The sequence below is a fragment of the Mobula birostris genome, chromosome 3, assembly GCF_030028105.1.
Source record: "Mobula birostris isolate sMobBir1 chromosome 3, sMobBir1.hap1, whole genome shotgun sequence".
Classification (NCBI taxonomy): Eukaryota; Metazoa; Chordata; class Chondrichthyes; order Myliobatiformes; family Myliobatidae; genus Mobula; species Mobula birostris.
This window is the reverse complement of record NC_092372.1, coordinates 1,733,725-1,994,940: the sequence shown is the minus strand read 5'-3', so window position 1 is coordinate 1,994,940 and position 261,216 is coordinate 1,733,725. Positions and strand designations below refer to the sequence as shown.

The 261,216-nt window shown below is 45.4% G+C and overlaps 3 protein-coding genes and 2 long non-coding RNA genes across 5 annotated transcripts; 3 read left to right on the top strand and 2 right to left on the bottom strand.

Moving 5' to 3' along the window:
* The first annotated feature begins 19,763 nt into the window (after positions 1-19,763).
* Positions 19,764-32,282, top strand: LOC140194852 (uncharacterized). The gene is made up of 2 exons (XM_072252132.1): positions 19,764-21,869; positions 28,344-32,282. Exon 2 carries the CDS (start codon positions 28,747-28,749, stop codon positions 30,187-30,189), a length of 1,443 nt encoding a protein of 480 aa, XP_072108233.1. The 5' UTR covers positions 19,764-21,869; positions 28,344-28,746; the 3' UTR covers positions 30,190-32,282.
* Positions 32,283-52,211: 19,929 nt separating this feature from the next.
* On the top strand, positions 52,212-70,929 carry LOC140194858 (uncharacterized). The gene is made up of 3 exons (XR_011885305.1): positions 52,212-52,263; positions 64,969-65,039; positions 70,476-70,929. It is a non-coding gene; the product is annotated as an uncharacterized lncRNA (long non-coding RNA).
* Positions 67,532-84,764, bottom strand: LOC140194855 (uncharacterized). The gene is made up of 3 exons (XM_072252137.1): positions 84,746-84,764; positions 80,762-80,826; positions 67,532-77,084 (listed from the first exon to the last, which is right to left on the bottom strand). The coding sequence occupies exon 3, from the start codon at positions 76,675-76,677 to the stop codon at positions 75,931-75,933; it is 747 nt and encodes a 248-aa protein (XP_072108238.1). The 5' UTR covers positions 76,678-77,084; positions 80,762-80,826; positions 84,746-84,764; the 3' UTR covers positions 67,532-75,930.
* Positions 84,765-94,176: 9,412 nt separating this feature from the next.
* LOC140194856 (uncharacterized) lies at positions 94,177-109,524 on the bottom strand. Its single transcript, XR_011885304.1, has 4 exons — positions 109,390-109,524; positions 105,090-105,384; positions 96,331-96,412; positions 94,177-94,753 (listed from the first exon to the last, which is right to left on the bottom strand). It is a non-coding gene; the product is annotated as an uncharacterized lncRNA (long non-coding RNA).
* A 6,096-nt stretch (positions 109,525-115,620) lies between these two features.
* LOC140194834 (uncharacterized) lies at positions 115,621-168,404 on the top strand. The gene is given in 11 exon segments (XM_072252109.1): positions 115,621-115,719; positions 118,027-118,156; positions 125,985-127,746; positions 148,344-148,525; positions 148,919-149,102; positions 149,431-149,523; positions 150,327-150,463; positions 150,765-151,880; positions 152,271-152,387; positions 155,502-155,593; positions 165,531-168,404. Coding segments are annotated over 9 exon segments (5,100 nt in total). The 5' UTR covers positions 115,621-115,719; positions 118,027-118,156; positions 125,985-126,320; the 3' UTR covers positions 167,284-168,404.
* Positions 168,405-261,216: the final 92,812 nt, after the last annotated feature.

The following is a 261,216-nucleotide window of genomic DNA, read 5'->3' as shown; positions in this document are numbered from 1 at the left end:
CTTGCTAGTTGCAGGGCCCCGGTCAGGATCTGGGTCAACACGCACCTGTTGTCCCAGAGGTTGAAGGTGGCTCCGATGGAGAACTTTGACAGGCCCGTTCCCATCCTCTGTATTCTTCCGGAAAACTGGTACGTTTGGCATCTGACCCTCCACTACATAGGTCATAGCAGACCACCTGTCTGCCAACTGTGTAACGAACGCAATCTGTCTTTGAAGCCCCGGCCCCTGCTACGCGAAACACGGCTCCCGATTCGGCATGCTCGCCCACACTCCCCTCCTTCCATTAAGTATGGGCAGCTGACGGCATTACATCTCACCCCCGCTCTCCTGGGGCCCCACCTGTACCAGGCAGTTCCACTGCCTCTAGTCTGAACTAAAATAAAGTCTTTAGCCTGCCAATTTGTCAAACCTCCGCTCCATGATTGTAACTGCTCCTGCTGCTTTAACGATATTTAAAGTTCGAATTAACAATTCGTCGGAGAAACGATGTCTGTCCAACTCAATAGACATGCATTCGTCACCGGTAACCGCGTGGATTCGCACCATTGCTCAGCCTCTGCAGTATTAACAACCGCGTATCATAATCAATATACAGTATCGGACAATAGCTTAACAGAGGCTTAAACACACAACGCACTGGATACATGTTCGGGGCAATCTCAAATCATCGATCTGAATCGATCCGGACCCCCACAATGAAACCCCGTTGTTTCCTTAGCTGCATAAGTGTAGGGAAGATACTGTCCCGTCCCGTCCAGCCAAAGTCATGGGCTTGAGACGGCCCTCCCAACCCAAATCCCGATTCGAGCAGATGCTGTTAAATTTGCTACATTGTTACAAATTAGTGCCACGAAATAACAAACCATACACTGCATACGATTAAAAGAATTATATTTATTAATCTTAATTTAAGGATTAGTAAAGAAAAAGCAAAAAAAAGAAAAGGGCCCATTTTAATAAAACAGTTAAATGTGCACAAGTTGACGCTCATCTTGAATTTCTCTGTCACTCAGGCGCTGGGCCCTTGGTCGGAGTTAAAGCCCACACCACCTTCCGAACGATGCTCGCAGTCCAGGTCTCCCACCGGGTAGTATTCTACCATCGGTTCTCCCCAGCTTCTTCTCTCTTCATCGCTCGCCGAACAAAAGCCCCAAGAGCGGCCTCAGTGTCCCTCACCAAAAAAATTTCGGTCCCCATCCCCAGTTCTATAATCCTCATTTATCATCATCCCTTATGTTCAACTATAACTTAAACAAGCTGAAAGCAGAGCAGACTGCTCTTACAGAACTGCTAAATGAAATACATACCGCATAAAAGAAAAGATATGAACCATCCGCCTCCAAACAGAGATACTCATGGAATTCGCTTTATTGACAAACAGACAGAAAATGCTGGAAGAACTCAGCATCTGTGGAAAAGTGTATAGTCGACGATTCGGGCCGAGGCCTTTCATCAGGACTGGAGACAAACGAGGAGGAGTTTGGGGGAAGGGGAGGAAGAGCCACACGGAGACAGGTGAAACCGCGATGGAGGCAGGGGTGAAGTAAAGAGCTAGGAAGTTGATGGGTGAAAGTAATAAAGGGTGGAGAAGGGGAATCTAATAGGAGAGGACAGAGGGCCATAGAAGAAAGAAAAGGGGGATGAAGACCGGAGGGAGGTGATGATCAGGTGTGGAGATAAGGTTAGAAAGGGAAAGGATGAAATGAGGGACGATTACCGGATATCCCAGAAATCGATGTTCCTGCCATCAGGTTGAAGTGACCCAGGCGGAATAAAAAGTGTTGTCCCATAAAAATGGCCGTGGCCTCTTCCCGAGAGTAGAGGAGCAATGGACAGACATGTCGGATTGGGAAGTGAAATTTAAAAGGGGGGGCTACTGGGAAGTCCCGCTTTTCCTGGAGGACGGGGCGTAGATGCTCCGTGACGCAGTCTTCCAATCAACTTCGGTTCTTACCGATATACTTGGTAATACTTGATATACTTGTGATATATTTGGATTTTCAGAAGGCTTTTGACAAGGTCCCACACAGGAGATTAGTGTGCAAACTTAAAGCACACGGTATTGGGGGTAAGGTATTGGTGTGGGTGGAGAGTTGGTTAGCAGACAGGAAGCAAAGAGTGGGAATAAACGGGACCTTTTCAGAATGGCAGGCGGTGACTAGTGGGGTACCGCAAGGCTCAGTGCTGGGACCCCAGTTGTTTACAATATATATTAATGACTTGGATGAGGGAATTAAATGCAGCATCTCCAAGTTTGCGGATGATACGAAGCTGGGTGGCAGTGTTAGCTGTGAGGAGGATGCTAAGAGGATGCAGGATGACTTGGATAGGTTGGGTGAGTGGGCAAATTCATGGCAGGTGCAATTTAATGTGGATAAATGTGAAGTTATCCACTTTGGTGGCAAAAATAGGAAAACAGATTATTATCTGAATGGTGGCCGATTAGGAAAAGGGGAGGTGCAACGAGACCTGGGTGTCATTATACACCAGTCATTGAAAGTGGGCATGCAGGTACAGCAGGCGGTGAAAAAGGTGAATGGTATGCTGGCATTTATAGCGAGAGGATTTGAGTACAGGAGCAGGGAGGTACTACTGCAGTTGTACAAGGCCTTGGTGAGACCACACCTGGAGTATTGTGTGCAGTTTTGGTCCCCTAATCTGAGGAAAGACATCCTTGCCATAGAGGGAGTACAGAGAAGGTTCACCAGATTGATTCCTGGGATGGCAGGACTTTCATATGAAGAAAGACTGGATGAACTGGGCTTGTACTCGTTGGAATTTAGAAGATTGAGGGGGGATCTGATTGAAACGTATAAGATCCTAAAGTGATTGGACAGGCTGGATGCAGGAAGATTGTTCCCGATGTTGGGGAAGTCCAGAACGAGGGGTCACAGTTTGAGGATAGAGGGGAAGCCTTTTAGGATCGAGATTAGGAAAAACTTCTTCACACAGGGAGTGGTGAATCTGTGGAATTCTCTGCCACAGGAAACAGTTGAGGCCAGTTCATTGGCTATATTTAAGAGTGAGTTAGATATGGCCCTTGTGGCTACGGGGGTCAGGGGGTATGGAGGGAAGGCTGGGGCGGGGTTCTGAGTTGGATGATCAGCCATGATCATAATAAATGGCGGTGCAGGCTCGATGGGCCGAATGGCCTACTCCTGCACCTATTTTTCTATGTTTCTATGTTTCTACTGGAGTACACACCTGGAGCAGCAGATATACAATAGATGACACAAACGTATCCACTGTTGAAGTGTCGCCTCACCTGGAGGAATAGTTTGAGGAGCTGAATGGTAGTGAGCAAGGATGTGTAGGGTACGGTGCGGCACTTGTTCAGCTTCCAAGGATAAGTGCAAGGAGGGAGATCAGTGGCGAGGTAAGAACGGACAAGGGAGTCGCGTAGGGAGCGATCCCTGTGGAAAGCAGAAATTGGGGGGAGGGGGACAGGAAGGTGCGCTTGGTGGTTAGTATTTAGGGAGAACTATGTGCTGGACGCGGAGGCGGGTAGGAATGCAGCTGAGGACAAAAGGTCCTTGTCCTAAGTGGGGTGGAGGGAGGGTGGCTTGAGTGCAGACCTGCGCGAAACGGAGAAGTTGCGATTGAGGACAGCGATGATGATGGAGGAGGGGAAACCCCTTTCTCTGAAGAAGAAAGACATCTTCTTCATCCAGATATGAAAAGTTTCATCCTGAGAGCATAGGTGGGGGAGATGTCAGGAACTGAGAGAAGGGGGTGGATTTGTTGCAAATAACAGGATGGGATGCGAAATTCGATGGCTTTATAATAGGCAACATTCTGGCCCTGGAGGTAAAGGTGGAGAGATCGAGGAGGGTGGTGTCGGAAATGGACCAGGTAAATTTGAGGATAGGGTGGAATTCGGAGGTAGTTGATGAAGGCGGCGAGCTCCGCATGCGTACAGGAAGCAGAACCAATGCGGTCGGCGAGGTAGCGTAGGAAGAGTTGGGGAGTGTAGGCTTGGAACGTAGACTGTTCCACGTTGCTGACAAACGGCTGGTATACTTTGGACCTGTGCGAGTAACCATGGTTACAAGGGTCTTCCAAGGGGCTGCGGGGATGGGGGCTCTGATTATATATGTGTGTGTGTGTATATATACACACACACACACACACACACACACACACACACACACACACACACGTCACTCTGCCCCCTCCCCCAGCTGCCTATCACCTCCCTGCTTCCCCTCCCCCACGCCTTTATCTTTCCCCTTACTGGTTTTTCACCTGGAACCTACCAGCCTTCTCCTTCCCACCCTCCCCCCACCTTCTTTATAGGGCCTCTGCCCCTTCCCCCTATAGTCCCGACGAAGGGTTCCGGCCCGAAACGTCGACAGATCGTTTCCACGGATGCTACCCGACCTGCTGAGTTCCTCCAGCGTGTTGTGAGTAGAACTGAGTAACTACCTCCTCAAAGTCAATACTGGGTGGAACATTTTCTACCGTCGCCCCCGCGTCTCGTGTGCTGAAATGACTAAATCCGGACGCTGAAATCGGGGTTCTTCCATTAGACAATCATCAACTTCATGGCTGTGCCTGTCAGCTACAGAACAACCAAAGGACGGAACAACAACAGGAAATGCTGGAATCACTCATCCCCCATATAGCACCTCACCAACTTTACAACAGATCATTGACTGATCCCAACAGATACATACATCGCAGTCTGACACAACCTGACAGATAGACATAAAAACTCCCACAGAGTCCGTCACAGGGAAACCGGGGAGAGGAATTCTACGTCCAGCTTGGTACCGTAGTCCTATGTTTGTAACATTGTCAGATGTTGACAAAAACGAATACATTTCACAGTACCCATAACTATGAAACAACACGTAGGTGGCGTCAATTGCTCAACAACGACCACTGTGTTGTCCATCAGCTGTTTCACATTAGGTCATATCGCACAGATTTATTAAAAATCCGTGAGGTCCATGCTGCAACGTGGAACTCTTCACATTTGCTAAAGTGTCACGACCAGTAGATGGTTTAGTTGTTACACCTACCTCAGACAACTGCTCACATACAAATGCAGACAATCAATTGTTATAATGTCTGCGGGAGAATATTTGCAAATGCATGCAAGAGCAAAAGCACAGAGACCCGATCATCACATTATTAAACACAAACAACTGGAAGAGCTCTACCTGACCGTTTCAATTCCATGAGTTTTGGCGGAATCGGAACATTTCCGCAGCGGCCTTTAGATCCATATCCCAGAATCCACAATCCCTGTGTTGACATTCCATTCCTGAAAACTGGAATATTAGGACTGCCATATGACAGTGGGAACCAGCGACAGAAACAATCACCATTTTGGAATTAAGCTTCATTTCCCACCAATGGCAGCGGACACTTCGGCTTACCGGGAATTCCAAAGGCTGAAATAGAAGGATAGTAGACATCCTCTATCCGTCAGATGACCGGATACACCATTTCACTGAGAATGTCTGACTGCTGTTGCTCCTGAATTCACATCTCCAGCTGACACTCTGGGCTGATGAATGTCAAACGCTCCTGATTTATACATAGAATCGGTCTCCAGAGATACTATTAAACCCCTGACTAACTTCCTTAGTTACAGTTCCTGAAACAAACACTTTATTTCTGTTGTGACTTATCTGGTAGAAAAATGCCGGACCTCTGATGCCAGAGGCTGAGTATTGTCACGGAGCAGTTACATTCACAGATTTCACGTTTTTGAGGCCTGATTGTTCATCTGCAAGGAGTTCACCGATACCGTCCGTTCCCTAACTTCTGTCCTTGTGGTTTCCCATTTTGAAGTCTCCTTCAGTGCATCAACACCTTCCTGCCACACACTCTCTCCCTCTCTCTCTCACACACACACAAACACAGATACTAACGGATCTACAATAGGTAGAACAAGGTCGGGATGGTGACGGTCAGATGACCGGGTTACTGACGTACAATCATGAGAAATTCCGCAGATGCTGGAATCCAGGACAGCACACAGACACAACGCTGCAAACACTCTGTTAAGTTTCTCTTTGCACAAGACTCTTGACTCTTACCTCTCCCTCATTAGCCCAGTTCCCTTCTCCTACCCACAGGGAAATACATCACTCACCTCCGAATTCCCTCTGTCGAGGCACAAGATCCAGAACAGCCGACCCCTCTCACTCGCAAGGTGTGTTAGAGAACAGAGAGACACTAACAGTCATGGGTTTCACGTTCTCAGACAACAGAGATACTTAGGCCCACACTGAGCCCAAGAACGAGGTACACATTTCCAATACAGCTGTGTTACATTGAAACACAGGTAGTCAATATTTCCATTCTGTTCCGTACCAGTGACCTACAGGTAGAGACACAGACTCAGACCCCATTTACCCACGCAGGGCTTTGAGAGGACAGTAAAAAGAGCGTTGGCAGAGTCAGTGTGGTCCAGGAAAGGACAATCAGATGGAAAATTGGGAAACGATTAATTAGTTGTTGGTGGTATTTAGGAAAGATACTGGGTTCTGGGTAAGTACTTGCGTGGACTGACAATCAGCAGCAACCCAAAGGCAGAAAGCGAGAATAAAATGGCCACTTTCCATTTGGGAAGCTGTGGCTGTGGCCAGTGGGGAAACGGATGGGTGGGTCTAGGACCCCAACTGTTCACTGTCGACATTCGTGATTTAGATGTGGGACCAAGTGTATTTTTCCGTGTCTGCTGCGGTTCCAGAGCCTGGTGGCAGGATCAGTAGTGCGGCAGGTGCAGAGACGGTCTATGGATGCAGATAGAAGAGACTGAGTGAGCATCTGTAGTTGGACAGAATGGGGCGAAAGGGGATTCCGTCCACTCCGAGACTAGAAAAGTAAATTTTACATTGGAACAGAGATAACGAAGCAGAGGGACCTGGGGGTTCTCGTAAACAAATCCTTGAGAGTTAACATTCAGGTACAGAGAATAATTAGGGAGACAGGCAGTATTTTATCCAATAATGCCAGAGAATTCGAGGACAGAGATATAGATGTCTTACTGGAAGGTGTCTTATAGGGGTCCGGTGAGAATGCATTTGAATATTATTTCCAGGTCTCGTCACACTTCCTCAGGAATGTTAACCCTGCGAAAGAGATACTGCAGGGAGTGTTCCCCACACTGACTGGGCTGTTTCCAGGAATGACAGGCAGGCTCTGTGAGGGGAGGGTGAGTGAGCTGGGCCTGTATTCTCTGACATTGAGAGAAGAAGTGACGGCTAAATCATTCAGACCAATTGCAGGGATGTTTCCACAGAATGCGCATTCGATTACCAAGGAACACAGTTCCTTAATGCAGGAACGGATATTCAGGACGGTGTGGAAAATAAATTTCCTTACTCGGTGATGCTTTCACTAGTTCAGGACATAAACAGAGCAGGACAGGAGGGGGCCATTTGGTCTGCGATGCTGGGCTGACACTATTACGCCAGTGGTGTCTAATGAATCGAATCCATCTTCCTGCCTGCTGCCCGTGTTCCCTGTATTCTCTGTGCATTTATTTGCCTGTCAGAGCCTCATAAATGCCATTGTTTTTCCGTCCTCCAACACCACACCAGAAATGCATTTTAGATAACCACAACTTCATGTTGTGTTTCTTTTAAACATTTCCCGGCACATCTCCTTTGAAATATTTTCCCAGACCCCTTATCTGCATGCCCTTTGGTACTCGGTACTCCGATGCTGTGAGAGAAAAAGTAGCATCTGCCTACTCCAATTATGACAATAATAATCCTCTCAGTTCTCCTCTTGTCTTCCGCTAGTCCGGGAATAGCAATCCAACTTTGTACAACCCCTCCTTCTAGATCTCCTCTTTATCACCTCTTCTGTATCCTTTCCGAATCCTCGACATCCTTCCTATAATGGAACGAGCAAAACGAAATGCAAATTCCAGATGCAAACTAACCAGGGTTCTGTAGAAACCCGGAGTTCTCTGGTCAAGGAGGAACCGACGGGAGTGGTATGGTTCTGCGATATCCCGACAAGTGGTCGGCAGGAGAGCTGCTGGAGGGGGATCCGCTGTTTGCACAGCGTCGGCCAGGTGGACAGTTATCAGCCCGAGTAAACTGCAATATAACGTACTCCCTCAAGCCCAGGGAGCTGTACTCACGCCGGGCAGTGATAGGTCCGCTCCCTAATTAATGCACAGAACCAAACGCAAGACGGTCATCCACCCTGTCCGTGACCATGAGGACATCTGTGGGACGACCTTCGTGATTCCCTCACTCTCCCCAGACAAGGAAATATGGCAACCCACACTCTTGCAGCACGTCCACCTTGACCTTGACGGAAAGCGTCCTGACCCGATACAGCATGGCTTGATACACCGAAATGCTCCTCCTGTGACTGTGAGAAACTGCGGAGGGTTATGGACACAGCTCAACACGTCACGCAAACCAGCCTTCCCTCCGTGGACTCTGACTTCACTTCCCACGCACTTTGGTAAAGCAGCCGGCATAATCAAGCGGCCCGCACATCTGGGACATCCTCTCATCTCTCCCCTCTAATATAAAAACCTGCTTACGTACCCCGTAGCGGGTTAAAAAGGACCAGCAGAAGTGGACACACCTGGGATCTGAGTCTTCCGTTATGAACATTATTTTATTAGTAACGACGTGATAAAGTAATATTAACAAGATAAGGCAATCAGGTTAGTACAGTAAAGGTAAAGGCATCCGTTAGTCTTGCGAGACCATGGATCTTCACTCTCCAGGACGGCAGGCCTGGGCAAGATTGCATGGAAGACCAGCAGTTGCCCATTCTGCAAGTCTCCCCTCTCCACGATACCAATGTTGTCCAAGGGAAGGGCACTAGGACCCATACAGCTTGTCACGAGTGTCGTCGCAGAGCAATGTGTGATTAAGTGCCTTGCTCAAGGACACAACACGTTCCCTCGGCTGGGGCTCAAACTCATGACTTTCAGGTCGCTAGTCCAATGCCTTAACCACTTGGCCACGTGCCCACGGTTAGCACAGTATATCCATATATAAGTGAGTAAATAAACTTCCCAAACTTCTCGCAGCTCAGATGATAAAGGATACAGACTTACGATGGTGTAGGTGTGAAGTCAGTTCAGTTCTGGATATAGAATTGAGTAGATTGGAGAAAAAGATGTTTTGTCTTCCAAGTGCCGATGCCGTCGAATCTTCCACGTCGTCCTCCTGCTCCCGAAACTTATTAAAGTCACCGAATCTGATACACAAAGGAGAATGCCGTTTTCACGTGGTAAAGCTATCAACCCAGGCGAGGGTTAAACACACCGATAGCTTTCCACCGGTCACCTCTTTGTCCACACCATGAGCAGAAATCCCACCTTTGTCGTGGGCACACGAAGCTCAACCAGTGTCATTGTCTTCCGTGTCTCCGGTGTTGCCGATGACAAAGCCAGTTGACCTTGTATATATTCCACAGCTGCTGAACACCAGCCGTCCATCATAGAGCTCCGCCTTGCCGTTTCCAAGGCAACTCACAGGCTTTTTTGTTGCTCTCTCTCACACACACGCTCTCCGCTCTCTCTCCCCTTTTAAAGGAATTTAATAATCCTTCAGATCTCGCCACACTTCCCTCCTTTTAGGAAAAAAAATTTGATCAAGGAGCAAAGTTTTTGTCTTAACTATCGATTATACAGCTTAATGCAATACACGTGTAAATATCAGGTAACATAGCAAAGCTTCTACAAACTTGAACTTAACATCTAGACAAACAGTCCGCTCCCTGGCCTTTAGCATTATCATGGAAAAGGACAGAATCAGAGAGGACAGAAAAATTTTTAATTGGGGAAGGGCAAATTATGAGGCTATAAGGCGAGAACTTGCGGTTGTGAATTGGGATGATGTTTTTGCAGGGAAATGTACTATGGACATGTGGTGATGTTTAGAGATCTCTTGCAGGATGTTAACGATAAATTTGTCCCGGTGAGGAATTTTGAGTTACAAAATACACGTGGACTAAGATGTTAACTGTCCTGTGCTATCACCAGTGGGATCATCAGTTGATCTGCCACCTGTCTTCAGGAGTTTCGGCCCGCTTATGTTCAAGACTCCCTCGAGGTGGTGGGCCAGCACTGCTAAAGCACCAACTCCCACTGGTGAGCTTAAAAACTTGGCATCTGCCTCTATAAGTCACTTCCATCCAACAGATAGTCTACTCTTCAGGTGTCTATGCAACTACTGAAGGGTTTGCAAGATATGTATACACTGTCTGACTACCTGCCCCTCTGGACATACTTGGTTCACACCCATGCTGATCCTTTCTCTGCTGCCTCAGCTACAGCCCTGCTGGTTGACTTGATCTCCCTTCTAGTGAAGACAAGGTCACGCAGCCACTTCTGGAGAGTGAACGCAATAAACCCACGGCAGCCTACATCGAATGGATAGCATGAGACCTTCCACCCTCTGTCTCTGCACTCTGATCTTAACTCTGCATATTTGGTTAACTTGCGCTCATGGGCTTCATCGATGTTGTCTTCCCAGGGGACTGTGAGTTCAACAATAACCGCTTCTCTACTGCTGTCAGACCATACGATTATATCTGGACGCAATGTTGTGAAAACTATTTGCTCCGAGAGACTGCCTTTCCCGTCCAGGTCAGCCTTGACACACCAATCATTGGCTGAAGAAAGTATGCTTGATCGTGAGCCTATGCTGTACACCCTTGACTTGGAGCCTTCATTCATAAATGATATGCGATGTTCTGTGCAGCATGGGGCATGAGATAAGTTGTGCTGCAGTACTCTCAGCTCAACCGCTTCTGTTACAACTTTGAGAACGTTGTTATGTCTCCAAGTTTACATGCCGCTGGAAAGATTGACTCTGCATGCACTCAAGATATGTTGAAGTGTTCCCTTCTCGCCACAAGCAGCACATCTGTCTGTCTTATCTTCATACCAGGTGCTGAGGTTGGCAGGTGTTGGGAGCAGATCGTATGCTGATAAAGAATGGTAGGGTGAAGGAACCATGGGTGACAAGTGAGGTGGAAAATCTAGTCAGGTGGAAGAAGGCAGCATACATGAGGTTTAGGAAGCAAGGATCAGATGAGTCGATTGAGGAATATAGGCAAGCAAGAAAGGAGCTTAAGAAGGGGCTGAGAAGAGCAAGAAGGGGGCATGAGAAGGCCTTGGCGAGTAGGGTAAAGGAAAACCCCAAGACATTCTTCAATTATGTGAAGAACAATAGGATGACAGGAGTGAAGAAAGGACTGATTAGAGATAAAGGTGGGAAGCTGTGCCTGGAGGCTGTGGAAGTTAGCGAGGTCCTCAATGAATACTTCTCTTCGGTATTCACCAATGAGAGGGAACTTGATGATGGTGAGGACAATATGAGTGAGGTTGATGTTCTGGAGCATGTTGATATTAAGGGAGAGGAGGTGCTGCAGTTGTTAAAATACATTAGGACAGATAAGTCCCCGGGGCCTGACGGAATATTCCCCAGGCTGCTCCATGAGGTGAGGGAAGAGATTGCTGAGCTTCTGGCTAGGATCTTTATGTCCTTGTTGTCCACGGGAATGGTACCGGAGAATTGGAGGGGAGGTGAATGTTGTCCCCTTGTTCAAAAAAGGTAGTAGGGATAGTCCTGATAATTATAGACCAGTGAGACTTACATCTGTGGTGGGAAAGCTGTTGGAAAAGATTCTTAGAGATAGGATCTATGGGCATTTAGAGAATCATTGTCTGATCATGGACAGTCAGCATGGCTTTGTGAAGGGCAGATCGTATCTAACCAGCTTGATAGAGTTCTTTGAGGAGGTGACCAGGCATATAGATGAGGGTAGTGCAGTGGATGTGATCTACATGGATTTTAGTAAGGCATTTGACAAAGTTCCACACGGTAGGCTTATTCAGAAAGTCAGACGGCATGGGATCCAGGGAAGTTTGGCCAGGTGGATTCAGAATTGGCTTGCCTGCAGAAGGCAGAGGGTGGTGGTGGAGGGAGTACATTCAGATTGGAAGGTTGTGACTAGTGGTGTCCCACAAGGATCTGTTGTAGTACCTCTACTTTTCGTGATTTTTATTAACGACCTGGATGTGGGGTTAGAAGGGTGGGTTGGCAAGTTTGCAGATGACACAAAGGTTGGTGGTGTTGTCAGTGTTTAAGAGTTGCGATGAAATGATGCAGCTCTGTAAAACTCTGGTTAGGCCACACTTGGAGTACTGTGTCCAGTTCTGGTCGCCCCACTATAGGAAGGATGTGGAAGCATTGGAATTGTACAGAGGAGGTTTACCAGGATGCTGCCTGGTTTAGAGAGTATGGATTATGATCAGAGATTAAGGGAGCTAGGGCTTTATTCTTTGGAGAGAAGGAGGATCAGAGGAGATACGATAGAGGTGTACAAGATAAAAAGAGCAATAGATAGAGTGGATAGCCAGCGCCTCTTCCCCAGGGCACCACTGCTCAATACAAAGAGGACATGGCTTTAAGGAAAGGGGTGGGAAGTTCAAGGGGGATATTAGAGGAAGGTTTTTTACTCAGAGAGTTGTTGGTGCGTGAAATGCACTGCCTGAGTCAGTGGTGGAGGCAGATACACTCGTGAAGTTTAAGAGACTACTAGACAGGTATATGGAGGATTTTAAGGTGGGTGGTTATATGCGAGGCAGGGTTTGAGGGTCGGCACAACATTGTGGGCCGATGGGCCTGTAATGTGCTGTACTGTTGTATGTTCTATGTTCTATCTGTTCTATAATCCTGTCAGGAGCTTTCACGTGTTTTCTTTCTATGTCATAGTCTTGCAAGATCAGGCAAGATCAGGCAAGTAAGGAACCTTCTATTCTTATAACCATATAAACATATAACAATTACAGCATGGAAACAGGCCATCTCAGCCCTTTTAGTCCATGCCGAACTCTTACTCTCACCTAGTCCCAGCGACCTGCACTCGGCCCATAACCCTCCATTCCTTTCCTGTCCATATAGCTATCCAATTTAACTTTAAACGACAACATTGAACCTGCCTCAACCACTTCTGCTGGAAGCTCGTTCCACACAGCTACCACTTTCTGAGTAAAGAAGTTCCCCCTCATGTTACCCTAAACTTTTGCCCTTTAACTCTCAACTCATGTCCTCTTGTTTGACTCTCCCCCACTCTCAATGGAAAAAGCCTATCCACGTCAACTCTATCTATCCCCCTCATAATTTTAAATACCTCCCTCAAGTCCCCCCTCAACCTTCTACGCTCCAAAGAATAAAGACCCAACTTGTTCAACCTTTCTCTGTAACTTAGGAGATGAAACCCAGGCAACATTCCAGTAAATCTCCTCTGTACTCTCTCAATTTTATTGACATCTTTCCTTATCCCTCATTTTCCTCAGAAACACTGATAGATTATGGTCCGTGTAAACCACAAGTGGTTTCTGTGAGGACATATGTAGTAGGCCAGATATCAAAGTGTTGCAATGCTAAGATGAGTGACAGCAACTCTTTTTCAACAGTAGAGTCATTTTTCTGAGGTACATTAAATTTCTTTGAGAAATAAGCTACTGCATTTTCATCATCATCCTTTTGCAACAATACTGCCCCGGCAGCTTCATCACTAGTGTCTTCTGCGATTGAAAATGGTTTATTAAAATCAGGTGCTTTGAGCACAGGATGATTTTCAGGCGCTCAAATGCCTCCTGGCAAAGGTGACTCCATACAAATTTTTCACTCTTGCCTTGGAGTTTCGTTAGAGGGAGAGCGTTGTCTGCAAAGTTCTTAAAAACTTACGGTAATACCCAACCATACCTAAAAACCTTCTTAACACTTTATTGCCCGTCAGAATTGGAACCTTAGCAATAGCCTGAACCTTGGCCTGCACAGGAGCCAGCTGGCCCTGGCCTACTACATAGCCAAGATACGTGACAGTGGCGTGGCCAAATTCACAGTAAGATTCGCCTTGGACAGCCTTTCAAACAGTTTCTCTACTGCTCAGGTATGCTCTTCCCATGTGTCATTCCATCCAACCAAATCATCAATATAAGCCCCTGTATTTTCTAAACCTCGAATCACTAAATTCATCATCCTTTGGGATGAAAAATGCTCCAGGGACATTCCATTGTACTCACACAGTCCAGATGGTGTCACAAGTGCAGATAATTCTTTAGCCCTCTCTTTTAAAGAAACACACCAGTATCCTTTTAACAGGTCAATCTTTGTAAGGTATTTAGCCTTCCCCACTCTATCAATACAGTCATCCACTCTTGGGATAGGATAAGCATCTGTCTTGGTTATTGCATCAACTTTCCTGTAGTAAGTACAGAATCTCATGCGTCAGATTTGCGCATGATAACACCGGGCAAAGCCCAGTCTGGGGTAGAGTGCCTCCTGATACTATTTTTAGCATGCATTCAATTTGTTGTTTTACCATTTTATGTTTGTCTTGGTTCATTCTGTAAGGGTGCTGCTTAATTGGATCAACTTTATCTACAATCACGTCATGCACTGCTGCTGTGCACTGTCTTGGAATGTCAGGGAATAAATCTTCATACTTGTTACTTAACCCTTTCAAGTGTTTTATTGCTCCGGCTCTAAATAATGGATTTTACGGTCAAGGTTTTCCAAAACAACAGTATTTTCGAGCCTTGTGGAGACTACATTGAGTTCGGTAAAATTATCTGGCATCTCGATACCAGTCTCCACAGCTTCACTTGTTTTCATAACAGTACTCACAGGTGATGTCTCCGTGTCATGATAAGGCTTGAGCATGTTTACATGCACGAGTTGAGTAGCCTTCCTTCGGTCATGAGTTCTAATAACATAATTCGAAGAATCAATTTTCTTAATTGTCTGGCATGGTCCACTAAATCTCACTTGAAGGGGGTTGGTAAGGAGGGGGAAACAGCACCAGGACCTTATCTCCAACACGATATCTCTGTTCTCTATCCTTCCAGTCATACCACAGCTTCATCTTTATCTGAGAGTGCTGTAAATTCTGCTTTGCAAGGTCACAAGCCTTGTTAAGTCTGTCTCTGAATTACAAACATAATTAAGCACGCGCACACACACTTTCTGATCACACCACTGCTCTCTGAGTAGGGTCAAAGGTCCTCTAGCTTTGTGACCAAAAACAAGTTCAATCGGACTGAACCCCAATGATTCTTAAATAGAATCCCTAACAGCAAATAAGAGTAGGGGAACCCCCTCATCGCAGATTTTTTCCCATTTTCCACACAATATGTTTTAATCATGGTCTTAAGAGTGGAGTGGAACCGTTCGAAGGCTCCCTCGGACTCTGGGTGATATGCAGATGATGCAAAGTGCTTAGCTCCCAGTTCTCTCACTATCCCCTGGAATGTTCTCGAAGTAAAGTTGCTACCATGGTCAGATTGAATTTCTTTGGGCAGACCTACCAGTGTGAAAAACTTGATGAGTGCTTTTACCACAGTCTTGGCCTGGATGTTTCTGAGAGGCACGGCTGCAGGGAACTTAGACGCAGCACACATAATTGTTAACAAGCACTGATGACCAGCTGCAGTCATTGGCAATGGGCCAACACAATCCGCTATGACCTTTGAAATGGGTTCACCAAAAGCAGGTATTAGTTTAAATGGTGCTACTTGAATTAACCTGATTAGGTTTCCCCACAACCTGGCAGGTATGGCAGGTCCTGCAAAAATTCATAACATCCTTCCTTAAATTGGGCCAGTAGAATTCCTTCATAATCCTGTTCACTGTCTTTCTCACTCCAAAACCTCCACCTAAAGGCATACCATGAGCCACATTTAAAATCTCAGCCCTGTAAATTTTCAGGACCACATTTCCTAAAAGCTGCAGTGATGTGGACTACAAATTACAAAAGGAAATAGAAAAAGGCTTGTCAGAAGGCCAGTGTTATGATAATTGTGGGGACTTTAACATGGGAGTGGATTGGGAAAATCAGGTCGGCACTGGATTTCAAGAGAGAGAGAATTTGTAGAATGTCTGCGAGATGGTTTTCAGAACTGCTTGTTGTTGAGCCCATTAGGGGATCGGCTGTACTGGATTGGGTACTGTGTCATGAACCACAGGTGCTTAAAGAGATTGAGGTGAAGGAACCCTTAGGAGACAGTGATCACAACATGATTGAGTTCATTGTGAAATTTGAAAAAGAGAAGCCGAAATCTGATTTGTCAGTATTTCAGTGGAGTAAAGGAAATTACAGTGGCATGAGAGAGGAGCTGGCCAAAGTGGACTAGAAAGTGACTCTAGCGGGAAGGACGGCAGAGCAGCAGTGGCTGGAGTTTATGCGAGAAGTGAGGAAGGTGCAAGACAGATATATTTCAAAAAAGAAGAAATTTTCGAATGGAAAAAGGATGCAACCGTGGTTGACAAGAGAAGTGAAAGCCAAAGTTAAAGCAAAGGAGAGGGCATACAAGGAAGCAAAAATTAGTGGAAAGACAGAGGATTGGGAATTTTTTAAAACCTTACAAAAGGAAACTAAGAAGGTTGATAGGAGGGAAAAGATGAACTATGAAAGGAAGCTAGCAAATAATATCAGAGGATACCAAAAGCTTTTTCAAGTATATAAAGAGTAAAAAAACAGATGAGGGTAGATATAGGACCGATAGAAAAGGATGCTGGAGAAATTGGAATGGGAGATAAGGAGATGACGGAGGAACTGAAGGAGTATTTTGCATCAGTATTCACTGAGGAAGACATCAGCAGTATACCGGACACTCAAGGGTGTCAGGGAAGAGAAGTGTGCTCAGTCACAATTATGACAGAGAAAGTACTCAGGAAGCTGAATAGTCTAAAGGTAGATAAATCTCCTGGACCAGATGGAATGCACCTTCGTGTTCTGAAGGAAGTAGCTGTGGAGATTGTGGAGGCATTAGTGTTGATCTTTCAAAAGTCGATAGATTCTGGCAAGGCTCCGGAGGACTGGAAGATTGCAAATGTCACTCCGCTATTTAAGAAGGGGGCAAGGAAGCAAAAAGGAAATTATAGACCTGTTAGCTTGACATTGGTGGTTGGGAGTTGTTGGAGTCGATTGTCAAGGATGAGGTTACGGAGTACCTGGAGGCATATGACAAGACAGGCAGAACTCAGCATGGTTTCTCTAAAGGAAAATCCTGCCTGAGAAAATCTATTGCAATTTTTTGAGGAAATTACCAGTAGGCTAGACAAGGGAGATGCAATGGATGTTGTATATTTGGATTTTCAGAAGGTCTTTGACAAGGTGCCACACATGAGGCTACTTAACGAGATACGAGCCCATGGAATTACGGGAAAGTTACATAGGTGGATAGAGCATTGGCTGATCGGCAGGAAACAGAGAGTGGGAATAAAAGGATCCTATTCTGGTTGGCTGCCGGTTACCAGTGGTGTTCCACAGGGACCCGTGTTGGGGCCACTTCTTTTTAGGCTGTACATCAACGATTTGGATTATGGAATAGATGGCTTTGTGGCTAAGTTTGCTGATGATACGAAGATAGGTGGAGGGGCCGGTAGTGCTGAGAAAATGGAGAGTCTGCAGAGAGACTTGGATAGATTGGAAGAATGGGCAAAGAAGTGGCAAATGAAATACAATGTTGGAAAGTCTATGGTTATGCAGTTTGGTAGAAGAAATAAACGGGCAGACTATTATTTAAATGGGGAGAGAATTCAAAGGTCTGAGATGCAATGGGACTTGGAAGTCCTCATGCAGGATACCCTTAAGGTTAACCTCCAGGTTGAGTCGGTGGTGAAGAAGGCGAATGCAATGTTGGCATTCATTCCTAGAGGAATAGAGTATGGGAGCAGGGATGTGATGTTGAGGCTCTATAAGGCGCTGGTTCGACCTCACTTGAAGTACTGTGGGCAGTCTTGGGCTCCTTATTTAAGAAAGGATGTGCTGACGTTGGAGAGGGTACAGAGAAGATTCACTAGAATGATTCCAGGAATCAGAGGGTTAACATATGAGGAACGTTTGTCTGCTCTTGGACTGTATTCCTTGGAGTTTCGAAGAATGAGGGGTTGGGGATGTGGCAAAGTTGTTTCCCATGATGGGGGAATCTAGTACGAGAGGGCATGACTTAAGGATTGAAGGGCGCCCATTCAGAACAGAAATGTGAAGAAATTTTTTTTAGTCAGATGGTGGTGAATCTATGGAATTTGTTGCCACGGGCAGCAGTGGAGGCCAAGTCTTTGGGTGTATTTAAGGCAGAGATTGATAGGTATCTGAGTAGCCAGGGCATCAAAGGTTATGGTGGGAAGGCGGGGGAGTGGGACCAAATGGGAGAATGGATCAGCTCATGATAAGATGGCGGAGCAGACTCGATGGGCCGAATGGCCGACTTCTGCTCCTTTGTCTTATGGTCTTAACATTATAAGAAGCCCTATTCATTATATATCACACTCAATTTGTGCTCCTGCTCATTACATAAGTGGGGCAAGGAAGTTGCTCAGTACACGAAAAGAGCAGGTACACAAATTGGGTGTGACACACGAGGGGTGATTGGTAAGTTCGTGGCCTAAAGTGGAAGGAGTCAATTTTACAAAACCTAGCAATTTTCAATTAACTGAAACAGAAATATCACAAGAGTTATTAACTTCAAACTTTCTGCATAATCACTCAAAGAATTGAACTGCAGGTGCATGTATGGAGAGCTATATAACTGTAGGCCTTCTACCTTAGGCCACGAACTTATCAATCATCCCTCGTACAGCTCCGGCACCAAAAAAGTTGGCACCGCACCCCTGCTCCAGCCGTCCGGCAGAGCTCAAGCTCGGGTCCGGCCCTTTCCCGGAGGTCCATGCAGTGCCACCAGTGGACAACGGAGAGGTAAATCAGAAACGCGACAAAGTTTCTGATCCAAAGCAACACAAACAAAATGCTGGCGGAACTCAGCAGGCCGGGCAGCATCCATCGAAAAGAGTCAACAGTCGACGCTTCCAGTTGAACCCTCCTTCAGGACTGAGATGCAATGGGGGAAATATCTGAATAAAATATGGGCGGGCGAGGAAATGGTTAGCTGGAAGGTGATAGGTGAAGCCAAGTAGGTGGGAAAGCTCAAGAGCAAAAGAAAATAGAATCTAATAGGAGAGGAGAGTGGAGAATAGGTGAAAGGGGTGGAGCAGCGGACCCAGAGAAAAGTGATAAGCTGGTGAGAAGACATGAAACGTCAGAAAGAGAGGGAGGGGTGAGAGGGAAATTTCTTCACCGAAAGGAGAAATCGATATTCATACCATCAAGTTGGACGGTACCCAGACGGAATATAAAGTGCTGATCCTTGACCCTGAGGGTGGCCTCATCTTCGCACAAGAGGAGATGGTGGGTTGACACGTCGGAACGGAAATGGAATCGGGATGAAAATGTTTGGAAACCGGGAAGTCCCGCTCGGAGCGGATAGTTCAAAGAATAATTTATTGGCAAATCAGGTATCCACATACAACTGTGATGTTTCTTTTCTTCTCCAGAGAGCCACGAAACAACGAAAGCACATCAAACAGAGGCGAACCCACTGGGATCTGCACTCACGTGCGCCATGTCTTACGTCACCCATGTGTTGATGAGCTGCAGCTGAGCTACTGATCACGTGACCATCCTCTCCCCCACCGCTGTCAACAGAGGATTCAGGGAGCTGCGCTATTCCCATTGGTGCGAAGCGATGTCAATCACTGGTTACAACCAGTCGCAGAGGCGGACACCTGCTGACTCCATCGCCCGCCTCAAACTCCCTGTCAAAGTGGAGCAAACCTCAAAGTAAGGGCAAACAACAGGAATTCTGCAGATGCTGGAAATTCAAGCAACACACATCAAAGTTGCAGGTGAACGCAGCAGGCCAGGCAACATCTCTAGGAAGAGGTACAGTCGACGTTTCGGGCCGAGACCCTTCGTCAGGACCCGCTTTTTGATTTATTTCTATTTCCCTCCGAGGGAATTCGGGGGCGTTTGTGAAGCATTTCCTGCGGCCGGACTCTGATGTTTCGTTGAGAGGTAGGAGGGAAGGGCTCGGCCGCTTCCCGGGGAGGAGGGGGGTTTTATTGAAAGGATGAAGATGGAGGCCAAGTACTGACAGTCCAAATATTTTAAAATCTGAAGTTCGTAATGCAGTAAATAAGATGAAGTAAGAAAAGGCAGCAGGTCCTGATGAATTAGTAATGGGACAAATTATCACCTTTGAAGATCATGGAATTGAAAAAATTACCCATACAAACTTCTCTTCAATGCTGCAATTGACCCTGCATCCACATTTGTATCACCTTCTCAGTGAAGTAAAAATCACAACCAACAGGGTTGTCTGAACAGATCAGTTCAGAATACTCCTGCGTACCGACTTCCAGAGAGAATACGCTCACTCTACCACCACCCCCTGCCTTCTGTGGTCAGGACATTTCGGTGTCCACAAAGCCAAGTTTCCCTGGATCTATGCTTATTGCCATTCTGACCTGGCCTAATTTGGGGAACGTTATCAAAATTCTTACTCAAACCCAGTTGGCGCTTCTGCATGAATTTCAATAAATACTCCTGAATACTTCCGTTAATGCCCCTCCTCCCCTTCTTACCTCATCCCTTATTTATTTATTATTTTTTATTTTTCCCCTTTCTTTCTCTCTCAGAATAACTCCTTGCCTGTTCTCCATCTTCCTCTGGTGCTCCCTGCCCCTTTCTTTCTTCCAAGGCCTTCACTCCCATGATATTCCCCCTTCTCCAGCCTTGTATCCCTTTTGCCAATCAACTTCCCAGCTCTTAGCTCCATCCCTCCCCCTCCTGTCTTCTCCTATCATTTCGGATCCACCCCTTCTCCTCCCACTTTCAAATCTCTTACTATCTCTTTTTTCAGTTAGTCCTGACGAAGGGTCTGGGCCCCAAACGTCGACTGTACCTCTTCCTAGAGATGCCTGACCTGCTGCGTTCACCAGCATTTTGTGTGTGTTGCTTGAATTTCCAGCATCTGGAGATTTCCTCGTGTTTACGTAAACCATGCCCCGTTGTGTTAGCCATTTCAGCCCTGGGAAAAAGCCTGTGGTTATCCACACCACCAATGCCTCTCATCATCTTAGACACCTCTATCAGGTTACCTCTCATCCTCTCATTTCCTGCATGATTTTCTCCAGACTGAATAAGACGATGAGCTCACTGTGGTCTTGACGTTTTCAGGGCTCTGGACGAAGTTGGTTAAACTTCTGCTTTCCTGCTCTTCTCAACGTTTTGGGTCATTTTCACTAATTTCAAAGGACTGTGCCTCGGACAGCTGGGTTGTTGCAATGTGTCTCTAAAGTCTGACAGCAGACTCGAGAGTGAATCCTCGATGGAGCAGAGTCAGAAACCAGAGTTGCCAGCATGAATCAGGGCTTTGGGGCTCCAGAAAGAAATGGGGTCTGGAGTTTATGAGGAGGAGGAGGATTCAGACCAGCAGGATGTGGCTACAAATGAAAGATCAGAAACATTTGGAAACTGGTTGATCGAAAAAAACGGTGGTTAATTTCTGCAAAATATTGGTGGAAATGAACAGATCAGGCAGCAAATGTGAGAGGAATAAATGGACAATATTTAGGCCAAGCCCCTTCAGCATGCCTAGACTGTGTACTCCTCTGCTTAGTTGCTGCCTGAACTGCAGAGTTCCTCCAGCATTTTGTATGTATGTGTCTACGTTTCCAGCTCAGCAGAATCTCTTGTTTTATATCTGCATTTGAAAGAAGGTTCTAATTTGGCATCAAACATACGAAATGTTTGCTGATCTTAAGTGTATTGATTATGGGAGCTGCTTTTTGAGGTAACAGAGCTGCTGAGTTTTCTGCACACACAAAAAAAAAGAAATATGGACAAGCGGTGCTTGCAGAAACTTTTAATAGCACCGTGATTACGCAGAAAGTTCTGCGTTACAATTTTCGCTGTCGCCGAAGCACCAATCAAATGCGCTGGCGTCAGGGTTACGGAAGTTCCCGAATATCGCGCATGCGCGCCGTACTGAAAAGGCCTCGGAATGATCGGCACGGGTAAGAGTTTATCTCCGGGTAGAAATTTCAAAACCGACTAAGGGGCAATTACTGTGAACTCCGAACACCGTTTACCGCAATCCCGGGACAGTCCTGTTCTCTTCCCTCTCTCTCAGCACCACGATCCGTACACGGGCCCCGGGGAGATTCCGGCTGATGAGGGAATGGGAACCGATGGATCTCTCAGACAGAGCTGAGCCCCAGCTGTCTAAATGCAAGGATTAGGAACTCGGAGAAAGGGAACAAAGTCTTTTACATCGCCAGTTGAGAAAATCACCTTTGTTCTACCTCTAATCACAAACAAGAGAAAATCTGCAGGTGTTGGAAATCCAAGCAACACCATAGAAACATATAACAATTACAGCACGGAAACAGGCCATCTCGGCCCTTCGAGTTCGTGCCGAACTCCTACTCTCACCTAGTCCCACCGACCTGCATTCGGTCCATAACCCTCCATTCCTTTCCTGTCCATATATCTATCCAATTTAACTTTAAACGACAACATTGAACCTGCCTCAGCCACTTCTGCTGGAAGCTCGTTCCACACAGCTACCACTCACTGAGTAAAGAAGTTTCCCCTCATGTTACCTCTAAACTTTTGTCCTTTAACTCTCAACTCATGTCCTCTTGTTTGAATCTCCCCCATTCTCAATGAAAAAAGCCTATCCACGTCAACTGTATCTATCCCCATCATAATTTTAAACACCTCTATCAAGTCCCCCCTCAACCTTCTATGCTCCAAAGAATAAAGACCTAACTTGTTCAACCTTTCTCTGTAACTCAGGAGATGAAACCCAGACAACATTTTAGTAAACCTCCTCTGTACTCTCTCAATTTTATTGACATCTTTCCTATAATTCGGTGACCAGAACTGTACACAATACTTTAAATTTGGCCTTACCAATGCCTTATATAATTTCAACAATACATCCCAACTCCTATACTCAATGCTCTGATTTATAAAGGCCAGCATACCAAATCTTTCTTCACCACCCTATCCACATGAGATTCCACCTTCAGGGAACTATGCACCATTATTCCTAGATCCCTCTGTTCTACTGCATTCTTCAATGCCCTACCATTTACCATGTATGTCCTATTTTGATTATTCCTACCAAAATGTAGCATCTCACATTTTTCAGCATTAAACTCCATCTGCCATCTTTCAGCCCACTCTTCTAACTGGCCTAAATCTCTCTGCAATCTTTGAAAACCTACTTCATTATCCACAACACCACCTATCTTACATAGAAACATAGAAACATAGAAAATAGGTGCAGGAGTAGGCCATTCGGCCCTTCGAGCCTGCACCGCCATTTATTATGATCATGGCTGATCATCCAACTCAGAACCCCGCCCCAGCCTTCCCTCCATACCCCCTGATCCCCATAGCCACAAGGGCCATATCTAACTCCCTCTTAAATATAGCCAATGAACTGGCCTCAACTGTTTCCTGTGGCAGAGAATTCCACAGATTCACCACTCTCTGTGTGAAGAAGTTTTTCCTAATCTCGGTCCTAAAAGGCTTCCCCTTCATCCTCAAACTGTGACCCCTTGTTCTGGACTTCCCCAATATCGGGAACAATCTTCCTGCATCTGGCCTGTCCAATCCCTTTAGGATTTTATACGTTTCAATCAGATCCCCCCTCAATCTTCTAAATTCCAATGAGTACAAGCCCAGTTCATCCAGTCTTTCATCATATGAAAGTCCTGCCATCCCAGGAATCAATCTGGTGAACCTTCTTTGTACTCCCTCTATGGAAAGGATGTCTTTCCTCAGATTAGGGGACCAAAACTGCACACAATACTCCAGGTGTGGTCTCACGAAGGCCTTGTACAACTGCAGTAGTACCTCCCTGCTCCTGTGCTCAAATCCTCTCACTATAAATGCCAGCATACCATTCACCTTTTTCACCGCCTGCTGAACCTGCATGCCCACTTTCAATGACTGGTGTATAATGACACCGAGATCTCGTTGCACCTCCCCTTTTCCTAATCGGCCACCATTCAGATAATAATCTGTTTTCCTATTTTTGCTACCAAAGTGGATAACTTCACATTTATCCACATTAAATTGCATCTGCCATGAATTTGCCCACTCACCCAACCTATCCAAGTCACTCTGCATCCTCTTAGCATCCTCCTCACAGCTAACACTGCCACCCAGCTTCGTGTCATCCGCAAACTTGGAGATGCTGCATTTAATTCCCTCATCCAAGTCATTAATATATATTGTAAACAACTGGGGTCCCAGCACTGAGCCTTGCGGTACCCCACTAGTCACCGCCTGCCATTCTGAAAAGATCCCGTTTATTCCCACTCTTTGCTTCCTGTCTGCTAACCAATTCTCCATCCACATCAATACCTTACCCCCAATACCATGTGCTTTAAGTTTGCACACTAATCTCCTGTGTGGGACCTTGTCAAAAGCCTTTTGAAAATCCAAATATACCACATCCACTGGTTCTCCCCTATCCACTCTACTAGTTACATCCTCAAAAAATTCAATGAGATTCGTCAGACATGATTTTCCCTTCACAAATCCATGCTGATTTTGTCCGATGATTTCACCGCTTTCCAAATGTGCTGTTATCACATCTTTGATAACTGACTCCAGCAGTTTCCCCACCACCGACGTTAGGCTAACCAGTCTATAATTCCCCGGTTTCTCTCTCCCTCCTTTTTTAAAAAGTGGGGTTACATTAGCCACCCTCCAATTCTCAGGAACTAGTCCAGAAACTAACGAGTTTTGAAAAATTATCACTAATGCATCCACTATTTCTTGGGCTACTTCCTTAAGCACTCTAGGATGCAGACCATCTGGCCCTGGGGATTTATCTGCCTTCAATCCCTTCAATTTACCTAACACCACTTCCCTACTAACAAGTATTTCGCTCAGTTCCTCCATCTCACTGGACCCTCTGTCCCCTACTATTTCTGGAAGATTATTTATGTCCTCCTTAGTGAAGACAGAACCAAAGTAATTATTCAATTCTGCATACTTACTAATCCAACTTACACCCCATCATCCAGATCATTAATATATATGACAAACAACATTGGAACACACACAAATTGCTGGAGGAACTCAGCATTAGTACTCTTTTCCATAGATGCTGCCTGGCCTGCTGAGTTCCTCCAGCATTTTGTGTTTGTTGCTTGTTCTATCTCTCTTGTTCTGGACTTTTCCAGTCGGGAGAACATGTTTTGACCCATTCAGTCTGGGAAGATAATGATATCAAACACCTTTGTCCCAGGCAACAAGTAGTTTTCACATCACAAATGTGTGAGACTCCAATGAGACAGACTACTGCCCTTCCTTTCATATTCATTGGCATTGCCATCACTGACTTCACCCACTGTCAGTCACCTGGGGGAGGGTTCAGAGGAAATATTTTATGTACAATACAGAGACTGGTGTCACCTTTGTGTGTTGTGGTGATGCAAAAGTTGCTGGAGAATTTACAAGTGGGAAGAAGTGGAGTGATATTTGGAAATTTGACTTTTTAAAGCGTCATTTAGCAAGCAAATCACAAATGCTCTGGTGAGAAAATCCTTCATTATCCGCTACAGGTCTGCTACGTAGGTTGTGTGAGAGTGCAGATGAATTCGATCAAACACAGAGGAGATAAAAGTTCTTATTGACAGTGATTTGCTAGCTGTTAAAATGAATACCTCTCTATATAAAATTCACTGTGTACATGTTGCTGTCACTGGATCAAAATTGCACAGCACAAGAGTTTTGCGCACACTAGTCATTGCAAATTAGAGGGGACATTGGTGGGAAGGCGGGGAGTACTCCACTGTCCCTGATGCACTCACATGCAAGACGTGCATCCAGCTGCAGCTTGTAACCCTGCACTTTAAGGAGTTGGAGCTGGAACTGGATGAATTCTAGATCATCCAGGAGTTGGAGGGGGTGATAGATATGACATGAAGAGAGGTGAGTTACACCCAAGGTGCAGGACACAGGAAACTGGATGAGAGTCAGGAAGGGAAATGAGGGGAAACAGCCATCACAGAGTACTCTTGGTGCCATCGCCCACAACAATAGGTGGACCATCTTAGAAAGTGTTGGAGGGAATTAGCTAGCAGTGGAATGTCAAAGGGGTGATACAGGATTTGTTTGTTAGGAAAACAGAACTAGAAGGGGACTAATATCCTAGGGGTAAGGCTTGCTAGTGCTAGTGGGGGTGGTGGTGGTGGTGAAGGTTAAACTAAAGTTTCAGGGGGTATAGGAGCCAGAATGCCAGAACAGATAATGGAGATGGTGAATTGAATTGACTTTATTACTTATATCCTTCATATACATGAGGTGTAAAAATCTTTATGTTATGTCTCAATCTAAATGTGCAATTTACAGTAATTTATAATAAATTGTATGTACAACAGGACAGTCAATATAACATAAAAATAAAATTGTTTCAGCATTGAATTAATCAGTCTGATGGACTGGTGGAAGAAGCTATCCCAGAGAGGTTGTTTTATTGACACCAGACAGATGTTGTTCAGACCTCAGACAAAGTCAGCAATCAAAAGGTTGAGCATGGTGTGACGACTGTCCTGAGCTGTGTATATCACAATGCAAGAAGCATCATAGGAAAGCTAGATGAGCTCAGGACAGGGAATTATGATATTGTAGCCATTACTAGGACTTGGTTGCACCCAACAGTCTGAGGGACTGAGAGGAACAATTTTGTAAAGAGATGGCGGACTATGCCAAGAAACAAAGGTTGATACAGTAAGTGATTTCAACTTTCCACATATTGACTGGGACTCCCATACTGTAAGAGGACTAGATAGGGTAGAGTTTGTCAAATTGCCCTTAATCAGTACGTAGAATTCCAGACATAGAAGTGTGCAATAAGCTATTGGGAAATGATCCAGGGCTAGTGACAGAAATTAGTGTTTGAGAACACTTTGTATCTAGTGATCATAATGCCATGAGGTTCCAAGTAAATATGGAAAAAGAGAGGTCAGGAACATGGGTTGAGATTCTAAGTTGGAGGAAGATCAATTTTGATGGTATCAGAAAGGATCTGACAGGTGTAGTTTGGGACAGGCTGTTTTCTGGCAAAGGAGTACTTGGTAAGTGGCAGTTGTTCAGGTGAACTTTTGAGAGTGTAGAGTTTGTATATGCTTGTCAAAATAAAAGTTAAAATATAACTGGTGCAGGGAACCTTGGTTTTTAAGAGATATTGAGGCCCCGGATGTTTTGTTCCTCTAATTGCCTCAGGCTGTTGGGTGCTACCAAGACTCATTAACGACTACAATATCATAATTTCATGCCCTGAGCGCATCTGACTTTTTTTATTAGTCGTCTCCTGTTGGTTTCGAAAAGCTTCCCAAAAGTTTTTGCTCTTTTGTTTGCCCTCTAGTTGGCTTTGGCTTCTCATTTGAGCCACGGTTGTGGCCTCCTGCCTTTCCAATGTTTCCACTTCTTTGGGATGTGGCGATCACTCAGCTCCCAAATTGCTCCCAGAAACTCCAGCCATTGCTGCTCTGTTGTCACTCCTACCTTTTCCCTTCCAAACAAATTTGTCCAGCTTTTCTGTCATAGAAACATGAAGAAGTTCAGTATGGAAACAGGCTATTTGGCCCATCTAGTCAATGCCTTAAAAAATTTTAAGCTGTCTAATGCAACTACCTGCACCAGGACCATCGCCCTCCATACCCCTAACATCCAGGTTCCCATCCAAACTTCTTTTAAATGGTGAAATTGAGCTCATATTCACCACTTGTGCTGGCATCTCATTCCACACTCTCATGACCTTTTCCACGTGTTCCCGTTAAATTTTCACCTTCCCCACTTACCCATGACCTCTGGTTGTCATCCCACCCAACCTCGGTGGAAAAGCTGCTTGCATTTACCGGATCTATACCCTCATAATTTTGTAGACTTCTAACAAATATCCAAAGCAATGTGTAATTTCCTTGTTTATGTTTAGAGCCTTTTTTAGATGTATAAGATGATTAGGGGCATTGATCATGTGGATAGCCTGAGTTTTATTCCCAGGGCTGAAATGGCTAACACGAGGGGGCAGAGTTTTAAGGTGCTTGGAAATAGATACCGAGGGGATGTCAGGGGTAAGGGTTTTTACACAGAGAGTGGTGGGTGCGTGGAATGCACTGCCGGCTATTTGTGTGAAAGTGTTTCAGTTACTGTAGGGCCAGGAACCCATGCAGCTCAGTGGGAATGGGGAATAATACCAATGGAGAGAGTCACACTGAGCTAGGTCACAGATTGGAGATAGCAGAAATGCCCCATTCCTATAGAGACAGGAAGAGCATCAGAGAATTTGATGGTCATTCCAGATACCAGCACTGTGCCCAGTTAGAAGATGATTTCTCTCTCCAACTTGGGTTGAACTTCACTGTAACAGTGTGATGCCAGATCACACCTTGACAACTCAAGTGATCTCATCTGAAATATTGTCCTACACCCATTGATGGATATTGTAAATCTTTTTACAGGTTAAAAATGACAAGGTATTTGTCTACGGGAATCTCGATCACAACACACCAGTTTTGCTGTCTCTGCCCAGATATTTAAGAAGTGGAGCAAGGGATTCACTCGATCATCCTTCCTGGTCAGACTATGGGGAGGAATTTACTCGATCATCTGACCGACTGGCGTTCCCGTCATTTTACACAGGGGGGAACCCATTCATCTGCTCAGACAGTGGAAATGGATTCAGTCGGTCATCTCAACTGAAGGTACGTCAGCAAGTTCACACTGGGACAATTCACCTGTTCTGTGTATGAGAAGGGATTCAGTCAGTCTTCCCACCTGTGGACACACCAGTCTGTTCACACTGGACAGAGGCTGGTCATCTGTTGAATTTGTGGGGAAGGATTCACTCGGTCATCTGACCGAATGGCTCACCAGCGAGTTCACACTGGGGAATGGCTGTTGCCCTGCTCGGACTGTGGGAAGGGATTCACTTGTTCATCTAAGCTGAAGGTACATCAGCGAGTTCACACTGGAGAGAGGCCATTCACCTGCTTAGACTGTGGGAAGGGATTCATTCGGTCATCTAAACTGAAGGTACATCAGAGAGTTCACACTGGAGAGAGGCCATTTACCTGCTCCGACTGTGGGAAGGGATTCACTGAATCATCTCAACTGAAGGTACACCAGCGAGTTCACACTGGAGAGAGGCCATTCATCTGCTCAGACTGTGGGAAGGGATTCACTTGCTCATCTAAACTGAAGGTACACCAGCGAGTTCACACTGGAGAGAGGCCGTTCACCTGCTCAGACTGCGGGAAGGGATTCACTTGCTCATCCCAACTGAAGGTACATCAACGAGTTCACACTGGAGAGAGGCCATTCACCTGCTCAGACTGTGGGAAGGGATTCACTTGCTCATCTAAACTAAAGGTACATCAACGAGTTCACACCGGAGAGAGGCCATTCACCTGCTCAGACTGTGGGAAGGCATTCACTTGCTCATCTAAACTGAAGGTACATGAGCGAGTTCACACTGGAGAGAGGCCATTCACCTGCTCAGACTGTGGGAAGGGATTCACTTGTTCATCCCAACTGAAGGTACATCAGAGAGTTCACACCGGGGAGCGGCCGTTCACCTGCTTGGACTGTGGCAAGGGATTCACTTTGTCATCTGAGCTACTGAGACACCAGTCAGTTCACACCGGGGAGAGGCCGTTCACCTGCTCAGACTGTGGGAAAGGATTCACTCGGTTATCCGACCTACTCGTACACCAGCGAGTTCACATTGGGGAGCAGCCATTCACCTGCTCGGACTGTGGGAAGGGATTCACTTGCTCATTTAAACTGAAGGTACACCAGCGAGTTCACACTGGAGAGAGGCCATTCACCTGCTCAGACTGTGGGAAGGGATTCACTTGCTCATCCCAACTGAAGGTACATCAGAGAGTTCACACTGGGGAGAGACCATTCACCTGCTTGGACTGTGGGAAGGGATTCACTTTGTCATCTCAGCTGTTGAGACACCAGTCAGTTCACACTGGGGAGAGGCCGTTCACCTGCTCAGAATGTGGGAAGAGATTCACTCAGTCATATACCCTGAAGGCACACCAGTCAGTTCACACCGGGGAGCGGCCGTTCCCTTGCTCGGACTGTGGGAAGGGATTCACTTGCTCATCTAAACTGAAGTTACATCAGCGAGTTCACACTGGAGAGAGGCCATTCACCTGCTCAGAATGTGGGAAGGGATTCACTTGCTCATCTAAACTGAAGGTACATGAGCGAGTTCACACTGGGGAGAGGCCGATCACCTACTCAGACTTTGGGAAGAGATTCTCTCAGTCAAATCAACCAAACATGCATCATTGAGTTCACACTGGGGAGAGGCCGTTTACCTGCTGTGAATGTGGGAAGCGATTCACTCAGTCATCTAACCTCATGTAACTCTCGCTTCGGCTAGCAGCTTAATATAGGGGGTGATAGCCCCCAGCTCGGCCAAACTTATCTGAAATCTCATTTGGGTGGATGCTGCGTGATGAGTCACCTGTTACAAATCAGTACCCCGAAATAACAAACGGTACACAATATGTGATTAAATGATTGAGCTTTATAATTCTTACTTTGACTCTACGATTAATGAAGCAAACAAAAAAAAGGAAAAGGGCCCACTCTCACCATTCGCGTTTTCTCATCTCTCCCCAGCAAAAGACCACGAAAATCTCTCTTCCAGACTCACAAGAAAGAACATTTCTCTCATTGGATAGCCCCACATTCCAAAACCCTTTTATCTCAAGTCATAACCTGTTTAGCTCAGCAGTGAAACATTACAGAGAGGCCATTACATTAGCAGTGAAACCTTACAGCATGTTACACTTGTGACACACTACCAGATTCACACTGGGGAGGAAGTTTCAATAAGCTGCATACTAGATATTTGTCCATCACCATTGCTGAATGCAATTTTGAGAGTGACTGTCGGTGTTGAACTCTGCAATTAATGCTGCTGCTCACCACACCCAGTTCTGCACCCTGGTCACTGGGCATTGGAGGAGTTTCTTCTGCTGCATATTTACCTTTAATAGGACCTTTAATATTTTGGATCTGAGACAAATAAATCACTTCTATTTTAAGCTCTGTCTCCAGTACGTGGTGAATTTATAACACACCTAGTGTGCAGTAGAGAGCCAACTCAGGCCAGCTGGACCCTGCCAGTGATTCAGTTCCACGACAGTCCTTTTAAATCCTCCCCTATTCCCCTCTCGCTCTCCCTGTGGGGATGGGTTCCAAACAGTCACCACTCTGTGGGTGAAGAGGTTTCCCTTGAATTTTCTGCAGACTGAAGAAGTCGAGCTGACTGCAGTTCAGTCTGAGATGTTCTTCGCCCCTCTAATCTCTGGGCTGAGGAAGAATAGCATTGGTAGTTAACCTCCTTATTCAGGGCTCATTTCCACATTATGGGTCATTTTCCCTGCTTCTAAAGGGTTGTTGAAAACACCACTGTCCTCTAAAGACTGAAAGCAGTAGTCCTCCAAAGACTGAAGCAGGGTCAGAAACCAGAGGCGGGACTGCACAGGGCAGAGTTTGGGGCTCTGGACGATGGTTGGGGTAAGAACGTACGATGAGAAGAAGGGAATCAGCAGCGGGGCGTGGCAACGAATGACAGAGTAACAACATTTGGAAGCTGATTGACAGAGAAAATCTTCCGGTTCTCTGACTGATGACACAAACAATACCTGTGGTGAGGTGCTCCACTGGTCGAGGAACATTTGTGTTGGGAATGGTTTTTTTCTATTGAGGGAGTTGTTCCTGTTTATTTATCCTGTAATATTATATCAGGATGGTTATTATGGACTGTCCTATCTGCAATAATGTATTCATTATCATATAATTTGTAAGATTTTGACTCTAAAACTAGATCAGGCTTGAATTTATGATGCCTTATGAAGTGATGGAGGGCATTCATGAGTTTGTATTTTAAAGCAAGATTTTATTGAATGATATTTGCCACTTGATTGTACCTGCACAAGTGATCAGATGGAGTTCACCTGCTGCAGTATCCTGGAATGTGTTGGATTGTGTCTGGTTTCTCTTGGCATTTTCTGTACTTACTGCCTTGTTTGTTTGTATTTCATGTATTTTCAATTTTTTTTTCCTTTTGTTAACCACCTTGTCCTGTATTTCTGCAAGGAACCCCTCTGTTTCTGGGAAGAGGTCTCCAACTCTCAGTCAGGTGCTCGATGCTTTTCTGTTACCATCTCGTCTGCTCAGATTGTTGGGATGTCTCCCGTGGAGGGTTATACCCATTCCACTGGTTAATGTTTTCTTCCATAGTGATGATTTCATTTTTCTGAATTGGCCCCTCATTTAAGTTTTCTGGTCTGTATTTCTTGTCACGATTGCATATACACACATGGAGTGCTGAATACTGTTAATTTTTGATGAAAATATATACCTAGAAGTTTTATCTGACTGTTGTCTGATTTTTTTTTCATGCGTGTTATTTCTCTTCCTCCTTCTGTCCAAGGTAGTGTTAATCTAAGCGGGTTTGAGTGTAAATAGTCTTTTCTAAAGTTTTCTAAAGTTCTTATTTGTCTTTGTAAATTCTGCTGATTGAAATGGGGCCAAGATATTTTTAGTTTTAAAAAGTCTATGTCGGTATTGATGAAAGTGTTTATTGCCTTTGTTGTATTTGTTAACTATTGAGCTCTGTTTGGCAGGTTTTGTTAAGCCTTGAACCAAATTTTGTGAAAGGTTTTCCCTTTTTCGCACTACTTTCTATTTTCTTTGCTTCTTGATATTCCAGATATGTGAGTATCAAGACTCCCAATGAAGGGTCTTGGCCCCAAATGTTGATTACTATCCATAGATGCTGCCTGACATGCTGAGCACCTCCAGTACTTTGTGTGTAGTTCTCTAGATTTCTAGCATCTGCAGGTCCTCTTGTTTCCAAGATACTTATATGTTTCTTGAAAGAACAAGCCAAGAACAAGCTGGTTGTGGGGTTGTGTGGCTCTGTTGTTAAAATATTAAATAAAATTTTTAGAAAGGGGTGACATAGGGTTGGAAGGTGTAGAATCTGTGGGTAGAGTTAAGGAACAGCAAGTGTAAAGAAAAATCCGTGATGGGAATTGTATAGAGACCTCCAAACAGTGGTAAGTTTGTGGTCCACAAATTACAATGGGAGATAGAAAATGCGTGCCTAAAGGGCAATGTTACAATCGTCATGGGGGATTGTCATGCAGGTGATTAGGAAAATTAGGGTGGTTTTGGACTCGAGGAGGAATTCCTAGAATGCCTACAAGATGCTTTTTTGTAGCAGCTCGTGGCTGAGCCCACTTGGGGATTAGCTATTCTGGATCGGGTGTTGTAATGAACCGGAATTAATTAGGTTACTTAAGTTAAAGGAACCCTTAGGGGTTAATATGATCAAATTCACCCTGACATTAGAGAAGGAGAAGCTAAAGTCAGAAGTGGAATAAAGAGAATTAGAGAGGCATGAGAGAAAAATTGGTGAAAATTGATTTGAAAAGAACACGGGCAGGGATGATAACAGAGCAGGAATTTCTGGAAGCAATTCGGAAGGCACAAGATATACACATCACAAAGAGGAAGTAGTATTCTAAAGGTAAGGTGACAAAACCGTGGCTGACAAGAGAAACCAAAGATAACATAAAAACCAAAGAGAGGGCATGGAGCAAAAATGACTAGGAAGTTAGAGGATTGGGAAGCTTTTAAAAACCAACAGAATGCAACTAAAGTAATTAAGAAGGAAAAGATGGAATACTTAGGTGAGCTAGCCAGTAATATTAAAGAGGGTATAGTGTAAAAGAGAGGTGTAAGTGAATATTGGACCACTGAAAAATGATGCTGGAGAGGTGGTAATGGGGTGGGGATGCAAGGTGATGGTAGATGAACTGAATAATTATTGTACATCACTTTGATCTGTCGGAAGACACTGGCAGGAATATGGAAGTCCCAGATGTCAGTGGTCAGAATGTGTAAAGTTATGTTACTCAGGAGAGGGTTCTTGGGAAACAGAAAGGTCTGAAGGTAAATAGGTCACTTGGACCAGATGGTGGAGACCCCAGAGATCTGAAAGAGGTGGCTGAAGAGATGTGGAGGCATTAGCAGTGATCTTTTGAGAATCGTGAAGGAAATTATATCCTAAGAAGTTTTTTCCTTCACTACTCTCCCTCTCTCCCAGTTTCACCTATCACCTACCACTTCTTCCACCCCTCCAACCCCCACTCCTCTTCCTCTGATGTCTCATCTGTTTTTCCCAGTCCTGATGAAGGGTCTTGGCCCGAGACGTCAACAGTTCACTATTTCCTATATGTGCTGCCTGGCCTCCAAGTTTCCTCAGCATTTTGTGTATGTGCTGCTTGGATTTCTAGCATCCACAGATTTTCTCCTGTTTTTGATAAAAACAAAAGCTGGGTCATATAATATAACAAGAAAATAGTGGGGAGTTAGAGGATTTGAAAGCTTTTATATAACCAGCAGGAGACAACTAGAATAAAACACACACAGGAGAGACAAGATGAAAAAGTAAGGCAAGTGAGCCAATAATATCAAGTATTAAAAGTTGTTCCGATATATAAGGAGTAAAAGAGAAGCAAGCGTTGATATTGTACTGCTGGAAGATGATGCTGGCGACTTAGTAAAAGAGCAAAGAAATAGCGGCCAATGTAATAAGTATTTTGTGTCAATCTTCACTATGTAAGACACCAGCAGTATAAGACCATAAGACATAGAAGCAGAATTAGGCCATTCAGCCCATCAAGTCTGTTCCGCTGTTCTAGATAGATAGATATACTTTATTGATCCCGAGGGAAATTGGGTTTCGTTACAGCCGTACCAACCAAGAATAGAGTGTAAATGTAGCAATACAAAAACCACAAACAAACAACAAAATGCAAACTATAATGGCTGATTCCAGTTCTCACTCAACCCCATGCACCTGCGTCCTCGGCATATCCTGTAATGCCCTGACTGATCAGGCAACTATTAGCTTCTGCCTTAAATGTACCCACAGACTTGGCCCCCACTGCCGTCTGTGTCAGAGAATTCCACAGATTCACCGCTCTCTGACTAAATAAAATCCTCCTTAACTACTCTAAAAGGTCGCTCCTCAGTTTTGAGGCTGTGCCCTCTGTTATGGCTACCCCCACCATACGAGAAGTCCTCTCCTCATCCACCCAACACACGGACAACAGGAACAGGAGCAGGCCACTCGGCCCCTCTAGCACGTCCTGTCATTCAATAAGACCCCGGGCCCCCAACACCCCCGCTATCCCCACTTTGCCCGGACCATTGGCCTCGCTTGCAGGGCAACAGTCTGCCGGTGTTTGGCCCCCAATGTGGTGAATCCCTCTGCTCGCCACCACCGTGGGCTCAGACATTTCCACAGATGAGCCCCTCCTGTCCCCACGGGGACAAACATCCTGTCCGGCCCCTCTCTCACCGTCTTCATCCTTTCAGTAAAATCCCCTCTCCCAACCTGGGGAGCCGGCATCAAACCGACGGGCCGAGCGGTCTCCTCCTACCTCTCAGCGATACATCAGACTCCGGCCACAGGAGACGCTTCACAAACGCCCCAACTTCCCTCGGAGGGAAATGGAAATCGGGGCATTTACTTTGGGGGAGTTCAGTGAAGCAGCGGGAGATGTCAGCGGGGTAACGCCCTTTCGGCTACTCCGCCTCCGCTATTGGCCGTAAACAGTGATTGACATTGCCTCTGGTCAATGACCACAGCGCAGCGGAGGTGGGGGTTGGAGGGGTCTCGTGGTCGGTACCTCAGCCGTTAAACTGTTTATGCGCGAGCATAGCAGCGCGTGTGTGACGTCACTTACGCGCGAGGGGAAAACATGTGTGACGTCAGGCGCGTGGGTGCGCGCTTGTATTTAAAAACACCTGAATGGACGTTTCTTATGATTTCAGTGGGACAACAACATTAATGACGGGTTTCATCACTGAATCCAGTGTTGTGAGATGTCAAGTCCCCTGTTATGTGTCCGGCTGTGCCGTGTTGTTGGTGGAGTGGACAGCGGGGTGTTTGTCTCGACTTGGGTCACAACAGCAGAATTGCCAGTGGGGTCCACACACAGTTTATTAGTCAACAGAAAACATCTCGTCCCTGCAGTCTTTGTCTCCTGGTAAACTCAACACCCTGACAATGTGAACCACAGGTAGGGTTAGTTAGCAATCTTGTCGTGCGAGACCCCTTGGGTAAGAGTGACCATACTATGGTGGAATTCTTCATTAAGATGGAGAATGACATAGTTAATTCAGAAACAAAGGTTCTGAAATTAAAGGGTAACTTTGAAGGTATGAGACGTGAATTAGCTAAGATAGGCTGGCAAATGATATTTAAAGGGTTGACGGTGGATATGCAATGGCAAGCATTTAAAGGTCGCATGGATGAACTACGACAATTGTTCATCCCAGTTTGGCAAAAGAATAAATCAAGGAAGGTAGTGCACCCGTGTCTGACAAGGGAAATGAGGGATAGTATCAATTCCAAAGAAGAAACATACAAATTAGCCAGAAAAAGCGGCACACCTGAGGACTGGGAGAAATTCAGAGTTCAGCAGAGGAGGACAAAGGGCTTAATTAGGAAAGGGAAAAGACATTGAGAGAAAACTCGCAGAGAACATAAAAACTGACTGTAAAAGCTTTTATAGATATGTAAAAAGAAAAAGATTGGTTAAGACAAATGTAAGTCCCCTACAGACAGAAACAGGTGAATTGATTATAGGGAGCAAGGACATGGCAGTCCAATTGAATAACTACTTTGGTTCTGTCTTCACTAAGGAGGACATAGATAATCTTCCGGAAATAGTAGGGGACAGAGGGTCCAGTGAGATGGAGGAACTGAGGGAAATACATGCTAGTAGGGAAGTGGTGTTACGTAAATTGAAGGGATTAAAGGCAGATAAATCCCCAGGGCCAGATGGTCTGCATCCCAGAGTGCTTAAGGAAGTGGCCCAAGAAATAGTGGATGCATTAGTGATAATTTTTCAAAACTCTTTAGATTTTGGATTAGTTCCTGAGGATTGGAGGGTGGCTAATGTAACCCCACTTTTTAAAAAAGGAGGGAGAGAGAAACCGGGGAATTATAGATCAGTTAGCCTGACATCGGTGGTGGGGAAAATGCTAGAGTCAGTTATCAAAGATATGATAACAGCACATTTGGAAAGTGGTGAAATCATCGGACAAAGTCAGCATGGATTTGTGAAAGGAAAATCATGTCTGACGAATCTCATAGAATTTTTTGAGGATGTAACTAGTAGTGTGGATAGGGAAGAACCAGTGGATGTGGTATATTCGGCTTTTCAAAAGGCTTTTGACAAGGTCCCACACAGGAGATTAGTGTGCAAACTTAAAGCACACGGTATTGGGGGTAAGGTATTGATGTGGATAGAGAATTGGTTAGCAGACAGGAAGCAAAGAGTGGGAATAAACGGGACCTTTTCAGAATGGCAGGCAGTGATTAGTGGGGTACCGCAAGGCTCAGTGCTGGGACCCCAGTTGTTTACAATATATATTAATGACTTGGATGAGGGAATTAAATGCAGTATCTCCAAGTTTGCGGATGACACAAAGCTAAGTGGCAGTGTTAGCTGTGAGGAGGATGCTAAGAGGATGCAGGGTGACTTGGATAGGTTAGGTGAGTGGGCAAATTCATGGCAGATGCAATTTAATGTGGATAAATGTGAGGTTATCCACTTTGGTGGCAAGAACAGGAAAACAGATTATTATCTGAATGGTGGCCGATTAGGAAAAGGGGAGGTGCAATGAGACCTGGGTGTCATTGTACACCAGTCATTGAAAGTGGGCATGTAGGTACAGCAGGCGGTGAAAAAGGCGAAGGGTATGCTGGCATTCATAGCAAGAGGATTCGAGTACAGGAGCAGGGAGGTACTACTTCAGTTGTACAAGGCCTTCGTGAGACCACACCTGGAGTATTGTGTGCAGTTTTGGTCCCCGAATCTGAGGAAAGACATTCTTGCCATAGAGGGAGTACAAAGAAGGTTCACCAGATTGATTCCTGGGTTGGCAGGACTTTCATATGATGAAAGGCTGGATCGACTAGGCTTATACTTGTTGGAATTTAGACGATTGAGGGGGGATCTTATTGAAACGCATAAAATCCTAAAGGGATTGGACAGGCTAGTTGCAGGAAGATTGTTCCCGATGTTGGGGAAGTCCAGAATGAGGGGCCACAGTTTGAGGATTATGGGGAAGCCTTTCAGGACCAAGATTAGGAAAAACTTCTTCACACAGAGAGTGGTGAATCTATGGATTCTCTGCCACAGGAAACAGTTGAGGCCAGTTCATTGGCTATATTTAAGAGGGAGTTAGATATGGCACTTGTGGCTAACGGGATCAGGGGGTATGGAGGGAAGGCAGGTACAGGGTTCTGAGTTGGATGATCAGCCATGATCATACTGAATGGCGGTGCAGGCTCAAAGGGCCAAATGGCCTACTCCTGCACCTATTTTCTATGTTTCCATGTTTTTACCTCTTCCACTCAAAATCAGGGAATCATTCAGACAGCTGATCGCTGAGAGGAATTATATTTATCTACCTATATACTACTAAAACTCTCATGCTCTGTCTGTTTGTGACCTTCAATTAGCGCAAATGGTGCATTGCAGTGGCACTCTTTTGGCTAAATCGAATTAACATGCACTAACTTACAGAATGCAGGCAAAGTTCAGGGTTATATATGGATATAAAATTGGTCATTCGCCAAAATCAACAGGCTGGCTTTCACCCGAGACCCGATCGGATGGAAATCGGGACGCCACAGCCCGACACATGCGCATGGCTAGCTTCAGCAGCGACACCGACTGGAGCAAAAGGGCAGGGCTATCACGTCCATTTAGGAGAGCACCAACCACATCATCAAGAAACAACAGCATCTTGGAGGCTTTGGTGTTACTACTTCCTATCTTCTATCAAACATTAGGGTAAAAATATATGGATGGCCTAATTGTGTCGCGTGGAAAGACAAGGGGGACCTTATGGTCAAGAGATGACGCCAAACGTCATCAGGAAGCAGCAAGGAGAGGGAGAGAACAACAATCAGATGAGGCTAGGGCCGCACGACTCCAGGATAAAAGAGTCAGTACCAAAAAAACAATGAGAGAAGGCGAGACAGAGGAGGACAGGCAGGCACGTCTCCAAATTGACAACAATCGGCACAGACGGAGGAGAGAACAAGAATCCCATCAGGCCAGGGCCCCAGGACTCCAAGATCAGAGCGAAAGAATGAGTGGTAGAAGAGATGAAGGATGAAAGGGCTGCACGTCTCCAGAATGATAAGAACAGGCAGAGAAGGAGGAGAGAGGAAGAGACAGAGGTGCCTGGTGGTAAGACAACACATTCACGATTCAAAATACCCCTCAAAGTCAATGAGAATGCCCTTTGGAACATCGATAAAAACACCAATACTACAAATTTACTCCAAAATGCAAAGCTTATTGTCTGGGATGAGTGCCCCATGATTAGGAGGGAGAGCTTTGAAGCCATGGACCGCACTCTTCATGATGTATGCGGCAAGAATGAGGCTTTCAGGGGTATTTCCATCAGCTTCCAGCAGTTGTGAAAAACGGAAATGATGCTGACGTGGAGAATTCATTCATTTTTTTTAGGATTGGGACTACAGAGCGATGTGGGAGCTGAATTCTGAAGGAAGGCAGTTTTTTTTAAAAACTTCTTCAAGTGCAAGGAGGACGAGACTGCGCAGGGGCATGATGTCAACAGGACAGCGTGGAGAGTTTAAAAAGGAGACCACCCTATACAGCGGGCAGCGGAGTGAGCGGTAGCAGAGTGTAGGGCTTTGGCTTCAACAGGCTTCGGCGGTAAATAGGAAGAGGCGAGAGCGAGGCACCAACTCTTTTGTTCTCCCCCCGCCTTTCGCGAATCGGCCCGGACAGACAGGAACAACACGGCTCTCACAGTTAACGGTACGAGCTAACAGTTTAAAAAGTATGTCTGTTTGGCGAGGTAAGTGGGTGAGTAGACTTACTTCTCCTGTTTCATTCCTGTAGAATTAGATAGTATGCCTGCAGGGTTAGTGCTTTGTTCAGGGTGTTAGATGTGGGAATCCTGGGAGACCCCCAGCCTCCCTGATGGCCACATCTGTGCCAGGTGCACCGAGATGCAGCTCCTCAGAGACCGTGTTAGGGATCTGGAGCTGCAGCTTGATGACCTATTGCTTATCAGGGAAAGTGAAGAGGTGATAGACAGGAGCTACAGGGAGGTAGTCATCCCTAGGCTACAGGGGTCAGAAAACTGGGTCACTGTCAAGAGAGGGAAGGGAAATGCCCGGATAGTGGAGAGCACACCTGTGGCTGTCCTCCTCAGCAACAAATATCTTGTTCTGGATGCTGTTGAGGGGGATGACCTGACAGGGGACGCCCATGGTGACCGGGTCTCTGGCACTGAGCCTGGCGCTGTTGTGCAGGAGAGAAGGAGGGAGAAGAGAAATGCGGTAGTCGTGGGGGATTCCATAGTCAGAGGAACAGACAGGAGATTCTGTGAGCCTGATAGAGATACCCGCATGATGTGTTGCCTCCCAGGTGCCAGGGTACGGGATGTCTCGGATCGGGTCCTGAATATTCTGAAGGAGGAGTGTAAGCAGCCAGTTGTCTTGGTACATATTGGTACCAATGACATAGATAGGACAAAGGAGGAGGTCCTGAAGAGAGATTTCCGGGAGTTAGAAAGGAAGCTGAGAAGCAGGACCTCCAGGGTACTAATCTCGGGATTGCTACCTGTGCCACGTGCTAGCGAGGGCAAGACTAGTCGGATCAGGCAGATGAATGCGTGGCTGAGAGACTGGTGCAGGGGGCAGGGCTTCAGATTCTTGGATAATTGGGATCTCTTCTGGGGGAAGTATGACATGTTCAAAAAGGACAGGTTACACCTGAACCCGAAGGGGACAAATATCCTGGCGGGAAAGTTTAATAGAGCTGTTAGGGAGGGTTTAAACTAATTTGGCAGGGGAATGGGAACCGGAATGACAGAGCGGAGGAAGGAGAAAACAGAAATAAATCTAAGATAGTGAGCAGTAAAGATGTCAGGAAAGACAGGCAGGTGATGGGGCAAATTTGTAGCCATTGGGATGAGTTGCAGTGCAATAAAGTTGCAGTGAAATCAAAGCGAAAAGTACCAAGTACTGGTCTTAAGGTGTTATACTTAAATGCATGTAGCATAAGGAATAAGGTGGATGATCTTGTACAGCTACAGATTGGCAGGTATGATATTGTGGCCATCACTGAGACCTGGCTAAAGGATGCATGTCTCTGGGAGCTGAACATCCAAGATTACACGGTGTATCGGAAGGATAGGAAGGTAGGCAGAGGGGGAGGCATGGCTTTATTGGTAAGAAATGATATTAATTCATTAGAAAGAGGTGACATAGGATCGGACGGTGCAGAATCTTTGTGGTTTGAGCTAGAAATCGCAGGGGTAAAAGGACCCTGATGGCAGTTATATACAGGCCTCCGAACAGCTGCAGGGATGTGGACTACAAATTACAACAGGAAATAGAAAAGGCTTGTCAGAAGGGCAGTGTTATGATAATTGTGGGGAATTTTAACATGCGAGTGGATTGGGAAAATCAGGTCGGCACTGGATCTCAAAAGAGAGAATTTGTAGAATGTCTGCGAGATGTCTTTTTAGAACAGCTTGTTGTTGAGCCCATTAGGGGATCGGCTGTACTGGATTGGGTATTGTGTAATGAACCAGAGGTGATTAGAGAGACTGAGGTGAAGGAACCCTTAGGAGGCAGTGATCATAACATGATTGAGTTCACTGTGAAATTTGAAAAAGAGAAGCCGAAATCTGATGTCGGTGTTTCAGTGGAGTAAAGGAAATTACAGTGGCATGAGAGAGGAACTGGCCAAAGTTGACTGGAAAGGGACACTGGCGGGAAAGACGGCAGAGCAGCAGTGGCTGGAGTTTATGCGAGAAGTGAGGAAGGTGCAAGACAGGTATATCCCAAAAAAGAAGAAATTTTCGAGTGGAAAAAGGATGCAACCGTGGTTGACAAGAGAAGTCAAAGCCAAAGTTAAAGCAAAGGAGAGGGCATACAAGGAAGCAAAAATTATTGGGAAGACAGAGGATTGGGAAGTTTTTAAAAGCTTACAAAAGGAAACTAAGAAGGTCAGTAAGAGGGAAAAGATGAACTATGAAAGGAAGCTAGCAAATAATATCAAAGAGGATACTGAAAGCTTTTTCAAGTATATAAAGAGTAAAAGACAGGTGAGAGTAGATATAGGAGCGATAGAAAATGATGCTGGAGAAATTGTAATGGGAGATAAGGAGATAGCGGATGAACTGAATGAGTATTTTGCATCAGTCTTCACTGAAGAAGACATCAGCAGTATAATGGACACTCAAGGGTGGCAGGGAAGAGAAGTGTGCGCAGTCACAATTACGACAGAGAAAGTACTCTGGAAGCTGAATAGTCTAAAGGTAGATAAATCTCCCGGACCAGATGGAATGCACCCTCGTGTTCTGAAGGAAGTAGCTGTGGAGATTGCGGAGGGATTAGCGATGATCTTTCAAAAGTCGATAGATTCTGGCATGCTTCCGGAGGACTGGAAGATTGTAAATGTCACTCTGCTATTTAAGAAGGGGGCAAGGAAGCAAAAAGGAAATTATAGACCAGTTAGCTCGACATCCATGGTTGGGAAGTTGTTGGAGTCGATTGTCAAGGATGAGGTTACAGAGTACCTGGAGGCATATGACAAGATGCAGAACTCAGCATGGATTCCTTAAAGGAAAATCCTGCCTGACAAACCTATTACAATTTTTTGAGGAAATTACCAGTAGGCTAGACGAGGGAGATGCAGTGGATGTTGTATATTTGGATTTTCAGAAGGCCTTTGACAAGGTGCCACACATGAGGCTACTTAACAAGATAAGATCCCATGGAATTACGGGAAAGTTACATACATGGATAGAGCATTGGCTGATTGGCAGGTAACGCAGAGTGGGAATAAAGGGATCCTATTCTGGTTGGCTGCTGGTTACCAGTGGTGTTCCACAGGGGTCCGTGTTGGGGCCACTTCTTTTTACATTGTACATCAACGATTTGGATTATGGAATAGATGGCTTTGTGGCTAAGTTTGCAGATGATACTAAAATAGGTGGAGGGGCCGGTAGTGCTGAGGAAACGGAGAGTCTGCAGGGAGACTTGGATAGATTCGAAGAATGGGCAAAGAAGTGGCAAATGAAATACAATGTTGGAAAGTGTATGGTTATGCACTTTGGCAGAAGAAATAAATGGGCAGACTATTATTTAAATGGGGAAAGAATTCAAAGTTATGAGATGCAATGGGATTTGGGAGTCCTCATACAGGATACCCTTAAAATTAACCTCCGGGTTGAGTCAGTGGTGAAGAAGGTGAATGCAATGTTGGCATTCATTTCTAGGGAATAGAGTACAGGAGCAGGGATGTGATGTTGAGGCTCTATGAGGCGCTGGTGAGACCTCACTTGGAATTCTGTGGGCAGTTTTGGTCTCTTTATTTAAGAAAGGATGTGCTGACGTTGGAGAGGGTACAGAGAAGATTCACTAGAATGATTCCGGGAATGAGAGGGTTAACATACGAGGAAAGTTTGTCCGCTCTTGGACTGTATTCCTTGGAGTTTAGAAGAATGAGGGGAGACCTCATAGAAACATTTTGAATGTTGAAAGGCATGGACAGAGTGGATGTGGCAAAGTTGTTTCCCATGATGGGGGAGTCTAGTACGAGAGGGTATGACTTAAGGATTGAAGGGCGCCCATTCAGAACAGAAATGCGAAGAAATTTTTTTAGCCAGAGGGTGGTGAATCTATGGAATTTGTTGCCACAGGCAGCAGTGGAGGCCAAGTCATTGGGTGTATTTAAGGCAGAGATTGATAGGTATCTCAGTAGCCAGGGCATGAAAGGTTATGGTGAGAAGGCGGGGGAGTGGGACTAAATGGGAGAATGGATCAGCTCATGATAAAATGGCGGAACAGACTCGATGGGCCGAATGGCCGACTTCTGCTCCTTTGTCTTATAGTCCTATAAAAAAATCCTACTTATGGAGATGCTTCATCAAGTTTCAATTGAAGAGAAACATGCGATTGAGTTAGGGAGAAGGACGATATTCTCACTTATTTGATGTTGGAGAAGACAAGATTGAGAAAAATGAAAACAATGAAATCAAATTACCTGAAGATATGATTCTGCCAGCAACAACTATGGAAGAATACAATGATTTCATCTACCCGACATTCGACAATCCTGCAGAACTCTTCTCGAGCAAATCTATTTTGGTTCCTCTTAATGAAATGATGCAAAAAATAAACTTCACGTGCATTAGACACTTCCCTGGAATCATGAAAGAATACTGCTCCTCCAATGCCGTAAGTGAAGGAGCGAACGCCACTCATTCTCCTACAGAATCTCCTGATTACGTCGAACTCTCTGGATTGCCACCACATAAAGTGGAATTGAAGAGGGGATCTGCCATCATTTCAATGATGACCTTGGATCCACCAAGGCTTTGCAATGGAACACGAATGATGGTGGAAGAACTGCACTACAATCTCATTGTAACAAAAATAAACATTGGTGCATTCAAAAATGACATTGTCATGATCGCAAGAATTACTCTCAATTTATCAGAAGCGGAAGATGTCCCTCTTCAGCGGAGCCAGTTCCCGATACAGTCATGCTTTGCTGTGACTATACATAAGGAGCAAGACCAAACCATGGAGAATATATTGATTTATCTGGAGAAACCGGTATTCCCGCATGGTCAGCTGTATGTGGCTTTCAGCCGTGGAATAAGAAATAAAAACGTTAGAATATTCCTGAAGGGTGGCAGATCAACCAGAAATGTGGTCTAAAAGGTGTGCTTCGTTAAACGAGAAGGAGCAATATTTGTCTTGCTACGCGTCTTTTACACTAAGTTCTTCTTCTTCAATTTCGAAAGCACATCACATCACACTGCACTACCTCACTCTCAAAAGGTGCCCCAACGGGTCACCCCGTTGTCCAGTATATACTACTAAAACTCTCATGCTCTGTCTGTCTGTGACCTCCATTTAGCGCAAATGGTGCATTACAGCGGCACTTTTTTTTTGGCTAAATCGAATTAAAATGCGCTAACTTACAGAATGCAGGGTTATATATTCGTATAACATTGCTCATTCGCCAAAAATCAACAGGCTCCCTTTTAACCCGAGAGCCGCTCCGCCATCATGGAAATCGGGACGCGGTAGCCCGACGCATGTGCACGGCCAGCCTCAGCAGCGACACCTACCGAAGCAAAAGGGAAAGGCAGGGCAGCTCAATTTCAAGGGTCACATTCTGCTAATCATGTGCAGGATTGGGACAAATCTAACTGCCACCCATCAATAAGAAATAATTAAATCTTATTGTAATGACGAACTCCGAGACACCCATAAAACCCTTTGCTGCAGTCAAAGGACAGTGGTGACTATATCACGCCCATTTTTGAGAGCGCCAACCACATCATCAAGAATAATTAGTATCTTTTGGTGTTACTGCTTCGTATTTTCTATCCAACATTGGGGTAAAAAAAAAATGGTCAGCCTAATTATGCCGCGTGGAAAGGGAAAGGGGACATTATGGTCAAGAGATGACGCCAAACGTTGTCGGGAAGCGGCAAGGAGAGGGAGAGAACAAGAATTGGATGAGGCCAGGGCCGCACGACTCCAGGATCGAAGAGTCGGGACAAAAAAAGATGAGAGAAGAAGAGACAGAGGAGGAGAAGCATGCACGTCTCCAGGATCAGAGACAAACAACAAACAGCAGAAGAGATGAAGAGACAGGGAATGAAAGGACTGCACGACTCCAGAATGACAATGAGAGGCACAAGGGTGGCAGATAAACCAGAAATGATGCCATCAAAACTGTCCTTCATTAAACGAGGAAGAGCTATATTTGTTTTGCCATGCGTCCTTCTTTAATAAACTGAGTTTTTCTACTTCAGCTTCCAAAGCAAAACAATACCAATAGCATTCAGGAAAATTTAATGTTCATTCTGGTCACATCAGACTGCACTACCCTTCTCTCAAAGGGTGCCACAACGGGTCACCCTGTTGTCTAGTTTGTCATTAAAGTTCAGCCAGATGCGTTTGGACGGATTTGATGTGTAGTTCGGGAGTCCGGATGGCCGAACTCTCTCCATTGTCCAAGCAGTCTTCCAGGTGAGGCAACACTTCACCTGTGAATCTTCCGGGGTCGCCCATTGTGTCCGTTGCTTCCGATGCGGCCGCGGCCGCCTCTACACCAGTGACACCAGCTCCGCCGCAGTTGTGTGGGGTAGGGTTGTTTTCTTGGGGGGGGGCGGTCGATGTTATTGTTCCCTTTTGTGTGGGAGGGGTGGGTTTTGGGGGTTGATGATCGGGATGCCATTCTTTTTTATGCAGGGGGTGGGGTGGGAGTTTGATTTTTTCTCTCTGAACGCCCTTTGTGTTCTTTCTTTGTTTCGTGCCTCTCTGGAGAAGAAAAAAAACTCAGAGTTGTTTATGGATCCCCATTCCATCTCAGTCCTGAAGGACTGTTGACTCTTTTCGATAGATGCTGCCCGGACTGCTGAGTTCCACCAGTATTTCGTGTGTGTTGCTTTGGAATTCCAGCATCTGCAGACTTTGTCGTGTTTGTTATTTTTTTTTAAGAATTTTATTTTTATTGAAGGAATGACACAATACAGAATATATAATGGATTACATTTTCCTCCATTTTGCTTTAGTATCGTACCCCCAAAACAAACCTCCCCCACCCGCCCTCCCCAAACATATCATGGCAGCTAATATATTTACAACACAACAATTCACAATTACAGGTAGGGACATTTCACAACCACACCCCCACACTACTTCAAGACGATGGCTCACACACATCTGCAGCATGTCAAATGATCCAAGATACACTCATATTTACAATTCATCAACCACCCTGTGAGGTAAATTATAAGCATGTTAAATGGGAGGCAACTTCCCAAGTACAATCAAATGCCCTCAACTAGTAGATAATTCCTTAAGACTCCCAAAATATGATAAGAAAGGTCCTCATTTCGAATAGAACTTTTTCACAGACCCCCTCAAAGTGAATTTAATCTTTTCTAATTCAGAAAAAACATTACATCTTCTAACCAAGCAGCAGCAGTTGGGGGAGTGGCAGATTTCCAAACCAGCAAAATTCTTCTACGAGCCAATAGCAATGTAAATGCAATGATATCCGACTGGCTTGCATTTAAACCCAAGTCATCATCTGCCACACCAAATACAGCTATAAGTGGGCAAGGTCTCAGGGTCACCCCCAAAACCTCACTGATAATTTTAAAAACCAGTGCCCAATAGTCATCAAGCTGAGGGCAAGACCAAAATGCATGTACTAAACCAGCCGGAGAGAAGGAACACCTGTCTCAGCCAGCGTCTGTCCCAGGGTATATGTCTGCAAGTCTGGCTTTACTTAAATGTACCCTGTGTAAAACTTTAAATTGTATGAGCCCCAGTCTAGCACATGATGATGAGAAATGAACCCTATTCAATACTTTTGCCCAATATTCCTCCACCAGATCCATACCGAGGTCATCTTCCCACCTACTCTTAGTTTTGTTTAGATCTTGAACTCCCAAAGACATCAGCAGAGTATAGTACAGAGATCAGCCCTTTATTGTTAAAGCTAAGAGTGAGTTTTTCCCATAACATAGCAGGTGGTAGATCAGGAAAAGAGGGAAATTTTTCCTTGACAAAGTGGCCAATCTGCAGGTATTTAAAAAAATGATTGGGCCATACTTACCGCGCAGGTTATCAAAACTATCAAATATGTTATCAGTATACAAATCCTTAATGCGCGTAAGACCGTTCAAACCCCATTGTCTGAAAGCTGAATCGAATGTGGAGGGAGGAAATAAATGGTTTTTATGAATGGGGCCCAAAACTGAAGCTGATATGAACTTATAGTGGCTGCGAAATTGATTAAATTTGATTGAAATGATTGAGGGTGGAGAGCACGACCGGGTTAGATGTGAATTGAGAGGATTTCAATGGTAAGGAAGGATACACCAAAGCTGGGAGAGACGGGGAGTGGCAAGACCGTGACTCAAGCAGGCACCAGATTATATCTGGCCGGTGGAGCCAAAATAATACGTTTTGAATGTTCGATGCCCAGTAATAATGAATAAAGCTGGGAAGACCCATTCCACCTACGTCACGACCTCTTTGGAGAGTGTGCTTATTAACCCTTGGGACCTTATTTTCCCAAATAAAGGAGGTTATAGCTTGGTCGACTGATTTAAAAAATAACTTAGATAAGAAAACTGGCAAACACTGAAACAAATAAAGAAATCTAGGAAGTATAGTTATTTTCACTGACTGAATTCTCCCAGCTATAGTACGGGGTAAACTGCGCTATCTCTCAAAATCAGCCTTCATTTGACTAACCTGAGGCCTGTAGTTAGCTTCAAACAGAGATGTAAAAGAGCGAGTAATATGTATTCCTAGGTATATAAAACCATCTTGAGATAAAGGAAAAGGCAAAGATTCCTGTCGAATCTGTAGGGCCAAGTTATTAATGGGAAAGCATTTTCTTTTTTGCAAGTTCAGTTTATAGCCAGAGAAGGCTCCAAGTTGACCTAATAATGACACAATAGCAGGACTACTACCTACAGGGTCACTAACATAAAGTGAGAGGTCATCAGCATATAGGGATACACGGTGTTCCATGTCTCCTTTTCTAACACCTTGAAATAATGTAGTTGACTTAAATGCAATAGAAAGAGGCTCAACTGCAATTGCAAAAAGAAGAGGGGACAATGGGCAGCCTTGGCGAGTGCCACGTGTTAATGGGAAATAGTCAGATCGAAAATAGTTTGGTTGTATGCATGCTAAAGGCGAGTGGTATAATAGCTTAACCCAAGCTATAAATATTCTGCCAAATCCAAATTTCTCCAAAACACTAAACAAGTATACCCACTCCACTCTATCAAACACCTTCTCCGCGTCCAAGGAGATAACAACCTCCAGACTTGGAGAATCACTGGGTGAATAAACCACATCAGCCAGTCGACGGATATTAAAAAAAGAATAGCGGTTTTTAATAAAACCTGTTTGATCATCTGGAATTATCTTGGGAAGGGGATGTTCTAAACGATATGCAAGCACTTTAGCCAAAATTTTCACATCTACATTCAAAAGTGAGATGGGGCGATATGATCCACATTGAGTTGGGTCCTTGTCCTTTTTAAGAAGTAGTGAAATAGCTGCCTGTGAAAGAGAAGGGGGTAAGAAGCCGTTCTCCAAAGATTCCTGAAACACTTCTAGAAGGACCGGTATGAGCTTATCCTTAAATTTCTAATAAAATTCTATTGGATAACCATCAGGACCTGGGGACTTACCACTCTGCATAGCCATAATGGCATTATTAATCTCTTCCTGCCCAAGAGCCCGATCTAGGTTCTCCACCTCCGCTGGTTCAAGAGATGGTATTTCCAAATTATCTAAAAAACTTTCCATATTTGTTTTATCTGAGGGGAACTCTGAGGCATACAGAGAGGAATAAAAAGTTGCAAAGATGTAATTAATCTCTTTTGGATTGCTTGTCAAGTTCTGGTGCGTGTCTTTTATCTGGGGAATAAATCGTGATGCAGCTTGACGTTTCAACTGATGAGCCATAAGCCAGCTCACTTTGTCACCATATTCGTAATAGAGGCCACGTGTCTTAATAATTAATTGTTCTGATAGGTTTGTAGATAGAAGATTAAACTTCGCTTGCAAATCAATCTGGCTTTTATATAATTTCGCAGTGGGTGCCTCAGAGTATTTTCTATCCAGGTCTAAAATAGATTGCAATAACACTTGCATTTCCTTCCTACGCTCTTTATTGGCATGTGAAGTACAAGATATTATTTGACCCCTCAAGTAAGCTTTTAAAGATTCCCAAAGTAAAGAGTACGATACCGACTCAGTTTTGTTAGTCTCGAAGAATGTATAACTATAGCAGTGTATTCAATTTGTCTAATCATTGGTATCAAGGAGTTATCTATAAAGAAATAGTCTAGCCTGGAATAGGTGTGGTAAACATAAGAAAAGAAAGAGAATTGCCTAACTGATGGATTCAAAAATCTCCAAGGATCCATATAACCATTTTGTTGCATAAACATCGAGAAGGCCTTTGCCATACCAGAAAATGTTCTCCTAGGGCGAGACCTATCAAGCAGTGGGTCAATAGCACAGTTCAAATCTCCAGAAAAGATTAGCTTATGTGTATTCAGGTTAGGTATTAATGACAAAACCTTATTTGCAAATTGGATATCGTCCCAATTAGGAGCATAAACATTTACCAAAATAACAGGCATCTGAAAGACAGAGCCAGAGACTATAATAAAGCGACCATTAGGGTCACTGATTACATCAAATGGTGTGAACTGCATTCTTTTGGTGATTAATATTGCCACCCCCCTGGACCTACTATTAAATCTGGAATGAAAAACCTGACTAATCCATGCTTTATGAAGTCTATTATGGTCTTCCACTCTTATATATGTCTCTTGTAGAAATAGTAAAAATATCTGCTTTTAATTGTTTCAGATGAGAGAAAACTTTAGCACTTTTAACCAGACCACTGAGCCCCCTTACATTCCAAGAAATAAACCTCACAGGGTGGCTTCCATCAGCAGCACTCACATTAACCATATCAAAAGACACACAGGGCCTACAATCCAAAACAGTGCGAGGGCGTAAGTTGCACACAACAACGCACAATGAAAAGAAAGTCTGATCAATCCATAACACACAAAAGAATAAACTGCCATGGTGATCCCCCAAAACATTCCCCCACCCCTTTACACAAACACCAAAAAAACCCAATTAACCCCTGAAACCTAGATATTCCTCCCCAATTGAGGATGATCGCAGGCAGTACCCAACAAAAAACTTCCAAGGCGTTCCCCATACAACCCAACTTTCAATCTAATCTAGGGTGGCTCCCCTCCTTAACATTTATCCTATCACTTATACTCCCTTTAATATAACATATAGGCTAAAGATGACACAGGTCAAGCTAAGCATTAAAAACAAAAAAAAACTCTGGGCAACTTAAACGCCCGAGATACAAATCCCAAATATTTATATTTTGCTGGTTGAAAGTTTTTGTTAATCAGTTTCGGCAGCATAGCAGTTCGACCCGATCGCGTTCCACAAATTAAACTGGAAAAAATGAACAAAGAAGTGGATTGTGAAAAGTAACAGTTTGCCTCGGCATGAGGCCCATTCCATGCTGCATGAGTAACCTGAAAAAAAGTCATTGATCTTCTCGTTCTTCTTCTCCCCAGCGCGAATGGTAGAACTCTTTGGCCGCCTCTGGTGTAGCGAAATAATGCTTTTTACCTTCATGCATGACCTGGAGCTGGGCAGGATACAAGAGGCCAAACCTGACCCCTTTCCCGTAAAGCAGGGATTTCACCTCCTTGAAAGCTGCTCGTTTTCTTCCCAGCTCCGCACTAAAATCCTCATAAAAAAACACGCGGTGTCCGCGGAAATACAGCTCCTGCTTCCGTCCGTTGATGATGCGTTGCTTATCTTGAAAGGAGTGAAAGCTAACCAGGAACGTTCTTGGTCTCGTTTGCTTGGCTCCAGAGACACCGGATGGGTTACGTCCGACTCGGTGAGCACGCGAAAGCACGAGAGGACTTGGGGAAAAAAATAGTCCCCAGCCCTTCGTCAAAAAACTCGGTCATAAATTTAACAGGGTCCGAACCTTCCAAATTTTCAGGAATGCCGACCACTCTCAAATTGGATCTCCGTGACCGATTTTCGAGGTCATCAAGCTTTCCCTTCAGAACTGCGTTTTCGCTCTGCAACGCTGCAGTGGTGGCTTCGGCGCTCACCAGTCAGTCACTGTAATCATTCAGGCCGTCTTCAACCCCACGAATGCGTTCGTCGTGTGACTCGTAAGAAGACATAATTTGTTCCATGGTAGCATTCACTGGTGATAAAGCATCTTCAAGTTCTCTTTTTAGGGCAGAATGCACCGCTTGCGTCATGTCAGTAAGAAGTACTAAACGAAGCCTCTCCAAGTCATCGGGCAGCGCAGGTCCGGGACCAGGTCCAGCACCACGCAACGGCGCCATTATTGTAACATCAGCCTTCCTGCTCGAGGCTTCGCTATCTTTTTCCCCAGGTCGTGTTTGTCATTTACCACCTCCGGTGCTGGTGGCGCTGCAGGGACCTCCGGCCGCCGGTGGCGCTGCAGGGACCTCCGGCCGCCGGTGGCGCTGCAGGGACCTCCGGCCACCGATGGCGCTGCAGGGACCTCCGGCCACCGGTGGCGATGCGGAGAACCTCCTGCTAAACGCAGGCGCGCGATGCGGAGAACCTCCTGCTAAACGCAGGCGCGGTGCCGACGGCAGCTGCCGGCACCGGTAAGTAGTAAATAATGCCGGGTCGTTTAAATCGGGGGCAGTTACATTGGGAAAGGGCCGGGGTTGAGCCAAAAGGCTAGAGCAGGGGTAAAGTGTCATTTTTTTAGGTGCCGCAGCTGTATGAGGGGTGATTGATAAGTTCGTGGCCTAAGTTACTACTACTACTACTACTACTACTACTACTACTACTACTACGACTACTACTACGTCGACTCAGGCCTAGGGGGCCGGCGTCGGGCACGATGACAGACTCTCCACTCCCTCATCAGTGTGTTCAGTTCATCTATATTAGCCGCGCCGCTGTCTTCTAGGAGCGTGTTGACCATAGTCACGGGAGGGCGCCCAGGGTTCATCCTCCCGTGCTTGGGCTCCCATATGATGACCAGACTGGCAGGTAGCTCGGGGTGGCGTAGACAGTGCCCCGCTAGTTGCAGTCTTCTCACCTCGATTTTAGTGGTGAGCATCGGTAGGTCGTTATAGAGCTCGACGTTCGTCATGTGCTGTTGCCAACTCACGTCAAGAGCCATCCGGAGCATTTGTGTATAGCAACCATCTAGAGTCTTTCGCATAGTCTTGGTAAGTGTCCATGCCTCGCATTCGTACGTGAGAATGGTCTCTATGACTGCTATGAAAATCCTCTTTTTAAGCCCTCTGGTCAGGGTTGACTTTCAGATTTCCTTCATGTCATTCATAGCCCTCCACGCCAGTGACTTCTGTATCTTTATGTTCTTCTCCGAATTCATCATTCTTGACCCGAGGTACTTGTAGTCAAAGACTTTTTTAATGGTATCATTCTTTACGGTATTGAGAGTACCATCGTCGCAGTTAAACGCCATGTACTCTGTCTTTTTAGCGTTTAGGTGAAGTCCAACTTTATTGCACTCAATTTGCACTTTTGTCAGTAGCTGCTGAGCTTCCTCCATCTGGTCAGAGAGCAGGACTATGTCATCTGCAAAATCGAGATCTGTGAGCGTAACTGGTCTGACCCTTTTCGTTCACCCTGGTTTTATGGTAAAACCAAGCTTGTCATGATCTTTGGTAGCTTGACGCAGAGCGTAATCAAGGACGATTATAAAGATGTAGGGTGCCAGAGTGTCTCCTTGCAGCACACCAGCTAGGAGCTCGAACACTGCTGTTTCTCTGTCTGGTAATACAACTTTCGCCATGGTTTTGGTATAGCTGGACTCTGTTGCTCCCAGTAGATGGTCTGGCACTCCGTAAGCTTTCAGGATCTTCAGCATTTTACCTCGGTGAATGGAGTCAAAAGCTTTGCAAAAATCGATGTAAGGAAGCACGGCTGGTAGGTTGTTCTTCTTGACTTCCTCGATGATCCTACGGAGAGCAGGTATTTGCCTTACTGTTGTACGCTTCTGCCAAAAAGCATTCTAATTGAATCTTAGCTTAGGGTCAATGGCAGTGCGAATCCTGTTCAAGATCATCCGATTGTATAACTTTGCTAAGATGCAGGTCAAGCTGATACCACGGTAGTTATCTGTCTTCCTGCGGGATCCAGACTAGGGGACTGGGATAATGTTTGAGAGTGACCATTGTCGCCTTTCATCAGTGCCGTATTACATATGTCCAGCAAGATGTCGTCCAGGTCGCAGCTCTTCAGGACATCTAGTGGTTTCCCATCTGGTCCGGCGCTCCTGCCCTGTTTCAGTAAGGCCAGTGATGTTGTGGGGATGGAACTGGACTCTCTGACGGTGGTGTCTGAAAAGAGGATGCTGTCAAAGTTGCATGCCATCTTGGACAATGTCTTCCATCCACTACATAATGTACTGGGTGGGCACAGGAGTACATTCAACCAGAGACTCATTCCACTGAGATGCAACACAGAGAGTCATAGGAAGTCATTCCTGCCTGTGGCCATCAAACTTTACCATTCCTCCCTTGGAGGGTCAGACACCCTGAGCCAATAGGCTGGTCCTGGACTTATTTCCTGGCATAATTTACATATTACTATTTAATTATTTATGGTTTTATTACTATTTAATTATTTATGGCGCAACTGTAACAAAAACCAATTTCCCTCAGGATCAATAAAGTATGACTATGACTATGACTATTTGGCCTTCTTCAGTTCCTCAATGGCCGTCATCGATGTTGACTTGCATAAGTATCGTGGGTATGTCCTCTTCGTCTTCTGTGATCGTTGGAGGGCTTCCCAGCAGGTTCTTAAAGTGGAGAAACCATGTCTGGACACGGTCCTGTGCTGTGTTATCACTTATTTGACCTGATGGGGACTTCTTCCATCCACTGATCTCATTGACTAGGCGCCATGCTTCTCCATGCTGCTTGCCTTCATTAGCAGCCTCTATCTCTGTAATCCTAAATTAGAAGACCACGAACTTATCAATTACCCCTCGTATGTCACACCCAACTTGTGTACCTGCTCATTTCATGTATGTGTGTATACATATGTATGTTACATATGTAATATATATGTGTGTGTGTGTGTGTGTGCGTATGTATATGAATAGGGCTTCTTATAATGTCAAGCACTAAACCAAGATGAAATAAATATATGAATTCCAGAGCTCCACATAAGTATAGTGATAGTTAAGACATGAACAAGATTATAGCCTATCACTACATATCAGTGTATAACTGGTACAATAAAACATAATACTTAATGTAATAATATGACAAAGTATTGCACGGTTGCACTCGCTAATTATCATAAAATATAATTAGCAAGCAAGTAAAGTAATTTTGTTTGCTTGGAAGCCATAGGGTTCTTAGTGAGAAAATTTTACTTTTGTATTAGCGAGTTCTATGTCAATGCATTGGACGACCGTTTTGATGGCCCTGTGGACAAATTTACGCATGAAGTTGAATATTGAAAGGACTGGATAGAGAGGTCGTGGAGGGCTATAGTATCTGGTTATCACAATGCCACATATACAACTTAAATATACAAACGATAGGCTTGCTCCCTGGCTTGAGATTCTAAATTGGAGAATGGCGCTTTATTCACAAAATCCTCATAACCCACAGTGAATGTACACTGATCCCAGCAATGGAACCCGCCACTTCAGCCCCACAGTGCACTATGTACTGATTGCAAAGCTACGAAGTAGCATGTGAATAGCCTCCCCTCCCCCAACTCCACTCTTTCTGCGTCACCAGCAGACTGGGCCATCTCACATCTCGCTGCCTCCGCCAGGCCATTAAACTGTGAACAGCTGTGGTCAGGGACTGATCTCTGGGGTACTCCAAATGTTACCTCCTTCCAGTCTGAAAACAACCCACTCATCCAGCCACACACTACCGGCAGTTTATCGATCTCCAAAGAAAAAGCCTGATGACCTACTCCTGAGGTTCAATACCATTGCTGACTCTGAGTTTACCACCGTCAGATGCCAGGAGGGACATAATGATCAGAAGGTCTCTAGTCGCAGCCGTGTAAATAAACTGTGCTCTTTGTAGGTGTGTGGCGCATGGTCAGAATGCGAAGGAGACAGACAAACTGAGCCAAGTCACAGACTGATGAAGGGGAGGAATAATCCATTTTGATACAGAGAGGGAAGCAGAGAGTTTAATATTGTGCCTGATGCCAGAACTGTAGCCAGTTAGAAGATGAAGCCTTGTTCCTCTAAATTGTTTTGAGCTGTGACAGGGTTTTTATCAGCGGTCACCATGGAGACTAAAATTATGTCAGCTGAAATGTCCTTCACCTACTGATGTGCTTTGTAAACTTTTAGCAGTGTAGAAAGGTCAAAGGATTTGTGTATGGGAATCTGAAACACAACAGCACGCTAGTTCCGCTGTATCTGTCAGTTCAGCACTTGAATGCCACCGATCCCTGAATGTGGAAACGGAGATGCTGGAGAAGACAGCACCCCACTTGCTACAAGGAGACCCTGAACATGTGTCCATGTCTGTGATCTGATTGGATACATTGCCATAGCGTTGATAATAGTGAGATGTCATTCACTGGCTCTCACTTTGGAAGCGATTCAGTCGGCCACCGCAGATACACCAGCAGCTTCGCGCTGGGAAGCGGCCGTTCACCTGCTCCGTGTTTGCGAAGAGACTCATTCAGTTAACCCACCTTGTGACGCTCCGGTGAGTTTACAATAAGTAGAGGCCACATTTCTGTCCGGAGTGAGCAAAGAGTCTTGCTCAATCATCCCAGCTGCTGCAACACCAGCAACTTCACATCAGGGAGGAAGTTCAAATCAGCTCTGTGTTAAATGTTTAACCAGCATGGTGGCTGAAGGCAGCTGCAGGTTCATGAGGGACTGTTACTGTCAGATTCTGCAGTTCTTGTGGCTGCTCATCGCACCCAGGACTGAACCCTGGTCACTGGGCATTGGAGGAGTCTGTTGTACTGATGTTAGCCTGAAACTAGACTGATGTTTAATATTGTGGATCTGTGAAAGATAAATCAGTTCTGTATCAAATCCCGTGTCTCAGGTACTTTCTGTCTCTATCACACGCAGTATACACTAGAGAGACCACTCCATGTACCTACCTAAGAGTCTGTTAAAAGACCCTATTGTATCCACCTCTACCACCGTCGCTGGCAGTGCTTTCCACGTACCCACCACGCTTTGTTTAAAAAACTTAGCTTTGACATCTCCTCTGTACCTACTTCCAAGCAGCTTAAACCTATGTCCTCTGGTGTTAACCGTTTCAGCCCTGGGAAAAAGCCTCTGGCTATCCACACGACCAATGCCTTTCATAATCCTATACACCTGCATAAATTTCCTGCATGATTTTCTCCAGGCTGAATAAGATGATGAGCTCACTGGTTAAACTCCTTCTTCCCTGCTCTTTTCAACGTTTTGTGTCATTTTCACTCATTTCAAAGGACTGTGCCTCAGACAGCTGGGTTATTGCAATGCACCTCTGAAGTCTGACAGTAGACCAGTGAGTGAAATCTTCGATGGGGCAGGTTCAGAAACCAAAGAGCTGCCAGCCTGCGTCAGGGCTTTGGGGCTACAGAAAGAGATGGGGCCTAGAGTTTACAAGGAGGAGGAGGAAGAAGAATCTTCTTCAGCAGGATGTGGCTACAAATGAAAGATCAGAAACATTCTGTGTGTATGTGTCTACATTTCCAGCAGAATCTCTAGTGTTTTATACCTGCATTTGTAGGAGGTTTCACTTCGGCATTAGACACGCGGAAAGTTTGCTGATATTAAGTTCATTGTTTATGCGAGCTGCTTTCTGCGTTAAAAGAGCTGCTGAGTGTTCTACACAAAAAAAACAGGAATGGTGCTTGCAGAAATATTTAATGGTACCGTGATTACCGAGAAAGCTCTGCGAAACAATTTCCGCCAGCGCTGAAGCACTGATCGAATGCACAGGCGTCAGGGTAGCGGACGTTCCGGAATATCGCGCATGCGCGCAGTTACAAAAGACCTCCAGTGGATCGGGTAGGTAAGAGGAAAATTTGCGGGCAGGAGTTTTCTTTCTTTCTTTTTCAATCTTTTTATTAGTTTCATAAAATATAAACATAACATAGCAATAATTCAAGGAGTTTTCAAAACCGACTGAGGGACAATTTAAACGCAAACAACAGGAATTCTGCAGATGCTGAAAATTCAAGCAACACACATCAAAGTTGCCTGCTGCGTTCACCAGCAACTTTGATGTGTGTTGGTTGAGGGACAATTGCTGTGAGATCCAGACACCATGACCCGCAGTCCTGCTCTCTTCCCTCTCTCTCAGCCCCACGATCCGTACACAGGCCCGGGAGATTCCGGCTGATGAGGGAATGGGAACCGATGCATCTCTCAGACAGAGCTGAGCTCCAGCTGTCTAAATGCAAGGATTAAGAACTCGGAGAAAGGGAACAAAATCTTTTATATCACAAGTTGAGAAAATCACCTTTGTTCTACCTCCAATCACAAACAAGAGAAAATCTGCAGCTGCTGGAAATCCAAGCAACACACAAAATGCCGGAGGAACTCAGCACAGCACAAGATTTTTGCACACACTGGTCATTACAACTTAGAGACGACATTGGTGGGAAGGCGGGGAGACCTCCAGTGTCTCTGATACCCTCACATACCTGACTCCCTGTAACCCTGCACGTTAGGGAGTTGGAGCTGGAAATGGATGAATTCCGAATCATTTTGGAGTCAGAGGGGATGATAGATATGACATGAAGAGAGGCGAATTACACCCAAGGTGCAGGACACAGGAAACTGGGTGAGAGGAAGGGGAATGAGGTTAAACAGCCATTGCAGAGTACTCTTGTGGCCATCCCACACAACAACAGGTGGACCACGTTAGAAAGTGTTGGCAGGGAATTAGCTGACACAGGAACGTCAAAGTGGTGATAGGGTATTTGTTAGTTAGGGGAACCGAACTAGAAGGGGACTAATATCCTTGTGGTAATGCTTGCTAGTGCTAGTGGATGTTAAACTAAAGTTGCAGGGCGGATGGGAGCCAGAATGCCAGAACAGGTAGTGGAGTCATTGAGCTGAATTGACTTTATTATTTACATCCTTCATATACGTCTGGAGTAGAAATCTTTACGTTCCGTCTCCATCTAAATGTGTAATTTATAATAAATTGTATGTACAACAGGACAGTCAATATAATATAGAAATACAATTGTATCAGCATGAGTAAAGCAGTCTGATGACCTGGTGGAGGGAGCTGTCCCAGACCCTGTTGGTTCTGACTGCCATGCTGTGGTACCGTTTCCCAGATGGTAGCAGCTGCAACAGTTTGTGGTTGGGGGTGACTCCGGTCTCCCACACTGTAAAAGGCCGAGATGAGGTAGAGTTTGTCAAATGTGCCCCCAATCAGAAATGCTGACGTAGCTGTGCACAATAAGCCCTGAGCTCATCTGACTTTTTTTTTTAGTCGTCTTCTGTTAGTTTCTAAAAGCTTCCCAATAGTTTTTAGGCTATGATTTGCCCTCTCTTTGGCTTTTATGTTAGCTATGGTTTCTCGTTTCAGCCACGGTTGTGCCCTCCTGCCTTTTCAGTGCTTCCACCCACCTCCCAAGTTGCTCCCAGAAACTCCTGCCACTGCTGCTCGAGTTTTCCCTTCCAATCAAGTTTGGCCAGCTTTTCTATAATAGAAACAGGGAGAAGTTCAGTACAGAAACATGCCATTTGGCCCATCTAGTCAATGCTGAAAAAACATTTAAGCTGTCTAATGCAATGACCTACACCGGGACCACAGCCCTCCACACCCCTACCATCCAGGCTCCCATCCAAACTTCTTTAAAATGGTGAATGCAGCTGGCATGACCACTTGTGCTGGCATCTCATTCCACACTCTCACAACCATCTCAGTGAAGAGGTTTTCCACATGTTCCCGTTAAATTTTCGTTAAATGGGGAAGCCACTTACCCATGACCTCTGGTTGTCGCCCTGCCCAACATCAGTAGAAAAAGCTTGCTTACATTTACCCTACCTATACCCTCATAATTCTGTATACTTCCAACAAATACACAAAGCACTGTAGGTGTATAAGATGATGAGGGGCATTGATCATGTGAATAGCCAGAGGCCTTTCCCAGGGCTGAAATGGCTAACACGAGGGGGCATAGTTTTAAGGTGCTTGGAAATAGATACCGAGGGGATATCAGGGGTATGTTTTTCACACAGAGAGCGGTGGGTGTGTGGAATGCACTGCCAGCAGCGGTGGTGGAAGTGGATACAATAGGGTCTTTTAAGAGCCTCTTAGACAGCTTCCTGGAGCTTGGGAAATAGAGGGCTGTGTGCTAGGGAAATTCTAGGCATTTTCTCGACGAGGTGTCATGAAGGGCCTGTAGTGTTCTATGTTAAACAGCGGAACAAAATTAGCTGTTCTCCAATCCTCTAGTACCTCCCCCGTCACGAAGGATGATTTAATTATCTCTGCTAGGACCCCGACAACTTCTGCACTTGCCTCCCGTTGGGTCCGAGGGAGCACCTTCTCATGCCCTGGAGATTTATCCACCCTAATCTGCCTCAGGATAGCAAACCTCTCTTCTTCTTTAATCTGTACAGGGTTCACAATGTTAATACCGCTTTCCCACACTTCCATAGACTCTGTGACCGTCTCCAGAGTAAATAGAGATGAAAAAAATTATTTAAGATCTCCCCCATCTGCCTTGTTTCCACACGAATTGCTGTGCTTCCCTTTGCACTTACTAAACTGAATAAACAAATGATAAATCCAATAATTAAACATACAATACGAATATGGTTTCAATGTTGTAAAATTTTTTGGATTGAATAAATTTATCCTGTCAAGTTCTATTATATCTAATTTTTTCTTTCAACCATTCAGAATTGATCAAGCTTTTCTTCTATGGAAAACAAAGGGAATAACATGTTTTTGTGATTTATTAATGGATGCCTGTTTGATGCCTTTTGAACAGTTGTCTAGTAAATATAGTTTGCCTAGATCATGCTTTTTCAGATATTTACAGATTAGAAACTTCCTGAACGTCACTTTACCTACCTTTCTGATATCCGATCATATTGAAGTTACAGAAAATTTTTTAGGTTTAAACCCCTATCAGAAGAGTTTAATAGCAATTATTTATGATATGATTATGAAAATACATCTAGCTGCATCTGATAAAATTAAGAATGAGTGGGAAACAGAACTTCAAATACCTTTATCTACAGAGAAATGGGAGAAAATTCTTCAACTAGTTAATACTTCAATGTGTACCAGACATGCCCTGATACAATTTAAGATGGTTCACAGGGCTCATATGTCCAAGGATAAGTTAGCTCGTTTTTACTGCCATATAAATCCTGTTTGTGATAGATGTAATTCTGAAGTAGCTTCCTTGACACACATGTTCTGGTCTTGTCCTCTTCTAGGAAAATATTGGAAAGATATTTTTGATATTATCTCAGTAGTTCTGTGTGTTGATTTACAACATCATCCTATTACTGCAATTTTTGGACCACTAGTGATAGACACCAGTCATTTATCCCCATCAGCTTGTTGTCTAATCGCATTTGTTACATTAATAGTCAGAAGATCCATTCTATTTAAATGGAAAGATTCCAATCCCCCAACCACATTTCAATGGTTTTCCCAAAGAACAGCATGTTTAAACTTGGAAAAAATTAGGAGCGGTACTATGGACCCTTCGGTTAAACTTGAAGAAACTTGGAGTACATTTATTCAATATTTTCATATGATGTAAGCTGACCATTTCTGAATCCTTTTTTTAAATAATTTTTTTATCCATGTAAGGAGGAGCGGAGTTAACGACAAATTATAATTTTAACAGAGGGAATATGGCAACCCGGTCTTTTTTTTTGGTTTAGCTTTTGTTTTAGTTTAGGGGTTTTTCTTATTTCTCTCTCTATAAAATATCTTTCTCATGGTTAGTTACTAAGAGATTGGGAGGCTAAACTACATGTGTTACTTGGATTCTGTGGTTGTACATGTTAACCGTTTTTAATGTCATCCCGGTCTCTATGTATCATTATTACTATTGCTATGTTTATTCGTTTGAAACTTAACAAAAAGATTGAAAAAGAAAGAATTGCCATTCCGGTCTTCCAGAGGACCAACTTTCTCCCTTGCAATCCTTTTGCTCTTAATCTATCTGTTAGAAGTATCCTTAATCTTTTCTGCAAGGGCAACCTCATGCCTTCTTTTAGCCATCCTGATTTATTTCTTATGTGTTCTCTTGCATTTCTTATACTCCACAAGAACTTACCTGCCTATCCCTGTTATGCAACTCCATTTTGTGCTTCACCAGGGTCTCAATATCTCTTGAAAAACAAGGTTCCCTACAGTTTCTGTCTTTACCTTTTATTCTGACAAGCACATACCCACTTTGTACCTTAAAAATTTTGGTTTGAAGGCCTCTCATTTACCAAGCACACCTTTGCCATAAAGCAGCCTGTCCCAGTCCACAGTTGCCAGATCCTAGTGTCATAATTCCAGGTGTTGATCCATGCCCTGCGCACGTCCACCTTTCCTACGCTACTCCTTGTATTGAAATATACAGGGCTCAGCATATTCACTGCACCATGCTCAACTTTTTCATTCCTGACTTTGTCTGAGGACTGAATAACATCTGTCTCCACAATCCCTCCACTATCTGTTCTGTTATTTAGGCTCCCATTACCCCTGCAACTTTAGTTTAAACACCCACCTACCCCCACCTCCCACCATGCAGCTCTATCATACCTTTGACTTTCATCTCCAGATTAATAAAAAGGAGGTGCATACCAGGTACAGGCAGATAGGAACAAATGGGGTGCTTATGAAATACAGGAAATTCAAGTGAACACTTATGAAAGAAATGAAAGAAGGCATGAGGTTGCCCCAGCAGACAAGGTGAAGGAGAATCCTCAGGGATTCTGCAGATATGTTAAGAGCAAAAAGATTGGAAGGGAAAAAATTAATCCTCTGGAAGATCAGAATGGTAATCCATATGAGGAGACAAAATAGATGGGGGAGTTCTTTTTTTGCATCCATATTTACACAGGAGATGGACACAGAGTCTATAGAAGTGAGGCAAAGCAGCATCAACTTCATGGACCCTGGACAGATTACAGAGGTGGAGGTGTTTGCTGTCTTAAGGCAAGTTAGCGTGGATAAATCCCCAGGGCCTGACAAGTTGTTGCCTAGGATCCTGTGGAAGACAAGTGCAGAAATTGTCGGGGCCCAAGCACAGATATTTAAATCACCCTTAGTGACAGGTGAGGTACTGGAGGATTGGAGGCTAGACAATGTTGTTCCACTGTTTAAGAAAGGCTCTAAAATAAAGTAGGAAATCGTATGTTGGTGAGCTTGACATCAGTAGTGGGAAAGTTATTGGAATGTATGTGCAGGAACCGAATATATAAGTATTTGGATAGATGTGGACTGATTAAGGATAGGCAGCATGGCTGTGTGCATGGTAGGTCATGTCTAGCCAATCTTATAGAGTTTCTCGAGGAAGTTATCGGGGAAGTGGATGAAGGCAAGGCAGTGGATGTTGTCTACATGGACTTTAGCAAAGCACTTGACAAAGTCTCATCTGGGAGGTTGGTCAAGAAGGTTCAGTCACTCAGTATTCAAGATGAGATAGTAAATTGGATGAGTCACCGGCTTTGGGAGAAGTCAGAGTGTGGTAGTAGAGGGTTGCCTCTCTGACTGGAGGCCCGTGGCTAGTGGTGTGCCACAGGAATCAATGCTGGATCTGTTGTTGTTTGTCATGTATATCTGTAATCTGAATCTTGACATGGTTAGCCGGATCAGCAAATTTGAGGATGACACCAAGACTGGGGGTGTAGTGAACAGCAAGGAAGACTATCATGGCTTGCAGCGCAATCTGGATCAGCTGGAAAAATGGGTTAAGAAATGCAAAATGGAATTTAATACGGACAATTGCGAGATGTTGCACGTTGGTAGGACCTAGGTCTCACACGGTGACTGGTCGGGCACGGAGGAGTGCTGTAGAAGAAAGGGATCTGGGGATACAGGTCCATAATTCACTGAAAGAGGACATGGATTTAAGGGGTGGGAAGTTCAAGGGGGATATTGAGAGGAAGGTTTTTTACTCAGAGAGTGGTTGGTGCGTGGAATGCACTGCCTGAGTCAGTGGTGGAGGCAGATACACTAGTGACGTTTAAGAGACTACTAGACAGGTATATGGAGGAATTTAAGGTGGGGGCTTATATGGGAGGCAGGGTTTGAGGGTTGGCACAACATTGTGGGCCGAAGGGCTTGTACTGTGCTGTACTATTCTATGTTCTATGTTCCATGAAAGTGGTGCCACAGATAGACAGGGACAGAAAGAAAGATTTTGGCACATTGGCCTTCATAAACCAAAGTACTGAGTGCAAAAGATGGATGTTATGCTGAAGTTGTATAAGACATTGGTGAGGCCTAATTTGGAGTATTGTGTACAGTTTTGGTCACCTACCTACAGGTTGAAAGAGTTCAGAGAAAATCCACAAGGATGTTGCCAGGTCTGGAGGACTTGGGTTATAAGGAGAGATTGAACAGGTCAGTACTTTATTCCTTGGAATGTAGAAGATTGAGGGGAAATTTGATGGAGGTGTACCACAATTATGAGGGTTATAGATAGGGTAAATGCAAGCTGGCTTTTTCCACTGAGATTCGGTGGGACTACAACCAAAGGCCATGGATTAAGGGTGAAAGGTAAAATTTTAACCACCTTGTCCTATATTTCTGCAAGGAACCCCTCTGTTTCTGGGAAGCGGTCTCCAACTCTGAGTCAGGTGCTCAATGCTTCCCTGTCACCATCTCGTTTGCTCTGATCATTGGGATGTCTCCCATGGAGGGTCATACTCATTCCACTGGTTAATGTTTTCTTCCAAGATTTGGCCTCTCATTTAAGTTTTCTGGTCTGAATTTCTTGTCACAATTGCATATACACACATGGAGTGCTGAATCCTGTTCATTTTTGATGAAAATATATACTTAGAAGTTTTATCTGACTGTTGTGTGATTTTTTTTAAATGTTCTTCTTCCTCCTTCTAACCAAGGTCATGTTAATCTAAGTGAGTTTGAGTGTAGTCTTTTCGAACATAGTCATTTTAGTTCTTACTTGTCTTTGTAAATTTTACTGATTGAAATGGGGCCAAGATATTTTCATTAAAAAATGTCAATGTTGGTATTGATGAAAGTGTTTATTGCCTTTGTTGTATTTGTTAACTATTGAGCTCTGTTTGACAGGGTTTTTTTAAGCCTGGAACTAAATTTTGTGAAATGTTTTCCCTATCTCGCACTACTTTCTATTTTTTTTGCTTGTTGATATTCCAGTTGCGTGGGTATCCCAAGGAATGGACTTCGCCCGAAATGTTGATTCCCATCCATAGATGCTGCCTGACATTGTGAGCTCCTCCAGCACTTTGTGTGTAGTTCTCTAGATTTCTAGCATCTGCAGTCCTCTTGTTTCCCAGATACTTACATGTTTCTTGAAAGAACAAGCCAAGAACAAGCTGGTAGTGGCGTTCTGTGGCTCTGTTGGTAAAATATTAAATAAAATCATTAGAAAGAGGTGGTATAGGGTTGGAAGGTGTAGCATCTGTGGTAGAATTAAGGAACAGCAAATGTCAAAAAAATATAAAATCCTTGATGGGAATTGTATAGAGATCTCCAAACAGTGGTAAGTTTGTGGTCCACGAATTACAATGGGAGATGGAAAATGCGTGCCTAAAGGCCAATGTTACAATAGTCATGGGGGATTGTCATGCAGGTGATTAGGAAAATTAGGGTGGTTTTGGACTTGAGGAGGAATTCCTAGAATGCCTACAAGATGCTTTTTTAGAGCAGCTCGTGGCTGAGCCCACTTGGGGATTAGCTATTCTGGATTGGGTGTTGTAATGAACCGGAATTAATTAGGTCACTTAAATTCAAAGAACCCTTAGGGGCAAGTGATCGTAATATGATCAAATTCACCCTGACATTAGAGAAGGAGAAGCTAAAGTCAGATGTGGAATAAAGAGAATTAGAGAGGTATGAGAGAAAAATTGGTCAAAATTGATTTTGAAAAGAACATGGGCAGGGATGATAACAGAGCAGCAATGGCAGGAATTTCTGGAAGCAATTCGGAAGGCACAGGATATACACATCACAAAGAGGAAGAAGTATTCTAAAGGTAAGGTGACGAAACTGTGGCTGACAAGAGAAACCAAAGACAACATAAAAACGAAAGAGAGGGCATGGAGCAAAAATTACTAGGAGGGAGTGTGGGAGTGTGGAACAAGCTAACATCTGACATGGTAAATGCGGGATCACTCTTAAGTTTTAAGAATAAATTAGATATGTACGTGGATGGGACAGGTCTGGAGGGTTATGGACTGGATGCAGGTCACTGAAACTAGCAGAATAATGTTTCAGCACAGACTAGAAGGGCTAGATGGCCTGTTTTCCCTCGGGATCAATGAAGTATATCTATCTATCTATCTTTTCTGTGCTGTAGTGTTCTATGGTTCTATGTGGAGGCATTAGCAATGATCTTTCAAGAATCGTGAAGAAAATTATATCCTAAGAAGTTTTTTTCCTTCACTACTCCCCCTCTCCCAGTTTCACCTGTCACCTACCACTTCTTCCACCCCTTTCACCCCCTTCACCCCCACACCTCTTCCTCTGATGTCTCATCTGTTTTTCCCCAGTGCTGATGAAGGGCCTTGGCCCGAAACGTCGACTGTTTACCGTTTCCCATATATGCTGCCTGGCCTCCTAGGTTCCTCCAGCATTTTGTGTATGTGTTGCTTGGATTTCCAGCATCCACAGATTTTCTCCTGTTTTTGATAAAAGCAAAAGCAGGGTCATATAATATAGCAAGAAAATAGTGGGAAGTTAGAGGATTGGAAAGCTTTTATATAACCAACAGGAGACAACTAAAAAAACACAGGAGAGACAAGATGAAAGATTAAGGTAAGTGTGCCAATAATATCAAGTATCAAAAGTTTTTCAGATATATAAAGAGTAAAAGAGAGGCAAGAGTTGATATTGTACTGCTGGAAGATGATGCTGGCGAGTTAGTAATAGAGCAAAGAAATAGCGGCGGAATTGTGGTAAGTATTTTGTGTCAATCTTCACTGTGTAAGACACCAGCAGTATAAGACCATGAGACATAGGAGCAGAATTAGGCCATTCAACCCATCAAGTCTGCTCTGCCGTTTTATCGTGGCTGATCCCGATTCTCACTCAACCCCATGCACCTGCCTCCTCGGCACATCCTGTAATGCCCTGACTGATCAGCAAACTATTGCCTTCTGCCTTAAATATACCCACAGACTTGGCCCCCACCCCCATCTGTGTCACAGAATTCCACAGATTCACTGCTCTCTGACTAAATAAAATCCTCCTTAACTACTCTAAAAGGTCGTTCCTCAGTTTTGAGGCTGTGCCTTCTGTTATGGCTACCCCCACCATACGAAAAGTCCTCTCCTCATCCACCCTATATAGACGTTTCCACATTCGGTGGGTTTCAGTGAGATTTACCCCCCGCAGCCGCATTTATTAAACATAGGTCAGTGCAGGAGTACAGACCCAAGGCTGGCAAACGCTCATGTCTTAACCCCTTCATTCCCAGAATCATCTTCTTGAATATCCTCTGGACTCTCTTCAATGACAACACACATCTTCTGAGATATGGGTCCCCAATAGCCTAAGTGCGGCCTAAGTAGTGTCTTATAAAGTACCAGTATTATCTCCTTGGTTATATATTCCACTTCACTTTAAATAAATGCCAGCATTGCACTTGCCTTCTTTACCACAGACTCAACCTGTAAATTAACCTTCTGGAAGTCTTGTCCAAGGACTCATATTTCCTTAGTTACAACTTTGTAAAGTACCAGCAGCAAGAGATGACAAATTGAGTTGTGTTTTAATAATAAAACCACGATATTTATTTACATCTACTCAAAAATATAGAAAATTAAATAAACTACTTTCTTACACAGAAGTTAACAGTGTTATGCGCCTATAGGTCCCTTACAGTCAAACTTACCACCCGTTCTTAACAAACCTTACTCAAGCACAGTCGTAAAGTGGCAGATCAGAGAGTCCCAGTAATTCATGAAATAGGTGAGAGGAGAGACTTGTGGATTCACAGTGCAGCGATGAGGCGATCACGACGAATTCCAAGGATTCCACAGCTAGCAAATGAAAAAACGGGTACCGAAGATCCCAGCCGAGGAATACTGTTCTGAAGTCCACGAAGAGCGACTGCCCACAAAGTGACTGTCATGAGATCAACACACATGGATCATACGAGGGGCAGACACGTCTCCACAATGCACAATGTGCCCCTGATTAACCCATTCATTTGGGTTTGGGTAAGCATTAGACTTTACCCTTCTCGATTGTGAGCTGTTCCCGGATAGCTCGAAGTCTGCAATCTTCACTCTCTCTCTCTTTCCTTTGACTCCCTCTCTCAGCACTGTGCCCACATTTCTTTTATACCATCGGCATATGTCATAAGGTAACGCTCACAGAAACAAAACTGTGGACTCCCAGGAAAATGAAACTGTGGACACATAATATCTCCCCCCAAGAAGAGAAAATTTTGATCTGTAAGAGTAAAATTTTAACTACAATCTACAATATGTGGAACAATACATATACGGTTATCATACAGCACACTACAAACTAATACAATATATTACCGGAGCATATACAAATATTAAATTCCACTCCATTATTAAAATTACATTGCAAGTTTAACATCTGGAAAGACAATCGGCAAATACATTATCTTTGCCTTTAATGTGAGTTATCATGAAATCATACTCTTGCAAAAACAAACTTCAATTCAGCAACCTTCTATTTTTGTTTTTCAAGAACACCAAAGGATTATGATCTGTATAAACCACAAGTGGTTTCTGAGCTGGTCAAACATACACATCAAGATGCTGCAAAGCCAAAATAAGTGATAATAATTCCTTCTCTATGGTGGAATAATTTATTTGATGCTCATTGAATTTCTTTGAGAAGTAAGCCACAGGATGGTCAGCATCTTCATAATCATCCCTTTGTAGTAACACTGCTCCTGCAGCTTCATCACTGGCATCCACAGGTATGGAGAACGGCTTTGCAAAGTCAGGTGACTTAAGCACAGATTGGTGACATAAGATAGCTTTCAATTTATCAAATGCCTCCTGACAAGGTTCTGTCCAAACAAACTTTTCACCCTTCTTCCGGAGGTTAGTCAATGGGAGAACAATATCTGCAAAGTTCTTACAGAACTTGCGATAATATCCGGCCATTCCCAGAAATCTTCTAAGAGCCCTTTTCCCGGTTGGAATGGGAACCTTAGAAATTACCTGAACAGGAGCCAACCTGCCTTGACCTACAACATAACCAAGACAGGTCACAGTGACATGGCCAAATTCACTCTTAGCTAGGTTAATTGTAAGGTTGGCTTTTGAGAGCCTGTCAAACAGCTTTTCCACTGCAGTGATATGGGCTTCCCAGGTGTCATTCCCCGTGACTAGATCATCAGTATAAGCTTCTGTGTGTTCTAACCCTTGAATTACAGAATTGATCATTCTCTGAAATGTTCCTGGAGTATTTTTCATTCCAAATGGCAGAACATTGTATTCATACAACCTAGAAGGCATCACAAAGTCAGAAATTTGTCTACCTCTATCTGTTAATGGAACACACCAATATCGTTTTAGCAGATCAATCTTTGCAAGAAATTTAGCTTTTCCAACTTTGTCTCATCCACTCTAGGGATTGGATAAGCATCTGTTTTTGTTACAACATTGATTTTTTGGTAATCAGTGCAGAACCTGACACTACCATCTGGTTTAGGTACCATGACACAAGCTGAACTCCAATCTGAAGTAGAAGGTCTAATAATATCATTTTCTAACATATACTCAATTACTTGTTCAGCAAGTTTACATTTTTCAATATTCATATGATATGGATGTTGTTTTATATGTTTGTTATTACCCACATCTACATCATGTAAGCCACTGTGGTTCTTTTTGGGATATCAGGAAATAAATCCTTAAATTTCATAATTAACTGCTTCTTCTGCTGCTGCTGTGGCTGTAGTTTCTCATCAATATTTTCCAAAATAGTTGAATTTGTCAATCTGGCTGAAATGATGTTCGGTTTAAAATAGGCCTCAGATAGATCAGCTAATAAATTTCCAGAGAGCTCACACCCACCTTTGTTTACAGCAACCGCCAGAGCTGCAGTTTGTTTTTCATGACACAGCTTAAGCATATTTACGTGACAAAGCTGTGTTGGCCTTCATCAATCTGGCATTTTGATTACATAGTCCACATTATTAACTTTAGCCACAATGTCAAAGGGACCATGAAACTTAGCTTGTAGAGGGTTTGTTTGTACTGTGATGGGGTCCTGAATTACCCCTATGAACTGTGCTTTTGAAAGAGAGCGAGAGAGTTATTTAACACCAGCATGTTGTTTTGAAAAGAGAGAGAGAGAGAGAGAGAGAGAGACTAAGACTAACTGTTGGACTCTCACTTTAAGGAACGAGAAAGAACTGGTTAACTTTTGGATTTCTGCTGAGTTGGAGTTGGAGATGGCACCGAGCAGCTTGTAAGTTCCTATGGTGACCGAAGGCAGGGTTATTTAATGGACAATTGATGTTATGATTTTCGGCAGGTTGTTAATACTTCTTCAGGACTTTTGCCTGCTTACATTTCTTACACAGGGAGAGGAAAGAGGAGTTATTTGAATGATAGCTGGTATCCAGCTCGGGAAGATAAAATAGGAGGTCAGATGATAGACCTCAGACACATGTTTTGGACACTGAATGAGCATTTTTGTGCCCGCAGGAAAAGTGGGTGTTGGAGGATCAATCAGGCGGATTGATCTGTCGCTCTTGCAGTGAAAGAAAGAAAAGGGGTTGACTGGTGGGTAGTCGTCCATGTGTCCACCCTCACCTGGGGGATAGCTCCACCACAGAAAACCGGTCCCCTTTGTTAAAATCACAGTCGGTGACTTTTAAAGGATTTCGAAGGACAACAAGATCGACGACGACAGCTCACCTGAAGACTGAAATCTCTCCCTCTCTCTCTCTCCGTCACTGCTCAACTCAATACCACGAACTGAACTTTACTCAACATCGTAAGACTGTATCTTTTTACCCCTAGACTTGAAGAAGCTTGGTTTTTCATAGATATATCCACACTTACCGATATACTTACTTATATATATAATCATTGCTAACCTGTTTGATTTATCTACAGTTATATTACTGTATTGCATACTTACTAATAAATATTATTAGTTAATAGCAATACTGGACTCCAAAGTGTTTTCTATTTCTGCTGGTTCTTTATTCCCGTAACAGGGTACGTGACAGTACAGGAAACAAAACAAGCACTTTATCTCCTGGCTTGAATTCTGGCTTATTTATCACACCAAGTTTTCATTCTTTCCTGGCTGATTTTAAATTTTCCTTTGCTAGGTTGCAAGCCCTTTGCAATTTTCCCTAAACTTCAAAACATAATCTAGCAAATTAACGTGCATGTCATTGTTAACCCACTGTTCCTTTAACAATGCCAAAGGTCCTCGGACCTGGTAAACAAACACAAGTTCAAAGGGACTAAAGCCTAGGGACTCTTGTACTGACTCCATTACTGCAAATAAAAGCAAATAAACTCCCTGTGATGGGGTCCTAAATTACCCCTATGAACTGTGCTTTTGAAAAGAGACAGAGAGAGAGGTATTTAATGCCGACATCTTGTTTTGAAAAGAGATAGAGAGAGAAAGAGAGAGAGATGGACTAACTTTTGGACTGTCACTTTAAGGCACGGGGAGTAACTTTTGGATTTCTGCTCAGTTGGAGAGAGAGAGAGAGCACCGAGCAGCTCGTAAGTCACTATAGTGACCGAGGGCGGCGTTATTTGATGGACAATCGATGTTATGATTTTTCGGCAGGGAGTTTATATTTCCCAAGCACATTGCCTGCTAGTGCATTCATACACAGACAGAGAAGGGAGGAGTTATTTGAGAGACAGTTGGTACTCAGTATGCTGAGATAAATAGAAGGTCAGATGAAAGACCTCAGGCACATGTTTTTGGACACTGAATGAGCTTTGTTGTGCCCACAGAAAAAGTGGGTTTTTGGAGGATCGATCAGTGGCTCTTGCAGTGAGAAAAGGGATTGACCGGCAGGGAGTTGTTTGTGTGTCCAATCCTCGCCTGGGTTGATAGCTCCACCACAGAAAAACGGTCCCCTTTGTTGTGGTCACAATCGGTGACTTTTAAAGGATTTCGGACGACGACGAGAAGATCGACGGCGTCAGCTGACCTGAAGACTCAAATCTCCCCCTCTCCATTACTACTCAACTCAACTCCATGAACTGAACTGATCAGCCATGATCTCAGAATGGCGGTGCAGGCTCGAAGGGCCGAATGGTCTACTTCTGCACCTATTGTCTATTGAACTTTACTCATCATCGTAAGACTACCTATTTACCCCTGGACTTGAAGCAGCTTGGTTTTCATATATATTTCCACACTTACTGATTTACTTACTTACATATAATCACTGCTAACCTGTTTGATTTACCTAAATTTATATTACTGTATTGCGTAGTTACTAATAAATATTATTAGTTAATAGCAATACTGGACTCCAAAGTGTTTTCCATCTCAGCTGGTTCTTTAACCCGTCACGGGGTACGTGACGCTCGCTCATCATCTCATTTTTAATACAGACTGTCCTAATCATGGTTTTGAGGGTAGAATGGAATCTTTCAAAGGCCCCTTGGGATTCTGGATGATACACAGATGACATAATCTGTTTGGCTCCCAGTTTGTAAACTACCTGCTGGAGTAATCCTGACATAAAATTAGTCCCTTGATCAGACTGAATTTCTTTCGGCAAACCAAATAAAGTAAAAAACTTTACAAGAGCCGTCGACATAGTTTTGGCTTTTATATTTCTGAGAGATATTGTCTCTGGAAATCTAGATGCTGTACACATGATAGTTAGCAAATACTGATGACCAGCTTTAGTCTTTGGCAATGGGCCAATACAATCCACAATAACTTTAGAAAAGGGTTCATCAAATGCAGGAATAGGCTGCAGCGGAGCCACTGGGGTGACCTGATTAGGTTTACCCACAACCTGACAAGTATGACAAGTCCTGCAAAATGTTGCAACATCTTTCCTCAACCTAGGCCAGAAGAATTATTTTAAAACTTTGTTCACAGTTTTATTCACACCTAGATGGCCACCCAACAATTTACTATGGGCCCAAGTTAAAATCTCATTCCTATAGGTTTTTGGAACTACAACCTGGTGAACAATTGCCCATTTGCAGGAACATCAGGTGGTCTCCACGTCCTCATTAACACTCCATCTTTGAAGTAACATCCTACTGGCACTTTATCAATCTCCTCACTTGAGAGTGCTTTTTCTCTTAAAACTTAAATCTCAGGGTCTCTGCTCTGTTCTGCTATAAACTCCTTCCTAGACAGAGATAAACCTTTATTATCAGATTTAATAACTGGATCCTGGTGAAACAATGAAGGCAGAAAAGTCCCTGACAAGTCATCAAAATCTGATTCCCTATTTGGGCTATCATGAGTAGCTAAATCATGCTGTACGGGACCCATCTGCATTGGCAATTTACTTGGCGCTAGCTCGAGTTACTGCACATGAGGGATAAATGTTAGGGTCTATCTTTGAATCATCATTGATTGACTTAGTTGTCAGCTGCACTTCAGGAACAACTTTACCACCTGCTAGGTCATTCCCTAACATCAAAGAAATACCTTCCACCGGTAAACTGGGTCGTAGTCCTACTTTAACAAGTCATGAAAGTAACTCTGATTTCAAAATTACCGTGTGCAGAGGCACAGAGACAAAGTCGCCTCCAATGCCTTTGATAAGGTTTATCTCACTAATGACAGTCTCGTCACCAAACTTTAGAACACGGTCAAAGCACACAGGTAAGTGACTGAGAAGCCACAGTATCTCGAAGAATTTTCACCGGTACCAGGATTGACCCTTCCTTTACTGAAACAGATTCATCTGACGTAAAATGAAGGAATTCTTTCCTAACCTGACCAGACGTTTTAGCCGTTGACAGAACTTCATCAGAATGTGTAGATCCTCATGCGTTCACGGGTGTTTCAACATTTTGAACACAGGCCCCTGGAACTGCCTCCTTTTCCTTCTTCTTTTTCAGAAGGAAACAATTAGCCATAACATGACCAGGTTTCCTACAATAGTGACAAGTAGGACCAGAGCGTTTCTACTTTAACTGCTTCCCTTCATCCCTACCTTTGTCACTAGACCCAGATTTGATTTCTGGTTTACCCTGATTATCCATGCTACTCTTTTGGAAGGTCTTACTTGGGGTGAACTTAGCCTTGTGCATTAGAGCAAACTCATCTGCTAATGTAGCAGACTCTTGTAAAGTGGCAGCATTCTTTTCATCCAAGTATGTCTTTATGTCATTGTGGACGCACCTTTTAAATTCTTCAATTAAAATTAACTCTTTTAGTTCCTCAAAATTACCATCCACATTTTTAGATGTGCACCATCTTTCAAAACACACAGATTCCTCATAAGCAAATTCCACATGAGTCTGGTTCACAGACTTCTTAAAATTTCTAAACCTTTGCCTATAGGCTTCTGGAACCAGTTCATAGGCTTTAAGCACAGCCTGTTTCACAATCTCATACTTAGCTGCATCTTCAATTGATAGGACAGAATAAGCCTGCTGAGCCTTACCCTAAAATACACTCTGTAACAAGAGAGGCCAGCTTCCTTCCGGCCACTTCAGGCTCTGAGCAACTTTCTCAAAATGCTGGAAGTATTTATCAACCCTAGTTTCATCAAATGGAGGGACCAGTTTAACTTCCTGACTGGCCACAAACTTATCACCAGAGTCAAACGCTAGACCCCTTTGCTCCAACTTCTCCATCTTCTCTAAATCAAACCTCCTTTGTCTTTCTGCTTTCTCCGTTTTCCTGCTTCTTCAGCTGCAAACCGCCTCTGTTTTTCTGCTGCCTCAGCCTCAAGCTGTTTTCTCGTAACTCAAACTCGAGCTGTTGTAGTCTTCGCCTATCCTCAGCCTCCATCTTTAGTTTTTCCAACTTGTACTGGAGCTCAAGATCACTGGGTTTACTTTCAGGAAACAATTCTAACACCCCCTCTTCAAACTTCCTCAAAGAAATATAATGCTCAGCTATTCTCCTCTGAATCTGCACATTTTTCATAGACCGTTTCACCTCAGTAAGTTTTAGATTTTTAGCAATGGCCAACAAGTCGTGCTTTCTGGCATCCCCTAATGCCTTAGGGTCCGGCGATGCCAGAAATGCCCCAATATCCATCGCTGCTGGTTTCCCTACACAAGTCAATCAAAAGCGTACTAGCCAATGAGTTCGATAATCAATCAATCAATAAGCTCCAATTTTATTCATATTGTGGATGAGCCCCCAATTTTGTTACGACTTCGTAACATACCAGCAGCAAGAGATGACTATATTTATTTACATCTACTCAAAAATATACAATTTTAAATAAACTACTTTCTTACACAGAAGTTAACAGTGTTATGCGTCTATAGCTCCCTTACAGTCAAACTTAGAACCCGTTCTTAACAAACCTTATTCAAGCACCGTCTTACAGTGGCAGTTCAGAGAGTCCCAGTAATTCACGAGAGGAGAGACTTGTGGATTCACAGTGCAGTGACGAGGTGATCACGGTGAATTCCAAAGATTCCACGGCTAGCAAACGAAGAAACGGTTACCAAAAATCCCAGCCGAGGAATACTGTTCTGAAGTCCACGAAGAGCGATTTCACAAAGTGACCGTCACGAAATCCACACCCATGGATCATACGAAGGACAGACACGTCTCCACAATGCACAGTGTGCCGCTGATTAACCAAATCCTTTGGGTTTGGGTAAGCATTACACTTTACCCTTCTCGATCGTGAGCTGTTCCCGGATAGCTTGAAGTCTGCAATCTTCACTCTCTCTCTCTTTCCTTCGACTCCCTCTCTCAGCACTGTCCCACACTTCTTATATACTGTCGGCATACGTCATAAGGTAACGCTCACAGAAACAAAACTGTGGACATGTAACACCTTCTGTACTTCTGTTGTCAGAACCTCCTTCCCAATAAGATAATACTGAACGGCCTCTCCCCTGGGTGATCTGACTGGTGTACCAGTAGTTGAGATGACCGAGTGAATCCCTTCCCACATTCTGAGCAGGTGAACTGCCACTTCCCACTGTGAACTGTCTAGTGTGCCAATAGGTCAGATTATTGAGTGAATCCATTTCCACAGTCTGAGCAGGTGAACGGCCTCTCCCCAGTGTGAACTCGCTGGTGTCTCTGTAGGGTGGATGACTGAGTGAATCCCTTCCCACAGACTGAGCAGGTGAATGGCTTCTCCCCAGTGTGAACTCGCTGGTGACTCTGTAGGGTGGATGACTGAGTGAATCTCTTCCCACAGTCTGAGCAGGTGAACGGCTTCTCTCCAGTGTGAACTCGCTGGTGTCTCTGTAGGTTGGATGACTGAGTGAATGTCTTCCCACAGTCTGAGCAGGTGAATGGCCTCTCCCCGGTGTGAACTGACTGGTGTGTCAGTAGGTGAGATGACAAAGTGAATCCTTTCCCACAGTCTGAGCAGGTGAACGGCCTCTCTCCAGTGTGAACTTGCTGATGCCTCTGCAGGTTGGACGACTGAGTGAATCTCTTCCCACAGACTGAGCAGGTGAATGGTCTCTCCCCAGTGTGAACTCGCTGGTGACTCTGTAGGGTGGATGACTGAGTGAATCTCTTCCCACAGACTGAGCAGGTGAATGGCTTCTCCCCAGTGTGAACTCGCTGGTGACTCTGTAGGGTGGAAGAGTAAGGAAATCTCTTCCCACAGTCTGAGCAGGTGAAATCCCTCTCTGCAGTGTGAACTGACTGGTGTGCCTGAAGGTTGGATGACCGAGTGAATCCCTTCCCACAGTCTAAGCAGGGGAACGGCTTCTCCCCGGTGTGAACTCGCTGGTGAGCCATTTGTTCAGTGGACCGAGTGAATCCTTACCACAAATTCAACAGATGACCAGCCTCTGCCCAATGTGAACTGACCAGTGTGCCCATAGATGGGAAGACCGACTGAATCCCTTCTCTCACACAGAACAGGTGAATGGCCTTGTCCCAGTGTGAACTTGCTGACGTACCTTCAGTTGAGATGACCGACTGAATCCATTCCCACTGTCTGAACAGATGAATGGGTTCTCCCCTGTGTAAGATGATGGACATGCCAATCGGTCAGATGATTGAGTGTATCCCTCCCCACAGTCTGAGCAGGAAGGATGATCGAGTGAATCCCTTGCTCCACTTCTTAAATATCTGGACACAGACAGCAAAACTGGCGTGTGGTGTTCGAGATTCCCGTAGACAAATTCCTTCTCATTTTTAACCTGTAAAAAGATTTACAAAATCCATCAATGGGTGTAGGACAACATTTCAGATGAGATCACTTGAGTTGTCAAGGTGTGATCTGGCATCACACTGTTACAGTGAAGTTCAACCCAAGTTTCACAGAGAGATCATCTTCTAACTGGGCATAGTGCTGGTATCTGGAATGACCATCAAATTCTCTGATGCTGTTCCTGTCTCTATAAGAATGGGGCATTTCTGCCATCTCCAATCTGTGACCTGGCTCAGTTTGGCTCTCTCCATTGGTATTATTCCCTGTTCCCACTGAGCTGCGTAGGTGCCTGGCCCCACAGTAACTGAAACACTTTCACATAAATAGCCTTTGTTGACGTGCAGCTGGGATTTTCTTTTATGTAGTATTAATTTGAAGTGCCACAGTTTTAACGCCACATAAAAAATTCCTGCTGAGATGAATGGTTGGTCTGCACAGCTGTTAAAAGGATTTAGAGTGAATATTAGATTAGATTATGAGGACACTCAGTCCTCGTTTATTGTCATTTAGAAATGCATGCATTAAGAAATGATACAATGTTCTCCAGTATGTTATCTCAGAAACATTAGTATTATTTCAGGTTCTTGTCACAGTCATAGAGAAGTACAACACAGAAACAGGTCCTGTGGGCCATCTAGTTTGTGCTGAACTATTTAAACTGCCCACCCCCATACCCCTACCATCCAGGTACCTCTTAAATGTTGAAATTCAGCTCGCATACATCAGTTGTGCTGGCTGTTCATTCCACACCCAGATGAGCATCTGTGTGAAGAAGTTTCTCTCATGTTCCCCTTAACGTTTCACCTTTCACCCTTAACCCATGGCCTCTGGTTGTAGTCCCATCCAGCCTCAGTGGAGAAAGCCAGCTTGCATTTACCCATCTATGTCCCTCTATCACAATCAAATCTCCCCTCAATCTTCTACATTCCAAGGAATAAAGTCCTGACCTGTTCAATCTTTCCTTATAACCCAAGTCCTCCAGACTTGGCAACATCCTTGCGAATTTTCTCTGAACGCTTTCAACCTCTTTTATATCTTTCCTGTAGGTAGGTGACCAAAACTGCACACAATACTCCAAATTAGGCCTCACCAATGTCTTACATAAGCCAACATAACATCCATCCGTTGTCAGTACTTTGGTTCATGAAGGCCAATGGGCCAAAATCTTTCTTTCCATCCCAATCGAACTGTGACACCACTTTCAGTGAATTATGGACCTGTAATCACAGATCCCTTTCTTCTACATCACTCCTCCGTGCCCGACCAGTCACTGTGTAAGACCTACCCTGGCAGGTCCTACCAAAGTGCAACACCTTGCACTTGTCCGCATTAAACTCCATTTTCCATTTCTCAAACCAGTACGAGCGCTGAGACACAACTGACGTCTGGCGGCCTCTGCAGTGCAGCCACGTCACACCTGAGTGACGTCAGCTGTTGGCGAAAAGACTTCAGTTTTCGGAGCTTTATGGATTTCAGAATTTCGGATAAAGGAATGTGCACCTGTATTTATATATCCGGTTCCTATACATACGTTCCAATAACGTTCCCCCTACTGATGTCAAGCTCACCAACGTACAATTTCTTTGTTTGTTTTTAGAGCCTTTCTTGAACAGCAAAACAACATTTGCTGTCCTCCAATCCTCCAGTACCTCACCTGTCACTAAGGATGATTTAAATATCTGTGCTTGGGCCCCGACAATTTCTGCAGTTGTCTTCCACAGGGTCCCAGGGAACAACTTGTCAGGCCCTGGGGATTTATCCACGCTAATTTGCCTTAAGACAGCAAACACCTCCACCTCTGTAATCTGTACAGGGTCCATGAAGTTGATGCTGCTTTGCCTCACTTCTATGGACCCTGTGTCCATCTCCTGAGTTAACACAGATGCAAAAATAATATTTAAAATCTCCCCCATATATTTTGTCTCCTCATATGGATTACCATTCTGATCTTCCAGAGGATTAATTTTTTCCCTTCCAATCTTCTTGCTCTTAACATATCTGCAGAATCCCTGAGCATTCTCCTTCACCTTGTCTGCTGGGGCAACCTCATGCCTTCTTTTATTTCTTTCATAAGTGTTCACTTGAATTTCCCGTATTTCATAAGCACCCCATTTGTTCCTATCTGCCTGTACCTGGTATGCACCTCTTTTTTATTGATCTGGGAGATGAAAGTCAGAAGGTATGATAGAGCTGCATGGTGGGAGGTGGGGGTAGGTGGGTGTTTAAACTAAAGTTGCACGGGGAATGGGAGCCTGAATAACAGAACAGATAGTGAGACAGATGTTATTTAGTCCTCAAAGTCAGGAATGAAAAAGTTGAGCATGGTGCAGTGAATATGCTGAGCCCTGTATATTTCAATACAAGGAGCAGTGTAGGAAAGGCGGATGTGTTCAGGGCATGGATCAACATCTGGAATTATGACACTAGGATCTGGCAACTGTGGACTGGGACAGGCTGCTTTATGGCAAAGGTGTGCTTGGTAAATGGGAGGCCTTCAAACCGAAATTTTGAAAGTACAAAGCGGGTATGTGCTTGTCAGAATAAAAGGTAAAGACAGAAACTGTAGGGACCCTTGTTTTTCAAGAGATATTGAGACCCCAGTGAAGCACAAAATGGAGTTGCATAACAGAGATAGGCAGGTAGGTTCTCGTGGAGTATAAGAAATGCAAGAGAATACATAAGAAATAAATCAGGATGGCTAAAAGAAGGGATGAGGTTGCCCTCACAGAAAAGATGAAGGACAAACATCAGGGATTCTAGATGTAGATTAAGAACAAAAGGACTTCAAGAGACAAAATTGTTCAATGGCAATCCACGTATGGAACCAAAACAGATGGGGGAGATCTTAGATATTTTTTCATCTCTATTTACTCCGGAGATGGACACAGGGTCATGGGAGTGTGGAAAAGTGCCATTAACATCGTTCACCCTGTACAGATTAAAGAAGAAGAGAGGTTTGCTATCCTGAGGCAGATTAGGGTGGATAAATCTCCAGGGCATGACAAGGTGCTCCCTCGGACCCTCCGGGAGGCAAGTGCAGAAATTGTCGGGGCCCTAGCAGAGGTAATTAAATTATCCTTAGTGACGGGGGAGTTATCAGAGGATTGTAGGATAGTCAAAGTTATTTCGCTGTTCAACATAGAACATAGAAATCTACAGCATATTTCAGGCCATTCATCCCACAGTGTTCTGCCAACCATGTAACTTACTCTAGAAACTGCCAAGAATTTCTCTTGTGCATAGCGCTCTATTTTCCTGAGCTCCATGTACCTACCTAAGAGGCTGTTAAAGACCCTGTTGTATCTGCCTCGATCACCGCTCCTGCCAGTGCATTCCACGCACCCACCACTGTCTGTGTAAAAAAACTTAACCCTGATATCCCCTTGGTGCCTATTTCCAAGCACCTTAATGGAACCATCATTTCAACTTGGCCAAACTACCCTGGAAAACGTGGACCACTTTCCGTATCTTGGAAGTCACCTCTCCTCCAATGTTGACCTTAATAACGAGATCCAACATCGTCTTAAACGCGCTGGAACAGCTTTTGGATGTCTCTGAACAAAAGTCTTTCATGATCGTGACATAAGAACAGACATCAAAATGTTAGTGTACAAAGCAGTGGTAATCCCAACACTCCTGTATGCATCAGAAACCTGAACAACATACCGACGACATCTGAAGGCACTTGAAAAGTTCCATCAATGCCGTCTTCGAAACATCTTCAATATCAGCTGGGAAGATAGAAGAACCAATGTCAGTGTGCTAAATGAAGCAAAAATAACAAGCATTGAAGCCTACGTCATCAAGAACCAACTAAGATAGAGCGGTCATGTTGTTCGGATGAAAGTCGAACGTCTGCCAAAACAAATCTTCTACCCCAAGCTTAAAGAAGGCAAACGTAAAAGAGGCGGACAACAGAAGAGATTCAAAGACGTCTTAAAAGCCAACATGAAGAAATGTAATATCGACATCAACTATTGGGAAACTAATGGCAAGGACAGGAAACTCTGGCAAGCCATCATCCGAGAAGGAACAGCAACTTTCGAAGCCAGCAGATGTGCGGAATTAGAAGAAAAGAGAAGAAAATGGAAAGACAGGCAGCAACAGCCAAAGACTGATCTGCCATCTGGAACTACCTGTTCTGAATGCGGAAGAACTTTCAAAGCCAAGATTGGACTCATAAGCCACTTGAGAGCCCCTAAGTAGATCAACAGAACGAAGACCATCATCCTCGACCTCAAGGGATAGCCACAACGAATACTATGCCCCTCATGTTAGCCATTTCAGCCCTGGGAAAAAAAAACCTCTGGCTATCCACACGATCTTACCCCTCTTCAGCTTATACACCTAAAGAAGGCTCTAAGCAAAAACAAGGAAATTATACATTGCCTTGAGGATTGTTGGAAGTATACAAAATTATTAGGGTATGGATAGGGTAAATGCAAGTAGCTTTTTCCACTGAGGTTGGGTGGGACGACAACCAAAGGTCATGGGTAATTGGCTTCCACATTTAACAAAAATTTTACGGGATCACATGGAAAACCTCTTCACTGAATTGATTGTGAGAGTGTGGAATGAGATGCCAGCACAAGCGGTGCATGTGAGCTCAATTTCACCATTTAAGAGAAGTTTGGACAGGTAGGTGGATGGTAGGGGTATAGAGGACGATTGTCCTGGTGCAGGTAGTTGCATTAGACAGCTTAATTGTTTTCAGCATTGTCTAGATGGGACAAATGGCCTGTTTCTGCACTGAACTTCTCCATACTTTGGCCAAACTTGTTTGGAAGGGAAAAGGTAGGAGTGACAATGGAGCAGCAATGGCTGGAGTTTCTGGGAGCAATTCGGGAGCTGAGTGATTGATACATCCCAAAGAAGTGGAAGCATTGGAAAGGCAGGAGGACACAACCGTGGCTGAAATGAGAAGCCAAAGAGAGGGTAAATAATAGAGCGCAAAATATTGGGAAGCTTTTAAAAACCAACAGAATATGACTTTAGAAGAGTCACATGAGGTCAGGACATGAAATTATGATATTGTAGTCATTAATGAGTCTTGGTTGCACCCAACAGTCTGAGGCATTTAGAGAAGCAAAATATCCAGGGCCTCAATTTCTCTGGAAAACCAAGGTTCCCTGCACCAGTTACGTTTCAACTTTTATTTTGGCAGACACATACAAACTCTACATCCTCAAAATTTCACTTCTGAAGAACTCCCACTTACCAGGTACTCCTTTGCAAGAAAACAGCCTGTTCCAAACCACACTTATCAGATCCTTTCTGATACCATCAATATTGACCTTTCTCCAATTTCGATTCTCAAACCATGGTCCTGACCTCTCTCTTTCTATATTTACTTGGAATCTCATGGCATTATGATCACTAGCTGCAAAGTGTTCCCATACACTAATTTCTGTCACTAGCCCTGGATCATTTCCCAATAGCTTATTGCACACTTCTACGGAGGAAATTCAACGTACTGATTAAGGGCACATTTGACAAGCTCTACCCCATCTAGTCCTTTTATAGTATGGGAGTCCTATTCAATATACGGAAATTTAAAATTGCTTACAATCTCAACCTTTGTTTCTTGGCATAGTCTGCGATCTCTCTACAAATTTGTTCCTCTAAATCCCTTAGACTGTTTGGTGCAACCAACTCCCAGTAATGGCTACAATATCATTAATTCCATGTCCTGGGCTCATCTGGCTTTCCAACGATGCTTCTTGGATTGTGATAAACACAGCTTAGGACAGTCATTGCACCATGCTCAAACTTTTGATTGCTGACTTTGTCTGAGGTCTGAACAACATCTGTCTGGTGTCCAGAAAACAACCTCTCCCTCAATGTTACAAAAACAAAGGAGCTGATTGTGGCCTACAGAAGGAATGGAGACAGGATAAACCCTTTTGACATCAATGGATCTGCTGTTGAGAGGGTGAACCGCTTTAAGTTCCTCGGCATACATGTCACCGAGGATCTCACCCGGACTATACATACCGGCTGTGTGATGAAAAAGGCACAAAAGTACCTCCTTCACCTCAGACTGTTGAAAAAGTTTGGTATGGTTCCACAAATTTCTACAGGGACACACTTGAGAGCATCCTGAGAGTCTGCATCACCGCCTGAGATGGCAACGATACTTCCCTCAGTCGCAGGACTCTGCACAGAGTAGTGCGGACAGCCCAGCCCATCTGTAGATGCGAACTCCCCACTATCCAGGATATTAACATTACTGTGTAAAAAGGACCCGTAGGATCATTGGGGACCCGAGTCACCCCAAACACAGACTGTTGCAGATGCTACCATCTGGGAAACGGTACCGCAGCATAAAAGCCAGGACCAACAGGCTCCAGGACAGATTCTTCCACCAGGCCATCAGACTGATTAATTCATGCTGATACAATTGTATTTCTATTTTATATTGAGTGTCCTGTTGTACATATTCATTATTATAAATTACTATTAATTGCACAGAGAGATAACGTAAAGATTTCTACTCTTCATGTAAAAGTCAAATCAATTCAATTCACCCTCTCCACTATCTGTTCTGTCATTCTGGCTCCAATCCTCCCTGCAACTTAGTTTAACCACCCACCCCACAGGGAAGCACTAGCAAGCCTTACCACTAGGATATTAGTCCCCTTCTAGTTCTGTTCCCCTAACTAACAAATCCCCTATTATCTATTTGCTTTCCTCTGTCAGGTAACCCCCCCAACAGTTTCTAAAGTGGTCGACCTGTTGTTGTGTGGGATGGCCACAACAGTACTCTGCAATGGCTATTTAACCTCATTCCCCTTCCTGACTCTCACCGAGTTTCCTGTCCTGCACCTTGGGTGTAACTCACCTCTCTTCATGTCATATCCATCACCCCTTCCGACTCCCGGATGATCCGGAACTCGTCCATTTCCAGCTCTAACTCCTTAAAGTGCAGCTTGATGCAGATCTTGTAGGTGAGGGCATCAGGGACACTGTAGGTCTCCCCACCTTCCCACCAATGTCCCCTCTAATTTGAAATAAGTGTGCAAAAATCGTGTGCTATGCAATTTTTACCCAGTGACAACAACATGGTGCACACTGAATTTTATATAGAGAGGTATTTATTTCAACAGCTTGCAAATCACTGTCGATAAGAACTTTTACCTCCTCTGGGTTTGATCGAGTTCATTTGCACTCCCACACAACCTATGTAGCAGGCCTTTAGCGGATCATGAAGGATTTTCTCACCAGAGGAGGGAGAACAAGGAGTACACAAAAAAATGCCGGAGGAACTCAGCAGGCCAGGCAGCATCTATGGAAAAGAGTACTAATGCTGAGTTCCTCCAGCATTTTGTGTATGTTGCTTGGATTTCCAACACCTGCAGATTTTCTCTTGTTTGTGATTGGAGGTAGAACAAAGGTGATTTTCTCAACTGGCGATATAAAAGATTTTGTTCCCTTTCTCCGAGTTCCCAATTCTCGCATTTAGACAGCTGGGGCTCAGCTCTGTCTGAGATCCATCGGTTCCCGTTCCCTCATCAACCGGAATCTCCCCGGGGCCCGTGTACGGATCGTGGGGCTGAGAGAGAGGGACCAGAGCAGTACTGTGCCGGGATTGTGGGCCACAGTGTCCGGGGTTCACAGCAATTGACCCCCCCCCCGAAAACCCGCTCTTACCTGCTTCGATCATTCCCGGGCCCTTTGTGTACGGCGCGCATGCGTGACATTCGGTAACGTCAACAACCCTGACGCCTGCGCATTTGATCGGTGCTTCGGCGACGGCGAAATTCTAAACTCAGGGCTTTATGGGTAACCACGGTACCATTAAAGGTTTCTGCGGGCACCGGTTCCATGTCCATACCTCAGTTTTTTTTGTGTGGCGGCTCCCATAGACAATATACTCAATATCAATAAGTATTCCGTGTATCTCATGCCAAAGTACAATCCTCTTACAAATGCAGATATGAAACTCAAAAGTTGCTGGAAATACTGAGACGCACGCTCAGAAAATCCTGGCAGCAACTAAGCAGAGGAGTACACAGTCTAGGCATGCCGAAGGGGCTCGGCCTAAACGTTGTCTATTTATTCCTCTCCACACTTGCTGCCTAATCTGTTGATTTCCTCCAGTATTTTGCAGAAATTAACCAAACAGTTTCGAAATGTTACTGATCTTTCATTTATAGCCACATCCTGCTGGTCTGATTCCTCTTCCTCCTCCTCTTCTAGGTCCCATCTTTTTCTGGAGCCCCAAAGCCCTGACTCATGCTGAAAACTCTTCGGTTTCTGACTCGGTTCCATCGAAGATTCACTCCCTGGTCTGCTGTCAGACTTTAGAGGCGCATTGCAACAGCTGTCTGAGGCACAGTCCTTTGAAATGAGTGAAAATGACCCAAAACATTGAAAAGATCAGGGAAGAAGGGGTTTAACGACCATAGTCCAGAGCCCTGAAGAACGTCAAACCACACTGAGCTCATCGTCTTATTCAGCCTGGAGAAAAGCATGCAGGGAATTCATGCAGTTGGAAAGCCACAGGCTTTTTTCCCAGGGCTGAAACGGTTAACTCGAGGAGGCACAGTTTTAACCTGCTTGGAGACATAATCTACAAGCATTTGGATAGACAGGGACTTATTAGGGAGAGTCAACATGGCTTTGTGCGTGGTAGGTCATGTTTGACCAATCTATTGGAGCTTTTCGAGGAGGTTACCAGGAAAGTGGATGAAGGGAAGGCGGTGGATATTGTCTACATGGATTTCAGTAAGGCCTTTGACAAGGTCCCGCATGGGAGGTTAGTTAGGAAAATCCAGTCGCTAGGTATACATGGAGAGGTGGTAAATTGGATTAGACATTGGCTCAATGGAAGAAGCCAAAGAGTGGTAGTGGAGAATTGCTTCTCTGAGTGGAGGCCTGTGACTAGTGGTGTGCCACAGGGATCAGTGCTGGGTCCATTGTTATTTGTCATCTATATCAATGATCTGGATGATAATGTGGTAAATTGGATCAGCAAATTTGCTGATGATACAAAGATTGGAGGTGTAGTAGACAGTGAGGAAGGTTTTCAGAGCTTGCAGAGGGACTTGGACCAGCTGGAAAAATGGGCTGAAAAATGGCAGATGGAGTTTAATACAGACAAGTGTGAGGTATTGCACGTTGGAAGGACAAACCAAGGTAGAACATATAGGGTTAATGGTAAGGCACTGAAGAGTGCAGTAGAACAGAGGGATCTGGGAATACTGATACAAAATTCCCTAAAAGTAGCGTCACAGGTAGATAGGGTCGTAAAGAGAGCTTTTGGTACATTGGCCTTTATTAATCGAAGTATTGAGTATAAGAGCTGGAATGTTATGAAGAGGTTGTATAAGGCATTGGTGAGGCCGAATCTGGAGTATTGTGTTCAGTTTTGGTCACCAAATTACAGAAAGGATATAAATAAGGTTGAAAGAGTGCAGAGAAGGTTTACAAGGATGTTGCCGGGACTTGAGAAACTCAGTTCAGAGAAAGGTTGAATAGGTTAGGACTTTATTCCCTGGAGCGTAGAAGAATGAGGGGAGATTTGATAGAGGTATATCAAATTATGATGAGTATAGATAGAGTGAATGCAAGCAGGCTTTTTCCACTGAGGCAAGGGGAGAAAAAAAAACAGAGGACATGGGTTAAGGGTGAGGGGGGAAAAGGTTAAAGGGAACATTAGGGGAGGCTGCTTCACACAGAGAGTGGTGCGAGTATGGATGAGCTGCCAGATGACGTGGTAAATGCAGGTTCTTTTTTAACATTTTTTAACATTTAAGAATAAATTGGACAGATACATGGATGGGAGGTGTATGGAGGGATATGGTCCGTGTGCAGGTAAGTGGGACAAGGCAGAAAATGGTTCGGCACAGCCAAGAAGGGCGAAAGGGCCTGTTTCTGTGCTGTAGTTTCTATGGCTCTATGGTTCTATGGAAGTAGGTACAGAGGAGATATCAAAGCTAAGTTTTTTTAAACAAAGAGTGGTATGTGTGTGCAATGCACTGCCAGCGACAGTGGTAGAGGCAGATACAATAGGGTCTTTTAAAAGACTCTTACATAGTAGATTGGTAGATGGAGCTTAGGAAAATAGAGGGCTATGCGGTAGGGTAATTCTCAGCAGTTTCTAGAGTAAGTTACATGGTCGGCACAACATTGTGGGGCAAAGGGTCTGCAATGTGCTGTAGATTTCTATGATTCTATGAAATTCAAGGGAAATCTATCCTACGCAGTGGTGACCAGCTGCAACCTGTCATCACAGAGAGAGTGAGAGGAGAACGGCAGGGAAAGATTTTGATATACTGATATGGAACAGGAACATAGGCAAGGACAAGATGGGCCGAGTGGTCTCTCTAGTGTATACTGTGTGTGGTAGAGACAGAAAGTACCTGAGACACGGGATTTGATACCGAACTGATTTATCTTTCACAGATCCACAGTATTAAACACCAGTCTAGTTTAAGGCTAACATCAGCACAACAGACTCCTCCAATGCCCAGTGACCAGGGTTCAGTCCTGGGTGCGATGAGCAGCCGCAAGAACTGCAGAATCTGACGGTAACAGTCCCTCATGAACCTGCAGCTGCCTTCAGTCACCGTGATGGTTAAACATTTAGCACAGAGCCATTCATATGAGAATTTAGCCTTTTCTATTTTTCTGAGCTTCTCATAAATGTGTACAGTTTAGTTAAGCTTTGCTGCAGAAATTCCACACAATTAAAACAGTTTATTACATTTTTTATTTTAAATTTTGCACTACTTATATGTTTTAACTATTTAGCATGTATATTATTGTAATTCGTAGTTGTTAAAATCTATTGTTATGAATTAGGTTCTATTACTGCCGCAGAAACAACAAATTTCATGACATATGCCGGTGCTATTAAACCGGATTCTGATAATTGGTATGGGAGACCCACCACCGGTCACCTGATCCCAGTTACCGCAGATCGTAATGCGAGATTGAAGCCTTTTCCATTTATTTGCATTCCTCAGAAATGACAACAGTTAAGTTTCCTTCTGTGGTTCCAGAGCAAAAGCTCAGTCTGTCTAATGTGTCCACACAATTAAAATGGGGAATTTCTTTATTATCATGGCGTACTGAACTACAGTGAAAATCTGCCTGACGTACCATCCACACAGATCGATACATTATGACAGTACATTGAGCTGATATAGGACAAAACAATAGCTGCAAGAAAGCATTGTGGCTGCAGAGAAAGTGCATTGCAGATAGACATATGGTGCAGGGTCACGTCGAGTTACATTGTGAGGTCAAGTCCATTTTATTGTACTGGAGACCATTCATTTGGTTTATAACCGCAGTCAGGAAGCCGTCCTTGAGCCTGGTAGTAGTATGCGGTTTAAGACTTTTGTATCTCTTCCCCGATGGGGGAGCGGGTGTGCAGCAAGGATATCCAGGTTGTGGGGATCTTTGAGTACACGGCCTGCTTTTCCGAGGCAGGGAAAGTGTAGGAAGAATCCATGGATGGGAGGCTTGTTTCTCTGATGTTCTCTGCTCTCCAAAGTTCTCTGCATTTCCTTGCAGTCATGGGCAGAGCAGTAGCCATACGAAGGCATGAAGTACCGACAAGAAGCTCAGAGACCTCGGCCTTCACCCAACCTTGTGTAGCTGAATCCTGTCTGAATGCTGGCAGGTGGTAAGAGTGGGCTCCCTCACCTCTGTCTCTCTCACCCTCAGCACACATACCCCACAGGGTTGTCTCCTTGGCCCCCTCCTTTACATTCTGTGCCACCCATGACTTCTGTCGCCACCCACAGCTCCAATCTGCTAATTAAATTTGCTGACGACACGACATTGATTGGCCTAATCTTAAATAATTATGAGGCAGCCTACAGAGAAGAAGTCATCACCCCGACACAGTGGTGTCAAGAAAACAACCTCTCCCTCATGGTGACAAAATCAAAGGAGCTGGTTGTGGACTACTGGAGGAATGGAGACAGGGACCAAATGCAACATTTCCAAGTCTGTTTTTGCATATTTTAATATTGATCATGAAGATATAGAACCATAGAACCATAGAAACTACAGCACAGAAACAGGCCTTTTGGTCCTTCTCGGCTGTGCCGAACCATTTTCTGCCTAGTCCCACTGACCAGCACACGGATCATATCCCTCCATACACCTCCCATCCATGTATCTGTCCAATTTATTCTTAAATGTTAAAAAAGAACCCGCATTTACCACGTCGTCTGGCAGCTCATTCCATACTCCCACCACTCTCTGTGTGAAGAAGCCCCCCCCATGTTCCCTTTAAACTTTTCCCCCCTCACCCTTAACCCATGTCCTCTGGTTTTTTTCTCCCCTTGCCTCAGTGGAAAAACCCTGCTTGCATTCACTCTATCTATACCCATCATAATTTTATATACCTCTATCAAATCTCCCCTCATTCTTCTACGCTCCAGGGAATAAAGTCCTAATCTATTCAAACTTTCTCTGTAACTGAGTTTCTCAAGTCCCGGCAACATCCTTGTAAATCTTCTCTACACTCTTTTAACCTTATTTATATCCTTCCTGTAATTTGGTGACCAAAACTGAACACAATACTCCAGATTCGGACTCACCAATGCCTTATACAACCTCGTCATAACATTCCAGCTCTTATACTCAATACTTTGATTAATAAAGGCCAATGTACCAAAAGCTCTCTTTACGACCCTATCTACCTGTGACGCCACTTTTAGGGAATTTTGTATCTGTACTCCCAGATCCCTCTGTTCCACTGCATGTACTGTATTTTACATACAGTTAATGACATAAAACATATTTATAGAGTGTTACCGACGGAGAATCGTATAATTTGTGTTCCGTGTGTTATCTGAATGTACTTGCCTGTGATGCTGTCACAATCAGTGTTTCTCTGTACCTGTACCTTCCCGTAATTGAGCACTTGGCAATAAATTCAACAGGACCTGAGAAATCTCAGTCAGATTTGATCATCTTGACAGCTCGTTAGGTCGAATGTATGAGAGTACACTGTTAAATGCAAAACTCTGAACAGTGTTGATGATCAGAGGGATCTTAGACTCCAAGTTCATCGCTCCCTGAAAGAGACTGCACAGATTGATTGGGTGGTTAAGAAGGCAAATGGCGTGGTAGTCCTTATTAGTTGAAGCGTTGAGTTGAAAAGTCGGGAAGTTGTGTTGCAGCCGTTCCGAGCCTGCGGTCGGACTGTGACTGTTTCTTTAAGAGCGCCGGAGTGAGGAGGCGGGACTGTGACGTCAGTAACAGGCTGACAGCGCTGACTGTGGACTTAACCGTGAGAGAGAGAGAGAGAGAGAGAGAGAGAGACAGACAGACAGACACACACACACACACACACACACACTGGAAAATCTGATAGCTTCAGTTTGTCGCAGCTGAGGCTTGGTACTCTCCCATGCTCACAAGAGTGCGTTGATCATCGGTGCACGGAACCACAACTAATGTGTGTGCCTTTCACGTCGTATAATCCATAGGAGATGACTCCAGTGTGAACTCTGTTGCTGCTGGTTCGTTTCTAAGACGCTACAGTTCGTAACACAGCTTTATAAATCTAGTTAGACCACATCTGGAGTGTTTCATACAGTTCTGGTCGCCCCCATTCTCGGAAGGATGTCAGGGCTTTGGAGGGGGTGCAGAAGAGGTTTACCAGGATACTGCCTGGATTCGAGGGCATGAGCTGTAACGAGAGGCTGGACAAACTTGTGTTGTTTTTTCCAGAGCGGCGCAGGCTGGGGTGAGACTGTATAGACGTTTATAAGATTAAGAGAGGAACAGATAGAGTTGACAGATGATATATTTTTCCTAGCGGTTGATATGTCTAATACATGTAAGGTGAGAGGAGATGTGAGCGGCAAGTTGGTTTCTTTCCACAGAGTGGTGCGTAGCTGGAGTCTCTGCCTCGGGTGGGAGACCCCACCAATCACGTGATCCCTTTTGCCCCCCCCCATTTAACCACAGATAGGCAGCAGCTGTAACACTCACTTCGCGCATGCTCACTGTCTCTGGGTGGGCGGTGTTTTCCTTTCTACTCAGTGCTGAAGTGGCTGGTCTGCGGGATTGGGAAGACACCTCGCTTCCTGGGTCGGGGAGCCGGCGGTTGGAATCACTCTGCGGGCCGAAGATATCACTTTCCCATCGCTGAGTATTGAGACCGATCCCGAGCGGGGAGATCTGATGTTGGCCGTGAGCCCCGAACTGAGGGCCAATTACTCATTTATTTTCCAGTTATCTGGGTTCGTCAAAAATGCGTAGACTTCACTTAATCTGCATTGAACGATCCAAACCAGGAGCCCAGGCTGTCTATTTCCGCAGAAATTAAATGGAAGTCCCGCCAACAGGTCACGTGAGGCTGTTTAACTCTGCTCTGCCCCGCCCTCCGCTTTGTGACGCAAGATCACGTAGCGTGTGCTCACAGTCCCCCAGTTGGGTGGTGATGCTTCCTCCATGTAGTGTTGGGGAATCTGATGCTGGCCACTGAGTCCTGTTAACTTCCCCCAACTCGCCTCGCTTCCTGAGGTTCCTCGCATTTGTCCTTTGAGCTTTATGGCTGTTGTGTCTTCTCCCCGATTGGGGTGGGTGAAAAAAGAGAACGTCCCAGATTGTGGCGATCTTTGATTTCACTGCCTGCTTTACCGAGGGACTGGGAAGTCTAGAAGGGAGAATGGTTTCTGTGATGTGCTGATCTGTATCCAAAGGTCTCTGCCGTACCTCGCAGTCACGGGCAGAGTAGTTACCATGCAAGGCGTGAAGAAATTTGGCCTGTCCGCTAAAACCCTCACAAATTTTTATAGATGCACCGTAGAAAGCATTCTTCTAGGGTGCATCACAACCTGGTATGGAAGTTGTCCTGTCCAAGACCGAAAGAAGCTGCAGAAGATCGTGAACATGGCGCAGCACATCACACAAACCAATCTTCCGTCCGTGGACTCACTTTACACCGCATGCTGTCGGAGCAGTGCTGCCAGGATAATGAAGGACACGACCCACCCAGCCAACACACTTTTCGCCTCTCTTCCCTCCGGGAGAAGGCTCAGGAGCTTCAAGACTCGTACGGCCAGATTTGAGAACAGCTTCTTTCCAACTGTGATAAGACTGCTGAACGGATCCTGACCCGGATCTGGGCCGTACCCTCCAAATATCCGGACCTGCCTCTCGGTTTTTTTGCACTATCTTACTTTCCATTTTCTATTTATGATTTATAATTTAAATTTTTAATGTTTACTAATTTTAACTATTTTTAATACTGTACTTCAGTGCCTGTGTCCTGCACTTGGGTCCGTTCCCAGCCACCTCCCTATGACACCATGAACCTCCACATCCAAGGCATCATCCTCCACAACTTCTCTCATCTCCAACAACCAAACACACCTTCATCTCCACCCTCCCTCCGCCAACACTCTGCTTTCCACAGAGATTTCCCTGTCCATTCGCCCCTCCCCGCTAACCTCTTTCTTGGAACATGTCCTCCCAAGCGAGGGAAGTGCTACACGTTCCCATTTATTTCCTCCCTCAGCTCCATTCCGGATCACCATCAGCCCTTACAGGTGAGGCAACACTTCACCTGCGGGTCTGTTGGGTTCATCTCCCAGTGCGGCCTCCCGTACATCAGTGAGGCCCGAAGTAGACTGAGAGACGGCTTTATCAACCACAATCCTTCCGTCGGAAACGAACTACCAACCATTTAAAATCCACTCCTCATCCCAATTTTGACTTGCCGGTTCACTGTTCTACTGACAAGATGAGGCCACTCTCTGGTTGGAGGAACAACACCTCATATTGCATCTGAGTCACGGCCAACTTGATATCACGAGCATCGATTTCTTTAACTTCCACCTCAACTTTCTCTTTTCCCTCTCCCATTCTGTCCTCGCTTCTCCTCCACTGCCTCATATTTCTGTCTGGTTCCTCCTCTTCTGCCCTTTCTCCCATGATCCCCTCTTGCATGCTGTCAGATTCCTACTTTTCAGCCCATTGCCTTTTCCAAGCAATTGAGAAATGGTTGGGCTTGTCGGTGTCTATGACGGAATTTTTATCAGTTTGAGCTGAGATTAAAAAAACAAAAATAATAAACATGCGATTCTATTGGAGTGAATGTAGAGGAGGGTCGACACGCAATTTGATCGGATGGAAATCGGGAAGTGAGATGTCATTATCTTCCTTGAAGCAGAGGAGGCATCGGAGATTTCCGTAAAAAATTGCGCAATTATGAATGAGTTCTGTGTTGTTAAACAGTTCTCTGTATCATTTTTGTGTAATGCGATGGACAAGTACAAGCTTTACTCTAAGTTCGTGTAGACTTTCTATTTGTTCATTTAATTTTTATGCAAAAGTCTGAAGTAACAAATGAGTTGCATTTTTGCCAGTTTGGTCTTGAATGTCTCTAGAACCTGTCCCGCTTTCTCAGACCGAAAAGGGTCTGGCGGTGACGAGAGCGGGAATATGGTGGAAAACTGAAAATAAAAGGTAGATTGAGTTTAATGATTGGTAGGGGTGGAGGTGGCAGGGTGCGGGTGTCGGAGAGTCTGTTCCTGTGCTGTGTTTCTCTCGGGCTCTAAACCAGATTTACTCTCCCCGCTGCCACGTTCTCCGATGATAATTAATTCTGTAGAGTCAAGATCAAAAACATTGCGACTGCCGCCGAGAAGAGCTCAGATATGTTGTATTCGGAATCGTTGTAATTACTTGGATCCAATCTGGCGATGGTGTAATAAAGGAATTCAATAACCTTCACCGACAACAAGATGATGAAGCTTCCGGAGATGGTGGGAAGTAAGATCACGGACCTCCTCCTGCTCTCCATCTCCGGGTCACTGCGGTTCTCCGCCTTGCTCTGACCCCTCAGCCCCGTCCGGACGCGACTCGCCACTAAAATGTGTCTGACTGTCAGAGCGTTGAACAGTAGTATTAACACGAACGGGAGTAATGGCGTTAGGACGGTGGAAAGCCGGTCATATCCCACCCATCCGGGCTCCGTATGTAGCCCGGTATTTCAATACAGTCCCAGACTATATTGCCAACCACTGTCACAGGACGATATATAAAGAAGGGCACATTATTAAAACAGAGCAGAACTCCGCTTGTTGTCAGAACCACAGCCGCAGTTTTCCCGGTGCAATATTTTATTTTCCACTTTTGACAACAAATGGCTACAAACCGATCAAACATAAAGCTGACAGTAAACCAGACAGAACTCTCTGTGGCTGCCTCTCCCAGGGAAGCGATCACACTGCACACGGGGGTGATGTCCAGGAAAGTCTCGGGGAAGTAATAATAACTGAGCCACCACCGTATCACCGCAAACACGATGGTCGGTAGATCCGCCGTTGCCGTGGCCACCAGGCAGCGAGTGGTGCCGGTGGAGAGGCCGCACTTTCCCCGGGACAGGATCACCATCGCCACCAAATTCACTGCGAGAGAGCGAGTGAGTTACTGTCTGTTCGCTCCGTGGGTCCCGGGGCAAGGAGATCCGGTCACATCTGTTCACACTGTCCGGTACCGCTCAACCCCGCCGTCTCCGACCTTGTCCATGGACAGTTTCCAAAGCTCGTTGCAGATTTACTTCCCCCGTTCGCAGGCAGCGATCTCCTCCTCGGCTTCCGCCACACGGACCCGGCTCAGCTCGCTTATTTCAAATTCCCAGCTACTTGGTGCCAGAGGATTGGCGTATTGCTCATGTGGCTACATTGTTTAAAAAAGGTTCTAAGAGTAAACCTAGCAATGATCGGCCTGTGAGTTTGACGTCAGTGGTGGGTAAATTAATGGAAAGTACTCTTAGAGATGATATATATAATTATCCGGATAGACAGCCTCTGATTAGGAACAGTCAAAATGGATTTGTGAGTGGAAGGTCATGTTTGACAAATCTTATTGAATTTTTTGATGAGGTTACTAGGAAAGTTGACGAGGGTAAAGCAGTGGATGTTGCCTATATGGACTTCAGTAAGGCCTTTGTCGAGGTTCCACAGGGAAGGTTAGTTGGAAGGTTCAATCGTTAGGCATTAATATTGAAGTAGTAAAATGGATTCAGCAGTGGCTGGATGGGAGACGCCAGAGAGTGGTGGTGGATACCTGTGTGTCAGATTGGAGGACGGTGTGTAACGGTGTGCTTCAGGGATCTGCACTGGGTCCAACGTTGTTTGTCATATATATTAATGATCTGGATGATGGGGTGGTAAATTGGATTAGTAAGTATGAAGATGATACTAAGATAGGTGGCGTTGTGGATAATGAAGTAGGTTTTCAAAGATTGCAGAGAGATTTAGGACAGTTAGAAGAGTGGGCTGAAAGTTGGCAGATGGAGTTTAATGCTGAAAAATGTGAGGTGCTACATTTTGGTAGGACTAATCAAAATAGGACATACATGGTAAATGGTAGGGCTTTGAAGAATGCAGTAGTACAGAGGGATCTAGGAATAATGGTGCATAGTTCCCTGAAGGTGGAATCTCATGTTGATAGGGTAGTGAAGAAAGCTTTTGCTATGCCGGCCTTTATTAATCAGAGCATTGAGTATAGGAGTTGGGATGTAATGTTGAAATTGTATAAGGCCAAATTTGGAGTATTGTGTACAGTTCTGGTCACCGAATTATAGGAAAGATGTCAATAAAATTGAGAGTGTACAGAAGAGATTTACTAAAATGTTGCCTGGGTTTCATCTCCTAAGTTACAGAGAAAGGTTGAACAAGTTAGGTCTTTATTCTTTGGAGCGTAGAAGGTTGAGGGGGGACATGATAGAGGTTTTTAAGATTATGAGGGGGATTGATAGAGTTGACGTGGATAGGCTTTTTCCATTGAGAGTAGGGGAGATTCAAACAAGAGGACATGAGTTGAGTTAAAGGGCAAAAGTTTGGGGGTAACATGAGGGGGAACTTCTTTTCTCAGAGAGTGGTGGCTGTTTGGAACGAGCTTCCAGCAGAAGTGGTTGAGGCAGGTTCGATGTTGTCGTTTAAAGTTAAATTGGATGGATATATGGACAGGAAAGGAATAGAGGGTTATGGGCTGAGTGCAGGTCAGTTGGACTAGGTGAGAGTAAGCGTTCAGCACGGATTAGAAGGGCCGAGATGGCCTGTTTCTGTGTTGTAATTGTTATATGGTTATACTCTTCGCCGCGGTTCCTTCACACTGTCAGGGGATCGGATCAGAAAGTTCCCATGTTGGTTTTATTTCATATTCTCCCTGACCCGCTCCGAATGACTGCGGCGTAATTCTACATGCTCCGGTGATGATGGCCCCGAAGTGGAGTGTCGCCTGTAACTTACCCCGTCTGACCTGTATCAGACCCCGCTGTGTCGGCTCTGAACTCTCTCTTCACTCCATCGATATCAGAGCGTGGAAACAAACCTCGGGAAACAAAAATGCACAGACACCCTTATTTAATTTTTCCAAACTCCCAAATTTCTCGGCATCTAACACAGAGTTGGTGGCATTTTCAGGATATAAATGTACATTTTTTGTTAATAACAGACTTGGGAATGTTGATTTGGTCCCTGAGCTAAATTGTTGACACAGTCTGGGACGACTGGGCTCTGAGCATCGGTCCCTACAATACCGACTGGGACATCCTGCAGGCCCAGGAAGATTCTGGTTATTCCTTGTATTTAAACACACAGACACCAGGAACAGGAGCAGGCCACTTGGCTCCTCTAGCACATTCTGTCATTCAATAAGACCCCGGGCCCCCAACACCCCTCCTATCCCCACTTCGCCCGGACCATTGGCCCCGCTCTCAGGGCAATAGCCTACCAGTGTTTGCCCCCAATATGGTGAATCCCTCTGCTCGCCACCACCGTGGGCTCAGACATTTCCACAGATGAGCCCCTCCTGTCCCCACCGGGACAAACATCCTGTCCGCCCCCTCTCTCACCGTCTTCATCCATTCAGTAAAATCCCCCCTCCCACCCCAGGGAGCCAGCATCAAACCGATGGGCCAAGCAGTCTCCTCCTAACTCTCGGTGATACATCAGACTCCGGCCACAGGAGACACTTCACAAACGCCCCAACTTCCTTCAGAGGGAAATGGAAATGAATCAGAAATCGGGACATTTACTTTTGGGGAGTTCAGTGAAGCAGCGGGAGATGTCAGCCGGGTAATGCCCTCTCGGCTACTCCGCCTCCGCTATTGGCCGTAAACAGTGATTGACATCGCCTCGGGCCAATGACTACAGCAAAGCAGAGGCTGGGGTGGAGGGGTCTCGTGGTCGGTGGCTCAGCCGTTAAACTGAGCGCGAGGATAGCAGCGCAAGTGTGACATCACGTACGTGCGAGGGATACCACGTGTGATGTCACTTGTGGGGAAGCGCTCGTATTTAAAAACACCTGAATGGACATTTCTTATCATTTCAGAGGGACAACAACATTAATGACGGGTTTCATCACTGAATCCAGTGTTGTGAGATGTCAAGTCCCCTGTTATGTGTCCGGCTGTGCCGTGTTGTTGGTGGAGTGGGCAGCGGGGTGTTTGTATCGACTTGGGTCACAACACCAGAATTGCCAGCAGGGTCCACACACAGTTTATTAGTCAACAGGAAACCTCTTGTCCCTGCAGTCTTTGTCTCCTGGTAAACTCAACACCCTGACAATGTGGACCATAGATACCCCTTCCTCTTTAAGTCAGTTATTCATTCAGACAGCTGATGACTGAGCGGTATTATATTTGCTGGTCAGATTTGTTTGGATGGATTTGATGTGGAGTTCGGGGGTGTCACAGTGAAAAGGCAGCAAGGCTGAACTCACTCCATTGTCCAAACAGTCTTTCCAGCTGAGGCAGCAATTCACAATTTACTTCCTCTGACATTTCATTCCTCTCAAACACAAACAAGCTTTCTATAAGCCCACTGACTCTCATAACTATCTCAACAGTACCTCTTCCCACCCCGCCACATACAAAAATGCCATTCCCTATTCCTAGTTCCTCCATCTCCTCTGCACTTGCTCCCAGGATGAGGCTTTTCGTTCCACGACCTCAAATGTCCTCTTTCTTTCAGGATTGTGGTTTCCCTTCTGCCATCATCAATGATGCCCTCACCCACATCTCCTCCATTTCCCGCACTTCGGCCCTCACCCCATCCTCCCGCCACCACAACAGGGACAGAGTTCCCCTTGTCCTCACCTACCACCCCACCAGCCTCTGGATCCAGCACATTATCCTCTGCAACTTCCGCCACCTTCGACAGGACCCCACCACTAAGCACACCTTTCCCTCTCCACCCCTCTCCGCTTTCCGCAGGGATCGGTCCCTCCGCGACTCCCTGGTCCACACGTCCCTCTCCACGGATCTCCCAGCTGGCACTTATCCCTGTAAGCGTAAGTGCTACACCTGTCCCTACACCTCCTCTCTTGCCACCATTCAGGGCCCCAAACAGTCCTTCCAGGTGAGGCAACACTTCACTTGTGAGTCTGCTGGGGTCACCTATTGCATCCGATGCTCCCGGTGCGGCCTCCTCTACATCGGTGAAACCCGACGCAGATTGGGGGACTGCTTCGTCAAGCACCTCCACTCCGTCCGCCACAACAGACAGGATCTCCCGGTAGCCACCCACTTCAACTCTGCTTCCCACTCCCATTCAGATATGTCCATACATGGCCTCCTCTACTGCCATGATGAGGCTAAACTCAGGTTGGAGGAGCAACACCTCATATACCGTCTAGGTAGTCTCCAGCCCCTTGGTATTGTCACGTACCCCTTGACAGGGATTAAGAAACCGGCAGAAATAGAAACCACTTTGGAGTCCAGTATTGCTATAGAACATAGAACATAGAATAGTACAGCACAGTACAGGCCCTTCGGCCCACAATGTTGTGCCGACCCTCAAACCCTGCCTCCCATATAAGCCCCCACCTTAAATTCCTCCATATACCTGTCTAGTAGTCTCTTAAACTTCACTAGTGTATCTGCCTCCACCACTGACTCAGGCAGTGCATTCCACGCACCAACCACTCTCTGAGTAAAAAACCTTCCTCTAATATCCCACTTGAACTTCCCACCCCTTACCTTAAACCCATCTCCTCTTGTATTGAGCAGTGGTGCCCTGGGGAAGAGGCGCTGGCTATCCACTCTATCTATTCCTCTTATTATTAGATGGGTTACACTTGAACCACAGGGGAACCAATATCCTTTCAGGGAGGTTTGTTAGTGCTATTGGGGAGGCTTTAAACTAGATTTGCAGGGGGATGGGAACCAGAGTGCCAGAGCTGACAGTGTGGCTGGGGTGAAAATAAATGATGTTGGAAGTTTAAGCAAATCCGCTGATAGAAAGGTTGTAAATGGTGGTAAAAATCTTCTGAGGTGTATATATTTCAATGCTAGGAGTATTGTGGGGAAGGCGGATGAGTTGAGGGCGTGGATTGACACGTGGAATTATGATGTTGTAGCAATTAGTGAAACTTGGCTACAGGAGGGGCAGGACTGGCAGCTTAATATTCCAGGGTTCCGATGTTTCAGATGTGATCGAGGCAGAGGAATGAAAGGTGGGGGAGTAGCATTGCTTGTTAGGGAAAATATTACAGCAGTGCTCAGGCAGGACAGATTAGCGGGCTTGTCTACTGAGTCCTTATGGGTGGAGCTGAGAAACAGGAAAGGTATGGCCACATTAGTGGGATTGTATTACAGACCACCAAATAGTCAAAGAGACTTGGAAGAGCAAATCTGCAGAGAGATAGCAGGCAACTGCAGGAAACATAAAGTTGTGGTGGTAGGGGATTTTAATTTTCCATACATTGATTGGGACTCCCATACTGTTAGGGGTCTAGATGGTTAGAGTTTGTAAAATGTGTTCAGGAAAGTTTTCTAAATCAGTATATAGAGGGACCAACTAGAGGGGATGCAATATTGGATCTCCTGTTAGGAAATGAATTGGGGCAAGTGACAGAAGTCTGTGTAGGGGAGCACTTTGGTTCCAGTGATCATAACACCATTAGTTTCAATTTGATCATGGACAAGGATAGATCTGGCCCTAGGGTTGAGGTTCTGAACTGGAAGAAGGCCAAATTTAAAGAAATGAGAAAGGATCTAAAAAGCGTGGATTGGGACAGGTTGGTCTCTGGCAAAGATGTGATTGGTAGGGGGGGAAGCCTTCAAAGGGGAAATTTTGAGAGTGCAGAGTTTGTATGTTCCTGTCAGGATTAAAGGCAAATTGAATAGGAATAAGGAACCTTGGTTCTCTAGGGATATTGCAACTCTGATAAAGAACAAGAGGGAGTTGTATGAAATGTATAGGAAACAGGGGGTAAATCAGGTGCTTGAGGAGTATAAGAAGTGCAAGAAAATACTTAAGGAAGAAATCAGGAGGGCAAAAAGAAGACATGAGGTTGCCTTGGCAGTCAAAGTGAAGGATAATCCAAAGAGCTTTTACAAGTATATTAAGAACAAAAGGATTGTAAGGGATAAAATTGGTCCTCTTGAAGATCAGAGTGGTCGGCTTTGTGTGGAACCAAAGGAAATGGGGGAGATCTTAAATAGGCTTTTTGCGTCTGTATTTACTAAGGAAGCTGGCATGAAATCTATGGAATTGAGGGAATCAAGTAGTGAGACCATGGAAACTATACAGATTGAAAAGGAGAAGGTGCATGCTGTCTTGAGGAAAATTAAAGTGGATAAATCCCCGGGACCTGACAGAGTGTTGCCTCGGACATTGAAGGAGACTAGTGTTGAAATTGCGGGGGCCCTGGCAGAAATATTTAAAATGTCGCTGTCTACGGGTGAAGTGCCGGAGGATTGGAGAGTGGCTCATGTTGGTCCGTTGTTTAAAAAAGGATCGAAAAGTAATCTGGGAAATTAATATGCCAGTGAGTTTAACGTTGGTAGTAGGTAAGTTATTGGAGGGAGTACTAAGAGACAGAATCTACAAGCATTTGGATAGACAGGGGCTTATTAGGGAGAGTCAACATGGCTTTGTGCGTGGTAGGTCATGTTTGACCAATCTGTTGGAGTTTTTCGAGGAGGTTACCAGGAAAGTGGATGAAGGGAAGGCAGTGGATATTGTCTACATGGACTTCAGTAAGGCCTTTGACAAGGTCCCGCATGGGAGGTTAGTTAGGAAAATCCAGTCGCTAGGTATACATGGAGAGGTGGTAAATTGGATTAGACATTGGCTCGATGGAAGAAGCCAGAGAGTGGTGGTAGAGAATTGCTTCTCTGAGTGGAGGCCTGTGACTAGTGGTGTGCCACAGGGATCAGTGCTGGGTCCATTGTTATTTGTCATCTATATAAATGATCTGGATGATAATGTGGTAAATTGGATCAGCAAGTTTGCTGATGATACAAAGATTGGAGGTGTAGTAGACAGTGAGGAAGGTTTTCAGAGCCTGCAGAGGGACTTGGACCAGCTGGAAAAATGGGCTGAAAAATGGCAGATGGAGGTTAATACTGACAAGTGTGAGGTATTGCACGTTGGAAGGACAAACCAATGTAGAACATACAGGGTTAATGGTAAGGCACTGAGGAGTGCAGTGGAACAGAGGGATCTGGGAATACAGATACAAAATTCCCTAAAAGTGGCGTCACAGGTAGATAGGGTCATAAAGAGAGCTTTTGGTACATTGGCCTTTATTAATCGAAGTATTGAGTATAGGAACTGGAATGTTATGATGAGGTTGTATAAGGCATTGGTGAGGCCGAATCTGGAGTATTGTGTTCAGTTTTGGTCACCAAATTACAGGAAGGATATAAATAAGGTTGAAAGAGTGCAGAGAAGGTTTACAAGGATGTTGCCGGGACTTGAGAAACTCAGTTACAGGGAAAGGTTGAATAAGTTAGGACTTTATTCCCTGGAGCGTAGAAGAATCAGGGGAGATTTGATAGAGGTATATAAAATTATGATGGGTATAGATAGAGTGAATGCAAGCAGGCTTTTTCCACTGAGGCAAGGGGAGAAAAAAACCAGAGGACATGGGTTAAGGGTGAGGGGGAAAAAGTTTAAAGGGAACATTAGGGGGAGCTTCTTCACACAGAGAGTGGGGGGAGTATGGAATGAGCTGCCAGACGACATGGTAAATGCGGGTTCCTTTTTAACATTTAAGAATAAATTGGACAGATACATGGATGGGAGGTGTATGGAGGGATATGGTCCGTGTGCAGGTCAGTGGGTCTAGGCAGAAAATGGATCAGCACAGCCAAGAAAGGCCAAAGGGCCTTTTTCTGTGCTGTAGTTTCTATGGTTCTATTATCTTGTACGCCTCTATCATGTCTCCTCTCATCCTCCTTCTCTCCAAAGAGTAAAGCCCTAGCTCCCTTAATCTCTGATCATAATCTATACTCTCTAAACCAGGCAGTATCCTGGTAAATCTCCTCTGTACCCTATCCAGTGCTTCCACATCCTTCCTATAGTGAGGCGACCAGAACTGGACACAGTACTCCAAGTGTGGCCTAACCAGAGTTTTAGAGAGCTGCATCATTACATCGTGACTCTTAAACTCTATCCCTCACCTTATGAAAGCTAACACCCCATAAGCTTTCTTAACTACCCTATCCACCTGTGAGGCAACTTTCAGGGATCTGTGGACATGTACCCCGAGATCCCTCTGCTCCTCCACACTACCAAGTATCCTGCCATTTACTTTGTACTCTGCCTTGGAGTTTGTCCTTCCAAAGTGTACCATCTCACACTTCTCTGGGTTGACCTCCATCTGCCACTTCTCAGCCCACTTCTGCATCCTATCAATATCTCTCTGCAATCTTCGACAATCCTCTACACTATCTACAACACCACCAACCTTTTTGTCGTCTGCAAGCTTGCCAACCCACCCTTCTACCCTCACATCCAGGTCGTTAATAAAAATCATGAAAATTAGAGGTCCCAGAACAGATCCTTGTGGGACACCACTAGTCACAGTCCTCCAATCTGAATGCACTCCCTCCACCACCACCCTCTGCCTTCTGCAGGCAATCCAATTCTGAATCCACCTGGCCAAACTTCCCTGGATTCCACGCCTTCTAACTTTCTGAATAAGCCTACCGTGTGGAACCTTGTCAAATGCCTTACTAAAATCCATATAGATCACATTAACTGCACTACCCTCATCTATATGCCTGGTCACCTCCTCAAAGTACTCTATCAGGCTTGTTGGACACGATTTGCCCTTCACAAAGCCATGCTGACTGTCCCTGATCAGACCATGATTCTCCAAATGCCTATAGATCCGATCTCTAAGAATCTTTTCCAACAGCTTTCCCACCACAGACGTAAGGCTTATTGGTCTATAATTACCCGGACTATCCCTACTACCTTATTTGAACAAGGGGACAACATTTGCCTCCCTCCAATCATCCGGTACCATTCCCATGGACGAGGACATACAGATCCTAGCCAGAGGCTCAGCAATCTCTGCTCTCACTTCGTGGAGGAGCCTGGGGAATATTCCGTCGGGCCCCGGGGACTTATCTGCCCTAATGTATTTTAACAACTCCAACACCTCCTCTCCCTTAATACCAACATGCTCCAGAACATCAACCTCACTCATATTGTCCTCACCATCATCAAGTTCCCTCTCATTGGTGAATACCGAAGAGAAGTATTCATCGAGGACCTTGCTCAATTCCACAGCCTCCAGGCACATATTCCCACCTTTATCTCTAATCGGTCCTACCTTCACTCCTGTCATCCTTTTTTTCTTCACATAATTGAAGAATACCTTGGGGTTTTCCTTTACTCTACTCGCCAAGGCCTTCTCATGCCCCCTTCTTGCTCTTCTCAGCCCTTTCTTAAGCTCCTTTCTTGCTTCCCTATATTCCTCAATAGACCCATCTGATCCCTGCTTCCTAAACCTCATGTATGCTGCCTTCTTCCACCTGACTAGATTTTCCACCTCACTTGTCACCCATGGTTCCTTCACCCTACCATTCTTTATCTTCCTCACCGGGGCAAATTTATCTTTAACATCCCGCAAGAGATCTCTAAACATAGACCACATGTCCATAGTACGTTTCCCTGCAAAAACATCATCCCAATTCACGCCCACAAGTTCTAGCCTTATAGCCTCATAATTTGCCTTTCCCCAATTAAAAATTTTCCTGTCCTCTCTGATTCTATCCTTTTCCATGATAATGCTAAAGGCCAGGGAGCGGTGGTCACTGTCCCCCAGATGCTCACCCACTGAGAGATCTGTGACCTGACCCAGTTCATTACCTAGTACTAGATCTAGTATGTCATTCCCCCTGGTCGGCCTGTCCACATACTGTGAGAGGAATCCGTCCTGGACACACTTAACAAACTGTGCCCCATCTAAACCCTTGGAACTAATCGGGTGCCAATCAATATTAGGGAAGTTAAAGTCACCCATGATAACAACCCTGTTATTTTCGCACCTTTCCAAAATCTGCCTCCCAATCTGCTCCTCTGTATCTCTGCTGCTACCAGGGGGCCTATAGAATACCCCCAATAGTAACTGTTCCCCTCCTGTTCCTGACTTCCACCCATATTCACTCAAAAGAGGATCCTGCTCCAGTACCCACCCTTTCTGTAGCTGTAATAGTATTCCTGACCAGTAATGCCACCCCTCCTCCCTTTTTCTGCCCTCTCTATCCCTTTTAAAGCACTGAAATCTGGGAATATTGAGAATCCATTCCTGCCCTGGTGCCAGCCAAGTCTCTATAATGGCCACTACATCATAATTCCATGTATGTATCCAAGCTCTCAGTTCATCACCTTTGTTCCTGATGCTTCTTGCATTGAGGTACACTCATTTCAGCCCTTCTCCCTTACTGTCTTTACACCGTTTATCCTGCTTTTCTTTCCTCAAAGCCTCTCTGTATGTTAGATCTGGCTTTACTCCATGCACTTCTTTCACTGCTCTATCGCTCTAGGTCCCATGCCCCTCGCAAATTAGTTTAAACCCTCCTGAACCATGCTAGCAAACCTACCTGCAAGGATATTGCTCCCCCTCAAGTTCAGGTGCAACGCATCCAATCTGTACAGGTCCCACGTTCCCCAGAAGAGGTCCCAATGATCTAGAAATCTAAAACCCTGCTCCCTGCACCAACTCCTCAGCCACGCATTCAACTGCCATCTCCTCCAATTCTTACCATCACTGTCACGTAGCACTGGCAGCAATCCTGAGAACGCCACCCTTGAGGTCCTGTTCTTCAGCCTTCTGCCTAGTTCCTGAAACTCACACTTCAGGACTTTATCCCTCTTCCTACCTATGTCGTTGGTCCCAACATGTATCACGACTTCTGGAAACTCTGAGTCAGAAGGGTTCTCTCCAGTTGATGCTCTGAATCCTCGGGCTGGTTCACTTGTTGCTGTTCCCTCGTTTTCAGTCATGGTTTCTTCCAGTTGTGGGTTTTTCTTCCAATAAATTTCTCACCGCAGGTCAAACTTTAACATGAAAAATAATGAAGCACATTCACAATACAAAGGAGAATATTTCTGCTCAAATTTCCTAAACAAAAAACTCACTGAAATTTAAACTTGAAGAAAAATATAACAATCTCAATGAACAAATATGTAATTGTCCCTCACAAGTCACAAAACCTGATATGGGATATGGTAAGACATAAGACAGAGGAACAGAATTAGGTGATTCAGTCCATCGAGTCTGCTCCACCACTCAACCATGGCTGAGTTTTATTCCAGCACCATATTCCTGCTTTCCTCCTGTAACCTTGAAGCTACTGAGCAATCATGAATATATTAATCTCTGTCATAAATATACCCAAATGGCAGCCTCATCCACCCTCTGTGGCAACAAATTCCACAGATTAGCCACCCTTTGACCAAAGAAATTTTTCTCATCTCAGTTTTAAAGAAAAGCTTCTGTATTCTGAGACTGTGCTCACAGATCCCAGACTCTCCATCTAATGGAAACATCCTCTCCACATCCACGGTGTCCAGGCTTTTCAGTATCTGGTACGTTTACTTAACCATACATTCACCCACCACCATCGTCCCTCTGAACTCCTTAGAGCACAGGCCGAGAGCCATTGACTAACACACAGTTGATAGTGAGGGGGAAACTCCAAACTTGGTTTGACCACTGAATCCCTTGCGTCCAATTCTGCTGCTGCAAACATTTAATGACCACCTCTCCCCGTGAAGGATGGAATGGGATCTCATTCTCTCCCGAGATTAGCAGTTATTGGTTCCAAAGGAACTCCAGAAACAAACATCTGAGTGCAGACCAGAAATACTTGGCTCAATACCTCATACACTTGAGTAGCTTGATCCCCAGATCCATTTTACCTGGGTCAAAATCTGTGATATCCCGGGACCCAAGCTCACAGGGTCACACAGCTGAACCTGACACTTACCGACCCGGGAATCCTCGCACATCATCCCCACATCAGGGATTCCCCCACAACCAATGTGCAGCTGCCTCAGATTTCTGATTCATTGTGGCAGGAGGAACATCCAGCCCCATCTGCAGAAGAAGTAACCTGAGCTAAATCCCAAATACTGACAGTTCCATATTCCTGGAGTCTACATCAGAATGAGAATCAGGTTTAATATCACTGGCATGCGACATGAAATTTGTTAACTTAGCAGCAGCAGTTCAATGCAATACATAATCTAGCATAGATAATAATATTAAATTAAAAACATAATAAATAAACAAGTAAATCAATTATGTGTAATGAATAGATGATTAAAAATTGTGTAAAAACAGAAAAGCTGTATATTAAAAAACTGAGGTAGTGTCCAAAGCTTTCAAAATCCATTTAGGAATCGGATGGCAGAGGGGAAGAAGTTGTTCCTGAATTGCTGAGTGTGTGCCTTCAAGCTTCTGTACCTCCTACCTGATGGTAACAGTGAGAAAAGGGCATGCCCTGGGTGCTGGAGGTCCTTAATAATGGACGCTGCCTTTCTGAGATGGCCTCGATACTTTGTAGGCTGGTACCAAAGATGGAACTGACTAGATTTACAACCTTTTGCAGCTTCTTACTGTCTTGTGCAGTAGCCCCTCTGTACTAGACAGTGATTCAGCCGGTCAGTATGCTGTCCACGGTGCAACTATAGAAGTTGCATCATCCCAGGATAATAGCCCAAGCAGCAATTTTCCCAGGACTCTTTGTTCCCGGTAACATGCTGCAGTGTCTCTGCCATTCAGAGTTCAAAAACATCAGCCTATGGCAGAACGTGAACCTGATGATCCTCTATCTGGGCCAATGATACGGTTGGAAAACCTGGGCGTGGGTCACTAGATACCGGTGATACATTTCACATCGTCTCCAGCAGCTAAACTGAACACATTTTATTATCTTATTGTTAAATGAGATCTTGCCCAGCACAACTGGCCATCACATTTCCTGTCAGCTAACAGGAATAAAATGCTTTTAATATAAAATTGAAAGTAAAGTGCTGGAAAATCGGTACATCAGATTGGATGTGTGTAAAGAGAAACTGTGGAAGACCCGTATCAGAACTGATCGATATGCTGAACAGTTCCAGCATTTTCTGTCTTTACTTTAAATGATGCACAACTATTGACTGATACAAGATGTTTCTGACGGCCTGAACAAAGTTGCACAAATGTAATACCCACATTCATTAGTTTTCTCTTTATTCCAATACAGGGATAATACGGTCGATACAGTTCGTGCTCACAACATCCTCCCCATCCCACAATCATCTGCTCCCGAGGCCACTAACTCTCAATGGGGGGAAGTGACCAGAGAGTGAAAAAAATGTGCCCCATTCCCTGCAGGCAGATCCTGCGGGCTGTTCCTGGCCACGCAGAAAGTGCCTCTCCAAACATGACCAAAACAGGAAATAACCGACTCAACTTTAAATGCTGAGAGTCTCTGTCTGACATAATTTAACACAGCGGCCATTTGGTAACATTAAACTAAAACTGTAGTGACTGTCTTTACCCGACCTCGTGTTGTATTCAATAAATCCTCCGGCAGTTCCAGGTAACAAACGCCGATTTCAGAAATGGCTCAGTGAGGCCGACAGTTCGGGAAAGTTAACGGGACTCACTGTCCAACATCAGACCTCCCGACTCCCCGATTGGAAACTGATCTCTCCCCAGGCTCCCCGCCCGAGGGGGCGAGGACCCTCTCTCTCTCCCGATCCCGCAGACGATCCGCTTCAACAACGAACAGGGGGAAACTCGCCCATCCGGGGGCTGTGGGCACGCGCAGAGCGATTATTGCGCAATCCGAGCGGAGGGTCTTCCAGGGACCAAATTCCAGTGACCCACCAGTCTCCGTGGGGAAGAACAAACTTGCCCGTCACATCTACCCCCCCCCACCTCAAATGCATGGCCTCTTAGACATTTCAACCCTGGGAAAAAGTTATTGTCCATCTACTCTATCGATGTCTCTCATAATAAAAGACTATCCAGTCTCACCACAGCCTGCGCGGCTCCGGAGAAAACAACCCAAATTTGTCCAGCTTCTTCTTACAGCTCATGCCCTCTAAACCAGGCAGTATCCTGGTAAACCTCTTCTCACCCTCTCCAAAGCCCCGACATCCTTCCGAGAATGGGGCGACCCGAACTGTAGGAAATACTCCAGATGTGGTCTACCACGCTTTTCATAAAGCTGCAACATAATTTCCCGACTTTTGAACTCAATGTTTCAACTAAAACAAGCACGCCATTTGCATGCTTAACCACCCGATCAATCTGTGCAGTCTCTTTCAGGGAGCGATGAACTTGGACTTCAAGATCCCTCTGCTCATCAACACTGTTCAGGATTTTGCACTTAACAGTGTACTGTCTCATACATTCGACCTACCGAGCTGCCAATATGATCGTCACGAATCAAATCTCACTGAGTTTTCTCAGGTCCTGTTGAATTTATTGGCAAGTGACCAAGTACGGGAAGGTTCAGGCACAGAGAAACACTGACTTGTAGCAGCATCACAGGCAAGTACATTCAGATAACATACAGAACACAAATTATACAATTCTGTCAGTAAGAATAAAATATGTTTACGTCATCCTGCTAATAGGACCACAACGACAGGGGCTGAGCGGCGGCTCATCTCAGACGATTCAGGTGGGAAGGTCTCACAACCCGGGCCGACCCCGGCAGATTCTGTAAAGGAAGCGAGGCGAGGCCGCCAGTTCGGCAAAGTTCATCCCCTCCCCCTTCAGGTTTCACCGATCACCTTGTGTTTCCCTCTCCCTTCCCCACCCCCACCTTCTATTCTCCAGTCCTGCCGAAGGGTCTCCGCCCGTAACGTCAACTGTACTCTTTTCCTAGATGCTGCCTGGGCTGCTGAGTACCTCCAACATTTTGTGCGTGTTGCTCGCATTTCCAGCATATGCAAATTTTCTCTTGTTTGAGTTCGGGAAAGTTAACGGGACTCACAACCCAACATCTGACCACCCACCCACACTCCCCCCCCCCGCTTGGGACCGGCTTCAACACTCACCAATGGAAAGTCGTTGATATTGCCCCGCAGAGAATAATCCGGCCCCGCACTCCCCGTCCCAGGGGGCGAGCCCCCTCCCGATCTCACCGCCGAGCTGCTTCAACAAAGGACGAGAAAAAACACCGCCCATCCAGGACGGAGCATGCGCAATGTCGTTAGCGCGTCATCAGGGCGGTGGGCGGGGCCTCGGAAACAAACCTGCAACTGCTGCAGATCTGCGGTAAAACGGGGTCACGTGACGGGCGGAGGGTCTCCCACGTGACCCGGTGACTCCGTTCATTGGCACTCACACGCTGCCCGACCCACCAACGCATTTTCCACATTATTTCATATTTACACCAGATGCATGTTTAATTTTTCCCTCTGTATTTTCCTTGTCCCTCTCCCTCCACCCGCCCGGGTCAGAGTTACGGGTTGGAATCCCATCCCGGTTCGACGCACAATTCAGACCCGAACCGGAATTGTCAGGTTTCATTTAAATTAGTCTATGTTTATAAATACTAATTTCTATTCACATTCCTCCGGCCTCACAGGACAGGAACACTGAAACATCAAGTGAGAAACAGCAGGAGGTGGCCATTCAGTCCCTCAAACCATTAAAAAGATACCTCTACTTTATACTTTATACTTTATTGTCGCCAAACCATTGATACTAGAACGTACAATCATCACCGCGATATTTGATTCTGCGCTTCCCGCACCCTGGAGTACAAATCGATAGTAAATATTAAAAATTTAAATTATAAATCATAAATAGAAAGTAGAAAAGGGAAAGTAAGGTAGTGCAAAAAAACCGAGAGGCAGGTCAGGATATGTGGAGGATAACGCCCAGATCCGGGTCAGGATCCGTTCAGCAGTCTTATCACAGTTGGAAAGAAGCTGTTCCCAAATCTGGCCGTATGAGCCTTCAAGCTCCTGAGCCTTCTCCCGGAGGGAAGAGGGACGAAAAGTGTGTTGGCTGGGTGGGTCGTGTCTTTGATTATCCTGGCAGCACTGCTCTGACAGTGTACGGTGTAATGTGAGTCCAAGGACGGAAGATTGGTTTGTGTGATGTACTGCACTGTGTTCACGATCTTCTGCAGCTTCTTCCAGTCTTGGACAGGACAACTTCCATACCAGGTTGTGATGCACCCTAGAAGAATGCTATCTACGGTGCATCTATAAAATATTAGTGAGGGGACAGGCTAAATTTCTTTAGTTTTCTCAGCAAGTAAAGGCGCTGGTGGGCCTTCTTGGCAGTGGACTCTGCTTGGTTGGACTAAGTCAAGTCATTTGTGATATTGACCCCGAGGAACTTAAAGCTTTTGACCTGTTCCACTTGCGCACCACACATGTAAATGGGGTCGTGCGGTCCGCTACTCCTTCTTAAGTCAACAACCAATTGCTTCGTCTTGCTGACGTTGAGGGATAGGTTATTGTCTTCGCACCATGCCACCAGGTTCTTAATTTCCTCTCTGTACTCAAACTCATCATTACCCGAGATACGGCCAACAATTGTGATGTCATCAGCAAACTTACATATTGAGTTCGATGTAATCTTGGCTACACAATCATTGGTGTACAGTGAGTACAGCAGGGGACTGAGTACACAGCCTTGTGGGGCACCGGTGCTCAGAGTGCTTGTAGAGGAGAGCTCGTCCCCTAATTTTACAGCCTGGGTCCTGTCTGTAAGGAAGTTGAAGATCCAGCTGCAGATCTGAGTGCTAAGGCCCAGGTTTCGGAGCTTAGGAATCAGTTTATTTGGAATGATGGTATTAAAGGCAGAGCGGTAGTCAATGAAAAAGAGCCTTACGTATGTGTCTTTATTCTCCAGGTGTTCTCAGGAGGAATGTAGGGCCAGAGAGATGGCATCTGTCGTTGATCAGTCGCTCCGGTAGGCGAATTGCACAGCGTCGAGGTTGACCGGTAGGCTGTGGTTGATGTGTGCCATAACCAATCTCTCGAAGCACTTCATAGCAATTGATGTCAGAGCCACAGGTCGATAGTCATTCAAGCATGTCACCTTGCTCTTCTTCGGCACTGGGATCATCGTTGCCTTCTTAAAACACAAGGGGATCTTAGACTGAAACAAGAAGCAGTTGAAGATGTCAGCAAACATTCCAGCTAGCTCGCTTGCACAGGCCCGGAGAACCCGTCCCGGGATGCCATCCGGGCCCGTCGCCTTCCTTGGATTTATCTTCAGGAAGGCCCTTCCAACATCCTCCTCGGTGACGATGAATCTCGATGCCGCCAGGTCCGGTTCATCCTAGAGGGAGCGGGACACTCCTCTTCTGTTCGAATCTTGCGTAAAATACGTTAAGTTCGTCAGGAAGAGAAGGGCCACCGTTATTGATATTCCCAGCCTTTTCTTTGCGCCCAGTGATCTCATTTAGACCCTGCCTTTAAAAGGGACTTGACCTCATAATTCATCCAAGGTTTCCGGTTAGGGAATACCCGGATTGTCTTGCAAAAGGTGCTTTTCTACATGGATGTACTACGGGTGGCACTGTGTTGTCAATTTTAATTGTGTGCTCTCCTGGAAGACAACAAAGCCCTTTAAACAAGTCCTCATACTCCTTCATCAAGTCACTGTAGTCTGACTCTGTGTCACTGTCCAGGACTAGTACTATTTTCACCAAATTCAGTCTCCCACAGGCAGATAGATCCAGTATTGACTGTACATTCTTCGACACCACCACAAATGAAAGCATGTGCACAATATTTTTGTGTGATACTTTTGCCAAACATGTTCCTTTAACTGAAATGTCTGCACTTGAATACCCAGTCACTTTTATATTTGTCTTATGTAACTTTGGTCTTGGTTTTAATGCATTTAACTCAGATTCTGCAAGAAAATTTACTTGTGCTCCAGTATCAAGTTTAAACAGAATATTGTTATGGTGGCCAGTGCTATCATGTTTGCTGTTGTGTGCTGGGGCAGCAGGCTGAGGGTAGCAGACACCAACAGAATCAACAAACTCATTTGTAAGGCCAGTGATGTTGTGGGGATGGAACTGGACTCTCTGACAGTGGTGTCTGAAAAGAGGATGCTGTCTAAGTTGCATGCCATCTTGGACAATGTCTCCCATCCACTACATAATGTCCTGGTTGGGCACAGGAGTACATTCAGCCAGAGACTCATTCCACCGAGATGCAACACTGAGCGTCATAGGAAGTCATTCCTGCCTATGGCCATCAAACTTACAACTCCTCCCTTGGAGGGTCAGACACCCTGAGCCAATAGGCTGGTCCTGGACTTATTTCCTGGCATAATTTACATATTACTATTTAATTATTTATGGTTTTATATTGCCATATTTATACTCTATTCTTGGTTGGGGCAACTGTAACGAAAATCAATTTCCCCCGGGATCAATAAAGTATGACTATGACTAATCTCTTGTGTGTCATATCTGCATTTGTAATAGGATTGTACTTTGAGTTAGATACACATTCATATTGAGTACATTGTTTATGGGAGCTGCTTTCCGCATTAAAACGGCTGCTGAATTTTCTATACACACACAAAAAAACTGAAGTATGGACATGAAATCAGTCAGTGGCGATGTCAGAGATTTTTTCTTGCTGGTGCTACGGAGGCGCAAAATGATTCAGTGATGGTGCTGAGGGATGCACCGTACGGCAAAATGTATTCGCAAGGCCCGACGCGTGGCGTTAAAAAGTCAGTTTCAAGCATTATGTGCCTACTATAAATACCTCTGTTGATTCACAAACAACAGCAATTGATAGATCTAATATAGAAGTGAACTGTTACAGTATCAACGGCATCGGAGACAACCTGGGCTACACGGAGCATAAACAAAAGAAACAAACAGAGCATCCGAGCAACAGTGGACAACGTGAATCACGCACCAATCCCGCAATCAGCGTCAAATGCGTGCTTTTCAACTGATAAACACGACAGGAACCCACTGCTATTCTCATTACATAGACAGCAATGCCAAAAGATACACCGTTATTAAAGTCAAATAAGGCATACAACAGATGCAAGGCTTTACCAGGAGTTGGACAAATCGTACTCTGATCATGCAATACCTCAATTAATTGTATTTAAAACAAAAAATCAACAGAATCACCGCTTGGAAGTCTAAGCAAAACCAATAGGCTTAATAGCGGTAAATGTAATATTTTAGGATTTGCAGGAAACATAGGGACATAGGGACTATCCACCACAAAATAATAATAATAATCAGCATTAGTCTTGGCCCAAATTTTTGAAAAATCAACTGCACTCACCACTAATGTTTTCAGAGAAGCACAATCCGTCTGCTGTTGTGATTGGTGGCGAAAGAATCAATGATTTTCTGGATGTCAAGTGCCTTGGTTTCCGGCTGTTTATGGCCAACAGAGCCAAGTTGCTGTTCCGAGCATCTGCTGCTATTCCTTAAGTAGTTTTTGACGCTCTGAGGCAAGAGAAACTCCATTCGCATGAGGACCTATACTGACCTATACACGCGTTCTTATCAATAACACACTGGGCGAGTGTCTGTTCAATGCTTTTAAGAAGCGACTCTGCGTCCAACCCTTCTGCTGGAGTGAAGTGCAAGAATTCTTCAAGCACTGTTTCGTTATTCAAATACCGCCCCACCACTGATATTTGCTCCTTTTTACTCAAGTCTTTACTTTCATCCACCAGGATGGCAAAAGATCCAGTCTCCTTGATTTCTGCACTTTTTTGACGTCTGACCATATCTGCCATAATACACATAATTTCATTTTGGATATCGTGATGGGTGTTTTTTGCATTTCCAGGATTGTCCTCTATTTTTTTAGCTACAGTCTTATCAAACTTCCCAATTACACTGAGCAACTCAACAAAGTTTCCCCTATTGCTAGATCCATCATTCTCCCGGTGTTCTCGCTGGGCAATGCTTTGGCGCGCAGTATAGCGTAGGGACTCAACCACTGCTCTCATATACTCAGGATTTTCTTAGACAATCTTTGCATGTCCTTTATCAAGCATATTTCCCAATCTTGAACCGTCTTGTTTTCTCAATCTGAATTCGGCCCAGGCCTCCATCGCAAACTTACGAGCTGCACTTACATGGTGGGTTTTGAAAGCTGTTGTAGTTTTCCGCCAGTTGCGGTAACCGGTGACAGTGAAGGTAGACTCAGAATGGAACCCATGTCCTCCACACAGGAAATGCCTGCATGCGAAGCAGAACGTAGTATATTTTGTGATCGAATATTCCAGTCAGTCAAACCAGCCACGAATAAAATTCCTTTGCTGATTGCCAAACTCTTGCGAGCAGCGAAGGGTACTTTCTCAATGCTGGCCGATGGGGTCCTTCCTCAGGCTGCTGGCTAACATCGCTAACAGTATTCCCACTCGCACTAAGAGCAGCTTCATCGATGTTCTCTTCCGAATCCCGCTCCATTTCTTGTTCTTCTACTTTGCCCTCACACTCCTTCGATGAACTGCTGTCGTCCTCATCCCCACTTACTTCTTTCTGCATGTCACTTTCAATTTAGACATGCTCAGGCTGATGCACCACTGATTCCTCTGGATGAGGTCGTTTTCTCACTAAAAATCGATCCATTTTTCACGCCGGCAAAATAATGCATGTGCCAGCCCACGCTAGCTTGTAAAAGCACAATGTGTGTACGTGGGGCATCCGTTAGTCTCGCGTGACCACGGATCTGCGCCTGGATGTATACTATCAATCTCTCGCATGAGTGAGAGTGAGTGACATCACCACCTTAAGTGATTTTAGATAGATCCCCCTCCCACTTTTAAATCTCTTACTAACTCTTCCTTCAGTTAGTCCTGACGAAGGGTCTCAGCCTGAAACGTCGATCGTACCTCTTCCTAGGGATGCTGTCTGGCCTGCTGAGTTCACCAGCAACTTTGATGTGTGTTGCTTGAATTTCCAGCATCTGCAGAATTCCTGTTGTTTAGATCAGCTTAACTGATCTGAGGACAGCAACGGCAAGACATTGATAACAAACGAATAAGCAGAAGTGTAGAGTGAATCTGACGGAGTTTATAACTTTATTGCTGCGTGGGTGCTATAGTAATTGGGGGCGCTGTTTCACTAGATGAACCGGAAAACAAGCTGTATTCAAAACTATACAGAGAAAGCAAAGCAGCTGCAGTTAATTTCTTGGTGGTGCTATGGTAGGGCTATTGCAATTTCTGCTGGGGCTACAGCCCCAGCTATCACCACCTTAGCATCGCCCCTGCAACCAGTACTTGCAGAAACGTTTAATGGTACAGTGATTCCCCAGAAAGTCCTGCGTGAAGCATCGATCGAATGCGCAGGCGTCAGGGTTGCGGAGTACCGCGCATGCGCGAGCAGTACACAGGCGGCCTGAATTGCTTCACTTAAGGTAAGGGGGGGGGGATTCTTCGGGCGGGTTGTGGGCGACGGGTTTCGATACCGACTGAGCGACAATTGCTGTGACCCGCAGTCCTGGCACATTCCCGTTCTCTTCCCTCTCTCTCAGCCCCACGATCCGTACACGGGCCCCGGGGAGCTTCCGACTGATGAGGGAATGGGAACCGATGGATCTCTCAGACAGAGCTGAGCTATAGCTATCTAAATGCAAGGATTGGAAACTCGGAGAAAGGAACAAAATCTTTTATATCGCCAATTGAGAAAATCACCTTTGCTCTACCTCCAATCACAAACAAGGGAAAATCTGCAGATGCTGGAAATCCAAGCAACACACACAAATTGCTGGAGGAACTCAGCATTAGTACTCTTTCCCATAGGTGCTGCCTGGCCTGCTGAGTTCCTCTAGCATTTTGTGTGTGTTGCTTGTTCTGGACCTTTCTACCCGTGAGGACATGTTTTGACCCATTCTCTCTGGGTACATAATGATATCAAACACCTTTGCCCTGGGCAACAAGTAGCTTTCACATCACAAATTGATGTTGTGCATTGATCATGTGGATAGTCAGAGGCTTTTTCCCAGGGCTGAAATGGTTGCCACAAGAGGACACAGGTTTAAGGTGCTGGGGACCAGGTAGAGAGGAGATATCATGGGTAAGTTTTTTACTCAGAGAGTGGTGAGCTTGTGGAATGGGCTGCTGGCAACGGTGGTGGAGGCGGATATGATAGGGTCTTTTAAGAGACTTTTAGATAGGTACATGGAGCTCAGATAGGGGGCTATGGGGAAGTCTAGCAATTTCTAAGGCAGGGATGTCCAATCCTTATACACCTCCATTCCCCATCAAGAAGGCCTCAAAGCCCTCCGCTACTTCCTGGATAATAGACCTCACCAGTTCCCCACCAACACTACCCTCCTCCGGTTGGCGGAACTGGTTCTCACACTTAATAAATTCTCTTTTGGCTCCTCCCAGTTTCTTCACACCAAGGGTGTAGCTAAGGGCACTCGCATGGGCCCCAGCTATGCCTGCCTCTTTGTTGGTTAAGTGGAACAGTCTGTGCGCCAAACCTATTCTGGTACTGCTCCCCAACTTTTCCTTCGGTACATTGATGACTACATTGGTGCTGCTTCCTGCAATTTCATCGACTTTACTTCTAACGTCCAACCATCCCTCAAATTCACTTGGTCTATCTCGGACACTTCTCTTCCCTTTCTCGATCTCTCGGTCTCCATCTCTGGAGACAGACGGCCCACTGACTCTCATAACTACCTCGACTATACCTCTTCCCACACCGCCACATGCAAAAATGCCATTCCCTATTCCCAGTTCCTCCGGCTCCACCGCATCTGCTCCCAGGATGAGGCTTTCCGTTCCAGGACGTCTCAAATGTCCTCTTTCTTTAAGGATCGTGGTTTCCCTTCTGCCGTCATCAATGATGCCCTCACCCACATCTCCTCTGCTTCCTGCACTTCGGCCTTCACCCCATCCTCCCACCACCACAACAGGGACAGAGTTCCCCTTGTCCCCACCTACCACCCCACCAGCCTCCGGATCCAGCACATTATCCTCTGCAACTTCCGCCACCTTCAACAGGACCCCACCACTAAGCACATCTTTCCCTCTCCACTTTCCGCAGGGATCGGTCCCTCCGTGACTCCCTTATCCACACGCCCCTCCCCACGGATCTGCCACCAGGCACTTATCCCTGTAAGCATAAGTGCTACACCTGTCCCTACACCTCCTCTCTTGCCACCATTCAGGGCTCCAAACAGTCCTTCCAGGTGAGGCAACACTTCACTTGTGAGTCTGCTGGGGGCATCCGGTGCTCCCGGTGCGGCCTCCTCTACATCGGTGAAACCCGACGCAGATTGGGGACCGCTTCATCGAGCACCTCCGCTCCGTCTGCCACAACAGACAGGATATCCCAGTAGCCACCCACTTCAACTCTGCTTCCCATTCCCATTCAGATATGTCCATACATGGCCTCCTCTACTGCCATGATGAGGCTAAACTCAGGTTGGAGGAGCAACACCTCATATACTGTCTAGGTAGTCTCCAGCCCCTTGGTATGAACATAGAATTCTCCAACTTCCGGTAATTCCCTCCCCCTCCCTTCCTCTATCCCTATTTCACTCTACCCCCTCCCAAGGTCCCTCATGGTTCCTCCTCCTTCTACTACCCATTGTTTTCAGGGCTATGACGTCAATGCTTCCCCTCCCCCACCCCTTTGTCTTTCAAATTACTGGTCTTTCAACTGAAGCTACAAGCATTCTTCAAATCCTTGCCCATCTTTCATTCTTCAGTCCTGATGAAGAGTTCCCGCCCGAAACGTTGACTCATCGTTTCTAACTGATGCTGCCTGACCTGCCGAGTTCATCCAGCGTACTGAAATTGTGGCTTGGGACAGGCTGTTTTCTGGCAAAGGAGTACTTGGTAAGTGGGAGGCCTTCAGAAGTGAAATGTTGAGGGTGTCTAGTTTGTATGTGCCTGTCAAGATAAAAGTTGAAAGGTAACTGGTGCAAGGAACCTTGGTATTCAAGAGATATTTTGTTCCTCTAAATGCCTCAGATTGCTGGGTGCTACCAAGACTCATTAATGACTACAATATCATAATTCCACGCCCTGAGCTCATCTGACTTTTGTTAGTCATCTTCTGTTGGTTTCTAAAAGCTTCCCAATAGTTTTTGCTCTATACTTTGCCCTCTCTTTGGCTTTTATGTTGGCTTTTATATTGGCTTTGGCTTCTCATTTCAGTCACGGTTGTGGCCTCCTGCCTTTCCAATGCTTCCACTTCTTTGGGATGTGGCGATCACTCAGCTCCCGAATTGCTCCCAGAAACTCCAGCCATTGCTGCTCTGTTGTCACTCCTACCTTTTCCCTTCCAAACAAATTTGACCAGCTTCTCTGTCATAGAAACATGGAGAAGTTCAGTATGGAAACAGGCTATTTGGCTCATATAGTCAATGCTGAAAAAACATTTAAGCTGTCTAATGCAACTACCTGCACCAGGACCATCGCCCTCCATACCCCTACCATCCCGGTACCTTTCCAAACTTCTTTTAAATGGTGAAATAGAGTTCGTATTCACCACTTGTGCTGGCATCTCATTCCACACTCTCACGACGATTGCATTTCCAAATGTTCCCTTTAAATTTTCACCTTCCGCATGACCTGGTTATCATCCCACCCAACCGCAGTGGCAAAAGCTGCTTGCATTTACCCTATCTCTACCCTCATAATTTTGTATACTTCTAACAAAACCTCAAAGCAATGTATAATTTCCTTGTTTATGTTTAGAGCCTTTTTTAGGTGTATAAGATGATGAGGGGCATTGATCGTGTGGAGGTGTTTTCGCCAGTGTTTTATTCCCAGGGCTGAAATGGCTAACACGAGGGGGCATAGTTTTAAGATGCTTGGAAATAGATACCGAGGGGATGTCAGGGGAAAGTTTTATTACACAGAGAGTGTGCTGGCATGGAATGCACTGGCAGGAGCGGTGATCGAGGCAGATACAACAGGGTCTTTTAACAGCCTTTTAGATAGGTACATGGAGCTTAGTAAAATAGACGGCTATGCACTAGGGAAATTTTAGGCAGTTTCTAGAGTAAGTTACATGGTTGGCAGGACACTGTGGGATGAATGGCCTGAAATATGCTGTAGATTTCTATGTTCTATGTTCTATGTTGAACAGCGAAATAACTTTGACTATCCTACAATCCTCTGATAACTCCCCCATCACTAAGGATGATTTAATTACCTCTGCTAGGGCCCTGACAATTTCTGCACTTGCCTCCCGTAGGGTTCGAGGGAGCACCTTGTCATGCTCTGGATATTCATCCAACCTAATCTGCCTCAGGATAGCAAACCTCTCTTCTTCTTTATTGTACAGGGTCTACGATGTTAATGGCACTTTTCCACACTCCCATAGACCCTTTGTCCATCTCCTGAGTAAATAGAGATGAAAAAGATATTTAAGATCTCCCCCATCTGTTTTGGTCCCATACGTGGATTGCCATTCCGGTCTTCCAGAGGACCAACTTTGTGCCTTGGAATCCTTTTGCTGTTAATCTAACCCTAGAATCCCTGAGGATTATCCTTCATCTTTTCGGTGTCACCAACCTCATGCCTTCTTTTAGCCATCCTGATTTATTTCTTATGTGTTCTCTTGCATTTCTTATACTCCACAAGAACCTACCTGCCTATCCCTGTTATGCAACTCCATTTTGTGCTTCACCAGGGTCTCAATATCTCTTGCAAACCAAGGTTCCCTACAGTTTCTATCCTTACCTTTTATTCTGACAAGCACATACCCGCTTTGTATTTTCAAAATTTCGCCTTGAAGGCCTCCCATTTACCAAGCACACATTTGCCATAAAGAAGCCTGTCCCAGTCACAGTTGCCAGATCCTAGTGTCATAATTCCAGGTGTTGATCCATGCCCTGAACACATCCGCCTTTCCAAGTGCTCCTTGTATTGAAATATACAGGGCTCATCATATTCACTGCACCATGCTCAACTTTTTCATTCCTGACTTTGTCTGAGGACAGAACAACAACTGTCTCCACAACCCCTCCACTATCTGTTCTGTTATTCAGGCTCCCATTCCCTGTGCAACTTTAGTTTAAACACCCACCTACCCCCACCTCCCACCATGCAGCTCTATCATGCCTTTGGCTTTCATCTCCAGATCAATAAAAAAGAGGTGCATACCAGGTACAGGCAGATAGGAACAAATGGGGTGCTTATGAAATACGGGAAATTCAAGTGAACACTTATGAAAGAAATGAAAGAAGGCATGAGGTTGCCCCAGCAGACAAGGTGAAGGAGAATCCTCAGGGATTCTGCAGATATGTTAAGAGCAAGAAGATCGGAAGGGAAAAAATTAATCCTCTGGAAGATCAGAATGGTAATCCATATGAGGAGACAAAATATATGGGGGAGATTTTAAATATTATTTTTGCATCTGTGTTTACTCAGGAGATGGACACAGAGTCCATAGAAGTGGGGCAAAGCAGCATAAGCTTCATGGACCCTGTACAGATTACAGAGGTGGAGGTGTTTGCTGTCTTAAGGCAAATTAGCGTGGATAAATCCCCAGGGCCTGACAAGTTGTTCCCTATGACTGAACAAGTTAAGGCTTTATTCCTTGGAATGTAGAAGATTAAGGGGAGATTTGATGGAGGTATACCACAATTATGAAGGTCATAGATAGGGTAAATGCATGCTGGCTTTTACCACTGAGATTGGGTGGGACTACAACCAAAGGCCATGGGTTAAGGGTGAAAGGTAAAATGTTTGGGGAACATGAGGGGAAACTTCTTCAAACAGATGGTCATCCGGGTGTGGAATGAGCAGCCAGCATAGCTGGTGTATGCAAGCTCAATTTCAACATTTAGGAGGGTCTTATAGGTACCTGGATGGTAGGGGTATGGGAGTGGAAAGTTTAAATAGCTCAGCACCAACTAGATGGGCCAAAGGGCCTGTTCCTGTGTTGTACTTTTCCATGACTGTGACAAGAACCATAATATTCACTCGAATTCCTTTTAACAGCTGTGCAGACCAGACATAAGTCTGAGTAGGAGATAATTACATGGTGTTAAAACTGTAGCACTTTAAGTTAACAGTACATAAAAGAAAATCCCAGCTGCACGTTAACAAAGGCTATTTGTGTGAAAGTGTTTCAGTTACTGTGGGGCCAGGGACCCATGGGAATAATACCAATGGAGAGAGTCAAACTGAGCCAGGTCACAGATTGGAGACGGCAGAAATGCCCCATTCTTTAGAGACAGGAACAGCATCAGAGAGTTTGTCGGTCATTCCCGATACCAGAATTGTACCCAGTTAGGAGATGATTTCTCTCTCCAACTTGGGTTGAACTTCACTGTAACAGTGTGATGCCAGATCACACCTTGACAACTCAAGTGATCTCATCTGAAATATTGTCCTTCACCCATTGATGGATTTTGTAAATCTTTTTACAGGTTAAAAATGACACGGAATTTGTCGATGGGAATTCAAACACAACACACCATAGAACCATAGAAACTACAGCACAGAAACAGGCCCTTTGGCCCTTCTTGGCTGTGCTGAACCATTTTCTGCCTAGTCCCACTGACCTGCACACGGACCATATCCCTCCATACACCTCCCATCCATGTATCTGTCCAATTTATTCTTAAATGTTAAAAAAGAACCCACATTTACCACCTCGTCTGGCAGCTCATTCCATACTCCCACCACTCTCTGTGTGAAGAAGCCCCCCCTTATGTTCCCTTTAAACTTTTCCCCCCTCACCCTTAACCCATGTCCTCTGGTTTTTTTCTCCCCTTGCGTCAGTGGAAAAAGCCTGCTTGCATTCACTCTATCTATACCCATCATAATTTTATATACCTCTATCAAATCTCCCCCGATTCTTCTACGCTCCAGGGAATAAAGTCCTAGCCTATTCAACCTTTCTCTGTAACTGAGTTTCTCAAGTCCCGGCAACATCCTTGTAAACATTCTCTGCACTCTTTCAACCTTATTTATATCTTTCCTGTAATTTGGTGACCAAAACTGAACACAATACTCCAGATTCGGCCTCACCAATGCCTTATACAACCTCATCATAACATTCCAGCTCTTATACTCAATACTTCGATTAATAAAGGCCAATGTACCAAAAGCTCTCTTTACTACCCTATCTACCTGTGACGACACTTTTAGGGAATTTTGTATCTGTATTCCCAGATTCCTCTGTTCCACTGCACTCCTCAGTGCCTTACCATTAACCCTGTATGTTCTACGTTGGTTTGTCCTTCCAACGTGCAATACCTCACACTTGTCAGTATTAAACTCCATCTGCCATTTTTCAGCCCATTTTTCCAGCTGGTCCAAGTCCCTCTGCAGGCTCTGAAAACCTTCCTCACTGTCTACTACACCTTCAATCTTTGTATCATCAGCAAACTTGCTGATCCAATTTACCAGATTATCATCCAGATCATTTATATAGATGACAAATAACAATGGACCCAGCACTGATCCCTGTGGCACACCACTAGTCACAGGCCTCCACTCAGAGAAGCAATTCTCTACCACCACTCTCTGGCTTCTTCCATTGAGCCAATGTCTAATCCAATTTATCACCTCTCCATGTATACCTAGCGACTGGATTTTCCTAACTAACCTCCCATGCGGGACCTTGTCAAAGGCCTTACTGAAGTCCATGTAGACAATATCCACTGCCTTCCCTTCATCCACTTTCCTGGTAACCTCCTCGAAAAACTCCAACAGATTGGTCAAACATGACCTACCACGCACAAAGCCATGTTGACTCTCCCTAATAAGCCCCTGTCTATCCAAATGCTTGTAGATTCTGTCTCTTAGTACTCCCTCCAATAACTTACCTACTACCGACGTTAAACTCGCTGGCCTATAATTTCCCGGATTACTTTTCGATCCTTTTTTAAACAACAGAACAACATGAGCCACTCTCCAATCCTCTGGCACTTCACCCGTAGACAGCGACATTTTAAATATTTCTGCCAGGGCCCCCGCAATTTCAACACTAGTCTCCTTCAAGGTCCGAGGGAACACTCTGTCAGGTCCCGGGGATTTATCCACTTTAATTTTCCTCAAGACAGCAAGCACCTCCTCCTTTTTAATCTGTACAGTTTCCATGGTCTCACTACTTGATTCCCTCAATTCCATAGATTTCATGCCAGCTTCCTTAGTAAATACAGACGCAAAAAACCTATTTAAGATCTCCCCCATTTCCTTTGGTTCCGCACAAAGCCGACCACTCTGATCTTCAAGAGGACCAATTTTATCCCTTACAATCCTTTTGCTCTTTATATACTTGTAATAGCTCTTTGGATTATCCTTCACTTTGACTGCCAAGGCAACTTCATGTCTTCTTTTAGCCCTCCTGATTTCTTTCTTAAGTATTTTCTTGCACTTCTTATACTCCTCAAGCACCTCATTTACCCCCTGTTTCCTATACATTTCATACAACTCCCTCTTCTTCTTTATCAGAGTTGCAATATCCCTTGAGAACCAAGGTTCCTTATTCCTATTCAATTTGCCTTTAATCCTGACAGGAACATGCAAACTCTGCACTCTCAAAATTTCCCCTTTGAAGGCTTCCCACCTACCAATCACATCTTTGCCAGAGAACAACCTGTCCCAATCCACGCTTTTTAGATCCTTTCTCATTTCTTCAAATTTGGCCTTCTTCTAGTTCAGAACCTCAACCCTAGGACCAGATCTATCCTTGTCCATGATCAAATTGAAACTAATGGTGTTATGATCACTGGAACCAAAGTGCTCCCCTACACAGACTTCTGTCACTTGCCCTAATTCGTTTCCTAACAGGAGATCCAATATTGCATCCCCTCTAGTTGGTCCCTCTATATATTGATTTAGAAAACTTTCCTGAACACATTTTAGAAACTCTAAAGCATCTAGACCCCTAACAGTATGGGAGTCCCAATCAATGTATGGAAAATTAAAATCCCCTACCACCACAACTTTATGTTTCCTGCAGTTGCCTGCTAGCTCTCTGCAGATTTGCTCTTCCAAGTCTCGTTGACTATTGGGTGGTCTGTAATACAATCCCACTAATGTGGCCATACCTTTCCTGTTTCTCAGCTCCACCCATAAAGACTCAGTAGACAAGCCCTCTAATCTGTCCTGCCTGAGCACTGCTGTAATATTTTCCCTAACAAGCAATGCTACTCCCCCACCTTTCATTCCTCTGCCTCGATCACATCTGAAACATCGGAACCCTGGAATGTTAAGCTGCCAGTCCTGCCCCTCCTGTAGCCAAGTTTCACTAATTGCTACAACATCATAATTCTACGTGTCAATCCACACCCTCAACTCATCCGCCTTCCACGCAATACTCCTTGCATTGAAATATATACACCTCAGAAGATTTTTACCACTACTCACAACCTTTCTATCGGCGGATTTGCTTAGGCTTTCAACATCATTTATTTTCACTCCAGCCACACTGTCAGCTCTGGCACTCTGGTTCCCATCCCCCTGCAAATCTAGTTTGAAGCCTCCCCAATAGCACTAACAAACCTCCCTGAAAGGATATTGGTCCCCCTGTGGTTCAAGTGTAACCCGTCTCTCTTGTACAGGTCCCTCCTACCCCAGAAGAGGTCCCAATGATCCTGAAATCTGAAACCCTGCCCCCTACACCAGTTCCTCAGCCACTTGTTCCTCCTCCAGAGCATCCTATTCCTGCCCTCACTGGCACCTAGCACAGGTAGCAATCCTGAGATTACCACCCTCGAGGTCCGGCATTTCAACTTCCTACCAAGCTCTCTATACTCACTCTCCAGGACCTCCTCACTCTTCCTTGCTACGTCATTGGTACCGATGTGCACCATGACATCTGGCTGGTCACCCTCCCACTTCAGAATGTCATGCAATCGATCAGAGACATCCTTGACCCTGGCACCTGGGAGGCAACAAACCATCCTGGATTCTCTGTCACGACCACAGAACCTCCTATCTGCACCTCTAACTATCGAGTCCCATATCACTACCGCTCTCCTCTTCTTCCACCCTCCCTTCTGCACTGCAGAGCCAGACTCAGTGCCAGAGATCCGGCTACTGCAGCTAGTCCCAGGTAAGTCATCTCCCCCAACAGTATCCAATGCGGTATACTTGTTGTTGAGGGGAATGGCCACAGGGGAACCCTGCTCTGCCTGCCCTTTCCCCTTCCCTCGCCTGACAGTGACCCAATTTCCTGTCCTCTGCTCCTTTGGCGTAACTACCTCCCTGTAGCTACTATCTATAATCTCCTCATTCTCCCGAATGATCCGCAGGTCATCCAGCTCCTGCACCAGTTCCCTAACGCGGTTTGTTAGGAGCTGCAGCTGGATTCACTTCCCGCAGGTGTTGTTGTCAGGGACACCGGAGGGCTCCCTGACTTCCCACATCCTAGAAGAGGAGCATTCCAACATCCTGCCTGGCATTCTCTCTACGCTAGACAATCTGAACAGAAAACTTACCGGAACCTACCCTGGCCTCTGCCTGTTCTCGCCGAAGCCTGTTGAGCCAAAGCCGTCCCACTCTGACTCAGTCCACTCCGACGATGGCCGTTACAACGATGGCCGCTGTATATGGTGGTCTGCTTTTTAAACCTTGGCGCACTACGTCACGCGCCTGCGCAGTGCAGATCCTTCTCCCCGAGCAGTTTTAAAAAAAAAATGACTTTTTTGACCCGAATTCTTCCGCTCACTTCTTCAGTTTGGTTATCTCTGTCTAGATATTCAAGAAGTGAAGAAAGGGATTCAATCGACCATCCTTCCTGCTCAGACTGTGGGGAGGGAGTCACTCAGTCATCTGACCGACTGGCACGCCCATCATTTTACACAGGGGAGAGGCCTTTCACCTGCTCAGACAGTGGGGAGAGATTCACTTGGTCATCTCAACTGAAGGTACATCAGCAAATTCGCATTGGGCAAGTCCATTCATCTGTTCTGTGTGTGAGAAGGGATTCAGTCGGTCTTCCCACCTGTGGACACACCAGTCAGTTCACACTGGGCAGAGGCTGGTCATCTGTTGAATTCGTGGGGAAGGATTCACTCGGTCATCTGACCTAATGGCTCACCAGCGAGTTCACACCCGGGAGTGGTTGTTCCCCTGCTTGGACTGTGGGAAGGGATTCACTTGTTCATCTAAACTGAAGGTACATCAGTGTGTTCACACTGGGGAGAGGCCATTCACCTGCTCAGACTGTGGGAAGGGATTCACTCGGTCATCCAACCTACAGAGACACCAGTCAGTTCACACCGGGGAGAGGCCATTCACCTGCTCAGACTGTGGGAAGACATTCACTCAGTCATCTCACCTACAGAGTCACCAACGTTTTCACACTGGGGAGAAGCTGTTCACCTGCTCAGACTGTGGGAAGACATTCTCTCAGTCATCCCACCTACAGAGTCACCAACGTTTTCATACTGGGGAGAGACCATTCACCTGCTCAGTCTGTGGAAAGGGATTCACTCAGTCATCCTCCCTATTGGTACACCAGTCAGTTCACACTGGAGAGAGGCCGTTCACCTGCTCAGACTGTGGGAAGGGATTCACTCAGTCATCCTCCCTATTGGCACACCAGTCAGTTCACACTGGGGAGAGGCCGTTTAAATGCTCAGACTGTGGGAAGGGATTCACTCGGTCATCCAACCTTCTGGTACACCAGCGAGTTCACACTGGGGAGAGGCCGTTCACCTGCTCAGACTGTGGGAAGCGATTCACTCGGTCATCCACCCTAATGGCACACCAGTCAGTTCACACTGGAGAGTGGCCATTCACCTGCTCAGACTGTGGGAAGGGATTCACTCGATCATCTTATCTACTGACACACCAGTTCGTTCACACTGGGGAGAGGCCGTTTAAATGCTCAGTCTGTGGAAAGGGATTCACTCGGTCATCCGACCTACAGGTACACCAGCGAGTTCACACTGGGGAAAGACCGTTCACCTGCTCAGTCTGTGGGAAGAGATTCACTCACACATCCGACCTACGGGTGCACCAGCGAGTTCACACTGGGGAGAGACCATTCACCTGCTTGGTCTGTCAGAAGAGATTCACTCACTCATCCACCCTACAGAGACACCAACGAGTTCACACTGGGGAGAAGCCATTCACCTGCTCAGACAGTGGGAAGGGATTCACTCTGTCATCCAAACTACTGGCACACCAGTCAGTTCACAATAGGGAGAGGCCGTTCACCTGCTCAGTCTGTGGAAAGGGATTCACTCGGTCATCCACCCTATTGGAACACCGGTCAGTTCATACTGGGGAGAGGGATTTCACCTGCTCAGATTGTGGGAAGGGATTCACTCGGTCATCTGACCTACGGGTACACCAGCGAGTTCACACTGGGGAGAGACGATTCACCTGCTCAGTCTGTGGGAAGAGATTCACTCACTCATCCACCCTACAGAGTCACCAACGAGTTCACACTGGGGAGAAGCCATTCACCTGCTGTGAATGTGGGAAGGGATTCACTCAGTCATCTACATAAACACTAGCGAGTTCACACTGGGGAGAAAGTTTCAATAAGCTGCTTGTTATACTTGTGACACTACCGGGTTCACACTGGGGACAAAGTTTCAATAAGCTGCATGCTGGATATTTGTCCATCACCGTTGCTGAATGCAATTTTGAGAGTGACTGTTGGTGCTGAACTCTGCAATTATTGCTGCTGCTCTCCACACCCAGTTCTGCACCCTGGTCACTGGGCATTGGAGGAGTTTCTTCTGCAGCATATTCACCTTTAATGGGACTGAAGTTTAATATTCTGGATCTGAGACAAATAAATCAGTTCTATTTTAAACTCTGTCTCTGGTACGTAGTGAATTTATAACACACCTAGTGTACAGTAGAGAGTCAACTCAGGCCAGCTGGACCCTGCCAGTGATTCAGTTCCACGACAGTCCTTTTAAATCCTCCCCTGTTCCCCTATCACTCTCCCTGTGGGGATGGGTTCCAAACAGTCACCACTCTGTGGGTGAAGAGGGTTCCCTTGAATTCTCTGCAGATGGAGCAGGGTCAGAAACCAGAGGCGGGTCTGCACAGGGCAGAGTTTGGGGCTCTGGACGATGGTCGGGGTAAGAATGTATGATGAGGAGAAGGGAATCAGCAGCGGGGCGTGGCAACGAATGACAGAGTAGCAACATTTGGAAGCTGATTGACAGAGAAAATCTTTCGTTTGACTGGTGACACAACAATGCCTGTGGTGAGGTGCTCCATTGGTCGAGGACGTGTGTGTTGGGAATGGTTTTATCTATTGAGGGAGTCGTTCCTGTTTATTTATCCTGTAATATTATATCCGGATGGTTATTATGGATTATCCTATCTGAAATAATGTATTGATTATCATATAATTTGTAAGATTTTGACTCTAAAACTGGATCAGGCTTGAATTTATGGTGTCTTTATGAAGTGATGGAGGGCATTCATGAGTTTGTATTTTAAAGCAAGATTTTGGTGAATGATATTTGCCACTTGATTGTACCTTTGTAAGTAATCAGATTGAGTTAAACTGCTGCAGGATCCTGGAATGTGTTGGATTGTGTCTGGTTTCTCTTGGCTTTTTCTGCACTTACTGCCTTGTTTGTTTGTACTTTATGTATTTTCGATTTTCTTTTCCTTTTGTTAACCACCTTGTCCTGTATTTCTGCAAGGAACCCCTCTCTTTCTGGGAAGCGGTCTCCAACTCTCAGGTGCTCAATGATTCCCTGTCACCATCTTATCCGCTCAAATCATTGGGATGTCTTCCATGGAGGGTCATACTCATTCCACTGGTTAATATTTTCTTCTCTACAGATCGGTTTTTCACAATCCTCCCCTGGAAACTACATGATTTGGTAGGTTATTTTTCGGGTCTAGGAATGCTCAAAATTTTTTCCTATATAAATGAATGGTAATTGCTTCTTCTCTTTATGCCATTTAGGCTTATGAAAGGTTTCGTAGGAACGCTTTACTTCCGTAAAGTGGGGCGGGGGGCACCTGTACACACATGGAGTGCCTAATCCTGTTCATTTTTGATGAAAATATATACTTAGAAGTTTTATCTGACTGTTGTGATTTTTTTTCACGTGTATTATTTCTCTTCCTCCTTCTGTCCAAGGTAGTGTTAATCTAAGTGGGTTTGAGTGCAAATAGTCTGTTCTTATTTATCTTTGTAAATTTTACTGATTGAAATGTGACCAAGATATTTTCATTAAAAAAAAGTCAATGTTGGTATTGATGAAAGTGCTTATTGCCTTTTTATATTTGCTAACTATTGAGCTCTGTTTGACAGGGTTTTTTAAGCCCTGAACTAAATTTTGTCAAAGGCTTTCCCTATCTCGGACTACTTTCTATTTTCTTTGCTTGTTGATGTTCCAGATACGTGGGTATCAAGAGTCCCGATGAAGGGTCTTGTCCCAAAATGTTGATTCCCATCCATAGATGTTGCCTGACATGCTGAGCTCCTCCAGCACTTTGTGTGTAGTTCTCTAGATTTCTAGTATCTGCAGGTCCTTGTTTCCCAGATACTTACATGTTCCTTGAAAGAAGAAGCCAAGAGCAAGCTGGTAGTGAGGTTTGGGTTTTTGATCCTCCACAATGTTCCGCGTGGGAATTTAAACTGGAGGTGGCAGTGTTTTTTTTAAACGAGGCCGAGTTGCGAGCTCGACATCAACCCAGCATGGTTGGAGAGCGCGCTCGGGAGCAGCCTGTCACTGGATCGAACTTGGGAAGCTCTGTTCTCGAGCCTGGCGCTGATCTCACTGCACCACCAGCCTCCAGGGTTGTGTGGCTGTGTTGGTAAAATATTACAAAAAATAATTAGAAAGAGGCAGCTTAGGGTTGGAAGGTGTAGAATCTGTGGGTAGAATTAAGGGACAGCAAATGTAAAAAAAAATCGATGTTGGGAATTGTATCAAGAGCTCCAAACAGTAGTAAGTATGTGAGCCACAAATTACAATGGGAGATAGAAAATGCGTGCCAAAAGGGCAATGTTACAGTAGTCATGGGGGATTGTCATGCAGGTGATTAGGAAAATTAGGGTCGTGTTGGACTCAAGAGGAGGAATTCTGCAGATGCTGGAAACCCAAAGCAACACAGACAAATTGCTGGAGGAACTCAGCAGTCTGGGCAGCATTTATGAAATGAATCCACAGTTGACGTATTGGGCCGAGACCTTTCTTCAGTTCTGGAAAGTTAGGGGGAAGATGCCAGAGTACAATGTGGTGGGGAGGGGAAAAGTGATAGATGAAACCAGCTGAGTAAGAAACGCAAGGGGCTGGAGAGAAAGCAATCTGGTAAGAGGGGACAGTGGACTACAGGGAAAATGGAAGCAGGTTGAGACGCCGTGTGAGGTAATAGGTGGGTGAGAATAGGCATGGGGCCAGAGTGGTGAATAGAAGAAAAAGGGAAGGGGATGGATTTTTTTTTTACCGACATTCATGACATCAGGTTGGAGGCTACCTAGATGGAAAATAAGTTGTAGTTCCTCCATCTTGAGTGTAGCTTCACTGTGGCACAAGAGGAATAAATGGACCGAAAATGTCAGAAAGCGAATGGGAATCAGAATTAAAATGTTTGGACAAGCTCGGCTTGTCATGGATGGAGCGGTGATGCTCTATGAAATCAAACCCAATTCATCACGGGTCGCACCAATGTAGAGAAGCCTGCATCGGTGGACCAGACACAATAGACGACCACAGCAGTTTGGCAGCTGAAGTAGTGCCTCCCCTGGGAGAAATGACTGGGGCCCTGACTAGTGGTGAGGGAGGAGCTGAATGGACAGCTGTCGTACTTTGGCCACTTGCAAGGAAAAGTGCCGGGAGGAAGATCAGTGGTGAGGGACAGATGAAAAAGGGAATCATGCTGGGAGCGATCCCTGCGGAGTGATGGGGATGGGAGGTAGTGATATGTTTGTTTGTGGCATCCCTTTTAAAATGGATACAGCCCATCCGCGCTCACCTAATCTCCTCTTGTCATCTAAGTTCCTCTTGTCCTGACCTACCACAATCACCCCGCAATGACAATGTGGATGCAGGTTCAATGACATGATGACACTCCGTAATTAACATATTCTGCTCATGCAAGCGGGCAGTTAGCTCCACCTTGTCCATGGAGTTTCACAGCATCGATGTGCGTAGTGAGGTCTACAATGTCTATGCCGATCTCTTTAATTCCCTCATGTTACAGCAATAAATGTTCCTGCGATGGGGAAATATCTCTGTCTGTCTGTGCTTCTTTCCATCTACCTGTTTTCCTATCTTCCATCTACTTTTCTGTTTATTTCTCCCTCACAAAAATACACACATTCACAACATTCACAGGATATAACACACACACACACACACACACACACACTCTCCCCCTTCTCCCTCTCTCTCTCACACGCACACACACACATACACATACACACAGATACACACACATGCACACATACACCCACACACACACACACTCCCCCCCACACACACATACACCCACACACACACAGACACACACACACAGACACACACACACTCCCCCCCACACACAGACACACACACACTCCCCCCCCCACACACACACAGACACACACACTCCCCCCCCCACACACACAGGTACACACACACACACACACACACACCCACACACACACATGGAATTTCAATTTCTTTGTCACAATGGAACTTCATTTTTTCAGTCTTTTTCACCTTTTCATATATCCTGCACTTATCTTTTCACCATTCACTGCACTTAAGGTATTCGGGAGTATTTATTGAAATTCATGCAGAAGTGCCAACTGGATTTTAGTAAGAATTTTGATAATGTTTCCCAAATTTGGCCATGTCATGGTGTCAGGAAGCATAGATCCAGGGGGACTTGGCTTTGTGGACACCGAAATGACTTGACCACAGAAGGCAGAGGGTGGTGGTAGAGTGAGCGTATTCTCTCTGGAAACACCTGATGAAGGGTCTCGGCCTGAAACGTTGACTGTACCTCTTCCTATAGATGCTGCCTGGCCTGATGCTTTCACCAACATTATTTGTGTTGCTTGAGTTTCCAGCATCTGCAGATTTCTTCGTGTTTGCATATTCTCTCTGGAAGTTGGTACGCAGGAGTATTCTGATCCGTAAACCGTGTCTATTGTGATTTTTACTTCACTCGGAAGGTGATGCGAATGTGGATGCAGGTTCAATTGCAGCATTGAAGAGAAGTTTGTTTGGGTATATGGATGAGAGAGATATTGACATCTAGAGTCTGGGTGCATGTGGATGGGTCCAGGCAGAAAATAGCACAGACTAGATGGGCCGAAAGCCCTGTTTCTGTGCTGTAAGAGAATGAATTAGATTGTGCGGCCTACACAAGTCCATTCCCCAGGAGACCGAAATCATTCCAACGAAATGTTATAAAAAAAAACTCAACAGATAAAGAATATCTGTGGAGAGGAACAAAGTTAATGCTTCAGCCCCAACACCCTGTGTCAGAATGGCTTCAAACAATTTCTGATTTGATTTCAGGTCTCCAGCAGCTTGAGCGTTTCTTTAATTTCCAGTTGCTCACAGACAGACGACAGTGAGTGGGAATTTCCAAACACGGTGAGAATACTGAACTCGAGGTAGATAACCAACAATGCAAACACTGAACAGCTTATTCCAGGTACTCACTACCTCTGTGTATTGAGGGATTACCTTGCAGGTCTGTTCGATCTCTCTGCTGTTTTCTATCTGTGGCCATTCAGCCCCTCTAACAATCAACAAGATGGCGGTTGCTCTCCCATCTCAGCCACATGTTTCTGTCCGATCCTCATTCCCTCAATCCCTTCGGTCTCCACACATCTGCCGGCCTCTGTTTTATGTGAAGACGATTATTGAGTCTTCACCGCCCTCTGTGGTGGGGATTTACAGATATTCCCCACCCTTGGAGTGGAGACATTTCCCCTCATCTCAGTCCCGGACAGTCCACCCCCTTTTTCAGAGACTGGGATCCCTGGTTCGACTGGTAATGATGTTGTGCATTTCAATGTGCTCACCTCTCAGTCCTCGATTCTCTAAATGAAAGGGTTATTGCATTTGATCTTTCTTCATATGATGACCCCACCACTCCAGGGATCAGTATGGTGAATCTTCATTGCACTCTCTATAACAAATACTCTCTAACCTCTTTGTTAATCCTCTATAGAATTAATTTCCGTCTTCTGCAGCCCCGTGTTGCCCCAACCACTCACCTCCCACCTCCGTCACTATTTCCACCTTCCTACCTCCCCCTGCCCTGGATCCACCTCTCAAACCCCAGCTCTTGCCCCATCCCCACCCCTCACCTCTTTTCTCTGACTATTTCCCGTCCACTCTCAGTCCCGAGGGAGGGTCTCGGCCGGAAATGTTGACGGTCCATTTCCCTCCACAGATGCTGCCCGACCCACTGAGTTCCTCCGGCAGTTTGCTCCTCGGTCTGTATAACCCGTGTTAGTGTGGGGAGCGGGATTTTACGCCATGTTCCAGGTACAATCTCAACAAAGCACAAATAATTGTCACTTTGCCCGGACCATTGGCCCCGCTTGCAGGGCAACAGTCTGCCGGTGTTTGGTCCCCAATGTGGTGAATCCCTCTGCTCGCCACCACCGTGGGCTCAGACATTTCCACAGATGAGCCCCTCCTGTCCCCACCGGGACAAACATCCTGTCCGCCCCTTAAAAGGACCCTTACTTTACTTCATACTTTATTGTTGCCAAAGAAATGGTACTAGAACGTACAATCATCACAGCGATATTTGATTCTGCGCTTCACAGTCTCTGGATTACAAATATTAAATATTAAAAATAGTTAAAATTAGTAAATATTAAACATTTAAATTATAAATCATAAATAGAAAATAGAAAAATTGGACTTTTTTTCCTTTATGGACGTTTCTTATAATTTCAGTGGGACAACATTAATGACGGGTTTCATCACTGAATCCAGTGTTGTGAGATGTCAAGTCCCCTGTTATGTGTCCGGCTGTGCCGTGTTGTTGGTGGAGTGGACAGCGGGGTGTTTGTCTCGACTTGGTTCACAACACCAGAATTGCCAGCGGGGTCCACACACAGTGTATTAGTCAACAGGAAACCTCTCGTCCCTGCAGTCTTTGTCTCCTGGTAAACTCAACAGCCTGACAATGTGAACCATAGTTACCCCTTCCCCACCCGCCCCGTTTTTATTCATATATTTCCCCCCTTCCTTCTCGGTCCTGAAGGAGGGTTCAACTGGAAACGTCGACTGTTGACTCTTTTCCATAGATGCTGCCCGGCCTTCTGAGTTCCGCCGGTATTTTCTTTTATAATTACTGATTAATCTTGCTTTTAACATTGTGTTTGTTACAAAGCCCCAGCGTCTGGGAAGAACTGTCACCGTCATGGGTTGTTAGTGCAGATTGGGATGGCGGTGGGGTGTCAGTGACCTCTGTATCAGAGAACGACACGGATTTGTTCAGTCTCGTGTGAGATATAAATGTCCTTACAGTGGGTTCGGATCTGTTGGCATATCGGGAGTTTGCAAGCGGAAAGGGAGAAAGGAAGGGGCTGAGGAGAGTTTTAAGCAGCGAACCCCTGCAAAGATGTGCCGAATATGTCCTTACCTTAGAAATTACTCGGCTTATGTATCTATCCAAAAGTCTCTTAAAGGACCCTACTGTATGCGCTTCCATCACCGTTGCCGGCAGCCCATTCCACGCACTCACCACTCTCTGAGTAAAAAACTTACCTCTGATATCTCCTCTGCACCTACTCTACAGCACCATAAACCTGTGCCCTCTTGTGGCAACTATTTCAGCCCTGGGAAAAAACCTCTGACTATCCACACGATCAATGCCTCTCATCATTTTATACACCTCTATCAGGTCACCTCTCATCCTTCGTCGCTCCGAGGAGAAAAGGCCGAATTCACTCAACCTGTTTTCATAAGGCATGCTCCCCAATCCAGGCAACATCCTTGTAAATCTCCTCTGCACCCTTCCTATGGCTTCCACATCCTTCTTGTAGTGAGGCGACCAGAACTGAGCACAGTACTCCAAGTGGGGTCTGACCAGGGTCCTATATGGCTGCACCTGAATCCCAGGGGGACCAATATCCTGGCGGGGATGTTTACTAAGGCTATCGGGGAGAGTTTAGACTAGAATTGCTGGGGGGTGGGAACCAAACTGAAGGGACAGAGGAAGGGGCGGTTGACTCACGAATAGAAAAAGCTTGGAGACAGTGCAAGAGGGAGGATAGGCAGGTGATAGAGAAGGGACGCGCTCAGACCGACATCTGCTCTCACTCCATCCTCTCGCCACCCCACTAGGAATAGGGTTCCCCTGGTCCTCACCTACCACCCCACCAGCCTCCGGGTCCAACATATTATTCTCCGTAACTTCCGCCACCTCCAACGGGATCCCACCACTAAGCACATCTTTCCCTCCCCCCCCCTCTCTGCATTCCGCAGGGATCGCTCCCTACACAACTCCGTTGTCCATTCGTCCCCCCCATCCCTCCCCACTGATCTCCCTCCTGGCACTTATCCGTGTAAGCGGAACAAGTGCTACACTTCCTCCCTTACCACCATTCAGGGCCGCAAACAGTCCTTCCAGGTGAGGCAACACTTCACCTGTGAGTCGACTGGGGTGATATACTGCGTTCGGTGCTCCCGATGTGGCCTTTTATATATTGGCAAGACCCGACGCAGACTGGGAGACCGCTTTGCTGAACATCTACGCTCTGTCCGCCAGAGAAAGCAGGATCTCCCAGTGGCCACACATTTTAATTCCACATCCCATTCCCATTCTGACATGTCCATCCACGGCCTCCTCTATTGTAAAGATGAAGCCACTCTCAGGTTGGAGGAACAACACCTTATATTCCGTCTGGGTAGCCTCCAACCTGATGGCATGAACATCGACTTCTCTAATTTCCGCTAATGCCCCACCTCCCCCTCGTATCCCATCTGTTACTCATTTTTATGCACACATTCTTTCTCTCACTCTCCTTTTTCTCCCTCTGTCCCTCTGAATATACCTCTTGCCCATCCTCTGGGTCCCCCCTCCCCCATTGTCTTTCTTCCCGGACCTCCTGTCCCATGATCTTCTCGTATCCCCTTTTGCCTATCACCTGTCCAGCTCTTGGCTCTATCCCTCCCCCTCCTGTCTTCTCCTATCATTTTGGATCCCCCCCTCCCCCTCCCCCTCCAACTTTCAAATCCCTTACTCACTCTTCCTTCAGTTAGTCCTGACGAAGGGTCTCGACCTGAAACGTCGACTGCACCTCTTCCTACAGATGCTGCCTGGCCTGCTGAGTTTAAAACGGGCCGAGGTTGTTGTTCTGTGAGACTCACAGTGCGATTTTCTGTGTGCAAACTGCTGGTTGCCCACAGGGCGGATTCCGACACGCAGGCATTCCACAGAGCGGGGAGCGGCTTCACGGCTGAAAACAAGCAAACCAAGTTTTGGACAATCCGCCCTCACATACAACTGCGAACAAAGCTAATTTAATAGTGTATTTAAATATTGCTGTTACAGAAGCAAAACTATCAAAGCAAGATGATATAGAAACAAAGTTCCCCAGTGTCTGCAGTCTGAAGGTTAACTTGTTACAATTGCCATCAGAGTTTGTGAGTTTCCAGTAGTTTAATTTACCTCAACATCCGATCATCTGTGGCTTTAGTATTATTATTTTTAATTTTATTGTATAAACCGGTCTGCGGCATTCTGAACTGAGACAATCCGAACAGTGCTTTCGAGATAATCTTGCTCATCACCCCTCTCTCATCTGTACATCCTCTCTCCCCTTGCTTTTCTCTCGCCTCTCTCCTCCCTTTTTCTTCCCTTCCATATTCTCTCTGCTAAACCTCTCACCCCTCTCATTCCCCCACCTCCTCATCTGTCTCATGCCACTCCTCCCACTCCTTCATTCCCCCTCACCCCTCTCCTCCACCCACTCTCTATGTCCCTTTTCCCCACACCCTTCTCCCCTCTCTCGCCCCAGCTCGCCCCGTCAGACCCCCCAACTTCTCTCTCCCCCTTTCCTCAACATACGACCCGTCTTCCCCCTTAACCCCTCTCCCCACACCCCCATTCATCTCTCTCAAACATCTCACTCCCCTGCACTTTCCCCACCTCGATTCCCCTTCTCTCTCCCCTTTTTCCCTTTCCGATCTGTCTGCTTCGTATCTCCTCTCTATCTGCCATCCCTGCCCACCTACCCCCTTTGCACAGAACGATCCCAATCACCATGCGCTGTGCAGCTCCGTACAGCTCTTCACCCGCACCTTCATCAGTCATCTGGCTCGCGAATGGAACCGAAAAGTTTGCTTCAGGTGGCCATTGCGAGAGAGTACAAACACTCACAATCGACCCAGAATATACCTAGATGTATTCATCTTGTCACGTACCCCGTGACGGGGATAAAGAACCAGCAGAAATAGAAAACACTTTGGAGTCTCGTATCGCTATAAGCTACTAATATTTATTAGTAACTACGCAATACAGTAATATAAATGTAGATAAATCAAACAGATTAACAATGATTATATATAAAAGTAAGTGTGGAATATATATATATGTATGAAAACGAAGCTTCTTTAAGTCTAGGGGTAAAAAGATACAGTCTTACTATGTTGAGTAAAGTTCAGTTCAGTTCAATTCGTGGTGTTTAGTTGAGTAGTGATGGAGAGAGAGAGAGAGAGAGAGAGAGAGAGAGTTGAGTCTACAGGTGAGCTGATACTGTCGATCTTCTCGTCGTCCTCCGAAATCCTTTACAAGTCACTGACTGTGACTTTAACCAGGGGGACCGGTTTTCCTGTGGTGGAGCTATCACCCAGGCGAGGGTGGACACACAGACAACTCCCCACCAGTCAACCCCTTCTCCTCAAACTGGAATAGCAATTTGGATCGATCTGCCTGATTGATCCTCCAAAACCCACTTTCTCTGCGGGCACAACAATGCTCATTCAGTGTCCAGATCATGTGTCTGAGGTCTGTATCATCTGACCTCTCATTTATTTCACCAGGCTGAGCATCACCTGTCAGTCAAAGAGTCCCTCCCTCTTTTGTCTGCAAAGGAGTGCACAAGCAGGCAACAAGTCCTTGAAGAAATATCAACAATCTGCCTTTGGTCACCATAGCAACTTCCGAGCTGCTCGGTGCTGTCTCCAACTCCAAACTCAGTAGAAATCCAAAGTTACTTCCGATGCCTGAAAGTGACAGTCCAACTGTTAATCTTCGTCTCTCTCTCTCTCTCTCTTTTCAAAAGCAACATATCAATGGTAAATAACTCTGTTTCTCTCTCCTTTCCAAACAAACCATTATTGATAAAAGTCTCTCTCTGTCTCTCTTCAAACAGTTAATAGGGGCACTCCTGGATCCGCACACAATCTGAAATTAGACATATGGAAAACCTAGCAGGCATTGGCTATACCGCTTTTGCTTTGAAACACAGCCCTCTCTGCAGAACTGTTCTTCATCTTGGCATAATATATGGAAAATCCCAACTGTGTAAACAGGAAACTGTTGGAACACAAACATCATTACCGCCAAAAGAGTTTTAAAACAGAAACCATAGAAACTACAGCACAGAAACAGGCCTTTTGGCCCTTCTCTTGGCTGTGCCGAACCATTTTCTGCCTAGTCCCACTGACCTGCACACGGACCATATCCCTCCATACACCTCCCATCCATGTATCTGTCCAATTTATTCTTAAATGTTAAAAAAGAACCCGCATTTACCACCTCGTCTGGCAGCTCATTCCATACTCCCACCACTCTCTGTGTGAAGAAGACCCCGCTAATGTTCCCTTTAAACTTTTCCCTCCTCACCCTTAACCCATGTCCTCTGTTTTTTTTCTCCCCTTGCCTCAGTGGAAAAAGCCTGCTTGCCTTCACTCTATCGATACCCATCATAATTTTATATACCTCTATCAAATCTCCCCTCATTCTTCTATGCTCCAGGGAATAAAGTCCTAATCTATTCAACCTTTCTCTGTAAATGAGATTCTCAAGTTCCGGCAACATCCTTGTAAACCTTCTCTGCACTCTTTCAACCTTATTTATATCCTTCCTGTAATTTGGTGACCAAAACTGAACACAATACTCCAGTTTCGGCCTCACCAATGCCTTATACAACCTCATCATAACATTCCAGCTCTTATACTCAATACTTTGATTAATAAAGGCCAATGTACTAAAAGCTCTCTTTACGACCCTATCTACCTGTGACGCTACATTTAGGGAATTTTGTACCTGTATTCCCAGATCCCTCTGTTCCACTGCACTCCTCAATGCCTAACCATTAACCCTGTATGTTCTACCTTGGTTTGTCCTTCCAATGTGCAATACGTCACACTTGTCTGTATTAAACTCCATCTGCCATTTTTCAGCCCATTTTTCCAGTTGGTCCAAGTCCCTCTGCAGGCTCTGAAAACCTTCCTCACTGTCTACTACACCTCCAATCTTTGTATCATCAGCAAATTTGCTGATCCAATTTACCACATTATCATCCAGATCATTGATATAGATGACAAATAACAATGGACCCAGCACTGATCCCTGTGGCACACCACTAGTCACAGGCCTCCACTCGGAAAAGCAATTCTCCACTACCACTCTTTGGCTTCTTCCATTGAGCCAGTGTCTAATCCAATTTACCACCTCTCCATGTATACCTAGCGACTGAATTTTCCTAACTAACCTCCCATGCGGGACCTTGCTGAAGTCCATGTAGACAATATCCACTGCCTTCCCTTCATCCACTTTCCTCGTAACCTCCTCGAAAAACTCCAATAGATTGGTCAAGCATGACCTACCACGCACAAAACCATGTTGACTCTCCCTAATAAGTCCCTGTCTATCCAAATGCTTGTAGATTCTGTCTCTTAGTACTCCCTCCAATAACTTACCTACTACCGACATTAAACTTACCGGCCTATAATTTCCCGGATTACTTTTCGATCCTTTTTTAAACAACGGATCAACATGAGCCACTCTCCAATCCTCCGGCACTTCACCTGTAGGCAGCGACATTTTAAATATTTCTGCCAGGGCCCCTGCATTTTCAACACTAGTCTCCTTCAAGGTCCGAGGGAACACCCTGTCAGGTCCCGGGGATTTATCCACTTTAACTTTCCTCAAGACGGCAAGGACCTCCTCCTTTTCGATCTGTACAGTTTCCATGATCTCACTACTTGTTTCCCTTAATTCCATAGACTTCATGCCAGTTTCCTAGGTAAATACAGACGCAAAAAACCTATTTAAGATCTCCCCCATTTTCTTTGGTTCCGCACATAGCCGACCATTCTGATCTTCAAGAGGACCAATTTGATGCCTTACAATCCTTTTGCTCTTAATATACTTGTAAAAGCTCTTTGGATTATCCTTCACTTTGACTGCCAAGACAACTTCATGTTTTCTTTTAGCCATCCTGATTTCTTTCTTAAGTATTTTCTTGCACTTCTTATACTCCTCAAGCGCCTTATTTACTCCCTGCTTCCTCTACATGTCATACAACTACCTCTTCTTTATCAGAGTTGCAATATTCCTTGAGAACCAAGGTTCCTTATTCCTATTCACTTTGCCTTTAATGCTGACGGGAACATACAAATTCTGCACTCTGAAAATTTCCCCTTTGAAGACTTCCCACCGACGGATCACATCCTTGCCAGAGAACAACCTGTCCCAATCCACGCTTTTTAGATCCTTTCTCATTTCTTCAAATTTGGCCTTCTTCCAGTTAAGAACCTCAACCCTAGGACCAGATCTATCCTTGTCCATGATCAAGTTGAAACTAATGGTGTTATGATCACTGGAACCAAAGTGCTCCCCTACACAGACTTCCGTGACTTGTCCTAACTCGTTTCCTAACAGGAGATCCAATATTGCATCCCCTCTAGTTGGTCCCTCTATATATTGATTTAGAAAACGTTCCTGAACACATTTTACAAACTCTAAACCATCTAGACCCCTAACAGTATGGGAGTCCCAATCAATATATGGAAAATTAAAATCCCCTACCACCACAACTTTATGTTTCCTGCAGTTGCCTGCTATCTCTCTGCAGATTTGCTCTTCCAATTCTCGTTGACTATTGAGTGGTCTGTAATACAATCCCACTAATGTGGCCATACCTTTCCTGTTTCTCAGCTCCACCCATAAGGACTCAGTAGACAAGCCCTCTATTCTGTCCTGCCCGAGCACTGCTTTAATATTTTCCCTAACAAGCAATGCTACTCCCCTACCTTTCATTCCTCTGTCTCAATCACATCTGAAACATTGGAACCCTGGTAATATTAAGCTGCCAGTCCTGCCCCTCCTGTAGCCAAGTTTCACTAATTGCTATAACGTCATAATTCCACGTGTCAATCGACGCCCTCAACTCATCCAGCTTCCCCGCAATACTCCTAGCATTGAAATATATACTTCTCAGAAGATTTTTACCACCACTCACAATCTTTCTATTAGCGGATTTGCTTGAACTTTTAACATCATTTATTTTCACCCCAGCCACACTGTCAGCTCTGGCACTCTGGTTCCCACCCCTCTGAAAATCTAGTTTAAAGCCTCCCCAATAGCACTAACAAACCTCCCTGAAAGGATATTGGTCCCCCTGTAGTTCAAGTGTAACCCGTCTCTCTTGTACAGGTCCCACCTACCCCAGAAGAGGTCCCATTTATCCTGAAATCTGAAACCCTGCCCCCTACACCAGTTCCTCAGCCACTTGTTCATCCTCCAGAGCATCCTATTCCTACCCTCACTGGCACGTAGCACAGGTAGCAATCCTGAGATTACCACCCTCGAGGTCCTGCTTTTCAACTTCCTACCAAGCTCTCTATACTCACTCTCCAGGACCTCCTCACTCTTCCTTGCTATGTCATTGGTACCAATGTGCACCACGACATCTAGCTGATCACCCTCCCACTTCAGAATGTCATGCAATCGATCAGAGACATCCTTGACCCTGGCACCCGGGAGGCAACAAACCATCCTGGATTCTCTGTCACGACCACAGAACCTTCTATCTGCACCTCTAACTACTGAGTCCCCTATCACTACCGCTCTCCTCTTTCTCCCCCCTCCCTCCTGCATTGCAGAGCCAGACTCAGTGCCAGAGATCCAGCTACTGCAGCTTGACCCAGGTAAGTCATCCCCCCCAACAGTATCCAATGCGGTATACTTGTTGTTGAGGGGAATGGCCACAGGGGAACCCTGCTCTGCCTGCGCTTTCCTCATCCCTCGCCTGACAGGGACCAATTTCCCGTCCTCTGCTCCTTTGGTGTAACTACCTCCCTGTAGCTACTATCTATAATCTCCTCATTCTCCCGAATGATCCGCAGGTCATCCAGCTCCTGCTCCAGTTCCCTCACGCGATTTGTCAGGAGCTGCAGCTGGATGTACTTCTTGCAGGTGTCGTTGTCAGGGACACCGGAGGGCTCCCTGACATCCCACATCCTGCTAGAGGAGTATTCTCTCTACTCTAAACAATCTGAACAAAAAACTTACCAGAACCTACCCTGGTCTCTGCCTGTTCTCGCCGAAGCCTGTTGAGCCAAAGCCATCACACTCTGACTCAGTCCACTCCGACGATGGCCGCTACAACGATATCCGCTGTATATGGTGGTCTGCTTTTATACCTTGGCGTGCTACGTCACGCGCCTGCGCAGTGCAGACCCTTCAACAGAGTTGATTACTTATTGATCACTTGGCCAAAGCACAGAAATGGGTTGCTTGGAGATAAAAATACCAAGTAAATATCTGCAGTTGACTTATTCTCAGCTGAATTTCCGAAGCGTATTCTGACAACGATGATGTTTTAAACTCGTGTCTTTTAACTGCCCGCGATCACAGTCCCACACGAGCCCTCTCGGGGATATGTTGTAACCATGGCAATACACAAAATACTGCAAGAATTCAGTGGATCAGTCAGCATCTATGCATAGAAGTGACCAGTCGATGTTTGAGGCCGAAAGCTTTCCTGGTGACTGGAAATAAAGGAAGAAGGAGGACAGATGACCCATTGATATGGCAGGTGAGGGTTGTTGTTCAGCGAGACTCGGAGCTCAGGGTCTGTGTTTTAACAGCTGCGTGTCCGAGCACATTTGTTAGAACAGGGAGCGGCTTTTCAACTGAAGTCTAGTCCATCGGTTCCTCAAAACACTCAAATTCAGATGTGAACAAAGCAGATTTAATATTGTATTTAACCACTCCTGCTGTAGGGACGATCATTTGTACCTTTAACGTATTTAAAAAGAAAACACGAGAGTCTAATTTATATTAGACCCCAATCTTCTGCAGTTGCTTTAAAATACATAAATTCATTTTAAATAAATCAGACCACTGCATCGCAACATCAACATTCCTTAACACAAAGAACACTATCTAGCGTGTAGAACCTGCAAGTTTCCCACCTACGTACTAAATGCTCTTGATGTAAAGGTGAGGATGAGTTTGGGGAAGGGCGAGATTGAGTGTAAGGATTAGGCTGAGGTTTCTGCTGAGGGGAGAATGAAGGTCAGCGTGAGTATGGCGGATGGGGAAAGTGAGGGTGAGAGAGAGATCGGGTCCAGGATAGAAGAAGAGAAATGCGCCTGGAATCAGGGAGGTGTGGCAGGTGCTCAATGAGATTTTAATTTAGTATCCACCACGTAGAGGGATCTTGCTGTTTGTGGGAGTGTTAAATGGGCTGATGTGCTGGATCTCGTCGAGGTGCAAAGAGAGAATGTGTTGAAAATTATGAAAAACATCCGGTTAGTGCGTGCAGCGAGGGAAGAGATTGCCGCTGCTATGGCGATGATCTTTGTGTTATCACTGGCCACAAAAAGGAGTATCAGAGTATAGGAGTGTGGAAAATAGTATTCCTTTGTTCAGAAACGGAATGGGTACAACTTGGGAAATTATAGTCCGGCGAATCTTAATTCAGTGGTGGGAAAACTGTTGGAGAAGATTGATAGAGACAAGATTTTCAAGAATTTGGAGAAGTATACCTTCATTAGGTAAGGTCAGCATGGCTTTGTGAGCGGCAAGTCATGCTTCCGAGCCTAGTTGAATTCTGCGATCTGACAAATCACATGATAGAAATAGAGTTAGATATTGTACTCATGGTGACATTTAGTATGATATTTGATAAGGTTTACTGTGGTTGTGTCCTTCAGAAAGCATTAGGCATGGTCTTCTGGGAATGTTAGCTGCTCGACTCAGAATTAGCTTTTGGCCAGTGAAAGCAAATGATAATTATGCTTGGCGTGTTTTCTCCCTGGAGGCTAGTTGCCAGTGGTGTTCTGCAGAGATCTGTTCTGGGACACCCTGCTTTTTGTGATGTCTATAAATGATCTGAATGAGGAAGTAGAAATGTGGAATTAGTAAGTGGGCAGAGAATATGGAGATTGTTATAGTTGTGGATAGTCTTTAATATTGTCGTAAGTTACAAGGGGACACTGACAGGATGCAGAGCAGCGCTGAGATGTGGCAGATGGAGTTCAACCCGGAAAACTGAGAAGTGATTCACCTTGGAAGAACAATTTTGGAGGAAGAATGCAGTATTAATGGAAGGATTGTTAGCGGTGTAGTAGAAGAGAGGGATGATATTGAAAGATCCCTCGAAGTGTCTTTGCAAGCTGATATGTTGGTTAAGGGATAGTATTGGGTGTTGCTTTCATTAGTCAGGTGCTTGAGTTGAAGTGCCGCGAGGTACTGTTGTAACTGTAAAATCCTGATTAGACCACGCTTGGAATATTGTGTTCAGTCCTGAGCGCCTCATTACAGAAAGGATTTGGAAACTTTATCGAGGGTGAACGGATGTTTACTATGTTGCTGCCTGAATAAGATATTCTGTACCTTTTCTTTGGAGCAAAGGAGGTTGAGAGCTGACTTGACAGAACTTTACAAGAAATGTCTTTACCAAAGGAAGCATAAAGCGCTTCTTCCCACCGCTAGCCTGCAGGTCACCGGAGGGCGAGATGCAGCACTCGCACAACACCACCAACCCCCAACCCAGCAAACCAGGGTCACGTGACGCCATAGGAGCAGCTGGTGGATGGACGTATGAGCAGCCGATTAATGCCACAAGTTCTGCTTATGTGGCCACCGAGAGCAGGCAGACAATCTCTGAAGAGTATTGACAATGGCTGGAGTCAGCGGTCCTGCAAAGACACTGTCTGGGAGAATGCAATAGAAAAACACTTCTGTGAAAAAAAAATAGCCGAACAATCATGGTAATTGAAAGACCATGATCACCTATATCATAACAAACAAATGAATGTATGCTGAAACTTTGTTCGTGAAGGTGGTTTAGACGGGGGATTTCTCAAATTAATATGTATATTGTCCAACAAGAGCAGAAGCTGCACTGGATCTGGCGTTGGGTAATAAACCTGGCCAGCCGACCGGTCTCTCAGAGCGAACAGTCACCACAATTCCTTAAGTTTTAAGATAGCTATAGATAAGCATAGGCATGGAACTTGTGGAAGAGTATTAACGTGGAGCAGATTAAATTACGAGAGCATCGTGCAGGAAGTAGCGAGAGTTAAATGGGAACAGCTGTTTTTGGGCAAGTCCACACCCGACATGCGAAAAGTGTTTAAAGTCTAACTACGCAGAGGAGAGGACAGGTGTGTTCCACTCGGAAGGAAGAACAAGGATGGCAAGGTAGAGAATCGTGGATGTCGAGGGAGGTCATGAATGTAGTCTAGAATTAAAGGCAAAGTAGGTAAAGGTTAGAAAGCTAAAATAAAGCTGGGTGTTTGAGGCTTATAGCGAAGCTAGAAAGCAATTTAGGAAAATGAGGAGTGGCCATGAAATGTCCTTGTTATGTAGGATTAACGTGTACCCCAAGGCATTCTATATATACATCAGGGGCCAGAGGATAACAAGGGAGAGGGTGTGACCACAAAAGGATGAAATGGGAGGGTCAGGAGTTGGGGAGCATTTGTTTGAGTGTGAAGGATGTGGGCAAGGTCCATAACCAGTACTTTACATCAATATTTACCAAATACAAGGACGTGGAGGATGTGGAGGTCAGTGCCAAGAGTATGAATATACTCAGGCATTTGAAGCACAGGAGGAAGTAGCGCTGGGTATCTTAAATTGCAAAATTTGGACAGGTTCCCAGTGCCTGATGGGATATATCCCAGGTAATTGAGGGGTAAGTGAAAGGATTGCTGGGGCCTTGAACAGTATCTTTGTGTCCTGAAGAGCCACAGGCGAGGTCCTGGAGGACTGGAGAAGCTCATGTTGTTCCATTATTCAAGAAGACAATAGGTGCAGGAGTAGGCCATTCGGCCCTTCGAGCCAGCACTGCCATTCACTGTGATCATGGCTGATCATCCACAATCAGTATCCGGTTCCTGCCTTATCCCGATAACCTTTGATTCTTTAAGAGCTCTATCCATCTCTTTCTTGAAAGCATCCGGAGACTTGGCCTCCACAGCCTTCTGGGCAGAGCATTCCATATATCCACCACTCGCTGAGTGAAAAAGTTTTTCCTCAACTCCGTTCTAAATGGCCTACCCCTTATTCTTAAACTGTGGCCTCTGGTTCTGGACTCACCCATCAGCTTCCTGCCTCCAGCATGTCCAATCCCTTAATAATCTTATATGTTTCAATAAGATCCCCTCTCAGGCTTCTAAATTCCAGTGTATACAAGCCCAGTCGCTCCAATCTTTCGACATATGACAGTCTCGCCATCCCGGGAATTAACCTTGTGAACCTACGCTGCACTCCCTCAATACCAAGAATGTCCTTCCTCAAATTTGGAGACCAAAACTGCACACAATACTCCAGGTGTGGTCTCACCAGGGCCCAGTACAGTTGCAGAAGGACCTCTTTGCTCCTATACTTAATTCCCCTTGTCATGAAGACCAGCATGCCATTAGCTTTCTTCACTGCCTGTTGTACCTGCATGCTTGCTTTCAGTGACTGATATACAAGGACACCTAGATCTCGTTGTACTTCACCTTTTCCTAACTTGGCTCCATTCAGATAATTATCTCCCTTCCTGTTCTTACCAGCAAAGTGGATAACCTCACATTTATCCGCATTAAACTGCATCTGCTATGCATCCGCCCACTCACCCAGCCTGTCCAAGTCACCCTGCATTCTCATAACATCCTCCTCATATTTCACACTGCCACCCAGCTTTGTGTCATCTGCAAGTTTGCTAATATTACTTTTAATCCCTTCATCTAAATCATTAATGTATATTGTAAATAGCTGCGGTCCCAGCACTGAACCATGCAGTACCCCACTGGTCACCGCCTGCCATTCCGAAAGGCACCCGTTAATCGCTACACTTTGTTTTCTGTCAGCCAGCCAATTTTCAATCCATGTCGGTACTCTGGCCCAAATACCATGTGCCCTAATTATGCCGACTAATCTCCTATCTGGGACTTTATCAAAGGCTTTCTGAAAGTCCAGGTACACTACATCTACTGGCTCTCCCTTGTCCATTTTCATAGTTACATCCTCAAAAAAAAATTCCAGAGATTAGTCAAGCACGATTTCCCCTTCGTAAATCCATGCTCACTCTGACCTATCTTGTCACTTCTACCCAAATGTGTCGTAATTTCATCTTTTATAATTGACTCCAGCATCTTTCCCACCACTGACGTCAGGCTAACCGGTCTATAATTCCCTGTTTTCTCTCTCCCTCCTGTCTTGTAAAGTGGGACAACATTAGCCACCCTCTACTCAACAGGAACTGATCCTGAATCTGTAGAACATCGGAAAATGATTTTCAACATTGGAAAATGAAAGCAGACCAGGGATTATCATGGTCCCGTCTGGCAATTCCCCACCTTGCTATTACCTCAGTAATTTGTCCTCAATCCCCTCGTCTAATGTCCCATCATTCCCATTTCCACTAATTACACACACCTGCCTTCCATCAGTAAATGCAGGATTAAAAACCCTGTAATCACAACAAGGAGCTGTCGGTTCGTTGATCGACTCTTGTATGAGTAACCTCGTTTCATGGTTCTTTAGGACTGTCAGTTCTAAGTTCCGCATCATTTTCCTGGATTCTCTGCGTGAACCTTATCTCCATGCAAAGACTCTGCTGAATACCTATTCCACGCTCGCGACTGTGCTAACGCCTCTCGATCCTGCCTCCGTGCCTGTGTCAAGCATTGGGTTCCCCCCACAGCCACGTCCTTGCACAGAACGAACTGGCCAAGAATAAGCCCAGCGGACACGGACGCTGTGCAACAGGCCCTCACCAGCCAGGGCGACCTACTGAGAGCCCACGACCAGCTGCTCAGAGAGGTCACGGAAAATCTTCGGACACTATCCACGAATGTGAGGAAGGTCGGTGAAAAAGTGGACCGGGTATCCGCTTCCCTTACTCCGTCCCCTCTAAGAACACCGACTGCCCAAACCGCACAGCCAGGGATGGCTGCATCCCTGGGATCTGCAACTCAATCCTCTCGAGAGCCGTATGTATCCGAACCGGAACCCTACGCTGGTGACCTAGGGAGGTGCCGGCCCTTCTTATTACAATGCTCCTCGGTCTTTGAGCTACAGCCACGTACATACACTTCAGATAGATCGAATATGGCGTACACCATGGGGCTGTTAGGGGTTGCATAGGCCACCGCGATATGGAATAACCGACCAGGGGTTTGTTCCTCCTTCCCCTCCTTCATCTCCGAAATGAGAAAGGTCTTCGAACAGCCCATTCGCAGTAAGGACGCCACAAGGCGCTTGCTGACTCTTTGTCAGGGTTCGCTAAGCGTAGCGAAGTATTCCATCGAGTTTCGAACCTTAGTGGCTGACTCAGGGTGGAATGATGACGCCCTATGGGAGGTGTTCCGACAGGGTCTCTCAGAGAAGGTAAAAGATGAACTGGCAGCGAGGGATGACACGGACAGCCTGGACTCTCTGATCTCTATAGCCACCAGGCTAGGTAATAGACTGCGAGAGCGTCTGAGGGAAAAAAAAAACAGTCGCCCCGCTCCTCGGGTCAGCCCATGTCCTGCCTTACCATCTTCTACCAGCACTAACCTCTTTCCCCTCTGTCCCTCGCAGAGCTCCCGCTCCTGCTGTTCTGGTGAGTCAGACGACACTCCCTTCTGTTCCGCAAACCCGGATGCAGATCCCGGCTACCGTGAATTATCAACAGCAGTCCCCGTCACTGTCGGCTTTGTTGGATTCCAGTGCCGAGGGCAATCTGCTGGACGAAGACATAGCTTCCTAGGCTGGAATACCTTGCGAGCCGCTAACTACCCCCCTAGAGGCCCGGGCCATTGGGCGGAAAACTGCTGGCTCGGGTGACCCACTGTACGCCGCCCCTGACCTTGATCCTATCCGGCAACCATCGGGAGGAGGTAAGATTCACTCTCATTCATTCACCTCAAGCCCCTGCGGTTCTAGGTAGACATGGCTGACCCAACACAATCCCCACATCGACTGGTCTACCGGGAGGATAGCCAAATGGAGCCCGTCTTGCCATGCCAACTGTCTGCGGTCGGCCCCATCTCCCAGAGAAGCTACCGCGACCCCGCCTGTCCCGGAATCCCGCGACTTGTCCCGAGTCCCCACAGAGTACCATGACCTGGGACAAGTATTCAGTAAACAACGTGCCCTTTCCCTGTCTCCGCACCGCCCATATAATTGTGCCATCGACCTTCTCCCCGGGCCCCGCTACCCACCAGTCGCCTTTTTAACCGATCCCGACCGGAGAGGGAGGCAATGGAGAAATACATAAGCGAGTCTCTCACGGCGGGCATTATCTTCAGGCCTTCTTCCTCCACGGTAGGCGCCGGTTTCTTTTTTGCAGAAAAGAAGGACGGGTCGCTTCGCCCTTGTATTGATTACAGAGGTGTAAACAGTAAAACAGTTAAGAACAAGTACCCTCTACCCCTCATTAGTTCGGCTTTTGAACCACTGCATAGAGCCACCATCTTCTCAAAGCTGGACCTTCGTAACGCCTACCATCTAGTCAGGGTGAGGGAGGGGACGAATGGAAGACGGCCTTTAATACACCTCTGGGCCACTTCGAATATTTGGTCATGCCGTTTGGCCTCACCAATGCTCCCGCCGTTTTTCAAGCTCTAATCAATGACGTAGTGAAGGATTTTATCAATCGATTCGTATTAGTTTACCTTGACGACATCCTGATATTTTCTAGCAGCCCCCAAGCACACGTTCACCATGTCCGTCAAGTCATCCAGAGACTGTGGGAAAACTAGTTATTTGCTAAGGCGGAGAAATGCGAGTTCCACGTTCCATCGGTCAGCTTCCTGGGTTATATCATTGAACGGGCAGGTGAGAGCAGACCCCGAGACGATCCGGGCAGTGGAAGAATGGCCTAGGCCCACGACCCGCAAACAACTTCAATGATAACTGGGCTTTGCAAACTTCTACCGCCGATTAATCAGACACTACAGTCGAGTGGCGACCCTCCTTACCTGGCTTTCCTTGCCTACCACACCTGTTCGTTGGGACTCCGAAGCGGACTCGGTATTCACCGACCTGAAGAGGGGTTTCACCACAGCTCCCATCCTGGTCCATCCGGACCCAGCCCGTCAATTCACTGACGAGGTAGACGCCTCTGACTCCGGGGTAGGAGCGGACCTGTCCCAACGATCAATTTCGGACGAAAAGCTTCACCCCTGCGCCTTCTACTCGCCGACTGTCCCCCGCCGAGGGGAATTACGACGTGGGGAATCGGGAAGTTCTGGCGGTCAAATTAGCACTGGAAGAATGGAGGCACAGGCTGGAGGGGGCAGAACAACCGTTTGTGGTGTGGACTGATCATAAAAACTGGGAGTATATTCAGACCGCCAAACGTTTGAACTCCCGCCAAGCGGGTTGGGCATTGTATTTTGGACGGTTCAAGTTTTCCCTCACATACCGTTCAGGGTCCAAGAACGGGAAGCCGGACGCGCTCTCCCGCCAATACGATTCCAAAGCGGACTCTTCCAGACCAGGGACTATCCTCCCACCATCCTGCGTGGTTGCCACCCTCACTTGGGAGATCGAGTCCAAAGTAAAGAAAACCCAGCGGGACGACCCCGACCCGGGCAATGGACCCGGCGATCGCCTGTACGTGCCCGATTCCGTCAGGTCCCAGTTTCTCCAATGGGGGCACACTCCTTGGTTCGCCTGCCACCCCGGGAGTGATCGGACCCTGGCGCTCCTGAAAAAACACTTTTGTGGCCGTCCATGTAGGCGGATACCCGTTCCTATGTCTCGGCATGTTCCATCTGATCCGGGAAAAAGCCTCTCATCGGCCACTTGCGGGTTTACTTCGTCCTCTACCTGTCCCTGGTCGCACATCGCCCTAGACGTCGTCACCGGTCTACCCCTGTCACATGGAAACACCACCGTACTCACCGTGGTAGACTGGTTCTCCAAGGCGGTGCACTTCGTAGCGCTCCCGAAACTCCCTTCCTCTCATGAAACCGCAGATCTTCTCGTCCGCCACGTCTTCCGCCTCCACGGAATCCCGGCGGACATTGTCTCCGATCGAGGTCCCCAGTTCGTCTCGCAGGTATGCAAGGCATTCTGTCAAGCCTTGGGTGCATCGGTCAGCCTGTCATCCGGCTTCCACGCCCAGACGAACGGGCAGACGAAACGGGTCAACCAAGACCTGGAAGAGACGCTACGTTGTGTACCGGCAAAAGACCCGTCGACCTGGAGCGACCACCTCCCATGGGTTGAGTACGCCCGCAACTCTCCGGTGAGCTCTGCCATTGGAAGGTCTCCATTCGAGTGCTCCCTGGGGTACCAGCCCCCGCCGTTCCCCGCAAGAAGATGAGATTGCGTTGCCGTCGGTTCAGGACCATATCGATCGGTGCCTTAAGGTTTGGGAGGAGACACGCACGGCCCTATACAGATCAGCGAGTCTCAATAAAAAGACGGCCAACCGACACCGGACTCCGGCGCCGGTGTACCAACCGGGGTAGATGGTGGGGCTTTCATCCAAGGACATCCCGCTCAAGAACGAGCATAGGAAATTCGCCCCTCGCTTCCTGGGATCATTCAAGGTCGAAAGCGTTATCAATCCCGCAGCAGTCCGCCTAAACTGCCAAGATCTATGCGCATCCACCCGACTTTTCATGTGTCTCAGTTAAAGCCAGTTTCCGTCAGCCCCTTGTGTCCCCCGGCTGAGACTCCCCCACCTGCCCGTATCATCGAGAACCATCCGGCATACACCGTCCGACGATTACTGGATGTGCGCCGTCGGGTCAGGGGTTTCCAATACCTGGAAGACTGGGAAGGGTACGGTCCAGAAGAGCGTTCCTGGGACCCCTCTCCTTCATCCTAAACCCTTCCCTCATCCAGGATTTTCATCGGGACCATCCAGACAAGCCTGGAGGCTCCTGTTGAGGTGGGGGGTACTGTCATGGTCCCTTCTGGAAATCACGCACCGTGCTATTTACCTCAGGAATTGCACCTCAATCCCCTCGTTAAATTTCCAATCATTCCCAGGTTCCACTAACTACACACACATGCTTTCCGTCAGGAGATGCAAGATAAAGATCCTGTGATCACAACAAGGAGCTGCCAGTTCGTTGGTTGACTCCGGTGTGAGTAACCTCGTTTCATGGTTCTTATGACCGTTGGTTCTAAGTCCAGCATCGCTCCTGGATTCTCTCCAAACCCAAGACTTCGGGTAAAGCGAAACCGATTCCATGCTAGCTACGGCAACAACGCCTCCCGACTCTGAACCCGCGCCCGTGTTCTGCACTCGGGTTCGTCCGCCGCCACGCTCGTCTAACAGGTAGATGAGGCTACACTTGGGGGGCACAGCCTCAAGATTCGGGAAGTAGATTTAGAACGGAGATGAGGAGGAAGTGCATTTCCCATGAGGTAGAGAAGCTGTTGACTCCTCTGTAGTTGAGGCTACTTCAGTAAATCCCCACTCAGTGGCCAGGTTGTCAGGTACAGGAGTGGAAGCCTTTGCGGCCTTTTGCCGCTCCAGCCTATCCACTACAAGGTTCGACCTGTTGCGCGTTAGGAGATGCTCTACTGCACGCCGCTATGGCAACGTGTGGTTATTTGATTCACTGGTGTGCATGAAAATCCCAGAAGATTTATCGCTTGGGAAATTCTCAAACCATTCCGTCTGGCAGTAATAATTATCCCATGCTCAACGTCAGTTCAATCACATTTCTTCCCTTGTCTGACATTTGGTCTCAACAAGAACTGAACCTCTTGCTCATGTCTGCACAACGTTAATGTGCTGAGGTGCTGTCGCATGACTGGCTGATTCGATCATTGCATTAACGAGCAGGCACACGGGCGTAACGAAAGCAGCGTGTATTTTAGACACGGAAGATTTCTGCATAGCGGGGAATTGAGGAGTGCAGGGTGAAAGGCAGGTAGTGTTACCGTGGTCACTGGCAGGACTTGAGACAAGTGTGGAAAAATGGCAGACTTTGTCACGGTGAGCGGGGATAACGACTCAGCACGGGAGCGGGGGAATGACAGATTCCCACGTAGAGACGGAAACAAGAGGTTAGGCAAAGGAATAGAAAGACACTATCGGAGGAACGGAAAAGCGGCAGCGCGAGGAAAATAATTCTCCCAATAACACAAGGACTCCCCTACAGCAAAAGGACAGTCCCCTTGAAATAATCAATGTACGCGGGAAACCCGTGCCACTGTTCCGAAAAGGTTCAAAGGTTCGTTGGGAAGTGGGTGGGTGGAAGCAGAGCGAAGCGGAAGTGTTGGGAAGTGTGTGGAGTCCTCACTCTCTCCAGACGAGGGGAACTAGGGAATCGTTCACTGTGTCGTTTCCCTTCAATGCGATCAGCAGCAGGTCACCACAAAGAAAGACAAACACTTCCGGATGGAAGCACTTGTGTGTGTATCTGATATCGACCTCTTCAGCAGCGAGGGAGAGGCGATTCGGTGAGAGACGGACATTCCTTCGCCCCTCCCCACCATTTCTACCACTTCCCATATCCTCCACAACCCTCCCCTTCTCCGTCACCCGAACCTCCCCTACGCCGCAACGTCGCTGTGAACTCCTCTCTACAGTTTACAGTTCGGAGCCTCCGTCACGCACTACACACTTCAGCGTGTCTGTCGCACCCTGCCACCCCGCTAAACAACCCCCGTTTCCGACACCCCATTCTCCCCTCCGCCCACGCCATCTCCGACAAACCCTTTCTCCGCTATACAGTTCCCACTCTCCGTCATCCGACACAGCTTAGTGTGTCTCGTCCCTCTCTCGCTCTCCTGAACCCCTCTCAGGTTTACTCGTCCCTGCGCTGAACTGAAACAACAGTGATGACTGTTTCGTTGCTATGGATGCTCGTCCACTGTATGATATTTTTCTCTGTGAACACTTGGAGTTTGATAGTCTTTTTTTTCTGTGCTTTGCAGAGAATTTGATTTCAGAATCAGAATCAGGTTTATAGTCACCGGCATCCGACGTGAAATTTGTTAATTTAGCAGCAGCAATTCAATGCAATACATTATACAGAAGAAAACAAACAAAACAAAATAATAATAACAGTATCCGTATATTGAAAAAATTAAACTTGTGCAGAAAACAGAAATACTATATATTATAAATGCGAGGTAGGGTCCAAGAGTTCAATGTCCATTCAGAGGGGAAGAAGCTGTCTCTGAATCGCTGAGTGTGTGCCTTCAGGTTTCTGTACCTCCTACCCAATGGCAACACAGAGACAAGGACATGCCCTGGGTGCTGGAGGTCCTCAATAATGGACGCTGCCTTTGTGAGACACCGCTCCCTGAAGATGTCCCGGGCTGTTTGTCGGCTAGTACCAAAAATGGAGCCGACTAAATTTACAAATCTCTGCAGCTTCTTTCGGCCCTGTGCAGTAGCCACCACCCAGCCCCCAAACCAGACAGTGATGCAGCCTGTCAGAATGCTCTCCAGGGTACAACTACAGATATTGCGCCTGAGTGCCTGAACTGTGGCCAGTTAGAAGGCAAGGTGTTGTTCCTGCAAATTGAGTTGAGTGTTTTTTATCAGAGGTCACTATGGAGACTAAAATAATCCCAGCTGAAATGTTGACCTTCACCCACTGACGTGCTTTGTAAACGTTTAACAGGATAGAAAAGGCAAAGGATTTGTGTATGCGAATCTCAAACACAACAGCACGTTAGTTCCGCTGTATCTGTCAGTTCACCAGCGCTTGAATGCCACCGATCATTGAATGTGGAGACGGAGATGCTGGAGAAGACAGCACCCCACTCGCTACAAGGAGAGCCCAAACACGTGTCCATGTCCGTCATCCGACCGGATACATTGCCATGACGTTGATAGTAGTGAGATGTCATTCACTGGCTCTCATTTTGGAAGCGATTCGGTCGGCCACCGCAGATACACCAGCAGCTTCGCACTGGGAAGCGGCCGTTCACCTGCTCCGTGTTTACGAAGGGACTCATTCAGTTAACCCACCTCGTGAAGCTCCGGTGAGTTCACAATAAATAGAGGCCACATTTCTGTCCGGAGTGAGCAAAGAGTCTTGCTCAATCATCCCAGCTGCTGCAACACCAGCAACTTCACATCAGGGAGGAAGTTCAAATCAGCTCTGTGTTAAATGTTTAACCATCATGGTGACTGAGGGCAGCTGCAGGTTCATGAGGGACTGTTACTGTCAGATACTGCAGTTCTTGCGGCTGCTCATCGCACCCAGGACTGACCCTGGTCACTGAGCATTGGAGGAGTCTGTTCTGCTGATGTTAGCCTTAAACTAGACGAGTGTTTAATATTGTGGATCTATGAAAGATAAATAAGTTCTGTATCAAATCCCGTGTCGCAGGTATTTACTGTCTCTACCACACTCACAATGGACACTAGGCCCATCTGGTTTCTGTTCCATATCAGTACTTGTAATTCTACCCCTGCCGTTCATCTCTCACTCTCCCTGTGATGAAAGCTTGTAACTGGTCACCACTCAATGGAAGAAGAGATTTTAGATTATTAGAATAGATTATGAGGACACGCAGTCCTCTTTTATTGTCATTTAGTAATACATGCATTAAGAAATGATACAATGTTCCTCCAGTTGTTCGTCCATCGTTGACGTCGATGAGGACCTCGACGCCATAAATGATGGTGTCGAGACTAGCGCATGATCTGGATTTAAGTGAGGGAGGGTTGCGCAGCGTCAGCCTCACTCTCCCTTCCCAATTCCCATCTGGATCCAGTGGCAAGACAGAGTCTAGACGGCTGGAGATGGGACTAGGCGCAGTGGATGACCAGGACGTCTTCTGTGTCTTGTCCTGCTCTACACGTTCCACGACGCTTACAGAGACCACCTTCATGACCGTCGGACCTTCCATTGGTCTCGTCTACTCAATCCGCCGGAGTCTGTCTTCACATGCTGGGATAGGCATGTTTGAGACCCGTCAGCTACCCTCCAGTATGATATCACAGACACACAGGACAAACCAAGTCTGAAAAACTGACAAAAACCGCATAATTATAACATATAGTTACAACGGTGCAAAGCAATACCGTAATTTGATAAAGAGCAGACCATAGGCACGGTAAAAAAGGTCTCAAAGTCTCTCGAAAGTCCCATCATCTCATGCAGACGGTAGAAGGAAGAGAAACTCTCCCTGCCATGAATCTCCAGCGCCGCAAACTTGCCGATGCATCACCCTGGAAGCACCCGACCACAGCCGACTCTTGAGTCCGTCCGAAAAATTCGAGCCTCCGACACCGAGCACCGAGCACCATCTCTGCCGAGCGCTTCGACCCCGGCCCCGGCCACCAAGCAATAGGCAAAGCCGAGGATTTGGGGCCTTCCCCCCCCCGGAGATTCTCGATCGCACAGTAGTAGCGGCAGCGAAGCAGACATTTCAGAAGTTTCTCCAGATGTTCCTCCGTGCTTCTCCGTCAAATCAGGATTGTGCACGGTACATACTTAACAAATACCGATATCATGCCGGAGCGGCCGCGCGCGCTGCGTCGCGCCGCCATCTTCTCCTCCCCTCCTCCCTTGAATTCCATAGAATTATAGAAGTCTAGAGCATATACAGGCCCTTCGGCCCACAATCATGTGCCGACCATGTAATCTACTCTAGAAACTGCCTTGAATTACCCTACCTCATAGCCTTCTAATTTTCTAAGTTCCATGTACCTATCTAAGAGTCTCTTAAAATACCATATTGTATCCGCCTCCACCACCGTCGCTGGCAGTGTATTCCACACACCCAGCACTCTCTGTATAGAAAAATAATATATCTCTGACATCCCTCTTGAACTACTTCCAAGTACCTTCAAACTATGCCCCCTTGTGTTAGTGATATCCGTCCTGGGAGAAAGCCTCTGGCTATTCACACAATCAATGCCTCTCATCTTATACACCTGCATAATTTTCTCCAGGCAGAATAAGACGATGAGCTTACTCTGGTTTGACGTTCTTCAGGGCTCTGGACGAAGTTAAGTAAACTTCTTCTTCCCTGCTCTTTTCAACGTTTTGGGTCCTTTTCACTAATTTCAAACGACAGTGCCTCAGACAGCTGGGTTGTTGCAACGCACCTCTGAAGTCTGATAGAAGTTTAGAGAGTGAATCTTCGATGGAGTAGAATCAGAAACCCACGGATTGCCAGCCTGAGTCAGGGCTTTATGGCTCCAGAAAGAGATAGGACCTATAGTTTACAAGGAGGGGGAGGAAGAGGAATCAGACCAGCAGGATGTGGCTACAAATGAAAGATCAGAAACATTTGGAAACTGGTTGATCGAAAAAAAAACGGTGGTTAATTTCTGCAAAATATTGGTGGAAATGAACAGATCAGGCAGGAAATGTGGAGAAGAATTAATAGACAACGTTTAGGCCAAGTCCCTTCAGCATGCCTAGACTGTGTACTCCTCTGCTTAGTTGATGCCTGAACTGCAGATTTCCTCCAGCATTTTGTGTGTATGTGTCTACATTTCCAGCTCAGCAGAATCTCTTGTGTTTTATAGAAACATAGAAGCATAGAAAATAGGTGCCGGAGTAGGCCATTCGGCCCTTCGAGCTTGCACCGCCATTTATTATGATCATGGCTGATCATCCAACTCAGAACACCGCCCCAGCCTTCCCTCCATACCCCATGACCCCCGTAGCCACAAGGGCCATGTCTAACTCCCTCTTAAATATAGCCAATGAACTGGCCTCAACTGTTTCCTGTGGCAGAGAATTCCACAGATTCACCACTCTCTGTGTGAAGAAGTTTTTCCTAATCTCGGTCCTAAAAGGCTTCCCCTCTATCCTCAAACTGTGACCCCTCGTTCTGGACTTCCCCAACATCGGGAACAATCTTCCTGCATCTAGCCTGTCCAATCCCTTTAGGATCTTATACGTTTCAATCAGATCCCCCCTCAATCTTCTAAATTCCAACGAGTACAAGCCCAGTTCATCCAGTCTTTCTTCATATGAAAGTCCTGCCATCCCAGGAATCAATCTGGTGAACTTTCTTTGTACTCCCTCTATGGCAAGGATATCTTTCCTCAGATTAGGGGACCAAAACTGCACACAATACTCCAGGTGTGGTCTCAGCAAGGCCTTGTACAACTGCAGTAGTACCTCCCTGCTCCTGTACGCGAATCCTCTCGCTATAAATGCCAGCATACCATTCGCCTTTTTCACCGCCTGCTGTACCTGCATGCCCACTTTCAATGACTGGTGTATAATGACACCCAGGTCTCGTTGCACCTCCCCTTTTCCTAATCGGCCACCATTCAGATAATAATCTGTTTTCCTATTTTTGCCACCAAAGTGGATAACTTCACATTTATCCACATTAAATTGCATCTGCCATGAATTTGCCCACTCACCCAACCTATCCAAGTCACCCTGCATCCTCTTAGCATCCTCCTCACAGCTAACACTGCCACCCAGCTTCGTGTCATCCGCAAACTTGGAGATGCTGCATTTAATTCCCTCATCCATGTCATTAATATATATTGTAAACAACTGGGGTCCCAGCACTGAGCCTTGCGGTACCCCATTAGTCACCGCATATATCTGTATTTGTAAGAAGGTTCTACTTCGCATTAGACACGCGGAAAGTTTGCTGATATTAAGTGTATTGATTATGGGAGCTGCTTTCTGCGTTAAAAGAGCTGCTGAGTTTTCTACACACGCAAAAAAAATCTGAGGTATGGACATGAAAACGGTGCTTGCAGAAACTTTTACTGGCACCGTGATTACCCGGAAAATTCTGCATAACACTTTTCGCTGTTGCTGAAGCACCGATCAAATGCGCAGGCGTCAGGGCGGCGAATGTCCCGAATATCGCGCATGCGCGCAGTCACAAAAGGCCTCTGAATGATCAGTACAGGTAAGAGCGATTATCTGGGTGGAGGTGCTTCAAGACCGATTTCGGGATAATTGCTTTGAACTCCGGACACCGTGCCCCGCAATCCTGGCACAGTCCTGCTCTGGTCCTCTCTCTCAGCACCACCATCCGTACACGGGCCCCGGGGAGCTTCAGGCTGATGAGGGAATGGGAACCGATGGATCTCTCAGACAGAGCTGAGCGCCAGCTGTCTAAATGCAAGGATTGGGAACTCGGAGAAAGGGAACAAAATCTTTTACATCGCCAGTTGAGAAAATCACCTTTGTTCTACCTCTAATCACAAACAAAAGATAATCTGCAGATGTTGGAAATCCAAGCAACATACACAAAACGCTGGAGGAACTCAGCATTAGTACTCTTTCCCATAGGTGCTGCCTGGCCTGCTGAGTTCCTCCAGCATTTTGTGTGTGTTGCTTGTGCCAGACTCCAGTGAGACAGACGACTGCCCTTCCCTTCATATTCATTGGCATTGCCATCAATGAATTCACCACCGTCAGTCACTTGGGGGATGGATCAGGGAAAATATTTATGTCCAATACAGAAACTGGTGTTACCTGTGTGCACTGTGTGCAAAGTTGCTGCAGAATTTACAAGTGGGAGAAGTGGAGAATTTGGAAACCTGACTTTTTCAAGCGTAATTTTAACAAGCAAACCGCATATGGACAATGTGTAAAAGCTCTGGTGAGGAGATCAAAGTTCTTATCAACAGTGATTTGCTAGCTGTTAAAATGAATACCTCTCTATATAAAATTCACTGTGCACATGTTGTCACTGGATAAAAAAATGCACAGTACAAGATTTATCTGCACACTAGTCATTACAAATTAGAGGGGACATTGGTGGGAAGGTGGGGAGATCTCCAGTGTCCCTGATGCCCTCACCTACAAGACGTGCATCCAGCTGCAGCTTATAACCCTGCACTTTAAGGGGTTGGAACTTGAAATGGATGAATTCTGATTCATCCAGGAGTTGGAAGGGGTGATAGATATGGCATGAAGAGAGGTGAGTTACACCCAAGGTGCAGGATGCAGGGAACTGGGTGAGAGCCAGGAAGTGGAATGAGGTTAAATAGCCATCACAGAGTACTCTTGTGGCCATCCCACACAGCAACAGGTGGACCACTTTAGAAACTGTTAGGGGGATCACCTGGCAGAGGAAAGTCAAAGGGGAGACAGAGGATTCGTTAGTGAGGGGACTAATATCCTAGTGGTAAGGCTTGCTAGTGTGTGGGGAGAGGGTGATGTGGTTAAGATAAGTTGTCGGGGGAATGGGAACCAGAATGACAGAACAGATAGTGGAGAGGGTGAATTGAATTGAATTGACTTTATTACATACATCCTTCATATACATGAGGAGTAGGAATCTTTACGCTACGTCACCATCTAAATGTGCAGTGTGTAATTTATAGTTATTTATAATAAAATATTTGTACATTGGACAACCAGTATAACATAGAAATGCAATTGTATCAGCATGAATTAATCAGTCTGATGGCCTGGTAGAAGATGATGTCCTGGAGCCTGTTGGTCCTTTTGCTGTGGTATCATTTCCTGGATGGTAGCAGCAGGAACAGTTTGTGGTTGTGAAAATTGGGTCCCCAATATCCTTTGGGTCCTTTTTACACAACTGTCTCTGTAAATGTCCAGAATAGTGGGAAGTTCACGTCTACAAATGCGCTGGGCTGTCCACACCACTCTCTGCAGGTTCCTGCGATTAAGGGAAGTACAGTTCCCATAGCAGGCAGTGATGCAGCTAGTCAGGATGATCTCAATTGTGTCCCTGGAGAAAGTCCTTAGGATTTGTTACCCCATCCCAAACTTCCTCAACCATCTGAGGTGAAAGAGGTGCTGCTGTGCTCTTTTCACAGCACAGCCAGTAGGTACAGACCATGTGAGATCCTTGGTGATATTTGTGCCGAGGAACTTAAAGCTGTTCACCCTCTCAACCCCAGATCCATTGATGTCAATGGGGGTTAGCCTGTCTCCATTCCTCCTGTAGTCCACAATCAGCTCCTTTGTTTTTCTGACAATGAGGGAGAGGTTGTTGACTTGACACCAGTCAGATGTTTTTCAGCCTCAGATAGAGTCAGCAATCAAATGGTTGAGCATAATGCGATGAATGTGCTGAGCTGTGTATATCACAATGTAAGAAGTATCGTAGGAAAGCCAAATGAGCTCAGGACAGGGAATTATCATATTGTAGCCATTATTGGGACTTGGTTGCTCCCAACAGTCTGGGAGATTTAGAGGAACAAATTTGTAGAGAGATCACAGGCTGTGCCAAGTGTTACATATCCTGTGAGTATTGTATTGAAATGATGTAATTGCCTTGCAATAGTGGGGTGATGTGATGTCATGTGATGGCATGTTTCAACCAGCATAAAAAGGGAAACTGCAGTTGTTGTGTAGTTCGTTTTGGTAACTATCGTTGGTAGTTACACTATCGGAGAAGAAGAAAGAGTGAGAGAGCAGAATCCCCAGATCCGAATGAACCCTAAAAGGATTTGGGGTTAACCCGCAGCATTTGGCGCATTACGGGTGTGACTGACATTTGGAATCGTTCATATGTGGCGCGCACGTTTGTTAACCATAAAACGGTAAGGGTTGTGCGATGATCACTTTTTCGAAAGGTCAGTTACAGTGAGACATCGTATTCTGCGTCATAACTTCGGACAGGCATTTTGCTGGGAGCTGCGTCAGCAGTGATGTCTTTACTTTGGGGTCTGGTCCAAAGTTGGTTTGGGAAGTCTCTCCTCTCGAATATTTCAGGAGTTGTTTGGACTTATTAAATTACCACCTTAAGATGTAAGTGCTTTAATAAAATTTGTTAAGAATTGTCTTTAAGTTTGTCTGTTTGATCACAATAGACACATAACGCTGTTGCTATCCGTTTTAAGTTAACCATTCATTTACTGTTCCCTGTTTTTGAGTAGAAGTTAATAAATGTTGTTTATTTTATTAAAAAAACTCCACTCAAATTCATCTCCATTGTTGCTGGTTATATCCCAAGAAACAAAAGTTGATTCAGTAAGTGATTTTAACTTTCCATATATTGACTGGGACTCCCATACTGTAAAAAGAATTGATGGGGTAGAGTTTGTCAAATGTGACCTTAATCAGTACGTAGAATTCCTGATGTAGAAGTGTGCATTAATCTCTGAGGAAATGATCCGGGGCTGGTGAAAGAAATTAGTGATCATAATGCCATGAGATTCAAAGTAAATATGGAAAAAGGGAAGTCTGGACCATGGGTTGAGATCCTAAATTGGAGAAAGGTCATTGCTGCTCCGTTGTCACTTCCAAATAAGTTTGGCCAGCTTCTTTGTCATAGAATCATGGAGAAGTTCAGTGCACAAACAGGCTATTTGGCCCATCCAGTCAATGCCGAAAAAACATTGGATGGACTGTTGGGTCTGAAGGCTGATAAGTCCCTGGAACGTGATGGTCTGCATCCCAGGGTACTTAAGGAGGTGGCTTTAGAAATCGTGGACGCATTGGTAATCATTTTCCAATGTTCTATAGATTCAGGATCAGTTCCTGTGGATTGGAGGGTGGCTAATGTTGTCCCACTTTTCAAGAAAGGAGGGAAAGAGAAAACAGGGAATTATAGACCGGTTAGCCTGACGTCGGAGGTGGGAAAGATGCTGGAGTCAATTATAAAAGATGAAATTACGACACATTTGGATAGCAGTAACAGGATAGGTCCGAGTCAGCATGGATTTACGAAGAAGAAATTGTGCTTGACTAATCTCTGGAATTTTTTGAGGATGTAACTATGAAAATGGACAAGGGAGAGCCAGTAGAGGTAATGTACCTGGACTTTCAGAAAGCCTTTGATAAAGTCCCACATAGGAGATTAGTGGGCAAAATTAGGGCAGATGGTATTGGGGGCAGAGTACTGACATGGATTGAAAATTGGTTGGCTGACAGAAAACAAAGAATAGCGATTAACGAGACCCTTTCGGAATGGCAGGCGGTGACCAGTGGGGTACCACAGGGTTCAGTGCTGGGACGGCAGCTGTTTACAATACATATTAATGATTTAGATGAAGGGATTAAAAGTAACATAAACAAATTTGCAGATGACACAAAGCTGGGTGACAGTGTGAAATGTGGGGAGGATGGTATGAGAATGCAGGGTGACTTGGACAGGCTGGGTGAGTGGGCGGATGCATGGCAGATGCAGTTTAATGTGGCTAAATGTGAGGTTATCCACTTTGGTGGCAAGAACAGGAAGGCAGATTATTATCTAAATGCAGTCAAGTTAGGAAAAGGGGAAGCAGAACAAGATCTAGGTGTTCTTGTACATCAGTCACTGAAAGCAAGCATGCAGGTACAGCAGGCAGTGAAGAAAGCTAATGGCATGCTGGCCTTCATAACAAAGGGAATTAAGTATAGAAGCAAAGAGGTCCTTCTGCAGCTGTACTGGGCCCTGGTGAGACCACACCTGGAGTATTGTGTGCAGTTTTGGTCTTCAAATTTGAGGAAGGACATTCTTGGTATTGAGGAAGTGCAGCGTAGGTTCACAAGGTTAATTCCTGGGAGGGCAGAACTGTCATATGTTGAAAGATTGGAGCGACTGGGCTTGTATGCACTGGAATTTAGAAGGATGAGAGGGGATCTGATTAAAACATGTAAGATTATTAAGGGATTGGACACTAGGGAGGCAGGAAGCTGATGGGTGAGTCCAGAACCAGAGGCCACAGTTTAAGAATAAGGGGTAGGCCATTTAGAACGGAGTTGAGGAAAAACTTTTCACCCAGAGAGTGGTGGATATGTGGAATGCTGTGCCCCAGAATGCTGTGGAGGCCAAGTCTCTGGATGCTTTCAAGAAATAGATGGATAGAGCTCTTAAAGATAGCGGAATCAAAAGTAATGGCGATAAGGCAGGAACTGGATACTGATTGTGGATGATCAGCCATGATCACAGTGAATGGCGGTGCTGGCTCGAAGGGCCAAATAGCCTAGACCTGCACCTATTGTCTATTGTCTATTAAGCTGTCTGATGAAACTACCTGCTCCGGGACCATCGCCCTCCATACCCCTACCATCCAGGCTCCCATTAAAACTTCTTTTAAATGGTGAAACCGAGCCCATATTCACTACATGTGCTGACATCTCATTCCACACTCTCACGACCATTTCAGTAAAGAGCTGTTCTACATGACCCCGTTAAATTTTCACCTTCCCCACTTACACATGACCTCTAGTTGTCATCCCACCCAACCTCAGTGGAAAAAGCTTCTTGAATTTACCCGATCTATACCCTCATAATTTTGTATACTTCTAACCAATCCTCAAGGCAATGTATAATTTCCTTGTTTATGTTTAGAGCCTTTTTTTGATGTATAAGATGAGGGGTGACCTGATAGAGGTGTATAAGATGAGGAGGGGCATTGATCATGTGGATAGCTAGAGGTTTTTTCCCAGGTTGAAATGGCTAAAATGAGGGGGCATAGTTTTTAGGTGCTTTGAAATAGATGCTGAGGGGATGTCAGGGGTAAGTTTTTCACACAGAGAGTGGTGGGTGTGTGGAATGCACTGCCGGCTATTTGTGTGAAAGTGTTTCAGTTCCTGTGGGGCCAGGAACCCATGCACCTCAGTGGGAACAGGGAATAATACCAATGGAGAGAGTCAAACTGAGCCAGGTCACAGATTGGAGATGGCAGAAATGCCCCATTCTTGTAGAGGCGGGAAGAGCATCAGAGAATTTGATGATCATTCCAGATACCAGCACTGTGCCCAGTTAGAAGATGATTTCTCTCTCCAACTTGGGTTGAACTTCTCTGTAATGGTGTGATGCCAGATCACACCTTGACAACTCAAGTGATCTCATCTGAAATGTTGATCGACACCCATTGATGGATTTTGTAAATCTTTTTACAGGTTAAAAATGACAAGGAATTTGTCTACAGGAATCTCGAACACAACACGCCAGTTTTGCTGTCTCTGTCCAGATATTTAAGAAGTGGAGCAAGGGATTCACTCGATCATCCTTCCTGCTCAGACTGTGGGGAGGGATACACTCGATCATCTGACCGATTGGCATGTCCATCATTTTACACAGGGGAGAACCCATTCATCTGCTCAGACAGTGGGAATGGATTCAGTCGGTCATCTCAACTGAAGGTACCTCAGCAAATTTACACTGGGACAAGGCCATTCATCTGTTCTGTGGGTGAGAAGGGATTCAGTCGGTCTTCGCACCTGTGGACACACCAGTCAGTTCACACTGGGCAGAGGCTGGTCATCTGCAAAATTTGTGGGGAAGGATTCACTCGGTCATCTGACCTAATGGCTCACCAACAAATTCACACCACAGAGAAGCCATTCACCTGCTCAGACTGTGGGAAAAGATTCACTCAATCATTTTACCTACTGAGACACCAGTCAGTTCACACCGGGGAGCGGCCGTTCACCTGCTCAGACTGTGGGAAGGGATTCACTCAATCATCTCACCTACTGAGACACCAGTTAGTTCACACTGGGGAGAGGCCGTTCACCTGCTCAGACTGTGGGAAGAGATTCAGTTGGTCAGCTGATCTGCTGGCACACCAGCAAGTTCACACTGGGGAGTGGCCATTCACTTGCTCAGACTGTGGGAAGGGATTCACTCGGTCAGCTGATCTGCTGGCACACCAGCGAGTTCACACTGGGGAGAGGCCGTTCTCCTGCTCGGACTGTGGGAAGGAATTCACTTGCTCATCCCAACTGAAGGTACATCAGCGAGTTCACACTGGAGAGAGGCCGTTCACCTGCTCAGACTGTGGGAAGGGATTCATTTGCTCATCCCAACTGAAGGTACATCAGCGAGTTCACACTGGTGAGAGGCCGTTCACCTGCTCAGACTGTGGGAAGGGATTCTCTCGGTCAGCTGATCTGCTGGCACACCAGCGAGTTCACACTGGGGAGAGGCCATTCACCTGCTCAGACTGTGGGAAGAGATTCACTTGCTCATCCCAACTGAAGGTACATCAGCGAATTCACTCTGGGGAGAGGCCGTTCACCTGCTCAGACTGTGGGAAGGGATTCACTCAATCATCTTACCTAATGAGACACCAGTCAGTTCACACTGAGGAGAGGCCATTCACCTGCTCAGACTGTGGGAAGGGATTCACTCGGTCATTTCAACTGAAGGTACATCAGCGAGTTCACACTGGGGAGAGGCCGTTCACCTGCTCAGACTGCGGGAAAGGATTCACTCAGTCATCCCACCTACAAACACACCGGTCAGTTCACACTGGAGAGAGGCCATTCACCTGCTCAGACTGTGGGAAGGGATTCACTCGGTCATCTCAACTACAGAGACACCAGCGAGTTCACACTGGAGAGAGGCCATTCACCTGCTCAGAATGTGGGAAGGGTTTCACTCGGTCATCTGAACTGAAGGTACATCAGCGAGTTCACACCAGGGAGAGGCTGTTCACCTGCTCAGACTGTGGGAAGGGATTCACTTTCTCATCTCACCTACTGAGACACCAGTCAGTTCACACTGGGGACAGGCCATTCACCTGCTCAGACTGTGGGAAGAGGTTCACTTGCTCATCCCAACTGTACGTACATCAGGGAGTTCACACTGGGGAGAGGCCATTCACCTGCTCAGACTGTGGGAAGGGATTCACTCGGTCATCCCACGTACAGAGACACCAGCAAGTTCACACAGGATAGAGGCTGATCACCTGCTCAGACATTGGGAAGAGATTCTCTCAGCCAAATCAACCAAATGTGCATCATTGACTTCACACTGGGGAAAGGCTGTTCACCTGCTGTGAATGTGGGAAGCGATTCACTCAGTCATCTAACCTCAAGTAACTCTCGCTTCGGTTAGCAGCTTAATATAGGGGGTGATAGCCTCCCAGCCTGGCCAAACTTAAGAAATCTCACATGGGTGGATGCTGTGTGATGTGTCCCCTGTTACAAATCAGTACCCTGTGTTACGTATCCCGTAACTGGTTTGTCAAACCAGCAGAAATGGAACACTCGTTGGAGTCTGTGATTACTAGGAACTAATAAAGTTTTATTAAAGAAATAAGTACACTAACCACAAGGATATAAATGTAACAGGTTAGCAATGATAGTATACACATATACACAGAAATAGGGCAATAGGAATCAACCAAGCTCTATCGCAGTCTAGGGGTAAAATGATCAGTCTTAAGGTGAACCAGAGTTCAGTTCAGTCTAGTGCAGTTCGAAGTAATCGCTGTTGTTGTACCGTTGGAGAGAGAGAGAGAGAGAGTGAGAGATATAGTTGGTTTCAGGCAAACCTTTTGATGCCTTCTGATCCCGCTGTGGTCACCGACTGTGACCCCTCCGTTCCGGATGCGATAGTTCTTCCGTGGTGAACCCGGCACCCAGGCAAGGGCGGACACACACCAGGTTCCCACCGACCGTACCTTTACACCCTGTGAGCCTCTGACCAATTTCCATGAATCGGTCCTGATCAGAGATTAAGGGAGCTAGGGCTTTACTCTTTGGAGAGAAGGAGGATGAGAGGAGACATGATAGAGGTTTACAAGATAATAAGAGGAATAGATAGAGTGGATAGCCAGCGCCTCTTCCCCAGGGCACCACTGCTCAATACAAGAGGACATGGCTTTAAGGTAAGGGGTGGGAAGTTCAAGGGGGAGAAGGCCAAATTTGAAGAAATGAGAAAGGATCTAAAAAGCATGGATTGGGACAGGTTGTTCTCTGGCAAAGATGTGATTGGTAGGTGGGAAGCCTTCAAAGGGGAAATTTTGAGAGTGCAGAGTTTTGTATGTTCCTGTCAGGATTAAAGACAAATTGAATAGGAATAAGGAACCTTGGTTCTCAAGGGATATTGCAACTCTGATAAAGAAGAAGAGGGAGTTGTATGAAATGTATAGGAAACAGGGGGTAAATCAGGTGCTTGAGCAGTATAAGAAGTGCAAGAAAATACTTAAGAAAGAAATCAGGAGGGCTAAAAGAAGACATGAGGTTGCCTTGGCAGTCAAAGTGAAGGATAATCCAAAGAGCTTTTACAAGTATATTAAGAGCAAAAGGATTGTAAGGGATAAAATTGGTCCTCTTGAAGATCAGAGTGGTCAGCTTTGTGCAAAACCAAAGGAAATGGGGGAGATCTTAAATAGGTTTTTTGCGTCTGCATTTACTAAGGAAGCTGGCATGAAATCTATGGAATTGAGGGAATCATGGTAGTGAGACCATGGAAACTGTACAGATTGAAAAGGAGGAGGTGCTTGCTGTCTTGAGGAAAATTAAAGTGGATAAATCCCCAGGACCTGACAGAGTGTTCCCTCGGACCTTGAAGGAGACTAGTGTTGAAATTGCGGGGGCCCTGGCAGAAATATTTAAAATGTCGCTGTCTACGGGTGAAGTGCCGGAGGATTGGAGAGTGGCTCATGTTGTTCCATTGTTTAAAAAAGGATCAAAAAGTAATCTGGGAAATTATAGGTCGGTGAGTTTAACGTCAGTAGTAGGTAAGTTATTGGAGGGAGTACTAAGAGACAGAATCTACAAGCATTTGGATAGACAGGGGCTTATTAGGGAGAGTCAACATGGCTTTGTGCGTGGTAGGTCATGTTTGACCAATCTGTTGGAGTTTTTCGAGGAGGTTACCAGGAAAGTGGATGAAGGGAAGGCAGTGGATATTGTCTACATGGACTTCAGTAAGGCCTTTGACAAGGTCCCGCATGGGAGGTTAGTTAGGAAAATCCAGTCGCTAGGTATACATGGAGAGGTGGTAAATTAGATTAGACATTGGCTCGATGGAAGAAGCCAGAGAGTGGTGGTAGAGAATTGCTTCTCTGAGTGGAGGCCTGTGACTAGTGGTGTGCCACAGGGATCAGTGCTGGGTCCATTGTTATTTGTCATCTATATCAATGATCTGGATGATAATGTGGTAAATTGGATCAGCAAGTTTGCTGATGATACAAAGATTGGAGGTGTAGTAGACAGTGAGGAAGGTTTTCAGAGCCTGCAGAGGGACTTGGACCAGCTGGAAAAATGGGCTGAAAAATGGCAGATAGAATTTAATACTGACAGGTATGAGGTATTGCATGTTGGAAGGACAAACCAACGTAGAACATCCAGGGTTAATGGTAAGGCACTGAGGAGTGCAGTGGAACAGAGGGATCTGGGAATACAGATACAAAATTCCCTAAAAGTGTCGTCACAGGTAGATAGGGTCGTAAAGAGAGCTTTTGGTACATTGGCCTTTATTAATCGAAGTATTGAGTATAAGAGCTGGAATGTTATGATGAGGTTGTATAAGGCATTGGTGAGGCCGAATCTGGAGTATTGTGTTCAGTTTTGGTCACCAAATTACAGGAAGGATATAAATGCGGGTTCTTTTTTAACATTTAAGAATAAATTGGACAGATACATGGATGGGAGGTGTTTGGAGGGATATGGTCCATGTGCAGGTCAGTGAGACTAGGCAGAAAATGGTTCAGCACAGCCAAGAAGGGCCAAAGGGCCTGTTTCTGTGCTGTAGTTTCTATGGTTCTATGGAGGGCAGTGAATGAGATATGGATTTCTATGGTTCTATGGGGATATTAGAGGAAGATTTTTTACCCAGAGAGTGGTTGGTGCGTGGAATGCACTGCCTGAGTCAGTGGTGGAGGCAGATACACTAGTGAAGTTTAAGAGACTACTAGACAGGTATATGGAGGAATCTAAGGTGGGGGCTTATATGGGAGGCAGGGTTTGAGGGTCGGCACAACATTGTGGGCCGAAGGGCCTGTACTGTGCTGTACTATTCTATGTTCTAAACACTCACCAACTTGTGGGGCACACTGCTCTTTCCAGGGTCTTGTGGCATGTCCCGTGCCTTAGCAAACCTGCTATTTTCATCCCCCTGATGGGATATCACCTGTCCATCAAACTTCACACTTCCTATTGTCTCAGCAGGATTTGTTAGTGAACAGTTCAGGTTCAAAACAAACTGTCTGTGGCAGACGCCACATACTGAATTATGTCCCTCTCTCTCATTAATCTCTCTCTTCTGTCTTATTAGCATTTTGAATGGTTCTTCATTGTCTCTCATTATCTCTCTCATTAGCATCATCCGTTCTGCAGCTCTGCTTGGCTTCACACATGACACCTGAAATAATAAACAGTACACAATATGTAATGAAATGATTAAACTTCATAATTCTTACTTTAGCTATCGGTTAGTAAAGAAAAAGAAAGAAGCAGGGTCCACTCTCTCCATTCGCATCTTCTCATCTCTCCCCAGCAGAAGATCACGAAAATCTCTCTATCAGACTTACAAGAAAGAGCATTTCTCTCATTACATAGCCCTTCACTCCAAAACCCTGTTATCTCCAGTCATAACCTAAACATTGCTGCTACAGAGAAACCAATACCTCAGCAGTGAAACATTGCAGAGAGGCCATTACATGAGCAGTGAAACCTTACAGCATGTTATACTTGTGACACACTACCAGATTCACACTGGGGAGAAGGTTTCAATAAACTGCATACTGGATATTTGTCCATCACCGTTGCTGAATGCAATATTGAGAGTGACTATCGGTGCTGAACTCTGCAATTATTGCTGCTGCTCACCACACCCAGTTCTGCACCCTCATCACTGTGAATGGGAGGAGTTTCTTCTGCTGTATATTCACCTTTAATGTGACAGGAGTTTAATATTCTGGATCTCAGACAAATAAATCAGTTCTATTTTAAACTCTGTCTCCAGTACTTGGTGAAATTATAACACAACTAGTTTTCAGTAGAGAGTCAACTCAGGCCAGCTGGACCCTGCCAGTGATTCAGTTTCACGATGGTCCTTTTAAATCCTCCCCTGTTGTTCCCCGTCGCTCTCCCTGTGGTGATGGGTTCCAGTCACCACTCTGTGGGTGAAGAGGTTTCCCTTGAATTTTGTGCAGACTGAGGAAGTCGAGCTGACTGCAGTTCTGTCTGAGATGTTCTTCGCCCTTCAAATCTCTGGGCTGAGGAAAAATTACATTAGTAGTTAACCTCTGTATTCAGGGCTCATTTCCACATTATGGGTCATTTTCCCTGCTTCTAAAGAGTTGTTGAAATCACGACTGTCCTCTAAAGACTGAAAGCAGAATGGGAAACCATTAGTTGGATGTTCAATGGAGCAGCATCAGAAATCAGAGGTGGGTCTGCACAGGGCAGAGTTTGGGGCTCTGGACGATGGTTGGGGTAAGAACGTATGATGAGGAGAAGGGAATCAGCAGCGGGGAATGGCAACGAATGACAGAGTAGCAACGTTTGGAAGCTGATTGAGAGGGAAAATAATTTGTCTGACTGATGACACAAACAATACCTGTGGTGAGGTGCTCCACTGGTCAAGGAACATTTGTGTGTTGGGAATGTTTTTTTCTATTGAGGGAGTTGTTCCTGTTTATTTATCCTGTAATATTATATGTGGACAGCTATTATGGATTATCCTATCTGCAATAATGTATTCATTATCATATAATTTGTAAGATTTTGACTCTAAAACTGGATCAGGTTTGAATTTATGGTGCCTTTATGAAGTTACGGTGGTCATTCATGAGTTTGTATTTTAAAGCAAGACTTTGGTAAATGATATTTGCCACTTGATTGTACCTGCATAAGTAATCAGATTTGAGTAAAATTGCAGCAGGATCCCATAATATGTTGGATTGTGTCTGGTTTCTCTTGGCACTTTCTGCATTTATTGCCTGGTTTGTTTGTCTTTTATGTATTTTTGATTTTTTAAAAAAATGTTAACCACCTTGGCCTGTATTTCCCCAAAGAACCCCGGTTTCTGGGAAGAGGTCTCCAACTCTGACTCGGGTGCTCAATGCTTCCCTGTCACCATCTTGTCTTCTCTGATCATTGGGATGTCTCCCATGGAGGGTCATGCTCATTCCACTGGTTAATATTTTCTTCCATACTGATGATTCATTGTTCTGAGCTGGCCTCTCATTTAAGTTTTATGGTCTGCATTTCTTACCGGAATTGTATATACCTGCCTTATGTGCTGAATCCTGTTTAATTTGTATGAAATATATACTTTAGAAATCTTACCAGACTGTTGCGTGATTTTTAAAAAAAATGTCTGTTATAGTTCTTCCTTCTGCCCTTAGTAGTTTTAATCTAAGTGGTAAATAGTATTTTCTGAATTTGTCATTTCAGTTATTTTTCTTTGTGAATTTTCCAGATTGGAATGGGACCAAGATATTTTGATGAAAAAAATATGCTAATAGAGGTATTACAAAAGTTTTTAGTGCTTTTTTTTATTTTTTTGCTATACCATGGGGAGCTGCTTGGGACATCTTGTCAAGCCCTGAAGTAAATTTTGTCTGAGGTGTTTTTTTTTTCTTTTTTGTGCTATTTTCTATGTTCTTTGCCTGTTAATATTGCAGATACCCAGGCCAAAACATCGATTCCCATCGATAGATGCTGCCTGACCTGCTGAACTCCTCCAGCACTTTGCGTGTATTGCTCTAGACTTCCAGCATTTGCAGTATCGATTGTGTCCCATAGACTTGTATGTTTCTGAAAAGGACTTGCAGGTAGGCAGAGAGGGTGCTGTGGCTGTTGGTGAAAAATAAAATCAAATCATTAGAAAGAGCTGATATTGTGTTGGAAGGTGTTGAGTCATTGTGGGTAGAACTAAGGAACAGCAAGAGTGAAAAGATCTTGATTTTTTGGAGACCCCCCCCCCCCAAACAGTAGTAGGTATATTGTCTGCAAATCACAACGGGAGGAAGAGAATGCATGCCAAAACAGCACTGTTCCCGGAGTCATGGGAGATAGTCATGCAGATATATTGGGAAAAATCACTTAGGTGCAGGATCCCAAGAGGGGATTTCCTAGAATGCCCACGAGATGGCTTTTTAGAACAGCTCCTGGTTGAGCCCAGCTGCAGATCAGCTAATCTCAATTGGGTGTTGTGCAATGAACAGGAATTAATTACAGCACTTAAGGTGAAAGAACCCCTAAGGGCAAATGATTTTAATATAATGTAATTCATCCTGAAATGTGAGAAGCTAGAGTGAGATGCATCAGTATAACCATGGAATAGAGAATTAAGGCATGAGAGAAGATCTGGCCAAAATTGATAAAAGAACACAGGCAGGGATGATGACAAAATGGCTGGAATTTCTGGAAGCAATTTGGAAGGCACAGGATATATGCATAAGAGGAAGGTGTATTCCAAAATGATGAAACAACCATGGCTAATGAGAAGGCAAAGCCAACATAGACACCAAAGACAAGGCACATAACAGAGCGAAAATGGTGGGAAGTCAGAGGATTGGAAAGCTTTTGAAAACTAACAGAAGGCAAACTTTAAAAAAGTAATTAAGAAAAAGATGGAATGCCAAGTTAAACTAGCCAGTAATATTAAAGAGTTGCCAAATGTTTCTTCAGATACATAAAGTGTAATGGAGAGGCAAGTGGATATTGGACCACTGGAAACCGATGCTGGAGGGGTAGTAATGGGGCACATGGAACAGGTGGATGTACTGAATAAGTATTTTGCATCAGTCTTCACTCTAGAAGGCAGTAGCAGGATGGTGGATGTCCAGATGTCAGTGGTCAGAATTGTGCAAATTTACATTACTCAGGAAGTTTTTGAAAATAGAATGGTCTGAAGGTAAGTAGGTCACCTGGACCAGATGGTGTACATCTGAGAGGTGGCTGAAAAGATTGTAGTTGGATTAGTAATGATGCTTCAAGAATCAGTGGGTTCTGAAAAACTGGAAATTTGGAAATATCACTGCACTCTTCAAGGAGGTGTCAGGTTCTGTCAGGTTTTGGTGGAACTCAAATGCAGACAAATGAATACTTTTTCACCAGGATTTATTAGGGAGCACAAAGGCAACAGTCTTTCAAAAACAGAAGGCAGGCACGAATCCAAAATGGCAGGCAGAGGTCTTACCAGGAAAGGCAGTCAAGTGAGGGCAGACAATCCAGAGCACACAGGCAAAAATCAGGTCCAAGAACAGGCAAAATCCAAAACACAGAATGAGGCAAAAATCCACACACACACACAGTTTATTCATCATATTCTATAAAAACCCCTGTACCCCTTAAAAACACTAAAAATACCCAGACTTGTGCTCTCTCACCCATGCCCAGCAACCCTTTTAATGTGAATTCCTGCATCCCCAACTCCCTTAATTTATTTCTCATCATCTCTCTCTGTATCCCATACTTGCTGCAACACAAAACTACATGTTCTACTGACTCCTCTTCCTGACATTCCTCACACAATCCTGTCTGGTGTTTCCTTATCATTTTCAATGTTTTGTTTAATGCACAATGCCCCAGCCTTAACCTAGTCCACACAATTTCCTCTCTTCTGTTTCCATTACCTACCCTAGTAACTGCAACACTCTTTTGTATTTGATATAAATGCCTCCCTTTCCCCTCCCTGTCCCATCTTTCTTGCCACATTCAGTTGACTTTTTCCCCCAGATTACACACTTAACCTCTGCTTTATTGATACTAATGTGCATTTCCACATTTTCTTTCTTTAACGCCCTCTTTGCCAACTCATCCACCCTCTCATTCCCCTTCACCCCTACATGTGCTGGAACCCATAGAAATTTTACCTGACCTCCCTAATTTGCAACTCTTGTAACTAACTGAAGGACTTCATAAAGTATATCTTGCCGACTGTTTGTGTGAAAAGACCTTAAACTTGCTAGAACTGAGGATGAATCTGAACATATCAATGCTTTGGCTTGTTTGGCTTTCTGCACCCATTGCAACACAACCAACACTGTCAGCATCTCCACCGTAAACACCCCTAACTTATTAGATGTTCTTCTGCTGATTCCAATTTCTTTTGCTGGTATAGCCACCCCAAACCCTGTCACTCCTGTTTCAGGTTCCTTCGCACCATCCGTATAAATGTGAGTGTAATCACTATACTTTTCCATCACATGACAGTTAGATGCATTTACCAAATCTGTTTTATATCTTTCTTTCCTTTTTACCTCTAACAAATGCCAGTCTATGTCAGGCCATACAAGTTTCCATGGAGCTACAACCAGATAAACTACTGAAGGACTTATCCTCAGATCAAATACTCCACATTCTTTCGCGATATCATTCCCTACCCGACTAAAGGTATCCCTCTGAAACCTCCCATTTTCCCAGCACTCCTGCAACACTCCTTTAGTAGGGTGAGAATTATTGTGCCCCTGCAAGTTAGCCCAGTAGTTTGCCATCAGTTGCATCCTTCTTAGTTCCAAAGGCATTATTCCCATTTCTACCTGCAGTGCTGACACTGGTGACGTTTTAAAAGCCCCACTTCACACTCTCAAGGCCTGAGCCTGAATCACATCCAGTTTCCTTACAAGAAACCTAGCTGCTGATCCATATACTATATTTCCATAATCCAATACAGATCTCACTAAAGCCACATACATTCTCTTCAAAGCTGAACAACTTGCTCCCCATTCCCTACCAGTCAAACACCTCATCACATTTATTACTTTTTTTATATTTCTCCTCAACTTTCCTGATATGGTCTGCCCATGTTAATCGTGAATCAAATATAACTCCCAGAAATTTAAATGATGCAACCCTTTCTAATTCAACCCCATACATTCTTAACTTCTTCCCTACCTCAACCCCTTTCCTGGTAAAAAATACAGTTTGAGTTTTATCTACTGAAAATCTACATCCCCAATCATAACCCCACTCCACCACTTCATCAATTGCTTCTTGTAGTTTCCTGATTATATGTTCCTGCCTCTTTTCCACAAGGCCCCATCATCTGCAAACAGTGACCTACCTATATCCACTGGTACCTTTGTGAAGACATCATTGATCATAATCATGAAAAGTAATGGGCTAATCACACTACCTTGAGGTGTGCCATTTTCCACTATGTACTGTTTTGATGATTCTGATCCAATCCGAACTTGAATTTTTCTACCAAACAAAAAATCTTTAATCCAATTAAAAACTCTCCCACCAACCTCCATCTTGTGCAGTTTAATTAATAATCCTTCCTTCCACATCATATCATAGGCTTTTTCAATGTCAAAGAACACTGCCACTACTGACTCTCTATTTGCCTGGGCCTTCCTTATTTCAGTCTCTAACATTATCACTGAGTCCATGGAATTCCTTCCCTTTCTAAAACCACTCTGATAACTTGCCAGCATTCCCCTTTTCTCAAGCTCATATGATAACCTTCCTGTTATCATCCTTTCCATTATCTTACATATACTTGATGTTAATGCAATTGGTCCGTAGCTAATGGGTTTTGACAGATCCTTGCCAGGCTTCCTTATTGGAATTACTACTGCTTCTTTCCATGCACTTGGTAATCTTCCCTCCTCCCACACTCCGTTATAAAAATGCAGTAATTTCAAGAGCACTCCTTCTCCTAGATTTTTTAGCATCACAGAGCATATCAGATCTTTCCCTGGGGAGGTTGGTCTCGATCTCTTTATTGCTCTCACCATTTCTGCTAATGTAAATGGATCATCGATTATATCATCTGTTCCTTCCCTCCTGCTTACACACCTGGGTGTTGGCTCATTATTCTTTCCCTTCTTCAGACAAATTTTCTGAACTGTGTATCAGTACAAATGACTTGGCCATGACCTCAGCCTTATCCCTACTGGAGACTGCAGTTTCCTCCTCAGATATCATTACTAGATATTCCCATTCCCTTCTATCTCCTCCCATCCTCTTAATCATTCCCCATATCTCTCCCACAGGTGTTGTTCTTCCTACCTTGTCGCAAAACTCCTCCAACTTGCCCTTTTAGCTTGACATATAGTTCTTCTCACCACTGCCTGTGCTTTCTTATATTGAACCAAATGCTGCATATTATGGGTTCTTTTAACTCACCTGAATGCTCTATTTCTGTTTTTTTTTTTAAAAAAAAAAAAACAGCCTGACAACATTCCTCTGTCCACATGGTACCAGTTTTCTATTCATCCTATTTTTACTCCTAGGTATAGATCCTTCTGCTGCCATGATAATTGCTGAAGTCACCTGACTGTTTAATTCATCTACATTTCCAGAAATATCAATCTTTGTCAACCCTTCTTCACTCAACTTCTGGAACTTACCCCAATCAGCTTTTTCAAACACCCACTTTGGGGTTCCGCCACCTGGTCTTACTTCAACTCTTTCACCCACTGAACACAAAACTGGGTAGTGCTCACTGTTTACTGTTGAAACAGACCAAACTCCCCAGTTACTAATGCCAGCCAAGGTATTAGACACTAACATAATATCTAACACTGACTCAGTTCCTCTTGTTATATCTATCCTTGGGCCACTACCATCATTCATACACACCAAATCCCTTTCTTCCATGAAATCTTCAATTACCTTTCCATTTGGATCTGTAATCTGATCCCCCATATTGTGCTATGAGCATTGAAATCTGCACACCACACTACTTTATGTCTGTTTTGTCCTTGTATCTTTAATAGGCTGTCCAAATCCAACCTTTTACATGGATTGTAGTAGTTAATTATAACCACTCCCTCCCCTCTCTCCCACACTTCCACCACTATGTATTCCTGATCATCTCCTTTTTCCAGTACCCTATATGGTATACCTTGCTTGATTAACATAGCACAACCCCCTCCTCCCCCTAGATTTCTATCTTTCCTTATCATTGTATACCCATATACCACAAAGTCTAAAGTTGGTTTCAACCAAGTTTCCTGAATACACACTACATCCAGTTTTACAACCATTTCTTTAATAAAGTGCTTGAATTCCTGTCTATTGGCCAGTAAGCTCCTTGCATTCCATTGTAAAAGAATCACCATAATTAGTATTAACCAACACATGACACTTCCTGGCTTGACTGATTACTGAGGTTCTCCCTCACTTCCTCCCATGTCAGTCCTACTAACCCTTTACTGCTGCTTTTACCACCAGCTGAATTTTGTCACTTTTTGACTTTACCTCAGCCATACTATTAATCACTCCTGCAATGAATGTTACTAGAGCCTTTTTGGCTACATAAATCCTGTCATTTGTTCTTTGTTGCATCTCTCATATCCCTATTGCTCCCTGTTCATTAGGAGCATTATTATGTTCTCTTGACATTCTTACAGCTTCTGCATAAGTGATCTTTCTTTTCACTCTTATTTCTTGAATTTTAGTCTCCTGTCTCACAACCTCATACTCACTATATGCCACAGTATGAGCTCCTCCACAATTGCAGCATTTTGGTCAAACTCCTGTTCTGCACTTTCCATATTCATGATCACCCCCACATCTAGCACATCTCCTCTGCCTTTTACAGTTTTTAGCTATGTGTCCAAACCTTTAACAATTATAGCACCTCAGTGGCTTTGGCACATACACCCTTACTGGGTAACTCATGAAACCCAGGAACACCTTCCTTGGCACTTTCTTCTTCAAATTCAATCAATACAGATTCACTTTCCTTTTTCACTCCCTCCTTTGTTGTTTTCAGTCTTTGAACATTCATTACTTTCCCTCCTTTGATATTCCTCTTTATCTCCTCCATGTTTATACTCATTGGTATCCCCATGATCACTCCTTTACAACCACTTTTGTGCTCCCACCCTCCCTGTGAATTCCACCTTGCATTTTCCTATCTCCTTTAGCTTGAGTGCTTTCTCAAGTTGTTCCTCATTCACACATCTTACCAATAAGTTGCCATCATTAAGGACTTTTGCAAATACTATTTCCCCTATCTTATTTGTCAGAGTTGTTGTTAGCACAAACGGGTTAATTTTCTTCATATGTCCCTGAGCCTTCTCATTAAACCTAATTATGACAACACCTCCTCTCTGAGCTTGTTCATCTTCCTCACTTTCAGAGCTTTCTCCACTATCATTTCTTATTCTTTTATTCCCTTTGTCTTGGTTTTTATTCATCCGACCCCTCACTACCTCCTCATTCCCTTTATTTCTCCCTTCACAATAATCCACCTCTCCCCAGCTACCTACCTCTGGTCCCAAGTCTCTATCTCTCTCCTTCTCCACTTTCTTTCCCTCAACCCCGCCTCTTATCTTGTCCACCATTACCGGACCCACACGACCCCCTCCCAGTAATTTCCGTTCCTTCCCCACTCTCTTTCCCTCAACAGGTTCCAAACCACATTCACGCATCAAGTAAAACACAGCCAGCTTCCAGTCGAGCCTTCTCAGACGCCGGATTGCCAGAGCACGACTCCCGACCAGCCCTGGCAGAGAATGCTAGTCAAGGCAGGGTTTAAATGGACGGGGTAATGAGTGAAAAGTAGAAACAGGTGGGTGCAAATGAGGAGACAAGCAGGTAATTGGAGGAAGTCCAAAAGAGGAAGGGGCTGGGCCAGAACCCACATGGCCAGGTGAAAGAAAACAGAAATTAAAGACCGTTGTGATCCAGAGCTACCAGTAGAGGCCCTTCGACGTAGTGTTCAGGCCGGATCCTTAACAGGAGGTAGAGAGATATGGGCCAGTTCGTCTGACCTCACTGGTTGGGAAGATATTGGAGTCGGTGTTTTCAGGGTATTTGTGGCACGTGATAAAATCGGCTACTTTCAGCATGCTGTCTTCAAGGGAAAATCTTGCTGACCAGTATGTTGAAATTCATTGAAGAAGTAACAAGCAAGATAGACAGAGGAGAATCGGTTGATGATGTGCACCTGCACTTTCAGAAGGTCTTTGACAAGGTGCCACACATGAAGCTGCTTCACAAGGTATGAGCCCATGATACCAGGGGTGATTGTTAAGTTCGTAGCCTAAGGTAGAAGGAGTCAATTTTAGAAAACCTAGTACATTTATTTTTCAACATAGTCCCCTCCTACATTTACACATTTAGTCCAGCGATCGTAGAGCACACGGATACCTTCTTTGCTGAAGTCGGCGTTTTAGACCTCCGAAAGTGGTCGACAGCTGCGGTGATTGATAAGTTCGTGGCCTAAGGTAGAAGGAGATGAGTTATTAACTTAAAACTGTCTGCATAATCACTCAAGCAGTTGAACTGCACGTGCATGTAATGAGAGCTGTGTAACTAATCTTCTTCGAGCTAAGCCCACGAATTTATAAAGGGGTGGGTGCATGTAATACACTGCTGGCGGCGGAGGTGGACGCCAATATAACGGTCTTTTAAGAGCCTCTTAGAAAGGTACATAGAGCTTAGAAAAAATAGAGGGCTGTGCGCTAGGGAAATTCCAGGAAATTTCTAGAGTAAGCCACATGGGCGGCACAACGTTGTGGGCCGAAGGGCCTGTACCGTGCTGTAAATTTCTGTGTTCTATGACTTGCGGCACCAGACCTTACTGACGTTAGTAGAGCAGGCCTGGAACACAGAAAGAACCTAACTCCACAGGCAGCGAGCGCTCGTCGTCACAACCGTCTGAAACTCGGCAACCTCTTCCCACCTTACCAGCCGAACAGACATTACTGGGGAAGCATAAATGAGCAACCAGAGTGCTCAACAGTTCCCCTTGACTCGCGGCACGGAACGAGTTCATGCAATTTAACAGTCTAGCCCCGATAATGAGGGATTAATACGTACGGCAGGATCTCTATGAGTCGGAAGGCGATGAGCACTTGAATTCTAATTCTACTAAGAATCAGAAACTACAAAAATGCGTCTTTACGTACCTGGAGTACGGTTTTATTCTATTTCCGTCAGATCAGCGACGCCCCATGTGTCTTACTCGTAATACTGTACTGTCTAATGAAACAGTGAAACCATGAAGATTGCAGGAACACTTCCGTCAAAGACACCCTGAAAAGGCTGCCTACGGTATTACTCAGTTCCAGAAGATGAAAGCAACATTTGAAAAGCGTTGCACACTCGAGTCATTTGCCAGGAAAGCTAAAAATGACTTTGATCGTGGTCTCATAACATTTCCAAAATGATACCAAAGTGTGAAAAATCTCATACAATTAGTGAAAGATTATTAAAGCCTGTTGTATCAGAAGTGCTCACCACTGTTCTGTAAATGGATACCAGTATTTTAAAATCAATTCCCCTGAGTAATAACTCTGTATCTCGTCGTACTGATCACATGAGTAAGGGTATCGCGCCGTACTGATCACATGAGTAAGGACATGAAGTATCACTATGCACAGAACTACAAAAAAAACAATCTGGGAGCCAAATGTATCAGTCAACTGTGCGAGACAACGAGGCATTGCTAATGGCATATGTACGGTTCATCAAAAATGGAAAAGTTGATGAAGAGATTCTCTATTGTAAAAAGTTGAACACAGATATCAACGGGGAATCAATCTACGAGAGCTCGAAATGTGTATTGATGACAAAATTATTTTGATTAGGAACATGATTTTGACAAGGCTTTTGACAAGGTCCCACACAGGAGATTAGTGTGCAAACTTAAAGCACATGGTATTGGGGGTAAGGTATTGATGTGGATGGAGAATTGGTTAGCAGACAGGAAGCAAAGAGTGGGAATAAACGGGACCTTTTCAGAATGGCAGGCGGTGACTAGTGGGGTACCGCAAGGCTCAGTGCTGGGACCCCAGTTGTTTACAATATATATTAATGACTTGGATGAGGGAATTAAATGCAGCATCTCCAAGTTTGCGGATGACACGAAGCTGGGTGGCAGTGTTACCTGTGAGGAGGATGCTAAGAGGATGCAGAGTGACTTGGATAGGTTGGGTGAGTGGGCAAATTCATGGCAGATGCAATTTAATGTGGATAAATGTGAAGCTATCCACTTTGGTAGCAAAAATAGGAAAACAGATTATTATCTGAATGGTGGCCGATTAGCCAAATTGGTAAAGGTGCTGAGGAAGAGGATTTCTTGGAATGTATGCGGGATGGTTTTTTGAACCAACATGTCGAGGAACCAACTAGAGAGCAGGCTATTCTGGACTGGGTTTTGAGCAATGAGGAAGGGTTAATTAGCAATCTTGTCGTGAGAGGCCCCTTGGGTAAGAGTGACCATAATATGGTGAAATTCTTCATTAAGATGGAGAGTGACATAGTTAATTCAGAAACAAAGGTTCTGAACTTAAAGAGGGGTAACTTTGAAGGTATGAGACGTGAATTAGCTAAGATAGACTGGTAAATGACACTTAAAGGATTGACGGTGGATATGCAATGGCAAGCATTTAAAGGTTGCATGGATGAACTACAACAATTGTTCATCCCAGTTTGGCAAAAGAATAAATCAAGGAAGGTAGTGCACCCGTGGCTGACAGGAGAAATTAGGGATAGTATCAATTCCAAAGAAGAAGCATACAAATTAGCCAGAGAAAGTGGCTCACCTGAGGACTGGGAGAAATTCAGAGTTCAGCAGAGGAGGACAAAGGGCTTAATTAGGAAGGGGAAAAAAGATTGAGAGGAAACTGGCAGGGAACATAAAAACGGACTGTAAAAGCTTTTATAGATATGTAAAAAGGAAAAGACTGGTAAAGACAAATGTAGGTCCCCTGCAGACAGAAACAGGTGAATTGATTATGGGGACCAAGGACATGGCAGACCAATTGAATAATTACTTTGGTTCTGTCTTCACTAAGGAGGACATAAATAATCTTCCAGAAATAGTAGGGGACAGAGGGTCCAGTGAGATGGAGGAACTGAGCGAAATACATGTTAGTAGGGAAGTGGTGTTAGGTAAATTGAAGGGATTGAAGGCAGATAAATTCCCAGGGCCAGATGGTCTGCATCCTAGAGTGCTTAAGGAAGTAGCCCAAGAAATAGTGGATGCAATAGTGATAATTTTTCAAAATTCGTTAGATTCTGGACTAGTTCCTGAGGATCAGAGGGTGGCTAATGTAACTCCACTTTTTTAAAAAAGGAGGGAGAGAGAAACCGGGGAATTATAGACCGGTTAGCCTAACGTCGGTGGTGGGGAAACTGCTGGAGTCAGTTATCAAGGATGTGATAACAGCACATTTTGAAAGCAGTGAAATGATCGGACAAAGTCAGCATGGATTTGTGAAAGGAAAATCATGTCTGACGAATCTCATAGAATTTTTTGAGGATGTAACTAGTAGAGTGGATAGGGGAGAACCAGTGGATGTGGTATATTTGGATTTCCAAAAGGCTTTTAACAAGGTCCCACACAGGAGATTAGTGTGCAAACTTAAAGCACACGGTATTGGGGGTAAGGTATTGGTGTGGGTGGAGAATTGGTTAGCAGACAGGAAGCAAAGAGTGGGAATAAACGGGACCTTTTCAGAATGGCAGGCTGTGACTAGTGGGGTACCGCAAGGCTCAGGGCTGGGACCCCAGTTGTTTACAATATATATTAATGACTTGGATGAGGGAATTAAATGCAGCATCTCCAAGTTTGCGGAGGACACGAAGCTGGGTGGCAGTGTTAGCTGTGAGGAGGATGCTAAGAGGATGCAGGGTGACGTGGATAGGTTGGGTGAGTGGGCAAATTCATGGCAGATGCAATTTAATGTGGATAAATGTGAAGTTGTCCACTTTGGTGGCAAAAATAGGAAAACAGATTATTATCTGAAGGGTGGCCGATTAGGAAAAGGGGAGGTGCAACGAGACCTGGATGTCATTATACACCAGTCATTGAAAGTGGGCATGCAGGTACAGCAGGTGGTGAAAAAGGCGAATGGTATGCTGGCATTTATAGCGAGAGGATTCGAGTACAGGAGCAGGGAGGTACTACTGCAGTTGTACAAGGCCTTGCTGAGACCACACCTGGAGTATTGTGTGCAGTTTTGGTCCCCTAATCTGAGGAAAGACATCCTTGCCATAGAGGGAGTACAAAGAAGGTTCACCGGATTGATTCCTGGGATGGCAGGACTTTCATATGAAGAAAGACTGGATGAACTGGGCTTGTACTCGTTGGAATTTAGAAGATTGAGGGGGGATCTGATTGAAACCTATAAGATCCTAAAGGGATTGGACAGGCTAGATGCAGGAAGATTGTTCCCGATGTTGGGGAAGTCCAGAACGAGGGACCACAGTTTGAGGATAGAGGGGAAGCCTTTTAGGACCGAGATTAGGAAAAACTTCTTCACACAGAGAGTGGTGAATCTGTGGAATTCTCTGCCACAGGAAACAGTTGAGGCCAGTTCATTGGCTATATTTAAGAGGGAGTTAGATATGGCCCTTGTGGCTACGGGGGTCAGGGGTTATGGAGGGAATGCTGGGGCGGGGTTCTGAGTTGGATGATCAGCCATGATCATAATAAATGGCGGTGCAGGCTCGAAGGGCCGAATGGCCTACTCCTGCACCTATTTTCTATGTTTCTATGTTTCTATGATTTCTTGTGCAACGGATGGAGTACCATATAGGACAGGTCGCTATTATGGTGTAGTGGAATTTATGAAAATTAAATTGCAATTCTGTGGTGTCATGCCGCAGCTACTGTGCAGGGCACAGGTACTGTGAAAACTAGGTTTGAAGATAAAAAGTTAAAGCAGATTTTTTTTTTCATGCTGGTATATGGTAGCCGTGTTTTTACACGATGGGAGCGCTGGAAAGTATATTCGGTCTAAGAGGGGCGAGTATGGCAAGTATGAAAGGCTTCAAGAGGGCGTTGGCAAGTACGTGGGCGTTGGGTTCGCAAACACTGCTATAGAAGAAGGAGTTAGTCAATGGAAGAGCACAACCGTCCATGGATGGGATCGCCACGATCTGAGCAGACCAGGTGTCAACGAGAAAGCGTCCGACGACTGGCTCAAAGCTGGAGACGTCTTCCCAGAAACTGAATGTTTCCTTGTGACAATGCTGGTCTAGGTGGTTAAGACAAAACATCAAAGATGCGCAATAAAAGGCTAACAAATTCAAGACCATAGAAGCAGAATATGCCATATGCCATTTCCCCCGTTCCTTCTCAGTTCTGGAGAACGATCTCAACTGGAAATGTCGACTCTTTTCGATAGATGCTACCTGACCTGCTGGGTACCTTCAGCATTTCGTGAGTGTTGCTTTGGATTTCCCGCATGTGTTGGGAGAGGTGGACCTGTGGGTGCGGGGTGAGGATCGGAAAGGTGTGGGACGTTAGGCGATTGGGGGTGAGGGGAGGGTGGTGATGTGAGAAAGTGGGATGATCTGACGTTCCGTGACCCGGGTCAAATGAAGTAGGAGACAAGGGAGGATCTGGTCCGTTGTATCGGACGGTTGCGTGTCCTTTCAGGAAGCAACAATTCTTCTCTTTATATTAATCACTGACTCATCTTGCTGTTAACGTTGTGTTTGTTACAAAGCCCCAGAGTCTGAGAACAGTTGTCACCGTCATGGCCGTAGACCTATTGTGGTGATGGGCAAATTGCAGTGGGTCCAGGTCCTTGCTGAGGCAGGAGTTCATTCTCACCATGACCAACTCCTCAACATTTCATCACCAGAGATGCGAGAGCCACTGGATGATAGTCATTAAGCAAGCTCACACTGCTCTTCGTGTTCCTTGTCATCTGTAATCAGTAATTTGGTTGAGAATGTACAGGACATGGATAGAAAGTTTATAGCAAGCAAATTCAAACAATTACGTTTCTGAAAAATAGTAAGTATAAACACTCCCCTCTGTTTCCTTGTCCCCAGTCAGCCTCGCCCCCTCCTTACTGCCTTCCCTCTCCACCCCATCTTCCCTCTTACCCCGACATTGGACATAAGTTCAGGGTGAAAGGTGAAATATTTGAGGGGAATCTGAAGGGGAATTCTTCAGAGTTTGGTGAGAGTGTGGAATGAGCTGCCACTGGAAGTGGTGGATCTGGGTTCGATTTAGACTCTAAAGAGAAATTTGGGTGATGACATGGATAGGAGGTGTATTGAGGCTATGGTGCAGGTAGTTGGAAATAGGCAGTAAAAACAAAAACAGGTCGGCATTGACTAGAAGGGCCGAAGGTCCTGTTTCAGTGCTGCTGGGCTCTGTGACTCTAATAATATTTTGATTTGTAATTTCCACAGTCACTGCTTTGCTGCTAATGACTGAACCCAGAAATCTACAGTGAAGGTGAAGAGGCTTCCCAGTGACAGTTCCTGTGCTCAGAGTCACTGGGACGTCCCATCACTGAGCAGATATTGTCTTCTCCATTCTCTTTCACTCAGTCTGTCACTCAACAAGTTCATTGTTCACAACAAATCACAGAACTCACAGAGAAGGGAACCCCGACAGAGGATTCCCCGCTCTTCCTCAGCCTGGTGAGGCAGAAAGGCTCCCAATCCCAGGGAGTGATGTGGGAATCCTTTGTGGAAATGAGGAATGGGTTGGTAAAGTTGGACAAAAGGCTGAAAGAAATGCTGGGGCTCGGTTCGGTAAAACAACACACTGAACTGAAAATCACATTGAAACATTGTGGACTGAACAATGTTATAGAACACAGACATTGAACATAGATCAGTACAGCACAGGAACAGGCCCTATGGTCCTCAGTGTTCACTGCTCCCTGAAAGTGGCCAAGTGAATTAATCATCAAACAGCCAACTAAACTAATCCAATATTCAGACACAATATCTATATCCCTCCGTTTCCCTCACACTCATGTGCCTTTCTAAGAGTCTCTGAAAAGCTCCTATTGTATCTGCCTCGACTGAACCCCAGGTGCTCATTCCAGCCTCCAACAATCTGCCTTTCACACAGAGGTTGTCTTTCTCCTTTGAACTTACTCTCTCTTCCCCCTCTGGTATTAGACATTCCAACCCCTCTGCCTACTCGATCTATCACATAATCTTATAAACCTCCATCAGATTTCCTCTCCGTCTCCACCGCTCCAGAGAAAACAACCCGTTTGTCCAACCACACGCCCTCTAATACAGGCAACATCCTCATAAACCTCTTTTGCACTCTCTTCAAATCTTCAATATCCTTCCTAGAATAGGGCAACCAGACTTGTATGAAATGCGCCACATGCAGTCTGACTAGGGTTTTATAAGTTGCAACATAACTACCTGATTTTGAAATCAGTGCCTCAGCTAATAACGTCAAGCGTGCCATTTGGTTTCTTCACCCCCCGCCCCCGTCAATCTGTGCAGCCACTTTCAGGGAGTGATGAACTTGGACTCCAAGATCCCCCTGCTGATCGACACTGTTGCATTTAATCGTCGTGGCTATCACTTGAGGTCGAGGATGATGGTCTTCGTCCTGAAGAAGTGGCCCACAGAGTGAAGATACCTGTGCGTGTATTTGTTTAACGTGTACTTGATGTTGCACTCCAAGAAGCACACGATACTTCACAAATCAACCCACTGATTCCAATGGCATTGAAACCACGACGATTGGAGCTGATGGATTTGTTGCAGCCTTCATCCGCCTTCACAGCCGTTGAGTTCGAAGTAATTTCGTCTGCCTGTTCCACCATTGAGGTCTTGGTTGGATTGTTCTTTGTCAGGGACCTTACCCTCGACCTTACCGCCATGGGTGACCCTACCAGGAGCATCACTCCAACGGCATCGCTCTCGGGATCTCAGGACCACACAAGCTTCTCCACCATGACAAGGTGACAATCCACGGAGAAGTTTAACAGTGCACTGTCTGTTTACATTTGGCCTACCGAGGTGCGCAACTTCACATTTGGCCTGTTTAAAACTCCACCTGCCATCTCTCTGCCCATATCTGCAACTGGTGGAGAGAATATCCCGCTGTATTCTTTGACTGTCATCTATTCTGTCCACACCCATGGACATTTTCGTTCGGGTTGTTTACATATATCACAGATGGCAGAGGTCCCAGTACAGATCCCCACAGAACACCACTAACCCAGACCTCCAGTTAGAACAGCTCCCTTCAACCAGCACCCTTTGTCTTCAGTTGATAACCCATTTCTGAACCCAATTCACCATGGATCCCGTACATCTCAATCGACGGATGAACCTCCTATGTGGGACATTGTCAAAGGCCTCACAAAAATGTGTGAAAACAACTTCCCGAGCTCGACCTTCATCAATCATCCTCATCACTACATGAATAAAATCAATCAGGTTAGTAAGACACAATTTGCTTCAAACAAAGCCATGTTGGCTCCTCCCAATAAAGCTATGGTTTTACAAATACTCATAAATCCTATCCCTACCAATGAGAGTCTATAACTTCCAGGATTATCCCCGGTTCCCTTCTTGAATAATAGATCAACACTGGCTGCTCACCAGTCCTCCAGGACCTCGCCAGTGGCTAGGGAGGGCACAAAGATATCGACCACGGCCCCAGCACTCTCTTCACTTGCCTCAGTCGATAATCTGTGGTGTATCCCACCAGGCCCTGGGGTTTATCGACCTTAATGCTATTTAAAAACCCGAAGCGACCTGCTTAGTTACTTCAAAATACTCGAGCATATTAATACTCTTCGCCTTGATTTTAACATGCTTCATGTCCTTCTCTTTGGTAAATATCGATGTAAAGTACTCACTATAAACCTCAGCAACTTCCTTTTGTATCCTCTTGCTCCTGACGTATGTGTAGAATGCTTTCAGATTCTCTTTAATCATACTTGCCAAGGAGTTTTTACGGGCTGTCATGGCTTTTCTAACTCTCCTCGAGTTTTTTTTTATTGCTTGGAGTTCTTTTCTGGCTTCATATTACTCCTCAAAGTCTCTGTTTGATTTTAGCTTCCTAAGCTTTACCTATATTCCGTTTTATTATTATTCCGCCCAGAAACAGCTGTTCCCTGTTAACTCCCCCTCCTTCCTGCCTAATCTCTCATAATTTGCCCTGTTCCAGTTTAATACTCACTCGCAAGGTCTATGCTTATTCCCCTCTGTAATTTTCATTCTCCCCATACTTTCCTCCATTCACCATAAAATTAATTCCAGTCATGACCACCATTTCTGCCCCGGAGAAAAGTCACTAACTGTCCACTCAATCTATTGCATGCCTCTGATCATCTTCTACACCTCGATCAATTCAGCTCCCATCCACCTTTGCTCCAAAAAGAAACACCCTCGCTCGCTCAAAGTATCATCAGAGCACATGCTCTCTAATCCAGGCAGCATCCTGGTAAACCTCCACTGCACCCTCTCTATAATTTCCACATTCTTCCTATAATTAGGCGGTCAGAACTGAACACAATATTCCAGGCGTGGTCTAACCAGAATTTGTAGAGTTACAACATGACCTCGTGGCTCCTGAACTCAGTTCCCGGACTAATGTGGCTGATACCCAGTTCGTCGTCTTAAACCGCCTATCAACGTGTGTAGAAACACTGCGGGATCTGTGGAACATTTTCTTCAAAGCCACTCTATCGAGGCCTTTCAATATTTAATAGGTTTCAATGCCCTAAACCTAATGCGACCTCACTAGCCTCTTCTTCAGGCCATGAACCATGCGATATCAGACAGAGACTTCTCAGCCAATCGAGTCTGCTCCACCATTCATTCATGTCCAAAGAAATTCCTCCTCATCTTTGCTCTCAATGGATGCCCGATGTATTGAGGCCGTGGCTTCTGGTCCCAGACTCACACAGTGTAGGATGCATCTTCATAGTCACTCTGTCGAGGCCTTTCAATATTTAATAGGTTTCAATGAGATCCCCTCTCTTTCTTCCACATCAGCGCGCACAGGGTCAAAGCCATCTAGCGCTCCTCATACGTTAACACTTTCATTCCTGGAATCATTCTCGTGAACCTTCTCCGGACCCGCTCCAATACGAGCACATCTTTTCTCAGGTAGGAGGTCGGAAACTGCTCACAATACACCTAGAGCGATCTGACTAATGCGTTATAAAGCTACAGTATCACATCCTTGCTCTTATATGCTAACGTCATCCTTAATCAACTCAATCTGCAAGCAAACCTTCAGGGACTCCTGCTCAAGGACTCCCAAGTACCTGTGCACCTCTGATTTTTGGATTTTCTCCCATTTATTTCCTACGCCCTAATTCCTTCTACCAATTGTACATGACCATACACTTGCATACACTGTATTTCATCTGATTCTTCATTGCGTGTTCTCCAAACCTATCGAAGTCCTGCTGCAGACTCCCGCTTTGCTCTAAACTACCTGGCTCGTACCTATCTTTGGATCAACTGCAGAGTTTGTCACCAATTCATCAATTCCGTCATCCATATCATTCAGATTTAACATGAAAAGATGCGGTCTCAATACTGACCCCTACAGAACACCATTAGTTACCAACAGCAAAACAGAATTGCCCATATTATTCAGACTCTTTCTCCCTTGTCAGTCAGACAATCTTCGATCCATACAAGTATCTTTCCTGTAATTCCATGAGCTGTGATCTTGTTAAGCAGCCTCGCGTGCAGCACCTTAGAGGCATAGAAACATCGCAAACGTGCAACACAATACAGGGCCTTCGGCCCACAAAGCTGTGCCAAACATGTCCTTACCCTAGAACTACCTAAGTTTATCCACAGTCCTCTATTTTTCTAAGCTCTATGTACCCAGGAGTCTCTTAAAGACCCTATCGTTTCCGCCTCAACCACCGCCGCTGGCAGCCCATTCCACGCACTCACTACTCTGCGTAAAAAAACTTACCCCTGCTATCTCCTCTGCACCTACTTCTGAGCACATTAAAACCGTGCCCTGTCGTGTTAGTCATTTCAGCCTTGGGGAAAAAGCCTCTGTCTGTCCACGCGATCAATGCCTCACATCATCTTATACACCTCTATCAGGTCACCTCTCATCCTCCGTCGCTCCAAGCAGAAAAGGCCCAGTTCATTCAACCTATTCTCATAAGACATTCTCCCCAATCCAGGCAACATCCTTGTATATCCCCTGTGCACCCTTTCTATGGTTTCTACATCCTTCCTGCAGTGAAGCGACCAGAATTTAGCAAATTACTCCAAGTGCGATCTGACCAGAATCCAATATAGCCGCAACATTACCTCTCAGCTCTTAAACTCAATCCCACGAGAGGCTAATGCACCGTATGCCTTCTTAACCACAGAGTCAACCTGCATAGCAGCTTTGAGTGTCCTATGGACTTGGACACCAAGATCCCTCTGATCCTGCACACTGCCAAGAGTCTTACCATTAATACTATATTCTGCCATCATATTTGACCTAACAAAATGAACCACCTCACTCTTATCTGGGTTGAACTCCATTTGCCACTTCTCAGCCCAGTTTGGCATCCTATCAATGTCCTGTTGTAACTTCTGACAGCCCTCCACACTATCCACAACACCTCCAACCATTGTGTCATCATCAAACTTACTAACCTATCCCTCCACTTCCTCATCCAGGTCATTTATAAAAATCAAGAAGAATAGGGGTCCCAGAACAGATCCCTGAGGCACACCACTGGTCACCAACCTCCATGCAGAATATGATCTGTCTACAGCCACTCTTTGCCTTCTGTGGGCAAGCCAGTTCTGGATCCACAAAACAATGTCCCCTTGGATACCATGCCTCCTTACTTTCTCAACAAGCCTTGCATGGGGTACCTTGTTAAATATCATCTGAAAATCCAAGCAAACAACATCCACTGCCCCCGCTTTATCTATCCCGCCTGTTATTCCCTCAAAATATTCCAAGAGATTTGTCGGAAGTGATTTCCTCTAAAGGAATCCTGCTGACTCTGGTCTACGTCATCATGCATCCCCAATTACAGTACTCGAAAAACTCACCCTTAATACACTCGAACATCCTCCTGACCACTGAGGTCAGACTAACTGTCCTATAATTTCCTTTCTTCTGCCTCCCTCTCTTCTTAAAGAGTGGAGTGACATTTGCAACTTTCTGGTCCACCAGAACCGTTCCAAAATCTAGTGATTCTTGATAGATCATTACTTATTACTTTAAGAGAAAACTAAGGGGGAACTTCTTCATTGCGAGGCGGGGAGGATGTGCAACGAGCTGCCAGAGCAAGTGGCAGGGACAGTTTCAACCTTTTAGAGAAGTTTGCTTCGGTCCGTGGTTGAGAAGGATATGGAGGGCTATGGTCCCGGTGGAATTTGTTGAAACTCGGCAGATTAATGCTTTGGCACGGACTGGATTGGCCGAATGGCATTTTCCTGTGTTGTAGTTTTCTACGACTCTAATGCCCTTACATTCTCTTCAGCTACCTCTTTCTGAACCCTGGGGTGTTCAGTTTCTGCTCCAAGAGTCTTATCTGCCTTCAGGCCTTTCATCTTCCAAAACACCTTCTCTCCTTGGTAAAAGCATGTATCATCACTTCTGCCCCAGATACCCCTGAATGTTTGGCATTTATGTAATAAATGTAATGACACAATTGTAGTGGGTGACTTCAATCTGCAGGAGGATTGGGAAAGTCCGACTGGTCTGAGATCGCAAGAAAGGGAATGTATTGAATGCTTACGAAATGGCTTTTTAGAGCAGCTGATGGTTGAGCCTACTCGGGGAACTGCTGTCTTAGATTGGGTGTCGTGTAATATCACTGATCTTACGAGGGAGGTTCATGTAAAGGAACCATTAGCAGGCAGTGATCATAATATGATTGAATTCCTATTGCAATTTGTGAGGGAGAAGCATAGGTCACATGCCTAGTATCGCAATGGAATAAAGGGAGTTACAGAGACATGAGAGAGGTGATTCCCCAGGTGGATTGGTGAAGCACACTGGTGGGGCTGACGTTTCTGGCCCACCATTATGAATAGTTCATTCATAACGTACAAGATAGATATGTCTCCTAGATGTAGTTCTCAAACGGGGCTAGGCTGCCGTGGCTGACAAAGGACTGTGCGTGTGCGCGTGTCCTTTTAACTTCCTGGTGGAGTCGTTGGGGTGCTGTGGTGCTGTCATGACAAACTTTGCACCGATCATTTGGTGTGCCCATCATTTGGCGTGCTTGGGGCATCTGAAACCTGGCGGAGCCCATCCCTCTGCAGGTTTTTTAAACGGGGTCGAGCTGCTAGCTCGACGCTCAACCCAGCACGGATAGAGAGCGGCTGTATTCCAAATCGGTACCTCTCGCCCGGAAGTCCAGCGCTGATGCCACTATGCCACCAGCCGGCTAGAATGTATAAAAGTATATAAGATAGCAAAAGTGAGCAGGAAGTTCGATAATTGGGTAGCTTTCAAAATCCAACAACAGACAACTAAAAAAAAGCTATACGAAGGGAAACGTGAAATATGAGGGCAAACTAGACAATAATATACACTTGTTATAAAAAATGCTTAAGGGAGGCGAGAGTTGATATTGGACCACTGGAAAATGATTCTCATGAGGTAGAAATGGGGAAGAGATGGTAGATGAACTTGATAGGTACTTTGCATCGGTCTTCTCTGTGGAAGAAACTAGCTGTGTGCCAGAGATCCGTGAGTGTCAGGGAGCAGGAATGAGTGCCAATGCTATGGCAAAGATAAACGTGCTAGGCAAACTCAGTTTCTTAAAGTCACCTGGACCAGATGGACTACATCCCAGAGTCCTGAGAGAGGTTGCTGAAGAGATAACAGATGCATTGGTCATGACCTGTCAAGAATCACTTGATTCTGGTATGGTCCCGGAGGACAGGAAGATTGCAAATGTCACTGCACTCTTTGAGAAGGGAGGAAGGCAAAATAAAGCAGATTATAGTCCAATTAGCCTAACCTCAGTGGCTGGGAAAGCGTTGGAGTCTATCATAACAGATGAAGTTTTGGGATACTAGGAGACTAATGATAAAGTAAGTCAAAGTCAGCATGGCTTCTGTACAGGGAAATCTTGCCTGACAAATCTGTTAGAGTTCTTCGAGGAAGTCATAAGCAGGATGGACAAACGAGAGGCACTGGATATCATTTACTTGGATTTTCAGAAGGTATCTGATAAGGTGTCACACATGAGACTGCTTAAAAGGATAAAGATCAGAAGAAATACTGGCATGGATAGAGGAATGGCTGACAGCCAAGAGGCAGCGAATGGGAATAAAAGGAGCCCTTTCTGGTTGGCTAGCAGTGGCTAGTGGTCTTCAGGGGTGAGTATTCCGTCCGCTACTTTTCACATTGTCAGTGATTTGGATAATGGAATTGATAGCTTGGTGGCAAGGTTTGCGGATGATACAAAGATAGGTGGAGGCGTTGGTAGTGCTGAGGAAGCAATGCGATTGCAGCAGGACACAGACAAATCTGAAAATGGGCAAACAAGTGGCAGATGGAATACGATATTGGGAAATGTATGATAATGCATTTTGGCAAAAGGAACTATAAAGAACTATTATCTGATTGGGGAGAAGGTTCAAACAACAGAAGTACAGAAGGAAATATGATTCCTCGGGCAGGACTTCCAGAAGGCTAATTTACAGGTCGAGTCCGTGGTAAAGAAGGCAAATGCAATGCTGGCATTTATTTAAAGTGAAGTGGAATATATAAGCAAGGAGATAATGCTGGTATTTTATAAGACACTACTTTGGCCGTAATTAGAGTATGTGAGAACCATATCTCAGAAAAGGTGTGTTGTCATTGGAGAGAGTGCTTTCCAAATGTGCTGTTATCACATCTTTGATAACTGACTCCAGCAGTTTCCCCACCACCGACGTTAGGCTAACCGGTCTATAATTCCCCAGTTTCTCTCTCCCTCCTTTTTTAAAAAGTGGGGTTACATTAGCCACCCTCCAATCCTCAGGAACTAGTCCAGAATCTAACGAGTTTTGAAAAATTATCACTAATGCATCCACTATTTCTTGGGCTACTTCCTTAAGCACTCTAGGATGCAGACCATCTGGCCCTGGGGATTTATCTGCCTTCAATCCCTTCAATTTACCTAACACCACTTCCCTACTAACAAGTATTTCGCTCAGTTCCTCCATCTCACTGGACCCTCTGTCCCCTACTATTTCTGGAAGATTATTTATGTCCTCCTTAGTGAAGACAGAACCAAAGTAATTATTCAATTGGTCTGCCATGTCCTTGCTCCTCATAATCAATTCACCTGTTTCTGTCTGTAGGGGACCTACATTTGTCTTTACCAGTCTTTTCCTTTTTACATACCTATAAAAGCTTTAACAGTCAGTTTTTATGTTCCCTGCCAGTTTTCTCTCATAATCTTTTTTCCCCTTCTTAATTAAGCCCTTTGTCCTCCTCTGCTGAACTCCGAATTTCTCCCAGTCCTCAGGTGAGCCACTTTCTCTGGCTAATTTGTATGCTGCTTCTTTGGAATTGATACTATCCCTAATTTCTCTTGTCAGCCACGGGTGCACTACCTTCCTTGATTTATTCTTTTGCCAAACTGGGATGAACAATTGTTGTAGTTCATCCATGCAACCTTTAAATGCTTGCCATTGCATATCCACCGTCAATCCTTTAAGTGTCATTTGCCAGTCTATCTTAGCTAATTCACGTCTCATACCTTCAAGTTACCCCTCTTTAAGTTCAGAACCTTTGTTTCTGAATTAACTATGTCACTCTCCATCTTAATGAAGAATTCCACCATATTATGGTCACTCTTACCCAAAGGGCCTCTCACGACAAGATTGCTAATTAACCCTTCCTCATTGCTCAAAACCCAGTCCAGAATAGCCTGCTCTCTAGTTGGTTCCTCGACATGTTGGTTCAAAAAACCATCCCGCATACGTTCCAAGAAATCCTCTTCCTCAGCACCTTTACCAATTTGGTTTACCCAATCTACATGTAGATTGAAGTCACCCGTTATAACTGCTGTTCCTTTATTGCACACATTTCTAATTTCCTGTTTAATACCATCTCCAACCTCACTACTACTGTTAGGTGGCCTGTACACAACTCCCACCAGCATCTTCTGCCCCTTAGTGTTACGCAGCTCTACCCATATCGATTCCATATCTTCCTGGCTTATGTCCTTCCTTTCTATTGCGTTAGTCTCTTCTTTAACCAGCAACTTGCAGTACTGTGTGCAGTTTTGGTCTCCTTATTTAATAAAGGATGTGCTGACGTTGGAGAGGGTTCAGAGAAGATTCACTAGAATGATTCCGGGAATGAGAGGGTTAACATATGAGGACCGTTTGTCCGCTCTTGGACTATATTCTTTGGAGTTTAGAAAAATAAGGGGAGACCTCATAGAAACATTTCTAATGTTGAAAGCATGGACAGAGTGGAGGTGGCAAAGTTATTTCCCATGGTGGGGGAGTCTAGTACGAGAGGGGATGACTTAAGGATTGAAGGGCGCCCATTCAGAACAGAGATGCAAATAAATTTTTTTAGCCAGTGGGTGGTGAATCTATGGAATTTGCCGCCACGGGTGGCAGTGGAGGCCAAGTCATTGGGTGTATTTAATGCAGAGATTGATAGGTATCTGAGTAGCCAGGGCATCAAAGGTTATGGTGAGAAGGCGGGGGAGTGGGACCTAATGGGAGATTGGATCAGCTCATGATAGAATAGCGGAGCAGACTCGATGGGCCGAATAGCCGACTTCTGCTCCTTTGTCTTATAGTCTAATGGAATGGCCTAATTCTGCTCCTATGTCTTATGGTCTTATACTGCTAGTGTGTTACACAGTGAAGATTGTCACAAAATCTTATTACATTCGGCCACTATTTCTTTTCTATATTACTAACTTGCCAGCATCATCTTCCAGTGGTATAATATCAACTCTTGCATCTCTTTTACTCTTCATATATCTGAACAACTTTTGATACTTGATGTTATTTGCTCACTTACCTTATCATCTTGTCTCTCCTGTGTGTTGTTTTTAGTTGTCTCCTATTGGTTATGTAAAAGCTTTCCAATCCTCTAACTTCCCACTATTTTCCTGTTATATCATATGTCTCCGCTTTTGCTTTTATCAAACACAGGAGAAACTCTATGGATAGGCCAAATGGCTGACTTCTGCTCCTTTGTCTTATGGTCTTATGGATGCTGGAAATCCAAGCAACACATACACAAAATGCTGGAGGAACCTAGGAGGCCAGGGAGCATATATGGGGAATAGTAAACAGTCGTCGTTTCGGGCCGAGACCCTTCATCAGGACTGGGGAAAAATATGAGACGTCAGAGGAAGAATTGTTGGGGTGAGAGGGGGAAGAAGTGGTAGGTGATAGGTGAAACTGGGAGAGGGGGAATAGTGAAGGACAAAACTTCTGAGGATATAATTTCCTTAACGATTCTTGAAAGATCATTGCTAATGCCTCCACATCTCTTTTGTCTTTGGTTTCTCTTGTCAGCCACCGTTTTGTCACCTTACCTTTAGAATATTACTTCCTCTTTGTGATGTGTATATCCTGTGCCTTCTGAATTGCTCCCAGAAATTCCAGCCATTGCTGCTCTGTTTTCATCCCTGCCCGTGTTCCTTTCAAAATCAATTTTGACCAGTTTTTCTCTCATGCCTCTCTAATTGTCTATATTCCACATCTGACTTTAGCTTCTCCTTCTCTAATGTTAGGGTGAATTTGATCATATTAAGATCACTTACCCCTGAGGGTTCTTTGAATTTAAGTGACCTAATTAATTCTGGTTCATTACAACACCCAATCCAGAATAGCTGATCCCCAAGTGGGCTTAACCATGAGCTGCTCTAAAAAAGCATCTTGTAGGCATTCTAAGAATTCCTCCTCTTGGGACCAACACGATCCTAATTTTCCTAATCACCTGCATGACAATTCCCCATGACTATTGTAACATTGGCCTTTAGGCACGCATTTTCTATCTCCCATTGTAATTCGTGGACCACAATGTTTGGAGGTCTCTACACAATTCCTATCAGGGATTTTCTTTACAGTTGCTATTCCTTAATTCTACCCACAGAGATTCTACACCTTCCAACCCTATCCCACCTCTTTCTAATGATTTAATTTATTTTTTACCAACAGAGCGAGAGAACCCCACTACCAGCATGTTCCTGGCTTGTTCTTTCAAGAAACATCTAAGTATCTGGGAAACAAGAGGACCTGCAAATGCTAGAAATCTAGAGAACTACACACAAAGTGGTGGAGGTGCTCAGCATGTCAGGCAGCATCTATGGATGGGAATCAACATTTCTCATCCTGCTCCATTGAACAGCCAACTAATGGTTTCCCTTACTGCTTTCAATCGTTAGAGGACAGTGGTGTTTCCTAACAACCCTTCAGAAGCAGGGAAAATGACCCATGATGTGGAAATGAGCCCTGAATAAGGAGGTTCACTGCCAATGTCATTCTTCCTCAGCCCAGAGATTTGAGGGGTGAAGAACAACTCAGACAGAACAGCAATCAGCTCGACTTCTTCAGTCTGCGGAAAATTCAAGGGAAACCTCTTCACCCACAGAGTGGTGACTGGAACGCATCACCACAGGGAGAGCGAGAGGGGAACAACAGGGGAGGATTTAAAAGGACTGTCATGGAACTGAATCATTGGTAGGGTCCAGCCGGCCTGAGTTGGCTCTCTACTGTACACCAGTTGTGTTATAAATTCACTAAGTAGCGAAGACAGAGTTGAAAATAGAACTGATTCATTTGTCTCAGATCCAGAATATTAAATGCCAGTCCCATTAAAGATGAACATGCTGCAGAAGAAACTCCTGCCATGCCCAGTGACCAGGGTGCAGAACTGGGTGTTGTGAGCAGCAGCAATAATTGCAGAGTTCAGCACTGACAGTCACTCTCGAAATTGCATTCAGCAACAGCATAAAGCTTATTGAAACTTCCTCCCCAGTCCGAACCCGGTAGTGTGTCACAAGTGTAACATGCTGTAAGGTTTCACTGCTCATGTAATGGCCTCTCTGTAATGTTTCACTGCTGAGGTAATGGTTTCTCTGCAGCAGCAATGTTTAGGTTATGACCTGGAGATAACAGGGTTTTGGAATGTGGAGCTATCCAAGGAGAGAAATATTCTTTCTTGTGAGTCTGGAAGAGAGATTTTCATGGTCTTTTGCTGGGGAGAGATGAGAAGACGTGAATGGTGAGAGTGGGCCCTTTTTCTTTTTTTTTTTGTTTACTTCACTAACCCTATAGTCAAAGTAAGAACTATAAAGCTCAATCATTTACTCGCATATTGTGTACCGTTTGTTATTTTGAGGTACTGACTTGTAACAGGGGACACATCACGCAGCATCCACCCAAACGAGATTTCTTAAGTCTGGCTGGGCTGGGGGTGCTATCACCCCCTATACTAAGCTGCTAGCCGAAACGAGAGTTACATAAGGTTAGATGACTGAGTGAATCGCTTCCCACGTTCATAGCAGGTGAACGACCTCTCCCCAGTGTGAACTCGCTGGTGTCTCTGTTGTTGAGATGACCGAGTGAATCCCTTCCCACACAGTGAGCAGGTGAATGGCCTCTCCCCTGTGTGAACTGACCAGTGTGCTTGTAGGTGGGATGACTGAGTGAATCCTTTCCCACAGTCTGAGCAGGTGAACGGCTTCTCCCCAGTGTGAACTCTCTGATGTACCTTCAGTTTAGATGAACAAGTGAATCCCTTCCCACAGTCTGAGCAGGGGAACAGCCACTCCCCGGTGTGAACTCGCTGGTGAGCCATTAGGTCAGATGACCGACAGAATCCTTTCCCACAAATTCAGCAGATGACCAACCTCTGCCCAGTGTGAACTGACTGGTGTGTCCACTGGTGGGAAGACTGACTGAATCCCTTCTCACACACAGAACAGGGTGAATGGCCTTGCCTAGTGAGAACTTGCTGATGTACTTTCAGTTGAAATGACCGACTGAATCCATTCTCACTGTCTGATCAGATGAATGGGTTCCACCCTGTGTAAAATCAAAGTCAGTCACATGTTCGAGTGAATCGCTTCCCACAGTCTGAGCAGGAAGGATGATCGAGTGAATCCCTTGCTCCACTTCTTAAACATCTGGACAGAAACAGCAAAACTGGCATGTTGTGTTCGAGATTCCCGTAGACAAATTCCTTGTCATTTTTAACCTGTAAAAAGATTTACAAAATCCATCAATCGGTGTAGGACAGCATTTCAGATGAGATCACTTGAGTTGTCAAGGTGTGATCTGGCATCACACTGTTACAGTGAAGTTCAACACAAGTTGGAGAGAGAAATCATCTTCTAACTGGGCACAGTGCTGGTATCTGGAGTGACCAACAAATTCTCTGATGCTCTTCCCGTCTCTATAAGAATGGGGCATTTCTGCCATCTCCAATCTGTGACCTGGCTCAGTTTGACTCTCTCCATTGGTATTATTCCCCATTCCCACTGAGCTGCATGGGTTCCTGGCCCCACAGTAACTGAAACACTGTCACATAAATAGCCGGCAGTGCATTCCACGCATCCACCACTGTCTGTGTGAAAAAAACTTACCCCTGATATCCCCTCGGTATCTATTTCCAAGCATTTTAAAACTCTGCCCCCTTGTGTTAGCCATTTCAGCCCTGGGAATAAAACTCAGGCTATCCACATGATCAATGCCCCTAATCATCTTATACATCTAAAAAAGGCTCTAAACATAAACAAGGAAATTATACATTGCTTTGGGTATTTGTTAGAAGTCTACAAAATTATGAGGGTATAGATAGGGTAAATGCAAGCAGCTTTTCCACTGAGGTTGGGCGGGACAACAACCAGAGGTCATGGGTAAGTGGAGAAGGTGAAAATTTAACGGGAACATGTGGAAAAGCTATTTACTGAAATGGTCGTGAGAGTGTGGAATGAGATGCCAGCACACGTGGTGAATATGAGCTCGGTTTCACCATTTAACAGAAGTTTGAATGGGAGCCTGGATGGTAGGGGTATGGAGGGTGATGGTCCTGGTGCAGGTAGTTGCATTAGACAGTTTAAATGTTTTCTCGGCATTGACTAGATGGGCCAAATAGCCTGTTTCCCGACTGAACTTCTCCATGTGTCTGACAGAGAAGCTGGCCAAACTTGTTTGGAAGGGAAACGTTTGGGAGAGAAGGAGTATGGAGGAGACATGATAGAGGTGTACAAGATAATAAGAGGAATAGATAGAGTGGACAGCCAGCGCCTCTTCCCCAGGGCACCACTGCTCAATACAAGAGGACATGGCTTTAAGATAAGAACTGGGAAGTTCAAGGGGGATATTAGAGGAAGGTTTTTTACTCAGAGAGAGGTTGGTGTGTGGAATACACTGCCTGAGTCAGTGGTGGAGGCAGATACACTAGTGAAGTTTAAGAAACTACTAGACAGGTATATTGAGGAATTTAAGGCTGGGGGGGGTGGTTATCGGGGAGGCAGGGTTTGATGGTTGCGGGCCGAAGGGCCTGTAATGTGCTGTACTATTCTATGAATGATGATCACTATCTCCATAATAGGAGATAGATGTGATCACTATCTCTAAAATGCTCTCCCACTGAGAGATCTGACACCTGACCAGGTTCATTTACTAATACCAGACCAAGTACAGCTTCTCCTCTTATAGGCTTATCTACATATTATGTTCGTAAACTTTCCTGAAAACACCTAACAAACTCCACCCCACCTAAAGCCCTTGCTCTAGGGTAATTCCAATGAATACTAATCAATACAATCTAATCAAATTAAAATCTCCCACCACGCCAACCCAGTTACAGTATTATTGCACCTTTCCAGAATCGGTCACTCTATCTACTGTTCGATGTCCCTGTTACTATTGAGTGATCTATAAAAAACACTCAGTCGAGTTATTGACCCTTTCCTGTTTCTAACCTCCACCCAGAGACTCAGTAGGCAATCCCTCCATGACTTCCTCCTGTTCTGCAGCTGCAACACTATCTCTGATCAACAGTGCCATGCTCCCACCTCTTTTGTCTCCCTCCCTGTCCTTTCTGAAACATCTAAAGCCTGGCACTCCAAGTAACCACTTCTGAACATGAAATAGATACTCCCCTGGATCATTGAAGAACATCTTCTCGACTAGTTTGGCATTCTCTAATGTAACTGTTTGTACAATCCATGCTTTCCTACGCTCCCTATCTCAGTAGAATACATTGAATGAATGAATACTGAGAAAACATGTCTGCATTGTTTAGCACCAGATCACCACTGTTTTCCTCAGAACCCTCAACTCTCTAAGAAGATGATATAAACTCTGTTGGCTGGCCCCTCATACATGGTGAAGGCTAAAATGACATTTTCAAGATCCGTTAACCCCTATATAGAGTATACCTGTTATTGGGAAACCCCACACAGCCCTGGCAGGATCCGAATGCGCTGTGAAACCCCGCACACCCCTGGCAGGGTACTGACACACCGCTAGACACCACACACCCCTGGCAGGGGCTGACACGCTGCGAGACTCCACAAACCTCTTGCAGTCTACCGACATGCTGCGAGATGCCGCACACTCCTGCTAGAGCCCTCAGACGATGTGAAACCCTTTATCCACTTTGCAAGGCTCTGGCACACTCTGAGGTCCCGCACTCTCCTGTCAGGATCCTGACATGCCGTGAGGTTTCACATTCTTCGGGTGTACTTTCACTGCGAGTAACTTTCCCACACTTCATCCAGACCCGGTCCTACACTGACATCGGCCTTGCCCTATTTCCGGATGTGCTCGGGTTTCAGTGGGAGAGGTTTCGGTAACAATGAAGACAACTCAAGTTCTGAGATGGTGATGGATAAGGAGAGGTGATCAACTTAGGTGATAAACAGTGTGGGGATGTTAAGTTGGTGAAGGCAGATGAACTGGTAGGGGTCAGGTTGGGAGCAGCTGTGACAGGGTAAATCCCTGTCTGGTGAGAGTCGTTTACATATCAGCTGATCAGAATTTCGAACCGGCGAGTTTCAAAGGGGATTAGAGTCTCATTCGTCAACGTCCCAGGACCGTGACGAAAGATGTTGTAAATGTAGTCTGAAAATGAAATATATGGTTTCTGAAGCTGAGGTGAGACATTGAGTTATGGAGAGTGAAGAAGTTTCTCAAAGAGTCCAGTGGCATATAGATAAATTGCAGAGGTGGGTGGGGAAATAGCAGATAGAGTTAAATCCAGAAAAGTGTGAAGGTATGGGGGATATTTAAAGTAGATATCAGATGCTAACATCATTGAGGTGCAGAGGGAACTTGGTGTCAATGTCTGTAGCTTGCTAGGTGTGACAACGTAAGTAAATGAAGAAGATACGACCACATAGTTCACTTCATTGTCCGGAGCACTGAGTATCGAAGCCTTACGTTACAGATGTATAAAACTTTGGTTTGGCTGCACTTGGAGTATTGGTTCAATTCTGTCGCCCCATTACCGGAAGGATCTGGAGAACTCGGAGAAGGTGCAGGAGAGTTTTACCAGATGCTACCGGGATTGGAAATCATCCTGCTTTTCAAAATATTAGTTCCATTTAAATAATAGATCTGCAGTATCCACTCTCTCCCTTTCTCCAGACAGTGGTGTGCCTCAGGGATCTGTTCTGGGACCACTACTCTTTTATAAATGACCTGGATGAGGAAGTGGAGGGATGGGTTAGTAAATTTGCTGACGACACAAAGGTTGGGCGTGTTGTGAATAGTGTGGAGGGCTGTCAGATGTTACAACGGGACATTGATAGGATGCAAAACTGGGCTGAGAAGTGGCAGAGGGAGTTCAACCCAGATAAGTGTGAAGTGGTTCATTTTGGTAGGTCAAATATGATGGCAGAATATAGCATTAATGGTAAGACTCTTGGCAGCGTGGAGGATGAGAGGGATGTTGGGGTCTGAGTTCATAGGACAGTCAAAGCTGCTGCACAGGTTGACTCTGTGGTTGGAAGGCATACGGTGTATTGACCTTCATCAACAGTGGGATTGAGTTTAAGAGCCGAGAGGTAATGTTGCAGCTACAAAGGACCCTGGTCAGATCCCACTTGGAGTACTGTGCTCAGTTCTGGTCACCTCACTACAGGAAGGACGTGGAAACCATAGAAAAGGTGCAGAGGAGATTTACAAGGATGTTGCCTGGATTGGGGAGCATGCCTTATGAGAATAGGTTGAATGAACTCTACCTTTTCTCCTTGGAGCGACGGAGAATGAGAGGTGACCTGATACAGATGCACAAGATAATGGGAGGCATTGATCGAGTGGATAGTCAGAGGCTATTCCCCAGGGCTGAGAATGGCTAGCACGAGAGGGCACAGGTTTAAGGTGCTTGGAAGTAGGTACAGAAGAGATGCCAGGGGTAAGTTTTTACTCAGAGAGTGGTGAGTGCATGGAATGGGCTGCCGGTGATGGTGGTGGAGGCGGAAACGATAGGGTCTTGTAAGAGACTCCTGGATGGCTACATGGAGTTTAGAAAAGTAGAGGGCTATGGATAAAGCCTAGGTCGTTCTAAGGTAGGGACATGTTCGGCACCGCTCTGTGGGCCGAAGGGTCTATATTGTGCTGTAGGTTTTCTATGTTTCTATGTCACCAGATCCGAACCCACTGTAGGGATATTTATAGATCACAGAAGGCTGTACAGACCCATGTCCTTCTCTGCTGCAGAGGTCACTGACTTCACCGCCCCCGGCCCCCGTCCCCCGTCCCCCCCAATATGCACTCGCAGCCCATGACCGTGACGGCTGTTCCCAGACTCTGGGCTCTGTAAACACAATGTTAACAGCAAGATTAGACAGTAATGAATATGAAGAGGGAATTGCAGTTTCCTGAAAGGACACTCATGCTGTCTGACCAAATGGACCAGCTCCTCATTGGTTTACCATTCAATTTGCCCCAGAACCTATTCACCCCGGGGTCACGCAACGTGAAATCAATCATAGCACATTCTAGCAACAGCCCCCCTCCCAAAAACTGACTGATCCCACACTCCGGGCTTGGGCGTAAAACTGGAATCGGGGCTGCGGGCCTGCGAGCGACCCTCAATTTACACAAACCCGAGACCAGCTACTTCCTCACCTGCGACCGAACGGACCACCACCAAACACTACCAGGAGTTCGCCGCAGCCCCACCAGTGCTCGGAGGTCGCCATGTCACCAACCGTGGCTGGTGCTCCCCGCAGCGCCACCAGTACTCGGAGGTCGCCATGTCACCAACCGTGGCTGGAGCTCCCCGCAGCGCCACCGGTGGCCGGAGGTCCCCACGGCGCCATCCGTGGTCGGAAGATGGAGCGGCAACCGCAGGAGGTTCGGCCCTTTAACTGAGACACCCTGACCTCCACATCAGCTTCGTCCAGCCGTCTCTCGGTGAACTTTAAAGCCGAGCAAACATAATTCTTCTCAGCGATCAACTGTCTGAATGACTCTGGCTGTTAGGGGAAGGGTCACCTCAACATTGTCAGAGTTAATTAATCAGGCGAGACAGTCGAAGGTATTCTGTTGAAGAACAGACTGTGTATACACCCCGCTAGCAATTCTGTTTTAGATTTGGATTTAGGATGAAAACCCTGATTAACACTGAAGTTATAAGAAACGTCTATTAAGATCTCCCTCCAACACACACGTGACGTCACACTGGCACCCACACGCGGCTGACGTCACATACACGAGCTCCACACGCGCTGAGGCGGTTTAACGGCAGAGCAGACGATCACCTGACACTCCCTCCCCCCAGCCAACAGAGTATTTCGGATCTACGCTATGCCCATTGGTGCTTAGCGATGTCAATCACTGGTTACACCCAATAGCGGAGCGGGACAAGCCGAGAAGGCGTTAGCCCGGCTGAATCTAGTCATAGTCATAGTCATACTTTATTGATCCCGGGGGAAATTGGTTTCCGTTACATAGAAACATAGAAAATAGGTGCAGGAGTAGGCCATTCGGCCCTTCGAGCGTGCACCGCCATTATTATGATCATGGCTGATCATCCAACTCAGAACACCGCCCCAGCCTTCCCTCCATACCCCCTCAACCCTGTAGCCACAAGGGCCATATCTAACTCCCTCTTAAACATAGCCAATGAACTGGCCTCAACTGTTTCCTGTGGCAGAGAATTCCACAGATTCACCACTCTCTGTGTGAAGAAGTTTTTCCTAATCTCAGTCCTAAAAGGCTTCCCCTTTATCCTCAAACTGTGACCCCTCGTTCTGGACTTCCCCAACATCGGGAACAATCTTCCTGCATCTAGCCTGTCCAATCCCTTTAGGATCTTATACGTTTCAATCAGATCCCCCCCAATCTTCTAAATTCCAACGAGTACAAGCCCAGTTCATCTAGTCTTTCATCATATGAAAGTCCTGCCATCCCAGGAATCAATATGGTGAACCTTCTTTGTACTCCCTCTATGGCAAGGAACAAGTTACAGTTGCACCATAAATAATAAATAGTAATAAAACCATAAATAGTTAAATAGTAATATGTAAATTATTTATGCAGGAAATAAGTCCAGGACCAGCCTATTGGCTCAGGGTGTCTGACCCTCCAAGGGAGGAGTTGTAAAGTTTGATGGCCACAGGCAGGAATGACTTCCTATGACGCTCTGTGCTGCATCTCAGTGGAATGAGTCTCTGGCTGAATGTACTCCTGTGCCCACCCAGTACATTATGTAGTGGATGGAAGACATTGACCAAGATGGCATGCAACTTGGACAGCATCCTCTTTTCAGACACCACCGTGAGAGAGTCCAGTTCCATCCCCGCAACATCACTGGCCTTACGAATGAGTTTGTTGATTCTGTTGGTGTCTGCTACATTTGTGCTCCCCGTTCAACCCGAACAATACTCAAAGTAAAGGTTCCACATTTTGATTTATTTCTATTTCCCTCCGAGGGAAGTTGGGGCGTTTGTGAAGCATCTGCTGCAGTCAGAGTTTGATTTAGGAACAGACCGCTTGGCCTATTGGCTTGATGCCAGTTCCCCGGGTTGGGAGGGAGTGGGTGGATTTTATTAGAAGGATGAAGACGGTGAGAGAGGGACCGGACAAGATGTTTGTCCCGGTGGGGACAGGAGGGGCTCATCTGTGGAAATGTCTGAGCCCACAGTGGTGTCGAGCAGAGGGATTCACCACAATGGGGGGCAAACACCGGCAGACTGTTGCCCTGCAAGCGGGGCTAATGGTCCAGGAAAAGTGGGGTGTTGGGGGTCAACGACAGACAGACCCGAGGTCTTACTGAATGACAGGATGGGCTGGAGAGGCTGAGTGGCCTGCTCCTGTCCCTGTTGTCCGTGTGCTTACAGGGAACCAGACCCTTCCCGGGCCTGTAGGATGTCCCAGTGGGTATTATAGGGACCGGGGCTTGGAGCTCAGTTGTTCCCAAACTCGATCAACAATTTGGCTGAGATACCAAATGCTACATAGAAACATAGAAAACCTACAGCACAATACCGGCCCTTCGGCCCACAAAGCTGTGCTGAACATGTCCCTACCTTAGAAATTACCCAGTGTTACTCATAGCCCTCTATTTTTCTAAGCTCCATGTACCCATCCAGGAGTTTTGTAAAAGACCCTATCATTCCTGCCCCCATCACCGCCGCTGGCTGCCAATTCCATGCACTCACCACTCTCTGTGTAAAAAAACTTGCCCCTGACATCTCCTCACCTCCTCTGTACCTGTACATTTCTGAGTCTGTTGTTGACAGTGAATTCACATTTATATGGCAAAATGATGCAAAATTCATTTTTTAAATTTTGTATGACACAGGTCTGTATAATTTATCTAATCTACATTCCAAAGTACAAATTCAAAATAAATTTATTATCAAAGTACAATGCATTGCCTTATACAATACTGAGATTCATTGTCTTGTGGGCATACACAGTCAATGTAAGAGACACAATAGATTCAGTGAAAGACCAGACACAACAGGACTGACACAATGTAGGAAAGAGAACACACTGTGCAAATCCAAAAAAAATAGAAAATAATATTAATAATAATAATAATATATAAATACTTGAGCAAAAATGTCGGAAACATGAGGTGAAATGTCCTTGAAGGTGGCTCCATGGATTGTGGGAACGGGTCAGTAATGGGGTGGGTGACGTTATCTCCTTTGCTTCCAGTGTCTGATGGTTGTGGGGCAATAACAAGTCTGTGATGCTACTGCAAGTAAATGTTTCACTGTGTCTGTAGCACCCTGTACTTGTGCACTTGGCAATGAAACTCAACTGAAAGTGAGAAAACCCTGAGGTTTGAGTAGTGATTGTATCGTCAAGAGGCTTCAGCGTCCATTCTCATGCACTGATGTGAGGCCTGGACACTCACCAAGACTATGCAAAATCTCTAGATGGTTGCTATACACGAATGCTCCGGATGGCTCTTGACGTGAGTTGGCAACAGCACATGACAAATGCTGAGCTCTATATCGTGATGCTCACCACTAAAATCGAGGCGAGAAGACTGCAACTAGCGGGGCACTGTCTACGCCACCCCGAGCTACCTGCCAGCCTAGTCATCATATGGGAGCCCAAGCACAGGGGGATGAACCCTGGGTGCCCTCCCAAGACTATGGTCAACACGCTCCTAGAAGACAGCAGCGCGACTAATGTAGATGAACTGAACACACTGATGAGGGAGAGGGAGAAGCGGAGAGTCCGTCATCATGCCGGACGCCGGCCCCCTAGGCCTGAGTCAACGTAGCAGTAGTAGCTTCAGGGTGACAAAGGGAAACTGAATGAACGGGGACAGGTCAGCTGGCAAGGAGAGGTTACCCACTTCTGCAGGAGACACAGAAACACTGAGTGTGTTTAAATGGTGAGGGACTGATGTGCAGTGGGTAGGGAGGGAGGTGAGAGGTATTTACTGGAGGAGTTACTGGGTATAAGACTGAAACTATCCTCATACTCTTCCTTCAGACTGCACCCACAATACTGTGTAAAATCCTGCTCTCTTTCCTCACAGAGTTTAGTTGTGCAAATAATGAACTACTGGAGCACCTCAGGCAACACACATAAAATGCTGGAGGAAATCAGCAGGCCAGGCAGCATCTGCAGAAAAGAAGAAATAGTCAAAATTTTGGGCCGAGACCCTTCATCAGGACTGGGCCTCAGCCGCAAAGGCAGCATCTGGTGACAGAAATGGCCAGTCGAGATTTTGGGTCGATGCTCTCCCTCTGGACTGTAAGTGTAGGGGAGATGACGAGAGAAAAAGGGCCGAACTATTCAGCGAGAGCTGGATCCAGGAGAGGGGAGGTGAGGAGCTGGAAGTAGTGACAGGTGGACGGAGGTGAGCGTTCGGAGTCACACAGGGCTGTGGAAGATGGAAAATAATTACACAGTGGTTTAAAAAAGAGGTTAGATAATATTTGTTATAGAGGGCATTCTTCCTAGCGATCCCAGAGTGGTGTTGTCATCCCAGAAGAAAGATGAAATGCGAGAACTGTTCCGTTTAGAGAATGTAGGTCTGAGAGACGAACTGATTGAAATGCAGAACATCATCAATGGTTGAACCAGGGACCACAGTCTCAGAAAAGGGGTGGACTGTTCAGGATTGGGAGGAGGGGAATTGTCTTCCCTCAGAGTATTGTGAATCACGAGACTCAAAAGGGCAGTGAATACTCAGTCAGCCTCCTCACAAAAAGCAGAGGTCAGCAGATGAGCAGAGACTGCAGGAAGCACAAAATTGAGGATCCGGCAGAAACATCAGGCGGCATCTGTGGAGGGAAATGAACAGCTGGAGGGAAATTTCAGGCTGAGACTGAGTCAGGGGACGGTGATTAGTATGGTGAGGGGAAGGGGTGGGGGCAGAACTGGGAAGATTTAGCGAAGTGTGAGATGGATCCAGGTGAGGAGGGTGATGAAAGATGGAGGAGAGAAGGGCGGAAGTAGTGATCAGGCCTGGGAGATCAGAAAATAAATTTACTTTGAAATATGAAATGAAATTACACACAGGTCACCATACACAACCCTGAGATTTGTTTTCTTGTGGGCATACACATTAAATTGAAGAACCAGAATAGAATCAATGAAGGACCATCCCCAACAAGGCCGACAAGCAAACACTGTGATAAAAACAATTGTGTAAATAAAAAAGTGAAAATAAAATAATAATGATGATGATGATCATAATAATTTAAAAGTTAGCAAAAATATCATCTGATAAAGAGTTGTTGAAAGTGAGTCCATAGGTTGTGATGATGGGATGAGTGAAACTGAATGAAGTTATCTCCTTTGATTCATGATCCTGCTGGGTGAGGGGCAATAGCTGTTCCTGAACCTGGAGTTGTGAGTCGTGAGGCTCCTGTACCTTCTTCTTCACAGCAGCAGCAAGAGGAGAACATTGTCTGGGTGGTGGGTGCCATGATGTTGGATGCTGCTTTCCTGTAACAACTGTCCATGTAGAAATGCTCAATAGTGGGGAGGGCTTTGCCTGTGATGCATTGGTTTCTATCCACAATTCTTTGTAGGACTTTCCCTTAAAGGACATTGGTGTTTCCCTCTTAGGTCACGGTGCAGCCTGTTAATATACTGTCCACCACACAGCTATAGAAATTTGTCAAAGTTTTACATATCCTGCAGAAGAATCTTCACAAAATCCTCAGGGTGCAGAGATACGGTGGTATTTTCTTCATAATTGCACGCACCTGCTGGGCCCAGGCCAGGTCCTCTGAAATAGTAACCGTGAGGAATTTAAAAGTTGCTGACCCCCTCCACCTGTGATCCCCCGATGGACGTCTGGGCTCTCCTCCTGAAGACAATAATCAGCTCCCTGGTCTTGCTGACATTGAGTGAGATGTTGTTATTGTGCAACACTCGGCCAGATTTTCAATTTCCTTCCTACATTCATCACCACACTTGTTTCGGCCTATGACAGGGCTGTCGTCAGCAAACTTGAATATGGATCGGAGCTGTGCTTAGCCACAGAGTCATAGGTGTAAAGCAGGGGGCTAAACACACAGTTTCGTGGTGACCTGTGCCGATGAGGTTGTGGAGCAGATGTTGTTGCCAATCTGAACTGAATGAAAACAAACTTCTGTGAATCTGCACGATAATGAGCTGGTCCCACCACAAGTAGGAGCAGAGGATTCCAGAGATTCAGTACTCTTTTGAGAGAAGGAACTTCTGCACACCTCGATTTTAACTGATTGGCCCCTTAACTTGTAAATATGTCTCTCCCACTACTGAAACCATTTCAGAATCTATCCGCTAAACGACCCCTACATGATTAGTTACTTTTCGATAACTGACATCGGGCAATGATTAATTAATAGCAATAACAATCGATATAAAACTGACTGGCGTCTGCAAGGCAACAACTGGCGTGTCCAGGTTGCACAAGGGGATATTGAGACCAAGTTTGAAACGTATCGATTGGGTTTGAGGGGATGATAGTATCGAATGCCGAGCTGCCATCGATAAAGAGCATCCGGATGTTTGTAGCTTTGCTGTCCGATGCTCCAGGGTTGAGTGTAGAGCCAGTCAAACGGAATTTGCTGCGCCGGGAATCACACAGTCTCGGATATCATGACGCGCATGCGCATACCACCAGCGGGCAGCCGTTTCCTTCCGTGCTTCCGCATTGTGTTACCTCGGTCCGGAGTTGGGGCAAAGTTTTCGCCCGTCGAGAGAGGCTCTCGGCTCCTCCGTGAGTATTTGCGCCTGTCGCGGAGTGTTGCTGGTCTGATATCGGGCAGAGTGTCCCCAGTTCAATTCACCGAACGGAAAGACGGAGAAATTGTACTTCCCGGACGCAGCTCCACCTGTATGAGTTTCTGCCTTGTCGGCCCGTTCAGGCAAGGCGATGAGATACAGATCTGACTCTCTCTGTCGTTATGTACAGCCTGTGATTCTTGATTCTTCCTCTTTATAGCGTTACCGCCGCCCACTGCAATACAAGGATAACAGGAGCCAGATCCCGCCTCCCAAATTTATTGTAATTTAAAAAGTTCACCAGGGCCCCACACGGCTTAACCATCCCTGACTATCCTGCAGACAAGCTAGCCCAAACCTACTCCATAAGACATAGAACATAGAATAGTACAGCACAGTACAGGCCCTTCGGCCCACAATGTTGTGCCGACCCTCAAACCCTGCCTCCCATATAAGCCCCCACCTTAAGTTCCTCCATATACTTGTCTAGTAGTCTCAAAGACAGAGGAGCAGAATTAGGCTATTTGGTCCGTTCAGTCTGCTCGGCCATTACGTTATGGCTGGTCTAATCTTCCTTCTCCCCGTATCCCTTCATGCCCAGACTAATCAAGAATCTATCAAACTCTGCCTTAAATACACATTAAGCCTTGGTCTCCACAGTTGCCTGTGGCAAAGCATTCCACAGATTCATCACTCTCTGGGTAAAGACATTCATCCGCATCTCCGTCCCTCCATTCTGAGGCTGTGACCTCTGGTCTCAGACCCTCTCAAAATCGGTACCGAGAACTGAATCAGCGCTCAATGCCACTGGCGTACGTTGTGAAACTTGTTGTTGTGTGGTGCATCCGTTAACATTTTCCGGAGTCTGGTAACATCCAGGATCGCATCAAACTCCTGATGAAATACAGCGGCTGTCATGCTATTTGTAATTGTATCCAGATGTTAGAGCCGGCGTAGATCTTCAAAGATTGTGGCAAACTGAAACTTGAAGCTGCTAGCACCACCCTTCACTGCTCTTCCCTTCACTTCCCCTTCCTGAAATCCACAATCAATCAATTCCTTTGTCTTACCGATCTGAGTGCAAGCTTGTTGTTTTGGTACCGTTCAACCAGCTGATCTATGTTACAGCTGCACACCTCCTTATCACCATCTGGAATTCTGCCAACAATAGCAAACTTCTAGTTGACTGTTGAGCTGTGCCTAGCCACACAGTCATGGGTATAGAGAGAGTAGAGCAGTGAGCTAAGCACGTATCCTTGAGGTGCACCAGTGTTGACTGTCAGGAAGGAGGAGAAGCTGTTTCTGATCTGCACAGACCGTGTTCTCCCGGTGAGGAAGTTAACAATCCAGTTCAGAGAGAGGAACAGGGACTCAGGTTTTTGGAGCTTGTCGATTTGAACTGAGTGCATATTTGTGTTGAATGTGAAGCTGTAATCATCAAAAGGCAGTCTGATGTAGGGTTTACTCTTGTAGTTCTGTCCGGCCAACACCTCCCTCATCTTGATCCAAGGATGTTAATCTTAGGATCATGATCCTCCACTCATTCTGTTGACTATTCATGGACACCCAGCAGGTGTGCTACAATCACATTATATACAGATAGAGGTAACATTTACTTTAGGGGACACTGTTTGCAGCCCTTGCAGGACTCGTGCCTGCTGTTGATATGTAATATGTAAATAAAGGCATCCGTTAGTCTTCTGAGTCTTCACTCTCCAGGGCGCAGGCCTGGGCAAGGTTCTGAGTCTTCACTCTCCAGGGCGCAGGCCTGGGCAGCTGCCCATGCTGCAAGTCTCCCCTCTCCACGACACCAACGTTGTCCAAGGGAAGGGCATTAGGACCCATACAGCTTGGCACCAGTGTCTCAGTAATTCTAAAAGTCCCCTTTTCCTTCTATCTTTGACAGGTTTAAACTCTCTCCTGCTTCACTGCCTTCTAAGAATGTGAGTAAATAACTGTCTTGTTGCAGGCGAGCACCATTATTTTGGTTTGATTAAAAACTACCCACAGGTGCTGGTATCCAGGTACCAAAGTGATAAATTTGCCCACATCTCCTAACACTAATCCCAACCCCTCTGTGTTACCCTGGGCTCTGGTATCATTTAAGTTACTTAAGGGTGTGGGATGGTCGATTGTCTAGTAGTTTTGAAAAATCTGAAGGGTCCTGGGTCCTGAAAGAATCACTTATCCATGTCCTTCAATGCCCTTTCCACTGACTATCCTGGTGTACGATGTCCTCCTGTGAATATTTTATAATGATTGAAACAACATTCAAAAAATGCTTGGCGTGCCCACCTCAACCGATATGCCTCTTATGCGAGTTACTGTCCAGCTCAATGTTCACATGAGTATGCTCCCACTGTACTGCAACCTTACCATGGCCATCATTACCCGAAAGCTGTTCAATAGGCGGGAGGAGAAGATGGTGACGCGATGCAGCTCGCAGCGGCCACTCCGGTAGTGATGTCTGTTATTTGTCGAGTGGGATGCTGTGCACAATCCTGATTTGATAGAGAGGGACATGAGAGCACGGGGGAACATCTGGTGAAACTTCTGAAATGCCTGCTTTGCTGCCGCTACTGTGTGATCCAGAATCTCCAGAGGAGAAGCCCCCAAGTCCTCGGCTTTGCTTGTTGCTCGGTGGCCGGAGTGAGGTCGAAGCGCTCAGCAGAGATGGTGCTCGGAGAGGCTGTGTCAGAGGGCTGGTCGGAGGCTCGAAGTTTTCGGACGGACTCAGAGTCCGCTGCGGTCGGATGCTTCCAATGGTGCTGCATTGGTGAGTTGGCGGCGCTTGGAGGTTCATGGCAGGGAGAGTTTCTCCCTTCTGCCGCCTGCGTGAGATGATGAGTCTATCGGGGCTTTGAGACTTTTTTTTACCGTGCCCATGGTCTGCTCTGTATCAAATTATGGTATTGCTTTGCACTGTTGTAACTATATGTTATAATTATGTGGTTTTGTCAGTTTTAGTCTTGGTTTGTCCTGTGTTTCTTGTGATATCATTCTGGAGGAACGTTGTATAATTTTTTAATGCATGCATTTCTAAGTGACAATAAACGAGGACTGATTGTCCTCATAATCTAATAATTGGGCCTAAAAGCTGATAATTATTATTTCCTCTGCGATACTTCATCTTGAGAATTTTATTTCAGAACTGTACATTTGCAGCTTCTGGAATACGGAAGGTTTTTGTCCACACCCGTCACACCATTCTCCCCAGCATAGTACATATTTGAGTCCTCTTTCTTCTTTGGTAGACCCGTAAGTTTAAGCTGTTGTTCCTTCTACCTTCCGATCTCGCCAGTCTGTGGCAGCTGTTCCTGCCCATTTAAATCACCTTGCTTTGCTAATCTCCTTCCAACTTCTCTATTTTTGTGTTGATACAAATGGTCCCTGGAGATAATCTGCTGTCATATCATGATGTCCGTGCTTTTCTCCAGTACGTGAAGGTTTTCTGCAAGGAAGGTAGAAAATTTTTGTACCCTTTACAACTGCATCTCATCCCTACAGTGTCAGGGCAGACTGACCAAATCATTTTGATTCGACCACCCAGCAACAGCTGGATAAATGTGTATGTTAAGATGGTGAGGGAATTAATGGCAAACTGCTTTTTGAAACAGCCCAATATTTAAATTGGTAATTTGCATGACAAATACTATGATTGCATCATAACTATTTTTAAAAGAAATTCAAATGCAAAAATTACTATGTCTAAAGTCTTGAGCAACATATTTTATGTTCTGTAAAAAGAAGGCAGTCTTGTGAGTAAAAACAACTTTTAGAAATGCTCCCCAAATATTCCAATCTTCCAAAATGTTAACTTAAAATTCCTAATTTAACTGTCTACCCATGAGCAATTTCCCTCTGAAATGAGGGCATCTCATATCTGGAATAGAGATGCAGAAATTTCCATTACCTTAACCTGGATTCTACATGGCCAGTGTGGAATCTGGGTCTCTCTGTGAAACAATTTCATGGAAAAAACGTAAAGAAGCACTGAACAAAAACAAGGACAGGACTGAACAAAAATCCACGCTTGTAATTTTCTTCTTTCAATACCTTAGTAAGTAACTGCAAAGTTTAGGATGAACAGTTAATTCCCACCTTGGAAAACTTCAACATTTCTTTTGGCACCATGTCAGTAAGGTCCCTTTGTTCTACCGCAGACCTCCGTCCCCGAACACTCACTCTGTAAGTTTTAGCCTGGCTTGTCCTGTCAAAGTGCAGCACCTTGCAATTGTCTATGTTAAACCCCACTTGTTATTTTTCAGCCCATTTTCCCAGCTGGTCTAGATCAGCTTACAAGCTTTGATCACTTTCTGCACCCTCCACTCCACACCTCATCTTAACGTCTTCTGCAAGTTTTTGAATCTGTTTGCCCCGTTATTATTCAATTATTCATAGGGATGATAAACAACAACAGACCCAGACCCAGCACCAATGCCTGCAGAACACAGGACTAGAGAGTGATACTATATACTGGCTTCTCCCACTAAGCCAACATTGAATCCAGTTGACTGAATGCCAAATAACGTATCCCTTTTGGGCCAACCTCCCGTGGAGTACTTTGTCACAGATCATGCAGGCAACATTCAGCTTTCCCTTCATCTAACTTCTTGGTAACAGCTTCAAAAACATCTGTAAAATTCGTTGGATGTGATCTGCCACAGGCAAAGCCATGTTGAGTATCCCCAATTAGACCCTGTTTACCCAAGCGCATATAATGGATGTCATATCTAGTACCTTACAATAAATATAGAGAAAAATACTGGATTCCGGTCTGTATAGATTAGATTGGATTAGATTATGAGGACACTCAGTCCTCGTTTATTGTCATTTAGAAATGCATGCATTAAGAAATAATACAATGTTCCTCCGGAGTGCTATCACAAAAAAAACAGGACAAACCAAGGACTAACCCTGACAAGACCGCATAATTATAACATATAGTTACAGCAGTGCAAAGCAATACCATAATTTGATAAAGAGCAGAGCATGGGAACAGTAAAAATAAGTCTCAAAGTTCTGATTGACTCCCGATATTCACCGATAACAGGCGGCAGAAGGGAGAAACTCTCTCTGCCATAAACCTCCAGGCACCAACAACTATTGATGCATTGGAAGCACCTGACCACAGCCGACCCTGAGTCGGTCCGAAAATTTCGAGCCTCCGACACTGAGCACCATCTCTGCCGAGCGTTTTGACCCCGCCCCGGCCGCCGAGCAACAAGCAAAGCCGAGGACTCGGGGCCTTCCCCTCCGGAGATTCTGGACCACACAGTAACAGCGGCAGCGACAAAGGCATTTCAGAAGCTTCTCCAGATGTTCCTCCGTGCTCTCACGTCTGTCTCCATCAAATCAAAATTGTGCATGGCACCCTACTTGACAGATTACAGATATCATTCACCGGAGTGGTCGCGCAAGCTGCGTCACACTGCCATCTTCTGTATGTATGTGTATTAAATATTTCAGTTGAAATATGTAGTGTAAAAACAACAAATAAAAATGTGGTGATGTGGTGTTCATGGGCTCTGTGCCATTCAGAAATTGGATAGCAGAGGGGAAGAAGCTGTTCTGGAATCGCTGAATGTGCCTTCAGAATTCTGTACTTCCTTCCTGATGAGAACAACGTGAAAGGGACAGGTCCTGCGTGACGGGGGTCCTTCATGATGGACGCCGGCTTCCTGAGGCACCGCTCATTGAAGATGTATTGGATGCTACGGAGGCTAGTGCCCATGATAGAGTTGACTAATTTCACAAGTTTCTGCAGCTCATTTTGGTCCTGTGCAGTGGACCCACCCCTCTCCCCCACAGCAGACAGTGATGCAGCCTGTCAGAATGCTCTCCTCGGTACATTTGTAGAAGTTTTCGAGTATTTTGGGTGACAAACCAAATCTCAAGCTCTGAATGAAATATAGCTTGCCTTCTCTGCAGCCTCATCAATATGTTGCATCCAGGTTCGAACATGTGGTTTCTTTTTAAATGCAATAATCAGGAGCAGATCTGCTTCTTCACGTCCTTTTTTGCCAATTTCAGCCCAGCTACAGTTTGAACGTGTACAATCAGTATCTGTAGGAAATAACAAGAGAAAAACAATCGAATACTTAGCAAGCAATGCGCATTCTATTGGTGTCTGGGGGCCAGTGATGTTACAGTAACCCCGGCCCCTATCAGCTGGAGTTTGCTGTGGGTAATAAACGAGTTGTGTTGTGAAAAGTATAATGCGACTGAAGCATAATATCGTGTCGGGCCTGATCTCGCTATGCTTCCTCTGAAGCACAGACAGAAGGGCCAAGCAAAGTATAGTCACTGTTACCAGACATGGACATAAGAAAAGTGAGTAAACTGACAAATTTACTCCAAAAGTCCAAGTTGCAGTGAACAGCTTGATTCCGAGCAATCACTGAGCCCAGGAGCTAGATGTGAGCTTAGTTAATGTTTTCCAAACGGAGCTGAAACTTACTCGTGTTTGTTAATTTACCTCTGCAACCATAACGCTGACTTGCTGGAATCAGAATCAGGAGGGCACACACGAGGTAATATACTGAGAGAAGTCATCCATCGTCTTCCTCTCCATCACTGTCCGCTCACACTGTCAAGGCACTGAACAGTAATTGAACAGTAATGCTCAGAAATTACTAAATTATCAAATAGACAATGGATATGTGACATATTGATTCTTAAAGGTGTTCTTCCACGTTTATAATTAATAAAATTGCTTAGTACTGTATTACTCCCGCACCCACTGCTGTTTGAAATATTAATGAAATTGTCCCCCTTCCCTTGCAGTTTTGAACGTCGAGCCAGAGCTACGGATTTTTAAGGACAGCGCAGCCCAGACCATCTCCACTCACCAGTGATTCCAGTGGCAGGAGGTTGGTTCACCCTTCGCACTGGTCTCAGTTTCTGGGATCACTGAGACCAGGGCCCGGGAGGGTGGCGGCACATGGGAATTTGTTTCGTTTATACGTTTGTGTGATGTGACATTGCGTGCAAGATCGGCCTCATTTCCTGTTTCTAAATACCATTGTATTAAAAGTATCACTAAGTCATTTCTAGGAGGACGGTATAAATGATCCCCAAGGTTGGGGTTTCCTGATGGATATTTGGAGAGGAGGTTCCCTTCCTGAAAGGACAGCAGCCAGCATATTATTTAATTACTTTTCATTTCATTATCGCCAATATAGGGAGGGTACATTTATTGTTACCTACAGTCTGGTCAAGAGCAGCTCTGGCAAGACCCATAGTTACTGTTCCGTCATAATCCTCATACAGTGAGCATAATGTACGTAAGCCCAATGATGTGGCCACTTGACCATTCGATGCTTCATTGGACTATGTGGGTCTACCTGACTAGCAGACCACAGTTTGTGCAGCTTCAGAGCTGTGTGTCAGACATGGTTATGAGCAGCACTGTGGCCCCACAGGGGACTACATTGCATCCCTTCCTGTTTACCCTGTACCTAGCTCGGACTTCAGATACAATCCTGAGCCATGTCATCGGCAGAAATTCTCTGCTGTCTCAGCAATGGGTGGGTAAAGGGAAGATGGTCGGATGAGTACTGGGCCCTGGTGGAGGACTTTGTCAAAAGGTGCAAGCTGAATCATCAGCATCTTAACGTCAGTAAGACGAAGGAGATGGTGATGGGCTTTAGGAAGACTAAGCCAGCACCGCTCCCTGTTACTATTGATGGTGAGGGTATGGATGTGGTGGGGATCTACCAGTACCTGGATGACAGGCTTGTGTGGAGACCAACACAGTGGCTGTGTACGATGAGGGTAGAGACACCTCTACTTGCCCTGGAGACTGAGGTCCTTTGTAGTATGCAGGTCCCTCCTTCACATGTTCTACCAGTCTGTTGTTGTCAGAACAATTTTCTATGCGTTGGTGTGCTGAGGCAATGGCATCAAACGGGTGATGCCAACAGGCTCAATAAACTGATTAGAAAGCCTGGCTCTGTTATATGAGTCAAAGTGAACACACTGGAGGCTGAGTTAGAACAAAGGATGCTATGGAAAATCCTGGCAATTCTGGACAATGTTTCTCACCCCCTGCATGTCACCTTGGCTGAACAGAGGAGCACCTTCAGTGATGGCTAAGGAATGCACTGCTCCAAAGAGTGTTTTATGAAGTCATTCTATCCCTCGGCCATTAAGCTCTCTAATGAGTCAATCTATAACTTGGGAAGTGGATATCCCCTTCAGTTAGATTGTTTGAGGTAACTTATTTTTCCTTCTTTCTTACTTCTCTTTTAATATTTATGCATTTGTGCATTTGTAATGCTACGGTGACACTGCAGTTTCCTTTGGGGTCGAAAAGTATCGATCAATCTGTCTTAGCCTCAGCTCCACTTTCCTACCTGTTCACAGTAACAGTGGATTTGCAAAATAACTGTGAGGACATACTCCTTCCCAGGAAAGTGAAACATATTCCATCACACACTTGACATGACTGATTGGAAGCAGCTAAAAAACTCTTACAAATGGTGTCAAGAGATTAGTCTCATGTCTGGGGCTCTTCTTTCATAGCTCATTCATTGGTGAAACTATGTGCTGTGAACTGATTTCAATTATTGTATCACATTGCCAATTCATTAGCATGAGCAATGTGCTATATTCTCAGTGAATGTCCACAATTTACTTTTGAAACCTTGCATATAAGATTGTAGATGGAAACCACGAGCACCATTGTTCATATTTGCACATGAAGCAACTCCAAATTAAATATTATGGTGCATATTTTTCCATAGCTGTGAGAATCACACACATAGCAAGTTGTATTTGAAACTTCAAACACAATTCACTCTCTTTTTCACTATCATAGATCCTAAAACATGAGGATGGAATAAATCTGCTTTTTCTACAGACCAGTGAATTGGTTTTTATCTGTTTATTTCATTTACTGGTTCCATTCCCAGAGCACTCACCCTCCGCTGATTCCTTGATGAGAAATGCACGATTTGAGGAAAATTGCCAAGTATTGACAATTGTTTATGCTTGGCATTTCAGCATTCAAGTTAGTCCAGTAAGCCTAGTCCATTGTTAAGCAGAGGTACAGCCGAATAGCTCCCATGGAGAACCCCAGAACCATCCAACAGCACTTCTCCTTCAGTCCAAACTAGCAATTGCCAACAAATAATTTACATTAATATACACCAGGCCTCATTGAGTACTCTTCTGCTAATTAAATTTGCAGTGCATATGAATCTGCAATTAAGAAGAAGGGTGATTTAGATGGAAATTATGTTCCTATTTGACAATGTATCGTAGGGACGGGTTATACCTGTACTTGGAATGAACCAATGTCCTTCTAGGCAGGACTGGTAGAGCTTCCGAGGTCAGTTTAAACTCGGTTGGTCAGGGGATGGGAAAGAGAATGTTAGGTCAGATAGTGGAGCAGTTGATATAAAGGTAGGTGTCAGAGAGTCTGTGGAATGATGGGCTGTGGAAAGGACATCACTGGATGGGTTGAAATGTGTTTGCTTCAGTACAATAAGTATTTAAAATAAAAATAATTTAGAACTTTGTTCAGTCTGTGGATGATACATGTTATCACCATTACACAGACATGACTGTTAGACGGGCAGGATTGGATGTCTGATGTAACAGGGTTTATTTGTCTCAAAGGCACATGGAGGGAAGTGAAAGGAAGACAAGTAGAATTGGTAATCCACAGCTGCAGAAATGAAGGGGGAGGGGGTGTCTAGTGTGGGTGAAAATCAGAGAAGGGAAAGAGTAATCACTCTCAGTGGATTCTATAGTCCCAACCCCCCACCACCAATAAAAAGCCCACCGGAACAATGAGGAGCAGATAAGTTGACATGTTTTGGAAAGATGCAAATATCGCAGAGTCATTGTCTTTGTTGACATCAACTTCCCTAATATTGATTCTCACCTCCTGATTCAAATATGTTAAACAGGGCAAAATATGCTTGTTGTCCGGGAAGGATTTCTGACTTACTGTGTGGATGGGCCAGCTGGGAGATGTGCCATACCGTATCTAGTACAAGCTAATGAACCTGGTTCAGTGACAGAACTCTTCGCAGGTTTCCTTTTCGTAGATGGAGACCAAAATGAGGGAATTAGATTGAGGGTGAGAGGGAAAGATTTCTAAGGAATATGAACAGCAATATTCTTCACGCAGAGGCTGCTGATTATGTGGAGTGAGATGTCGCAGGAAGTGGCAGAAGCAGTTTGCACGAGTACATGGAGGGGCATGGCATGGAGGGATGTGGGCCCATCACAGGAAATTAGGACCATCATGGTGGGCATCATCGTCAGCATGGTCTCGGCGGGCCAAAGTGTCTGATTCCATCGGGTATTGCACTGTGACTCTATCATTGGGAGGCGCTAGATATCACTGGACAGACACACAGACATGACGTGGAAATTGATGGTAATGGGGGAAGCTTGGTCCCTAAGCCAACTGCTGCTCTGATACAGAGGATGGAGATACCATCATACCTTGCAAAGTAATCCTGCTCTCAATGACTTACTGTCTGCTTGTTGTGTGTAATTCATAGAATCACCAGCAGATGGAGGCTCCTGCACCGGGATAAAAGTGTAAACAAGAAGACAACAATCAGTAATCATCAGTCAGAATCAGAATGGACACAGGTATGATCACTGGGATCTGTACAATTAAACGTTTGTCCTGATGGTGCAAATATAGCCAAAAAGACCAGTGAAAGAGACATACATGGGCGCTAAGGGGAACAGAGAGAAATGCCATCTAATGTGTTCATCAATCCTGTAAAGCGGCCTTGAGTACTGGAACAATCAAACAGGCACAGGAACAGAGTACAGGAACAGGTCGAATTACTCTTCTCCCCATGGAAACTTTATGAGGTAAGGAATGAGGATCTCCTGAATCAGGCAGATATGGATGAAACGCCGACAGCATTATGACAACGGTTTTTATGGGCAATGTAAGAGTCCAGGGAATAGACAGGGTCTGTTTCACCTGTAGACTGTTTCTAAAGTGGTAGATTCTTCCACCTTGCAATTATAAAGGTAACATCGGGTGATTGTTGTATTTTCAGGAGTTCACAAATGCGAGAGTCTAGTTTGTGTTCTGGAAGGGCGTCAGTCAATTTGTCATCAGTTTTCCCTGTTGTTGCCCAGAGGAGATGAGCGAAGTTTCTGTAGTGTGTTTTCCTGGCTGAGATGAAAGGGATGGTGAGAGGTGGTGTAGGGTCAGGAGACAGCTCATTGTAGATAAGTTGCATTTGCTGACCTTATGGTCTATTCTGATGTGTTGCTGCACTGCTGAATGTTTGGCCTGAGGATCAAAGGTGAATTGGATTCCTCAAAAAATGTTTCATGTTCTTCGGTGAAATAGGATAGGATTCTGAAGGATGTAAATAACCGATGGCTTGCACAAGGAACCGGAGGGGTATCAGGGCAATAAAATATACTTAACCAGTAGGATTAAATAGAATCCCAGTGCATGTTATATGTTTAAACAAGGGTAATGTAACAAAGTGCTGAAAGTTAGGTGAATGCATGGAGGGTGGGGAATAATCAATGATTTAGGCGAGGTCCCTCTGTCAGAGTCTCAGCAGACTGATTCCACGCTGGGCTGGCCTCACAAAGCCAAGGCAGGGCTGTCAAGGTTTTTGTCTGAATCAAGTCAGATTTAATTGTCAGTCAACCATGCATGAGTGTCCATGAATACAGACAAATGAGACATCGGTACTCTGGGGTGAAGGTGCAAAACACGGTGCCAACAGTCGCACCGCTCTAAGCACACATCACACAGAACAAGATATCAACCATATAAAGATGTCCAGTATGATAGAGCCACGAGAGAAGAAAAATAGTCCAGACCTGATCCTTCAGTGCTGCAAAAAAAATGTTGAGCAGCAAATAATTTCACAGAATCATTACCCTCCAGCTAAGCCAATTGCTCCTCATCTCTGTTAAAAAGAGAGGCCCGTCTAATCCATATTTTGCCCTCTGATCCTAAACTCCCTCATTATAGGAAATATCCTCTCCATCTCCAGTCTATTTTGGCCTTTCAATATTCAATAGGTTTCAATGCGATTTCCCCCCCCCCCCCATTCTTCTAAACTCCATCGTGACATGTACAGGCGTAGTGGCATCAAACGCTCTTCATGCATGAACACCTTCACTCCCGAGATCATTCTCAAAAACCTCCTGTAGATCCTCTGGAAGACCAGCAAATCCTTCCTTAGAGAAGGCCATGAGACATGACGCAGAATTCGTCCATCGGGCACATCGAGTCTGCTCTGCCACTTGATCAATGTCTGATCCATTTCCCTCTCAACTCTATTCTCCTGTCTTTTCCCCGTAACCTTCACGTCCCGACGAGAATCGACTAACCTCAGCCGTAAACAGACCCAGTGACATGGCCTTCCATAGCTGCCCGTGACTAGGAATTCCACAGATTCACCACACTCTGGTTAAAGAAATTCCTCCTCACCTCCGTTCTAAATGGGCGTCCCTGCTTTGTGAGGTTACGACCTCTGGTTCCAGATTCCCCAAGTACACAAACCATCCTCGCACCATCCACCCTATCTCGACCTTTCAACATACGATGGGTTTCAATGAAATCATCATTCATTTTAGTTTGAACAGACCCTGAGCCATCAAACGCTCCTCATACGATAAGCCATTTAATACCACAATCATTTTTGGGAACACCTGTGAACCTGCTCCAATGTCAGCACGTTTTATTTTACATAAGGGACCCAAAACTGCTCAAATTAAGGCTTGGGGAGCCATACGTGCCTTAAAAAGGCTTGGCACGGCAGTTTTTGCTTTTGTATTAGCCGTCTTGAAATGAATGCTGACGTTCCATTTTCCTTCCTCCTCACGGACAGAACTTATAAACTCGCCTTCAGGGAACCCTGCAAGAGGACTTACAATTCCCTTTGCAACTCGGAGCTTTGAACGTGAAAATAAACAATTCCAATACTGACCCCCGAGAAACATTGCCAGCCACCAGTGGCCAATCAGAAAATACACCTTTGTCTCCACTCCTTGCCTCCTGCCGATCAGGCAATCTTTTTATGTTTCCATATTTCCTGTGATACCATGAGCTTTTATCTTGTTAAGCAGCCTCTCGATTGTGCAGCACCTTATCAATGGCCTCCTGCATATCCGACTATCAAACATCCGCTGAATCTCATTTGTCTATCTTCTCAGTTATTTCCTCAAAAATGACAGGAGACTTGTCAGGCGGAGATATTTCCTTAAGGAAACCATGCTGACTTTGGCTTACTTGACCATGTGCCTGCAAGTATCCCAAAACATCATTCTTAGTAATGGACCCCAACAAGTCCCCAACCACTGAAGTCAGGTAAATGGCCTATAATTTCCTTTTTTTTGTCCTCCCCTTCTTAACGAGTGGGGCGACTTTTGCAATTTTCTAGTCCTTGGAAATCATTCCAAATTCTAGTGCTTCCTAAATAATCACTATCAATGCCTCCATAATCTCTTCAGCTGCCACTTTTGTGAAATGGGGCATAGCCCATCTGGTCTGGGTGGCCTATCTACCTTAAGACTTTTCAACTACCCAACACCTTCTCATTAGTAATAGCAACTACAGTCAATCCTGCCTTGACACTGTACAATTTCTGGCAGACTGTGGTGTTTTCCACAGTGAAGAATGAAGCAAAATAATTATTAAGATCATCCGCCATTTCTTTGTTCCTATTATTACTTCTCCAGCGTCATATCCACTATTACCCGTCTTTCCCGAAGCAAATTGCCTGGGCCGTCTAAGTGCCAACTGTTTAGATTGCCTCCAGGAATGTATTATTATGTATGACGCAAATGGTACCGAAAGTCAAATGGTCGGATTGGACCACTTGTGAGTGAATGAGAATGTGTAATTGGCTTATGTGTCCATGTGGAAATCGTTTGGGACTCATGACCAATGACCTCGTTTCCAGGTTGTTATACAAAACGAACATTCAAGTCAAAGACCGAAATGTTGTGAAAACAAATTCCGGTGGCATAAGGCAAAAACTCACAAATGTTATATGAATAAAGGATACCGGACAAAGGTGAAGCTTTTAAAAAGTCATCGGTTACAGAACTGAACAAAATTGAATTGACTGGACTTTTCTTCTTACATTCTTCACACACATGAGTAAAAATCTTTACGTTACGTCTCCGTCTAAATGTGCAATATGCAATCATAGTAATTTACAATAATTTATAATAAAGAGAACAGTCAATGTAACATAGAATGTTACAATCTAACAATGTAACACTAAATCAGCATGAGTTAGTCAGTCTGATGACCTGGTGGAAGAAGCTGTCCCGAAACGTGTTGCTCCTGGCTTTTGTGCTGCGGTACCGTTTCCCGGATGGCAGCAGCTGGAATAGATTGTGGTTAGGGTGACTCGTGTTCCCAATGATCCTTCGAGCCCTTTTTCACACCTGTCTTTGTAAATGTCCTGAATCATGGGAAGTTCACAACTACAGATGCGCTGGGCTGTGTGCACCACTCTCTGCAGAGTTCTGCGATTAAGAAAGGTACAGTTCCCATACCAGGCAGTGATGCAGCCAGTCAGGATGCTCTCAGTTGTGCCTCTATCGGAAGTTCTTAGGATTTGGGGGCGCATACCAAACTTTTTCACCTATCTGAGGTGAAAGAAGTGCTGTAAGTACCGACCACGTGAAATCCTTGGTGATGTGGATGCCGAGGAACTTGAAGCTGTTTACCCTCTCTACCCCAGATCCATTGATGTCAATAGGGGTTAGCCCGTATCCATTCCTCGTGTTACCCACAACCAGTTCCTTTGTTTTTGCGACACTGGGGGAGAGGTTGTTTTCTTAACACCACTGTGTCAGAGAGATGACGGCTTCCCTGTAGGCCACCTCATCATTATTTGAGATAAGGCCAATCAATGTAGTGTCATCGGCAAATTTAATTAGCAGATTGGAGCTGTGGGTGGCGATAAAGTTATGGCTATACAGAGAGTAAAGGAGGGGACTCAGTACGCAGCCCTGGGGCTCCTGTATTGAGAGTCAGAGGGTTGGAAGTGAGGGAGCCCATTCTTACCACCTGCCAGCGATCTCACAGGAAGTCCAGGATCCAGATGCATAAGGCAGGGTCAAGGCCGAGGTCTCTGAGCTTCCTGTCGAGCCTGGAGGAAATTATGGTGTTGAATGCAGAGCTGTAGTCCAAGAACAGCATTCTCACATAAGCATCCTCCTTCTCCAAATGTGCAAGGACGGTATGTAGAACAGTGGCTGTTGCGTCGTCCGTCAATTGGTTGTGGTGGTAGGCAAATTGTAGGGGGTCCACTTTTGGTGGTAGCAAGCTGCAGATGCAGTCCTTGACCTGCCCCTCAAAGCATTTGCTTATTATTGAGGTGGGTGCAACAGGACACCAGTTGTTCAGACATGTTACCTTGGTCTTTTTTAGTACAGGGTCAGTGGTGGACAATGTGATGCAGGAGGACACTCGGCACTGGGAGAGGGAGAGATTAAAAATGTCTGTAAACACACCTGCCAGTTGTGCTGCGCACATCTTAAGTACTCACTCTGGGCTGCCTTCCGATCCTGCAGCCTTGTGACTGTCCAGTCATTGGAAACATCTGCGTACCAGAGCCTTGGAGATGACCACGTTGCAGGTTGTAGCAGTGGCTTTCCTTGGAGGTTCAAAGTTAGCGACATCGAACTGAGCGTAAAAGCGACTGAGCTCACCTGGGAGAGAGGCTGTGATGTTGGCGCCACTACATTTGGCTTCGGTCTGCGATGGTGTGCAACCCTCGCTACAAGTCACATGTGCTATTCGTAGAGACTCTTGACTCAGTCTTGTCCCTGTATTGTTGTTTCGCAGCCTTGATGGCTTTGCACAGATTGTAGCTGCTTTTCTTGAGCTCCTGCTGATTATTGGCAACGTAAGCTCTGTGTCGAGCGGTAAATTCTGCTTGCATGGAACCATTGATCCAGGGTTTCTGGTTCGGGAAGGCCCTGACCAACTTCTGGGGGACCATATCGTCGATGTACTTCCCGATGACGCACATGACTCCATCCGTGAACTCGGAGAGATCCTTATCATGGAAAACATTCCAATGTTCATCATGGAAGCAATCCTGCAGCATGGAGACCGATTGGTCAGACTAACTGTGGACAGTTGTAACTATGATAGCCTCTTGTATCAGTTTCTGCCCGTACGTCGGGAGAAACGGGAACAAAGAGTGATCTGATTTTCCAAAAGCTGGGCGAAGGAGAGCTTTGTAAGCATTGCGGATGGGGGAGTAGCAGTAGTCAAGTGTTCTATCTCCCAGAGAGCTCACCTGGATGTGCTGACAAAGCTTCAGAGAGACTTGCGTCAGCGACGCTCGATTTAAATCTCCAACGGTGATGAAGGCGGCCTCTGGTAGCGCAGTCTCCAGCGTGTTGATGGTACAGTTTCTTGAGAGCCAGGTCAGTATCAGCCTGTGGTGGAATATACATCGCTGTGATGATAACAGCCGTGATGAACTCCCTCGGCAGCCAGTAGCGTCTACACAACAGCACCAGTTATTCCAGCTCTGGGGAACAAAAGGATTTGAGGGCATGCACATTCCGGGGATCGCACCAAACATTTTTGACCATGAAGCATATCCCTCCTCCATTACTCTTCCCAGAGATTTTTTTGACTATCCACCCGGAACAGGGAGAACCCAGAGGGTTCAACAGCGTGGTCCGTCTCCTCTGTCAGCCAGGTCTCCACGAGCCACAAAATGTTACATTCCTTTGTTTCTGGCTGGTAGAAGATTCTGACTGTCAGTTGGCATAGCTTGTTGTCCAGGGACTGAACGTTAGCCAGGGATATGCAAGGGAGCTGCGGCCAATTAGCATGCCGTCTCAGCCTCACCAGAGGCAGAGGCAGAGCCTCACTGTCTCATCCCTTCCTCCGAGGTAGTGGCGGTGTACGAGATGAGTCTCCCATGGATCGCACAAGCAGAGGATCCCAGCGTAGGAAAGGCGGCACATAGTGGGTAAGTAATGTCTTTCTAATGTTCAGAAGGGTCAGTCTATCGTATGTGATGTGACTGTCAGCTACTTGAACAGAAAACGTGAAGGAAATTGTAGAAATTAGTAGTAAACTGTAGATTTGGAACGGAGCTCGCAATACGGTTACGGTATAGGCAATAACTGTCCGAGAACCCATGAACAGGGCCTCCGAATTCCTCTTTTATTTGTTTGTTTCCTCCTTTATTTACTTACTTTCTTGTTTGTGAATTTATTTATATCAGCAATATTAGTTATTCACTTCCTTGTTTCTTTCATTGCTCACTCGTTTGTTTATTTACTTGTTCATTTTCTTATTTGTTTACTTATTTATTGATTTGTTCATTCACTTGCTTACTTAAGTATTTATGCACTTAATCCTTATTTATCTACGTACTGCGGTCTGCGAGCGTTCAGGTCAGCAATGAAGGTCCTGCAATTACATCTGCACGAAGTTAATCGAGTTGCGGCTTCTAAGAGACCGTGTTAGGCAACTGAAGCTGCAGCTCGCTGAACTTTGACCCAAACAGAAGAATGAGGAGGTGATGGATAGGTCACTCCTAAGCTGAAGGAGGCGGGTCCCTGGATAACAGTCAGGAGACGGAAAAGGGATAGTTGGCGTGTGCAGAATGATCCTGTAGCCTTACCCCTCAATATTCAGTACTGTACACTGCTTTGGATACTGTTGGGGGGACGTCTTACCAGAAGGAAGCCATATGTGTCTCCAGCACTGAGTCTGGCTCTGTAGCTCAGAGGAAAATGGGGAAGACAGGAGCACAATAGTGACAGGAGATTACTTAATCAGAAGATCAAAAAGGAGATTCCATTGACGTAAAGGAAACACCTGGATGATAATGTTGCTTCCCTGTTGCCAGGAGCAGGGATATCTCGAATCGGGCCCACGGATGTCTTTTTTGTATTAAATCTGTACGTACTGGTGTCTGCATCTGAGAAAATCAAGGATCCAGTTGATCAGGGAGCTATCGGGGCCATTTGTGGGGCCTAATGACTTGTTTTGAGGGGGTGATGAGTTGTGATGAATTTAAATCACTCTGACCTATGAATATTTATTATATAGATGTTCCAGTACTGAGTGACCAGCCAATTCAATTACATCTGGTGTTGACCAGCTGTGACGCTGGGCAATTTGGAAAAGAACGACCTCGTTCCTCAGGCACGGGTTCGTGTTTTTCAGGAGCAACATCCGGAAGCACTTCGCACAATGGATGCTAGTGCAACAAGATGTTAGTCTTTGAGCAGATGACCAGAATCTTCTGCGGACTGGTACGACTGCAGCTTGCCTGAAACAGTGTGGTACATCAGGCCGCCGAATGTAGACAATGATGTTCGGGACAGTACACTCAGCTGATTAGCCACCCAGGACAAACACTTTATTGGAATAATACCTGCTGCCTGGCTGCTTAGTCTCTGCCTGTGTGCAAGTAGGGTGAGGGCAGTCAGATGTTGGATTTCCGCTAATGTGGTCTAGGGATGAAACAACAGGCATTCTGGATAGTAGTGCATCAATCGTCGAGTGCGCTGGGTCCTCAGGTACCGCAGGTGATGTGCTAATGTAGTTGGGCAGAGACTTATTCAAACTAGCCTGATTGAAGGTGTCCGGGAAAGATATGAAAGCCGTTGGGATATGCCATTTCTTGTTTCTTTATAATGACATTAAATACACCCAGTGCTTGCTTGACATCTGCCTTTGGCAGTACATAAACGGCAGTGAGGATTGCGGCAGAGAAATCCTTCGGTATTTAGGATGGTCGGCATTTAGTCGCTAGATGGTCTGGGTCTGGAGATCGAGAATGAAACAAGAGCACTACATCTGAGCGCCGTGATCAGTTAATGACGAAGCAGACGCCGCTGCTGCCTCTGTTCGTACCTGATGCTGCCGACCGGTCCATCTGGTGGACTGAGAGGTGAGCAGTGTCTCAGTGAAACAGAAGACACAATAATCACTTGTGTCCCTCCAATACAGCAGTCTTACCCCTAGCTCCTATGACTTGCACTCCAGTGAAGGTACACTGGCCGGGAATAAATTGAATTACTGAATTGACTTTATTACTTACATCTTTCGTATACATGAGGAGTAAACATATTTACCTTACGTCTCCATCTGAATGTGCAATGTGCAATTATTTATGGTAAATTATTATAAATAGTACAAACAACAGGACGGTCAATACAATATAGAAATACAGCTGTATCAGTATGAATTAATCAGTCTGATGGCCCGGTGGAAGAAGCTGTCCTGGGTTTTATGCTGCGGTACCATTTACCGAATGGTAGCAGCTGGAACATTTGTAGTTGGGCTGACTCGGGCCTCCAACGATCCTTCGGGCCATTTTTACACACCTGTCTTTGAATATTTCCTGAATAGTGGGAAGTTCACATCTACAGAGTCCTGCGATTGAGGTTCCCATACCAGGCAGTGATGCAGCCTGTCAGATGCTCTAAATTGTGCCCCTGTAAAAAGTTCTAAGGTTTTGGGGGCCCATACCAAACTTCTTCAGCTGTCTCAGGTGAAAAAGGCGCAACAGCGCCTCTTACAGCTGGTATGTACAGATTACGTGAGATGCTCGGTGACGTGATGCTGAGGAACCTAAAGCTGTTCACCCTCTGAACCCTGGATCCATTGATGTCAATAGGGGTTAGCCTGGCTCCATTCCTCCTGTAGTCCACAATCAGCTGCTTTGTTTTTGCAACATTGAGGTTGTTTTCTTGACACCACTGTGTCAAGGATGCCATAGTCGTGTCGTGTTACTCGTCGTTAAGGCGACAGTAAAGATTCTGCAGATAGGGGAGCCGAGGTGCGAGATCAGATCAGACCAACCTGCAAGGCGGAGATGGCTTGGTGACGCAAGTGACCATTGCCTTCCATAGTGACCCTGGGCCCGCGGATTGTGCACTGTCCCCCTATAGAACCGTGCTCTCGCCTGCGTTCTGTGCAGTTGCTCTTTCAACTGAGACACTGGAAGTATGGCCAGTATTGTATTATCACCGACGGCAGTTATCACAGTGTGCAGTTGTGAATCTCCTTTTGTCAGAATCAGATGCAATATATTGGCACAAGTCATGAAAAAAGTACAGGGTAGTGTTCATAGGTTCAGTACCCATTCAGAGATCGAGTGGCAGAAAAGAAGAAGCTGTTCCTGAATCGACAAGTGTGCGCTGTTAGGCTTCTCTACCTCATTCCCGATTGCCCCACTGAGAAGAGGGCAAGACCTTTGTGTTGTGGGTCTTCAATGATGCACGTTGCCTTTTTGAGACATGACGCATTGAAGAAGTCATGGATACTATGCGCATCGATTGAAAGTCTTGGAAATGAAGCTGCTGAGTACAGGAATACCCTTTTCATACATGGGAACCACTCTGTATCATCGCTTAATTTTCTTTCATAATTTATTCTGAAAATGGGTAGCATGTCTTTCTCTTTGTAGTTAGGAGACTACACTAATCATTATCTACATGGGAAGCTGGTGGAGAGAACCCACATTATTGAGTTTGGTTAATGGTGAATGAACCGATTACAGAGGGAGATAACATCAGAACTATCTGAACTTTCACAACACTTTCGCCTTCATTCCCAGAACAGGGAGGCACAGGGGACAAAAAAACAAACAAATGTTTATGTTGGATCAAAATGTGCCACGGTCACAGCAGCTAAATTAATGATTATATGCTTCACAGAATTAAAAATATAGTCGTTGCTTATTCATGCTGATTTTCAAAAGGATATTTTGCAGCAACAGTCGCAGTTTCCACGAATACGCTAAGCAAAATCTATTCTGCAGAAGAGGTGTGTGTTTCTATTAATGCTGATAGGTGGATTTAGGTGAGTAAATATGGGGAATGAACCTGAACCTATAGCATGCTCTGAAAACATACGTGATGGTGGTGTTATAACAACGATTTTGGAAAATCAAGGTCTGAAATATAGTTTAAACTGCACAGGGCTTGGGGGGAATTACACATGAAATCCAGCGTACATTACATTAGGGTTAGGCCAAACATGCATTGAGATCTTGCACCAACGGATAGTCACTGATCATGTATAAGAACGCTGAGAGAGATTGACAAGGTAGATAGTGAAAATTCTGACTTGCACTCCCTTTTTCTAAGATCGAAACCCGGACTTGAGAAATGGCCATTACTAAGTTCTAAACATGAGAACGTAGAGCAGATCGTGTGGCTCCCCCGTTTCGCTCCTCCCATGAGACGATGAAGGCTAATCTGACCTTTATCTCATATCCATGCTCCGATACGTATAGCATCCAAGAAGTCCAAGCACTCTTCAGACTCGGCTGGAAATTCTGAATGATAGAAATACTAAGCGTCCCCCCTCCCTGACCCCAACCAGCACCATATTCAGAGTTCTCCAAGTCAGAGAATGCCAAATGTTCACCACCGGCTTTGAGTAAAAACACGTCCATGATTGCATGACGACTCACTCAGAACCTTTCTTCTGGTTTTGGATATCCTCCCCCACCAAATCACACCGATTCAGGAGCTTACATGAAACTAATAAATCCTGAGTGACGACAAATGAGTAGCAGATTTCACGACACATGCCGTCGATAATAAATCTGATTCTGATGCTGAGCTGGGAAGGTGCTCAAACACCAGAGTCGTAGGTGGGTGGTATGATAATTGGGTAGAACGAACTGTAAGCAGACTCACTAACAACATCACCAGGAAAATCAGGGTCTTACATGACAGGTATGTGTGTGTGTGTGTGTGTGTGTGTGTGTGTGTGTGTGTGTGTGTGTGTGTGTGTGTGTGTGTGTGTGTGTGTGTGTCGCGTGTGTGTGCAAGCAAATTAGATTCGCTGGACGGGGTTTGGTCCAATGAGCTCTGGTACTTCTGACGACTGAATCAAATGATGTAGCCCGGAGACCAGGAAGTGCGGTTTTGTCTCCGAGTGTAGTAGAAGGCGACTGTGGGAGGTGAGTGACGAGATTGCTGAGCCTCTGGTGATGATCTTTACATCATTAGTGGGGATGGGAGAGGTTCCGGAGGAATGGAGGGTTGCGGATAGAAACATAGAAAATAGGTGTACTAGTAGGTCATTCGGCCCTTCGAGCCTGCACCGCCATTCAGTATGATCATGGCTGATCATCCAACTCAGAACCCTGTACCTGCCTTCCCTCCATACCCCCGATCCCTTTAGCCACAAGGGCCATATCTAACACCCTCTTAAATATAGCCAATGAACTGGCCTCAACTGTTTCCTTGGCAGAGAATTCCACAGATTCACCACTCTCTGTGTGAAGAGGTTTTTCCTAATCTCGGTCATAAAAGGCTTCCCCTTTATCCTCAAACTGCGACCCCTCGTTCTGGACTTCCCCAACATCGGGAACAATCTTCCTGAATCTAGCCTGTCTAATCCCTTTAGGATTTTATACGTTTCAATCAGATCCCCCCTCAATCTTCTAAATTCCAACTAATATAAGCCTAGTCGATCCAGTCTTTCATCATATGACAGTCCTGCCATCCCAGGAATCAATCTGGTGAACTTTCTTTGTACTCCCTCTATGGCAAGAATGTCTTTCCTCAGATTAGGGGACCAAAACTGCACGCAATACTCCAGGTGTGGTCTCACCAAGGCCTTGTACAACTGCAGTAGTACCTCCCTGCTCCTGTACTCGAATCCTCTTGCTATGAATGCCAGCATACCATTCGCCTTTTTCACCGCCCACTGTACCTGCATGCCCACTTTCAATGACTGGTGTATAATGACACCCAGGTCTTGTTGCACCTCCCCTTTTCCTAATCGGCCACCATTCTGATAATAATCTGTTTTCCTGTTTTTGCCACCAAAGTGGATAACCTCACGTTTATCCACATGAAATTGCATCTGCCATGAATTTGCCCGCTCACCTACCCTATCCAAGTCACCCTGCATCCTCTTAGCATCCTCCTCACAGCTAACACTGCCGCCCAGCTTCGTGTCATCCACAAACTTGGAGATGCTGCATTTAATTCCCTCATCTAAGTCATTAATATATATTGTAAACAGCTGGGGTCCCAGCACTGAGCCTTGTGGTACCCCACTAGTCACTGCCTGCCATTCTGAAAAGGTCCCATTTATTCCCACTCTTTGCTTCCTGTCTGCCAACCAGTTCTCTATCCACATCAATACCTTACCCCCAATACCGTGTGCTTTAAGTTTGCACACTAATCTCCTGTGTGGGACCTTGTCAGAAGCCTTTTGAAAATCCAAATATACCACATCCACTGGTTCTCCCCTATCCACTCTACTAGTTACATCCTCAAAAAATTCTGTGAGATTTGTCAGACATGATTTTCCTTTCACAAATCCATGCTGACTTTGTCCGATGATTTCACCGCTTTCCAAATGTGCTGTTATCACATCTTTGATAACTGACTCTAGCATTTTACCCACCACCGATGTCAGGCTAACTGGTCTATAATTCCCTGGTTTCTCTCTCCCTCCTTTTTTAAGAAGCAGGGTTACATTAGCCACCCTCCAATCCTCAGGAACTAGTCCAGAATCTAAAGAGTTTTGAAAAATTATCACTAGTGCATCCACTATTTCTTGGGCTACTTCCTTAAGCACTCTGGGATGCAGACCATCTGGCCCTGGGGATTTATCTGCCTTTAATCCCTTCAATTTACCTAATACCACTTCCCTACCAACATGTATTTCCCTCAGTTCCTCCATCTCAGTGGACCCTCTGTCCCCTACTGTTTCCGGAAGATTATTTATGTCCTCCTTAGTGAAGACAGAACCAAAGTAGTTATTCAATTGGTCTGCCCTGTCCTTGCTCCGCATAATCAATTCACCTGTTTCTGTCTGTAGGGGACCTACATTTGTCTTAACCAATCTTTTTCTTTCCACATATCTATAAAAGCTTTTACAGTCAGTTTTTATGTTCCCTGCCAGTTTTCTCTCATAATCTTCTTTTCCCTTCCTAATTAAGCCCTTTGTCCTCCTCTGCTGGACTCTGAATTTCTCCCAGTCCTCAGGTGAGCCACTTTTTCTGGCTAATTTGTATGCTTCTTCTTTGGAATTGATACTATCCCTAATTTCCCTTGTCAGCCACGGGTGCACAACCTTCCTTGATTTATTCTTTTTGCCAAACTGGGATGAACAATTGTTGTAGTTCATCCATGCAACCTTTAAATGCTTGCCATTGCATATCCACCATCAATCCTTTAAGTATCATTTGCCAGTCTATCTTAGCTAATTCACGTCTCATACCTTCAAAGTTACCCTTCTTTAAGTTCAGAATCTTTGTTTCTGAATTAACTATGTCACTCTCCCTCTTAATGAAGAGTTCCACCATATTATGGTCACTCTTACCTCAGTGGCCTCTCATGACAAGATTGCTAATTAACCCTTCCTCATTGCTCAAACCCTCAATAAAGGATGTTGTTCCTTTATTGAAGAAAAGGAGTAGAGATAGCCCAGGAAATTATCGACCAGTGAGTTTTACTTCAGTGGTTGGTAAGTTGATGGAGAAGATTCTGAGAGGCAGGATTTATGAACATTTAGAGAGGTATAATATGATTAGGAATAGTCAGCATGGCTTTGTCAAGGGCAGGTCGTGCCTTACGAGCCTGATTGAATTTTTTGAGGATGTGACTAAACACATTGATGAAGGAAGAGCAGTAGATGTAGTGTATATAGATTTTAGCAAAGCATTTGATAAGGTACCCCATGCAAGGCTTATTCAGAAAGTAAGGAGGCATGGGATCCAAGGGGACATTGCTTCGTGGATTCAGAACTGGCTTGGCCACGGAGGGCAAAGAGTGGTTCTCAATGGGTCATATTCTGCATGGAGGTCGGTCACCAGTGGTGTGCCTCAGGGATCTGTTCTGGGACCATTACTCATTGTGATTTTTATAAAGGACCTGAATGAAGAAGTGGAGGGATGGGTTAGTAAGTTTGCTGATGACACAAAGGTTGGGGGTGTTGTGGATAGTGTAGAGAGCTATCAGAGGTTACAGCGGGACAGTGATAGGATGCAAAACTGGGCTGAGAAGTGGCAGATGGAGTTCAACCCAGATAAGTCTTAAGTGGTTCAGTTTGGTAGGTCAAATATGATGGCAGAATACAGTATCAATTGTAAGACCCTGGGCAGTGTGCAGGATAAGAGGGATCTTGGGGTCTGAGTCCATTGGACATACAATGCAGCTGCGCAGGTTGACTCTGTGGTTAAGAAGGCATACGGTGTATTGGCCTTTATTAATCGTGGAGTTGAATTTAGGAGCCAAGAGGTAATGTTGCAGCTATATAGGATCCTGGTCAGACCCCACTGGGAGTACTGTCCTCAGTTCTGGTTGTCTCACTACAGGAAGGATGTGGAAGCCATAGAAAGGGTGCAGAGGAGATTTACAAGAATGTTGCCTGGATTGGTGAGCATGCCTTATGAGAATAAGTTGAGCGAACTTGGCCTTTTCTCCTTGGAGTGTCGGAGGATAAGAGGTGACCTGATAGAGGTGTATAAGATGATGAGAGGCATTGATCGTGTGGATAGTCAGAGGCTTTTTCCCAGGGTTGAAATGGTTGCCACAAGAGGACACAGGTTCAAGTTGCTGGGGAGTAGGTACAGAGGAGACGTCAGGGGAAAGTTTTTTACTCAGAGAGTGGTGAGTGCGTAGAATGGGCTGCCGCCAATGGTGGTAGAGGCAGATATGATAGGGTTGTTTAAGAGACTATTGTATAGGTACATGGAGCTTAGAAACAGAGGACTATAGGTAAGCCTAGTGATTTCTAAAGTAGGGACATGTTCGGCATATCTTTGTGGGCTGAAGGGCCTGTATTGTGCTGTAGGTTTTCTATGTTTCTATGTTTCTTTGTTAAGGTAGACGCTGTTCTCTCGATATGGCATTGCTGTGGTTTCCAACGCTTGTTCATAACTGCTGGTGAGGGTTTCAGAGAATTAACAGAATGGTGGGTGGATGTAGGATAGAAGATTAGTTTACAAGACAGGATCTGCGTATTGAATTGTGTTTAGATTTTAAACATCTGTAATTATTGAGCTACGTATATTTCTCCAGTCTCTGCACCTTTGTCGCTTTACCCTCATACGATGTTCTCTTCCTCAGGTGGGTCTCAGCATTTTACCATTGAGGTACAGCGCAAGAAAATATCTGCAACAGTCGGGGGAGATGCATTGTTTTCAGTGCAGCCGTTGGGGAAGGTCTCCAGTGGAAGCTGGACCTTTAACGAGAAAACAGTCTGTCAGTGGATCGATGAACTCGTGTCTATTGATAATTCCTATACATCGCGAGCTGAGCTACTCACCTCCACCGGGTCGCTACTGCTGAAGTCGGTGAACGAGTCAGACAGTGGGGAGTACCACGTGAACATGGTTCCAACCCGCGGCCCACAAACCTTAGTGACCATCACTCTCGAAGTCACTGGTAAGTCAGACGTTGGTCTTGTTTGCTCATGTATTGGAGGATCTTCCAACTTACTTTGTTACACTGTAAGTCACTAACGTCTTGATGGTTCATCTTTTGTTGATTGGGAAATGTTAGCCAATGCATAGGATAACTCTGCCTGACAGTTACTATGGGATCTTGCCGGTTAGGTGTCAGTTGGGTGGACAAAATAAGATTGTGGGGGCTTGTGGCTGTGGAACCCGAGGCCGTGTGACCCCCAGCTCAGCCTAACTTTCACATCTGGCATGATTACGCCAGTTTACTTCAAAAAAGAACTACTCTTCGATACAGAACTTATTTCAATGTTTCACTCATTTCTGTTCAGTATTCAAACTCATTCCGTGTTTTGAATCACATTAATTCTGTAGCACCTGTGTGCATGCGTGTTTGTGTGTGTGTGTTTGTGTGTGTGTGTGTGTGTGTGTGTGTGTGTGTGTGTGTGTGTGTGTGTGTGTGTGCTTGTGCTTGTGTTTTTGTGTGTGTGGTATTGAGATGATAATTGCTTTGTGTGATCTTGTGGGCAGTTTAACCCCTGCACGTCAGCTGAAGTGTCCTGTGACGCCCTGGAACGCACTGCCAACAATGTCACTGCTCTGGAACACTGAAAGACTCTTTCAAAATAGACATATAACGCAGAAGTTCAGAATCAGAAGATGATCCCGAGTTGAAATATAAAACGATTAATAAGAAAACAGAGGTTGTGAAAAAATGTATTCCTCAGAGGTGAGAAGAATGAGTTTTGGCTCCTGATGAAATGATCAACCTGATCAAATGTCACGTGTGTAATGGCTCACGTGTTTAACTAGAAAGTTGCTTCTGTTGCTGTTGGCAAGGGTGGAGTTCAGGTGAAGGATGCCCATTAGCTTTCAGTGCAAAGCAACTACCAGAAAATCTATTCAACCACACTAGTTGTCCTGAAAATAAAAATCTGATGATGCAACCAATGCTGTGTAATCTGAGCATTCAGATCCTGCTCAGCCATCTCAAATAACCACAGCGGAAATTGCCTTCTTTTTCTCTAGTGATGAAAAGACAAAATAATGTGGATGGCATAACTCTGAAATTAAAAAGACAAATTATCAAAAACATCAGCAAGCTAGGCAGAAACTATGAAGAGAGAAATGTAACGCAATAGGTGTTCAGATGGATGACATTTCCTCAGGTGCCGCTCTCAGAGATCAATAATGTTCTCAGTAAACCATGTTCTGTTCCTGTTCTGCCTCGGATCTGTGCTCCCAGATTCTCCGGAATGGGAAAATGTACACCCTGTTGCAACTTGACCACAGCCCTGCATCATAGAAACATAGAAAATAGGTGCAGGAGTAGGCCATTCGGCCCTTCGAGCCTGCACTGCCATTTATTATGATCATGGCTGATCATCCAACTCAGAACCCTGCACCAACCTTCCTTCCATACCCCCTGATCCCTTTAGCCACTAGGGCCATATCTAACTCCCTCTTAAATATAGTCAATGAACTGGCCTCAACTGTTTCCTGTGGCAGAGAATTCCACAGATTCACCACTCTCTGTGTGAAGAAGTTTTTCCTAATCTCGGTCGTAAAAGGCTTCCCCTTTATCCTCAAACTGTGACCCCTCGTTCTGGACTTCCCCAACATCGGGAACAATCTTCCTGCATCTAGCCTGTCCAATCCCTTTAGGATTTTATACGTTTCAATCAGATCCCCCCTCAATCTTCTAAATTCCAATGAGTACAAGCCCAGTTCATCCAGTCTTTCTTCATATGCCATCCCAGGAATCAAACTGGTGAACTTTCTTTGTACTCCCTCTATGGCAAGGATGTCTTTCCTCAGATTAGGGGACCAAAACTGCACACAATACTCCAGGTGTGGTCTCACCAAGGCCTTGTACAACTGCAGTAGTACCTCCCTGCTCCTGTACTCGAATCCTCTCGCTATAAATGCCAGCATACCATTCGCCTTTTTCACCGCCTGCTGTACCTGCATGCCCACTTTCAATGACTGGTGTATAATGACACCCAGGTCTCGTTGCACTTCCCCTTTTCCTAATCGGCCACCATTCAGATAATAATCTGTTTCCCTATTTTTGCCACCAAAGTGGATAACTCACATTTATCCACATTAAATTGCATCTGCCATGAATTTACCCACTCACCCAACCTATCCAAGTCACCCTGCATCCTCTTAGCATCCTCCTCACAGCTAACACTGCCGCCCAGCTTCGTGTCATCCGCAAACTTGGAGATGCTGCATTTAATTCCCTCATCCAAGTCATTAATATATATTGTAAACAACTGGGGTCCCAGCACTGAGCCTTGCGGTACCCCACTAGTCACAGCCTGCCATTCTGAAAAGGTCCCGTTTATTCCCACTCTTTGCTTCCTGTCTGCTAACCAATTCTCTATCCACATCAATTCCTTACCCCCAATACCATGTGCTTTAAGTTTGCACACTAATCTCCTGTGTGGGACCTTGACAAAAGCCTTTTGAAAATCCAAATATACCACATCCACTGGTTCTCCCCTATCCACTCTACTGGTTACATCCTCAAAAAATTCTATGAGATTCGTCAGACATGATTTTCCTTTCACAAATCCATGCTGACTTTGTCCAATGATTTCACCGCTTTCCAAATGTGCTGTTATCACATCTTTGATAACTGTCTCCAGCAGTTTTCGCCACCACCGATGTTAGGCTAACCGGTCTATAATTCCCTGGTTTCTCTCTCCCTCCTTTTTTAAAAAGTGGGGTTACATTAGCCACCCTCCAATCCTCAGGAACTAGTCCAGAATCTAACGAGTTTTGAAAAATTATCACTAATGCATCCACTATTTCTTGGGCTACTTCCTTAAGCACCCTGGGATGCAGACCATCTGGCCCTGGGGATTTATCTGCCTTTAATCCCTTCAATTTACTCAACACCACTTCCCTACTAACATGTATTTCGCTCAGTTCCTCCATCTCACTGGACCCTCTGTCCCCTACTATTTCTGGAAGATTATTTATGTCCTCCATGGTGAAGACAGAACCAAAGTAATTATTCAATTGGTCTGCCATGTCCTTGCTCCCCATAATCAATTCACCTGTTTCTGTCTGTAGAGGGCCTACAATCATCACCAGACAAGGCGGATTTGATCGAAAGTCTCCTATGTGAGCCTAGAAACTATCAAGTCTTCAGTGTATGTTCAGAGTTGAATGCAGACAACACTATACTTTGATAAATCTACAAGACAGCTTTTGGGTTGTTAAAGTAAATATTTGCAAGCTTTGAAAGCCCTTTCAGGGTTACTATTTCCTACATGTGTGGAAACACAACGATACCAGCATTGGTTACCAGTATACACTCGTGTTCAAAAGCTGTACACACATTGCATTGTTGCCTGGGAGCTAGATTTTGGTTATTGAGTGAGGAACTTTGTACTCTTCAATTTATGGGTTATGCTTGTAGTAACAAAGTCAGATATTTATGCCAGTTTCTCTTTCTGTCAGCAGAGAAGAATACTATAGATTCATAGAGTCATACAACACGGAAACTCTCATTATCTACTCCATCTAGGACTTTAGTACTTTTAATTTGTGTGTGTTTCAATGAAATGTCCTCTTAGTTTTCTAAAGTATTGTGACTACACACCCAGAGGTATCATGCATTCCCCACTCTCTTCAGTCCTGGAATCTTTCTTGTGAAGATCAATCCCTATGTTTTTTTTCAGCTGTGCAGCCAAACAATAACTCTGAGCTGCAAAAAACCTGAAAAAATGTGAAGCACTTTAAATTAACATTATACAGTATAAAAGAGAATTCTAGCTGCGCGGTCACAACGGCTATGTGCGCGGAAACATTTCAGCTACTGCCTGGACGCCCATCTGCACAGCTCAGAGGGATCCCTACTTGTTGACACCCTCTGGATCCTCTCCAAACGCGAGGCACAATTCCTGACAAGTGCAACACAAAACTGCTCACAGTACTCCAAGTGCTGTCTGACCAATAACACCGTCTCTGCATTACATCATGGGCTATTATAAGACATTTCTTATAATATAAGGGCAGAATTAGGCCACTTTGCCCATGGATTCTGCTCCAGCATTTTATCATTGAATTTGATCCAATTTCCCAAATTATTGAAGTTAGTATTATGAATAGAGCCGGTGAGCTGAGAGTGTGGATGAGCACTTGTTGCTATGGTGTTGTGGTCATTAGAGAGACTTGGATGGTGCAGGGACAGGAATGGCTACTTCAAGTGCCAGGCTTTAGATGTTTCAAAAAGGACAGGGAAGGAGGCAAAAGTGGTGGGGGCTTGGCACTGTTGATCAGAAATAGTGTCACGGCTACAGAAAAGGAGGAAATCATGGAGGGGTATCTGCAGAGTCTCTGTGGTTGGCACTTAGGAACAGGAAGGGGTCAATAACTCTACTGGGTATTTTTTATACACCAACCAATTGTAACAGGGACATCGAGGAGCACGTAAGGAGACAGATTCTGGAAAGGAGTAATAATAACAGGATTGTTGTGGTGGGAGATTTTAATTTCCGAACTATTGATTAGCATCTCCCTAGAGTGAGGGATTTAAATGGGGTAGACTTCGGAAAGTGTGTTCAAGAAGATTTCTTGACACAATATGTAGATAGGCCTAGAGGAGAGGCTGTTCTTGGATTGGGAAATTAACCTGGTCAGGTGTCAGGTCTCTCAGTAGGACAGGATTTTAGAGATAGTGATCACAATTCTATCTCCTTTACCATAGCATTGGAGGAGGACAGGAACAGACAAATTAGGGAAACATTTAATTGGAGTAAGGGGAAATATGAAGCGATCAGCAGGAACCTGGAAGAATAAGTTGGAAACAGATGTTCTCAGGGAAACGTACGGAAGAAATGTGGCTAATGAGAAGGCCTTGGTGGACAGGATTAAGGATTCCACAGGTACGTGAAGAGCAAGAGGATATGAAGTGAGAGAATAGGACCAATAAAGTGTGACAGTGAAAAGTTTATATGGAACCGGAGGGAGTAGCAGAGGTACTTATTGAATACTTTGCTTTAGTATTCACTATGGAAAAGGATCTTGGCGATTGTAGGGATGACTTGCAGTGGACTGAAAAACTAGAGTATTTAGATATTAAGGAAGAGGTTTTGGAATGCTTCTGGAGGACTGGAAGATTGCAAATGTCACTCCGCTATTTAAGAAGGGGACAAGGAAGCAAAAAAGAAATTATGCACCTGTTAGCTTGACATCGGTGGTTGGGAAGATGTTGGAGTCGATTGTCAAGGATGAGGTTACAGAGTACCTGGAGGCATATGACAAGATAGGCAGAACTCAACATGGATTCCTTAAAGGAAAATCCTGCCTGACAAACCTATTACAATTTTTTGAGGAAATTACAAGTAGGCTAGACAAGGGAGATGCAGTGGATGTTGTATATTTGGATTTTCAGAAGGCCTTTGACAAGGTGCCACACATGAGGCTACTTAACAAGATAAGAGCCCATGAAATTACGGGAAAGTTACATACGTGGATAGAGCGTTGGCTGATTGGCAGAAAACGCAGAGTGGGAATAAAGGGATCCTATTCTGGTTGGCTGCCGGTTACCAGTGGTGTTCCACAGGGGTCCGTGTTGGGGCTGCTTCTTTTTACATTGTACATCAACGAATTGGATTATGGAATAGATGGCTTTGTGACTAAGTTTGCTGATGATACGAAGACAGGTGGAGGGGCCGGTAGTGCTGAGGAAACAGAGAGTCTTCAGAGACTTGGATAGATTGGAAGAATGGGCAGAGAAGTGGCAAATGAAGTACAATGTTGGAAAGTGTATGGTTATGCACTTTCGCAGAAAAAACAAACGGGCAGACTATTATTTAAATGAGGAAAGAATTTAAAGTTCTGAGATGCAACGGGACTTGGGAGTCCTCGTACAGGATACCCTTCAGGTTAACCTCCAGGTTGAGACAGTAGTGAAGAAGGCGAATGCAATGCTGGCATTCATTTCTAGAGGAATAGAGTATAGGAGCAGGGATGTGATGTTGAGGCTCTATAAGGCACTGGTGAGACCTCACTTGGAGTACTGTGGGCAGTTTTGGTCTCCTTATTTAAGAAAGGATGTGCTGACGTTGGAGAGGGTACAGAGAAGATTCACTAGAATGATTCCGGGAATGAGAGGGTTAACATATGAGGACCGTTTGTCCGCTCTTGGACTGTATTCCTTGGAGTTTAGAAGAATGAGGGGGGACCTGATAGAAACATTTCGAATGTTGAATTGCATGGACAGAGTGGATGTGGCAAAGTTGTTTCCAATGATGGGGGAGTCTAGTACGAGAGGGCATGACTTAAGGATTGAAGGGCTCCCATTCAGAACAGAGATGTGAAGAAATTTTTTTAGCCAGAGGGTGGTGAATCTATGGAATTTGTTGCCACAGGCAGCAGTGGAGGCCAAGTCATTGGGTGTATTTAAGGCAGAGATTGATAGGTATCTGAGTAGCCAGGGCATGAAAGGTTATGGTGAGAAGGCGGGGGAGTGGGACTAAATGGGAGAATGGATCAGCTCATGATAAAATGGTGGAGCAGACTCGGTGGGCCGAATGGCTGACTTCTGCTCCTTTGTCTTATGGTCTTATGGAAAGCAACAAGTTGGAAAAGCCACCGGGACCAGACGGGATATAGCCCATCGTACTGTGGGAAGCGAGGGAGGAGACTGCTGAGCCTCTGGTAATGATCTTTGCATCATTAAGGAGGACGGGAGAGGTTCTGGAGGATTGGAGGGTTGCAGATGTTGTTCCCTTATTCAAGAAAGGGAGTAGGGATAGCCGAGGAAATTATAGATCAGTGAATCTTTCTTCAGTGGTTGGTACGTTGACGGAGAAGATCAGGAGAAGCAGGATCTATGAACATTTGGAGAGGCATAACATAATTAGGAATAGTCAGCATGGCTTTGTCACAGGCAGATCCTGCCTTACGAGCCTGATTGAATTTTCTGAAGATGCAATTAAACGCATTGATGAAGGTAGACGTTATGACGTTTTAGCAATTGGTGAAACTTGGCTACAGGAGGGGCAGGACTGGCAGCTTAATATTCCAGGGTTCCAATGTTTCAGAAGTGATCGAGGCAGAGGAATGAAAGGAGGGGGAGTAGCATTGCTTGTTAGGGAAAATATTACAGCAGTGCTCAGGCAGGACAGATTAGAGGACTTGTCTACTGAGTCCTTATGGGCGGAGCTGAGAAACAGGAAAGGTATGGCCACATTAGTGGGATTGTATTACAGACCACCCAATAGTCAACGAGGATTGGAAGAGCAAATCTGCAGAGAGATAGCAGGCAACTGCAGGAAACATAAAGTTGTGGTGGTAGGGGATTTTAATTTTCCATACATTGATTGGGACTCCCATACTGTTAGGGGTCTAGATGGTTTAGAGTTTGTAAAATGTGTTCAGGAAAGTTTTCTAAATCAATATATAGAAGGACCAACTAGAGGGATGCAAGATTGGATCTCCTGTTAGGAAACGAGTTAGGACAAGTGACAGAAGTCTGTGTAGGGGATCACTTTGGTTCCAGTGATCATAACACCATTAGTTTCAATTTGATCATGGACAAGGATAGATCTGGTCCTGGGGTTGAGGTTCTGAACTGGAAGAAGGCCAAATTTGAAGAAATAAGAAAGGATCTAGAAAGCGTGGATTGGGACAGGTTGTTCTCTGGCAAAGATGTGATTGGTAGGTGGGAAGCCTTCAAAGGGGAAAATCTGAGAGTGCAGAGTTTGTATGTTCCTGTCAGGATTAAAGGCAAATTGAATAGGAATAAGGAACCTTGGTTCTCAAGGGATATTGCAACTCTGATAAAGAAGTAGAGGGAGTTGTATGAAATGTATAGGAAACAGGGAGTAAATCAGGTGCTTGAAGAGTATAAGAAGTGCAAGAAAATACTTAAAGTAATCAGGAGGACTAAAAGAAGACATGAGGTTGCCTTGGCAGTCAAAGTGAAGGATAATCCAAAGAGCTTTTACAGGTATATTAAGAGCAAAAGGATTGTAAGGGATAAAATTTGTCCTCTTGAAGATCAGGGTGGTCGGCTATGTGCGGAACCAAAGGAAATGGGGGAGATCTTAAATAGGAGTTTTGCGTCTGTATTTACTAAGGAAACTGGCATGAAGTCTTTGATATTGAGGGAATCAAGTAGTGAGATCATGGAAACTGTACAGATTGAAAAGGAGGAGGTCCTTGCTGTCTTGAGGAAAATTAAAGTGGATAATTCCCCAGGACCTGACAGGGTGTTCCCTCGGACCTTGAAGGAGACTAGCGTTGAAATTGCGGGGGCCCTGGCAGAAATATTTTAAATGTCGCTGTCTACGGGTGAGGTGCCGGAGGATTGGAGACTGGCTCATGTTGTTCCGTTGTTTAAACAAGGATCGAAAAGTAATCCGGGAAATTATAGGCCGTTGAGTTTAACGTCAGTAGTAGGTAAGTTATTGGAGGGAGTACTAAGAGACAGAATCTACAAGCATTTGGATAGACTGGGACTTATTAGGGAGAGTCAACATGGCTTTGTGCGTGGTAGGTCATATTTGACCAATCGATTGGAGTTTTTCGAGGAGGTTACCAGGAAAGTGGCTGAGGGGAAGGCAGTGGATATTGTCTACATGGACTTCAGTAAGGCCTTTGACAAGGTCCCGCATGGGAGGTTAGTTAGGAGAATTCAGTCGCTAGGTATACATGGAGAGGTGGTAAATTGGATTAGATATTGGCTCAATGGAAGAAGCCAAAGAGTGGTGGTAGAGAATTGCTTCTCTGACTGGAGGCCTGTGAGTAGTGGTGTGCCACAGGGATCAGTGCTGGGTCCATTGTTATTTGTCATCTATATCAATAATCTGGATGATAATGTGGTAAATTGGATCAGCAAATTTGCTGATATACAAAGATTGGAGGTGTAGTAGACAGTGAGGAAGGTTTTCAGAGCCTGCAGAGGGACTTGGATCAGCTGGAAAAATGGGCTGAAAAATGGCAGATGGAGTTTAATACAGACAAGTGTGAGGTATTGCACGTTGGAAGGATAAACCAAGGTAGAACATACAGGGTTAATGGTAAGGCACTGAGGAGTGCAGTAGAACAGAGGGATCTGGGAATACAGATACAAAATTCCCTAAAAGTGGTGTCAGAAGTAGATAGGGTCGTAAAGAGAGCTTTTGGTACATTGGCCTTTATTAATCAAAGTATTGAGTATAAGAGCTGGAATGTTATGATGAGGTTGTATAAGGCATTGGTGAGGCCGAATCTGGAGTATTGTGTTCAGCTTTGGTCAACAAATTACAGGAAGGATATAAATAAGGTTGAAAGAGTGCAGAGAAGGTTTACAAGGATGTTGCCAGTACTTGAGAAACTCAGTTACAGAGAAAGGTTGAATAGGTTAGGACTTTATTCCCTGGAGCGTAGAAGAATGAGGGGAGATTTGATAGAGGTATATAAAATTATGATGGGTATTGATAGAGTGAATGCAAGCAGGCTTTTTCCACTGAGGCAAGGGGAGAAAAAAAACCCAGAGGACATGGGTTAAGGGTGAAGGGGGAAAAGTTTATAGGGAACATTAGTGGGGGCTTCTTCACACAGAGAGTTGTGGGAGTATGGAATGAGCTGCCAGAGGAGGTGGTGAATGCGGGTTCTTTTTTAACATTTAAGAATAAATTGGACAGGTACATGGATGGGAGGTGTATGGAGGGATATGGTCTGTGTTCAGGTCAGTGGGACTAGGCAGAAAATGGTTCGGCACAGCCAAGAAGGGCGAAGAGGCCTGTTTCTGTGCTGTAGTTTCTTTGGTTTCTATGGTAGAGCGGTAGATGTAGTGTATATGGATTTCGGCAAGGCATTTGACAAGGTACCCCATGGAAGGCTTATTGAGAAAGTAAGAAGGCATGGGATCCAAGTGGACATTGCTTTGTAGATCCAGAATGGGCTTGCCCACAGAAAGCAAAGTGTGGTTGTAGATGGGTCATATTCTGCATGGATGTCAGTGACCAGTGATGTGCCTCAGGGATCTGTTCTGGGACCCTTACTATTTGTGATTTTTATAAATGATCTGGATGAGGAAGTGGAGGGGTGGGTTAGTAAATTTGCTGATGACACAAAGGTTGGGGGTGTTGTGGATAGTGTGGAGGACTGTCAGAGGTTGCAGCGGAACATTGATAGGATGCAAAACTGGGCTGAGAAGTGGCAGTTGGATTTTAACCCAGATAAGTGTGAGGTGGTTCATTTTGTTTGGTCAAATATGATGGCAGGATATATCATTAATGGTGAGACTCTTGGCAGTGTGGAAGATCAGAAGGATCATGGGGTCGGAGTCCATAGGATACTCAAAGCTGCTGTGCAGGTTGACTCCGTGGTTAAGAAGGCATACGGTGTATTGGCCTTCTTCAATCGTGGGATTGAGTTTAAGAGCTGAGAGAGAATGTTGCAGCTATATAGGACCATGGTCAGACCCTACTTGGAGTAATGTGCTCAGTTTTGGTCGCCTCACTACAGGAAGGACATGGAAACCATAGAAAAGGTGCAGAGGAGATTTACAAGGATGTTGCCGGGATGGGGAGCGTGCCTTATGAGAATAGGTTGAGTGAACTCGGCTTTTTCTCCTTGGAGCGACGGAGAATGAAAGCTATGTCTGTTTATCTGCTGCAGTAACCGAGAGGCATACTGTGCCCTTGCCTGTAAGCAGGATCGTTCAATTCCAGTCTTCACGGTGGCAGCTTCATTTGACATTACGGACTATTGTGGAGTGAAGCTCCTGAAGTTCTGAGAAGTAGGAATGTTTCTCTGAATACAGAACCCTGAGCAGTGCAAATGTAACTCCACGAAGTTAAGGAAACAACTCATTCGGGAATTAAATACAGCCACTGAACAAATTAACAAACCAGTCTTGGAGCTTTTACAGAGTTTCAAGGAACACAATGTTCAGGAGTACAGTCAGAAAACACTGGAAACACTCAGAAGTTTAGTGAAAAGAGATACAGCAGTTGACATCCCAATGTAGGATGGGCAGGCGGGAGAACAATAATGCAACATTCAATTGTGAAATGAACCATCACTGGAGAAGAATAGAATTCCTCAAACAATTCTGACAGAGAATTTTTGACTTCAATCATTTCTTGCTGCACCGAGGCTACCTGACGGCTGGAGTGTTTACTGGGATTTCCTGCATCTCCAAAGTTTATGTTCTCTTTTTCTTAAAACTCTGTTAAATCCAAATCAATGGGTAAAAGAAACTAACTTTTCAGTTAATCCTCCCTGGTGCACGGAGGACCAGTGATGTACACACCCAGCGATCAAGCAGCAATAAAACTAACTTTTCAGTTAATCCTCCCTGCTGGACACCCAGCGATAAAGCAGCCAGCGTAATCAAACCCCACCCACAATGGACATTCCCTCTTCTCTCTTTTCCGACCCTCCCCCTCGTACAGACAATACAATGCCCGAAAGCATGTACCAACAGGCATAAGGTCAGATTCCATCTCATTGCTATTGGACCTTTATTTCTAATAAGATGGAACCTTGCCTTTGCAATCTACCTTAGCGTTTGACCGTGATGCACTTTTTTGGTGATTGTTACACTTTATTCTTCATCGTTACTCTTTTATCTTATTCTCACTCAATGTACTGCCTAATGATTTGATCTGTGTAAACAGTATCCAAGAAAAGACATGTACCATGGTGTTTGTGACAATAGTAAACAGTGTACACCTCTGCAGGACAGGACACATTACAAACATGCGCGGTCTGTGGGATTGGGATGGAGGTGATCACACTGCTGGAAGATAGCATGGACTCAGAGGGCTGAGTGGCCCACTTGTGTTGGTATGACATGGTTTGGAATCTCAAGGACCTCCAAATGATTGTGCCCATTGTGTTTTATTATTATTGTTTTTCTTTTGGCATTACTTTGCTTAAAGCAAGAATTGAAAGAGTGATTTTAATATTGCATTGTACTGTGACTAAATCATTTCCCTCTACATGAAAACTGGAATAATACAGAATCGGTACCAAATTAGCTCTAATTTCACTGGTGTATATCATGCAATTTGCTGTTTTGTGGCAGTACACTGCAATACAACATTAGAAAAACAAGTATAAATTACAATAAGTATATGGATAAATAAATAAGTAGTACAAAAACAGAGGGAAATAGTGAGTAGGTATTCATTGTACAATCATCAGTCGGATGAAAAAGCTGGTCCTGAAACGCTGAGTGTGTGTCTTCAACCTTCTGTACCTCCCCCAGGTCAAGAAGATGACTTGGTCTTGATGGTGGGTGCTGTCTCAAAACAGCAAGTTTCTATGATGTCCTCAATGATGGAGAGGCTAGTGCCCATGATGGAACTGGCTGAGTTTACAACTACATATCAACAGCTTTTTCCGATCCTGTGCAGTGGCCTCTCCTTGTCAATTGCCAAGCAGGGCGCCTCCGATATTGTCTCCCTACACTGATTCACAGCACGATTATGTGACAGACGTCAGCTCCCGTCTTGTATATCAGACTTAAGGGAGAAGTTGATAGCGCTCAAAAACTATAACAGTATGTTCAAATATTTCATGAAATTTCAGCTGAGTTTTATTTGAAATAACCTTTCTGGAAATGGGTGTCTTTTGACATTGCAAATCAAATAAGCCCTGCGCTTTTCTGCTACTGTTTATCAACTGACTCAAACCACAAGCAATATCAACTTCTCAAGTAGCCACTTAACGATCAAATCATGCAGCAACTTGTTTTAACAAAGGCAGGCACATAGTCATTCTCAGTGGAGATAAACTCATAAATGTATGTGATGGATTAATGGTGGTATTGATCAATTAGAGTCAGTATCAGAATAATTACTAGTTATAGAGTCACAGTATCAGAGAGCAATACAGCACAGACACATCTCTTCAGTCCGTCCTGACCAAAGTGCCCATCCACCTTGTTCCAGTTTCATGTGTTCAGCCTATGCACCTCCAAACCCATCCTTATCCAGGTGTTTCTTAAGTGATACGATTGTACGTTCCTCAGCCACTTCTTGTGGCAGCTCTTTCTATGTACTCACTACCCTATGTCTCGAGTTCTTTTACATCATTCTCTTCTTACTCTATACACCTGCTTCCTTGCTTTGGACTACCCAAACCTTGATAAAAGGCCTTTACCATGCGCAGTTTCTGTGACGTTGGTAACCTTCATCACCACTCGCTCTAACCCAGGTATTCGTGTCCTGCCAACATTATTTATTTTTAAACAGTATTTATTTTTTAGGGTACTCTTTCCAGATTAACTATGGCATATGTAGAAGAAGGTGACCACATGAAAGGTCCTTCAACTTGTTACCTGTGTTTATATGCAATCCACTGTGCAGAACACCACACTAGTAGGGGAGGGACATTTTGTGGAAATTATTGACTTTATTAGGACCCCACTTGTGAATGAGAGGACAATTAATTGGCAACACAAGTGGAAAGACACACATCATCCTTGCCTTCATCGGTCAGGAGACTGAGTTTAAAGGTTAGGAAGTAATGATGCCGTGTTCAGAACTTTGGACAGGTCACATCAGGAGTACTCCGTGCAGTCTGGTCACCTCATTACTGGAAGTAAATGGAGGTCTTTGATAGAGTGCTGAAAATGTTCAGCTGAATGCTGCCTGGCAGAGAGGTTGGACAAAACTGGACTTTTCTATGAAGGATTGATGGCTGAGAGGAGACATGACAGAGGTGTTATAAAGTTATGACAAAAGTGAATAGAGTCATTTTCCTACTGCAGAATTGTCACCCTGGAGACCAGGGTTTTATGAACCAAAGCAGGAAATTTAAACAAGATGTGCGGGACAAGTTTTATTTTTGCATTGCGAGCTGCATGTCTGGAAAGGGCTCTGATGGAGGCGGTGGAGGGAGGCAGGGGACTGATGTTTAGGAGGCACTCAAACACACACAGGAGCAGACCAGGAATGGATGATATAGATGCTGAGCAGGCGAAGGTGTGTATTAAAGTGGCACCATGGTCAGCAGACATATCAAGGGCCAGAGGCCTTGTTTGTATGATATTCTTCTGCATGTTCTGTGATCCATTCCCAGTTAGAGAGCAGTTCAGACTTACAATTTCATTGACAAATGTTATGATATGTAAATGTTTTAAGCCTTTTCCATTGTGAACAATCTCCACCCCGCCAAAACTACTGTCCCCATTGAGCAATGTTTTCCAATAATATACTGTAAAAATTTGTCTCTGCACCACTTGTGTGCTCTGGAATGAACACGTAAGTTGCTTAAAACAAAGGCAAAAGGTAATTGAGTGAGTTTATTGTCTAATCCATAAACTTTATGGGTTAATTCAAATATTAAACAGACCAGATATACGTGTAAAATTGGTCACAGGTTTTTTTTTCACCCAAGTTGGGGCATTGGCTTAAGGTGAGAGAGAGGAGATCTAATAGGAACCTCAAGGGCAATATTATCACCAAGAAGGTGATTGATATGTGGAACAAGCTGACAGGGGAAGAGTCTGAGATAGGGGCAGTAATGATAATTAAAGGTATGGGGATAAGAAAGGCAATGGTTTAGCGAGATTGGAGCCAAAAGTGGAAACTGGGACTACCGTGATTGGGAATCTGAGCCGGTGTAGACCAGTCGCAGTAAGGCCCCGTGTCCACGCTGGAAATTTCTATTGCTCTGTGTCCACTAAGATTTTGAGTATGCATTTTAAACTGCATTAAAACAAAACATCTAGTTAGCAAAGTTAATCAAAGGAGAATGGATATTTACCGTGTTGTGTTCCACTGGATTCCCATCATCGCATAAGGCCCTAAGACAGGAGCTGAATGAGGCCATTTGGCCCATTGCAGCACAATTCCACCATGGCTGATGTGTGATCCCTCCAACCCCATCCACCGGTCTTCTCCCCACAACCTTCAGTTTTCTGACAAATCTAGACGGGGCCATCTTTCACTTTAAATATACTTAATGATGGCCTCCACATGCATCTGAGGCAGTAAATTCCACAGGTTTATCATCTTCTGGCTGAAATTCCTCCCCATCCCTATTCCAATGGACATCACTCTACTCTGAGGCTGTGCCCACTAAACCTAGTCTTGCCCACCATAGGAAGCATCCTGTCCACATCCACTCTATCTCAGCCTTTCAGTACTTCAATAGATTTCACTGGTATCTCATGATCTCTGTCTTCTTTTCCAGAAAAAGTCGTACCACCTCCAAGCGGTTTGTCGCGTGGAGTGATAGCCGGGATTGTGATTGGAGTTGCTGCTGGAGTGGCACTGGCAAGTGGATTCGTTTCCTGGCTCATCAAGACAATGACAAGCAGGTAAATAAATTTCATTCAAACCTTCCCTGCATGTTGACAATACTCTCCAATGCCTGATGTCCTAGTGTAACCAGAGATTACGTCATTCTGTGTATCATTCCAGCTTTAACCTCACTCGCCTTTTGTCTGTCAGTTATTCAATGTTCATTGTCATCACTGGTAGTGTCTACGAGCTCTGCTCCTGTTTGACATACAGGGATCGAATTAATTCTGTGACGGGGTCAGACTGGGCTGATAGTAACTTTCACTGCTTTGTTACAAGTAACTTAGTTTTCCGCTTTCCACTTCATGTGCATTTTTTTCAGGCCCCTTCAAGAGATTCAGTGTCAAATTCATGCCATTGGACACATGCCATCTATATTAAAGAGAACTCATTACTCCAAAATATATTACTTTAATATAGATGGCATGTGTCCAATGGCAGATCATCACCTCAGTGGACCTGTGTGGTAAATTTCCCCTCAGAAAGCCCTGAGCGACTATATATCACCAGGTGGCACAGTGGCTAGTTCCAGTGGCGTGGGTTTGAACCTGACCTTAAGTGTTATCTGCCTGTTCAATTTGCTCTAAATTTTACCAAGTGAGATTGCCTCCACATCCCAACAAGATGCAGGTTGGTTTATTCTCTTTTAATCAGTCATTAGGTGGAGTCATTGGGGATGTGGGAATTAATGAGAATGCCAAGAATTAGAGGCAGGAGTTGTTTAATTTGCCCCTCTAACGTGTTCCCACAATTCAATGCCATCTGTCCTCAGCTCCCCATTCTGCCCCAATTGCCCTTTGCCTTTAATCTTCCATTCAACCCACCTCACCAATGATCTGTCCTCCACCTCACATCAGGACCGAGAAATCCGGAGATCCTCCATTCTCTGCCAGCAGCACCCAGCTCTCAAAGTGATAAATGACCGCTGTTCCTGCCCACCCCCACCCACCAATCCGGTAATACTGACCCCTTGATCAAGACTCTCCCAAGGGGTAAAACATCCAGATCCGTCCTGTCCTGTGCCCTCGGGGACCGCCATGCTTCAGTAAGGTTACCCCCAATCCTCTATCAGCCCGAGCAACTTGCACACGAATTGGAACATAGAACAATGTAGCACAGGAACCGGCCCGCCGGCCCACAGCATTGTACCAGACTCATTATATTAGTAACCAAACCCAACAAAGTGAATCCATTCTGCCTACGCAATATAGATTTCCAATGTTCTGTTCATTCATGTCCCTATCCAAGAGCCCCTTGAACAACACCATCGTATATCACTCCATTAACACCCCAGACAGCCACCACTTTTTGTGTAAAAAAAACGTTCCCACATATCATTCAGATGTATCCCCTCTCTCTTTAAGTGCATGCCCTCTGGTTTTAGACATTTCAATGCAAAGAAAATAATACTGTTTCCCCATCTAAGCCTGTCATGATCTGTCACTCCACGTATCAGAACAATGAATCTCCTTTCGACTGCCTCCAGTTCCAGTCTCTCCTTAAGCAAATGAACCCAATCCATGCCTGTCAGTCCCGGTGTGGCCTCGCTAGCATACCAGCTGTGTATCCATGCCTACTTCTTCCTAAGCTCCAACCTTCTGCCAATGACAAGGATTTGGGCAAATGGGTGCTTAGTGATTGACACAGTCGTGGGGGCGAATGCCTATTTTTTCTCGCTCTCAGAGCCCTCACTGAGGATTATTCCAGTTTCTTTTCATGGCTCGGCTAGCCATCACGAATAAGCTTCCTGCCCCATCACCCCCCCCCCACACAGACAGACAGACAGACAGACAGACACACACACACACACACACACACACACACACACACACACACACACACACACACACACACACACACACACACACTGAGTGGACCACATCCTGAGAACCCATTTGCTGCTCTCCAGCAATCCGCTACTATGGGCAAGACATGGGCCTCTCTGCCTGCAGCCATCTCAGCCACTGTAACAAGTCATCTGAAGGAGCTCATCAACCAGTAGGGCATTTGACAAAGATTGACTGGCAGTGCGGTGGCAGCAGAATTCTAAATATAAAAATTTAATTGCTGCCATCCCCTGCATTTACTAATGAGGCTGCTAACCAGTAACTGCCAACACATCATAAACAGTAAATACATGGTGCGACTAGTTGGAACTCCGGGGAGTTTTCCACAGCTGTACTCCTGATAACCATGGCAACCCGAGACAAGACATCTCAGCTTCCTGCTCTTGAGATTACATTATTACAATGTGAATTCTCTTGTTGGAAACCATTACAGTGCCCTCTGAGGTCGCCCACTCTTGGTTTCAGTGACTTCATTGTGTTCTTTCCCCATACCCCACAGCCGAAAGTTTTATAGCAAAGTTATCTTACCAAGTGCACGAAGATAAGATACAGGAGTAGAATTAGACCATTTGGCCCAACGAGTCTGCTCCACCATCTCAGCATGGCTGATCCAGTTTTCCTCTATGCCCCAATCTCCTGCCTTCTCCTTGTATCCCTCATGCCCTGACCAATCAAGAATCTATCAACATCTGTCGTAAATTTATGTAAAGACTAGGCTGCCACAGATGCCGGAGGCAAAAAATTCAACAGATTCACCACTCACTGGCTAAAGAATTTCCTCCTCATCTCCATTCTAAATGGACGCCCCCTATTCTGTGGTTGTGTCCTCTGGCCCTAGACTCTCCCACGATAGGAAAGATTCTTTCCACATCCAATTGATCAAAACCTTTCACCATTCGACCGATTTCAATGAAATCACTCGTCATTATTCTTGATTCTAGTGATACAGGCCTAGAGGCATCGGATGCTTTTACAGAAAGCCATTCAGCCTGATGATGTTTCAAGATGTGAGGTTACAGATACATCTACAGACAGGAACGAGTAGCAGTTGATGTCGAAGTGAACCCAGTCAAGGGTCCTGACACTTGGGAGTCTGTAGATGCCAGACGCCAGGACAACAGAGAGTCTGCAGGAAGAACTCAGATGGGTGGAGCCGAGCAGCATATGCTGGGGGAAAAGAATTGTCCACAGTTCTTCTATGTCCCCCAATTGTCCATATGGCAGGGGAGAGGAATTGTCCACAGTTCCTCAATGTCCCAAACTTGTCCATATGCCAGGAGAAAGGAATTGTCCACAGTTCCTCTATGTCCCCCACTTGCCCTACAAATTCAGCTCGATCTACTGACGTCGTCTGGCAGTCTGTATTCTTCCAGTGGGTTGGATGATGATTTGACAATCTGACTGCCACATACTTCCAATGTTAAAGATGTATGGGGGAAAGAATGGAATTAATGGCCGGGTTGAATACTGGGCGGCATTATACTGTTTTTGTGAACATCAGTGTGTGTGACAGAGTGTGAGAGCGTCTGTAGGTAAGTGTTTGTCGGTGTGGGTGGGCATCTGTCAGTTTCAGTATCTGTGAGTGTGCAAGTGTCTGTATGTGTTAGTATGTCAGTGGGTGTGAATAAGAGTGCAATTGTGTGTATGTGTGTGTCAAAGTGCCTCAGAATCTGTGTGTACCTGTGTATGAGACAGTGTGTGTGAGACAGAGTCTGTGTGCTTGTATGTGTGTTGCGGGGTGGGGTGTTGGAGGTGTGTGTCTGTGTGTGTGTTGAGGGGGGTGTTGGAGGTGTGTGTCTGTGTGTGTGTGTGTTGAGGGGGGGTGTTGGTGGTGTGTGTCTGTGTGTGTGTTGAGGGGTGTTGGAGGTGTGTGTCTGTGTGTGTGTTGCGGGGGGGTGTTGGAGGTGTGTGTCTGTGTGTGTGTTGAGGGGGGGTGTTGGAGGTGTGTGTCTGTGTGTGTGTTGAGGGGGGGTGTTGGAGGTGTGTCTGTGTGTGTGTTGAGGGGGGTTGTTGGAGGTGTGTGGCTGTGTGTGTGTTGAGGGAGGGTGTTGGAGGTGTGTGTCTGTGTGTGTGTTGCGGGGGGGGATGTTGGAGGTGTGCGTCTGTGTGTGTGTTGAGGGGGGGTGTTGGAGGTGTGTGTCTGTGTGTGTGTTGAGGGGGGGTGTTGGAGGTGTGTGTGTTGCGGGGGGGTGTTGGAGGTGTGTGTCTGTGTGTGTGTGTGTTGAGGCGGGGTGTTGGAGGTGTGTGTCTGTGTGTGTGTTGAGGGGGGGTGTTGGAGGTGTGTGTCTGTGTGTGTGTTGAGGGGGGGTGTTGGAGGTGTGTGTCTGTGTGTGTGTTGCGGGGGTGGGGTGTTGGAGGTGTGTGTCTGTGTGTGTGTTGCGGGTGGGTGTTGGAGGTGTGTGTCTGTGTGTGTGTTGCGGGGGTGGGGTGTTGGAGGTGTGTGTCTGTGTGTGTGTTGCTAGGGTGGGGTGTTGGAGGTGTGTATCTGTGTGTGTGTTGCGGGAGGGGTGTTGGAGGTGTGTGTCTGTGTGTGTGTTGCGGGGGGGGTGTTGGAGGTGTATGTGTCTGTGTGTGTGTTGGGGGGGTGTTGGAGGTGTGTGTCTGTGTGTGTGTTGAGGGGGGGTGTTGGAGGTGTGTGTCTGTGTGTGTGTTGATGGGGGGTGTTGGAGGTGTGTGTCTGTGTGTGTGTTGCGGGGGTGGGGTGTTGGAGGTGCGTGTCTGTGTGTGTGTTGCGGGGTTGGGGTGTTGGAGGTGTGTGTCTGTGTGTGTGTTGCGGTAGGGGTGTTGGAGTTGTGTGTCTGTGTGTGTGTTGCGGGGGGGTGTTGGAGGTGTGTGTCTGTGTGTGTGTTGGGGGGGTGTTGGAGGTGTGTGTCTGTGTGTGTGTTGAGGGGGGGTGTTGGAGGTGTGAGTCTATGTGTGTGTTGCAGGGGTGGGGTGTTGGAGGTGTGTGTCTGTGTGTGTGTTGCGGGATGGGGTGTTGGAGGTTTGTGTCTGTGTGTGTGTTGAGGGGGGTGTTGGAGGTGTGTGTCTGTGTGTGTGTGTTGAGGGGGGGTGTTGGTGGTGTGTGTCTGTGTGTGTGTTGAGGGGGGGTGTTGGAGGTGTGTGTCTGTGTGTGTGTTGAGGGGGGTTGTTGGAGGTGTGTGTCTGTGTGTGCGTTGAGAGGGGGTGTTGGAGGTGTGTGTCTGTGTGTGTGTTGCGGGGGGGTGTTGGAGGTGTGCGTCTGTGTGTGTGTTGATGGGGGGTGTTGGAGGTGTGTGTCTGTGTGTGTGTTGAGGGGGGGTGTTGGAGGTGTGTGTGTTGCGGGGGGGTGTTGGAGGTGTGTGTCTGTGTGTGTGTGTGTTGAGGGGGGGTGTTGGAGGTGTGTGTCTGTGTGTGTGTTGAGGGGGGGTGTTGGAGGTGTGTGTCTGTGTGTGTGTTGAGGGGGGGTGTTGGAGGTGTGTGTGTGTGTGTGTTGAGGGGACGGTGTTGGAGGTGTGTGTCTGTGTGTGTTGAGGGGGGGTGTTGGAGGTGTGTGTCTGTGTGTGTGTTGTGGGGGTGTTGGAGGTGTGTGTCTGTGTGTGTGTTGAGGGGGGGTGTTGGAGGTGTGTGTGTTGAGGGGGGTGTTGCAGGTGTGTGTCTGTGTGTGTGTTGCAGGGGTGGGTTGTTGGAGGTGTGTGTCTGTGTGTGTGTTGCGGGGGTGGGTTGTTGGAGGTGTGTGTCTGTGTGTGTGTTGCGGGTGGGTGTTGGAGGTCTGTGTCTGTGTGTGTGTTGCGGGGGTGGGGTGTTGGAGGTGTGTGTCTGTGTGTGTGTTGCTAGGGTGGGGTGTTGGAGGTGTGTATCTGTGTGTGTGTTGCGGGAGGGGTGTTGGAGGTGTGTGTCTGTGTGTGTGTTGCGGGGGGGGTGTTGGAGGTGTGTGTCTGTGTGTGTGTTGGGGGGGTGTTGGAGGTGTGTGTCTGTGTGTGTGTTCGGGGGGGTGTTGGAGGTGTGTGTCTGTGTGTGTGTTGCAGGGGTGGGGTGTTGGAGGTGTGTGTCTGTGTGTGTGTTGCGGGGGTGGGGTGTTGGAGGTGTGCGTCTGTGTGTGTGTTGAGAGGGGTGTTGGAGGTGTGTGTGTGTTGAGGGGGGGTGTTGGTGGTGTGTGTCTGTGTGTGTGTTGAGGGGGTGTGTTGGAGGTGTGTGTCTGTGTGTGTGTTGCGGGGGTGGGGTGTTGGAGGTGTGTGTGTGTGTGTGTGTGTTGCGGGGGTGGGGTGTTGGAGGTGTGTGTCTCTGTGTATGTTGCGGGTGGGTGCTGGAGGTGTGTGTGTGTGTGTTGCGGGGCTGGGGTGTTGGAGGTGCGTGTCTGTGTGTGTGTTGCGGGGGTGGGGTGTTGGAGGTGTGTGTCTGTGTGTGTGTTGCGGGGGGGGTGTTGGAGGTGTGTGTCTGTGTGTGTGTTGGGGGGGTGTTGGAGGTGTGTGTCTGTGTGTGTGTTGAGGGGGGGTGTTGGAGGTGTGTGTCTGTGTGTGTGTTTAGGTGGGGGTGTTGGAGGTGTGAGTCTGTGTGTGTGTTGCAGGGGTGGGGTGTTGGAGGTGTGTGTGTGTGTGTTGCGGGGTGGGGTGTTGGAGGTTTGTGTCTGTGTGTGTGTTGGGGGGGTGTTGGAGGTGTGTGTCTGTGTGTGTGTGTTGAGGGGGGGTGTTGGATGTGTGTGTGTTGTGGGGGGGTGTTGGAGGTGTGTGTATGTGTGTGTGTTGAGGAGGGGTGTTGGAGGTGTGTGTCTGTGTGTGTGTTGAGGGGGGGTGTTGGAGGTGTGTGTCTGTGTGTGTGTTGGGGGGGTGTTGGAGGTGTGTGTCTGTGTGTGTGTTGAGGGGGGGTGTTGGAGGTGTGTGTCTGTGTGTGTGTTCAGGTGGGGGTGTTGGAGGTGTGAGTCTGTGTGTGTGTTGCAGGGGTGGCGTGTTGGAGGTGTGTGTGTGTGTGTTGCGGGGTGGGGTGTTGGAGGTGTGTGTCTGTGTGTGTGTTGGGGGTGTGTTGGAGGTGTGTGTCTGTGTGTGTGTGTTGAGTGGGGGTGTTGGAGGTGTGTGTGTTGTGGGGGTGTGTTGGAGGTGTGTGTCTGTGTGTGTGTTGAGGGGGGGTGTTGGAGGTGTGTGTCTGTGTGTGTGTTGAAGGGGGGTATTGGAGGTGTGTGTCTGTGTGTTTGTTGAGTGGGGGTGTTGGAGGTGTGTGTCTGTGTGTGTTGAGGGGCATGTTGGAGGTGTGTGTCTGTGTGTGTGTGTTGAGGGGGGGTGTTGGAGGTGTGTGTCTGTGTGTGTGTTGAGGGGGGGTGTTGGAGGTGTGTGTCTGTGTGTGTGTTGAGGGGGGTTGTTGGAGGTGTGTGTCTGTGTGTGCGTTGAGAGGGGGTGTTGGAGGTGTGTGTCTGTGTGTGTGTTGCGGGGGGGTGTTGGAGGTGTGCATCTGTGTGTGTGTTGATGGGGCGTGTTGGAGGTGTGTGTCTGTGTGTGTGTTGAGGGGGGGTGTTGGAGGTGTGTGTGTTGCGGGGGGGTGTTGGAGGTGTGTGTCTGTGTGTGTGTGTGTTGAGGGGGGGTGTTGGAGGTGTGTGTCTGTGTGTGTTGAGGGGGGGTGTTGGAGGTGTGTGTCTGTGTGTGTGTTGGGGGGGTGTTGGAGGTGTGTGTCTGTGTGTGTGTTGAGGGCGGGTGTTGGAGGTGTGTGTGTTGAGGGGGGTGTTGCAGGTGTGTGTCTGTGTGTGTGTTGCAGGGGGTGTTGGAGGTGTGTGTCTGTGTGTGTGTTGCGGGGGTGGGTTGTTGGAGGTGTGTGTCTGTGTGTGTGTTGCGGGGGTGGGGTGTTGGAGGTGTGTGTCTGTGTGTGTGTTGCGGGTGGGTGTTGCAGGTGTGTGACTGTGTGTGTGTTGCGGGGGGGTGTTGGAGGTGTGTGTCTGTGTGTGTGTTGGGGGGGTGTTGGAGGTGTGTGTCTGTGTGTGTGTTGAGGGGGGGTGTTGGAGGTGTGAGTCTATGTGTGTGTTGCAGGGGTGGGGTGTTGGAGGTGTGTGTCTGTGTGTGTGTTGCGGGATGGGGTGTTGGAGGTTTGTGTCTGTGTGTGTGTTGAGGGGGGTGTTGGAGGTGTGTGTCTGTGTGTGTGTGTTGAGGGGGGGTGTTGGTGGTGTGTGTCTGTGTGTGTGTTGAGGGGGGGTGTTGGAGGTGTGTGTCTGTGTGTGTGTTGAGGTGGGTTGTTGGAGGTGTGTGTCTGTGTGTGCGTTGAGAGGGGGTGTTGGAGGTGTGTGTCTGTGTGTGTGTTGCGGGGGGGTGT

Coding starts and splice junctions, on each gene's coding strand:
- LOC140194852 (XM_072252132.1), top strand. CDS start 28,747: ATGGCTCACCAGCGAGTTCACACTGGGGAATGGCTGTTGCCCTGCTCG.
- LOC140194855 (XM_072252137.1), bottom strand. CDS start 76,677: ATGGCTCACCAGCGAGTTCACACCGGGGAGAAGCCGTTCCCCTGCTTA.